The sequence below is a fragment of the Cyprinodon tularosa genome, unplaced genomic scaffold (assembly GCF_016077235.1).
Source record: "Cyprinodon tularosa strain WSP-4 unplaced genomic scaffold, ASM1607723v1 ctg751, whole genome shotgun sequence".
Classification (NCBI taxonomy): Eukaryota; Metazoa; Chordata; class Actinopteri; order Cyprinodontiformes; family Cyprinodontidae; genus Cyprinodon; species Cyprinodon tularosa.
In genome coordinates this window covers 1-288,358 of record NW_024039509.1, presented here as the reverse complement: position 1 = coordinate 288,358, position 288,358 = coordinate 1, and the positions used below count along the sequence as shown (strand labels likewise).

The window sequence follows — 288,358 nt, the reverse complement described above, 5'->3', positions numbered from 1 at the left end:
GCGGTTCCTTGCTCCACAGATCATGCAGAGATGATTTGAAATGTCAGTTCATAGCTTTGTAAGTTGGTGCACAAATGACCAAATGCAGATGAAACACAGGTTTACCACTTGAGATCAAAACGCTCTACTTCAGCCAAAAAAAAGACAGAGATCAATACATTAGGCTAAATATGGAAACATGTGAGTTTTGATTCAGTTCTGCAAAAGATAACAGAAAAGAAAAACCACTGTGTCGAATTTGCTAATTATTTGGGTAAGCAAATGTTTTCTCCTCAGTGCCAAAATGGATTCTTGATAGATAGATAGATAGATAGATAGATAGATAGATAGATAGATAGATAGATAGATAGATAGATAGATAGATAGATAGAAGCTGCTTTTAGAAAGCACTCGAGAGAGAGTGAGTGTGAGATTAGTTGGTTTTACCTCAAATCATTGCAGCATTGTGAGTCCCTCCAGACAGACCCACCCTTCATTCGTATCCTAGAGTAGCTGTAGCAAGCAATAGCCCGCCCCACTCTCTGCAGAGCCTGTTGGGGTGGTTTAATTACACAACAGTGCGTTCAGCATCCAGTTTCCCTTTAAATTACCATACAGCCAGTCCAGGTGTTGCAGGTTTAATAGACTCTGACCATCCGAGGAGGAGAGAAAACTAAAAGGGGATATTTGAATCTAAGGCTGTGTTCACCTGTATGTCATAAGCCTTTTCAGCTTTGTCAGCATATTTTGTCTCTAAGAGCAACACACTCCATTCCCCAGTGAGGGGCAGGGTTAGTCCTAATACAGAAAAATATGGATTTCTTTTGCAGAAGCTTTAGTGCGCTTCTCGTAAAGAACAGATGCTATCACGTAAGCGTGTTTTGGAGGCCCAGGACCAGACGACAGCATCAGGGGATGTATTCAACCCCAAATGCATCCTAAATGATTCATCTATGTAACTTAGCTATCCAGTCATTAATTCATTATTTAGCTGTGGAGGACGGCAGACATTCACAGAATGCCTGGGGCCGGTTGTCTCAGGTTTCTCTCCTCTGACACACAGCCTCCTCTCTGCAGACCAGCTTCACCACATCGGAAATGCTGCGTCATTGTCTTCCAGACGCAAGCTGGGAGATTTCAGTTCTAGCTAGCCGCCTTTTGTTTGTGCAGGAGGTCATCTATCTAAGTCAAGAGTTTTTTGTAAGGAGAAGAGGGTGACACAGCATCATTTTTCATTATACACACTCTGCAGCATGGACAGTGTGTGCCGCATCACACTGTAGCATTGGTGTTTATTTTATTTTTTTCTTTCTTAACTAAAATACAAACAAAAAAATGATGATTCTGATTTAGAAATGTTCTGAACTTCTTAGCTTTTTGACCATGTTAAAAAAAACAATAGTCAATGTGTTTTCCTGGGACTTGAGTCTCAGATGGACATCCTTGCTCATTAGCCAAATTAGCAGTCCCATATCATCAATATCATTTGTTAATTATTATGAAGACCTGTCGCAGACTTTTGATCGGATTAAATCTTTGACAACAAGGGGGCCGCGACCCCTAGGGGGTCTAAGGAGGTACGCGAAAGTTTTGGTTGATTAGACTTGAAATGTCTTTAAATCCACATTAACATGAATTCAACACACTGTAGTAAACAGATAAATGGTGGCAGAAGATATCTTTCTATCATCAATGCCAGTGGCGGTTCTAGACCAAATGTACCAGTGTGCCAGGAGGGGGCCACAGTGTTTTCATGGGGGCACAGAGAAGCATGAAATAAAAAAATAGAGCAAGGGATTTAACTATAGAGAGCTGCAGAGTGAAATTTCTATTCAATTAAGGTTAATTAAAATTATTTGTCTGATTAGGTCAGTTTACACTAATAATTTAGGAATTTTATATATTTTTGCCTTAATTTAAGTTCAAATAACAGTTTCTATCAAATCTGAATTACAACTCAAGAAAAATGGATACATTCAGCTGTAAAAATTAGAGGAATTTGTTTTAGAAAATAGACATATAGTAGATAAAAACTGGGATCTCAACACCACAGAAGCTATCACCCTATTGTGTTTTAATAATTAGTAAAACAGAATTTGTAAAGAAAAAATAATGAAATAGATCCAATAGACCTATCAGTAACCATGTCTGTTCCGTGCATATCATCATTCTTTCAGTATTATGTCTTCAGTACAGGGGCCATAACAGGGGTCAGGACACGATCTAGAGGGGCACTGGTCCTCCTTGGCCCCCGTCTAGAACTGCCCATGATCACTGCACACATTAAGCGACATACAGGAGGTCTTTCAAGCTGGACACCGTTTTATTCACAACACCTGTCCCTTTAACCAGGAATCCAAATCAGAAATACTTTAATAATCCCAAGGAGAAATTACTTTGGTTACATTACTCCATCTGTAATAGAGTTACTATAGGACCAGTTCCATATAACACATTTTCATACAATATATATAATTAGGGGGTCCCTGCTTCATCTCGCCCATCATTTTGGGGGTCCTTGGCCGGGAAGACGTTGATCTAAACCATGTCATGTAACTCCAGATGCATGTTTTTAGTTGTTATTGTTTTTTTTTTATTTAAAACCTCCCCCCTTGTCTCTAGTCTTTTAAAACTTCTAACAGGTTTGTTTCCATAAATGCCGTCATCCATCGTCCCATCAACTCTAAATCTTTTTTTCTCATTTATAGACATGATATTCCCTCCACAACATGATACCACCACTTCCATGTTTCACTTTGGGGGGGTACCCAGTGATGTGCTGCGTTTGCTGTCCTCTACCATTTTCATTTAACACCAAGGTTAAAGATATAAGGCATTTTTTCCTTGGTTCCATAGATGGGCAGAATTAATTTTTAAACTCATTATTCTTGCTACTCATTAAAATAAAGATAAAAACCTCTTTATTTAAGCAGACACCCAACAGTGCCCACAGCTTCCCCCACATGGTTGTTGATCTCTAGAGTTTTTTACCTGTTAAAGTGGTTCTTGTCAGCGTAGATGGATAGACATGTTTTAGTGGGTCAGTGCTCCACTCTTTTTTATTTTGGATGGTGGATTAAAAGTTACCCCATTTAATGTCTTTAAACTGATTGATTCTCCTTTAAAATACTCAACCACTTTATCTCTGAAAAGTCTCATTTATTCCTCTTTTTTCATGAGACTTTTTCCTTTAATGTTCTCTTACAAAACCTTTGAGTCCTTTACAGATCCTATTTATACTGAAATAAGATTAAACACAGATGGACTTAATTTAGCAGTGAGATTACTTCTGGTTGCACTGACTGGAGTGTATTTAGGAGTGTCCTTGCAAAATAAAAAGCTGCACAACAGAACCCCAGAATCTAATACATCAAACAGCAATTTTTTTTTTATTTGCCTCTCCACAATAAGGTGTCATTTCAACTAAAATGTGAGATATGGAATATTTGACCTTTATTTTGGTCTCTTTAATTAGTGTATCATTTTGTTACCAACTTTGTCCCTGGTGGTTTGGGAGGAAATTCCGCCACCTAGTGGTTATTTAGAGTGGCTGCATGCGCGACAGGAACGTGCTGAACAGCAGAGGTGCTGCTATTACCAGAGGTGTCAAGTAACAAAGTACAAATACTTGGTTACCTTACTCAAGTAGAAATTTTGGCTATCCATCTATAATTACTGGAGTAGCTATTTTTTTTTAGACTTTTTACTTTTACTTCTTACATTTTACTTGCAATTATCTCCACTTTCTAATTCTTACATAAAACAAAATACTTGTTAGGTTTGTATCATTTAAGCTTATTTTCGTTATAGCCTGTTGGTATATATATAAAAAAAAAATAAGGAAATAAAAACCATCAAAATAATTTGTTTAATCCATATATTTAATTTCTCTGTGGTTGGACTCAGCACTGAACCAAATATAAATAGTTGTTCAAGAAGATGCAAAGTTAAACTTGACAGTATTGCCATTAGTTATAAAAGAAAATTAAGTATATGGAAGTTATCATCCAGAATTGTAGGGGGGAAAAAATCCGTTAATACAATTACCTTTCCTTTTAATTACAGTTCTGTCCTTAACACTTTTTGATTGATTACTTTTATAATTTAAATAGTTTTAAAAAATTTACTTTTACACCCTTTCTGGAGTAAAACACTTCAGTTCATCTTCTAACTTCTACAAAAGTGTTTTTAAACAGTAGGATTTATACTTCTACTGGAGTAATAAACATTAGTACTTTTGACACCTCTGGCTGTGACAGACAGTCTCTTAAGTTATGTACCCTCAGACCAAGTGAAAAAAAGAGGGAAGGATTTATGTTACAAAGATCTAAATATGCCGTATAAGGAAATCTCTGTTTAAACCTAAGAATGCCAATGAGGCTCCAAAAAAAAAAAAAAATAAAAAAAAAAAAAAGCAGTAAGAAGGCCACCTTTCACATTAGAGTCCTGTCTAAATGTTTGGTGAGGCAATGTACACTGTTGGGGCAACTCATAAAAACTGACATCCAAAACCCATCTTGCGCATTGCAAGCAGTCCAAGGCCGGTGACGTAAACGTTTAGGCCTCCCGAAAGAGAGGATATTTCCAGTTGGTGAAACCTGAAACATGGCCTGCGCTGCACTGTAAGAAGAAGAGGAAAAAAAAAAAAGGCAGCAAGTCCTCTGAGAATTGAAGTATGAGGTGTCCCTTAACCTTTGGGTACACCTGAGACACCAGGACCTTCACCGCTGCTTTCCTCAAAACGCTTGGGACTGACATCATTTTTGCATATATCCTTTTAGTTTTGTACCAAAAATAGACTTTAAACTACCTAAATGGGCATGCATCCCTTTAGTTATGTACAAAAAAAATAAAAATTAAGGTCAAGTCGCAATATGCTTCAAAAAACACAAAAAATAAGTAATTAAATTGTTTTTTGTACATAACTAAGTGCATACACGCCCATTGAGGTAGTTTAAAGTTCATTTTTTATACAAAACTAAAGAGATAAACGGGTATTGACTAAAGGTATGCTTATCTAACAGGACACCGGTAAGTTAGGCCTCTAGAAAACATCTCAGAAGACAGTTTGTTTTATGACACTAAATATTTTAATGAGAAAACAGTACAGCTGAGAAGGAGCGAAGGATACTAACAGGGTCGCATTGGACATGATGTAATACCATCTCAAAAATATTGTGTTTTTTTGTTTTTGTTTTTTAATCGCCTTGTGCTTAACAAGGAGAACAACTTGAAGTGGCAGCAGAGCACCAGGACTACAGGGGACATGGTTAGTTTTATTTTCCTCACAACACATACAACAAAAGCCATTCAAGCCACTATACATCATTACAAAAAAAAAAAAAAAGCCATATTTCAAACCTAATGACAGAGAGCTGAACAGATTGTCACTTTTAAAACACATACAGTACATTCTAAAGAGGATTAGCTTATGTCCTGTTTTGGGATTATCACAGCAATCCCAACTTTCAACAATCAACTTTAAAAAAAAAAACATTAAAATAAACAACAACAGCCTGAAAGCCTTAAGTATTACAGTCTTTAAATGTCTACGGGGACTGAAAAAGGAAATATATTTAAGTAGTTAAGGAGAACAGAGTGAAGGCGTTAACTGAGAAGATATTTGAATGGATTTGAGTTTGCTTTTTTGCACCACGTCGTCCCCAAGGTGCATTGTGCTCAGATACTGCGCTCCTAGAGCTGAAGCAAGACACTGTGCTTTTCGGAGGAGAACAAGAGTAAGGGGGCAAGTTAAGACAGAGTGAATTAACATATTTAAGAAGAGAAAAAAAAAAGACGTTGACTGCAACCCTCTCCCTCTTGCTTTCACTCCTCCCTGCCTTCCCTGTCTTGCTGGCTCTTGGCTGTGGCCCAGACCAATTCTCCGGTGGCCTCTGTAAATATAACATTTACAATAACAACGCCAGAGCCCCCGTGTGTGGACTTAGCCCACTTCCTGGGTCCTTGCTGCGCTGCCTGCAGCTCTGATGGGTAAAATAATACGCCTTCACGTCTGACACAGAGTCCAGAGAGGAATAGGGGCTAATTTAGAGACAGCCAGATATCTGGACGGTTTCTGTCAAGCATCTTTCCTGCCCTCTGAGATGCCAGAGGGAGTAGAACGGCCCCGAGTGCAGAAAGGGGCTAAATGTGGTCCGAAGGAGCCATGCGGCGATGCAGGCCTTGGCGGTGTGCTTGATAAGGAAACCAGGCCGCTCACATGATTAGAGGGTGACTGCTCTTTTAACACAGACCTTCTGGCTGAGCCGTCCAGCACAGACTGACGATCATCCAAAGTGCAAAATCTAAGACTTTTGTGGCTTAACACCATTATAAAAATAACTCAACATTAAATCTGTTCACGACAAAGCAATTATCTATTCACTTAAATCACAGAGAAGCGGTCACTGTGGACGTTAACCAGTTTAGGCACTGTGATGTTTTATGAATTTTACATTTGAAACTGAACATCCTCCCTTGGCTGCGTTTCACTGGTAGCTAACAGAGAGTTAAATCTCTGAAAAATGAATTGTCTAGTTCCTAAAAAGCTGTGGTTGTACAATGCCTTTCAAGAGTATCCATGCACCTCATTTTCACATTGAAACCATAAAACTTTGACCAACATAAAGAAGAGCACAACTTTGAAATGATGGGGGGGTTAAAGTTGTGGAGTTAAGAGCTCAGATTGGAAAATCCAAAAATTTTTAGTCGAGCTCTCAGTGACTGATATGATGTATACACTGGAAAAAAAATCTAAATCTAGATAAGTCATTTTGTTCTTAAAATAAGTGCATTTGTTCTTGGATTGAGGAGATAAAAGAGACATTTTTTCCAATGGAACAAGACAATTTACACTTAAAATAAGAAAACACAATTGTATTGTCATCTAATTATCTTAATTTAAGAATACAAATACTCATTCCATTGGCAAACTATCTAATTTACCTACCCAATTTAAGGATAAATACACTTAAAGAATTTTTTACTTATTTCTAGTTTTCATTTTTCCAGTTTAGAAGGGTACACTTGAAAAACAATCTAAAAAAAAACATAAAAAATTCTTAAATTAAGTGTATTTACCCTTAATTTGAGTAACTAAATGAGATAGTTTGCCAATATAATGAGTGTTTTTACTCTTAAAAAAAGATAAATAGATAATATGCACTTGAAATAAGACAATGCAATTGTGTTTTCTTATTTTAAGTGTAAATTGTCTTGTTCCATTGGCAAGATGTCTGTTTTACCTCCTCAATCCAAGAAGAAATGCACTTATTTTAAGAACAAAATGACTTATCTAGAGGCATGGGAAATACAGTTAAAGGTTTGCCCAAACCCACACTGCAAAAACTATCTCAAAACGAGTAAAAATGTCTTAAATTAAGAGTATTTACCCTTAATTTGAGCAGGTAAATAAGATGATTTGCCAATGGAATGAGTATTTTTACTCTTAAAATAAGGTATCTAGATATTATGCCTTTGAAATAAGACAATGCAATTGTTTTTTCATATTTTAAGTGTAAATTGTCTTGTTCCATTGGCAAAGTGTCTCACTTAAATACTTAATTCAAGAAAAAATGCACTTATTTTAAGAAAGAAATTACTTATTTAGATTACATTTTTTTGCAGTGTATGTGGATCAAACACATGAAAGGCCACCCTGGAGCTGCAATTAACAACTATTTTGCTAATCGATGACTCGACAGATTGATTAATTAATAATTGGATGGCTAAAGGTTCCTTAAAGAAGATTTTACACAGAATTTAATCCAGCGGAAGCTAAAACTAAGCCACTTGTTTTCCGTACGGGCTGGGAAATATCGTTTTGCACTTCCTGGCCACCGTAGATCTGATAAAGCATTCTGACAGACAATAAAAGGTTTTTCATCTTGAACACAAAATTCCAAAAAAGTAAAAAAAAAAAAAAAAAAAAATTAATCCTCCCTTTGTTTCCAAGTTTGAAGACATTTCGCTTCCCATCCAAGAAGCTTTTTCAATTCAAAAAGTCAGAAATAGCGTGGAGTTCCAGGCTTCATACAGTAGCCCAACAAGGCCTTTAACGCAAAATGTTTATACATTTTCTTGTTATAATTACAGATCCGAGGAGTTTGTCTTTGAACTAACGGCATGTTTGGAGTCTAAACACTAATTAAAGATGAACTTTTTAATAAATTAGTTAATAATTGTTCCAGTAAGATATCTATACCAAAATATAATGTCTTTTTGCCCTGTGCACAAAATGCAACAGAGTGCAAACACTCTGCATAAAGCCGGGCATACAATGTGCAATATTTTCAAGTGTTGCACGCAGCTATAGCTCACACTGTACGATAAAATCGCAGGGTTTAAAAGTTCACAGCTCTCCATGGTGCGGCCCGACGCTCTGATGCGATCTACCTGCTCACACTGTACGTCTAAAAAACACTGACGGGTGAGAGATGGCGCTGGTCGGACCTGTCAATGTGGAAGAACAGAGGTGTCAAGTAACACCTAAGTAACAAAGTACAAATACTTTGTTACTGTACTTGAGTACACTTTTTAGGTATCTATACTTTACACCATTACTTATTTTTCTTCCTACTTCTGACTTCTACTCATTACATTTTCACACAAGTATCTGTACTTTCTATTCCTGACATTTTTAAAACAAACGTTTCTCGTTACTCTTGGCTTCGGTTTAATGTTTCTAAATCTTTATTTCCCGTCATGTGCTCCATCCAATGCGGATCATTGGCTCCATCCACATCTAGTGAAAACTAGTGATTGGATGAGTCATATAACGCAAACACTCATTGGTTAGCTAAAGGAAATCATCAGAAGCAAGCAGGTGTTCTTCAAACTGCTAACGTGAATTGTCTATGCCATGCTACAATGTGGGATTCAGAAAAAGATGCTGAAATGTCTGAAAGGTCGGACACAGGCGAGAGCGTATCGGGAGACGGAGACCAACAAGACCTCCCTCATCCTTGGCCCTATCTCAGAGAATTTTTCAAAATAGTCCAAAAATTTAGCTTTAATTTCATATAGTGGCATCTGGATGTTTTTTTTTTAAGGTTACTTTATACTTTTATATTTAAGTAGTTTTTAGAGACTGCAGTATCTATACTTCTAATTAAGTAACAAATGTGTGAACTTTTGACACTGAAGAAGAAGAACTCCCTTGTTTGCACATGCAGTGCTCGAGGTTCTGGTAAATCGGCTTGTAGCTCCGCGTCAACTGCAGGATTTGTCTACAAACGCCTCAAGATGGCCGACTGAATTTCAAACATGTTCGATTTTCTTCCGACCTTATGATTCCTGATTAGGAGCTGGTCATTAGAGATTGATTTCCCCTAATTTCCTCCGTATACACGACGTACGATGAGGCTGAAACTCTGCCCGATTGAAAAAAAACTGTTGCATGACTGGAAAATCGGCCCGGAAAGGGCAAAAACAAAACAAAAATAAATAAACCGCACAGTGTATGCCCGGCTTAACCCTAAGAATAACACAATATGAAAGTTTGAGGAGTCAGCATCATTTTAACAAAGAAAAGGGAGACTAAGTTAATGTGTGGATGAACTGAGCTTTAAAGGAAGAAGCTGCTACAGAGTTTGATCATTTTTAGTTCCCATGTAGTCAGATGAGGCTAAATACAAGTGCATGCCCCATTTTATAATCTATACTCTAACCTATATTCCCTCCTACTTCACAGTTATGCACTACTTTGAGTTGGTCTATCACATACAAATCTGACAAAGTTTGTGGTTGTAACATTACTAAAAAAGTTTAATATAAATGAATACTTTTGGAAGAAACTATACCATACAAGTAGCTTATCTGTTTCTGAGAGTTTCTGAAGCTTCATTAGCATTCAAGAAAAAGAAAATGCATCACATCTTTGCATTGAAATAAGACAAGTTTCAGAGTTTTCCCAACAATTCTGAGGCCGTACGACCTTAAAAAGAACAAAAAAAAATCGTCTTGCTTTGTTCCGACTGAATGAGATTTAACTCAAAAGCGGAGACAAGATCATCCTTAGCTTTTCTACATCTCTATGCGGATGAGCCTTTTATTATATTTCAATCTAACGGTCATCTCTTTCAACTGCACTTTCTCTTTTTTTTTAAAATGCACAAGTTTGTCGGCTTTATGGGCATCATGCACTAAGTTTCATATGTGCCATAACTGGACAAAACCTGTACAATTTCTGTGATCATCAAGTATCTATAGGGGTATAATACACATTCAAACTCTGAAACAGCAAATGGTGTATATTACATATCTACACTTCGATGTGTTATTGGTGCAATACTGTAAAGAAAACAACAGACAGCACACCGTATACTTTGTCATCAATAGTATCTCAGTATTGCATATTGTAGCTATATTTATACATGGTCATATAAATATAGATCAGTTTATTTCTATGTACATTTTGATATTTCAACATTGCATAAAGAATAAAATAAATAATACAAATATAATCAAATCTTACAGTAAGTAATGATTTGAGAAATACTAGATTAGAGCTAAAATAGACCTAACAGTTGAAATAGTTATGGTAACAACTGTTATTCGCAAACAAAAAAACAGACAGACATAAAAAAAAAAAAGGAAATAAAAAATAAAAACTGTGGCCTAAAGTCTACACCACAATTACCCTGCAAGTTTACCATGTGGGACTGCTGGAATGACTGGAGAGGCAGAAGAGAAAAGGAAAGATCTGGACTCGTTTCCTTCTGCTGAGTCTGTCTTTGAAATTATGTTTTGTAGACGTGTGTGTGTGTGTGCATGCTTGTTTTCTTGCAATGTCATGGATTCGTGTACAGGTCTATAAATGTGACTTTTAAATGTTGAAAGGGCCGCGCAAACCTCTTGAGCTTTCACCTTCGGACGTCGGCCTTGGGGTCTTCCTGCTCAGTCGCCACTGCCGCCTCTGGACTGTGGCGGCGGGGCCCCTGACTGCGATTACGCGGGAGAGCATTGAGCACCGCCTTACCAGCTCTGTCCCTGTCGCCTTGTCGTGGAACAAGCGGGTGTTCTGGCTCTAGGTGGGGAGCAGGAAAGGCATGGCGGTGGTGTTGGACGATGGAGCTGGCAGGAGACGGGACGAGGGAGGAGCAGAGGCTCAGGCTGTCGCACAGTGCCCCCCAGTTCTGCTCGCATTGTAGTCTGACGCTACGAGTCAGGGCTTCTTTGACTTCCTCACCACAGCTCAGGAGAATATTCACCAGCTCCACATATGGGCTGGGCAGAGAGAGTCGGATTACTCACAAGAATCCTGTGATTTAACATTTGGAAGTAAAATACATCATGATCTTGCATATTAAGGTGAATAACTGGGATTAGGCTATTGGGATTATTGGAAATAACTTCAAATAAAAATATAAGGGGAGAGTAAGAAAAAAAAAGGTGGTGGAGCATGGCTGCTTACCCTTTAGGAAAAAGATCTTGAAAATGGATCATCTCCACAATGACTGCCACATTCTCCTTTGCAGCAGCGCACAGGTTGTGCTTCACATAGCACTCTCTCTGGAGCTGGAACACCATCTCCTTGATGGTCACGCACTTTCTACTTATGCAGCTAAACTTGTGCCGTAAACCGTGGGCCATGCACTTCAGAGCATCCTTGATGAAGGATTTTCCCTGTATGCAAAATACAAAGACAAGAGTCACTGGACTTGAGCAAATGCACCAGCTAACAAATACCTGCCCCCGTGTTAGCGAGGATTGGTTTGACCCGGCCAACATTTGTATGCGGGAACCATGTGGATCTTACTCAGGCTGAATAGGGACAAAGTTGGCGTGGGTTCACAGTGGGCCTCTGTGCAGGACCCACTTGACTTTATTAAATTCATTGAATCAGCAAACTCTTATGGTACTATGTCAAGCTAATTTGGGTCTCAAATGGGTTGATATTCGTGCTCAAATTTGAATAATTGTTGTAGTTAATGGTGGGGCCAGCCTTGCATTAATAAAGACTTCAAAGAATATATCAAAAACAATCAATTTTGTTCATTTAATCAATCATCCTATTTAAATATGTTAAAACCAGGTTATTGAATGAGTGCATTTAAAAAAAAGCCTACTAGAAGTTAGAAGGAATACATTAAAGTATGATTTATTTTCCATCAAAACAATTTTTTTCCTAAATTAATAAATTAAAAAAACATCTAAAGTGGTGCAGAACCAAAGATTAGCTTTAACTAATCAACTAATTTACAACCGGTTGAAAGCGGTATAACTGAAGGTTGGAATGAGAGCAGGCAAGAGCACCCCTTACTGACCGGGAGGAGTCAAACTTGTACACATTTCCAGTCAGTTGTGGAACTAATATAATTTACGCTTAGAAATACTTGTTAAAGTATACCTAATTAAAAGGGTTTTATTCGTTATATAACTTATGGTTTGTTCTAATATAGTTTCAGAAATGATTGCACCTGTTTAAGCAAATTCAGAGCATGTGTTGAAGTATGAATTTTGGAATCAATGGTGAGATACTCCAATATTACTGATGAAAACTGGCACTCATGGATGTAAATTCCTAGGATGTGACCTTATGGGCATATTAACACCCCAGTCATGCCTGATTTGGCAGGGTTTCAACCTCCGCTATGTATGAAAAGTAAGCTAACTGGGCTCCAGGCCAGCTGGCACATGGCCCCCTGGTCCCGGAAGCCACTTCTCTTCCAATCAAAACTGAAGAGATTAATTGTGAAGTGCATTACAGAATAAAAAAACAAAAAAACACAAAAAAACAAAAACACACAACATTTTTGGTGGTTTTAGAGGATAACTGTGCAGCAATGTCAAAATGTCTGCAAACAGACAAACTAGCTTAGTACCTGAGAGTCGAATTTGCCAGCATTGTGCAGAAACGTCATGCAGATTTCCTGCAGCCCTCGAATCTCGCAGGAGTTATTCTCAAAGCACTCAAACACGCCGCAGCCAACATCCCCAGCACTCACCAGGCAGTGCTGGATCTCAGCTAAAAAAGAGGAACAGGTTAGGCAAGGACCTTATCATGTGTCTACAGCAGAGACGACATGCTAAGATGAGTGTCGGCAATGACAGCTTGAAGGCACAGCTTCTCTTTAGGTTTATTCACAAAGCTTATGAGGCGTATAACTATTTGCACGGACGTGGGCGGTCATTTGCGTCTTCATGATATCGAGCCTATGATGGGTAAAAAAGATGCTGAGGGAAGATGGGCATCAGGAGGTGTGGAACACTTGGTGCGAGATATATTTACTGTGTCATTCTGCACCACAGTCATCTGCACTGTCTGGCATTGAAATGGGTTGGTGCATTGCAGATATTTCTTTTTACAACAAATGCAGGCATTACGGTTTATGTCTTTCGCTTCAAGAGATGTACATCAACAAGTAGTTTAGTTTCGCTCTTAAAAAAGTTACAATATTGCAATGGGGAATGCAGCAGCAGCAATGACGACATGAACTCCCAAAAAGCATTAAGTCTATGCGTTTACTAACACATAAATTCATTCTTTATATCTTAAAGTAATTGCAAAAAGATGCACATTTGATCAAGATCTTAAAAGGAATGTGGGTCACTGATCAGGGTTTTATTTTCATAGGGGAATGGAATAGGCACTTGGAAATAAGGAGTGTCCATTAGGCTTAAACCTTTTCCTTTATTAAAGCCTTTCTGGGTAAGAAAGTTTAGTGATAATGACAAATTATAAACAACACAGCTGATGCTAATGCTTTAGTAATCTGAACTGTAACTCGTTTACAACAGAGTTTGAGCGGAAGGCATTTCCCCATTTTATGCACTATATTAGTTGGGTCAATAAGACTTCTTCATATGAGGGAGGAACTTTTATTTTGGTGACAAGATCCTGAAGTTTGCCAAATCGAACTGCTTTTACGACTGCTGCGCTCCTGTCAGGTTCAGGGGAACATACGGTAAGGCTTGGTGGTAGTTTTTAAAATGGCTCATTGCCCAGAGCACCATTCTGACATGGAGTGAGTGGGACCAACACTTATAGGGAACAAAAGCTGTCTGGCTCAATCATATTTAGTTACTTTAACACAATTGTTTCATGTTAGCAGGGAAGGACATGAAACAAATGTTTTAAAGTAACTAAATATGATTAAATGAATGCCAAGACAGTTGCATTATTTTTTTTTTTCAGGGTAGACCCAAACAGGTTTTCTTTATAAGTGGACTGTGGAAAAAATGAATACTAATAAATGCTAAGAGACTGAAAAAAATAATGCAACTACTTCTGGCAGTTACCTAATCCTATTTAGTTACTTTAACACAATTGTTTCATGTTAGCAGGTATAGGAACTAAAACAATTGCGTTAAAGAAACTAAATAGGATTAGGTAAATGCCAAAAGTAGTTGCATTATCTTTTTCAGTGAGCACATCAGAGGTTATTAGACACTCAGAACATTAATGATCCATTGATAAAGTCATGTGCAATCAATCCCACCCAGTGTGCACCTTAGGGACTGCAGGTACAGGCCCTACATTTATGATTACATGGGGGAAAATGGGAGCCCATACTGAGATTGTTTAACCTGGCACTAAACTTTTGAAACATTTTTAAAAAAGGAGATGATCCATCAATGTCACTGCTGCATTCTTACAATAACTTTAACCGCTTCTGATGATGAATAATCATCTTAGGAGATCCTGCACGCCGTTTGCGTCCTGAGCGATGGATTAAAAGTGACTCGTTAGAAATCAAGCTGGGGGGGGGGGGGGGGGGAGAGAATTGAACTTTAGTGCGAGGGAAAAGTGAGCCGCTCTCAGCAGTGCTTGTTTTGGCATTGCTGGAATGCGCTCGGATTGTACGAGCTCGGCCGCAAACATGCATTGGATTACACAGCGGCGTTACCGGGGGTCTCTGCTGCTGCAAAAACCTGCGATGCGCTGAGAGTTTCTCCACATTTCCCAACCGAGGAGGAGGGGAGATAACATTGATGCTTTGATACAAAGCTTTACGCGATCGCCTGCATGTCAAACCCAGCAGAGGCTGCAAAGTTCAGTTTTATGCAAGAATTAAAGCAGCTTGTACCTGCATTTATTTGCGTTTAAAGCGTTTTTTCTTTAAATATATCCTGCAATGGTTTAAAGCCAATTTCTTCTAGTGTATCAGCCCGTTTGGTCCTGGAATGAAATGAATCACATCACCCTACAGTTAGTTTTTAAAGGCATGCAACAGAATTAAAGGTTAACCAAACTGTCAGGACACCTAGGCTATACAAGCGCGCGCGCGTTCACCGGAGCGCGCCCTCACCTAGATGCGCGGCCGTATGGATTACCTATGACCTTGTGCCGTTCTATTAATAGTTTACTAACGTATTGCATTTCCGTCTGGGAGTGTATACAATATATCACCTTTCATGAGAATCGGGAAGCGTCGCTCAAACGTCAGAGAAGGGAATGGAAGCCCAAATCTGCGGATCTCAGAGTTTGCCCAAACGTGCCTCCCTGCACGCTTTAATTTGCAGCTACAGAAACACGTGTCCCGGGCAAACCCACCCAGCCCCTCTCTCTCCCCAAAATGCCACTTCCCCGTTTCCTCTGCGGGCTCCCAGTCTTACCTGTGTTCTGCAGGGAGAGGCGTCCTTTCTGGCTGGCGGGCTTCTCCGGGGGCAGATCGTGAAAATCAATATTATCCGATCCCACCGCTTGCTCCAGCACTGACAAAACCAGCAGCGCCACAGCCAGCTTGACCAGCATTGCGTCTTCTGTTCCCCGGCGAAGATCCGACAGAGAGAGGGGGGGGAGAGAGGGAGAGAGTGCGTGGCTGTGTGCGTGTGTGCCTTTCAATCTGAGTGTGATGGTTCACCTTGGATCGGCGCAGCTAAGCCTCGGTGTGTCATGGAGCAGCTGTGTGGGACTGAATGCATGAGCTGGAAGGGATGCTGCCTATATTTCTCTACAGCAGCCGGGTGTCAATTTGGATGAAGGAGTTAAGCAGGTGTTGTCGGTCGGCGCTTCGCAGCCAATCGGATTCGAGGAAATCCGCGTCCAAGGTTTTAGGGGCGTGTCCACTTTAAAAGTCTCCCTTTTGCAATGAAACCCGCGACGTAGGACGAACGTTCATGGTCTGCAGAGATTCAGAAACTCAATTTCTGATCTTGTATAATTTTAGATCTTATAGAGAAATTATGCGAGTTTGCAGTGACATAAATGTGCTTGGAATTAAAGGAACCAAACAGTCATCAGACTATTAATTAACTCAAAGAATAATGACTGGAACAACCTCAAGAGTTAATAATCACTGTAAAGAATTAATAGAAGTTCAACAAAGCTTGCAATAGCAGAAGCTCTAAATATGCAATCTGGTAGATAATAGTTTTATTTTAGGACTTTTTAAGAGCTAACTGAAAGCAGAAAGCTTATAATTAGAAAAAGCTCCCCCCCCCCTTACATTTCATGAGGAATTGGAAGATTTCTGTTATGTGATGCCCAGTTTATTCTGTGACAAAGAGGTCTGCACTTGGATTTCACAGGAACAGATGGCAAACATCGTTCCTTTTTAAAACTCAAACATTTTGGTTTTCTTTTTTATTTCTTTTTTATGCACAAGTCTTAAATGTGTCATGGGCAAAAATGTTGAATTTAATGACTGCAGGAGGGTTTTAGGCTTCCTAATGTTTCCAGTGACTTCAAGGTACTAAGATACTTTTTGGGTGAAAGCCTCTTTAAGTCTATAAGAGCCAGTGGTTTAATGCCAGCTCCCCTGGAATGCTGTGTGGTGTTGTTGCACCATTCATCATGCCAAGGTTCTGACTACCATAAGGGTGCAAGATGGAAGACTGCACTTAGGTCCACAGCCTCAAGGGGGCCCACCGATACTATGTGTATAAAACCTTTTTGTTTGTTTATTATCTTAAATAACATCACACCACAAATGCAATCACACAGTGGATATGTATCATACTAGTGTTCAAAGAATCCAGAAATACAGCAATGATCTGTAAATCTGAATCACATTGCATTGCAAAAGTATTTTATTAAAAGTATAAAGTATCTATCTATCTATCTATCTATCTATCTATCTATCTATCTATCTATCTATCTTTTTACAAACCTTCTATGGTCAGAAATGTGTAAGGAGTCCAGTTTGAAGTTTGACAAAAGCTGTATTAGATGAAGAGCAAGATGACAAAATGTTTGGAGCTAAATACAAGCATTGTTGGAAGCAAAACTATCGGATGCAGTTAAAAAATTATCATAACAACAATGATACATTTTAATTAAAGTGCCTTTCAGGGAACCTTAACAACTTAACAACAACAACCATACACAATATTAAAAGCAGTGGAGACAGTCAGTGGGGGTTATGGAGTCTTAAAGAGATGGAAGTTACGGATTGAACAGGGAGATCTAAGGATATGTTGGGGGGTGAGAAGAAGATCCGAGAGGTATGGGGGAGAATACCTTGACATCCATGATGGTTTTTGCATTAAATGGGCCACCAACTGAAGCTTATGGAGAAATTTCTGAGGGAGACCAAAGAGAAGAGGTTTGCAGTAATCGATGATGACGACAAGGGCATTGATGAGACCAGAAGCAGAGTGCAGGGAAAGACAAGGACATAGACAAGGAAGAAAAGACTCTGAGGCTACCGTAAATCCTCTAATATAGGCCGGGGCCTTTATTTCACTCAGGTGCATCTTGGTCCAGGCCATTATTGGAAGGAGGCCAGAATTAGAGGCAGGCCTCTATTTCTATTTGTTCAAAACAGACGACCAGTGGAATGAATAAAAACAGATTGTGTCTCTTTGAACCGATAAAATACTAGGTTAATTTATTGAAAAAGTACAGTTACCATAACGGTTTACAGAACATTATTTAGACATCTTCCAGCAGCTGCTATTTTTCTGCACGGCAATACAAGAAAAAAAGACACAGAATGGATTCTTGGCCACACAAAGTTTTAAAATAAATTAATGGAAACTGTTCTGCAATCACAGCCGGTCATAAAAACCAAACAATCCGGCCTCCCGTCTGCAGCACTGTCTGCGCTAAGGATGGGAATTCCCAAGCTAATGGATTGGATTCTTTAGCAAACACTGCCCCCCTGTGGTACTTGCATGTTACTATCAGAGGTTGCTGAGGACTGCACAGGAACATCGTTGGTTCCAATTATAGCCCCGGCCTGTATTAGCGTCTGGCCATTATTTACCCCCGCCGACAGTTAAACCGGCCATTATTAGAGACCCGGCTGCTAATGGAATACAGGCCGATATTAGAGGATTTACGGTAAGTATATCACCTCTAAGACAAATAACGGAACAAAACACACAGCCAGACCTACAGCGGGATGGTTTACATCACACCATGTGTTTGAATGGCCTACTTAATGTAATGACCTCGGAAACATGGACCCAATATTCAGACAGACAGATCAGGACGAGTTTCAACAGGCTTTATTTAAACAAACAAACATGGCGACTGGCTGGTTGTCAGTGGAACGGATAACCGGATTCTCTGCATAGATAGGAAAGACAGGTCAGTAACTGGATTGTCAAGGCCGATCATGACTAGGAGCAAAAAGTCACTTACCTGGTTCAAAGTCCAGTCTGATCCCAGAGGAAAGGAGAAATCCGGGAAGGGGATTGTCCACCGCTAGCAGCTGTAGCCGCTTCCTGGACTTCGGGTGATGATGAGCTGACACCAGCCAAACTCTTAGGAGCCAACAGTGTCCGTGGGAATAGGAATAGGTAAAATCCGAACCAGGTTTACAGACCAGAAGATCAGAGAGCTGAAGAGGTACCAAAGGAGAATCCGAGCCGAGGTCAGTAACACAGTCCAAGTTCGGTAACCAGCAGGATCCAGGAAAACAGTTCAAAAACAAACACTTGACAGAGCAGACGAGGGCAAGGCAAAAACTCAAATATCCAGAAACAGAAAACAGGTCAGATTCAGAATCACAGAAAAACTCACTTGAACGCTAGAGTTACTGTATAAAAGGCTCTGACATTCCTGTATTTTATTTTGTAATATTGGTTTAGTTTACCGTAGGAAGTGACGTAAGCTCCGGTTTTTAGTGCTGCGCCACCTCTCAGGATAGTAGTTGATATACTTTCAGTTTCAGTTCGCTGCATTCTCGACACGTGCGACCGCATTCTTGGTGAGGTTCTGTGAGCGATGCTCCGAGTGTTAAGTTGACGACAAAACGTAAGTTATCGCACCTAGCGTGCTGTTTGTTTATTCTAGATTCAGTCGTTATATGTGTAAGCCACGAGAGGGCGGGTATGTGATGTTGCAGGGGCTCTGAGCGATGGAACTAAGTTGAGCCTGCTTGGTCCTCATAGGTTTATTGTCCTTTGGCGCCATCTTGTGGCTGAATAAAATCCCTGCATAACGGTGGCAGCTGGCAGTGCAGGCTTTTAATAATGCTGCAATAACTCAATGGAAATAGAACAGATACAACCGAAATGCAGTTAAATAGTGTTTAAGTACATTTCATGTTCAACTGAGCCGAAGGGCTGTCTGTGTTCGTGTTTTATCATAGAGGCTGCGCCTAATAATGTAACCTTTATGTGAATTGAGTTATTTATATGTTGTGGGTTTATACGCAAAGTAAATGGTTAACTTTATTCCTTATTGGATATTTATTTGAGTGTATTAGTTAAACCTCTGTTCTTGTAATATGTTAGTCTAATAGTAATTTACTTGTTATTACAGACTGCTGGCAACACTGAGCATCACGATAAATAAACCTGCTCACATCCCGAGAGAAGTTTGGTCTCGTGTCCTCTTTCCTGTATCCTGACCGATACACCATCCTGTTGGTTACAACATACCTGAGAACCTATCCTAATTAATATTGGTCCTTCGAGCCAGATAGAAGCCACCAGGATGGAGCCAGACAGAGCGACATTTCCTGAGGTGAGACCTAAACGGCAGTCACGCCGGCCAAGCCGATTTGACGACTTTGAAGTCGAGTATGCACATCACTCCATCCGGGAAACGCCACGTTGGGAAATTCCCCCGCCTACCCCAAGACATGTGGAACACCAACCTGAGTATAGCAACGCACCACGTTTCTACGGTGATAGTGATGTAACCTGTCCTCCTACGTCACCCTGGCTGGAGAGAAGTGAACAAGAGAGGAACTATGGGAATCTCACACCCGAACGTTCCCCCTACAACCTGTGGGAGTTTCCCATCCAACCCCCTCACACAAGATTTAGAGCTTCGCAGGCAGAAAAGGAGAAGCTACTTCAATCACAGGAAGTTCAACAGGAAGGCCTGAGAGAACTTAATGAAGCGAGGAGTGATATCAAAGCGCTGATTGAAGCTGCCCACTCACTGAGAAATGATATGGCTCAGCTGGCTGCTTCAAAATATACCACGTATCAGCCCCCCCTGAGTAGCTCAGAAAGGGCGTACAACACCACCACTAACACAGGGCCAATCGAAGCTGAAGAGGAGGAGGAGTGGCCTGATCCACCTCCGTGGCCCGAACCTGGGGAGGAGCTGCTCACAGGATTCTCCAAACTAAAAGTTGAAGAACAGTACTCAGGTTATGGCGCACAGTACTACCCTCCGCCTAATACAAGCTCTTCGCCCCTTAGATCCTCTCTTCCGACACGCATGCCTCAGGCTCAGGAGCATAAAGAAAACGCGTCCTACGCTCCTCCACAACATCCCGAGCCATCCTCAAAGTGGACACCAAGAAATACAGGTCTGCTGCAACCAAACCCTGTTAGAGCTAAACCCCCTACATCAATCACAGGGGCAGCGCGTGAGATGTCGAACTGGCATGATTCAGCCCCACCTCTCTCATCTGAGATGGTATATAGGGGGCCTAAACCCACAATCCCCAAGTTTATCCATTCAGATCCTACTGAGTTTGCCAGGCTCCGAATAGCCCTAGAGAACCTACTGCCTCCTAACGCAACCGAACTTTTTAAGTATCAAATCCTTGTAGATCATCTTAAGTTTGATGAAGCTTGACTAATAGCGGACGCTTACCTGAATTCACCAAAGCCTTATACTGATACCATGGCTGCCCTCCATGATAAATTCGGACAACCTCATCAGCTCGCCTTAAGGAAAATTGCCAGTGTCCTAGATGGACCAGAAATAAGGAGAGGTGATATAGTAGCTTTCCAGAGGTTCTCTCTCCAGGTGCAGTCACTAGTTGGTCTGTTGCAAACATTGGGACCTGAGGGAGAAGTGGAACTGAATTGCGGCTCTCATGTTGCCCGCCTGCTAAGTAAGCTCCCTCCAGAGCAAAGAGCTGACTTTCGTCGACATCAGTTCAAACAGCCTGGTACCACCTACACCCTATATGACTTATCCGAATGGCTTCGTCGAGAGTCATGGTGTCAAGGGTTTGATACCCAAGCTGGCGGGAAGGGTAACAGAGAGCAGACCTGCAGGAAGGCGGATGCTCACCCCTTCAGACAGACGGTAACAGTCCTGCATAATGTGAAAGGATCCTCAGAACAAACTTCCTTGCTCAGAAAGGAGAGTCGAGCTAGAGGGAAAACCAAGAACAAAGCCTATTGTGCCTATTGTGAAAGCACAGAACATTATTTCAGTCAATGTGATGGCGTGGCTAAGCTCTCCAAAGACGAAATAAAGGACTGGATTCAAGTCAACAAACGATGCTGGCGCTGCGCTTGAAAACACCTAGCTGCTCAATGCACGCTAAATAAACCCTGCAGTATCTGTCAGGGAAAACACCTGCTGGCCCCTCATGAGGTAAATGTCAGAACTGGAAAATACGACATGGATGTCTCTGCAAAGGAAGAAAGTTGTCTTACCAACTCAGCGTCAGGTTCCCTCTACCTAGATCGACATGGGGTCGGTCATCGTGTTCTACTCAAGATTGTACCTGTGGTCCTACGTCATGGACAACACACCCTAAATACCTTTGCGATCCTGGATGACGGTTCCGAGCGAACCATGCTGCTCCCGGCCGCTGCAAAAATCCTTGGTCTGACAGGCATTCCTGAGGATCTTCCATTACGCACCGTCCGTCACGATATCCAGATGTTACATGGACGCAATATATCTTTCAGTGTCTCTGCAGCTGCCAATACTGGGTTGCAAAACAAGATAGAGGGAGCCTTTACAGCTGACAGCCTCAACCTAGCCCATCACACCTATCCTGTTGATCAGCTGCAGAGGAAGTATAAACACCTGCAAGGGATCCCGGTGCCGGCGTTGAAGCGAGTCGAACCACTGCTCCTTATTGGTTCAGACCAGCCACACCTGATTACTCCCATAGAACCGGTTCGGCTTGGCCCACCTGGTAGTCCAGCAGCGGTCCATATTCAGTTGGGGTGGACCCTTCAAGGACCAGGTCTTTTGATGGGGCGGACAACCCAGCCTGTCCTAAGTTTATACACATCTTCCCAATCGGATGAGCTCTTTAAGCATGTAGAGCGGCTCTGGCAGATGGATGCAGTGCCTTATACATCTGAAAAGGAAGTGACCAGGTCAAAGCAGGATCTTCAAGCTGTAGCTCTGCTCGAAGCTAAAACAGTTCGCATAATGGTGGATGGTGTGCTGAGGTATGCCACACCTCTCCTCCGACATGCACAGATGCCACAACTGAATGCACCAAAGGAATCTGTCATGGCTATGCTTCGAAGCACAGAGAGACGCCTATTAAAGGATCCTCCTCGGGCTGATGCCTACAAAGTAGAAATGGAGAAGCTGATTCAGAAGCTGATTCTGGAGTAGTAAAGGAAGTAAACCCAAATACCTCATCAAAGGAGAGCTGGTACATTCCCCATCATCTCGTCAGTCATAATGGGAAGAATCGCCTGCTTTTCAACTGCTCTCATAAATACCTTGGACAGTCCCTGAATCAGTTTCTGCTGCCTGGTCCCACTCTTGGAGCCCCTCTACTTGGAGTCTTAGTTAGGTTTCGTGAATACCCCATAGCTGTGAGTGGCGATATCAAGGGTATGTTCCATCAAGTGCTTCTCCTCTCGGAGGATCGCCCCCTGTTGAAGTTCCTTTGGCGGGATTTGAAGGTGGATGAACCTCCTAAAACCTTTGAGTGGCAGGTCCTGCCCTTTGGGACGACCTCGAGCCCCTGTTGTGCAACCTTCGCCCTACAGCGTCACGTGACAGAACATACACAGCCTGATGACCCCCTGAGATTCTCAATTGAAAAGTGTTTCTACGTAGACAACTGTCTACAGAGTGTTGGTTCACCTCAAGAGGCCAGAATCCTGGTGGACCGACTGAGAGAACTGCTAAGATCAGCCGGCTTCGAGTTACGTCAGTGGGCCTGCAATGATCCGAGTGTTGTGAGTCATTTGCCCCCTGAAGCGAGGTCTCAAAGCCTGGATCTGTGGCTGGCAGAAGACAAGTCCAACTCTTCAGAGACAACACTTGGGCTCAGTTGGGACTGGAATACAGACTCTTTGAGCTACAAGCACAGACCTGTGCCCTATGAGACGCCAACTCTTCGAAACATCTATAGAGTTCTGGCATCACAGTATGACCCATTAGGCTATTTGCTACCTTTCACTACTCGAGCTAAGCTCCTCCTTAGGCAGTTGTGGGATAAGAAGCATGATTGGGATGACTCAAACCTCCCAACCTCACTCCTTCAAGCTTGGAACGACTGGGAGGAGGAGCTTAAGTTCCTGCCCCGGCTCACACTCCCACGTGCTTACGCTCCTGCTCAAACAAACTTGGAAGAGGACATCCGTGAAGTGCACATCTTCGCAGATGCATCTGAGAAAGCCTATGGTGCCGTAGCTTACATGAGGACTGAAGAGTCCAGTGGTCAGGTTCACCTTACCTTCATCCTAGCTCGTTCCCGTGTAGCTCCGAAACGCACCCTCTCTATCCCGCGCCTAGAGCTTTGTGGAGCCCTGGTGGCAGCACGGTTGAGCGATATCCTGAGGAAAGAACTCACCTCAAACATCACAAGGACAGTCCCGTGGTCAGATTCGACTACTGTCCTCAACTGGTTGAGCTCACAGTCCTGTCACTATAAAGTCTTTGTAGGAGCCAGGATAGCCGAGATACAGGAGCTGACAGAAAACTGCACCTGGCGCTATGTAGACTCCGGAAGCAATCCAGCGGATGACCTAACAAGGGAGAAGGCTTTGGCAGAACTCAAAGTGCCAAACAGGTGGTCAGATGGACCCCCCTTTCTGCTCCTCAGTCCCGACACATGGCCAGAAAAGCCTAACTCTGAAACCTTTAATGAAGAACCAGAGCACCGAAAGGCCGTCTTCTGTGGCACAGCAACCACCTCTGCACCTATCTGTCCGGGTGAAATGGAGTACAAAACATGGCAGGAGCTCTTGGATGCTTCTGTTAAGGAACTTCCAGGGCAAACGCCCTCAACTTCTCCACCCAGTGCTGAGGAATATAAGGCAGCAGAACAGGCCATTCTTAGGCGGGCTCAACAGGAGTCATTTCCAGAAGAATGTCGTTTGCTAGCTGAAGCAAAATCTGTTTCATCTAGAAGTCGCTTACTCACCTTGGCACCTGAACTGGATACCTCAGTAGGCCTTATTAGAGTAGGAGGTCGATTACGACGTCTAGGAAGCTTTGATGAATCGACACTGCATCCTATTGTCCTGAATCCTACTCACCCTTTCACACGTCTTCTTATCCAGAAATATGACACTGACCTCCATCATCCAGGTTCTGAACGGGTCTTCGCAGAGCTGCGGAGATCTTACTGGATACTGCGTGGAAGAGAAGCAATACGGAAATACCAGCGCACCTGTCCGGAGTGCCAGCGGTGGAGGGCTCAACCCTCCATCCCGAGGATGGCTGACCTGCCTGCCGCTCGGCTCAGGTTATACAAGCCAGCCTTTTACTCCACTGGGGTGGACTGTTTTGGGCCCATGACTGTTAAAATAGGAAGACGGCAGGAGAAGCGCTGGGGTGTTATTTTCAAGTGTCTGACAACAAGGGCAGTACACTTGGATCTCCTAAGCAGCCTGGATGCAGATGCTTTCCTTATGGCCCTGAGACGATTTATTGCCAGAAGAGGAAAGCCTGCGGAGCTATGGTCCGACTGTGGGACCAACTTTAAGGGAGGTGAACGAGAACTCAGAGAAGCCTTTGCCAATATGTCCAAAACGCTACAGGGGCAGCTAGCCCCCCAGAAGATCAAGTTTCAATTCAACCCTCCAGCAGCCCCACATTTTGGTGGAGCGTGGGAGCGAGAGGTTCGTTCAGCGAAGGCGGCCCACCGAAGCTGTGTGGGTTCCCAACCTCTTCAGGAGGAAGTACTTCTCACAGTTCTTCTGGAGGTGGAATCCATACTGAATTCAAAGCCTTTGGGCTATGTATCAACTGACGTGGCTGACCTTGACCCTGTGACCCCAAATAGTCTCCTTATGGGGCGGCCCGATGGATCCCTACCTCAGGTGGTCTACCCAGAGATAGAAAACCTCAGCCGAAGACGTTGGCGGCATTCACAGATTCTTGCTGATCACTTCTGGGCTAGGTTCATCAGAGAATACCTTCCTGGACTACAGACGAGACACAAATGGCAATCAAATCCTCCTGGACTTCTGCAGAATGCAATCGTTATGGTTGTGGATCCCCAGCTGCCTCGTGCCTCATGGCCGATAGGTCATGTGGTCAAGATTCATCGTAGCGACGATGGACTCGTCAGATCAGCGGACGTGCGAGTTAATGAACATGTCTACACTAGGCCAGTTGCTCGGTTGGTTGTTTTACCAGCTGTGCCAGCTGAAGGAAAGGACACTGAGAAGATCAGCCCGTCACCCCCCCAAACTTAGTGCCTTCTATGTTTAGCAAATGTGTAACCACATTTGGGGGCGGCTGTATAAAAGGCTCTGACATTCCTGTATTTTATTTTGTAATATTGGTTTAGTTTACCGTAGGAAGTGACGTAAGCTCCGGTTTTTAGTGCTGGGCCACCTCTCAGGATAGTAGTTGATATACTTTCAGTTTCAGTTCGCTGCATTCTCGACACGTGCGACCGCATTCTTGGTGAGGTTCTGTGAGCGATGCTCCGAGTGTTAAGTTGACGACAAAACGTAAGTTATCACACCTAGCGTGCTGTTTGTTTATTCTAGATTCAGTCGTTATATGTGTAAGCCACGAGAGGACGGGTATGTGATGTTGCAGGGGCTCTGAGCGATGGAACTAAGTTGAGCCTGCTTGGTCCTCATAGGTTTATTGTCCTTTGGCGCCATCTTGTGGCTGACTAAAATCCCTGCATAACGGTGGCAGCTGGCAGTGCAGGCTTTTAATAATGCTGCAATAACTCAATGGAAATAGAACAGATACAACCGAAATGCAGTTAAATAGTGTTTAAGTACATTTCATGTTCAACTGAGCCGAAGGGCTGTCTGTGTTCGTGTTTTATCATAGAGGCTGCGCCTAATAATGTAACCTTTATGTGAATTGAGTTATTTATATGTTGTGGGTTTATACGCAAAGTAAATGGTTAAGCTTATTCCTTATTGGATATTTATTTGAGTTTATTAGTTAAACCTCTGTTCTTGTAATATGTTAGTCTAATAGTAATTTACTTGTTATTACAGACTGCTGGCAACACTGAGCATCACGATAAATAAACCTGCTCACATCCCGAGAGAAGTTTGGTCTCGTGTCCTCTTTCCTGTATCCTGACCGATACACCATCCTGTTGGTTACAACATACCTGAGAACCTATCCTAATTAATAGTTACTCTCACGAACAGTGTGAATAATCTGGCGCTGATGCGAGACAGGCAAACATTAATAGCTGAGGGAACAGGTGAAAACAATCGCCGTTAATCAGCCGCTAGGCCAAATAGACAGGTGAGCAGGAGCAAATGAAAAAGCCAACCTTCAGCGCCAAGACCATTAAAGTCCAGATTTGATTAAAAAGCCACAGATATTCTGTGGCAATATTAAAAATGTACAGCTTCAGTTAATTTGGCTGATCAAAAATCATTTTGCAAAGCGATAAACTGAAAACGATGCTTAAAAAAAAGAAAACAGTTAGGAAATTGTTGGTTCTCTCTAAGCATCCTTAGTTAGATGCTGTTTTTGCAAGGTTCTGTCTTAGCAGGCCTGAAAAGCACATGGGATTCAGTTTCCTAATTGTGAAAAGATACATATGACTACAAACCATAAAACATCCATTTTTGTCCATCTACGTAAACTAATACAGAAAAATTGGCATATTTAGGTAGGAAAATGTTTTAAAAGGGGTGTGAAAACTTTCGCAAAGCGACGTAGTAGTTTGAACAAACCAAATTCTTTCCTTAATCCAGCTCTAAATGTCTTTGGACTGTGGACACACCTAAAGGAAAGCAACATTGACATGACATGCAAACTCTCAAAACCCCAGCTGGTGGTTTACTGTTAAAACTCTCAGGTGTGAACCACACTTTAACCTCCATCACTCAGCAGCAACGTAACGAGTAGCAGGAAGGTGGTTTGGAGTCTGTGTGAGACCCAGACCCCAAGATAAATGCATCACGCCACTGCTCAGGCGCCCCATAAACCAACATGGGGAAACGATTGGTGGTTTAGTGTGTGACAAACAAAAAGGCCTCCGACTGACTGTTGCCTTTGAATTTTATAGATCTGTGACTTTGAAATCTGTTTGTCATAACATTTCATTTACTTTCATAAAATCATTTTCCTGGGAAACTCTGGCATTGTTTGTTGGAAAAAGTCTTTAAAACCAAAACTATATTTAGAGTGCCATTGAAACTAGCCTACGGCGGTAGCTGGACTCAATTTCTAACCTAACCAAAATGGTAATCTCTCCAAGTTCTAAATATAGATAGTTATTATCTCCAGGCTGTAGTATCAATTGTTTTAATTGAGCGTGGTTGTCAGAAAAAATGAGCCACAGCTGAGAAATGCATGAATTTTGGTGAGGATAGAAAAATAAGCCCTCAATATTTCAATATTCTTATTATTGTCTTATTATAAAAATGCTAGACTTCCTTCCCTCTTGCTTATCATGTCAATCTTTGGTTTTAAGTTTTTTTTAATATTAGATTATGTTTAAAATGGCCTTTCAAATCTTTGGTTGAAAAGTTGGCATTATCTTTACCTGGGTATTTAGCCCTTGATATTTCCATCAGACTCACACGGGGGGTGTAGGGCACCATGACACACGTCTGGAGATGAGCTTAGTATTTAGTTGAGCCTCAACCACAAGCTGGAGTCTCCTTTTGAATTGACGTCTGTTAGGCACTGCCCACGCTCTCCACACACCCTTGATTTTGCCCAATCACCATGTTGCAGTGAACCGCAGGCTTGTAATAGTGTGTGTGTATGTGGATGTGTGTGTGCAGTCACTGCCCGCGAATGCTGCATTCAGGTCATATGGGAAAAAACTGCAGTAAACCTTCAATCCAAGGTTAACATCCAGAAAATACTTTTTTTTAATATTATTTGCTTACACAGAGCTCCTCTATCCATGCAATAAATATAAGGGTGTAGACATCATTAAATCACATATAAAGAATGCAACTTATTTATTTTTTTGTAATATTACAAGCTGCCAAGGTTAAAAATATCATATTGCACTGAAAGTTTTGACATACTGTATGTTAAAGGAATAGTACACCCAAAACATGATTAGCCTTCATTTTCTACTCACCTCCATGCTGAACAACACTCTGGAGTACTTTTTTGATATCTCAAATGCATCTGGAGATCTGGGAGGCTTCTTGCTGTCTGCTGACATTCAAATAATGGAGGTCTATGGCGCCCGAGGCAGAAAGGTCCATAAAAGTCCACAAAAAACGTGTCAATATTCCTCCATACTGCTCGTCCAATGTATTCCAGGGCTGCGTCTCAATTCGCAGGCTGCGTACTTCCGAGGACGCAGCCTACCTAGCCTCCGGAGGACCCAGACTTGGTAGGCTGCTCCGGAGGATGCTCAGCCGTTGGTAAATGGGACGGTCTAGCCTTTGGAGCACTTCCTGGTTGCGACACGACGTCATCACGTTTACCCCAAACACAGCGCGAAACAAAATCCGACAGCTCGAGAAATACGGAAAGAAACAACAAAAAAATAGATATGGAAATTTTTATTTTTTTTATTTACTTGTTATTGGAGGAGGAGAGTCGCTTTGACGGCTTCGGCGGCAGCAAAACCTGCGGCTGATTTTTCTCAGGCTGGCAGAGCGCAGTGGAGAGGTAAGATCTACCTGCTATTATTCTAACCCCACAGGGGCCTGCTAATGATCAGAATATACCAGTTATTAAATAAACGCTTGTCAGCAGATTGATGAATATGTTTAAATATCAAAGTTTTATATTTATTTGTAAGTTTGTGATTTATTTGTTTAGTAATTTGAATTGAATAGTTAAATGTGTACAAACCCTGTAAATAACTGACTTAAATCACTACTTTCACCATCACTAATGTTGTGTTGAGAACCCAAACTGTTGAGAAATAAATAATTTTTGTCTAAATTATTATCCCCTTACTGCCTGATTTTATTTGCAATTTTATATATATATATATATATATATAAACATAATACAGGAAAAAAAAATCTAAATATAAAAACGAAAAAAATAAGTTAGTGGATCTAGATGAAGTAAAATGGAATTTCTAATAAATCATGTAATAAAGACAAGGAAAAAAAGATAGATGACTGAATAAAAATAAATATTTTTGTCTTTTTTTTTCTACAGGTCATAACAGCCCCAGAGGATGAAGAGCAGGACTACATGCCAGAGGATGAGGAGGGGAGAAGGTGTAGGAGGCAGTCAGTGGTGCTCACTGGAGGGACCAGCTGTCTGCTGAGGTGTCTGCCTTGGAGGAGCGTCTACCTGACCACCGTTACATTTAGATGGCAAGTAGAATCACATTTTAGCTGTTCTCATTTCAGAGTTATAAACAGTTTTAGTAAAGTCATTATTTTCTGCGTCTTCTTGAACATTTTTAGTAACATGGCAGCCATCGATTGGGTCAGCAGTGGAGAGAGGTATCCCCCCCACCCCCCAGATGATGTCCCACTCGCAGTCAGAAGACTCCAAGGACATCTGTGTGGCATCCCATCCAGTCCAGCAGCACCACCAGGGACTCCTGCTCAGTCACAATTATATATATATATATATGTTCTCTAATAATATTTACTGTATATCTTCTGTAAATAGTTGTAGTAGTTAATTTTAAAATCTAATGTCAATAGTTAAAAATGTTTAATAGTTTATTGTAAATACTTGCTTCTCTAAAAATAAACTGATGTCACTGAGAAGTTGTTCTAAGTTTACTTAAATTACAAAGTGATGAAACAGATAATGTAAAAAGGTTAAAAGACTTTAAGAACACACCGACAGCAATAACTTTTATAAACAATTTAATAATTCAATTTAACCATAACAGCAACACAGAACTTCAACTTGTTAAAAAAAACACCAAAAAAAAATAATAACCTCTGTCCACCATCCTCTCCAATAAATGAAATAATCTGTCCATCCTTTCTCGCCTCCCTCTGCCATCTGATATCCTCCCTGATTAAATCCACCATTACTTCTTCTCTTCCTCCTTTCCCTCCTCCCTCATCCTCATTCTCTTCCTCATCGTCACCCTGATGCTGCTCAGCCTCTGCAGCATCTAGCCCTGGTGTTTCCTCAGGGATGGAGGCAATTAGGACAGGTGGGGTAATAGAGGGCCTCTGTCCTAATACCTCAACCATGAGGACAAACCAGGGCCAGGTGGCAGCAGTAGGATTCCCACTGACCCCCTGCCCTGTCCAATGATCTTTGCATTCCTAAAGTAGAGGAAAACTATTTTTATCAACAGATGCTATTTTCTATAGTGTTTCTTTAAAGCTAGAAAAAAGGAATGTTTCATGATTTGGACGGATTGATGAAATTCTACAGAAAAAGACTTTGGAATGGTAACCTGGAGATTACTTTTTCAAGCTTACTCAAAGTGTAAATTAACATGAATATAATAAATGAAAGATGTAATTTCCCTACACACACATACATATATAGGTGTGTGTGTGTGTGTGTTTCATTACATTATCCAAACCTGAACATACTTTGTATTTTTTTTTTTTAAGTTGTCCCACACAAGGATCACCTCTATCACAAATATGAGATTTACAAAAAGTGGCATCTGAGCATCATTTGATGTGATCAAAAGATTATATTTGTATGTTGGTGTTTGAACAGGACTTCTTTTAACTTGTGTGACTTTTACATAGAAATGCAACATGTAGATGGAATTCTGCCTCAACTCTTCCCTCCATCCGCCTGCAGCAGTATTTTTGGCCCCGATGATAAGGTGGTCATTTTATCCACTCCTCTGTCTGCTCCCTGGAACAAAATGACATGTAAAGCATATTTCTGTTAAGTCAACAGGCAAAATAACTGTTCTGTATAATTATGCCTGTATTGTTCTTCAAGCGAATTATACTTTAAACTTTATTATACTGTACTGTAAATAAACTATACGTTATTGAGTATTAAAACAAAACGTTTGCAGTATTAACAGCCCAGTACAGCTGGACTAATGTTATTTCTTCAGCTGCATTAAGCTTTAACAGCTCTAATCCTTTGTAATAAACTGTTTGAGAATAAACAGATCTGATTAGTGAGGGATACGGCTATCAGTACAGTAAGATGTAGGTTAAAATAAAAAATAGTGACATTTGTATGAAGGCTTTTAATTGTTGATGAACATCACGTATCAACAGGTTAGCTCTTAGCTTTAGCTTTAGCTGCTCCTACATATTCCGGTGGCTCCGTTACCGTCATGTATTTTAATAGATGTTCATTAAAAAAAAACACACTACTTACATATAAAGGTGTTCTCCGCACTACTGTCGGCGCTGCTGCTGCTTTCGGTTGTCCGTAACTTGAAGAAAATCCGACTTTCTTCTTCTTCTTCTTCTTCAACTACTAAAAAAAAAAAAGAAGCGCGCAAAGCACCTCGGGAAATCTAGTGGGAGGCGAGGCCACTAAGGACGGTAGCGATGCGTCCTCAGAATTCGGGGAAAAGGAGGACGCATTTTAAGGCTGCATTTTAAGCGTCCTCAGAATTTTTGCCAAATGGGACGGCCTCCGCGCAGCGTTGTGACGTCACCGGCCTCAAAATGCGTCCTACCAAGTACGCAGCCTGCGAATTGAGACGCAGCCCAAGTGTCCTGAGTGGGTAGCGTCCATAATTTACTCGAAACGAAGTCATTTAGAATGTTTTTAGAGCATAAACAGTAGTGTATAGGATTTCCTGAAAGCACGTTCTCGACTCTACGGAAACCGCGGCACACCAAACCAGATGAAAGTGCGCATTCAGCGTCTGCTCTGCCGATAATGCAAGCGTAGAAGAAGAAATGTGCTGTTTACCTGTGCAAAGAAAGAAACAACGAAAGAAAAATGTCTGAGGACTTCAGTGTTGAGGAAGAGCATGAGTTCTTTGCCGAGCTGAATGCGCACTTTCATCTGGTTTGGTCTGCCGCGGTTTCCGTAGACTCGTGAACGCGCGGGCGCGCGCTTTCAGGAAATCCTATACACTACTGTTTATGCTCTAAAAACATTCTAAATGACTTCGTTTCGATTAAATTCTGGATGCTACCCACTCAGGACACTTGGAATACATTGGACGAGCAGTATGGAGGAATATTGACACGTTTTTTGTGGACTTTTATGGACCTTTCTGTCTCGGGCGCCATAGACCTTCATTATTTGAATGTCAGCAGACAGCAAGAAGCCTCCCAGATCTCCAGATGCATTTGAGATATCAAAAAAATACTCCAGAGTGTTGTTCAGCATAGGGGTGAGTAGAAAATGAAGGCTAATCATGTTTTGGGTGTACTATTTCTTTAAAGTTGCAGGAAATAGTTACACATTTACAGTGTTGGGCACGTTACTTTGAAAAAGTAATTAGTTATAGTTACTAGTTACTTCTCCCAAAAAGTAACTGAGTTACTAACTGAGTTACTCCACAATAAAAGTAACTAGTTACTAGTAAAAGTAACTATTGCGTTACTTTTGCGTTTCTCGCCCCCGTAAACCTCACCACCCAGCCCCCACCTTCTCGCCGTGTGTTTCCAAAGCCAGCTGAATAGAGAGGACGACAAAGACAAGAACCTGCAGACAGTTTAGCATTTATTGCAACTCAACGTAAATGACATCAGGGGGAACGCGATGTGAAGTTTTATAACAGGACATTCAGATCTGGTGAGTATATGAAATTAATAACTGGGGATGTCTAATTCTGAAATCCTGTGTGTTTGGGTTGTTATAGATACTGCAACATCTATCTATCTATCTATCTATCTATCTATCTATCTATCTATCTATCTATCTATCTATCTATCTATCTATCTAGATGTATACTCTGTGTGTGACATAAAATATGGATCTCCATCCCTGCCACAAAGGCCATCAAATAATGTTTAAAATAAAAAATACAGTAGGTTGAGAAGGCAGAGCATCCATCCATCCATCCATCCATCCATCCATCCATCCATCCATCCATCCATCCATCCATCCAGATTTCTCCCTTTCTCCATATAGGCTATCATTTCTGGCTGTTGTCAGGTTCATTTGATCGTTCACGCTCTCCATACTTCTCCTGTGGCGCGAGCACAGAGCGACTGTTGCGCGCCTTTAGCGAGCATGCGCGTTTCCTGTCGCTTGCGCGGTGACTCGTGCCGCCTGCGCTGTGTGGAGATGCAGAGGAAACCGTTATGTGATGGGGAAACGCAGCTCTACGTAACACCGGTATTTCCATGTGGAAAACGCTGTTTTGCTGCTGGAGTCATCCTCACTCTCCATCTCTCTGTGTGTGCTGTACGTTAACACCCGCCAGCAGAAACACCCACCTATTCAACTGACAGACGGAATCTCATCCTCCCCTCTCTCATGACAAGGCGCGCACCTCTGGATGACCTAAAAAAATAATCTTTAATATCTCTTAAACAAAAGTAGCACAAACAATATTTTTTTCTGCACAAATCTGCACTAACGTTGCACTAACCATTCAGTCTATTTGCAGAGTTTTTTGACGTGGGTGGGGTGTCAGCTTCACGCAGCTGCGCACGAGTCCTATCATGAAAAAAGGTTCATTGCGCGACCTAAGTAACGCGCAGTAACGGGGTGCCTGCAATGGTAACTGCGTTATAGTTACAGTCAAAGTAATCAGTTAGATTACTCGTTACTAAAACAAGGTAACGGCGTTAGTAACGCCGTTACTTTCAACGCCGTTAGTCCCATCACTGCACATTTACTATATTTAATGTGTTATTTAGGAAATATTTGAGCATACATTCTTATTAATTGTTACCTGATTAAGCTGTAATTACAAAGAACTACAAGATGCTAATTTCCAAATATTCTGAGCAATTCCACCAAACATTCCAGTCACCTGAAACTTTGAAATCAGTATTTTAATTTCACAGGAATTCAATATGTGTCTGAAGACATTTTAATTTTCTCCAATCTACTTTTAGTTCCTTTTATCAAAAGGGGGATTTTGAGCCACCAGCAGGCAGCTTCATAAGCAGTCCCAGTTTGGAAAAGAGAAACTGCATGTTACAAATAGAGTCAAGCTAATCATTAATCAGAGCAGGGCCTTTTTAAAAGTGGATTATCTTGACATTAAAGCAATCTTCATCTGTAGAAAGTTTTTTTTTTCTTTGGATGCTTTCTTCAGAAATCGTAATCTTGGTGTGGTTCTGCTCTGCTGTGTTTCTTCCTGCAGGAATTACTCTGCTACCGTTTCAGTTCATTTTGGTGATTTAATCAACCTACATTTAAAGGGTTAGCAGAAATCTTAATAATTTTACTGTTGTTTAAAGCTGTACGAAATTCATATTTAAATGTCAAATCATTGTTCCTTAAACATGTGTATAAATGTACTCTTAGAAAATTTAGAAAATTTCTTCAAATCTGTTTTTTTTCCCCGTTATCTTATGCAGTGCATTTAGTTATACATCAGCTTGTACACCTAAATCAATCATGTATTAACGGTCATCTGTCAATCAAAATTTCTCAGTCATAGCATTTTGATTCATATGTCGCAGCTAATATGCGCAACATATGACCATCCTCACCGAGCTGCTAACGTACACGAATCAGCCTGACTTGCAGTCGCGTGTTTGTGGCCTGTTGGTTACCTGTTGCTAGCTGTGTTAGCTGGTAGGCTATTGGTCGCCTAGACAACAAAAGCATTGCATATAAATAGAGATCTGTTTGCTAAAGATAATTTATATTGCTAATCCGATGGACAGTCCCTCAGCGCATCACAACAGTTGAGCTATTGAAATAAAAGGTTATCAAAGACTCTACCTCAAGAACTCATTGGAGAACCTTTATGTTTGCATATTTTATTAAACATAATAATGCTTTGACAGGGATCATTAGGTTTAGTAAAATTATCATTGTTTTAATTGTGGTTTCTGTGATTGTTTATACATAATTGAGTGAATGTCTCTAAGAACTGACAATCAACTTCCTTTGGGTTAACAATTTGATTAGAAAGAGACAAATATTTTACTTAAGATTAATAATTCTGCTTGATTATAAACCATGTTATTGACATTTACTGATCACCATTTGGATGTTAACAGCCAGTAAAAACATCCAGCCATAAAGGTAAGCAGTTAATAACATCTGGTAATTGAGCAACAAACTTTCAGTTATAATCATTTAACTAACGATTATTACTTAATTTAACCCGTTTATGTGAATGGAATATTAACTATAACTTAGGGTCAGATGAATACCAGTGGTGCACCAAATTTTTCCATGGGCTTGAGGTTTTACACCTACCCCATAGAGGGCATACAATAACAACAAAAAAACAAATATATGTTGAGTTTTGCTTGGAGAGAGTAAACATGATGGGATGAATGGCAATGTGAAGGGATAATTTTTCATCTTTAGCTGTTCTCCATCCATATCTGATGCCAATTTGAGCAAGCTTTTTATAAGTTGAAAAAAGAAATTCAGATTAGATGTGCTGCAATCTATTGGACCAAATTAAAAGGCAATGCAAAGCATAATGTTGTTATACATTGCAATTATGCTTGACTTTTGACCAAATTTCGTAAATGTTGTCTAGGTCTAAGAAAGGTAGCCTAGACAAAAGATTAGTGATGGACTGAGAGTTTAATAAATATGATATAATCAGGTAAATGTTACTCACTTTGTAATGTCAGCTTGTCAGCTAGTTAATGCCATCCAGGACATAAATAGGGAAGTATAACTCTAACACTTATATTCAGGATGTTAGCAGCTGATCAGTCATGTTAAGCAAATATTTGCTCCGTCAGAACTTATTTGAAAGACGGTTATGAGGTCGATAAAAACTCTTAACACAACACGCTTTATGTGAATACATTAAGCCAGAAGGGCTTCACCAGGGGAGCAGTGCTTAGCAATATTGCTTGGTCAAAAAATACTTTGTATCCTGGCCTGGATTCTATCTGAATCAAGTTTCATCTTCTCCCCATGCATGATGGAATATTTTGTATTTCTTCCCCAAGGTAATAATACGAAGTTTAGGTTAATTGGTCAATCTGAATGACCCTTAGATGTTAGCTGGTTCAATCAAGGGTTTTTGTCCCGGGGTATCTGTGTTTTGAGATAAAAACTGTCCTGGGAGGGACCCTGCCTCTTGCTTAATGACAGCTGGTAATATGTACCAAGCGGACATATAGGATGGATGGTTTGTGGATATGACAATGCTGTAAAGCTTTAGAAGATAGTCCTCCCAACTCTATGGTGAGAACGAACCCATGTAACCTATATGATACTGACGGATGTTTTCTTAGCTCAAGCGGTAAGTCACCCGTCCTGCAAACAGGAAGCCTGGCTTCGTATCGTAGCTGGGGGTAGCTGCCAGTGTGAGTCCTTTGGCAAAACCCTTCACGCTAATCCCTGCCTGCTTTGGGGAGTGTGGGCCTAGCTTCTTAGTTCAAGCCCTGCTCCCACGGACTGCCACTCTGGGTCCCCGTGCAAGACCCTTAACGCCCACACTGGGCGCTACACAATGGCAGCCCACTGCTCCCAAGGGGATGGGCTAAATGCAGAGAGTTAATTTCGTTGCTCGGTACTTGTGACAGTGTAATGACAAAACGCTGGGGAAAAAAGGATAACTCATGAAAACAACAAAGGAAAAAAATCCAAAGACTTCCTTTAATTGCCTAAATATTTATTTACACAAAAAACAACTCACAGGAAAACATCTGAGGCATGAGCAGGGCTATAACAGGCTTCCTACATGTGGTTTTATACAAACCATCTATATGTATATCTGTCTTTACATGAGTTTTTAATTTTCTGGTGTCAAGAATATAGATCAGGTTTACAAAGCAATAAGCCATTATCTACACTCTCAGTGACACTGTCCCAAAAGCAGAGCTTTGATGGGCATAAAGTTCATTTTCAGTGACTGCTGTACTGTAAACATACAGAACGCAGACATGTGTTCTGAGTTGGGACCCCTGGGGAGCTGGCAAGTGATGGACAAATGAAACCACAACAGAGAGGCCAGTCTTGGGTGCTTGTGAGTGTGTGTTGGCATGTTTGTGTGTAAATTGGGGGTAGGAGAAGAGCGGAGATGCATTGTATGGAGGGAGGCTTCTGTAACAGCAATCATTGTTACCAGTTTACAGACTCCTTATTTCACTTTAATTGAAGCATGTGGATGTAATTTGGCTACAAGTTAAAACTTAGAACAAAGCAATTGTAGATCAACTAGTAAAAGACCCCACATGAAGATTCTCTGAAAATATCAAACTAACATCTTACCCACTTTTTGGTGTTAAAACCAACCGTGAATATAACCCACCAAATTATTTATTTGACTTTTAAGCAAATGTTTAGACCTTGTTCTAAATCATGCTATTACACACCGGACGCAGCAGGCGCGACAGAAGCAGCGAGTTTACATGCAAAGTCAACAGTTGACGCGCGTCAAGGCGCAGCAAAAGGTCCCACGGTGCGTTTTGAGCAGCAGGCGCAGCGCGTCTGAGCAGCTGAAGCAGCTGCTCGAGATGGAAAAATTGAACTTTTGCTGCTTGACGCAACACGTCAACCAATCAGAGAAGCTGATCTGGGAGCTGGCCGGGAGACAGACACATCGCTGATGACACAGATCGCTATGATTACTCCTCTGAAACAGTTTATTAACGCATAAATTAACTTAAAATGCAGAAATCTGCCGGCAGAATATGTTCGCTTTTATTATTCTGGTGCCTGCAGATCGGATTAGGCCGTGATCCCCAGAAACAGACTGTAACTGCAGCTTCCAGCATGCCCTCCATCTCTGACATCAAAGCCGTGCATACACTTTACGATATTTTCAGTCGTTGCACGCAGCAACAGCTGACACTGTACCATGAAACCGCAGGGTTTAAAAGTTCAAAGCGGTCTAAAAAACCCGTTGGACTCAGCTCCGCAGTTAGATGGCGCTCCTCGGACTCATCTATCTGGAAGCCAAATAAGTACAAGAGAAAAAGAAGGAAGTTTCGATGCCTCCTGTTAAATATGAAGCTCACCAGAGTAAAATGCGCAGCCTTGGTAATTTTGTGTGCTGAGAGCACACAAAGAAAGAAAAGGCGAGGTAGTATTTGGACAAAGAGAGTTTTGCTTCTGTGTTTTCGTCTGAGGGGAAGAAGAAGAATTCTTGTTTGAGCATGCAAACTGAGTGATTTGTCAAACATGTTTGATTTTCCTCCGACCTAACAATTCCTGATTTGAAGGTGGTCGTAAGAGGCTAATTGCTCCTTGTTACCCTCTGTACACTACACAATGCATGATCAGGCTGAGAGTCGCCCCAATCAAAAAAATTCTCACACGGCTGGAGAAAAGGTCAAAAAATCGTACAGTGTAAACCCGGCTTCAGTTACAAAACCAACTGATCCCATGACTATGGCCTCTTTTATTTTTTGTTTCATGTTGGTATACCCACACTGCCTGCCTTTTACTAAGGTTGGAGGTTGGTTGAGGGCCCAACTGCAGAGATTAGGAGGCAGCATTGAGTTTTATTGTTTAATGAATAATTCAGAAGCAAACAGGGGCAGAAATACAAAATGCTGAACACAAAAAATTTAAATAAACATCAGGGAGAACATAAATGGGGAGTAAAGAGAAAATGAAGCAACAAAACAACAAGAAACCAGCAATGAGGATCTGCAGAGGTGGAGAAAGAATGGACTAATGATCAGATATGGTGCAGATGTAAATAGAACTAACTAGAAGGAAGTTTAGTGTTTCAGCATATATAAGGTGTAGTCTGTGGTTATTTTATATTATTGATCTTTTGCCTCTAGGGGTCAGTGCTAAAACACATTTCTGAGTAAATAGCTTGATTATATTGATTACATTTTTCATATTAAATATCTTATTAGAATCATTCCTTTTATGAATCTGTTCATTAATTCTATATATAGTTTTAAATAAAATGACTAAATATTATAATCATATAAGTAGACTTTGAAAAAGAACATTTCAGAACTATTATATCTGCACATCTGATGCCTGATATTTTGACAAAATTCTATTTTTAAAATAGCTCAAGTTCAGGAATGATAACCATAATCTATCATCTGGATTAGCTCTTGACTTTCACAGGGACATCCTTTCATACAGGGCGACAGTGGCGTTGGATGTAGGAGTTTGCCCTGAAATCGATTCAAGCACCGGCTCTGACTTTCATTGTCGTTGTGTCCTTGGGCAAGACACTTCAACTGCATTGTCTACTGATGGTGGTCAGAGGGCCCGGTGGCGCCAGTGTACGGCAGCCCCGCTTCTGTGAGTGAGGCCCAGGGCAGCTGTGGCTACAATGTAGCTTGCCACCATCAGTGTGTGAGTGTGTGTGTGAATGGGTGAATGAATGTAGTGTAAAGCGCTTTGGTCAAGTCTCCTAACTTGAATAAAGGTGCTATATAAGTACATGCCATTTACCATAAATACACTCCATTGTAAAGTCATATGCCAGTCCTAAAAGCATTCCTTGAAGTAATACCTTGTACTCCTGCTTAAGGTAATTACAGAGTTTGTTTTCTACCTCACTTAGACTTCTGCATCAAGTCCAAAAGTTTAGTTATGTTCTGATCTGACCTAAGCATCTTCTTTATGTAATTCTCCTTTTGACACTTTAAAATTGATGGCAGAATTTTAACTGTCCTGTCAATAGATCAATAGATATCATCAGATCATCCTACCTAATTGTGGGGTCTTTGCAGCTCCTTCAGAGTTACTGTCGCCATTTTGTTTGGAGGTTTTTATGAGGACCCAAATGCAGAGGCTGACAGGCAGGGATGAGTTCTTAAAAGGTTTAATGAAGATCAGACAGCAAAAACAGGAATCCAAATATCCAACTTAAAAATGTTAAACAAAAACTGGTATCCAAAAATCCGACATAAAAATCAAACACAAACCAGAACCATGGAGACATCAGGGGAAAATCATCAAGGAGCCAGGGTGAGACAATGTAAGACGATGAACCTGCAAAGAGGGACTGCAGAGGGAGTGTATTTATGGCTGACTGAACAAAGGTAGGACTAATGAGCTGATGAGGAGCAGGTGTGAGCAGAGCTGGTGAGGAAGCCAAGGGAAAAGAACACAAGGGGCAACAGAGGACAGACAGAAAATCCTAAGCAACTTAAATGAATCCAGACACCAATAAAGCTAGAAAACAAGGAAAAACCTGGATGAACTTGAAACTGAAAACTTAAAGAAAAAAAAAACAGAGCCAAGATCGTTACAGTTACCCTGTGACTGCTTCTGTAGTTAAGGTTTTATCCAGCAATGCGCTTACCATTGGGCTGTAGTCAGCAGGAGGATGAAAGGGAGCAAGCTTAGGCTGCATTTGGTGCAAATATCAAGAGGTGGCTAGAATACCCAAAACTTCTAGAGTAAAAGTTGTTCTATTTAACATCTTTGTACTTAAAGGTATTGTGGGGAATTTTAAAAGCTCCACCCTCTCCACTTAAAAAAAAAATGTGCGCGCGAGAAACGTGCACGAGCCCATTTCTCCTTGTGCATACTCTGTTTAAAAGTTGCTGTTCTCATAGCTCATACAAGCTTTCTGTGTTTGAAACATCCGCCCTAACCCCTAAATCCCTCAATCACTACATAGAGAGGAGACTATATAGTGGACTTTATAGGGAACTCAGTTAAATGACCATTCGGACAGCGGATCATGGCCTTTTGCTCCCTATTAGTCACCTAGCTCCTCCTCCATGGCGTGGTGCCTGTGCTGATTGATAATTAGGAGGACCACTTATTTAGAGGATCCATCCGGAAATAAAATGATCCACTATACCTTTAAATAAAATTCCTTATGCTGCACCCTAAAGATTCAGGTGGCAAAGGCTTGCAATGCTCCATTCTCTTCTCATTTATCAAAGAAATTACACGCTAACGCTAACATTTCACACCACTTCTACTGTAGACATCCTTATGCCTTCCCTGCTGGCTCTGACTCTTTAAAACGAAAACCACGTTTGCACTGTAGGTAAGAAGTTTTAGAAGTTGTGCTCTCACCATTACATGACACTCCAAGAGATCTAGAGAAGACTGTTTTAGCTTTGGTGATTTTTTTTTTCCCCCATTAGTATACCCTTCTTTCAATCTCCTTTAAGTTATCGCCTAATTTTCTACTCCATTTCTTCTTTTAAAGGCCTTCACAGAATAGCTAATATAATTTTAATGATACTGAGAGGGCTAATCAGAAACTCAATGTGTTTCCATTAGGCTTGCAAATATTACCTATATTTTCTGTCTATTAAAAGAAAGCACAACTATAGTCTGTGATTGCAAAATCCCAAAATTATCAAAATATCAAATGGTATAAATTCTTTATCAAGGAATCTTACTTCTTTCTCATTTAGATATTTTTTGAAAGCAAAAATTCATTGGACCCTGATTGTACCATTGAAATAACAATTATGTATGTCTTTATACCTAAAATTTCTTTCAAGCGAATAAAGTAGAAAAAAAATATTATTTTTAAACTTGGTTAGAGCCTGCAAAATTGAATGCACTGAAGGTGTTTAGTGCACATAGCCTGAAATGCAATCGCACGTGTGTGCTTAAGTATCACAGATGTTTAGTCTCCACAGTGTTTTTAGCGGGTCATCACAAAAGTCACATCCAGTTTAAAGCGCTATTGGAAAAAGCCATAAAAACATAATGTGAAGAAAACATATCGGTGCAGTAAATCCCAGCTGAGTTCTTGGTCTCACTGTGTAAACATACTGTAACTTAAAAAGTCCCACAGGGGAGAAAACAAGCATGAGACGGCAGCAGTGTTGGCTTCTGAGAAGTAGAAGCTGTGAAATATCAAATAACACAGTCGTCGAGGAACCTGAAGATGATATCTTACTTCTAAATTTGACTCAGCCTAGGTCTCCTCGCACCGTACGCTTGTGTAATTCTCAGTTTAGAATTAAACACTCTCCTTCTAGTCAAACGACAGTGAACTTTTTAATGTTTTCAACATTTTTTTTAAATTAGAAGAATCAACTTTTAGATGTGTTCTTGAAAATTGTTCTGCTTGTAAATTTGGATAATGCAACAGAAAAATGTGCAGTGTCATTTCTAGCTAGAGTGAGGTAAGGCGCTGTACGGCTCCTCTAAAACATTAGTGCACTTCCTGGTGTATTAACTCACCTGACTCGTGAAAAGAGTGATTTTACTGGCCCAACTCAGCAGGCCAGCTCTAGGCTCTGATTCCAACTGGTATGAAAGCGCCACATGTCAGATTTAACTTGGCTTGAACATTGTGCTATTATAGACTCTGCTCCATATGGGTTATATTGCTACAGCGCTGGCAGATTACAAAGTGCCCTGTCTCATTACTGTCCATATAAGGTTGTGGGCCTTGTCAGGACAAAGGAGTCATTGAGTGATAAGAGGAAAGAGATGGACCAGAGCTGCCCCTGAGAGCCCTCACCTTAGCCACTTCCACAAGGGCCAAGGTGATGTCATCGTGGCTGGAGACACAGAGGTCGACCCCTCTGGTAGATTGAGATGCTGGGACAAACGAGAGCAACCGGAATACAAAGGCCCTTTTTAATGAGGGTGAGACATGAGGCCAGCGTGGACTCTGTGGGTGGCGCATAGTGTCATAGCCACTGAAAAGACAGCAGGACAATTAATCATCTGATTCAAGAACTGGCCAAAGTGCCTATTATGTAAGGTCAGCTTTGACATCATCAGTAAAGGGGGTGTTTCTAGGTAATCTCTTTATTTGATCACAAACTAGTTTTTCCAGATCCCTGGAATACTGCATCCAGGGATGCTATATTTATCAAACTCATCAGGTCCAACAATTGTGCAAGATGATATGACACACTTACCCCTCATTAGAGATGAAGGGTTCTTTGTGGCAGCTTGACAATCATTAAAACTTCTCCCCTGGCTTGGCTTGTTTACTCTCTGGTAATTACCAGGTGATTGTGTAGCTCATGACCCATATTCAGAGTCAGGTCAGCCAAGACATGGGGGATAATTGACAAAATTCGGAGAAGTGCACGTACAGAAAGAGTGTTAGAGTGGATAGGCTTTTGTTCCTGCCTCATTAGACTGTGTTAGAAGACAAGCTGGCTCACAGTATTCTTGTAGTGGAACAATACATTACCCCAGTGTAGGATCAAAACTTTGGCTCTGCTGCTTCCATGTATTTATGAGAGTATAAAACAGTCTCATCCATTAGTTTATTTATGTATATCCTCATCTACTTGGTGATAATATGGGAAGTGATAGGGTAAAGGTGTCGTGGCACAGAAATACAAACAAATAATGTCCGCCACCCCGAATGTATGTTACATTAAGTCCTTTGTGTTGTGTTTGGCTGTTTAAACAGTGCAAGCCTGATTAGTTTCTGTACATAAGGTTGCTCTGTAAAGGAAAGCAGGTGAGTTAGAGAACGTTAGTGAATGAAAAGCAGCATAAAACAAGAGAACACAGTTCTGTAAACATCCATGATCGGTCGAGAGAAATTGACAAATTAACTCCACGTATGGGATGCATTTCATGAATGTCAAAAAGTGTGCCATAAGATGTTCGTTTGACAGCCCTGAAGGGGGTCAAGTACATTTTGAAAGCAGATATTTTGGTTCGATGACTCTCAGGGGGGTGTCCTGCCCCAAGTGGAGCAGTTTAAGTAGCTCGGGATCTTGTTCACGAATTAGGGAAGAAGGGAGCGGGAGATCGACAGGCGGATTGGCGCAGCGTCTGCCGTGAAGCGGGAGCTGTACCGCTCCGTCGTGGTGAAGAGAGAGCTGAGTCAAGAAGCGAAGCTCTCGATTTACCGGTCGATCTACGCTCCTACGCTCATCTATGGTCATGAACTCTGGGTCATGACAGAAAGAACGAGATTGCGGATACAAGCGGCCGAAATGGGTTTCCTCCGTAGGGTGGCTGGGCTCTCCCTTAGAGATAGGGTGAGAAGCTCGGTCATGGTACTGGTACAGGGACTCAGAGTAGAGCCGCTGCTCCTCCACGTCGAGAGGAGCCAGTTGAGGTGGCTCGGGCATCTGGCTAGGATGCCTCATGGACGCCTCCCTGGTGAGGTGTTCCGGGCACATGCCACCGGGGGGAGCCCCCGGGGAAGACCCAGGACACGCTGGAGGGACTATGTTTCTCGGCTGGCCTGGGAACGCCTTGGGGTTCCTCCTGAGGGGCTAGAAGAAGTGGCTGGGGAGAGGGAAGTCTGGGCCTCCCTTTTTAGGCTGCTGCCCCCACAACCCGACCCCGGATAAGCGGAGGAAGATGGATGGATGGATGGATGGATGGATGGATGGATGGATGGATGGATGGATGGATTGATGGATGGATGGATGGATGGACAGACTCTGAAGTTCTCCTTTTTAGCCTGAAAAAACTGGTGCTGAAAACTGTAACCCCCTTTCTCGTGGTGTTGTTTGCACAGCAGGCTTCGGTCTGTTCTGTCACTGGTCGGTTGCGAGTTTGAGTCCCAGCTTTGTCTATTTCAATAGTTGTTTCTTTAGTTAAAAACTTTCCCTGCCTTGTCTGCTGCTGGTGGTTAGAGAGCCCAGTTTTCACTGTGTCGGTCACTCTGCCTCCGGGCATCTTTGCCACAATAGTTCACCACTTTTGGTTGTGAAAAATTGTGGGCGTAAAATGTGTGCGTGAATTGGTAAATGTTGTGTAAAGTCATTTGACTTGATAAAATATTGTATAACTACTGTAAATGCCATTTGTTTTGTGTAAAACATGGCTGTGGCAGCATCATGCTCTGGGGAAGTTTTCTTTCAGGAGGAACATAGAAACTGGTACGAGATGACAAGCTGGTTAATATTTGTAGCTAACAAATTATCTCAATTCAGTTTATAAAAAATGAATTGAAACATAAGCAGAAAATAAATTATTTATGTGTGGGAGTAGATGGAGAGACTCCTCATACAACCTGCTGCTGCATTTAGCAACGAAACAATGTTTACAGCGTTGAGAATAGTCTTGAAACAAATGTATGTTCAACTTTTTTAGATATGTCTCCAAAAAACATTATTAATCAGGGTTCATCAATTCTAGTCCTTAAGATACGGTGTTGTTCACCCTTTAGATATTTGTTTGCTCCCACACCTGAATCAAATAACTAATTGACCTCCTCAGAGTGCAGTCAAGTTATCCAGAGTCCAATAAAAACTCTAATATATGACTCAACCAAGATATACATCTGTCATTATCTTGGCACTGATTACTGGTGTGATTACTCATTTCATTCATCTGCTTATCTCCGCCCAGTTCTCATTACCGCTCATCTGATCCACCTGCTTTAGCCTCTATCTAACTATCATTCAACCAGTCATCAATGCCAGATTATTCAAGCCTTTGGTGAGAGTTCTCTAGCATACCTGTTTGTGCTCGGATTGCCTGATCCTGACCCGTTCTGCCTTTTGGACCTCTGACCCTGATCTGTTTGCCTGACCTGTCCTCTGCTGGGTTTCTTGCTGGGTATCGAACCTGGAATTGATTTGTGACACTGTTCTGGATTTCCCTTTCAGTACCTATTCTACCTTTGATCTCCAGGATATTTGAACATTGAGACCAGGTTAGTGACTCACATCTTCATCATTACCCTCTCTAAGATAGATATGGTCACTAAGCTGTATTCTCCCCCTGCAGATGTTCCTTACTTAGATGCCGACGGAGTTCACTGTAGATCCGTCCTAAATAGATGTTTCGTCAAACCTAACTGTCTTTCTGCCTCAAATACTGGGTCCTTTTCTTCTGAGCCTGACACACAACTTAAAAGTGCAGGACATTGGATATTGAGAACCGGAATTGAGGGTGTTTGCCACGTGTCATTGGTCTTTCCATTTCATAATTTATATTAAGTTCAGTTTACACACTAAATATTTGTTGTCCTCTAAGAAAACATAAGGAAAATATAACGTAAAATCCATTCAGTGTGTTTGTGGTTTTAACATTAACAAACATTTTGCATGGTACTGCAAAGATTATTTACATAGTGATGATAGAAAATAGGTGTTTCAGCTGTCATGCATCTGTTTGTTTTAAATTGCAAAGCAGCTGTTGAAAATATCAGACACAGCCAGCCCACTGCTGAGTTTCAGCTCTAAAACTTTGTAATAACACCATTAAATTGTCCTTTACTGCTATGCAAGCGGTCAGATTCTGAGGAAGAAATATCCAAGGTTTTATTTGATTAGTCTAGAGTCATTCAAAATTTGAACCCTGCATTAATAAGCATTGGCGAGCCATAATGATCCTCGATTGCTCATTAGAAAAGTGTTGTTCGACATGGCCCGATTGGAGAACATTGTTTTCTATTCTGGCGCCTGCGTCTGCAAAAAAAAAGCATTTACAGCTATAGCAATAATTTAACAGCCTTATTTCAGACTACCTGTCTGTAAAGAAAGCCTTTCATTGTGCTGCTGAGGAGTACCACATGCATTTAGCACTTTTTTTTTCTTGTTTGGAAAACAAAAACACCCAAGGAAGGAGCTTTTTTTCTAATGGCGGTATAAATAAGCACACAATATATTTAGAATAGTTGAGGTTAATTAGCCAGCACTTGAATTAGTGGTTGGGTCAAGATTAATCCAACATGTCACAGATGCTTGTGAACCTCAGTGCCATGAGGTTACAATTGTAGGATGTTTTGGGATATTTGTTGTTTACGATGTGTGTTCTGCAGTTAGAGGTAATTGATTGCTGTGATGGTGTGTGTTGGAACGCATTGTATTTTTCCGTAAGGCCAGCGGCTTAGTGGGGGCAGGGTCGATGCAACAGATGAAAAGCCTTGGAGATCTGTCTAAACTTCCCAGGAATTTTCAGAATTCCTGCTCCTAATTATGACATCCGCAGAACAGAGGCTGAACAGCCGGAGCACCACCAGCCCTGTACCACACGTGCAGGCAAATACAAGCATTTCTTTTCAGATTTCAATGGTATCATCACAGATGCCAAATAAGAAGAAAAACTAAACAAAAGATTTTTGCTAAAGCTCTTGCCTTTTATCTGCGTGGTGCTTTATGGTAAGTTTACCTGAGGTTTACTTTGCTGCTGAAGGATTATTGGTTTAGATCTTTTTGTTTCCTTTCTTTTTCCAAAATAAAATAATTAAAAAAAAACAGTCCACTGGACTTTGTTTCCAAGTTTGAAGACGTTTCAAAATGTCAGGAATAGCATTGAGTTCGATGTTTTATACAATAGCCCATCAAAGCCTTGTTTTTGTTAAAGCTACACTGTGTAATAATTACAGGGATATACAGTCAGAAATGTAATATATTATACATAACTATGTTATTTATCATCATCTACGAGCTCAGCCTCTTAACCTTAATATTTGCGTTGCCTTAGAATTTGTTATTTATAATTACATAGGAGCGGGTCTCGCAGCCATGGAGGCAGACATCTTTGCGCTACGGCAGCGCAGAGCCAACAAACTAGTGATTGCGAGATCGCCCATTACGCTCGAAAGTAACTACGGCAAGTTGAGAGAGATTATTTGAGACGGTACTGAAATCTATACCGTACACAGACTAATGAAATACTATCTGTAAAATTATCTATGTAAACAAACCTCATCACTTGAGAAGGTAGGTGATGCGGACGTCGTGGAAGACATTTTGTCCCGTAACGCTCGCCATACTGTTGGGGGGGAGAAGCGGTGGGGGGGAGATGTTCATGTTGCTGCAGTCTGCAGTCTGGACGTTAGATGTCGCTGAAAATTACACATTGTAGCTTTAAGAAAATATGCAAATTGAAACGGATGAGGGGTCCACCCCTTTGGAATGGGGGTTGTTTGGCCTCTTTAGTAACTTGCAATGCCCCATACCTGTCTATATTATGATGTATATACTTCATATACTTCATACACAATTTGCAATGTCATGTACCTATTTTTTTACCATAAATTATAGGAATGGAACGGTTTATGAAAACCGTCCGAACCGTTCGGTTCGACTGTCTCGGTTCGGTTCGCGTGTGTTGCGTTTGGTTCATGCGCTGCTTCTTTTTCTCATAGGCCAAGCGTTTACACTCCAGAGCAGAAGGTGGCGGTACTGCGACCAAAGCCAACCACCAGTAGTAAACAAGAAGAAGAAGTGAAGCAGGGTAGCCGGGTGTAGCAGAAAAAAATCAGTTGTTGTGGAGAATTGTGTGGGTATGGCGAGTGGGAAAGAACAGGAGTTGGAAGACTACCGGTCCAGCTAGAGAGTACCAATATGGCAGCTGGTGACTTCACAGCAACATGTACTACCAACGGCCAATCAGCAATCCAGCAAATAAATAGAGATCAGTGGTGTGCTCATTGAGGGGAGGGGTGTCACAGTCAAGAAGGGAGGGGCAAAGGAGCCGAATCATCGCCCAGCCAAAGTTTCTTTCAGCTGTTTGCAGCAGCCATATTTTGGCCGATGTCAATTAATGAGCCTGACTCTGAATTAATACAACAACTTCTGTTTGGGGGGAGTGTTGGCCAAGTGATTAGAGCAGTGGGCTTGTGCTCTGAGAAGGTTGCTGGTTTGATTCCCACAGCCTGCACTCTGGGTCCCTGAGCAAGACCCTTAACCCCTAATAGCTCCCTGGGCACCTTAAAAATGGCAGCCCACTGCTCCCCAAGGAGATGGGTTAAATGTAGAGGAAAATTTCTCCAATATGAGATCAATAAATTTCAATTATTTAATGATTATTATTATAATTATAATTAAATGAGGGGAAAGCAATGGGCTTGATGGCTATATGCCTGAGCGGCCCATGACTTGGTTAGACTTGATGCCAAGAGAGCCTGTGATGTCTTTTTCTTAACAAAGCACTGGTTTGGTACTTTGTAAAGGTTTGGCTTACAAAGACATTTTATTTCAGTAATTCAGTCCATTTATGATGACTCAAGGCATGTTACAAAATCAATGGCATCTTTCAAACTTCCCTTTAGAAACAGGAACTAGGCAGGGGTGCCAAATCTCTTCTTTTTTCTTCACTCTTTATATTGAACCTTTTAGCCAAATATAAGGACAGGCAAAAGAGAATAAAGGTGTTGTTTATGGTGGAGAAGAACAAAAGGTTGCAATATTTGCAGATGATGTTCTGGTCGAAGATACAGGTGATAACACTGAGCTATTCAGCATCTGCATACCAACAGGAAAAGTTCAGAGTTAATTGAGAGTCGGACTCCTTCAAGTTCTTCGGTATAACCTTCACTAGAGACATCTCCATACCACCAAAGGCAAATTATGATCCATTTTTGTTGGTGTAACGCTTGTTAAAGGCTAATGATAAGGAACTGACTATATTAATGTAGTAAGGTGTTATCAAAAGAGGGTTCGTTGAGGAGCCTGAGGTGTGAATGATCACAGAGACAAAAGTAAGGTTTAACTAGTATTGTATTAAAGTGGCCAAAGACACAAAAAAAAAAAAAAAAACACACAATCATTAATAACAAAACGACAGAATTTGATTGATTGTCCCCAAGTTCTGTTAGTTTAGTTTGTTTAGTGTTCATAAGAGCAAAGTCCATACGCTACGGTAATCCAGGGTTGAGAACAGGATAACCTGAGCCACTCTAACTATAACCTTTATCAAAAAGGAAAGTTTTAAGCCTAGCCTTAAAAGTAGACAGGGTGTCTGCCTCACGGACTAAAATTCTCAATAAAATCCCAGTATTGTTTTATAATGACAACAAAGAATGTTAGGATATCTGCTCTTAATCTTTTTCTGTGAAAAAAAAATCAAAATGAAAGGAAAGTTCAAAATGGGCACAAAACGGACGCTCATGACAGGACCAGTTTTCTATGTTTTAAGCTCGCTTCCATACACAGCCTCCTCATTTATAGTGCCAAAAATGCTTTTGGACACAGATTCTTTGGTGTAAATCGTGGGAGGTATGAACTGAGCCTTGGTGTTTCTGTTTGCTCTGTACATTTTGTTCCTTGGGGAAATCTCTCTGATTAAGTGCTACTATTTTGACAGTATGTCAACTCACCAGGAGAGAAGATGAATTTATGTGCTTGGCTGTTCTGTAAACAGTTTTGCTAACCGACATATTCCCCACTTCATCCAAATGGGGTCAGAGAACTTTTTTTTTTTTTTTTTTTGCTTTTGTCAAACTATAAAGTAGCGTTGCATACATAGAGCCAAAACTAGTTAAATGGCTCTCTTTAAAAAAAAAAAATTCTCTTCCAAATATTTGGTTCAACATAAAAATGTGTCTAATAAGTCTGGGTGATAAAAATATACCCATCCCTGAATTGCATATGCATGGCTTTATTTTTAGGATGTCTCGGCCAGACCAGTCTGTGAGCAGCCATGGGAATAAAAAGACCCTTCATCAGAGATGGCACACAGGGGTCCTTCATGAGGCCCACATACACATTTATTTCTCTTTTTTTAACATCTGACATGAACATTTGTTCCTGAGGTTACTAGTGCTAATAGTTCCATTACTGATATTTCATAGGCTACAGAGTCCATTGTTAAAGGATTAAAACAAAGGAACATAAATAACAACACAGAAGTAGAAAAATGGGAACAAAAGAAATAAGTAAGATGTTATACTGGGCCAACACTACACAGAAGCAGTTGGATACAAACCATGAAATTCATATAAAGGTTAAATGGGGACTTTTGGACCAAAAAATGTAAAAACGTTTCTATTCTTAGCCAACTCTTATAAAAGGTGGCCTCTATTACTTAATGCAATGCACTCTCTTAAATGTTTTTGGTTGTTCTTTAAACTTAGATAAGACACAGTTCCCTTAAAAATGCAGATGATCAAAAAAAATGCAGAATCTCAATAGTTTTCCTACATCCAAATGTTTAGAAAAGTACTGCAGTGTATAATATTTTTGTTTTCACATATAATATATACTAGCGTTGTCACGATACTAAACTTTTCAACTTGATTCCGATACTAAGGAAAATATTCGATACTCGATACCATTTTCGATACCACAGGGATAAAAACAAAGAAAAAATTCTACAGAAATATTTTCATTAATAAATAAAATACAATAAATAAATATAATAAAGGTTGTATGTGTTGGGATCCTCAGGATTGCCCACCAGAGGGCGCCAAGGATCCTCTTCTGCTCTCTTTGTTTTTCCCTTGGGTTTGGAGTTACTGTGGGGATCTGGAGTTTACCCTCTGTCTCCAGCAGAGTGCGCTGTGGGTCTTCTGGAGCTGGAACCTTCCTGCACACCTGTTCCTAATCCTCTCATTAGAAGACCTCTCCTTTATAAGCTCCTGCCTGACCTTGATTCCACGCCGCAGTGTTGATCTTAGTTGGTTAGCAACCTGAGCCTCTGTTACTGGAAGAATCTTGGTTATCTCTAGTGTGAAATCAGATTCTAACTCTTCCCTGTTTCTGCCTCACAGGAATCCTGTCTCTTCATGAAGCTCTGGATGAGCTTAACCTCCTGTCTCCTTGTGAAGCTCTGGATGAGCTTAACCTCCTCTCTCCTCGTGAAGCCCTGGAAGAGCTGCCTCACTGGTAACCTGTCTCTGGCCTGCAGCTCTGGGAGAGCTGCATCACTGGAAACCAGTCTCCAGCCAGAAGCTCTAGGCGAGCTTAACCTGCTATCTGCCCTGGTGAGCCAACCCGAAGATTCCTACATGGTTGAACCTGACGACTTCTATGTGGAGTTTCCCTAGAGGTTCCCAAGTGGATTTTCCCCTGATCTTCCCTGCTGTTAGCTGGATGCTCAGCCTGAAGAATCCTCTGAGTTAAATCCCCTGTTGTTCCCTACTAGAGCTGGAGACTCAGCCAGAGATATCCTTCGTGTTTTCCCTGAGGTTCTCAGCTGTGAGCTGGAAGCTCAAACCCAGGACTGCCAGGCTAAGCCTGAAGCTAAGTGCTTAGCCTTACATGAACTCTGCTATCAACAGTCTCCAGGCCCAGTACTATCGCCAGTGAACCCTCTCCCCAGTCTGAACCAGTACCAGTCTCAGTATTCATGTGCTTTTGTTAAAATAAACTCTTTTGAACTTTTACCCAGTTCCCCGTGTGTGTTCTGCATTTTTGGCTTTCCTCCTAGAACCCATCATGACAGTATGCTGTGCACAATATTAAGCAAGCTTGATAAAAAACTTCTAAAATAAAAATTAAGTGTTCCTTCCTTGGCTATGCTATGCAGACATAACAATGACACTAGCCAGTTAAGAAACAAAAATAATTCTCAGCAGCTGCACCTGTTACAAAAAAAAGTGTGAAACTGAAAAGTGCAAAGAATTATTTAATCACACAATGTTCTGAAAGTGCATTTTCCTCTATTCTGCACTTTAGATGAATGACTGCTTAGGTGCCACTGGTGGTAGCACTGTATCGATACTTTTAAAAACGAGTATTGTATCCGGATACAACGTTTCAGTATCGATACTTTTGACAACCTTAATATATACTGAGTAAACTGGCTCATCTGTGTAGATTAGGCTGTATATTTATAAGAACATCTCTGCCTCGAAATCTAATACACAAGGTGAACTTTTCAATGAAGGATTAAAGTTAAAGGAAGAGTCTGGTCATATTCAGAATTCAATTTTTTTTTAAAATATGAAATTATTACATACTGTTCAATAAATGATAAGGGTTTTAATTTGGAGCAATTTTCATTTGAATGTGCTTTACTGGAGGAATCCATGTTTGTCAAAGAGCACTACTGCCACCTACTGGTTTGTGACGTCACGGTGCGGTATCGGTTGTTTATCAAGTCCCAGTGCTGTATCTGGTGTTTGTCACAACGCGCTATTATCCAAGTCATCTTGAAAACATTCTTCTTCCAAATGTTGGCTACATATTACGGGTTTTTTTCAATGGCAAATCCTCCCTCTTCAAACTGGCAGTTGTTAAGGAAGAAAATATTCTAAATAGTTAACTTTGGAAAAAGGTTGGGTGTTTCTCTTCCTCTCCCAGGTGCGCTCAGCGAGCTGCGTGTGGCCCCCAAGGAAAACCAGCAAGATATGCGAACGTCACAGAATCACAGAATTTAATCCAACAAAAAACAGCTTATGAATTAACAACAAAACTGCAGAACAACAGAGACATACATTCCATTACCTGACATAGGAGGAAAGAAAGCAAAGAGTACAGAGACATCTTTGGAGAGTTGCAAGGGCAAATCTGATCTGTAACTTCTATTTAGAAAGCTTTATCCTCTTGTATCTAATCCATTCAAAAAGGGCTGGCCCTCGGTCCTCCAACCAAAAGCCATCTCTGACACTGCCTAAAACTTTACCTAATTTACTGCAAACATCTGGGGTCATTTGCTTCTTTGTTTTAACAAGAAAAGGCGGAAAGCTTGTCCTGGCATCTAGAATTCTTAAAGTCATAAAACACAAGATAAGCTTCCACAGACAGCTTGTGGAATGCGGGGGGCCTCACCATAAATTCTCAGGAACAACCTTAAATTTAGTAATCTGGTTCAAGGAAAGGTTATCTTTACAAACTTGTTCAAAATAAGAAATATGAGAAAAGGAGAGTATACAACATACATTTTACACATGCCATAAGATTAACTGTATTAAAGTCTAAAAAATAATCATTTTTCTTTAACAGTCCCCGTTTTGAGGTCTGAGACATACAGACCTCACAAATAAATTGATTAAGCCTTCTAATAGAGGAACCAAAAAACTATTTAGTATACTAAAAAACTAAAACATTAGCCCAATTTTATAACAGTCCCCTTTTTTAAACAGCACCTCCTAGTTCCACTGCCAGGTCATGTGTCTGAAGCTGAACTCCATTATCTAAACTTATCAAATGTATCTTGCGCTGTCCAACAATTTAATACTCACCTGATGAACCACAAAATTTTAACCAGTAAAAACTAAACTAAAAATACATTTCACTTATCAAACATGAAAAATCATAAAACTCAGTTATGTCAATAGAAGAAAACACACAATAGAAATATCAGCCCAAGCATAAAATTAGAAAACCAGAGTAAGATATCTCGAAATTACTAAAAAATGCTCAGCAGACATAAAAGACAATACTCGCCACAAAAATTACAATTTGTCAATACAAAACAATATATCATATCAAGTCATAAACACATAAAAATTACAAAAGACCTTTTTTCTTTTTTTCACAATTCAACAATAAGAAGTTAGAGTTCGTCTCTATGCTCCTTCGATAGTCTTTCAAAAATGAATATGAATTCTTCGTCAGGAAACGATCCAAAAATACGCGCAAAAAGAAACGAATGTTCTTGAAGAGTTCGCAAAAAACGAAAACACGCAATAAAAAGAAGATAAGTTAATGATGATCTTGTAGCCTGATCCTTCACGTGTTCCTCCTCGGTTGTAAACCTCAGGTTTTCACCTGAGTGTCCGTTGTTCACTGAAAATTGGAATCTTATGCCAATTTAACAGTGAGTTTAAGGAGAGGGTGCAATCTCCTTTTCTCAATGGAAGGACACCGGAACAGGATTATTGTGCCTATCCGGGCCTTTTAAGCCTTGTAATTCAGGAAAATGAAGTGGTTTCGGCAGACTTCTGCCCGGAAATGCAGATCCTCTCCGTGCTGGGATGGGCCTCAGACACTCCTCGACCGTAGGTTGAGACTGTAGATTCTCCTGTATGCCCTGCAGCATGCGTTGTGGCTCCTCAGCTGACTCCAATGGAACCACATGTCTCCTTTTCCCTTGTAGACGGACAGCCTGAGATGTACTCTCCACGACTCGGTATGGTCTGGCGAAGCGAGGTTCAGACCACTTTCTTTTGATGACCTTCATGCGCACCCAGTCGATTTCCCGAACTGATCCCGAGCCTGGACGTTCCTGTGTCGTCTGGTATTTTGTAAATTCCGCTGCCAGGACCTGTAACTCATTGAAGAAATCTTTATGAGATAAATGTGCAAGCTTACCTTTCCATCCTGGAATGCGGGGTAGCAGGTCCTGGAAACATCCGTCCTGTCTGGAGCTCATATGGGGAGAACCCTGTTGATTGGTTAATGATTGATCCGACACTTTATGACAGCTTCACTGTCTTCCTTTTGTATTATAAATCTGCTACTTTGGAGCTGTATTTTATCAATCCTTTGACCCCCTTTTTATATAAGGCTTACATGAGAAATAAATGTTTCCTATCATGTTGAACCCAAAACTTAACTGTATTTTAGAAGCAGTTCCATAATTGTTAATTTGTAAATCTCCAATTTAGACCAATTTAATTTCAATCATCATATTTTCTATTTTTTAAACCTAAAAATGATCAGCCTGCTTTACATGAGTATAGTTAACCTTGTCACTAAATATAAAAATGACCTACTTTATTCCAATCATATTTTTAAATCCCCAAAAATTTCAATCATTTTTACCTTTGATCCATTTATTCTTTTGAAAACCTATTTATAAAATATTTAATTAAATAATGTATTACCCTTTTTATATTGTTTATCAATTATCAATGCCTTTTCAGTTTTGGAGAGAGATTCAATACAGCTAAATTTATTAAATGATGTAAATCTTTAGTTTAGACCTTCCTGGATGTCTTAATTAAACAACTTATTTTAAATCATATGAATAGAGATGCAACAATCCAACAATCACCTTCCTTAGTTTAAGAAACACTATTTTATGTAAATTATTTGATAGACAATATTTTGTTTAGTATATTCAATTTGTAAATTTTACTTATTTCATATCCAAATAGTTAGCTCATCTTTAATGCTGCTAATACACCGCAAAATATTTAATGTATTTTGATTTAACTTCAATAACCTCTTTTTCCGAAAAGTAAATGCAGAGATCCAAACTAAAAATTTGCCTATCAGATCAATTCCATTCATGTCCCCCTGTTTCTATAACAGAACAAATGTTCTGTCATAGAATACAATAAAAATCCTACACAACTCATTGAGATGAAATCCGCTATCCTCACCACTTAAACTTTAGGCATCATGTAACACAGTTGGATGCAATTTCAAATCATGGTGTCCCAGATGTGTTACTCAATATGCTCACGCCTCAAATAATGAATTCCTCTAATGTTTGATTAAAATTTTATGAAGCACTAAGCCACAGGAACTTGGTGGTCAATTGGCCTAGTAAGTCTGTCGACTTATAGACACCAATCAACTTTAACACCTTATTTAAATTCTCCATTTTAAGTCTTAAATTATTTATTTTTACTGAATCGGTATAGCATCTGTACGTATGTAAAATAAAATTTAGATCAATCTTCTCATTAGTATGATGAAGCATAACATACTCACAATTGCAATATAAGCATATTTAGTGAAAAAAAATGTATTGCTCAATCGTTAGTCGCCATCTGGCCCTCATTCTTTTCAGGCAAGGATAGGGAAAAAGGAACACTAGCCATTTTTGTGAGGTACAAACCAGAGTGAACCATGGTAAGGAAATTGCACGTTGTCGTACACTGTTTGGTCGCTTTCACTTCCCAACACCCAGACTGCATTGTTTAAATCTGGTGACCCCAGGGGATGGGGTCGTCACTTCTCAGAACACTTTCGAGTAAGGGGGGGGGGGGAAATTACACTGCTCAGGTGACTTGCACTGAGGACATGAAGGACGCAAGGGCGCGATCTCAGAGCTTATCTTAAAAATAGAAGAAGAGGATCAATGCATCCTGACACTCTACCAATAGAAATTTAAAGAAAAGAACTTCAGTATTTCACACTACCAAGTTGTGTTTGGCACCACATTTCGTATCCTCAGAACCTGCAGACTGAAAGGGATTACACCAAAGGGAGTGGGCTCTTTGCGCGCAACTATGGGCCACTCTTCAGTCGAGAGGTGAGAATCAGGATCAAGAAACATGAGATCACACTATAACAGGACCAATCCCTGAGCGACTTGCTCCTAGGCACGAATTCTATATTGCTGAAATCCAGAACGTGTCTCAGAATGCAGTCATTCCGCAGTGCGAAACATCTGGAATACAGTCCCCGCTATTGATGAAGAGACTATTTTGGTCATGCCTTTTGTGGTCGATACACAGAGCAGGACATAGAAATCAGCAGCATCCGTAGTCATCTACTGTAAGCCCCAGGTCTGGGTTTGTCTATGATATGTTAGTGACGGTTTCCACGAATCTCATGCTGATTCAAGCCAAGTCACACGGATCCTCCCTCTCAGGATACGCTTGGAGTACCTTTGTGTGTTTCAGCCAGGATGGAATAGCCAACAGTCAAAGGAAGACAATCTGTTTGCCGGGTGCTAATGCAGCAGCACTTTGCCCTTCACGTGCAGCTTGCAAGTTCATCTCTTGTTACGCAGAGTATCGAGACACGCAGTTCAGCCTTCACTCTCCATCTGACTTCAGTCAATCGTTCAATCAGCGTTTGGCTTGTTCATAAAAACTGTCCAGAAGAAGACCAAGGGCACAGTTCAGAATCATCATGTCTTTGTTTCAGCAACAAAAGCGGCCTGATGCTCGGTATATCATGAAGGATCACTTCAGATATAATACATCTTCCATCGATCTCTTGAGCTTAAAGAAACTTCCCCCAAGATTGCCCTATCTTAAAGTCAGAAGGAAAGGATGATAGTCTGCCATGAGAATAAAAGATTATACCATAAGTATTATAAAAGCGCTAAAACTTATATATGTGCAACATTTTGTACTTTCACTATTATAATAATAGAAAATTTATCTTGTGATGCATACGTCCCGCTGTTGCTCTCCTAGATTTGTTGTTGTTATATGCCACAATAACGGCCAACTGCGCCCCAAATCATGAAAATCTGCTAAAAAGAAATAACATAGAAAATCTGATTAAAATAGTTCGCCACGATCAGATGTGCCTGATCATTAAGATAAATTATCATGGTCAACTTACTGTTCATAATCATATAAACGTCAATACTCTCGACAGATTGATATTCACTATGCTTGTGCCAAATTTAGACTACAAATTTACTAAATCACACAACCCTCACTCTCAAACTCATTAAAGAAATTAGAACATACATCTAGAATGTCCTAGTACTGATAATTATTAAAGTTGTGATTTGAATTGCACTTTGTCAAAATAATTATGAAATTCATATTAGTTTAGACCTGAATTACCAATACTAGCCCTATTACATTTGGTCCCAACGCATTCAAGACAAAAGTCCTATTTTTAAAGATTTCATGAAATTAGTTTACATTTTATTGTGTCTTCTCACATAGCAGTTTTCTAGTTTTTGTAACCTCAAAAATATTTCCCTCAACAAAGAATTGTTCACCCAAACTCCTGTTATATTCAAGGTCAGCGGTGATGCTGACAAATCTATCATCAATCTTTTATAATGTAGATATATTAAACATGCATAGATGTTATTGAAAGTTCGCAATTTGAGATGATCCAAAATCTTAATTAGTGGAGTCGTCTATATCACAGTACGATCAGATATTTTAGCAAAGCAGGAAAGCATTATGAATCTATACACTTTAAGGGAAATCCATATTCACTGATTGTTGTATAAGTGAAAATAAGATTCTAGATTTTTGTTATTTAAATAATTGTACCATTAACTCCAATTCAAAAAATATTCACTCAGGTGGATAATTAGGGTTCTACTTTGTCTTTCCCTCTGTTGATAGATAATAAGATAATTTATCATTTGAAAACAAATTTGGAGTCATATGTCTCATTTCTTTTTTTAAATTAATTTTGCTGAAAATAAACCAAAATTCATAGATGTTCCACCATTTCTCCTAAAATTTCAATCGCTCGTATTCAAAATAGTACTGAGATTATGTAATATGTTCACGAAAGTTCACATCTAGTCATATCATATCTTTGTTAACATCCCTGTGTTTTCTATATTCCAAATGAGAAAAACAATTTATAGAGGTGGAAAACTCAAAAATGGAAGAAACTTTCCACCATTTGCAAAAATTTATCTATAATACATGTCATTCAGTTACCCAGATATGAAACTATAAACCCAAGGTTAATTTAGTCAGAATTTTGGTTAGTTTGGTTAGTTGTGGTATAGCTCAAAGTGGATAAACTGACTGTTTACCTATTTAAATCACGATTAATACTGCATTTAAGCCTCAAGGCTGATTTATCGCTTTCATAGTATATTTCACACTGTCAAGCAGATGATTCAGCTTTAAACCAGATTGTGACAGCCAAAATTAATGTAAATAGTACATCTTTACCTTAAAATGTCCGTAATGCAGTAATTAAAAACATTATTTATGAAAACAAAACCTTTTACTCGTCCTCGCATAAATAGTTGTAAAATATGAAAAATATTCACACAGCTCTACTCATCACGCTAAACTGAGGTCTCATATTTAGAACTCAGTCTCCGCATCCTAACTACCCATTCTAAGAGGCCATCTGCCTCCACTATCACTCTCATTCACACTCATAAATGCAGGACTCATCAACACACCATTGTAAGGGAAAGAGATTGCAGGATGTTGTACCCCTCAGATATCAAAACTAAATTAGTCGTCCTTTGAAGGTCTTAAACAGCTCAATTATTTACTAGTGATCCCCAATGGTCTGAAAAAAAAATCATCTCCAATAGGCTTCCAGTATTGTTCAGTTTTGAGTGAACCTTTTGTATATAAAATAAACTCTCATTATTGTATACTCACAACGACGTATGTTAGATGTAGCCCACTGGTTTTTTTAAAATGGTACCTAGAGACCCCTGTAGTGAAAGAACTTCAAGAAAAACACGTTCACGTTGGTTATGGTTAATATGTACGCTTAGGAAATGGGCTGCACACGAAGACTCGATGCTAAATAGAAACAAAGTCATTGTCATGTTAGGTTTCAACATGTCCTAACACTTTAGAAATGGCTGCTAGGCAAACAAGATAAACTCACTGGTTAAGCTAGAAAATCCAATATGTTCTTCAATTTTGTTTTCTTGTTACAATCTGTCGAGGGTGTTCACATCTGTCAGGAAACCTAGAAATTTAAGTGGGTTTCAACGGGTTACAGTATTATAAAAATACAAAAAAATATTGGCTCATTTCAGTTAGTGCTCCAGCCTGGAACTGATATGCTAACTACATGTCACTCCGCTGAGAAAGTAAAAACCATCTGTAAATCTGTTATTTGTACTGTTCTCTCTAAAAACAAAACACCGAATTATAGAGTACTTCCATTCAAAATTCCTAGAATCCTGAAAAGTTCAGTCTGGACATTCCTGTTAGCTCTAGCTGAACTGAAGCGCATCCCAAAATGCAGATAAGGGGGTCAATTACAGTTCCCCTGCTGTGAAACACAATTGTAACACAAATGGGACGGATCACCTATCTGTCACACAGAAGCACTCATTTTAACAGATAAAAGTTAGTAATACAACATCCAGCAAAACTTTTGACAAATATTCTATAGACAAGACAATCATTGAAACACGCAATCTCTTCCGCACATTCAGCACAATTTCTAGACACAGACAGGAATAGACAGCAGCGCTGTGGTGGAACAATACATTACTCTGTTTATCGGGGGAAGAACTAGACACACAGCTTATAGATAACCAGCAGCCATAGCACGCTCACAACACAAAGAAACATAAACATCTCCCGCCTCATTAGATTTTTTTCTTTTTTTTTTTTTGTTTTTTTCTTTTAAATATAAACCAAAACACAGAAACACATGACAATGTTGTAGTTCTGTCTCAAGAAAAAATCAGAAGAAAGAAAAGAAATAGTCAGGTGCCGGCGAAAAGAAGTGTATTGGTCGCATCCTTTTAATTTCTCATTATCTTCACTGTTACACTATACCCTTTTTCATTATCACTTGCACTTACTCCTTGTCCCTACACTCAGGGCTTGGGTCAAAGCTCTCTGTGGCCGAAAATCAAGCCTCAATTTTGTTTATTTCGATCGCAAATCTCCATCCGCCATTGACAAAAGGGTTTTTTTCTTTTTCTAGAGGGGTAGAGAGCGGATTGAACCGTATTAAATCAAATAATTAATCTTAGTTCTTGTATACTATAGAAGCAACCCGATTAAGGGTGCCTCATATAAGAAGAAAGGTGATATCAACCTGATTTTAGTCCTTTTATTTTCACGAGTGATACAACTCGGTCTCCTATTAACATAGCATTCTTGAGTCCTGTTTCCTGAGTGATACAACTCAGATCAATTAACCCATAAAATAACTTATAAGTCCACTGGAGATGAGTCGAAAATTCTCCGGCTGATACAAGCTCGCGCCTAAAACTCAACCAATATCACAAATTTTCCAAAATACTTTTTTTTAGAGGCCTCAGGCATTGCTCTCAGGGTAGAACAAGAATATACATTTTTTAAAACACTCAGCTTAAGTCTGAGTGTTACGTAAAGGCTCTTGTTTGAACTAGACTACGGATTCCCTGTAATGGGTATTTATTCTCAATTTCCTTAAACAAACTGCACTCTTTTAGGAAGGGATTGTTATCTACCTCTGCTAGGCATTTGAATTCTGTGAGGCGCACACAGAAATCAGCACCCGGTCCGACCACACTCGGCGCTTCAGAATTCAACTGAAATAAAAATATCGCAAATACTGTCTTACCACACCGAAGACGTCGAGGGGCGAGCCGATCATCAGGACCAACACAAGTGTTACGCCCGCCAGGATTTCCAGAGAACCGGCTTACGAGCTCCCCATTGTTATGTGAAGAGAAGATATTCTAATTATGTGTTGTAACTTTGGAAAAAGGTGTGGGTGTTTCTCTTTCTCTCCCAGCGTGCGCCTGTCTGCGAAGCTGCGTGTGGTCCCCCAAGGAACCAGGCAAGATATAGCGAACGTAACAGAAAACACAGGAATTTAATCCAACAAAACTGCTTGATGAATTAAAGACTCAACACTCAAAACTGCAGTAACAACAGAGAGCATACATTCCATTTCTGACCATAGGAGGAAAGAAAGCCACTAAGAGCTACATGAGACTCATCTTTGGAGAGTTGCAAGGGCAAATCTGATCTGTAACTTCTATTTAGAAAGCTTTATCCTCTTGTATCTAATCCATTCAAAAAGGGCTGGCCCTCGGTCCTCCAACCAAAAGCCATCTCTGACACTGCCTAAAACTTTACCTAATTTACTGCAAACATCTGGGGTCATTTGCTTCTTTGTTTTAACAAGAAAAGGCGGAAAGCTTGTCCTGGCATCTAGAATTCTTAAAGTCATAAAACACAAGATAAGCTTCCACAGACAGCTTGTGGAATGCGGGGGGCCTCACCATAAATTCTCAGGAACAACCTTAAATTTAGTAATCTGGTTCAAGGAAAGGTTATCTTCACAAACTTGTTCAAAATAAGAAATATGAGAAAAGGAGAGTATACAACATACCTTTTACACATGCCATAAGATTAACTGTATTAAAGTCTAAAAAATAATAATTTTTCTTTAACACAGTCCAACGATGAACCCGTCTGTGGAGGATCAGGAATCGGAAAGGTGAAATAACTCATGTTTTTTTTTTACTTTTACCCGATGTATTCCAACATCCAGCTGCCATGCACGTGGGCATTGTCAGTTTCACTATAGCTCTGGTGAATTTCAATGGTGAAGTCCTCTGGAAATCTTCAATAATTGTTGTTGATTGCAGATGTGTCTAGTAGTTCCCATTGATTTAGCTTGTAAAGCGGGGAGAATGGCGCTAGGCTTACCGCACCGTGACGTCACTGCTGGAAGATGGCAGGAGGGAGGGGTTACTATATTTGGGCAAAAATGTCCGGTACCAGACTCAGTGATCGCGACAGAAATTATTGTTTTTATAATTTTTTCCGATTAATGCTAAATTCATTAAATCACCACGAACGTATTAGTTTTATCTATAGATAATGATCCATTGATCATTTCCTTTAAAACACTGCCTTGCAAAAGCATTAATAAAATTTAAATATGTGGTGCAAATGGTTTATGGAATCATTAAAAGGAATAGTTCTAGATTTCAAAAGTCAGATAACGTCACAGTTTTTAACCCCTAGAACCCGACGGACCCACCGGTGGGTCCAGCTGCTACGTGACCTCGTAATTTTAACAAACCCCCAGTATTGATGTAAAAAACACATTTGGCACAGTTTGGTGACATTTTTGGATAAATGTGCCAAAATGGCCCCTCCGCCTAAGAAATTTCTCACTAATACCATTCTAAAATAAATATGATTCATCTGATTGAGTCCAAATTTGGTATATTTTTACACAACATTTAGATTTAAAAGTCTGTACTACTTTTTTGTGCTATAAATAATATTTTGGTAGTGTTTTGCAATGTTTATTTCAAAGAAAATTTTGGCGAGGTTCAAAAAATACAAAATATTTTGTATTTTGTCCCTAATATTTCAGGCCGGGTCAAAGCTACAATGGTGCTGACACCAGAAAACCAATCTATGACATCTTACCTTTACAGAGGTACCAAAAGTTTATTCTTAAATCTAATAGCTGTGAGGCTATAAGTGATTTACTTTTGTGTGTTTTTGTCAGGCAGAAATTTATTTATACCCCCTGAGGGTGTAAGAGGTAAAAGCTACAGTGTGTAATAATTACAGGGATATACAGTCAGAAATGTAATATATTATACATAACTGTTATTTATCATCATCTACGAGCTCAGCCTCTTAACCTTAATATTTGTGTCGCCTTAGAATTCGTTATTTATAATTACATAGGAGCGGGTCTCGCAGCCGTGGAGGCAGACATCTTTGCGCTACGGCAGCGCAGAGCCAACAAACTAGCGATTGCGAGATCGCCCATTACGCTCGAAAGTAACTACGGCAAGTTGAGAGAGATGAACTGAGACGGTACTGAAATCTATACCCTACACAGACTAATGAAATACTATCTGTAAAATTATCTATGTAAACAAACCTCATCACTTGAGAAGGTAGGTGATGCGGACGTCGTGGAAGACATTTTGTCCCATAAGGCTCGCCGTACTGTTGGGGGGGAGAAGCGGTGAGGGGGAGATGTTCAAGTTGCTGCGGTCTGCAGTCTGAACGTTAGATGTCGCTGAAAATTACACACTGTAGCTTTAAGCCACAAAACTTGGATCCATATGTTTGTTGGTTTAAAGCTAAGAGCAAATTGCATAACCCCCCGCTTTGCATCCAAATATTCAGATTTGTTCTGGATCCGTTGACAAATTCACATGATCTTTGTGTGCATTAATCAAGCTAAAACCCCCAAGAAGAGATGCTATTTCAGCGACACGCTCTTGTGCAACAAGTTTAAATGAGCTGGAAACAGAAGTACTCGCTGATGTCTTCAGTCATATAGCGGCCCTGATTTGTGGCTTTGAAATGTCTATTAGGGGAGACAACATAGAAGACCAAGGATCAGGGAGCCTTCTTGTTGTGCAGCTAAGCTTTCACGACGTTGCGCCGGTGGGCGCCACTCATCTTCATGGCTGTGGATTCTCAGCCCAATCTGGTGATTATATTGTCTTGGCCATTCCAGTGTGTCTAGTGATACCTGTGGGTTGGGTGAAAGATGAAGGCAGCTAGTGAATTATGCGTTTATGGTGCGAGAAGCAACCCTGGGTCTAAATGTGGTCTTAGTGGAGTCTGTCACGGTAGCTTTGGTGAGCCAGGCAGACAATGGCTCCGCTGGTGCTGCTGTGGTTAAAGGCTTCTGTGGCTGAGGATGCTTCCAGGAGCCCTACCACATGATTCATATTAGCTTAAACCTATACGTACTTGGACTAATGCCTTTGGTCGATAGCTCGGCTGACAATGCGCGCTGCGGCTTGTGTTGAGACCTTAAACCAAATAACCACTGGTTTTTGCGAGATGATTGGACGGCGTTGCATTGCGAGTTGTTTGGTGGTTTCATGTTCGTTGTGGGTTGGGGGGAGTTGGCCAGAGTTGCTGAGGATGCAGCAGACAAGCACTGCGGTGGGAAGCATGTTGTAATTATTGTGTTCAGCACTGCCATCTGTCAGCTCTATATCCTTCTAGATATTTACAGGACCTGCATTCCTTCTGCTGGGTTAGTGAATGAGATGCACTTTGTACTGACTGTGGATATGTGTGTGTGTTGTAAATCTGTGCATCTGCGGCACAAAGGGATGCATGTGATGCGGACCAAAGATTTAGGGCCTTGGGAAATCTTCCATTTTAGTAACTTTTTGTCCAATCCCTCCCCATTTTCCTTGATCCTTTATTTTCGCCTTGTTTATATTCCATCCACAGAATCAATTTGTCTCCCAGAGATATTTACATTTTTCAAAGATACATTTATCTGCTGGACATGTATATAAAACTCACCATGTTTATATGTTGAGTGTATGGAAGATTTGGAGTGAATCAAATGTTTAGAAAATGAAAAAAATTATATTTGCTGTGTCTATTTTTGGAGAAACTGTAGAAGTTTTGTGCTACACATAGATGACACTAAAGCTGTGAATCAAAAGGAGGAAGCAAAACGATGTTTCTATTCTACTAAACCAGAAATTACCTTTCTATTTGTTTCTGGTCCTGGTAAATTATTGAATATACTGGTTTTACATGACTTGATTAAGAGTTCGAAAACAGATGTTTTCATACACTGGATAAAAAGTTATAACCTTCATCTTATCATCAGGCATTAAAATGGACTAAATGTTATGTATTTAAAGGAAAAGTCCGGTCAGCAAGGAATCATCAATGGATCATTATCTATACCTAAAACTAATATGTTCATGGTGATTTAATGAATTTAGCATTAATCAGTAAAAACAAAAATAAAAATAGTAATAGCGGACATTTTTTTTCTTCCAGCAGTGACGTCACGGTGTGGTAAGCCTAGCGCCATTCTCCCCGCTTTACAAGCAAAATCAATGGGAACTACTAGACACATCTGCAATCAACAACAATTATTGAAGACTTCCAGAGGACTTCACCATTGAAATTCACCAGAGCTATAGTGAAACTGACAATGCCCACGTGCATTGTAGCTGGATGTTGGAATACATCGGGTAAAAGTGAAAAAAAGAGTTATTCCACCTTTCTGATTCCTGATCCTCCACGGACGGGTTGGTCGTTGGGTCGCCAACTTGAAGAGGGAGGATTTGCCATCGAACTTCTGGCCAGAGAAAAAACCCGTAATATGTAGCCAACATTTGGAAGAAGAATGTTTTCAAGATGACTTGGATAATAGCGTGTTGTGACAAACACCAGATACAGCACTGGGACTTGATCAACAGCCGATACCGCACCGTGATGTCACAAACCAGTAGGTGGCAGTAGTGTTCTTTGACAAACATGGATGCCTCCAGTAAAACACATTCAAATGAAAATTACTCTTAATTAAAAGCACTTATCATTTATTGAAAATTATTTAATAGTTTCATATTTAAAGTACTTTCAGAAGTTTGAATTCTGAATATGACCAGACTTTTCCTTTAAGACAGCTCTTATTGATAACTTGATTTCGTTTCAATAAATTACAAAATGAATATTTTTGCATTAAGAAAGTGAATTTGTGGAAACCAGCAATTCCTCCTGCAGCAGCTTAAAACATCCACACATCAAGGCCTCGGAGTTAGGAACTTACCTCTAACCAAAGCTCTTTAGTCTTAGTCTTCAGGACAAAAGCTATTATTAGTCGCATTTTAGTCTTAACGATATGTGATAGTTATAGTCTTTGCTACTCAACTAAAACTTAAAAAAGGTCTCAGTCTAGTTTTAGTCAGTTTTATGTTGCAAAACAAATTACCTTTATATTTTCGAATAACAACCAGAATCTCTACTGAACAGCTTAGACATCTTAGAATTAGTCTTAGTTTTAATCTTCAGGACGAAAACAATTATTAGTTTTAGTCAGATTATCGTCATTACTATATGTGATAAATTTAGTCGGTTTTAGTCAACTACAACTTAAAAAGGTCTAGTTTTAGTCAGTTTTATGTTGTAAAATCTTTTACCTTTATAATTTCGAATAAAAACCAGAATCTTTACCAGACTGACAGATCTTGCCTAGATACTACAATAACTAGATATAGAATGCTGCCGTGCAGTTCATCATTGCTGTTGGGCAGAAAACTTTGATTTATAGAATTGAAATAAACATTTTTATGAATGAATGCCCTACTTTATAAAAAAGCGTCTGACAAACGTGAAAATAGCAGATCTATTTCAACACATCATATTGGTTAATATAGCAGACAGACAAGCTAAAATGTACAATAAAGAGATGGTTTTTAGACCTACAAAGTTTTCATCTGACAGCAAACACTTCCTGATGTGCTCTGAATTATGCATTACACACAGATAAATAAAATCTTCATTGCTCCAAAAAAGCAAAGAATAAAAACATTCTTATTGGCCATTTTGCCTTTATTCTGAGACTTTCCCCCTTGGTTACTGCTGCTCAGGGGTCAAAGTAGATTTAAATTCACAGGGTTTTGAAAAACACAGAGAGAACCTACATACATTTCTTGTAATACCATGGCAATCTAGACCTAAAGTGAATGAATACGCTAACTAAAATTTTGACATAATTAAAGGAAACATACCGGTAGTTTGTTTCCAAGTATGAAGTAGTTTCACTTCCCATCCAGGAAGCTTTGTCGATTTAAAGTATGAATTTAATTTTGATTTGAAAAAACTTCCTGGATGGGAAGCGAAACGTCTTCAGACTTGGAAAAAGTCCACTGGATTATTTCTTTTTAACTTTTTATGGAATGACTATGACCTGGATGATTGAGGATCTTCACCATCATATTCATTTAGTCTATTTGCTGAGTTGTTGTAGTTTTTTAGTTTTCTTTTAGAACAGTAGACCATTTATTTTCTTTTTCTATCTCCGTCTTCTTGATTGTGCTTTCTGAAATTTGAGGCAGATAATGCAATTGCTTTGCAGGTTACGGTGGGACACATAGGTGCTGCTTGAAAATAGAAATCTGTCCATTCCAGCCTGGACCTTTTTCATGAACCACTTCCATTCATCTTTTTTTTGTTGTTGTTGTTCTTGAATTGAACAGATATCTATTTTATGTTTTTTTAGCATAGTTTTTTTTTTCTGCAGCCGGACAGAACATGTGTAAACCTCTTTTTAAAGATGTCCTGTAGAGTCCTGAGACTGTGGAAGCTAAACCTCATCCAGATGAGTTCATAGAGGAATATTAAAACAAATGCTTTTTTATTTTAAATAAACAAGCTATACACAATCTTGGTTTCTTTTTATTTTTGGGCATTTTCCTTTTAGGAAAGTAAAGAAAAAAATGTGTAATCTCTAAAAATGTTTCGAAATGACTGCCAGGTACAAAAGATGCAAAAGAACAATCGTTTTGTAAAACTGTTAGTTCGGACAGAGCCCAGAGATACGTGCATGTGTATTTGCTTTAGTGTTTTTATAATTTGTTTATTGCACAGCTCCCTAGTTGATGAGAAGCGTTGTGAAGCCAGGCAAGAGAAATAACTATGCTCTCGGCATTCGACCAAGCTTATTGGCTGGTGAACCAGGCACAGGTCCCCTGCTGTGTGCTTGATTATGTCGGCTGCATGTTCACCAAGCAGAGGTCTTGGCTGTCACATCGGGACCCTCGAAGAAGTCTCTGTTGTTATAGGAAGGCTCCCAACCCGCAGCATTAGCTCTCATTCCCCACAGCCACTCATGACAGACCAGCAGGTTTCACATGTGGCTTATTTCATACACACACACATCACACAAGCACAGAGCAGTTCAGACTAATATTTTACAGGCCTATAAAAACACCACCATAAACAGAGGCTTCACTGAGAAATTCTTGGGGGTCTCGTCCTGTAAAGAAAAAACTCATCAAGGCAATGACTTTTGTGGATTTGTGTCTTCATCCATTAAAATGTCATAATGACGCAGGGTGCATGAGTCTAGTCATGTAAAATTAGGTGAGTGATTTAACAAACGTGAACTCAGTAGTTTATAAGATATGGCCGTACATGCTGCACAGCCTTCAGTGTGGGTGGAGTCTTTAAAACAGTGGCTGTGGTCATTTTATTGACATCTCAACTTTTTTCGTTGAGGGGTTGTGTTTTTTGACGGTAGTAAAATGGTAATTGTTTGGCCGCATCCCCCCTTTTGGCTCAAGAGTCAAAAATCACCCCTTCCTAAATTTAAAAAGCTCCCATGAAATATAGTTCTCTGAAATATTCTATGGTAGAACTTTCCCAGAATAAGTTATTCCTAGAAAACCTATTGCTAAATCGAAGGAACGCTGCTGAAACCAAGATGCAGGCCACATGGTTTGTGCAAAAGTCAAATTGGGAAAGAGATTAACACCAAGAATTTGTGATTATTTTAGCTGAGGATATCACGATAGGAAATGTGGAAAGGAAGGAGGGGGTGTTTTTGTTTGTATTGCTCATGATCTGCAGTTCTCAGATGAGTTAGCATTTTTCTCTTTTCACCATAAATGTAAACGCTGCTTTTTTTTTTTCTTTCATATGCAGGCACATGCCGCCTCAAGCTGGAGTGCCACCACACATGGATGGAGATAAGTGCCTGAGGTTACCAGCGTGGCCGTGTTATATGAGCAACTGATTAATCCGCATAGCTGGATGCTTGTCTCCTGTCTGTACAGCAGCGTACTCCAAGGCCACACAGCTGGTACCAATTTGAGTTCCCTCGCCACATTGCGATCCAACTGCATGTGTAGGCATCCTGGCTTATTGCAGCAGTAATTCACTCCCTGCTCTCATGCCTGGGCTATTCTTGGCCTTACTGTCTCTTTATTTTTAGATAGGGCCACTTCTCCGGGTCATTTATATGGCCTTGATGTGGTGTGTTAGCTCGAAGCAGTGGACCCAGAGTCCTTAACTGTCATGAATCACCTCTGGTATGCGTGCTTTACTGCAGTTACAACCTTCTCTGAACAAACAAAAACTGGTTCAACTTGCTCTTAAAGGGAGCAGATGTTGCTACACACCTGAATGTAATGAAAAAAGAATGAATGTTTTAGGTGAACTTTTACAGGCTTTGATTTTCTCCTATTCTACTGAGTCATGTTCTAATATATCATCCACGCAAGCATTGTTTAATGCTAGCGTCTTTTTGGACTAATAATGCATGTTTTTATTCTCATTGGCAGTTTTAAACAAACTCTATTTAGGAGATAATCTGTAGGCTTTCTTGTGGTGTTTGTTGGTTTTCCGAGAGGTCTTCACCATATCAGTTAGTCGGGGAAGTTATGAAATAGAGGAGTGGTACATTGCTTTATACAATTAACATAAACCACCTACAGAATAAAAAAAAAACAATCAAAAGGGATCTTGTTGGCTCAGCAATAATAGACTCTGGACTAAAGATGCACCAATCTAGTTACCGATCTGATCCAATTACCGATTCCTAGGCTTAGCGTATCCAGTGAAGTGAGTGAGGGATTTAGCCTTGAATAAATATTGTTTAAAAGGGTATCAAATTAAACACTATTTTTGCATCTGTTGCCCTTATTGGTTAATTAAATCCTGCAAGATATAATCTCAGCTTCAGTCTCTGAATTTGGGTCCTCCTCAACCCTCCACCCAACTTGACAATACAAACCAGAAATGGACCCAGCTGAGCCGATCCATGAGGAAGCTAAACTCAGTTTTATCAAGGACTTAAGGCTCACTTTGGACAACATCTCCACTTTCCATCCCCCTTGGAAGAGGGTAAGTGCAGCCAGTGAGCTAAAGGAGATTTGCGAGGGACAGTCTGAGCTCCTAGCTACTCTTGGAGTAACTTAACTGTTTGAGGAGGACCACACACACACACGCTTAGACTTAGACTTCCTTTATTCAATTCAATTCAATTCAATTCAGTTTATTTCTATAGCGCCAATTCACAACACAAGTCATCTCAAGGCACTTTACAGTTCAACCAGATCATATAGTCAAATTGATTCAAAGTTTTCTATCTAAGGAAAACCAGTTGATTGTATCGACTCATTGACTCAAATACAATCCCTCACACTAAGCATGCTTGTAGTGACAGTGGAGAGGAAAAACTCCCTTTTAACAGGAAGAAACCTCCAGCAGAACCAGGCTCAGTGTGAGCGGCCATCTGCTGAGGCCGACTGGGGTTCAAGGAGACAGAAGCAGACATAGAAAAAGAAGCAGAGATACAAAAAGCAGCTGTAAAAGGCGGCCCCGTCCAGGAAACACAGCCAGGCAGACGAGCACCGAGCCAGCTCCCATGTCTTTATTGTCATTGCACAAAAAACACAGGGTGAATCTTGACAACGAAATGTCGATTACTTGGCCACCAGTGTAACAGAGCTAAGACCTTATTCCTGCACAATAAATATGTTTTCTATGAGTAAGAGCTAGCTATATACAGGGTAAAGAGTATATATATATATATATATATATATATATATATATATATATATATATATATATATATATAGATATATACATACATATATATTGCACTGAGTTATTGAATATTGCACTGAAGCGTTATTGAAAACGAAACATTAAATTGAAGACAAAACTAAACTAAGGTGCATGTATTGTCCATGTCCATCGGGGGTGGTTTTAGTGTGTGCATGTGTTGGGGGGGTTTGGGGGTGTTATGTGGCGTTAAGCAGACACACACACACAAATTTCATTTTGTACTGCTTTCCAGACAGTAAATGAACATTTCTACTCCTTAAACTGCAGCAGTGATCAAATGAGTGACCCAAACGCATTGATATGGAAGTTCAGAGTATTTATGTATGTGGTGCAAATATACAGTATTTTTGGTTTAGTGTTATCAGTGTGATGAAGAGTTTGTGAGCTGATTTAGAGTTTTCTCAACAGTTCATCAGTCTGATGGCGGTGGGGAAGAAGCTGTTGCAGAACCTGCAGATCCTGCATTGAATGCTGCAAAGCCTCTTCCCAGAGGGCAGCAGGGAGAACTGTCCATGGTGGGGGGTGGGGGGGTCTTTGATGATATTACAGGCTCGGGACACACAGCGCTGGGATGAAATGTCTCCTATGGAGGAAAGAGGAGCCCCAATGATCCTCTCTGCTGTTCTCACCTTCTTCCAGTCTGAGGCGCTGCAGCCTCCACACCACACAGTGAGACAGCTGGTCAGAACGCTCTCTATGGCGCTTCTGTAGAAGGTGGTGAGGATGGGAGGGGGTACGGTGGGCTCTCTTCATCCTCCGCAGGAAGTACAAGCGCTTTTGTGAAACTTTAACCAGTGAGGTGGTGTTTAGAATCCAGGTGAGGTTGTCTGTGATGTGCACCCCCAGCTTAGCATCTCCAAATGATCTTCACCGCCGCCTCTCAATCACACTGAACTGCCAGCAAAGAGGAAACGCAATTATTCCACATGTTGGTACTATTGTGTCCCTCACCAGCGTCTTTACTTCCAAGATGGAAGATTTTTAAGGCGCTTCACAAAAAGGTGACCAGCCTTATGTATAAAAAACTAATATATGAGTCTTCAGTTATGAAAATATTTTTGATTATTAGTGGGGAGTATTAACAAGAATGCACCCCTTACATCATGTCTGATCTATTTTGCTTTCTGCGAAAAAAAAAAAAAGTGAAAAAAAAAAAATTAGAATCTGAATGAGAGCAGCTTTATTGAAAAAATCATCTTCCACAGTCTCAGCCCTTTGGCAAAAAAAACTCTTACAGATATGGAGCACATTATCTCTGGTATATCCGTGTTTGACAATATCTTTATTAAAAGCACATATCCTAAACATTGTCATGGATTGTTATGGTTAGGTTAATCCAAACCTATTAGTTAATCTCGCAGGAGAACATATGGCCTCCAGGTTCCTATTGATGACGACATTCAAAGAAAAGGAGGAAATTAACTTGTCTTTCAGTTGTCTGGGTGTCTTGGCTGTATTGGAATATGGAGCACATTAACCAGATTAACATTATACATTCAATATATTGGCTAAAGTTCACTCATAGAATTTATTGCCAACGCTCTCATGTTTAAAAAAAATAAATGTTTGATAGCTGGACCTCACTCCATTCATGTTTTCTTAACTGAACATGAACCTTTGGTTTGCATCAAAACGTATTGCAGATTATTGTATTTCATTTCTATTTTGTTTTCCTCTCAGTTCACCTCTTTTATTTCAGTTCATCAGAAGAATAGCAGCAAGAATACTGTCTTCTACTGTTAATAAAATGCTGGGTTAAAAAAAATAAAGATCTAAGATTTATTTTGAAATCATGAGGTGGCAAGTCAGAATACCTCCTGCTTTCCTAGTTTTACCACACCTGGAAAGGTAAAATTGTTTCATTTTTTTATGTTAAAACAGGCCTCATGCTTACTGGGAGGTAACATTATCTCTAGAATGGTTAACAAGTTATATATGTTTCTTATTGAATACATATTATATGTATATAACAAAAAATAAATTCATATCTCTTCTCTGTAGGGTTTTCTTCTGATTTGATTAAATCAAACGATACTATGGAGGGAAAAACATAACAGCTTCTTGTTTGTCAGGGATGACTTCGTCAACAGTGCCTCACACCATTCCGCCATTGCAAATTCCAGTAGTACTGGCGAATGGGTGGTGTAACCTCCTCCAATTTCATGCCTGCTCTGGATTTTTGCACAGAGATGACTCATACAGCTAGGGCATGTAAGATGTAAGCTATGCAGCAGACCCAGTGAATTGTCACCTGCAGATGGATCTTACTGTAGCTGCCAGGTCAGCAAGATTGTTCTGTTGGATTGAAATAGTTTCTGTCATGATTGTTTTTAGAGATGTGACCTACATGCAGAGAACAACTCAGAGAACCAGGGAAAAAGGTTTAACAGGTTTATTGAGGTAATGAGTGCAGGAGTTGGATCTGGAACTCAGTGACCTGGTGAACCGGAACTGGAAAGTCTGGAGGGGAGATCAAAGTGATCAGTTCAGTGTCTGTAGGAAAATTGACTGACCCTTGAATACTGTTGGAGCGGGACTCACGTTTGAGGGGGTTCTTGTTTATCCTTGAATCCAGTAAGTGTGGGATAATCCAGAGAAGAGAACTCGTTAGAGAGCGGACGGCTCATGTGGATGTTTTCCCCTGCTAAGTGTGAACTCAGTTAATCCTTCCAGGGGGAGAAGGCCAGGCATCCAGTTACACAGGAAGGCTTCCTGCCAAAAGGGAAAGACAAAAAACAATATTAGACTCAGAGAAACAAAGGCTCAGGTTAGACTCAGCTAATCTTGGCTTGGCTAGAGTATCCAAATCTGGCAAACACTCTGGCGTCGAGGTAGTGACAGTCCACTGCTCAAATACTCCTCAGTAATGATCCAACGAGCCGCAGGTGTGCAAGAGGGCCAACGAGGACAGGGCACCACCTGGTGGTGGAGGGAGAAAAAAACACACGAACAACCGACACAAACTGGATTCTAACAGTTTCAATCCAAAGAAGAACAAAAGTACAGCAGGGTTCCTTTAATGAACAAATATTCAAGTCCCATTTACATCAGTTTAAAATTATCCATCCATTCCACTAATTATAATTGTTGCATAGTTGATTTATGCATTTCAACTGAAAGTCAAGCTTAGCCTACTGTTCACCTAACCAGCATCGTTCTGATAGCACACAATATGCAGTTGATAAAGTGGCTGCATCTTGAATGTGCAACGTCGAGTTATATGCCTATACCAAAAAGATTAAAATCCAGGTAATCATGATAAAATAAGGCTATACACTCCAAACATCCATCCTGATAGTGTTTTATTGTCCTTTTTAAGCCTAAATAGAACCTAAGAGCTGACAAAAACAGATGTGGCACCATCTAATGGTGGAATCACTGAACTTCCAGAAATCCAGATGGTGGAAATTGATGCAGCTGCTAAATAAGTCTCCACTGTGCTGTAATGCCTTCGTGGAAAACCGACAGCTCAGAAGTTAGAGGTCAAAGCATCGCTTACACCAGTAGAGCTGTTAGCTAGAGCATGAACTCACATGTCTATCAATTTCACAGAGACATCAGAATGCTTCCTGAGCTTTAGCTCCAGCTAATATGAACTCCAATGGTCAGACTGTTTTCTCAGCACACCTTGAGTTTTATCCCACTTAGAATCAAACATATTTTTAGACTTATACTTAGACAAACTTTATTTTGATTTTGTTTACATAAAACGTATTCAAAACGGAATTTCGACGCATATAGCTTTTCAGAAGTGAACAGGTAGCTTACAACAGTGAAATTAACATTACCATTTATAAAATGCAGCAGTGATTAGAATGTAAACAGTGTAGGAGAAAAGGAAACCAGTTGAAAGTCATGGTGCAAAAGGCACTGATATGGTAAGGTTCAGAGCAGAGAAAATAAATAAATATGGTGCAAAATGCAGCAGAACATTAAGCTGTGTTCTATTTAAAGGGATTATAAAAATCAGCTGCATTGATAGTGCAGATATTATATTTTCAAGTTTGATGCAGAGTCTTGATTAGAGTTTCAACAGTTCAACAGTCTGATGGCAGCAGGGAAGAAGCTGTTGCCTAAGTCTCTTCCCAGAGTGGTGGTGGGGTTGTGAGGGGTCATTGATAGTGTTACAGGCTCGGGACATGCGTTGCTGGGATGAAATGTCTTTAATGGAGGGAAGAGGAGCCCTGATTATCCTCTCTGCTGTTCTCACCTTCTTCCAGTCTGAGGCGCTGCAGCCTCCACACCACACAGTGAGACAGCTGGTCAGAACGCTCTCTATGGTGCTTCTGTGGAAGATTGTGAGGATGGGTGGGAGCAGGTGGGCTCTCCTCATCCTCCGCAGGAAGTACAAGCACTTCTGTTCCCTTTTAACCAGCGATGTGTTGTTCATAGTCCAGATGAGGTTGTCTGTGATGTGCACCACCTCTACAGCTGAGCTGTTGATGAGTGGTGAAGCGTAGTTAGGCCGGTTCTTCCTGAAGTCAGCAATGATTTTCTTCGTCTTCTCTACGTTCAGGATCAGGCTGTTATCTCTGCACCAGCTGCTCCACCTCGGCTAGTACTTATTAGTACTATTAGTACTAGCCGAGGTGGAGGTGGGTGAAAGTTCGCTGGCGTGCGGGAGAGAGAAGCTAGGCAGGGAGCAAAATGAAGGGGATGTTGAAAGATTATTGGCTTCAGAGAAGGCCTGAGATGATTGGCGGGAGCTTAAACGAAGGAACGTGGTGAGGCTGAGAATTTACACTGAACCTTCATTTGTTATTTTGGTTCTTTTTATGAGAACTCCATGAAGGTGCCCTAAGTTTTCATTTAAAAATTACATAGAAGCATAGTGAGTTACTGGTGTAAAAATGTAAAAATGCTAAATAACATGATTATGTACCTATAAGACATACGAGCAGACGTTATAGGGATGTATTTTTTTATGCAAAATAGCAGTGGCTGTTTGTTTTTTTCAAACTAAAACAATCTAACAGTTATTTTCCTATTTGATCAAAAGGACATTTGGCAGATATGTTTTAATTTGTGATTGTCCTGAGTCTTTTTACTATATAAATGGCACAAATATAATGAACTGTGTTTTATGAAGCTTCTTGTAGCATATTTGCCGATGCAACGTTTCTTAAATGCTTTGCTTTGCATCTGATTCTTGCACTTTGCTTTACCTGGCTACAAGAAAATTAAACACTGCACCACTACAAGTAGTGCTTTGTATATTAACAATATAAATTTCATCTTATTTTGAAGCTGTCACATTTATTTCTAAATCTCTTTTACTCAAAGTTGTTTTAATAAAGCTATGAGATTAAAAAAGACCTGTCTGGATGATGAAAAGCAGCCTCCTGAACAGGATCATGAGGTCATTAATCTTACATTCCCCCTGTCTCAATAGGACCTTGGAGAGCTAAACTGCTGTATGCGCTCTTTGTTTAAAGGAGTAAATGAAAAGAAAAACTGAAACATAGAGTGGGAGCAAATTTGTTTTTATTATAGTTAGTTTAGCTACTCTAAAATGAGCAATTCTGAAGGCTTTAATAAATACCCACTAGCTTTCTGTTTCAGTATTTGCATTTGCAAGGGGAAATGTAATCACAAAAAACTAAAGAAACAGCCCTGTATTTTTGGGGGAATATTCAGTTTACATAATATTGCAAGTTTAAATTTTAGTGGTCATACATCACACCTAAAATTCAAAGTAGATTGAATCCAGCCTCTGTTTATGTACATCCTCCCAATCACTCATAACTCCAAACTTTAAGGCTTTCCAAACCAACATGAAGCCCACTATCAGATGGCAAGGAATATTATTAACAAATGTAAATCAGTTTAGACAGACAACATCTTGGCAAGTATGGAGGCCCAGAAAATTCACCCTAAGAGCAGACGGTTAGACTGAGGCAAAGCTCAGAGACACGGCTGAAGCCAAGCAGTTTTATCTTAGACTCTACACACCTAACATTTAAAGTATATTGCTGGACAATTAAAATAATTATGGTTTGTCTGGAAGGGGTTCCAGGAGAAAATCTATTCTCTCACTTCCATATCTAGCAGACAATCTTAACAACTTGTACTGTAAGTTTGATTGGCATACTTTTACATTTTCCATCAACTTGTCCACATCTCGCTCTTACAGCGAACCTCTACATACACCGACCAACCTTCCTCTCCATGGACCTCCTATCTGCAATAAAGATCTCAGAGAAAGCTGGGAATAGGTTCATGTAAATCCAAAAAAATATGGACAACCACAAGGCAGAGTTTAATCTTTGGATGAGAGTCTATGAAAAAGAAGCTGATTAGCCAGTCACTTCATTTGGATTACGGTAGATTAAACTGATTTCAGATAATAAAGTAAAAAATCTTTGATTTATTTTTTATCAGGACCGGTCATTTTAATCCCATATCAGAGAGGTTTCTAGAATGTCCTTCTTTCATCTGAGGAATATTGCAAAAATTAGAAATCTCCTGTCCAGGGGTGATGCTGAGAAACTAGTCCATGCATTTGTTACTTCAAGGCTGGACTATTGTAATTCTTTACTATCAGGAAGTCCACAAACTATAGTTTAAAGCCTTCAGCTGATCCAAAATGCTGCAGCCAGAGTTCAGATGAAAATGAAAAAGAGAGATCATATCATATCATTCACCATATTCATCATATTCATTGGCTTCCTGTTAAACCCAGAATAGAATTTAAAATCCTCCTTCTCACATATAAAGCCTTAATTGGCCAAGCTCCATCTTATATCAGAGATCGGATTGTTCCTTATGTTCCTAACAGAGCACTTCGCTCTCAATCTGCAGGTTTACTAGTGGTTCCTAGAATTTCTAAAAGTAGAATGGGAGGCAGATCTTTTAGTTATCAGGCTCCTCTCCTGTGGAACCAACTACCAGTTTTAGTCCGTGAGGCAGACACCCTGTCTACTTTTAAGGGTAGGCTTAAAACTTTCCTTTTTGATAAAGCTTATAGTTATTTGACTGTATGATCTGGTGAACTGTAAATGGCCTTGAGATGACATGTTTTGGGAATTGACACTACATAAATAAACTGAACTGAATTGAATTGAATATGTGTCCACCAACTGTTTAGGCACCATACCAAGGATATAAACAAATGTGCAGTGGGTCTGCAGACAAATACAAAACAAATACAGTAGAATAAGAGTGAGATTCACAACTTAGGGTGCAAAATACAACTATCTCAGCAGGACCATTTTACTCAGGGTCACTTAATGTGATGTGTTTATTTTATTAACGTCGCCATCTCATTCTCCTCTCCTCTTCATCCCGGTTAGCTCCATCTTTTCCTCCTCTGATGAGGGTCAGGCTCAAAATAAGTATTTTATGGGCAAAAAACACCTTAATATCTCAAGAATCCAGTATTGACTGTGATTAAATACAGGAGAGAACTTTTAAAAAACATTTCACCCCATCTTTTAATGAATTGACTTATTAAGATGCAGACTTAAATATAAAAAAAATGAATAATAGCTTTCATCTAAGTCGTAGATTTTTTTGTGCCACCCAATGCTTTTAGTTTATCTATACCTGTGAAATAATCTGTGTTTTGTTTTGTTTTTCCGACCCAAAGCTGAACATTGGTACCTAACCTGGAATCTAATCTGCAGCAGTAATTGAAATCTTATAAATGAACATATTATTATTTTTTTTTTTTCTTATTTTTATTTTGTTTTTCATTGTGTGTAATACATGTACACTTGCACCTTAATCCTTATTTATCTTGATATACTGTATATATATTGTCTTTTTCCTCCTTGTTTGCACCTTCTTCTTTAATTACTATGCCAATATGTGACCAGTGGATTTCTCCACTGTGAGATCAATAAAGCTCATTTAATCTAATCTAATCTAATCTAATTTATCTCTAGATGCTTGAAGAGAAATTATCTGTTTAAAGCTAAATGTTCTGTGATAAATCTGCTTATGTGTGGTGTGTTGCGCCCAGAGAGAACAAACTGTAAGAGCAAAACTATTCTATCCTGCTAATTCTGTGTGGTGTCTTTTTTATTTTAAAATCTTGCTCTATGAACCATCTTTAGGTTCCTAAAAGGTTCAGGAACCAAGGGCCCAAGCAATTGCAGTCCTCTGGGCTTTTTTTCTTCCACAATGCATGAAACATTGTCCCGATTTGACTGATAGATAAGCATCTTAATGCAGAAGGCATTAGAATGCTGGCGTGCAACTCAAGTCCTGTCCACAAACTTACCCAATAGCACTATCTTAATGCACATGTCGTCTGATTTGCTCTAATTTTTCATGAAATGTAAACACTTTAAGAAACGAATGCATTTAAGATTCCTATCAGGATAACCAGAGATTTGAGACCACTAGCTTTATTTTCTACTGAGCATGAACCAACCAAAGCACTTCATGTTGTCGTATAATGCCATGTATGCATGTCTTCCAGTTTTCTGCAATGATTTAAATGTTTTGTTGGGGGGAAAAAAGAAAGAACTGATAAATATAATTTGTCAAAGCCAGTTTTTTCCACTATTCATCACCGTACTTTGGGTAATTGCAGAGCGTGCAGCATAGGGAACATTCCACAGGGGGAGGAGGGATGGGGGGGCAGATGGATTCAGCATCTCTCCTGAGCTACAGAACTATCCTCCATTAAGGCATGTGTTCTGATGAGTGATTCAGTGTGTCTATATTGGGTGGGAGCTTAAAACAGTGACATGAAAAGGCAGCTGGCAGCGGCTTCACAAATCCCACATCAGGCCCAAAGAAAACCATAATCACCGCTTTCGTTTTTTTAGCCTTGTTTATTTCAGCGGCTTGGGTTACAATTAAGATCATTTGCCTTCCAATTACTGTGTTAAAAATAATAAAACAATCTCAACCTACCTAAAATACCTGCATTTTGTGTAATGATTCAGTCCCGGCAAATTGAAATTGCAACGTTTGGATATTGTCAGGGAGTTGTGTGAAGTGGTCGGAGGAATAGAACTATGTTTATCTGGATGTTTGTCTGTCTGTGGATTGCTAGGCTTTCTGTCAGGATTCAGCCAAACCCCCGTGGACAATTAGTGTCCAACCTTCAGAGGATCATTTTTGCTGCGTGAATGCATAATGTCATGATTTACTGTGAGGATTAGCTTTTCAACAGCCGCATCGTAACGGAACGTCTCCCCAAGGCCAGTCAATAAATTCCACTGTCAGTAACACATGCTGCACGCTGCACCACTTACTCTAATTTTCCCAATAAAGTCAGACAGTTCAGCCAGTTTCTGCCCTCCAGCCAGCATGCACTCAAAAAAGTTTTATAGACAATATTATGGTAAGTGGTTTGGTTCAAAGACCGGACCCACACAAACATTTCTATTGTAAAGCGCTTTCACTTGTATGCACCATGCGGTTGGTCTACTATCAATAAATATGCTTGACAAGCCTGTTTTATTTACAGTGTCTTCCAAAAGTATTCATACTATTTGGCATTTAGTTGGAATGTGAAGGAAAATAATTTCCAACGTTTTTACAAACAAGACAGATTTGGCCTATTTTCAGCTATTTTTACCCTAACAGACTATGGAGTGAAATTTGGACCATTATTATTGTAAATAAAGAACTTGTATCGTAAATTATGGAAGAGGATTAGGGCCACTGAAAAAAAAAAAAAAAAGTTAACTGATTTTTTTTCTTTTTTTTTCAGTATAGTATGGGGAAAAAAGTCAGAATTCTGACTTTAATCTCAGAATTCTGAATTTTTTTATTGTCAGAATTCAGTCAGAATTCTCAGATTAAAGTCAGAATTCTGAGAAAAAAACAGAATTCTGAGATAAAAGTCAGAATTTTGAGAAAAAAATCAGAATTCTGAGAAAAAAGTCAGAATTCTGAGATTAAAGTCAGAATTCTGAGAAAAAAGTCAGAATTCTGAGATTAAAGTCAGAATTCTGAGAAAAAAGTCAGAATTCTGACTTTTTTCCCATACTATACTGAAATAAAATCAAAAAAATCAGTTAAGCCCTAATCCTCTTCCGTAGTAAATGGAAATTTTTTGGAGAAAAAAAAAAACATTTGTAAATGGTTATTTGAAAAAAAAATTGAATTCAGAAGTCAAAAATAAAACCTTAATAGAAAAGATTTCTAAGAGCTCCTTTGCTGTATTCTCTGATATTTTTATTAAGTTGTTATATATATTTTTGTTCATATTTAATTTCTTGCAAGTTTTTTTTTTCTTCAAGCTTTACACACACACAAAAAAATAAAAAATCAAATATCCTTTTTCAGATTGAGCTTTATGATTTGAATGCCTTTCAACTTCCATTCAATAAATCCCATTCTCTTCATTTCTAGGGGAGGGCTTTCCTCTGGACCGAGGAGCACAGACACATTTGTAATGGTCTGCATGGATGTTAGCAACAACAACAATTTGTCAAGAGCTGGTGTTGAAGTGAATTGATCTGTAAAACGCAATTGGAGAAGAATGCAGTTCTTAAAACTCAATCTAAAAAGGGGAAATTTGAATATAAAAAGTTTGAAAAATGAAATTTCAAAAATAAGAAATATGAGAAAAGCATAGAAATTACCCCAAAAAACAATTTTGACTGTGAAATTTGTTCAAAATGTTATTTGCGGTTGAGTTTTTTTTTTTTTTTTTTTTCATATTTTTATTAACACAACTATAATGACTCAGAACAGAGGGACCCAGTATTCAGGCATGACAAAAACAAACAGTTTGTAGATCTGCAGAAGCAGCAGCCGGGGTGTCCAAGACAGATAACTCTGGTGAAAGGAAACACAAATTAGTGACTATGAAAACCTGACGGAGCATGATCTACACTCCTGGGTCACTAACCTGGTATAGAGTACAGTCCGTGCCCAGAGAATGAGGTTGATACCAGGCGGTCAGCTGAACAAGAAGCAGCGCTAAGAACACAGAGTTCCAGATACCAAAGGCTTGAGGCACACAAAACTGACAGGACATCAAATCTGAGCAGATGACAGAGGAAGGCAGGATAATCCAGTGGGTGAAGTCAAAAGGCAGTTCCAGATTCAAACCACATTAGAATCCAACAGAATCCGAAGACAGGTCAGGCAAACAGATCAGAACAACTGGAAGCTGGCTCAAATGTCCAAAGACAGAAAGAGGTCAGGATCAGGCAATCAGAGCAATATAAGTAAAGGTAGAAAACTCTTACACCAAAGGCTCAAGAATAATCGTCCACTGACCCCTGGGGCAAGCAGTATAAATAGAGGCAGGAGCAGGTGGATCCCATAAGCAGTGAAGAGAAAAACAGGCAGAATTGGACAGGTGAATGAAATAAGCAATTAAGCCAGTCATCAGCTAACTAAAACATGCCTTTTGATTACAACAAGAATTGAACAAAACTCAATCCTTAGCATGCACAAATAAAACTCACTATAACTCATTAACTTCAGACCAGACATTTTAAGGTTTTGGTTAATTCACCTGTCTGCTATTTAATCTCAGTATAAACATATTTAGCTTCAAAAAGACGAAAGGATCCTTTCAAGGGAAGTAAGATCAGGTTTTTGATCACTTTGAGAACTTTAAAGGCATACTATGCAACATTTTTCAGTTAATTAATGTGTTCCATAACGTTTTAGATGATTAAATGAGTCATTTCAGGTCAAACAAAGGTTTTCTCTGCCGACCCGGTGGTCTGTAGGCGAAATACCGTACTTGCAGGAGCCCTCAGCCTGCACCCACAGGCTCAGAAGTCTTGTGCATCGCGAGAGTCGGTCTTGCTTTACGGCGAGAACTACTACACGCCCCAAGTAAAAGGCATGCTCGTTGCTAGCACAGTGGCGATATTGGTGCAGTTATCACGGCGGAACCAGCGAGAAAACAGCGAAAGCCCATGTCAGAGCAGGAAACTCCAACTTGGCTAACTACAATCTTTGTTATTTAGACACATGCATAACCAATAATGTATGAAAACATGCTAAATTTTTAAACTTGAAAATTGGAACAAAATAGTCACTTACCGCAGTAGACATGGTGATTGGTTGCGTTCGCCTGTCTGCTAAGCTCAAAACAACCGCGCCTGGCTTGACGGAGAAATCAGGAGAACAGCTGAGCATATTTACCACAGTGCACTTTTACTTTTGCCCTCTGGGGGGAGCCTCGCTGGAAAATCAACACCGGTTGCATAGTATACCTTTAAAGCTTGTTTAGATTATAAAAAAACTATTTTAGATTTGCAAAATCTAATGGAGCACTATTCAATCCCTCATCTGGAAATCAAAAGACAAGAGTTTATCTGCAAACATACCAGGGAAAATCCTTTCACAATAAACTGACTCCCAAGGTTTAAAAGTTACAAAATGAAAACCTCGATGAAAACAGCAGAATTCCTGTTTACACTTTGCAGAGTTGTATTAATATTTTTGCATGCACTAAAGGTATACTTAAAATAAAAAAAACAGATAATTTAGACTACAAAACAATGTTTTGTTTTGCCGATTGTCCAAATCATAAGAAGATTTTTAAAAAGAAGACTTCACAGCTCTTTGGAATACTTACAGAAAATCTTGAAAATCTTACAGGAAAGTAAGTAGTTTTCAACAACATCCATTACTTACCTTATTGACCCCTCACATCATTGTGTGGTCTACTTTGTTTTGCAGCATTGCTTTACTTCATTGAAGCTTTTGTCATTTCTTCTCTGCACAGGTCTTTTAAAAATACCATGGAATTTCAGTCTGGTTTGGGTCTGGTGTTTGGTTGGGAGATTGCAACATACTAATACTTCCATTTCCCAGGCATTTTCTAAAGGGTTTCAAGTGTGGTTGGGATTGTTGCCTTGCAGAATGACCCAATTCCAGCTAGCCTTTAGATGTTGGACCGCTGCTTTTGTATATGACCCTTGAACATTGACCCAAACCCCATTGTTTTTGGCTAACATGATTTAGTTGTTTCATCTGTGTCATAAAGTTAATTCAAATATCACAAAATTACATCCTGAGAAGGTACTGTAACCATTAGAATAAGAGGTGTAAGAGTAGGGAGTGATTTAAGCTGATGGATGGATGGATGGATGGATGGATGGATGGATGGATGGATGGATGGATGGATGGATGGATGGATGGATGGAGTTAAGACAGCTCTCCTAAACACTAACCATTTGTAAACAATTTCTCTCGGCTTAAAATGTCATGAAACTGGGACAGATGGACCCATTATTAAAAGCGAGACAGTCAGAGGGAAAGTTCAAGACATTTAGCTAAAACAACAGGAGACACAGTGCTCTAGATCTGCAGACTGCAGTGGCTGCAGGGGGAATGGGGCACCGCCCAATCTCTGAAACTCTGGAGGGAGGAACACAGGTAAGTGACCACGATCATCTGACGGGAGATGATTATCTGTGTTAGTCACTAACCTGGTTTAACTTTTCAGTCCATCCTCTCCGAGGAAGGCAGCAGTTTCCCTGAAGAAGCAACCCCGGTGAGCAAGCAGATCCAGGTCCCCGATCCAGGTCAGGGAAACAGATCAGACAGGGACAGTTCTTGAATCCAGGAGTCCGCAGCCCGGTCAGGGGTTCCGATCCACACGGGAACAGACTGATCCAGGGTTCCAGGAATCCACAGAGCATGATGGCAGGTTCAGAGTTCAATGGATCGAGCAACGAGCTCAGACAAAAACCCACATATGCAGACGGGCAGGCTCAGTGGTTGAGGGACAGAGACAAAACATGGTACCAGGATAACTGCAGAGCTTTAAACTGGTCTTCACCTAGGAGCCAGGGTTATGAGACTTCAAGCTAGCTCCCCTCCCCTGCCAAGCCAAAGCAGGAACCGAAAGCACTCAGTGGGAAACAGCCAGGACACGATCAGGAGACGACAAGACAAGTACTAAAAACCTCTCAACCCACTGGCCTCAGGGGACGGGGTCACGAACCTTGGAGAACCTAACCGAAACAAAGAAACAACAAACAAACATCAAACATTGATCTGGTGCCGATAGCTGGACTGAGTCGAATGTAAAGCAGAACAAGCAGGTGGATGAGATGAGTGATAATTAGATACTGGACAGAGTAACGCGTGAACAATTCAGGTCAACTATCAGGGCAGATCATGGCATAAAGACAATGTTTTTTTTTTCAATTAAAATATAACGTTCTTGAATTTTTGGACAGCACCAACTGCTTCTGAATGCTGATGTGTTTGGTGCTATTATGAGAACACATCTGATTGCTCCTGACTAGTCAATGATCAGTAATTCAGACCTGCTTGAGTATCTTGGCCTTATTTGTATGAAAAATATATTTTGCCACAAGGGATTTTTGTAAAACAAGGGATTTCTGCTGAAATTTACTTTTTTCATATGTTTTGACACCCCGACTGTGCAGAGATTGGAAATAAAAATTAATAATTTTATGGCATTTTGTCACGCTTAAAGATTCCAGAAAATAAACAAAAAAAGTTTTCGAGGGGCCTGCAGCTTGGTCTCATTTGATTAAAGTACCTTCCTCCATGTTTGCTGCAACCCAAACAGGGCTTCTGGCAAACTGCAAAGTAGATGTTCTTCTTGCCACTTTTCCATAAAGACCACATTTGTGCAGTTCATGACTAATAGTTGTCTTGTGGACAGATTTACCCCACCTGATTTGTGGCTCTCTGCAATTTGCCCAGAGTCACCATGGCCCGATTGGGTACATCTCTAATCATGTTAGGCTTGCATGTTTAGGTGGACAGCCTTGTCTTGGTAGGTTTTTTTCCAGATGATGGATTGAACAGTGCTCCATGAGATGCTTAGCCTTTGGGAAATCTGTTTATACCCTGAGACTGCTTTAAACTTAACCACAACCTTACTTCTGCCCTGTCTGGTGTGTTCCTTGGACTTAATGACACGGTTTACTCTACCTTTATTCTCTTAAGCAACCTCTGAGTTAAGCAACTGAGGTTAGATTACATATAGGTTAACTCTTAGGCATTAACGATCATCAGGAAACTTCTGAAGGTAATTGGTTACATAAAATGGACCTAAACACTTTTCTGTTTTCTATTTGTCAAAATAGTTGTAAATCATGTATAATGCAATAACCAATTTTTGTTGGCCTTTTACATATGATTTACTTAAAAAATATTGATGTTTATGGCTGTATTGTGACAAAATGGGGAAAAGTTAAAGAGGTATGAATACTTTTGCAAGCCACTGTCCACACTTTAATCACACTATTATCAGCTTAATAATTAAATAGTAACTGTGTAAAAGTAAGGCTTTAGTTTGAAACTTTCTCTAGATTTCAATGGACATGCGTATTGGAGTTGGGAGCAGAGGTGATGATGAAGGGTTGGGCCTAGTAAACTAGCCCCACCCACCAGCGGCCAAAATAATTTTTGCCTGCGAGTGGTCTAGCCTTGATCATTGAGGTGAGGATATTATACTTTAAAGCGTCACTATATGGTCCATTCACCGATTTAATGTGTAATTAAAGAAACAATTTCCAAAGTTGAGAGAACTGCGGCAACCAGCGGAGCTCCAAGGCTAACGGCAGCCAGGGCTAACCGCAGCCCATCTGCAGCGGCCCTCTCTCGGCATAGTCATGTGTGAAGGACCGCTGGCTATAATGGCGATTTTTGACTCAGCTTTGGAATCAGTTTTGGAGGAATTAGACTTGGGGTCTTCCTGCTGAGGTTGAGCAAGAAGAGGCTCTATGCTCATTCATTTTTAAAAAAGGATGTATTTGCCGTTTTAATTCAATTCAATTCAGTTTATTTATATAGCGCCAAATTCACAACACATGTCATCTCAAGGCACTTTACAGTATCCCGACATGCTGTTTTTATTACACTCCCCCACCAGCTTCCCGTCGCGCTTCCTACGTTCCAGTCAGTTGCGCTCATTGGTCAGAACGTTGGCCAATATGCACAGACATGGTTTGAAAAACAATGAGAAATGTACCTCTGCATTAAACCCATCCCCTTGGGGAGCAGTGGGCTGCCATTGTGGGGCACCCGGGGAGCAGTGTGGGGTTAAGGGTGTTGTTCAGAGCCCCAGAGTGACCACTGTGGGAGTGGGGCTCAAACTCAGAATGTAAAGATTCCAAGCTCTATGCCCTAAACACTAGGCCGCCACTCCCCTGCTTTTTCAATTCAGAATTAGCGTTGAGGTCGAAGCTTTGTAGAGTAGCCCAAAAACTTTTTCTGGCTTAGAAAACATGCAAATTGAAAGGTGGGTCGTTAGGGGGAATTGTTGGCCTGGCTGACTAGGCGAGATGTTTTGGTCCCCTGCATGGTGGTGGGGGTTGAGATGATAGCGGGAAGGAATCAAGAGCTGAAACCTGAGTCCACCCCCTTTGTTTCAGGCTGGTTTTCTCTCTTAATATAAATTGCTTCCTTCACATCCCTTTCTATTGCTCCTAACAATTGCCCCTAACGACCCCCCTTTCAGAGGAATAGACCAGTATCGGGTATTGAAGGCTAACAAAGAATTGAAACGACTCCCAGCTCCTAAGGGGCGTACCCATTTTTCTGGTTTAATTTGCATGTTTTCTAAAACAACAACAAGTTTTTGGTCCACTCAAAAAGCTTCAAACTCGATGCTCATTCTGACAATTTGAACTGAAAAAGCTTCCTGGATGGGAAGCGAAACATCTTCAAATTTGGAAACAACGTCCAGTGGATTGTTTTTTTTTTTAGTTTTTACAGCATTAGTGGCTTTCTTTTTGTACAGAAGACTGACAGGAAAGGAGATATGAGAGAGGGGGAGAGACATACTGCAAAGGACCACAGGTGGGATTCGAACCTGCCTCGGCCCCATCCAGACTAAGGAATCTGTACAGGGGTCACAGGTGCTAACCACTGCATCACCGAAGCATGCCCAGTGGATTGTTTTTTAACTTTTTGGAATGACTATGACCTGGATGACTGAGGATCTTTACCAGTTCTTATGTAACGTTACCAGAAAGGTCAAACGACACATTCATCCAACAGCGGTTATAGGACTGGTATCAGGTTTGATAATTCCTTCAATGTGTCTAGCAAAAACTTCTGAGGAACGACTGACCCTACGTAAGGTTCTATTTTTGTACCCAGTAAAGACCCCCATACTGATCAAATGCACCAGCTGTGTACCAGCTCTGTATTAGCTTATCCTTGCCGGACGAAGCAGTGGCCTATCACTATTAAGGAAGAGGCATGGTACACTTTGGAGGGCAGATATCACAGGACAAAATGGAGACCAACAGGACAAGCAACTATGCACATAAACACTAATACCTGATCATTTGGTGTGATTGACCAAACAGCCAAGGTTTAGGACTATGGAAGAAATCCAAAGGACCCAGATAGATCACACATCTGCAGGTGGATAATGAAAACTCCATCGAGGACAGTGCTACCACTGGATGCCGCTCATATCCTCCAGAATTAGATTAGCAGTATTTCTGTGAGTCTCTCTTCCATATCTCTTGTATTTTCCTTCACTGACTTCTCGGTTTTAAAAAAATGCACAAAAAGCCTTGCTGGTTTTTTTATTTTTTTTAGTTGCAATTCTATTAATTTTATTGCTCCTTGTACATCATGATGAGATACTGCTCTGGAACGATGGAAAGATAATAACATAATAAAAATTGTTTATTTTCCCTCTCTTCGCCATCTGGCTGCTAAAGGTTGTTAAGTATAATAATAATTTTTTGTCATTTGGTATTTTTTATCTCCAAATAATTTGGTTTTTACAAAACAGGAATTAAAGAGACCAAGAAAAAAAAAGGGAATGGCAAAGTATGATGCAGAGGAACTGCATTGTACATAAATTGCCATTCCTGTCTTGTAAAAACCATCTGAGGCTCAGATAAAAGTTGGAAGACTTTTGGCATTGATAAGCACCACTTTGTTTGTGCAAGGGTCACACAGAAATGGATATCCATGTTGTTGTGCTTTTGATCTTGTGGAATTTTATACACACTGTGACACATGTGCTTTTAAGATGAGAAATCGAGAATCCATAAAAGTTGTGCGTCACGTCCCACGCAATGCATGCCATATAAGCATGAGGTCTGGTGGTGCCGTGTGGGGGAATGTTTGCAGAGCACGAAAAGCTCATGTATGAAACCCAGCTCTGGCTCCCAGACCCACATGTACTAATTAGACCTGATACTAAGACTGATGTGCAGTGATTGAAAGCAGGCTCATCTTAACTCAGGACAGAGTCTCGTTGCACTGTTGTTGAGCGCTGGAGGGTGTGATTTTTTTTCCACTCATTGGTTCTAAGAACAGCCTCTTGGTATTCACACAAGCTTTCTTGGCCTTAATTTAAAAGGGATGCTCTGATGCAGATCCGTGGACTTTAAGCATTTATAACTTATTAACCGTGGAAAGGGATTTGGCAGTTAGCATTGTGCAGGTCACAACCAGCTGCCCAAGTGGCGACAGCAATCAGCTACACACAGAAATGTGTGGCATGCATTAGGCTGCACAGCCCACGGCACCATGCCAGCCATGCCAGGCACTCGCCTCAGACTTGGTGCAGCATGCCAGATTTGCTACGCTTTTGTTCCTTGCTTTATAAACTGTAAAGACTGTTTATCTCAATTTTTCTTATCTTTGAATTACTTGATCATGCTTTTTTTTTTTCATATAACACATTCAACACCTCTAACACATTCAATGCTATATTCATCTATTTCATTTTTTATTTAGAAAATTGTCACTATTCTGAACACTTTCCATGATGTTCCATGAACTACAAACAGGCAGATACTGGGATAGCTAGCTTATCGAGAGGGTTAGATCTTAGCAAATAAGTTCATTTAAAACTCTTGTGAGACTACAGATTACAACTAGTTAAATGATGCCAGCTTGATGACTAATATGCTTTTGGTAATCCAATACCTGGTGAGAGGGAAAGAGGTTTAAACACTTGCAAGCAATAAATACACAGCTGCTGGTCGTTTTTTCCACCTTTTGCCTCCCCAGGAACCTGCCATTTCTACAAAGCTTAAAGAAATGTTTCTAAAACAAGAACTTTATCGAATCAGAGGTGGTTTAACTTCCCCTTAGCAGGAACATAATGTGTCAGAATGTCTAAACATCAGGTTAACTTTTTGATGTGACTGATGGGGACTCATCATGACAGATAATTGATCAAAATATTCATCCTGACACTTGCACGTTGCAGGACGTTTGTGTGCTGCAACAACGCCTGAACCTCAGGATGTCAACAGACTATTGATGCAGCCTCACGACAAATATTTTTTAATTACATGGTTGGAGCGTATACCTCTGTGCGCTTGTTCAAAAAGGCACGCCAGCTGACATATTCCCCAGGGCTCGGGACAACACAGTCTTTTTTTGGCCCCCCTTCTCTACACCTCCAAATCCCCCTCCCTCTAAACTAGCGGATGTCACACTTTTAAATCACATCGATAAACACATTGCCTCTTACAGGGCCCTGAAAAAGCATCCTTCTTCTGCAATTCCATTCCTTGAGCTGTTCCTGATTCATCCTCAGTTTATTTTACATATTTACTCTTCAAATCCCTCAAGAACGTTTTTTGTCACCTTCCCTTTTTGTCTTTTTTGTCTGTGCACTGGATTTCTGAAAAGCTGACATTCTTATTTTGCAGCGAAATAAACTTTAAAAGTTGCAGCGTGCCATTGTCCTGGTCAAACCATTTTATATTGGGTGGGGGGAGTTCTAATGGCCCATTATTTAAAGAAAACATTTTACAATAGTTACTCTAATATTAAATATTTTTATCGCAAATATTTTCTGAACAATTACGTCTGTGTGTATTTTTAAATAGTTGGAGTGTCAATTTTGTGCCCCCCTCTGTCTTGGGCCTGGGATAATTGACCCCCCCCCCCCCCATTCAGCGAACCGTGCATAAAGGTGGAACAATAATTGTCGGCATATTTACATTTTATTTTGCTTAATTGTGTAAAACCTACTTGTTCAAAATACAGACTGGATTAGAGAATAGCACATTTTATACAGTCCATATTACACTGTAATATGGACTGTATAATGCAACATGTCTCCCTACTTAGAAAGAAATCAGCAAACAGCAGACTGTTTGGGATCTTAGGAGATCCAGCATGTTTTTTTACTTTAATGAAATACAGAGGAGGAAAAAAAAAAAAAGCATAAAAAATATCAGGGAAATGAAAACTCTGGTTTGAATATCTCAAAAATACTATCCCTGAATTTAGCTAAATGGCAGTGCTGGTCCAACACTTGTTCTTAGAAATGTAATGTCGGATGAACAAAGAAATAAAGTGACCTAAGTTAATCAATAAAACTTACCTTTAATCAGGTGGCTAACAAATTTAGATTTTCTTCTGCTTTTGTTTTGCATCTTGTGTTTATTTCTGGTCTGGGGCTGTTCCCCTCAGACCAACTCAAGCTTTGAAAATGTTATAGCTCACAAAAATTATCACTATGCTGGGAATTTTTGTCAGGTTGCTAAGACTGAAGATGTTGTTCCAGCAGCGGTATCGAAGTATTCATGTTGATTACTTAAGTAGAAGTATAAATCCTACTGTTTAAAACAGTTTTGTAGAAGTTAGAGTATCAACTTCTACGGAAGAGGATTAGGGCCACTGGGAAAAAAAAAAAAAAAAGTTAACTGATTTGTTTTATTTTATTTCAGTATAGTATGGGAAAAAAGTCAGAATTCTGACTTTTTTCTCAGAATTCTGACTTTGTTCTAAGAATTCTGACTTTTTTTATTGTCAGAATTCAGTCAGAATTCTGAGAAAAAAGTCAGAATTCTGACTTTAATCTCAGAATTCTGAGAAAAAAGTCAGAATTCTGACTTTAATCTCAGAATTCTGAGAAAAAAGTCAGAATTCTGACTTTAATCTCAGAATTCTGAGAAAAAAGTCAGAATTCTCACTTTTTTCCCATTTTAAACTGAAATAAAATTTAAAAATCAGTTTACTTTTTTTTTTTTTTTTCCAGTGGCCCTAATCCTCTTCCGTACCAACTTGTTTCAAGATAATGCAAAGTTAAATTTGACACCGTTATGTACGGAAGAGGATTAGGGCCACTGAAAAAAAAAGTTAACTGATTTTCAAATTTTATTTCATTTTAAAATGGGAAAAAAGTCAGAATTCTGACTTTTTTCTCAGAATTCTGACAGCTAACAAACATGTTAGCATCAAGCCGTAGCCATGTCTGTTTTATAGACTAGCTCTCTTGTTTTAATGACCTTCTGCTCCTCCATTAATGAGGGGACCCCTGGGGCACGTAAAAAGTTGCCTAATTCAGTCATTTTCCACCAATGTGTCACTGGCCACCTCAAACAGCTCACATCTTTGTCAGTGAAGCTGAGTGCTCTCACATCTCTTCCTTCATGGTACCCATCTACATTAAGATCCAAAATTCTGAGATTAAAGTCAGAATTCTGTGAAAAAAAGTTAGAATTCTGACTTTTTCCCATATTAAACTAAAAGAAAATTTAAAAATCAGTTAACTTTTATCTATTTTTTTTCAGTGGCCCTAATCCTCTTCCGTAAGTTGGTGGAGCTCAGAGTCCAACCACAAATAAATTGTCTGGATGAAAAAAATTATTTTGAAGGTTTTTATTTATTTTTTAAATACCAACAGGCCTTAACAAAAATGAGCTTAAATGAAACAAAACTAATGAGTCTATTTTTAAAAATGTAACGAGAAGAAAGATAATAAAGAGAGATAATTGCAAAAAGAAGTAGAATTAAAGACTTGTCTAAAAAATAATTACTCCAGTAAAGTATAGATTTCTACTTATGTAAGATAATTTAGTATCTGTAATTGTTCTTGTACAGCCCCTCTACACTATAAACAACTGAAGATGTCCAATCTTACTCTCAAAGTCTTGACTAAACACCTATTATCATGATTCATTAACCGTTTAACTTCTCTGGATACTGTCTGCTGCAGGTAGATTATCAGCTTATCGTTCTTTATTACAGGCAAAATTTGGTTCAAAGCAGCAGCAATGCCCCAGCCATGGAAAACTTAGAGACTCAAGCCTGGCTTTAGAAAGATGCTGATGCTGTTCATACTGGTCTGCATCTGAAAAAGAGCAGCAGCTCTTCCTGGCAGAAGACAAATGCAGAAGAGATGCATGATGGTTTGTCCTGTGATTAAGCTACCAGTTGGAACCACTTATGGCAGCACAAATATTTTATACAAGTCATTTTAGCAGCGCCAACTAAAGCCAACAGTAATGATGAGTTTCAGTGCAAACCACATGGTGGACGCTATATTACTAGCAGCCTCCACAGACCTCTGGCTGTCTTTATGGACAAACACCTTACTATTACCCTGATTTCATGGTTTAATCAAACATCTTTTTATTTCCAGTCAATAGACAGTTGTTTCTCAGTGGGGGTGTGTGTATAATATGCATTTATCTTGTGTCTACAAAGGTATCTTGGTAGATAACCCTGCCATGAATAAAAAAACCCACCTTTAGAGGACTTTTATTCTACGCATTTGTTTTTTCTAGATAATTTCCTCCTCCAATAGATTTTATTTGTATGTATTTTATAAGCGGTATCTCCTTTATGTTGACAGTTTTTCTCCACTGAAAAAGAAGCAGAATTACGGAGCAAAAGGGGGAAAAAAAGACCAAATAACAGCTCTGAGAATGTTTGGATTGTGAAACCAGAACATTAGTACAAACCATAATGGCTGGCCCAGAGAGCCCAGTGCCTCTCCAGAACTTTGCTCTCACAGGCAATGATGTAACGCCAGCCATTTCACATGAAGCATTTACTTGTTGCACTATTCAAGGTCTATTTATACCTTCTTCGTCCACTCAAAATAAAGCAGCTTATGTTAGGCTGATGTCCTTTAAATAGCCTGTTTGTCTAAGCAGTTGAGAAATTAGAATACAACTTGCCCAAAGCAATTCTGGAAAATTTTTATGTGCCTAATGCCTGCAGAGTATAAAAAAAAGAGGTTATTTATTATATGAAACGATGAGAGAAATGCCTGCAGTGTTTGTTTGTCTCAATACCTTGCACTAAGATAGACAAGTAGAAACTGTATTTAGAAATAATAAGATAACAGTGATTTGTAAGTATATTCATAAATATTACAATATAACATGTACGTCAAAGAATTCTACTGTGATTTAATATAATGAACCAAGAAAAATGGTGAATAAATGTGAAGTGGATGGGAAAGGTTTTTTGTTTTGTTTTTTACAGAAAAAGTGCTTCTTTTTTTACAACCAGATGCCATGACGCCGCCTTTCAATGAACCCTGGAGGTTTATCAGCAATTGAACAATCAGCAATCACAATATGTCCAGCTTTTGTGTTCGTCTGTTTGTCTTGTCTTTTGTGTTTCTCCCTTCCACCACCAGGAGGCGCCTGGCTCCGGTTTGCCTCCTCACACACCTGCAAGCTTTTACCTCATCACCGGACTGCTCTTAAGCTGATGGTTGCCACTACTTCGACGCCAGAGTGTTTGCCAGTTTGGGGAAGCCTTCCTGCAAACTGGACCTTTTCGGACCGCCTTCTCCCAAGTGGGATCAACTGATTCTTACACTGAGCGACGGATTCCAATAAGGAGGTTTTGGATCCAGCCACCTTTGAGCACACTGAGATCATCTTCACCACGACCCATTCAAGTACCACAGTAAAACTGTGTTGCAACCAGCAGCTGCATCATTCCCCTCCGTCCGAGTTCTGGGTAAACCCTGTTCCGCCCTAGCCTCGTGAGACCATCCTGATCTCGCGAGCTTTCAAGGTTTCACTCGCTGATCAGTCTGGAGATTCTCCGTTGAAGAAAATTTGGAGCCGTTCACCAAACGAACGTCCAATCAGCGTTGGCTTTGAGGCGGATTGAGGTGTGACGCAACGAGAAGCGCGACAGTTCAGTCTAAAGAACATGACGGCTTCAGCCGATGGAACTAGCGTTAGCGTGGCTCTCGAGCAAGTTTTATTGGAATTGCACTGTATTTTTTTTACTGAAAGAAGAGCAAAACACTGCTCTGGAGGCTTTTCTCAGAGGAAAAGATGTTTTTGCTCTTCTCTTGACTGGTTTCGGCAAGAGTTTGATCTATCAAATGGCTCCTCTTCGTCGTCGCTCTGTTACGTCATATGCTTCGCTGATCTGATTGGTTTATTTTGCCCGTCTATCACCAACATAGGCCAATCAGCTAACCAGTATTTTCGCCCCTTCCCAAAATTACTTCTACGGAAGGTTTCCAGATGGATATGCGGAGCAAATCCATCTGGCGGAGTCCGGTTAGTTCTGCCCTCCACCGAATCACACAAACTCTGGAAGACCAACACACAGACTGGAGTCTACGTGTCTCTTCTTCTCTGGAAGCGTGAGTGGCATCAAATCGTCTCCTACAAGATTAACAACTCCAATTCCCCACTGAGCCTGAATCTAACAGTCTGTCTTCCCCTCGCCTTCCAGTTTCCCGGCCGAGCAGAGTTCGGAGGAACTCTGCACTGAACTCAACATACTCTTCAATAAAACCCGTTTAACTCTGTGTCTCTCTGTTTGGCTTCACTGCACTTGGGTCAGAGCTTTAAGTAATTCATGACACTTAAATGAAACAACCTAGAAAGAAGAAGTACAGCGTAATTTTATAGGAGGGACTAACAGCGTTATTGGAAACTTTTTACAACCAATCAAATAACTACTAATGTGACACGAAAATAAAAACATCTTTAAAGACAAAAGCTCCAGCAGCAAAAAGTTTTTTCTGACATAAACAGCTTTTTCGGGATGTGATAAAGGGTATCAATGAAACAATGAGATTTGTCCGCTCTGTTTTAGACCAGAGACTATTGAGCCACACAGGACTGACTTAAAGCCTGCGTGAATCAGTCTGGCCGGCCAGGCTAGCAGGACTGATCTGTGACAAAACTGCCAGGATCTTAATAACGACTCAGAAAGGCAGGGGAATTTTGTTTAAAAGACATTCCATACAAAACCTAAATGTTGTCTCTGCACTTCTGACACACTTTACTCGAAATATTTAGGTGTTGGAGCTAATTTAACTCTATTTCAAACACCAAAAGTAAGTCTTAAAAAATGTTGATTGATGAAGTTACCAACCTAATGATCAGCTGAACCCCACAGGTACAAACAGGAGCTTTACAAATATAAAAAACAGTTCTTCCATTTTTCATCATAATTACATTATCGGCCTATTCTTAGCCTGTAAAAGCTTGCATTGCTTTATTAATTATGAAAGCATAAACTCATGTGGCGATAAACTTTAAAGGCAATGTGCTGGTATGGGCTTTAAATAAAGATACACAGCCTAATTATACATGTGATAATAATATCATTCAGAATTTCACCCTGTCTTGTGTACAATATTCACTAATCCACTTTTATAACAGCTTCACTTAAACAGCTTGTCTGAGTCATTTATAATTCTTCCTCTGCCTGTGGAAAGCATGAGCTTTAACAACGAATTATCAGTTGCTACTTTGAAATAATTTTATAGATTAATGCAGAAAACTTTTTTGTTTTCTTAGCCTGAATGTTTGCTGATTAGGCAAAATGCTTCATTAAAGGTCTCAGGTAACCTTGTGACTTCACTATGTCACTATTAAAACTACCCTTCCTTTGTTGGAGCTGGTTTGATTTCTGTGTAGATGAGGCAATCTTGCATTTGTGGTCAATTTCTCTTTAACACTTTTAGAAAAGTTCCAGTCCAACCTGCAGCATTTAGGAGTCACCTCATTGGCAAATTAGTTTTGCTGTGTATATAAATAGCTCTCTTCTCTCGGGGCCTCAGATGTTTAGTAGAGAACTGTTTGTGAACAAACAGAAGCATGGAAAAACAAGGAGCATACAAGTAGTCACACAGCTCGGAGGCAATGCTGCGGTTTAGAACGAGGCAAGCTTACAAAACAAAAAGTAAAAATCTAATGGAGACGAAGGTAATTTAGGATTTTCAAACTTGGAACCGAAAGTCGAAACTTGAAGTCTATTTTAAAATGGGAAAAATAGAAATTTACCAGGAATGAAAGTTGCAGTTAACAGTAAAGATCAATTAGTGGTCATTCCTAAGAAAAAGAAGTTGTCTCCAGGAGGACGATTAAGAGCAACAGAATTCTCTAACTTCTAGTAAGACTAAAAACTAGCCCCACCCGCCAGCGGCCAAAATCATTTTTTCCTGGAAGTGGTCTAGCCTCGATCAATGCCCCAGACCCTAGAACTGGTGGGCCAATCACAACGTAGAGATGTGTTTTGAGGTTCTGGATGCAAAGCGGGCGGGGTTGTGACGACAAAGCTGCGTGACGCTGGAGAAAACACAAAAAGAAAGATGTGTTCCAAAAATTCCTATTATTTAATTTAGAATATTTTGTAATATCCTTTCTACCTCTACAAAATGATCAATGCTTACCTTAACCATTGTACTCTGACTTTAATCTTATGGAGGAATTTGGATTGTATTGGGACCTGTTAAAGGGCCTCTGTGCTATCCTATTCTGAAACTCCATACAACTATTTTTATTTTTTAGAAGGTTTTTACTGTGTACTTCCTACCCGGGGCAAACAAAAGGAGATGAGCTCTTGAGTGACATGCGTCGGCCAGTGCCTTGCCGTTGACTCCCTGAACCATACCTTTTTCGGTCAATGGACTGAATTACTGGGATGTCTTCGTACTTCGAACTGTTGAACAGTTCTCATTTGACTCAGCTTTGGAATCAGTTTTGGAAGGATTAGACTTGGGATTTTCATTCAAACGTGAGCAGGAAGAGGCTCTACGCTCATTCATTTTTGAAAAGGATGTATTCGCCATTTTACCGACAGGCTGTGTGTTTGCACTCCCCCACCAGCTTTCTGTCGAGCTTCCTACGTCACAGTCAGTTGCATTCATTGGTCAGAGCGTTGGCCAATAGGCGCAGACATGGTTTGACAAATAACAGGTTGTTCTCGTCAACAATCTTCCAATGTCTCATTCATTGGGGCCAGACTAAATAACACCTTTCATCTACCATTTAGTCTGGTTTATCAAGCTACAGAACACCAGTATGGAATGGCGAAAAAGATGGCACACATTGATATTTATGATGGCTAGGACAGCAAGGAGAGAGATTGACGAGGCTAAAAAAGCTGAGATGGAAAGGATGTGCACCAGGTTAGGGAGATTAAGAACTTAGATAGAAATATACTGAAAGGGGCAACAAGTGTAAAAGGCAGATGTAAGGAGTACTTAAGAGCTTACACATATAATCTCACAATTATTCTGGTTTATCAGGCTAATATCTGTAGGTTTTAAGAGGTTATTTCTCATTATCCAAACTGATAACTGTTTGGAAAATAGAAGTTTACCTCTGGATTTAAACAAAACCTTATGTCCAATAATACGGAGAAATGTCCCTGCCATCCCAGGGAAGGTGAGACAAGATCAACGAGCTGCGCTCAAAACAAGAGGTGTAAACAAGAGGTAAATTATTAAATTATCTTCAAAATAGTTTTTCTCCACTTCAACATGAAAACCAGTCAAATAATCTGTCAAGGCTCAGAAAAGAGGACCCAGTATTCAAGGCAAGACAGACAGTATGATTACTTGAAAAGCGTTTATTTAAAAACAACGGATTGGAACCTTTGCAGGATGGAAACACTGGTTAGTGTTCCCCTAAATCTGGTGGAGGATGATTACGAACGTGTGATTCACCAACTTGGCCTTAAAGTTCAGTTTGAGCCCAGGGGGAGAGGTGGATTACAGTCAAACGGCTCCCAAGCGACGAACGCTGCCTGGAGAGATCCAGACGCTGAAGTCTTGAAGACTGAAGAACCGGCAGGAGATCAGATCCAAGCAGGTGAAGGAAAGCAGGACAGTCCAGAAGACGAAGCCAGAGCCGGTGTCAAGGAGGTTCACAGGAGTCTTGGCCAGAAGATCCGAGATCTGAAGAGTTACCGAAGGGGAATCCAAGTCGGTGTCAGGAAGCAGATCCAGCTTTAACCCACTGGCAGAGCAAAACAGGAGACCAAAGACAGGTCAGGCAAACAGAACAGGAACAGGAACAGGCAGGCTCAGAAGTGCAAAGGCAGAATGGGTCAGGATCAGGCAATCAGAACACAATCAGTTACGCTGGAGAACTCTCACCAAAGGCTTGAATGATATGGCACTGATGACTGGATGAAGGCTGGCTAAAAAGAGACTGTAGCAGGTGACACAAATGAACAGTGAGAAACTGGGCGGAGCTAGAAAGGTGAAAGGAATGAACCATTAAGCCAGTCATCACCACCAAGATTATGACACCATCTTGTGATGATCAAAAGTAGGAGAATCTTTGATGTAATCAGTCTTCGACTAAACTGCCAGAAACAAGGTTTAAAAACAAACTTTATAGTGGGCAATCCAGCTGTGAATTGGATTAGAAACTTGTGTAACAAGAAAAACAGAGTAAATGATTTGTATCAGTAATGTCTGATATTGCAGAGACTGTCCTGGCAATAAACAAAGCATTGCCCAACCTTGGAAAAAACTCATCATACATTGCAGAGGTGCTGCTGTCATTGCCAAGAGATCAGAGGTGCTGAAGGAGGATTTCATTATTCTGCTTATTAGAGTTCAAGTCTAGATATCAAAGAGTTCATAAGCAAACTGTTTGCATGGATCTACTGGTGAGAGATGTTTCTAAAACTTTAGATTATCAATAAATGGTTTTAAAAAACATGTTTGACAAAACCTGTGACTTATTACAATTTTAACCATTCTGTCAGAAAAGATTTCCTTGTCCAAGATTTCCGTTTTACCACATCTAATCTGTTTTTCTCTGTGAATCATGCACAAGTACCACTTCCTTGGGATAGAAAACATTAGTGTCCTTTTGTATCTCTGCTTCTGTCTCCTTGAACCCCAGTCGGCCTCAGCAGATGGCCGCTCACAATGAGCCTGGTTCAGCTGGAGGTTTCTTTCTGTTTAAAGGGAGTTTTTCCTCTCCACTGTCACTACAAGCATGCTTAGTGTGAGGGGTTGCCTTTGAGTCAATGAGGCGATGCAATCAACTGGTTTTCCTTAGATTGAAAACTTTGAATCAATTTGACAGTATGATGTGGTATAATTGTAAAATGCTTTGAGATGACGTGTTGTGAATTGGTGCTATAGAAATAAACTGAATTGAATTAAGAAAAATGACGAGCTCAATATGGCCGATTCCAGCTAAGATAAAGAATGCCAGAAGAAGAGGACCCCTTATTCTTCATACAGATAATCCTAAACCTCCCTCACTAAAAACCCAGACCAAGATGTTCACACAAAGCTCCACTATCTCCACCAGCTCATCTTCAGGGTGGGTCCTCCCATGCTGGTGGTGTCCTATGCCCTAGTTTTAATCAACACCCTAGGCAGCATCATTTATTACATTTCCAAGGCATACATATGTAGGGCATGAGTTAGGGCATATCTGGGGCACTGGAGGTGGGCCAGCCTCTTTGGCTTTGCTTCTATTTCCCATGCACACCTGTGATTGTTACAATAAAATAATATGTTATATTGTGACTACCTCAGAAGGCCTGGATGTAAATACATACTCCTTTACTTTAAGTTCTACTGTATTTGTGACATCATTCAAACATTTTCAAGCATTTTATTTTGGTCTATCCCAATAAAATATTTTTTTTTTTCTTTTTTTGTGATTCGACAAAGAGTTGAAGAGTTTTAGGAATATAAATGCATCTGCAAGGTACTGTAGATAACACATTCTTTACTGGTTGTTACAACCTCTATCATCCAGGAGAGCTACTTTTACTGCTATTAATCCCTGTTTGAGCGGGTGTGTGGGGCATGTGTGCATAAGGTGCCAAGCAGGCCTCAGTCCATACTATGCAGCAGAATAAACAAGTCTGTCTGTGCTCACAGGCTGTAATTAAAGCCGTATAAAAGTACACACGCATGCAATAACAGCACACGTCATGGCCCTCAGCGGCTCTGTGTCTCTCAGCATGGGTTTGACAACAGCTGACCAAGACCATCTATGGCTTGCATCTCTGCAAAATATATAGGAGGGCATAAAAAGTTGGCGTAAGCTTAGCTGCACAGGCAAAGAGCACCAGGGCTTACCTCGATGAAACCGCACACGATAAATACGGCGTAATAACATGCTGCTGTGTCTAACAGCCGCCCTTCACGTCCCGCTTCAGCAAAGCTGTCTTCACGTTGCGGCACCATGTATCATCTTCCTCTGCTCAGTATATAGCCGGACTGGCTATTCTCAAACCGCCTAAAGGCTTTATCACATCAGAAATGAAATTAACCTAAGCATATCAGGTCAGGGCCAGGAAGAAGATGTTTGGCTAAAAATGCAGAGTCTAACCAGAATCAAAGAGTCACCATTAAGACATTATAAATCAAAGCCTTCTGTAACCTGTGAGGAGATTTATTTGGTCCGATTATTTCCATCTCAGCATATCTTTATTACTATCCCCGGGCTATTTAGTGGTATAATGTTGTTTTTTTGCTTGCTCCATATATCAACAGAATGTAAGAATATTGCTGTAGACTGACTATGCTTTATGTCGTCAAATTGGCAAATCAAAATGTTTGTATTATATGGATTTTATGAGTGTAATGGAATAGTAGAGAATGTGAATCTGTCTTTTGAGTACATAATCGCCTCTGTTTGGTTATGTGTCTCTGGGCATCTCCACAGTGCTGTCCACAATGGTTAATGACCAGCTCTTGCCCTCTGCTGGTGCAGTTAAAGCAGTACTGTTTGAAGGTTTCTTTTCATATGAGAGGTTCTTCAGATTGTTTAAAATCATATTTTCTTGTATGAGTAGAAGTGTCTGTTTTTACATTGTTTAAAGCAGTATTTATTGATTAATCTTTTTTTTTAAGTTCAAAACCAAAAATTATGAAGATGTAAAACTTTTTTTTTTTCCTCTCAATTTTGTTACAGCAAGGAAAACCAACTCAAAGTGGCGCATCATACTGAAACGTTGTCCTTATGAGGCCATAATTAGATGTTTGACATATGAATATCGGGATGCATATATATAAAATCATATATACAAAAAGTATCCTCAGATGACCCTGTGTAAAACACAGTCATCAGAAAATGTTAGAACAAATATTAAATATTAAACACCTTTCCTCTTCCAAGAAAAATAAACATTTGTAGAAGATTTCTGCATAATTAGATGAAAATCATCGATGAAATGGGCTGGTGGTCTCTATGTGATCTTGTTTATGTGCGTGTGTCTTTGTGAAGGTGAGATGGATGTGAAAGTTTAGCTACAAAGGAAGAGCGGCTCCTCAGCTACTGGAAAGGAACTGTTTTAAAGTCTATTTGTTTTCGAGTTAATGTTGCTTTACTGTTTTAACGATGAAAGTGGGACAAAAAATGTGTATTATCTGGGTGGGTGCATCTAATACGTGCTGCATAAACCTAGTCCAGATCAGGTAGAGTATATCCCACAACCCCCCTCGCTGTCCTCACCACCCATGCTAAGTTCTTCCAATGCTACACAGTCATGGTCCTGTAATATTTTAGGAGCTGCTGAGTCGAGAGACCATTTTTTTTCAGCTTTCTGAGGAATAAGAGTTATTGTTCGACTTTCTTCAACAGGCATGAGGTGCTCTCAGTCCAGGAGAGGTCGGAGGACATATAAATGGCCACAAACTTTAAGGGAAGTCAAGTTTATCCTAACACTTCACTAACAAGTGTTGAACATGAACACACGTTAGAAAAGAAAGCACACAGAAGAAAGATTGCAGGTAAATCAAATGTTGGATTTCAAACTTTTATTTGAACGTTCTTCACTCCTGGTAAGCTTAAAACTTTTAGGACTGTATTTTCTTCACATTGAATGAGGGGGAGGGTAAGGGTTAAAGGAGAAGTCCGGTCGGCAAGGATTAACCAATAAGTCATTATCCATACCTAAAACTAATAAGTTTACAGGGATTTAATGAATTTAGCGTTAATCAGAAAAAAATTTAAATAATAATTTTTGTCTGGGAGCCGCCATTTTTGCCCAAATATAATAACACCTCCCTCCTGACATCTTCCAGCAGTGACCCTAGCGCCATTCTCCCCGCTTTACAAGTTAAATCAATGGGAACTACTAGACACATCTGCAATCAACAACAATTATTGAAGATTTCCAGAGGATTTCACCATTGAAATTCACCAGAGCTATAGTTAATCTGACAATGCCCACGTGCATGGCTGCTGGATGTTGGAATACATCGGGTAAAAGTTAACCAAATTAGTTATTCCACCTTTCTGATTCCTGATCCTCCACGGACGGGTTGGTCGTTGGATCGCCAACTTGAAGAGGGAGGATTTGCCATCGAACTTCTGGCCAGAGAAAAAACCCGTAATATGTAGCCAACATTTGGAAGAAGAATGTTTTCAAGATGACTTGGATAATAGCGCGTTGTGACAAACACCAGATACAGCACTGGGACTTGATCAACAGCCGATACCGCACCGTGACGTCACAAACCAGTAGGTGGCAGTGGTGTTCTTTGACAAACATGGATGCCTCCAGTAAAGCACATTCAGATGAAAATTACTCTTAATTAAAAAAACACTTATCATTAATTGAACAGTGTGTTAAAATTTATATTTGAAGTACTTTCAGAAGGTTGAATTCGGAATATGACCAAACTTTTCCTTTAACCAAAAAGGGGAGTATATATTAAGTCTGTAATTTATTTGGAGCTAAGCTATTCAATGTTTTATAGGCTGACAGAACTATTTAAAGGTATATTCTCTGATTTACAGTGAACCAGTTTCATTACATTAGAACTGGACTGATGTGCTCCACTTCTTTAGGTTTAGTGAGGATGTGGGCAGCAGCTTTCCGGATCAGGTGCAGCTGTCTGATCAAGTTTTTAGGCAGACCTGTGAAAACACTGTTCTAGTAATTAATCAAACTATAGATATTTTAAATACCTGGAGAATTTTTTCATGATTCTACACGGAGATTAGCCTTTTCAATACTGGAAATGTTCCTCAGGTGATAGAAGGCTGAATTAATAATTGCATTGATGTGCATCTGAAGCCTGAAAAAAGGAAATTGTCATTAATGAAAGATAACAAATGTATGGCTGTGTTACAAGTTTATAGATCACGATGCAAAGGAAAACTTTTAATTTAGGATCAACTGCTTTAATATTTTATATTTACATTGTAGTAGAAGCATTGAAGAATGTCGTAGTCCTCTGTGTCCAACATCCAAATGAGTGAGCATCCAAGGAACCCAATTACCCCATTTACACTACCCTTGAAAAACCGTGCCGAGACCGGTCCGAGCTCAGTAACTGAGATAACTTATCGTGTGTAAATGGAAAGCAAACTGAACTGAACCGAGCTAGACACGACCGAACCGAGCTAACTGCAGACCAGTTCCAGAGGTGGGCTCGGCTCGTTTTTTCAGTGGCTCGGTTCTCTGATAACAAGAGCGCATGAGCAGAACGCGTCATCTCCGTCTGGCTGCACATCCCGATTCACACTCCATTCAAGTAGTTGGCGCTAATGCCCCTCTGGAAGTTGCTTGCCAACCAACACCAAACGGAAGAAGCAGAACAACCATAAACAACAATCGAAATCTTCTCCACGCAACATTTTAAATAATAGCTTCAAAACAGAAAAAACACCGAAGTACAGCAATAATAATCAAACATAACTTTCTGAATGTGACGGGCGCTGTCGCTACCCGATCCGTACCGGTAGCACGATCCGTACCATCAGCTCATTTGCGCCTGCGCGAACAGAATAACTTCCGGGTCGCCAAAAAATAATGTAATTACGGTACTGAAAAAACTTTATTTATATCCTTAAATAATTAAAGAATACTAAACTACGTCGTAAAGACAATATTGAAGACTTTTCTGGAAGAAATGGATGCTTTTTAAATTCAATCCATTGTATTGCTTGACGTCATTTTTCTGGAATAAAAATCCAAATTTTCGGGAAATGTTCCCTTATCAATGAAAAACTGCAGGTCACGAAAGGTAGCAAATGAATCCATTGTGGGATCAGTACTGCTGGAGTGCATAGTTAAGTACAGAGTAAATCAAATATTTAAACAAATTTAAATCTATACGCTGTGTGACGTATATTTGCGCATGCTCAGAGCAGTCAAAGTAACTATCACAAGGCGATTGAACTTTTTTATGTATTTCTGTTTTTTTATTTTTAGAAAATGCAATATTGACAAAAATACAAAGATATACAAAAAGAAACCCATGCCTCTAAAAAATACAAAAGAATAAAAAAGTAAGAAAAAGGCCACCGGAAGTTATTCTGTTTGCGCACGCGCAAATGAGCTGATGGTACGGATCGTGCTTCCGGTACGGATCGGGTAATGACAGGCGCCACCATTTTGATTTGCTTGATTCCCTCCTTCTTCGTCTTCTTCTTCTTGTGTTTTATGGCGGTTGGCAAACAACTTTTGGTGCATTACCGCCACCAACAGTGTTGGGCACGTTACTTTGAAAAAGTAATTAGTTATAGTTACTAGTTACTTCTCCCAAAAAGTAACTGAGTTACTAACTGAGTTACTCCACAATAAAAGTAACTAGTTACTATTAAAAGTAACTATTGCGTTACTTTTGCGTTTCTCGCCACCTTAACCCTCACCACCCGGCCCCCACCTTCTCGCCGTGTGTTTCCAAAGCCAGCTGAATAGAGCGGACGACAAAGACAAGAACCTGCAGAGAGTTTTGTATTTATTGCAACTCAACGTAAATGACATCAGGGGGAACGCCATGTGAAGATTTTTAACAGGGCATTCAGATCTGGTGAGTGAATTAAATTAATAACTGGGGATGTCTAATTCTGAAATCCTGTGTGTTTGAGTTGTTATAGATACTGCAACATCTATCTATCCATCTATCTATCTCGATCTATACTCTGTGTGTGACATAAAATATGGATCTCCATCCCTGCCACAAAGGCCAACAAATAATGTTTAAAATAAAAAATACAGTAGGTTGAAAAGTCAGAGTATCCATCCATCCATCCATCCAGATTTCTCCCTTTCATTTGATCGTTCACGCTCTCCATAGTTCTCCTGTGGCGCGAGCACAGGGCGACTGTTGCGCACCTTTAGCGAGCATGCGCGTTTCCTGTCGCTTGCGCGGTGACTCTTGCCGCCTGCGCTGTGCGCAGATCCAGAGGGAACCGTTATGTGGTGGGAAAACGCAGCTCGACGTAACACCGGTATTTCCATGTGGAAAACGCGGTTTTGCTGCTGGAGTCCTCCTCACTCTCCATCTCTCTGTGTGTGCTGTACGTTAACACCCGCCAGCAGAAACACCCACCTACCCAACTGACAGACGGAATCTCCCTATACATCAGCCATTCTCATCCTCCCCTCTCTCATGACAAGGCGCGCACCTCTGGATGACCTAAAAAATAATCTTTAATATCTCTTAAACAAAAGTAGCACAAACAATATTTTTTTCTGCACAAATCTGCACTAACGTTGCACTAACCATTCAGTCTATTTGCAGAGTTTTTTGACGTGGGTGGGGTGTCAGCTTCACGCAGCTGCGCACGAGTCCTATCATGAAAAAAGGTTCATTGTGCGACCTGAGTAACGCGCAGTAACGGGGTGTCTGCAATGGTAACTGCGTTATAGTTACAGTCAAAGTAATTATTTAGATTACTCGTCACTAAAACAAGGTAACGGTATTAGTAACGCCGTTACTTTCGAAGCCGTTAGTCCCATCACTGGCCACCAACTGCTTGATTTTCTCCTTCAATACTGGCAGTAATACCGCAGATCGTCACTAGGAGGCGAGGAGTCGAGGAACCGAGATAGTGTGATGTGTAAACGGTCGTCGAACCGAGCTCGGCCTGGTTAAATGATCCGAGCTCGGACCGGTCTCGGCATGGATCGGTTTTTCAAGGGTAGTGTAAATGGGGTATTTGTCTGTTAAATTCTTTGTACTTTACTTAGCTATGCAATTCACCCCTATTCAAATAATAAGGTAAAAGAGTTATTTGGAAAATACTTAATTTATATTCTGAAAATATTAAGAATGCACCCTAATATAATTAACAATAGACTTCACCTCAACAAACACCTTGGCATCTTTCACAGGCTGTTTCCTCTCCTTTGTCCAGCCTATCCTCTGTAGGAGCAAGACGAAGTCCACTGGTGTCCAGCTCATTACGCATTTCTACAGGATTTAGAAGCATGGCCTGGGTATAAGTTCTTCTCAGTGTTCAGCTGCTGCCAACTGCAGCAGTCTTATCACACTTATCAGGTTTAGTTCGCTTTTCATCCTGAGCACATTGTCGCTGGTGTAGAACATGATTAAGGAAACAGCATGCTTTGGGGATCCTGAAAATCCTGAAACCATTAAATAATTTTACCATCCCACATAGAGCTAGAGTGACAGAGTGGATTAGATCAAATATATGAACGTGTTTAAATGTCCCCTTCAGGCCTAGACATAAGTTCCACTAAAAATCTGTGTCTATTTTAAAGCTGCTTTTCCTCCATTCTGTCCAACCTTTTGCAGAAAGTAACCTGAAGTTATTCTTAGAGCTTGTGCATTATCAATTAAATATATTTTTACTCTCATATCTAACTCCCAAAGAGTTAGAAATCACAACCAAAGGTGGGAATGAGCATTGGAAACATGCATATAGCAAAACATGTGGATCATGGATCATATCAGACATCTCCTAGACTATTTCCTTTGGAGTTATGTCCCACCGGAAGAGGAGATGTTCTAAGCACAGTGGCGGAACTTTATTTCCTCCTTGTTCGTCTAGTAATGTTAGCAAAGAATATTCAGGTTAATAACTTAAAGGTATACTATGCAACCGTTGTTGATTTTCCAGCGAGGCTGCCCCCAGAGGGCGAAAGTAAAAGTGCACTGTCGTAAATATGCTCAACTGTTCTCCTGGTTTCTCCGTCAAGCCAGGCGCTGTTGTTTTGAGCTGAGCAGACAGGAGAACGCAACGAATCACCATGTCTACTCCGGTAAGTGACTATTTTGTTCCAATTTTCAAGTTTGAAAATTTAGCATGTTTTCATACATTATTTGTTATGCATGTGTCTAAATAACAAAGATTGTAGTTAGCCAAGTTCTCGCCGTAAAGCAAGACAGACTCTCGCAATGCACGAGACTTCGGAGCCTGTGGGTGCGGGCCGAGGACTCCTGCAATTGCAAGTATGGTATTTCCCCTACAGACCACCAGGGCGGCCGAGAAAACCTTTGTTCGACCTGAAATGACTCATTTAATCATCCAAAACGTTATGGAACACATTACGGTAACTTCATATTCGACATCCATTTCTGTCATTTACTAACACATTTATAAACACACTGCCGAGTCATTTGACCCGGATGCGGGTCAGTAACTGTTCCCACTGCCACTAAAAGCTGATTCTTTGGGTTTAAACTGTTTTTTTAGCCAGTGGGAATGGATATTTCAGTAGATCTTTAGAGATGTATCAGCCAGCCTAGTCAAAACTAACTGTTTGACATTAATGACATAGAAATTCTGCACCAAGAAGCTGATTATTAAATTAGTGTCACGTTGAACGTACATCATATCTTGGAATGGTCTTTTAAGCATAAATGTTCGTTGTTTAAGAACGTAACATGCAGAATAAAGAATAGGAAGGCAGGTGTTAAAAATCATGACAGGGGACATGAGATATGCATGTCCTTCAGTTAATTATTGACCACATGCCAGAAAAATTCATTTCAATCTAGATAGTAAACCCAACAGATTGGTGATGGGCCTGTAAGTCCCACGCATTTCCCATGCTCACTCACACCAAGCAGCGAGTTCCACCTCTCTGTCTCACCCCTCTCCTTTTCATTCTCTCTCTCTCTTGTTTTCATCCTGCCATGTCCTCTTACAATCTCCTTTTCATTCTGGCTCCTGTCGTACACCACTGTCATTATCTCCACTTTGTTTTTAGCTCATTTTCAGCCTGACCTCATCTCTGGAGGACGACAATTATCAAATGGGTACATTGTGTTTAACGTTGATTTTGCGGTCAGCGACTCGCTCACGTTTGCTGGTCGTTTTTGTCCTATGTGGTGAGACTTGTCCATGCCCAGTCCCCCCTGCCCTCACATGCCCCAAACTCACTTCCTGAACCCCGACATAAACACAAATCCATTCTGAGAAGAGTTTATGAGTGAACATATGCATGGATCTTAGAACAGCGTGTCAATGCAATTCCAGAAGAAAGACCTGTGTTTAGTATAAGATGCAACACACAAGTAAAGGCATCAGCATCTACATTCTGGTATTACTTATGAATTCTTAGATGGATGATCTCTCTGCTTTTTCCTCATAGTAGCTTCATCTGGTCTGTTCCTGTTTGGCTGTGACTCCATCCTGGAGAGAAATATCAGCTGTGCTGCTGCCATCAACACCTTTGTTTGTAGATGTTCAAGATTGGCCTGTTTTTCAGCGTAGTCCTGTTTCTCTAACTGGAACTAACTGGATGTGCTCTGTTCCTCCTCTGACATGGGAGTTGGCTCAGAGATTGTCTGCCTGGCTGTGTCTTCGGCAGGCATAGAGCTAACAGAACTGGCAGCGTTGCGAGGCAAGGGCTCAAACATGAACGGCTGGAAGCCTTCTACACCAAACCAAGCTTCTGCCGCCCTGGCGTCCTCTTCCACAACATCTTCGTCCCCGCTTTCCTCCTCTAAATAAAAAATGGATGACGGAGGAGACTCATCCATGACCTCCGACACTAAACTGTCCTCCTCTTGCATGTTTCCGCTGTCCATAGCGTTCCTTGACAGTGTTGTTTCTAAGTCACCAATTTAGTGCTACTTGGACCCAATGGAATTTCCTATTGGGAACCTACTAGCAGTAAGTTGCTAACTGGTTAGCAAGATGCTTCTAAGAAACCGGCCACAATCAAACTTGCTTGCAAACGTTTCACCACAACAATCCCGCCCCCTTGATAAATGACCAATCACATTCACTTTATTCACTCGTGTAAAGTCGTGCACCACTCGGGAGAATTCGGAAATTCAACAGTTGAAACAGCTGCTTCCCTACGACTTTCAACTCCAAATCGAACCTCGGCAGATGGCCGCCCATGCTAAGCGTTGTTCTGCTGGAGGTTTCTTCCTGTTAAAAGGGAGTTTTTCCTCTCCACTGTCTCTACAAGCATGCTTAGTGTGAGGGATTGCCTTCGGGTCAATGAGGAGATGCAATCAACTGATTTTCCCCAGATAGAAAAATTTGAATTTGACTGTATGATCTGGCTGAATGACAAGTGTTGTGAATTGGCGCTATATAAATAAACGGAATTGAATTGGATGTACTGTAGAAGTAGGTGGCAGATGGTTCAAGCAACACTCTTGTGGAGGTAAAGCCTCGGGAAAACGGACTGTGGTGATATTTCACTCACCTTCTGCATGTAAAACACTATCCCTGAGGAAGCAGAAGGCAGTATGGGGGAAGGGGTCAGACTTCTCCTCCTTGGCATGCCATAGATCGCATAACTGGGCCAGCATAGGTCTAAGACAGGCTCAGCTGATGAAAGTGACCCTCTAGAAAAAAAAAACATCTAAAACTCAGCCAGTCAGTTTAAGCCTGATGCTCCCTGACAGGAGATACAGATGATGCATTATGACAAAACAAATCATCAGGGAGAAGTAACCTGAAGCATATGAGCTTTTTAGCAACTCTTTAATAAGAAATAGAAGACACATGACAGAATCTGCACCTTTTACTTCCCATTCGTTTTGCCAGAAGCACTTATCACCGGTCGTACGTATTCGATTGAAAGAACAGCATTCAAGGAATGCAACTAATGCTGTACGTGCTTCGGAGCTGCCACAGAAATAAAACACATAGGTGCTAAGAAATGCCAGTAACCTTCTCCGTGGCTCCTTCAGTCCAGCTTCTGGCAGTGTACTGGCAAAGCAAAGGTCCAGGAATGCTGTCTGTCAACAAGAAGCTGCCTTCCCTGGCAGATACCACAGAGGAATTTTGTAACCTAGCCCTGGGTGGATTTTATAACCTGGCCAGAGGGCCTGAAGACTGTGAGAAGATTATGTTCAAGAGCTGCATACATTTATGTGTTTACAACAGAAGTGAGTTTAGAACCACTATGATGTGAAAAGATTCAGAACTGCGTCACCTCACAGAGATCGAGTTACTCCTAAGCTGTGAGAGACGGTTTTTTGCTATATTAAATAAAAGTTAAACATCAGTTTATTTATTATAGAGAGAAATTATGACTCCATATTTGGAAATCATGGTTATAGACATCTGATTAGGAAGGGAGATTAATAATTGTTAAATCAATTCCTAAATAGACTCACGATTATTTGGGTTTTACAGATTAAAACACTGTATGAAAAGTCTTGTTACATAATTTGTTTACAAACTCACATCTCTGTGCTTCATGCCTGCACTGCAAAAACCATCTAAAAAATGAGGGAAAAAATGTCTTAAATTAAGAGTATTTACCATTAATTTGAGTAGGTAAATAAGATAATTTGCCAATGGAATGACTATTTTTAGTCTTAAAATAAGATAATTAGATAATATTCACTTGAAATAAGACAATGCAATTGTGTTTTCTTATTTTAAATGTAAATTGGCTTGTTCCATTGGCAAAGTGTCTCTATTACCTCCTCAATTCAAGAAAAAATGCACTTATTGCAAGAAAAAATGACTTATTTAGATTTCAATTTTTTGCAGTGTGAAATGTTGCAGTCTTATACATCCTTGGTTGATTACATCCAAACAGTACCTTCCAAAAATACCCATACTCCTTAAACATTTAAAAACCACATTTTCAGTAGGAACTTAATTCTCTACTGGTGTTTTATTAGTTAGACTAACACTATAGATAAATAAACAATTGTTGGGAATCAAAAAGGAAGGGAGTCATATGCGGTGCTCAAATACTTTACCATTAAAATTTTGAAAAGTGTGGTGTGCATTTGTGATATGAAATATCCTTAAGTCTGATACCACCAAATCAGGTGCAAAAAAGGAATCACCAAGAGGCATGTTTTAAATCTACAGAAGCCGTAGAGATCCAGAAATGTTTAAGAATCTGCACTTAACAAATCTGGCCTTTTTAGGACAGCGGCTAATAAGAAAATATTAATAAAAAAAAGTTATAAGTTGTCCATTTGAAGATGAACGTTAACTATGTAGGACACATAGCAAACATGATGAACAAATCGGATTATTTAATTCAAAACAACAGTCTAAGTTATTAAACATTTTGTTATATTGGCATATATTATGCAGGTAGGAAACTAGCAAAGACATCCCAAACCATTAATTGAAACATGGCGGTGACAGTATCATCCTGTGGGGATGTTTTTCCTTCATTGCTTACAGGGAAGCTAGGTCAAGTACCTGTTTCCTTTTCATCTGTTTAACCCTTTAAAGCCAGATCCAAGAATAAAACTAAACAGAAAATAACTTATTTGGTTTGAAGTCCTAATTTGGCCTTTTAACAAAATATGTAAAAAGAAAAAACAGAAATACATTTTTGATATTAATAATTTATTACTATGCGATAAGATTATTTTTTGTGTAGTCTTCTACTGGCTGTTATCAGTTATATCTGTTTGTGTACAATAGGATTTTAAGCAAAGTTTTTGCAATTAAATTATGCAAAAGGTCAGATGCAAAACATTTCAGAAACCGTATGTATCAAATATGATACATTTTGCATTACAGGGTTAGAGGCAATAGTTTAATCGTCATTGAACCATGTTTGATTTCATCTGATAAATCTCACTTTAATATCAGTCATTGTATGAGTTATTTTGCTAACGAATTAATCTGTGGATTATTTTTTATTAAACAATTCATAATTGGATGAAAAAAGTTTTGAAAAGAATATTTTATACAGAATTTAAACCAGGTAAAGATAAAGTAAGCCACTTGAGGAGTTCTGAACAGAAAATATTCATGGACAAAAAAGGCAAAATTGTTTATGTTTAACAAATTTGGTGTATGGGGGAGTGTTGGCTTAGCGGTTAGAGCAGCGTCCTGTGCTCTGAGGAGGTTGAAAGTATCCGGTTCGATCCCCACAGCCTGCACTCTGGCTCTCTGAGCAAGACCCTTAACCCCAAACTGCTCCTAGGCACCGCACAATGGCAGCCCACTGCTCCCCAAGGGGATGGGTTAAAATGCAGAGAATGAATTTCCCCCATTGTGGGACAATAAATGGATTTACATTTACGTACTTACGTATTCAGGGTCTTTATAGTCAATTTAAAAATTAATTGCTTACTAAATAAGTTGAGGATTATTTCAATATTCGATTAATCACAATTAATCCAATTTTTTTTTGCCCTAAATCATTTACACTGTAAAATAATGCAAAAATGACTGGCAGAAGACTGAGGTGATACAGGAAAGAAATATTTAAATCCCATACCAAAGAGGTTTCTAGAATGCCCTTCTTTTATCTGAGGAATATTGCAAAAATGAGAAATATCCTGTGCAGGGGAAGATGCTGAGAAACTAGTCCATGTTGCTTCAAGGCTGGACTATTGTAAAACTTTACTATCAGGAAGTCCACAAACTGTAGTTTAAAGCCTTCAGCTGATCCAAAATGCTGCAGCCAGAGTTCTGACAAAAATTAAAAAACAGAATGCAATTTAAAATCCACCTTCTCACATTTAAAGCCTTAAATGGCCAAGCTCCATCTTATATCAGAGATCTGATTGTTCCTTATGTTCCTAACAGAGCACTTCGCTCTCAATCTGCAGGTTTACTAGTGGTTCCTAGAGTTTCTAAAAGTAGAATGGGAGGCAGATCTTTTAGTTATCAGGCTCCTCTCCTGTGGAACCAACTACCAGCTTTAGTCCGTGAGGCAGACACCCTGTCTACTTTTAAGGCTAGGCTTAAAACTTTCCTTTTTGATAAAGCTTATAGTTAGAGTGGCTCAGGTTATCCTGAGCTATCTCTATAGTTATGCTGCTATAGGCTTAGACTGCTGGAGGACATGACATTTAATTATTTTTTCACTCGATCTCAATCTCCTATGCTGCAGTATTTGGCAAATGGTTTGTAATTATATAGCGCTTTTTGAAATCAAATGACTTGACCAAAGCGCTTTACACCACATTCTGTAATTTACCCATTCAATTCAATTCAATTCAGTTTATTTATATAGCGCCAAATTCACAACACATGTCATCTCAAGGCACTTTACAGTTCAACCAGATCATACAGTCAAATTGATACAAAGTTTTCTATCTCAGGAAAACCAGTTGATTGCATCGACTCATTGACTCAAATACAATCCCTCACACTAAGCATGCTTGTAGCGACAGTGGAGAGGAAAAACTCCCTTTTAACAGGAAGTAACCTCCAGCAGAACCAGGCTCAGTGTGAGCGGCCATCTGCCGAGGCCGACTGGGGTTCAAGGAGACAGAAGCAGAGATACAAAAAGCAGCTGTAAAAGGCGGCCCCGTCCAGGAAACACACAGCCAGGTAGACAAGCTCCAAGGCAGCTCCCGTGCCAGAGGACGAAGAGAGCACATCCACTCAGTCACGGCCAGAGAAACAGGACCACACTGGAAAACAGGCCGATCTCCAACATCTATAAACAAGGGTGTTGATGGAAGCAGCACAGCTGATGTTTCTTTCCAGGATGGAGTCACAGCCAAACAGGAACAGACGAGGCAAAGCTACTCTGAGGAAAAGCAGAGAGAGCAGAAGGTTAGAGATTGAACTAACAGATTCTGCAGAATAGGAGAACAGAGAGAGAATGAAGCAGAATGATGAAATGGGGGTCCCTATGTCCTCCAGCAGTCTAAGCCTATAGCAGCATAACTATAGAGATAGCTCAGGATAACCTGAGCCCCCCTAACTAGAAGCTTTATCAAAAAGGAAAGTTTTAAGCCTAGCCTTAAAAGTAGACAGGATGTCTGCCTCACGGACTAAAACTAGTAGCTAGTTCCACAGGAGAGGAGCCTGATAACTAAAAGATCTGCCTCCCATTCTACTTTTAGAAATTCTAGGAACCATTAGTAAACCTGCAGATTGAGAGCGAAGTGCTCTGTTAGGAACATAAGGAACAATCAGATCTCTGATATAAGATGGAGCTTGGCCATTTAAGGCTTTATATGTGAGAAGGAGGATTTTAAATTCTATTCTGGATTTAACAGGAAGCCAATGAAGAGAAGCCAGGATAGGCGAGATATAATCTCTCTTTTTCATTTTCATCAGAACTCTGGCTGCAGCATTTTGGATCAGCTGAAGGCTTTTAACTACAGTTTGTGGACTTCCTGATAGTAGAGAATTACAATAGTCCAGCCTTGAAGTAACAAATGCATGGACTAGTTTCTCAGCATCACCCCTGGACAGGATATTTCTAATTTTTGCAATGTTCCTCAGATGAAAGAAGGAAATTCTAGAAACCTCTTTGATATGGGATTTAAATGAAGGGTCCTGATCAAAAATAACACCAAGATTTTTTACTTTATTATCTGAAATCAGTTTAATCCCATCCAAATGAAGTGACTGTCTAATCAGCTTCTTTTTCAGAGACTCTGGTCCAAAGACTATAACTTCTGTTTTGTCTGCATTCAGGAGCAGAAAGTTAAGAGTCATCCAGGTTTTTATGTCTTCGGACATGCCTGTAATCTATGTAATGGGTTAGCTTCATCTGGATTTATAGACAGATATAGCTGGGTATCATCAGCATAACAGTGGAAATTAATCCCATGCTGTCTAATAACTCTACCAATTGGGAGCATGTATAAAGTAAAGAGAATTGGTCCTAGCACTGATCCCTGTGGTACTCCACAGGTAACCTTTGAGCGTGTTGAAGATCTATCATTAACATGAACAAACTGAATTCGATCAGATAGATAAGATTTAAACCAGTCTAGTGCTGTTCCTTTAATTCCAACAAAATATTCAAGTCTTTCTAAAAGAATATTATGGTCAACTGTATCAAATGCAGCACTAAGATCCAACAGGACGAGCACAGATACAAGTCCATTATTTGAGGCCATGAGAATATCATTAGTGACTTTCACCAGAAACACTGATGGGGACAAGCTACATTGTAGCCACAGCTGTCCTGGGGCTCACTGACAGCAACAAGGCTGCTGTACGCTGGTGCTACCAGTCCCTCCGATTGTCCCTCCCCATCCAGGAAACACACCACTAGTCAGAGGAGCTCTAAGCCAGCTCCCATGTCAGATGATGAAGAGAGCACATCCAGCCAGTCACAATCAGAGAAACAGGACTACACTGAAAAACAGGCCGATCTTCAACATCTATAATTAAATCATGTGACTGGGATTACATCACTAGGCAACAGCAGTACACTTGGCCAATAAATCAAAGAATGCAGTTAAGTGAGTCATCAAAAAAAGAAAAGTTCAAAATCAAGTGTAAGAAGGTGAAAGAAGATACTTGATTCCAAGATTTGATATACATGTGTTAAAAGTCACACTGGTGTTAGCAATGATTTTAAACCCTATCCTGCCAGGATTAGCAAAACCTAAGGTAGTTAGTACTACCTTGAACATCTGTGATGTTCACTTTGTGTGTATTAACTACATTAAAAAAAATTCTCCCACAAAGACCGACTATACTTTGCTTCAACCCAAGTTCCTGTGATAGAACTTCTACTCCTTGAGAACTCACTGGAACTGGAAATAAGAATAGTTTGTGTTTTTCTTCATCCACAGCAAGCTGTCATTTTTCCACGAGGCATTACAGCACGTTTGGCTGTAATTCCTCCATCAATCGCCACTATTTGGCTTTTTTGTAGTTCCGTGATACTGTCAGCAGATGGCACCATGTCTGTTTGTGTCAGCCCATTGCACCCGGTTCTAGAGTTCTATTTAGGCTCAAAACCACTAATATGATGGATGCTTGGAGTATATAGCCTTATTTTATAACAACCCACTGATTTTTAATCTATTTGGTTTAGGCATATTCCCTGACTATGTTCCTTTAACCTATACTATGTGCTAAATCCCTGTAAGCTGTTTCTTAGCTCATCTTGATGATCAACACTGTCCTTTTTGACCCCTGTCCTCCCTTACCTAATGTTCCTTCCAAGCAGGGTCCGACCTGATCCTGTTGCTCTGATTCTTATAATGAATGGTGTTCTCTATGTGGGGCCTGAATATGCGCGGTTGACCTGAGGGAGAACCACCTGAGTGATGACTCTGTCTGCCCAAGTCTACCTCTCCATCTCTCACATGTAGTCTGTCTCTCTCTTTCTCTGTCTCCCTCACACACACACACTCACACCGACACACACCAATACACACAGCCAAAATGCTGGGAACACAGGGTCTTGCTGTATCAGGCCTCTGTGGCAGGGGCAATTAGAAAGGTCCAGACGGAGCACAAGCTCTCTTCTCATTCTGTCCCCATTAGTGAGGGATAGACAAGCAGTGAGGACAGACAAGATTAGGACACACAACAATCTCTCATAATCACACACACCCCCACCCAACCGCACACTGTGTGTAGAGCAACCTTAACAGCACAAAGTCTTTTAAGGTGACACCTCCTAGCTTGTGCCAGAAGAGTTATAGCTGGATGCAATCAAACTTTGATTGGTTCCCTCCACTGTCTTTTCGCTTCTTAACCCTATAATGCCAAATGTATCATATTTGATACATACGGTTTCTGAAATATTTTGCATCCGACACCTTTTGCATAATTTAATGGTAAAAACTTTGCTCAAAATCCTATTGTACACAATCAGATATACCTGAAAACAGCAAGAAGAAGACTACACAAAAAATAATCTTGACTTATCGCATAGTAATAAATTATTAATATCAAAAATGTATTTCTGTTTTTTCTTTTTACATATTTTGTTAAAAGGGCAAATAAGGAATTCAAATAAAAAAATAATAATTTTCTGTTTTGTTTTATTCTTGGATTAGGCTTAAAGGGTTAAGAAAACAAGACAAATTGCATCATCATGACAGCGTCTCTGAAGTCCACCATGAAATACAACCAATACCAGAAACAATAGAGTAAGATCAACCTACCGATATCCATTCAAGATCTGTGTGCCGGAAGGATGACAGTGATGCCACACCACCACCCTATGAGAGGCCTCATGAGACAAAATGTTCAATTTATCTCACATGCCTACATAAACTCTATAAGAATCACAACTGTTCACTTGCATAAAGACAACCAAACCCTCTCGAAAGCACCACTACAATGTCAATGTCTCAAACATTACACCATTAAACTATTTAAAATATATATACATACAATATTACATTATCAACTTATTTTTATTCTCTTTCTTTATAAACTAGAATATGATAGTGAGGCAGCAGGAGCACCACTTAGAAGGGGACTCAATGGAATTTGGTATAAAAAATCTTAAATTTAGCTTAAAATATTATATGTTTATACTTTTGGGATGTCTTTTCTTTTTTCTTTTTTTTTACTGTTTTTTCCCTCGTCTTAATCAGTTTTTTGTGAAATTTCCAATTTTGGCCAAATTAATTCCAAAAATGACCAGTAAAAGATAGTTTTGTAATTAACTACCACAATCCAACTAGGTAGACAAATAAAAAAATGTAACATCCTGAGACTGCGTCCTTATATGTATTGCATTTTTGCCTCTCTGGCCCTTATACTTAATATTTTTTTTTATTTTAACCCATTAGCCTCATTAGTAGACACTACCAGCACTATCTAGTGGTCACATGACAATATTACATTCCAAAAAAGTTAACCGATCCCCTGGACTTTGTTTCCAAGTTTGAAGACGTTTTGCTTCCCATCCAGGAAGTTTATACAAATGAAATGTCAAAAATATTGTTGAGTTTGAGGCTTTATAGAGTGGACCATAAACAGTCTCCTCAAATCGTCAATGTGGGGGGGTGAGGTTCCTCAAGGATCCAAATGCAGAGATGAGTTTTTCTAGGCTTAATGAAAAACTGAGGCAAACATCAAAAACACAAAAATACTGAGAACAAAAACCACCTAACGTCAAGGAAACTCATGTGGAGAGACAGAATCGAGAAATAAACAAGAAGGAACCAGTACTGAAGAACTGCATGGAAAGAGTATTTATTGAAGACAGAACAAAGACTGGGGTAATCAGCCGATATGGAGCAGGTGTGGATGGAAGTGACTAGAAGGGAGCTAAGGGAAAGGAAACAGGCACAAGGGGGCGACAGAGAGCAACTAAAGACTGGCTTAACTCTAACACAAATGGAAAATAAAACAAAGATCAACAAAACAGAATTATTCAGATTGTGTTTTTTTAACTTTATTTTTTTTTATGAATACTTAATGAAAACTTAAAAACTAAAACTCAAAGTCCCAAAAGGGGAGAACCATTTCACACATGGGCACAGAGCTATATTAGAGAACTGCTGGATGTTCAAAGCTGAAATTCTGTTGCTATAGTAACTGGGGTTTTCTAATCTGAAATTTCAAAGATTTGTTTTTTGACATATATTTTTTCAAAAACTATTTGTATCATGACAGGGTCTAGTTATTAAATTTATTAGGTCCTGCAAATCCCATGTAACTTGTGGATTAAAAAAAATTAAAACATTTACTCGTATATGTAAGAAATTTGATAGCGTATGTGAGGGGAGTTTATAAGTACCGGTATATGTAAAGTCATTTGGTAATATATGTTAGAGAGCTTAATGGTATTTGTAGAAAAACAGTATGTTTAATAGTATATGCAATATTGATAGTACCTGTAAGATAGTTTGATACTATAAGTAACACAGTTTAATGGCACATGTGAGTTTAATGGTGTTTTGTGAGACATTGAGATCATAGTGGTGTTCTTCTGAAGGTTTGCTTGTTTTATGCAAGTGAATAGTTGTGATTCTGTGATACTTTATGTGGGTGTGTGAGAAAAATGGAACATTTTATCTCATGGGGCATCTCATACCTGCCACACAAGAGAAAGGAATATAAATGGATCAATAGTTGGTAAATTGTGTTTGTGTTTTCTAATAGGAAGAAGTCAATTCACAGCCAAAGGTGACCTTGGCTTCTGTCACAGCTAATATTTTCTGTGTGGACATGTGTCTCTTATGCTTGACCACAGACATGTGCAGAGACCAGAGGTGTCTCCAGGCCGCCTTTGTCTCCACATCAATTATCTATGAAGCCAAGTGTGGAATTGAAGCTGTCCTGGCAGCCTGTGCTACAGTCTTGGTCATTTAGCTTATTTGCAATGCCCTTACCTCATCTCTTGGTCAACTCCAGTTGCATGGAAAATGGGGCGGTCAGCATGTTAAATGGGCCCAGGAACCAGACGCTGCTACAGGAGGCTCCTAGTGAACCACAGCGGAGATTCGGTCCCAGTTGACGAACAAATCAATGAGGGAATCTGAACTCACAGACATGAAAAAAGAAAGAAATTCAAGAAAAAGTCACAGATTCTCACAATTTCACAGCTTTAAAGACACATTTTGTGTGTTTTCAAGCCAGAATTTGTAAATAAACTGTATCTAGGGATGAAAGGGATTTATTTCTTTATTATTATTATTATTATTATATTCCTTTTAAGATGTAAACAGTTCTAATATGAACAACATGAATGAGGGAATTAGATGATAGTTCATGGCTGTATGTTGAGTCAAAGCAGTGTGCTGCCGCCCTCAAGTGGTGAACTTTAACGCTAACACAACAAAAGTTAAAAAAAATGATTAAGGAAACCACACATATAGTCTGATCTGGGAATAAGTGAAAAAAGGAAGCCCGTCCTTTTCATTAGATTTGCATAGAGTTGAGATAGAAATCTGGGAAAACCACATTAGATGCTTAAAAGGGAAGACGTTACAACTCCTATCCGGTCAGGAAAACTGAGCGAAAGGCCAGTTGCCTCTGATTTAAGCCTATTTTTGTTGTTGTTGTTGTCATGACCTGGTTTTCTGGGAAATTAGACAAATCTTGGATTCTCTTTAAGGCAGTAAGCATCTTTTTCTTCTCTTTTTTTTTTTTTTTTTTTTTTTTTTTTTTTATCTCTCACCTCCACATCCCCAAACTTCTGTGTGTTTTATTGGGATTTTATCGAACAGGTCACCAAAAAATAGTGGATAATCATGACAGAGACGGTAAATAATATGATGCAAGTATTTTGCCATAGGTCTGTAGCAACTTGGCTGATTAAATCTGAACTTTCTCTCCTTCTTGTAAAATAGCTCAGGCTAATTTTATGAGGCATTTCTGTGCACATTTTCAGTTTATAGGGTTTAAAGTATTTAATCTTTCCATTCATTCGTAGATCTGGTTGAAGGATCAGGGTCAGTGTCCTCCGTTCCTTCCAGAAGCGTTTAATAGGTTTTGGGGTTTGTTTTTTTGTTAATGCACTTTGTTTGGCTCCATCCAACTTCCCATCAACTCCAACCATCTAAGCTGGTCTTCTGTAAACCGTATTTCCTCAGCTAGCCTTATGTTTACCATCGTATTGTTATGTTCACTGTGATCTGTGTTTATCAACATTGATTCCAACTATAATCCCAAAAGTCAAACGCAATCAGTTGACCTCTTCCTCTGCGATTATTACAGCTTCCTTTAACTACAGTTTGCTTCATGCCAGGGGTGGAGCTAAATGGGGGCCCAGAGGTGGCCATGTCCACCCTTAGATTTTAATTGTTCATCTATTGAAATAAATTGAGAACAGAAATACAGTAATTAATTACCCATATAAATATAATAACATTAAAGATGATAAATGCATAATTCATAATTTTTCAAAACTAGCGTTTGTTTTATGAGAAAGAAGAAAAGGTTATGTCAACCTTCTTCTAAATAAAAGCATAGTAGGCAATTTTATTTAGACATGCAGGTATGAATGTAGGTAACGTAAAAGAATCTCCCAAATTCATTCTGGTCTATATTTCTTTCTTCAGAGGTCTTCCTCTTCTTCTTTTTGTGACTCAGACATTTTTAAAGCATATAGTGAGAACTAGAGCTAGCTAAAAACAAAGCTAACCGGATACATAAACACTAGAAGTACACATGATCGTTTTATTAGTAGAGGCTTTTAGGAAAATATTAATGTTTTGCTCGTTTATTTTCTTGTTTGGTACTGAACTGGTTCTGGTGCCTATCCACTTTCTGCTACCCGTCAGGGCAGATTGGACCCTGCCAGGTCACCACTAGAACACATTTTCTTGTTAGCTTCTGCTTCTTGTTGCTTTTCCATCAAGGTCAGATTAAATTAGGGTTAAATTCTTTTACACCCTAGGGCCGAAATACGTCTCCAATCCGACAAAAAAAAATGAAGTGACCTAGTGCCTCTATTGGCCAATCGCCACTGCTGGCATGGCTGAGATGGGAGTACATACTAGCTGTCATCTAACATCAGAATGATCTCATCAATTTGACTCTCTTCCAGTTGTAGGGTGAGCGAGAATATGAGTGTGATGGATCCTTCCTGCGTTCACGCCCATGACCAAAATACTTCCTGGCAGACACGACGCATGATCTGTTGCGATGCAAACCTGCTTTCTTTTTCTTTTTTAATTCTTTTTATACATGTATGTATATTTCTCTTTATTCTTTTTAGCACGATGAACGAAATCTTTTTATGCACTTTGGGCATCACTGGGTGCATTGCTGCCACCCTCAGGACACTGGCTTGTGCATCATTGCTTTGGCATTATGCTGCCGTGCATTATGCATATGTTAGGCTGTCGTTGGACATAAGTTCTGGACTCGTTATGAATACTCTATATATATGCCCAAAATTGAAAAAATACATAGAAAGTTTAGTGTATGCCAGCATTTAAGGAGATTCTGGTAAGTCAGGCAAACATTGGCCAAATCGTCAAGGTGTGACAGGGGATTAGGAGATTCACAACTTGATATATATCCTCCCCCTTTTGGGGGAGGAGCCAAAATAGATGATGTCCGAAGCCTTGCTACCCCTCCATACCACGTTAACACTTCAGGAAGTTGTTAAGCTCGCCCGGAACTTCGGCGGGCATTTAAACACCCTCAGTATTCAGTGAAGATGATGGAGTTTGTAGGAGAGTTGCTGTCAGTTGGATAGAGTTTGGATAGATTCTAAGAATAGATGGTTGGAAAAACAACCGATTTAGTTGGTTAAAACTACTTTGGTTAGATTAAACAATGTAAGAATCTAAGTCTAAACGAGACACTGGTTAAAAATGTAATGGGTTTTAACTAGTATTGCTTTCAGAATTGTTGTCATTTTGTTAGTGGCATCAGCTGAAAGAGATGGATCCACTCTTGAGGTTGATGGTTCAAGACCCATATCAGACTTATGAAAGTCGTAATAAAACTTTTTCTTTTGGCTAATGTGACCAATTTGTATTTGTTTGCCCTAGTACAAATATAGATTGGGTACAAACACTGCGAAAGTTAGATTGGTTGGTTTGACCAAAAGATTTGTTGAACACATAACATCCAACCCGATTAAAACCAAAAACTCTGGAAAAACTATTATACTTGAATAAAATGACTAAACACCTTTTATTTTGTTCATCAATGTCCGATTTGTACAAGCACTTTCACTGTCCGCTAGAGCTTATTTCTCTAAAATGGCAGAAAAACAGTGATTTTTCTCTTCTAAGAAATTTTACAAAGAAAAAAAAACTTACAAAAGATGTTATTATACAAACCAATCATTAACAATTTCAAAGTAAAAAACAAGAAAAACAATTGCAAAAAAATTTTGATTATATTACTAACTGTAGTTCTGCAATCCGCCAGTAGGTGGTGACATGTTCACATGAAGCTGCATGAACTGTGGGCTGTTAAAGCAATTAGCAATTAACGGTTCAAATGCCTCATGAGGCTTTGTCTCACCATCACTAATATATATAATATACATTTCAGGGTTTGGTTGAGATTTTGAGAACCCAAATTCAGAGGAGAGGAGGAAGAGGTGAGTTCTTGAAGAATTAATTAGGTACTCACAGACAATTGAGGCAGAAACCCAAAAATCCAACATAACAACATATGAAAAAAAAAAAAAACAGAACCTTGGAGACATCAGGGAAATCAAACATGAGGAGCCAGGAAAAGACGAGGAACCAGCACTGAGGAACTGCACAGGGAGAGTATTTATGGGAGACTGAACAAAGACGAGAGTAATCAGATGATTGGGAGCAGGTGTGAACAGAGGCTTCTAGAAGGAGCTAGAGAAAAGGAGACCGACACCAGAGGGAAAGGAAAGAAAAACCTAAGAACTCAAATATATCCAGAAAATACCAATAAAGCTGGAAAACAAGTAAAAACATGGATCAACGTGAAACTGAAATCTCACAGAAAACTAAACCGAACCAAGACCATGACAATATATATATATATATATATAATAACCTACTTTGAAATAACCGTGGAGAATATTATTCATACATAACAACCTCAAAAGATCATTTATATGTTTTTAAGAATATTCTAAGTGTTTATATATTTAAGTCTGGTTAAGTCTGTATATAGATGTCCCATTCTTTTGTTTGCCTTTGTATTTTTATTTTTAATTTTTTTTTTACAGTTTTTTGTTTCTGGTTTGTTTGTTGTGTTACTGTTGTAACATGCGCACGTCTTTATTTTGATATTGATGAAATTTGTTGATTTATTTATTGCTTTATTGCCTATAGCCAAACTTTAAATTTCAGCACAGCCTTCTTTCTTGTTCTTTGGACGTTGTTCGTCTCACTTGTGTTTTCAAACACAAGGCCGACACAGAACCGCTGGATTTATAGTGGGATTAAATTACAAACAGCTGGTTTACTAATCAATTTTTTTTTTTCGAAGGCAGTTGGTTGCAATTGAGTCGGTAAAGGGATATCAGAAAAAAGAGGGAAAATGTATGTCATTTTTTTTTCAGATTTTCTATATATGTAAAGATTAAATATCTTCTTTACCACAAATTTGAAATGTTACTACAATGAAATGCATCTTCGATTGGGACTGAATTGTAACCCAAGTGCAAAGCTTTTGAAATCAATAGTAAATCTGAGAAGTACCTTTTAATAATGGACTTTTTCTATTTGATCTTTATTAGACATTAATGCCAAAACAATTCAATTCAATTAAAAACTATTTTATTAATCTCAAAGGTAAATTAAATGTTGCAGTAACTAATTTTTTTAAACAGGTATTTTAGATGCTGTAGATGTTTAATTCAATCATAAGGTTGTTAAATTAAATGAAATATGTATAATAACTATCATGGGTCAGAAAATTAGGGTTCTGATAGTTACTGGAGTTTATTTTGAGGTTTTTATTCTAATTCTTTGCCGACGATCTGCTTCGAGACGATGATACCATGCTGCACTCTGTTTGCTTAAAATCCCTTCATTAACTCAAAAGTTCCAACACACGATCCCATCTATGACCTCAAACATCAGCTGCAAAGGGCCATAGACAAAACAAAATTAGACCGTAGTAAGATCCACCCTCTGTTTGTCCCCCCAGGGTCCTCACTTCACCTTGAACTCAGCTGAAGACTGTATGAAGCGCTGCCAAGTCTAAGAACATGAACTCTGGAGCGTGTGTGATTGTAAAACTGGGCTTGGAGAGGTGGGCAGGAGGAGGAAGAGGATGGAAGATGAAGGAGATGCTGCTAAATCCATCACAGACAAGACAGATGATGCATTGACTGATGGCACTTAACATGTTGGCCGGTTAGTTTCCAGTTACGGCAGCTTGGGTTTAGCTGCTTCCAGTCACATTCATGCTGACAGTGCTGACCCCTGACTGGTCTTTGCCCAGAATAGGACTTCTGTATTCTGTCACTTTGGGAAATTTATTCAAGAAAGCATAAAGTCACATCAGGATATTCAAAGTCAAACATCAGCTAAATATCAAACATTTAATTAAATGGTCAGAACACCTGTTATTGCAGTAAACCTGTAAAATGTTTAACTGATGCCTCCGTTAACATGATCCCGCCTAAACTGGACTCATGCAGGGAAAGAGTAGCCTCGTGAGACCATCCTGATCTCGCAAGCTGGAGACTCTCCATTAAAGAAAATTTGGAGCCGTTCACCTAACGAACGTCCAATCAGCGTTGGCTTCGAGGCGGGTTGACGTGAAGCAACGAGAAGCGCGACAGTTCAGTCTAAAGAACATGGCGGCTTTAGCCGAGGAAACTAGCGTTAGCGTGGCTATCGAGCAAGTTTTATCGGAATTACAGAGTATTTCTTCACTGAAAGAAGAGCAAAACACTGCTCTGGAGGCTTTTCTCAGAGGAAGAGATGTTTTTGCTCTTCTCCCGACTGGTTTCGACAAGAGTAGCCTGGCTTGTGGTTGTGTTTTCGTCGTCGCTCTGTTAGTACGTCATATGCTTCGTTGATCTGATTGGTTTATTTGGCCCGTCTATCACCAACATAGGGCAATCAGCTAACCAGTATTTTCGCCCCTTCCCAAAATGACTTCAACGGAAGGTTTCCAGATGGATATGTGGAGCAAATCCATCTGGCGGAGTCAGTTTAGGGAAAGAGAGCATGGGATGATGAAAATCTGATCAGTTATTATCTAACTAAAGCAGGGGGCTTCAACGTTTTCCGGGCTAAGGACCCCAAAACTGATGGCCAGATGGAGCGGGGACCCCCTAATTATATATATTGTATGAAATTGTGTTTTATCAAACTGGTCCTATAGTCACTCTATTACATATGGAGTAATGTAACTAAAGTAATTTCACCCTGGGATTATTAAAGTATTTCTGATTCCTGTTTGATGGGACAGGTGTTGTGATTGAAACGGTGCCCAGCTTGAAAGAGCTCCTGTGTGTCTCTGAATGTGTGCATTGATGACTGAAAGACTCCATTTATCTGCTTAATCCGGGGTGTTGAAATCACGTTAATGTGGATTTAAAGACGTTTCAATTAGTGGAAAAACTTGCAGAGGGGAATATAAAAAAAAAGAATAATCAAGCAAAACTTTTGTGACCCCCATGCAGTACCTCTGTGGTCCCCCTAGGGGTTGCGGACCCCTATTGAAGACCTCTGAATTAAAGGGAAGCTGCTTCACTTCTATTCATCGTTCCACTGTGGGAGTTTTGATTTAACTAATTCACCAGAAAAAGGAATTGACTCCAGGTGTTATGTTTCATCGTTTACATTGTTTGTTTATTGTTCATTTGCATTTTCTAATAAATAGAAGTTATTTAGACAAAGTTCACGACAAGACATTTCCTTTTTTTTTTTTTTTTTTACAAAACAAATTAATAAATTAAACCTTAGACAAGAGTTTGTCTTTTTCTATTAGATAAAAAGTGAGGATGTTTCTAGTTTAAGTTTGCCAAAAAGGGCCTTTCAGGCTCTCAGGCTTCAGCTTTGCAAATATTAAGAGTGAAAACTTGAAGAAAATATGTTTCATGTTCATCTCGTTTAATTCCTTCCCTTCCTGAACATGATTTTATTTATTTATTATAATTGAAAATTAAACTTTATGTCAAAGTGTGGCTGCTTGTTTTTATTTATTTGCTGTTTCTTTTACGTGTATTTTGGTGTGCTGTTGAGATGCATGATTAGTTCATATTAGAAAACACAATAACTTGAAATGAAAACTTTCAGTGCAAAAATGTAAGCTTTTCTCATCAAATGCATCATGATCTTTAACCTTATTAGTGGTTTTTAGGTTTATAAATATTTTTTCAGTTTAGCTTAATGTTTGTTTATTAGATATAAAGAAAATAGGTGGAATCTGTCATGGGTTTTTTTTAAACTCTTGAAGTTCAATGCAAATAATTTTGCAATAAAAAAAAACTTGAAAATATAGAATTTATAGAAGTTGTATATTATTATACATCTTTAAAAAAAAGAAAAAAATGTTATTGTTAATTTTCATGGATATTCTATTTTATGTTTTCTTTATTTCTCTGTTATACCTGAAAAGAGCAGATGCTTAGTTTTATCAAATGTGTTTAATGACAAAGAAAGAAGTTCATTTATCCGTGCTTCATATTTCTGCTCGCTCTTTAATGGACCAACGTTGGTCATTTCCTGATATTTTGATGAAGGAACTGAGAAAAAGGAAATCTCTCATTGATGCTGGCAGATCTTTTCACATTTGACAAATTAAAGGAATACGATCCACAGTTTTTCCTTAGACATTTTCATTATGATAACATCTTATTGCTGTTATTATTAAAATTAAATTCAATTAAATCTGAAAATAGTATTATTTATCAAGAGAAAAACAGCATTCTTTAGGGATTTTTTAAATTCCTTTTTTATATATTCTTATTGGTTAGGACTTTTTTTTTTATATTTATTTTCAAATCTCTTTTATGTGATACATCCATTTTACTATTACTCCAACTTCCTGGTTTAAGCATAACTTTCTGTTTCTTTTTTGCTTTAACTGTGAATAACTGAATGATCCTGTGAATGAATGATTTCATATAAAGAAGAACTTTGCACCTTGTGAAAAAAAATCTATTTTCACTTTATTTTTTTGTTTTGTTTTTTTTTAAACCCTGTTTAAATCATTGTTTTTGTCAATAGAAGAAAAAAAAAATCTTGTTAGTACAGTCTGTCTAACCTGGTTAGTAAATACTGGATGACAGAACAATGAAAAAAAGAACAAGGGGGAAAAATTACTTATGACAAACGTTTGCAGAGAAGTTAGATTTTGCAGTTTTGGAAAATGTCTTACACTGATGTCTAAAATAAATGCAAAAAGAGGAAAAAAATATATACACATAGAGTTGCATTTTTTTAAAATCCATGGATGCGAATAATTGCTATTGAAAAAACACTTTTTTATTTTTACTTCTACTGATGCATGTAGATTTTTGCTGCACTTTTTTCTTTTTATCAAAATGAATTTAGTTATTTTCTGTTCCAGCTATTTTAAAACCCTCCAATAGGGGGCACCCAAGAGAGGTTGAGTTATTTTTATTTTTTTTCGCTTAAAAAGCTTTAAAGCTTCAATTTTGAGATTTCTTTTTTCTTCTTCTTCTTCTAATATAAGTTCAAACTTTCTGGGCATCATATTTGATATAATTTAAAATTATTTAAAAGATAAGATTCTGTTTTATTCACGCTTTAACAGAACCAACAGCCTTAAAGAATAAGTTGTGCTAATTGCAATCATGCTGGCAAACATCTCAGTGTTTGATGGGTATGTCAATGATCTTGATTTTCTGCAGGTGATTTAATTTTCCCTTCTACTGGTAAAAGAGCTCCAGTCTCAGTCACTCCTACTATTACTGCTAATAAAGCAGCAGCTAATTTAATTCTGTTGTGTGTTTGATTTTTGATTTTTTTTTGCTTTGTTCTGTTTTGTTTTGTCTCGACTAATTAAGCTTTCTCCTCCTTATTCTCCCAGACGAGGTATGAAAAGAATACAATTCTTTTTACAGAAAGGTTAATTCATGTTTTATTGTCTACACCAGGCATCCCCAAACTCGGTCCTCAAGGCCAGCTGTCCTGCAGGTTTTAGAGGTCTCCTTGCTCCAGCACAGCTGATTTTAATTGAAAGCTGATTAACAGGCTTTTGGTCTACTGTAATCATTATAATTAGCTGTGCTGAAGCAGAGAAACCTCTAAAACCTGCAGGACAGGGGGCCTTGAGGACCGAGTTTGGGGATGCCTGGTCTACACAATCATTGGCAAGACTGAGAGTTCTGGAGGGTTCTGATGCAGGCAGCTTTTAAAATGCTTCTAATAACCATAATAAGCTGACTTTTCGCAGGCATCCCCAAAGTCGATCATGCAGGTTTTAGAGGTTTCTCTGCTTTAGCACAGCTGATTCTGATGATTGCAGATCAGCAAAGGCCTGTTGATCAACTATCAATGTAAACCAGCTGTGCTGAGAGAGAGAAATTTTAGAGAGAAACCTCTAAAACCTGCAGGACAGCGGCCCTCCAGGACCGACTGATGCCTGGTTCACAGGCTGCTGTGTACAGAAAGATTTAAGATGAGGATACTCCTGGTTTTTAGGGACTTCAGGTGGAATCAGAGCTTTACCAGAAACAAAACACACCAGATGCATCATGTTTGACACAGTTATCATTCTTTTTTGCTTCACTTTTTTGATATATTCAAAGAATGTTTTGAATATATCAAATAAAAAAATTTGTTGTTTTTTTTATTCTTCTTGGATATGAATTATGTTTATCTCCAGTTAGATGCATGTTTAAAAAAACAGTCAGGTTTTTCTAGCTCTCGCTGACTTCAGCAACTGTCCACAACTTTTGCATCTAGTTCTTGAATGAGTTTGTCTCCCAATCCTTCCAAAGCTTCAGTTATTTCTGCTATCTGTGCATTTTTCTGTTTTGTTTTTTTCTTCCACTAAACCTTCCATAAAAATCTAGATGTAGTCATTTTGGAGCAGTTAGCTTCTTCAGGAATTATCCTTCATTAGCTGTATAATTTGAGCATTTCATGTATATATTTTTTTCTATCAGTCTCTACTGAATTTTGCATTTTTAAGAAGGCAAATTGTGGGTTTTCATGAGCCTTGATTCTTATGCTTTAAATATGAATCTATATTTAATTTGCATTTCAGTTTATTACGGAAGAAAATTGAATATTCACATTTATTAAGGTGTGCCTTTTATTATTAACATAAACTTGTTGTTCTGCAACTGAAAAAACATTGAATAATTTCTATTTATCTCTCAGTCTCTCTGTTCAGCCTGATTCTAATAAATGCATCTATTATGGGAGAGTGAGGAGCCTTGGATGGGCGGTGGATGGAGGGGGGTCACCCTTTAAAACACCCACTCATTCGTGCAGCGGAAGTTTTTAAGCGACCTTATCTGCAGCTTTATCTAAGCTGGAGATGTGCTGCAGAAAGACAGGTCAAAGGGGCCAGTGGGCTGCAGCAGGAAGGGGCATTAGGGATGTGAAACACATGCCAGGCCTGTCATGTTCAATTTACAGTTGACACAATAAATTAGTGTCCAGTAGATTTGAAGTTTTGCTTAAAGTCTGTGTACAGTTTGCCTTCGTGAGCAAACTGCACATGGAAATAAAAAAGAGAGAGAAAATGCACTTTAACTCTGTGGAAATCAATCATGATGGAAACATTTCCCAACGTCTTGTTTTACTCTGTTTCTGTGATTATTACAGAGCAGAGCCAGTGTTGATGCTCGCAGCAGCCGAGGAAGATTTTTAGGGCCATTCATCAGCTGGCGAGGCGCGCAAATAGTCTTAAAAACTATAAACATCGCAGCCGGCGTGGAGACAGGGGGACCCATTTACCCGCGGCTGCGCTGGACGCTGCAGATAAAACAAACGATAATAGAGTCTGTCTGCTGGAGCGGCTCCATTAATGCAGGAGGGAGGAGAGGAAGCTGGTGCGTCTAAAACAAACACATTATTTGTTCATGGCCGGAAATTGGGTGATTAGTGATTATATATCGCATTTTTTTATTGGTTTAAGAAATGGAGAAAAGAAAGTTTTAGAAATGGAAAAGAATTGCGCGCGTGGATAAATGCTGCGCGCGCCAAGTGTGTCACTCCTGACACTTTGATGGGATAACCTGGCCCCGCAGCGTGGGTGGGAGTGCGTGTGCGTGTGCGCGTGCTTGTGTGTGGATTTGTTGTCATCTGTTATCACGTCCTGATAAGACAGACAGCGGCTCCAGAATCTGTTGCAGGCAGACAGCAGAGTGTCGCTCCTGGTTTCAGGTTCCTTGTTCAGGAACCCCTAACCTGTCTGATCTCCTTTGGCCCCTTAAACGTTTGTCTGCCTCTATTGGAGGACAAAAGGGACGCATGATCTACCAAACACATGGACCTTTACTCAGTTAGACCAAATGATGTGATGCTGTGAGACTCAAGCTCAGAGGGACAGGATTGGAGAAATCTTCCCTCCAGGGATTTAAAGGAATAGTACACCCAAAACATGATTAGCCTTCATTTTCTACTCACCCCCATGCTGAACAACACTCTGGAGTACTTTTTTGATATCTCAAATGCATCTGGAGATCTGGGAGGCTTCTTGCTGTCTGCTGACATTCAAATAATGGAGGTCTATGGCGCCCGAGGCAGAAAGGTCCATAAAAGTCCACAAAAAACGTGTCAATATTCCTCCATACTGCTCGTCCAATGTATTCCAAGTGTCCTGAGTGGGTAGCATCCAGAATTTACTCGAAACAAAGTCATTTAGAATGTTTTTAGAGCATAAACAGTAGTGTATAGGATTTCCTGAAAGCGCATTCACGACGCTACGGAAACCGCGGCAGACCAAACCAGACGAAAGTGCGCATTCAGCGTCTGCTCTGCCGATAATGCAAGCGTAGAAGAAGAAATGTGCTGTTTACCTGTGCAAAGAAAGAAACAACGAAAGAAAAATGTCTGAGGACTTCAGTGTTGAGGAAGAGCATGAGTTCTTTGCCGAGCTGAATGCGCACTTTCATCTGGTTTGGTCTGCCGCGGTTTCCGTAGACTCGTGAACGCGCTTTTAGGAAATCCTATACACTACTGTTTATGCTCTAAAAACATTCTAAATGACTTCGTTTCGAGTAAATTCTGGATGCTACCCACTCAGGACACTTGGAATACATTGGACGAGCAGTATGGAGGAATATTGACACGTTTTTTGTGGACTTTTATGGACCTTTCTGCCTCGGGCGCCATAGACCTTCATTATTTGAATGTCAGCAGACAGCAAGAAGCCTCCCAGATCTCCAGATGCATTTGAGATATCAAAAAAGTACTCCAGAGTGTTGTTCAGCATGGGGGTGAGTAGAAAATGAAGGCTAATCATGTTTTGGGTGTACTATTCCTTTAAGAGGCTGCATTAGATCACTGTGTCTGATTTGCACAATCAACCAGTTATATGAATAAGTGCATAATTTAGACAAAAGAAAAAAGACATCTGAGGTGACTTCCTCTAAACTAGATGGAAAAAAGTTTGACATCTGGAACATTTTGTTAGTTTGAGACAACAAACTTAAATGGTGTATGTGACAAACCAACAAAAAGCAGTTACATAACTTTAAAATCCAAAGGTTGGTATTAACTAATTACATTTAGTCTATTGAACGTAACTTTTAGGGGGGAAAACTCCTTTTTGGGGATAAAATTCTAGATCAGGTTTTACTTTTACTACTATTATTGTGAAAGTATCACAGTAAAGTTCACACCATGTGTGAGATCAGGTGAATTTGGAGTAAAACTGTAGCTGGAATGTCTTGACATGTATTCATCACCTACTATCGGTTTCATACATTTGTGATGAAAACAATTCATTTGGAAAATTGTTATAATGCTCACATTAATTGGTTTCGTTTTGTCTTTTTTATTGTGAAAGACAAGAATTTGCACATACATTTTTGTCTGATTACATCATTTAAAAAATCAACTTAGATGTTAAGTGCCAAGCTTAAAAGCAAGTACGTTTTTACCTTTGGATCAAATTCATTTCAATGTATTTATATATTTTCAAGATATAAAAACAGGGACAACATAGTCAGATTGGTTAAATGGTTTGTCAAGGAAAATCAGTTGATCGGATCCAGTCATCGACTTGCAAGACATGTTTCCCCTGGATAAGCTTGTGGCAACGCTTTCCACTTGCATTTTGACATTGACTCAACAGATGTCCCTCACACAGAGCATGCATGCAGTGACAGTAGGGAGGAAAACTCTCTTTTAACAGAAAGAAAACTTCCAGCAGAACCAGGCTCAGTGTGAGCGGCCATCTGCTGAGGCCCACGGGGGTTCAAGGAGACAGAAGCAGACTTAGAGAAAGAAGTAGAGATACAAAAGGCAACTGTCAACCAGCTCCACAGGCGGCCCCGTCCAGGAAACACACAGCCAGACAGACAAGCTCAGAGCCAGCTCCCATGTCAGAGGATGAAGAGAGCACATCCAGTTAGTCACAGTCAGAGAAACAGGACTACACTGAAAAACAGGCCAAGCTCCAAACTTTTATAAACAAAGGTGTTGATGGCAGCAGCACAGCTGATATTTCTCTCCAGGATGGAGTCACAGCTAAACAGGAACAGACCAGATGAAGCTACTATGAGAAAAAGCAGAGAGAGCAGAACGTTAGAGATTGACCTAATAGATTCTGCAGAGTGGGAGAATAGAGATAGAATGAAGTAGAATGATGAAAAAGGGGTCCCTATGTCCTCCAGCAGTCTAAGCCTATAGCAGCAGAACTATAGAGATAGCTGAGGATAACCTGAGCCACTCTAACTATAAGCTTTATCAAAAAGGAAAGTTTTAAGCCTAGCCTTAAAAGTAGACAGGGTGTCTGCCTCACTGATGAAAACAGAACAAAAACAGTTCCCTTGTTATATTAAGTGAGCCAAAAAGCTTGTTGTGGCATCATAGGCCACTGATCTAGCAGATGAGACTGATTCTATCTGAATCAACTGAAATTGAAATGCCTTCATCACCCTTAAATTTAAACACAAGGTAATCAATCAGTGATTGTTTATGTGTCAGAAATCACCATCATATAAAAATGTAGCATCTTACAGGGGCCAGAACCAGGTCTATAGGGCCCCTGCAGAACCACCCAAACAAAATGGAAGCAAATTATTCACCTTTATTGTGAAATGATTTGTTGGTTGATGGTCTCCATCCATCCAGTCTGGGTTTAGATTATTTTGCAGAGCGATGGTAAAAGCATTTTAATTTTTATTTCTGTGGAAAGCTGCTCTCTTTCATCCACTTTACAATTATTGGTTTCTTTGTGTTTTGTCACTTGTCTTTTTTCTCCTTCTTTCATTTACCGTAAAAAAAAAACACATTATTTACACAATTCAAACATATAAACTATTATTGACGTAAAAAAAAAGTTTTAGGTAAAAATCACTATTAATGCAAAAACAAATTTTAGAAGCTTGTTAGTTGTCCTTCATCTGACACAATATAATGTTGTTTAAACCCCACAGCTGAATCAAATCCTCCAAGTTTTTTGTGTCTCTGTGGAAGTGAAACTCCAGCCTTATTCTGCCTGAAAGAAAAAATGAAGAAAGAAAAATGAGAGAAAGTGGAAAACCATGTCTGGGACACATAAGGCATCACCTTGCGTCATTGTTGAGCTTCTGCTGCTCCACCTCCCTGCGTCACCCAGAGGAGAGAAAGAAAAAAAAACTTTGTCAGCAGGAGACAGAGCTGACAGTCAAAATGCACACTTCACTCAAGCCTAGTCTGGTTCTACAAACTGTCACTTAAACCCAGTAAATACTCCAGGAAAGAGGACATCTTTTTGCTGCTCCATGACAGATTCATAGCTTTTTTTTATCCTTTCTCCTGCGTCTTTTGGCAATGTTTCCCAGCCCCAGTACGTCCACACCCTTCTCTGTCAAGGATATATTAAATTTAGAGCAGAATCCTGACCTGATGGGATCTTCTGTGGACTGCTCCACCTCCTCCTCCTCTTCCTGCATGTTGGCCCGCTTGAAGCAGGAGCCTCTCCGGGACATGTCCACCGCCAGCGCCGCCTCTCTCTTCCAGCAGGACATCCAGGAGTCCGATCCGGCCGGCAGAGGCAACTTTGCGCCTGCCTTTTATGGCAAACCGCTGTCAGGGCTGGAAATGGAGAGGAGTGTGAAATCGGATGGGTTTGGGGAGAAACGAAGAAAAGGTGAGCAGGAAGCTGTGAGCCGTAGGCTATTATTATTTGAACAAGTGGATAAGCGTAAAAAATGTGATATAAGATCAGAGTTTTATTTAATCTAAGGAAAATAATAAAGAAAAAAGTTTTAAGCATCCTAACACATGAAGCTCAGCAGCTTTACGTCAATTTCTCACATATAATACTCGATTTAACTTTAAAAAGCGCATAAAATATTCCTAAGATAATTTATTTTTTTCATCAGACACATTTTTATTCATGTGAAGTAATGATATGCAACTTCAACTTAAAATAACTACCTTTTTAACAAATCCTTCATCATTTAAGATAAAAGAAATAGGCCGATATGGAATTATTTATATTATATTTAAACAAATACATCATTTAAAGATGAAATCTTTCTCTTGGTTCTTAGAACAAAACATTTTATTTTTTAGCACCAACTCTAATGGCAAAGAAAACTTAATGAATCTGAGCTTCTTAGTTGATATTTAATGCTCTAAACTTAATTATCAATGCTCTTTTTTTTGCACCATGTTTTTTTTTTAATTTCTCCTAAAACATCTGATTAAAATGGAAATGGTATACTAAGTCTAAGAAACATTTAGGCCTACTCTTGCAGGTTTTTAAAGTATTTAAGGAAGATTATTCTGGGATAAGAATTTATATATTTTAAGGAGCTTGAAACATGTTTTTATTATTTTGTTTAGTGCGGATTTGATTATTAACATTTCCATCGCCTGCATTAAGGGGGTGTGGTTTTAAAATTAAGTGAATTAATTACCTTTATTTTGGAAATTAAACTACTTTTTTTTTTTTTAGCAATGAAAGTGTCTTAATTTCTGCAGTGAGTTATTATTAATATATATTTAAAAAACCGTTACCGGTATAACAGTTTCTCACTTTATGAAATCATACATGAAGCAATTCAACTTATGACTTATGTTTTATTTTGTATAATTTATTTATGTGCTGCAGAGGATTTCAGCGTCCCTGCGGGGCCCCTGGGGGACTCAAAGTCCGAGGACCTGGAGCGGCCCAAGCCTCGGAGGCGCAGGAAGCCGCGCGTCCTCTTCTCCCAGGCGCAGGTGTATGAGCTGGAGCGCCGCTTCAAGCAGCAGAGGTATCTGTCCGCCCCGGAGAGAGACCACCTGGCCGGGGTGCTCAAACTCACCCCGACCCAGGTCAAGATCTGGTTCCAGAACAGGAGGTACAAATGCAAGCGGCAGAGGCAGGACCAGAGCCTGGAGATGGTGGCCCTGCCGCCGCCCAGGAGGGTGTCTGTTCCGGTGCTGGTGCGGGACGGGAAGCCCTGCCTCGCAGGAGAGGCGGCCTCCTATAATCCGTCCTACAGCGTGGGAGCCATCAACCATTTGGCTTATAACAGCTACCCGGCCTTCAGTAACTACAGTAACTACACGGGCCCCGGCTGCAACACTAACTACGCCTGCGGCTACCCAGCAGGCGCCGCGCAGAGCGCGTCCAGCAGCGGGAACTACATGAACTTTGGGATGGGAGACCTGAACAATGTCCAGAACACATTTCCTCCCAGTAACGGAGTTTCCTCTCTGCACGGCATCAGGACGTGGTAACAAAACCCTGAAATAAAACTCGTTCAGTGTGAGCAGAGCCTGCATGCGGATTTCTAAAGGACTGTTTATAGATTCATACATATTCCCATTTGGCTTGTTTTTCTTTTTCAGCACAAGTTCTTTAAAGCTTTCAATTGTGGCGCACAGTAGAATTTATGTGCAAATAACACTAATTACTAAAAAGAAAAAAGAAAAGGTTGGAATATAAGTTCATAGCCTAGTTTTCGTTTTGAATTTCAAATTTTTCAGAAGTTTCCTCTTTCTTCTAATTTTCTCCCTGTTATCAGTACTAGTAATTTTATAGAAATGTGCCTAAACCTGATGGTTGCTTTCAAATTTTATTTGTATAAAAATATTCTTTAACACAATACAGAATTTTGAAATTATTTGACTTAAATTATTTGTGTTTCACATACATTAAGCGTTCAAAAATAGTTAATTTCTTTAGGAACTGGCAACATATTTGAAATAAATTCACATAATTTAATAAAGGAAAATATTTTATAAAACTGCAAACATTTTATTTCTTTTGGGGAAAAAATAAAATCAGATTTCACTTACAACTCATTTTAATTGGTTAACAAAATTAAGGATGATCTAATAAGGTCATTTTTAACTTAATTGAGTTCTCTTCTAAAATTTGGACAGAAAAAACTTTTAAAGTGCAGCTAGTTACAGTGGTTTATATTATAAATGAATATATTAGATAAAAAAACTTGCTATTTTTGGGTAAGCTTTAAAAAATAAAAGCAAATGTAAAAGTTAAACCTGCTCACAAATTAACTTTAGGCTATCATTGTAATAAATGACATTTGGTAACTGATCGTCATCCTGTTGGAAGTTTCACAGCATAGATCTAAAACAATCAGATTTAAAAGATAATCTAATCCTCTCCTTTGCACTTTTTGGCACAGGAAACATGAACTAAAACCAGAAATTAGGAATAAGTTAAGCTGTTAAACTTGCTTATATAAATCTACCTGAATGAAATGTGTGCAAATAAATGTTTAAAAATAATTTAAAAAAAGTTTATTTTGGATTTAAAACAAAAGCAAGTTGGAAGTGGTGTGTAAAAATGAAATAAAGTCCCCTGCCTGTTAGTGGCACACTGACAGAATGAGCTATAAACCCTCATAATGGAGATTAGCGTGTGTTGAAACCGCTGGCGTGGTTCATGTCAGGTTAAAATGTTCAAGTGGCTGTTAGAAAGCTTCAGTCGTTTTTACTTAAACAAGGTGAAAAGGTTGTTAAAAGTTTATTCGCTTTTTACAACTTTCTGTCAGCCACCTCTGCTGCGTACACAAACGCTTAAAGGCTGCTGGGACAGAGCCATGACCTTGACCTGCAGTAAACCTTTAGAGACTGTTTCTTCATTTAAAAACGCTGCTTTTGCTGGGATTTTATCGTCTCCTGCTAATCTTAAGCTTTTATGTTTCACCTTTTACTTAGAAATTAAAATGAAATGTTTATTTAAAACTTATGACTGTAATCAGTCAAAGTGTAACAATAGCAATGCTTTAAGAATGAAGCTTAAACAGCAACAAATGGACAAAATCATTCCAGCAGTTATACTGGAGATGGTAAAAAAAACCTGCAGAGTTGAATATAACTCTATTTCGGATAATATTTTTCAAAAAAATTATTTTACTAAACATTAGTGTGTAAATTAGGAAGACCTCTCAGAGACCGGTGGGTAATGGACACCATATAGCGGAGGTCTTCAACAGGGGGTCCGTGACCTCTAGGGGGTCCATGGAGGTACTGCATGGGGGTCGCGAAAGTTTGGTCGATAAGACTTTTTTTTTTTACATTCAACCCTGCAATTTTTTTTCCTCTAATTGAATTGTTTTTAAATTCACATTAACATGAATTCATCCAACATATTCTCATTATCAGTTCGTATGAAATCGTACGAAAAGTTATGCACACTATTTCGTACGTTTTGGACGTTTTTCCTCAAAAAACCACATCAGTGCGCATGCGCTGGCAGACAGAAAAAAAAAGCAGATCCGCGGACGGACGTAAAACTGGGAGAAACAGTGCAATCATCACATATTCATGTCTCTAACTACGTTGCTTGCTGTTTTATATCTTAGGGTTAGGGTTAGGGCTAATCGTAATTTATATTCTAGATTCGTGAATGGTAAAAACGTCCAAAACGTACAAAATTACGGTCCATCTTGCCATCAGTTTGGGGGTCCTTGGCCTGGAAAACTTTGAAGACCCCTGCCATATAGAGTAAAAGTTGCTGTCAAATTTTACACTGAATATTAACTCCAACACTAAGATTTACACTCAGTATCGATGTAAATACGCCATTTAGAGTTAAACAGCTTAGCTCTGAACTTTTAACACCCATTTTTTACTGTGCAGAAAGAAAGTACTCACTAAATGTATTTAATCATGTTTTCAAATGTCAAAAATGTCTAAAAAAATGTTTAAGTTTTATCAACAGGATTTTTTGTAACAGTTTGCAAACATTTTATCTGAGTTAGAAAGGATTTGGGCACAGCAAGTTATTACAACAGCAACTGGAGTAAGATTAACACTATTAGAGAGTTAAATTAACACTAATTCAGAGTGGGACCAAATGCACTCAGATTGGTGTTACATTTAACTATTTAATTGTTATTTTTTACACTAAACAATAGACGTACATTTAACAGATAAACACTAAAGTGCATCGTAATCATACTTATTTTACTACAATTTAGTTACATTTTAACAATTGCGATAATTTTTCTCATCTGTGTTTAAAAAAAATAAATAAAAGCTTACGTAAATAGTATAAGACCAATGTTTAGATGGCGACTTAGTGGTTAGAGGTCCCCAAGTAAAACCCTTAACCCTAAAATACTCCCTGAGAGTTTGGCTAAATACAGAGAATAAATGTGTTTAAGTGATGTAATCCTTTTGCCTGACAACCACAGTGCTCTGTTTAAGTTCATAAAGCACCGATTGCCTTGAAACTCACCAATTAGAAACGTTTGACTTTAGAATCGATTAAAAATGTTTTATTAGGTACATTTACATCCGTAAGATTTGCCCAATCCGAACTAAATTTTGGCTGATCGGAAACTCACATCCTCTGTTTACATGGACGCTAAATAAAATGATACAGTCATGATGTTAGTGTACCTGTATGCACGATCAGAATAAATCATTTAAACACGCTCACAACTGTCCATCTTTCTTAACCCTGTAATGCCAAATGTATCATATTTGATACTTACGGTTCCTGAAATGTTTTGCGTCTGACACCTTTTGCATAATTTAATGGTAAAAACTTTGCTCAAAAGGGCAGAAGACTACAAAAAAAATAATCTTGACTTATCGCATAGTAATAAAATATTAATATCAAAAATGTATTTCTGTTTTTTCTTTTTACATATTTTGTTAAAAGGCCAAAAAAAGGACTTCAAACCAAAAAAAGTAATTTTCTATTTTGTTTTTTTCTTGGATCGGGCTTTAAAGGGTTAAAAAAAAACAGATTAAAAACCTTACGCTGACGTTGGACACATGCACGATATTGATGATTGGAAAGAACCTCCTCTCTCCTTCAGAATCAAACTTCTTTCCCATCAGGGTGAACCGGATTAGAATTTTCAGTCTGACATGTTTACATTAAACTTTTCCAATCAGGACTTTACTCTGATTATTGGTGTCCATGGAAACGTAGCTATTTTAGGGATCAGTTCGATAACAATATTTGGAAAACATCGGCTTGCCTCTAAAATCCCTGATATAAGCAGGTCGATAGAAACCTTCCACTTCTGTTTAAAGTTTCAGTAATCTAAAGCTGAAACATAAATGGATCGGTTGCTCTCAGTCAAATCCTTTGATCAGGTATTTTCTAACACTTCTAAATGAGTATAAAAGTAAATATCGTATCAGGTCAATATTGTCATCCATCAATAATCAAATCTTTGATATTGCATCGGAATTGAAAAAACTGTTTTGGGACACATCTGTGTTTTTCTGTGTTGGTTTTACACATACGAGGAATTAGGTTTGGTAAAGAGGTGCTACACTGCAAAAACAAACAATCTAGAAATACGTAAAAATTTCTTAAATTAAGTGTACTTACCCTTAATTTGAGTAGGTAAATATGAGGATTTGCCAATGAAATTAGTATCTTTACTCTCAAAATAAGATAATTAGATAATATGAACTTGAAATAAGATAATGCTATTGTTTTTTCTTATTTTAAGTGTACATTGTCTTGTTCCATTGCCAAAGTATCTCACTTTCGTCCTCAATTGGAGAAAAAATGCACTTACTTTAAGGAAAAATTACTTACTTAGATTTCCATTTTTTGCAGTGTACATGCAGTTATCATAAACAAATATGGGAATAAAATATTTATAAAGGACAAAATCAATTTTTATATAAAGAATATTGTGGCAGCAATCACAAAACAACAATATTATGTAGATTTAATGATGTTTTTAGTATTAACTTTGCAGCTAAACTAGCTGGAAACAAACTTAAAGGTATATAGTCAGGTTATATGCAAAAAGTCCAAAATCCAGTTAAAGGAAAAGTTTGGTCATATTCTGAATTCAAACTTCTGAAAGTTCTTTAAATATGAAATTATAAAACACTGTTCAATTAATGATAAGTGTTTTAATTCAGAGTAATTTTCATGTGAATGTGCTTTACTGGAGGCATCCATGTTTGTCAATGAACACTACTGCCACCTACTGGTTTGTGACGTCACGGTGCGGTATCGGCTGTTGATCAAGTCCCAGTGCTGTATCTGGTGTTTGTCACAACGCGCTATTATCCAAGTCATCTTGAAAACATTCTTCTTCCAAATGTTGGCTACATATTACGGGTTTTTTCTCTGGCCAGAAGTTCGATGGCAAATCCTCCCTCTTCAAGTTGGCGATCCAACGACCAACCCGTCCGTGGAGGATCAGGAATCAGAAAGGTGAAATAACTCGTTTTTTTTTTTTTCACTTTTATGTTCCAGCATCCAGCTGCCATGCACGTGGGCATTGTCAGATTAACTATAGCTCTGGTGAATTTCAATGGTGAAGTCCTCTGGAAATCTGAAAACCAGAGATTGCGCCGAAAATATATATATTTTTTAACTCATTAAGGCTAAAGTCATTAAATCACAACAAACGTATTAGTTTTAGGTATAATAACGATCCATTGATCATTCCTTGCTGACTGAACTTTTCCTTTAACAATGACAGAATAAGGCCAGGCTTCAGGTTGTTGGCAAATTGAACTGAGTAAATTAATCTCTGTAACATGATGCTGTTATGGTAAACATACATGGAACAAAAACAAAGCCTAGAAGGCTAAACTAACACATGACACACATTGCAATAACTGTGCAATAACACTGTATAATAATCCTACAAAAAAAAACTGTATATATCCCACGCATCTTTTTCCTTCCTATTGCAACTTCTTCTTCTCCTCTGACTATTTCAGCTGATTTAACGTTTAAATTTCTCCACTGTGAGATCAATAAAGTCAATCAATCAATATTCAGCCAGAATGAGAACCTACTGTATGAATTTAACATTAATTAATTTTAAAATAATAAGACAGTTACAGTTGACGAGTTCATGTTTTATTCTATAAAACATATACGGAACATTAGTCCTAAAGGTGCCATGCATTAAAGCAGATGCACCATATATGCACTGCAAAAATGATCTAGAAATAAGTTAAAATTTCCTAAATTAAGTGTATTCACCCTTAATTTGAGTAGGTAAATGAGATACTATGAGTATTTTTACTCTTAAAATAAGATAATTAGATAATATGCACTTGGAATAAGACAATGCCATTGTGTTTTCTTATTTTAAGTGTAAATTGTCTTAATTTGTTGGCAGAATGTCTCTTTTACCTCCTCAATTCAAGAACAAATGCACTTATTTTTAGAAAAAAATGACTTATCTAGATTAAAATCTTTTGCAGTGTGGAGACAGGAATCCTGGTTTGATTCCAATTAGTATTTAACAAAAGGCCTCCAGTGCATCCAAATCTAAAAAATATATATATATAACTTCTTTGGTCTTTGATTGTCTTTAACATTATAAAAAATGACCCTATAACTGTATGTTAAACGTAAAGCTGCTGAAGTTTGGGCGCCTCTTGTTAATAACCCTCAGCGCAGCAGCAGCGTGCTCTTCAGGGACCACCGGCCCACTTGTTGATACACAAACCAAAGCACTCGATTAACAATATCTCTGCTCTAAATGCAAGAATAGTGTAATTTGCTTAACAGAGTACCTTGTCTAAGTGTCCAGTTATAGGAACAGTGGAGGAGCTGGCTCAGCCCAACTGCCTCCACTTCAGATGAGAAGGAGATGCTTACACATCTCTCAGATCTCTTCACACACACTCTGTCCGTCATCCTCTTTAAAACAATAGACACAATTCAGCGACACGCCACAAATGTAAAACAGGACGAATCCATGTTTATTGCAAACAGACGGCAGAAAAAAACTGAAAGGATAAACAACAAGGCAATGGAAAGCGGTACAGAGGGTAGCAAGGTCATGTAGCTTCTCCAACCACCTTCTCCTCCGAGGTGCTGAAAAGGCAACGTCAGATAACGGCAGCGCACAAACCTAAAAATATCAACCCTCACTCATTCACCACCCACACGGGAATAAGAGAAGGAGAGGGAGGGGGGTCTCCAGCCATAATCTGCTTTTCCGGGTCTTATCGGAAGAAAGGCAGTGGCTGAATGTGGCTCTATCTCTGCTGGTGTGAACAGCTCGGCTGCAGCGTCGACTCGCTCGCATGAAATCCTGTTTGGGTTGAAGCTTAGAGGAGAAAACGAAGGTAATAACAGCCACCCGTAAAAAAATAAAAATAAAAAGAGCAAAATATCAAGCAGCTATAAATTATATAAAGCATTAATTATAAAAAGTGCTACAGCTGAAGGTTTGTCTCACGCTAAATAAAAACAACTGATAAAATAGCATTCTGATCCACAGAAGGCCCTGGAAGTGCCTCCAAAATAATGTCTAAACGTCATTTACAGGTTGCTTTTTAAAATATGAAACACTTATATTGTTAACTGTTGTTGTTTCAAAACAGTTAGCCAATTAAAAACTGAACAAACTGACAGAAAAATATAATTACAGCATCTTTAAGATTCACCTGCTTTTTAGAAGAAAACGGAACATAAAACATAAACACATTAGAGTCTGATTGGTCCGTAAGTATGGAAGACCAGGAGCGTCACCGGAAAAACAATTATAACTATTTCAATTTTAATATTTAAATCATCGATTTAAAAATCTAATTGGAAAAGGGTCTTAAAATTGTACATTTTAATTAAAAACCACTAAGCATGAATTGTTAAGCTTGCAAATTGTATTTATCAATCCGATATAAATACGACAATTAAAAAAATAAAATACTATTATTTATATATATAAAATTTATGTATATAAAAAATATTCTTTCTAAAAAAAAAAAAATTAAACAAATGTATACAGAAGATTCTTTTTTTACATTTTCTGTCTCACTTTGCAATTTCTTTATTTAACTTTACTTGTTAATAAGCAGTTACATAGCTGTAAACAAGCCGTTATTAAACTGTTATTAAATTGGTTATAAGCTGTAACCAAAATGTTGATAAACTGTAGTTTGGTCACAGAAATATAAAAAAAAAGGGTCAAGTAAATAAAAATAAAAAATAAAACAGAAAAAGGATTTGAAAATGGAAAGTGAATAGGAAAATGTAAAAAGCAAAAATGAAATGTCAGTTAAGGAAAGGTAAATATAATCAGATTCAAATAAAATCTAATTTTAAATATATTTACAGATTGTGGTATTAAATAATGGATTAATAAATACAATTAATTTCCTCTAAATTAATTCATTTAAAATGTACAATTATAAAACTATTTGGATTTCGAGATCTATGATTTGAATATAAAATTCAAAATGGTTGCATTTCTTTTTTAATGACTCTTCTGGTCCTCAATAGCTGAGCCGTTGATTTAAATCTAAGTCAGTTAAAGATATAGAGCTCAATAAATTAAACATTTAGAGGAGCTGCTGACATGCAGGATTATCCTTATATTTAGCAGCATGGAATCTGGACTTTGGAAGGTCCTGTGTGTGGAGCTGATGGCGACCTTCTGGCCTATAAGAAAGGGAAGAGCCTCTTTTTGAGGATGTACAGGACGGTTGCAAAGAACAGAGCCAACGCCAAGAAGATGAGCAGTTTATCGGTGATCTCCCTGCGGTTGTACTTGGTGATGAGTTTCCTTCCCAGCTGAATGGTTCCAGTCATGGCTTTAAACTCCTCGTTTGTCTCTTGGATTGTTCTCGACGACGTTGCTGGAACCGAATAGAAAAACAGGATTTATTCTAAATCTTTTTTTTTTTTTTTTACTGAAAGGACTGCAGGATTATTCATACATTAGTGAAAACCAAACATATCTTATCCTCATGTGCTGCTTCTTGCTTTCAGATGGTTTACATTTGTCTAGCGATGTTATGAGATGAGCCGAGGCTTTCAGGCGTCCGGTAATGGAGGGGGGCGTTTCACCGAGGAGCGTGTCGAGGCGTGATGCGTTTAGGGGAGGGGTAAAAATTGATGACGTCCGAAGCCTCTACTGCGTTACCACGTGACCGCTTTAGGAAGTGGTTCAGACCGCACGAGAACCTTGACAGGCATTTAAACAAACTCACATCTAAGTCTAGATGTTGGAGTTTGTAGTAGAGTTTGGATAGATTTTAAGAATAGATTGGTTGGAAAAAAAAGCAAATCTAGTTGGTTAAAACTATTTTGGTTAGATTAGACAGATTTTATTTGTCATTTTGATTACACAAGTGTAAAACAAAAAGAAACTTTGTTTGGAACGGCTCTGTGGAAAATTTCATCGTTTTTAAAAGTGCAGCCTTGAAAAATACTAAAAATGACTGTAAATTTACAATTCTAACATTTATATATATATATATATATATATATATATATACTGTATTTTCACGACCATAAGGCGCACCGTACTAAAAGGCGCAGTCTCAGTTATGTGTGCCATTACTGTATTTAACACACACACAAGGCGCACCGGATTATAGGGCGCGGGTTTTATATACCGGTAAATGTCCTCTACTACGTTTAAATACCTCTACTGCATATTTAAAAATAGAGCGGGAGCATAACGGAGTATGTTTGTGCTTTATTCATGTATTTATTACAAAGTATTAATCAAACCCATCGAAGTCCTCATCCTCTGTTTCTGAATTAAACAGCTGCGCTAAATCAGACATGCCGATTTCCCCTTTTTCGCTGTCAGAGTCACTTTCCGTGCCGCGCGGCTCCTCGGAAATGATGCCGGCTTTTGCAAAAGCTCGAACAACAGAGCCGGCAGACACGTTAGTCCAAGCATCTACAATCCATCCGCTAACTGTGGCGTAACTTGCCCGGCGCTGCCTCCCACTTTTCGTGAAACTGTGGTCTCCGTCGGTCATCCATCGCTCCCACGCCGCTCGCAGCCTTACTTTGAACGGCCGCTTCACACCGATGTCGAGTGGTTGAAGTTCCTTTGTCAGACCCCCCGGGATAACGGCGAGCACAGCGTTCATTTGTTTCCCCATGTTTTTCACATCGGCTGTGAGATGGGCACGCATGGAGTCACAGATTAACAGCGATGGTGATGCGTGGAAAAAACCACCTGGTCTCCTTACATTCACCTCCATCAGCCATGCTTTCATCATCTCCTCATCCATCCAGCCCTTTTCGTTTGCCTTAATAACGACTCCAGCTGGAAAAGTCTCTTTAGGCAAAGTCTTTCTCTTAAAAATCACCATAGGCAGAGGTTTCTGTCCATTTGCATTCTGATGGCGGTCTCAACAACGTCTTGTTGCCTTATAGTCACGAAAATACGATATATATATATATATATAATGATAAAATATAATAAAATACAAATACAATAGCCCATTTTACAAAACATTCAGCAGTCTAATGGCCCATATATATATGATATGGCTAAATCCTTCATCATCTCTACCGTCGACAGGCTGCAGCCATTTTCCGAATTCCTCATTTTCCAGCCACTTCTTGTTAAAATTCGCATTTTCCACATTCTCTAGCTTTTTCTCCGCCTCAAGCTTTTTCGCCGAACATACGGCTTTACGATCAACCCGAAGCAGTTCCGCACAAATATATGGCGATATAATATATCTGACGAAATTGTTTTTATAAACTTTTTTTTTTTTAAATAAAGCAGTTTAAATGCCAAAATAATCACATTTAATGAATTTTAATGCCAATCAAGGCCTTAATTTAAAAAATAATAATTTAATGACTTTTAACCAGCAGAAACCCTGAAATATAGATTGAGAAAAACACAGCAAAATTAGATTGGTTGGTTTAGCCAAAAGATTGGTTGAACACATAACGTCCAACCCGATCAAAACCAAAAACTGTCCGAACTCTTTATTATTCTTTTTTGAACATATTGTTACAGGTTTTCCTGATTTAGTTTAATTTATGGACTTACTTATTTTTATTTATTTTATCTTTTTTTCTTTCTGTCTTGTGTGGGGTTTTTTGTTGCTGTCGTTGTAGCGGTTTGTTTGTTCACCTTGTTAAGTTTATTATAAGAAGCTTTTATGCTTTTGTACAAAGCTTTTCCTGTATAAGTTGAAAACGGTAATAAAGATATGTTTAAAAAAACCGGACAAAACTATAATGTTTGAATAAAAATGACAAACAGCTTTCATTTGCTCCTCATTGCCCAATTTGCACAAAAACTTTCACTGTCTGCTTGAGCAAAAAAACAGTGTACCTGATTGTTCTTTTCATTTTAAGATTTTAAAAAATTACAAAATTTTTATTATACACGCCAATCATTAACAATTTAAAAGGAAATTAAATGAGAAAAAAAAAACAATTGCAAAAAATCAGATTATATTACTAACTGTAGTTCTGCACTCCACCAGTAGGTGGCGACATGTTCACATGAAGCTTCATGAACTGAGGAAATCATTGAGGCTTCATCTCACCATTATGGAAGCAAATCGTTACCATATTTCAAATGAAAAAACATTTTCAGAAACGCTTTTTCATTTTAATTAAGTAGAAGGATGAGCAGTCTTGAAGAAGAAAATTAAAACGCAAATAGGATGATTGATTACTAATTTTATTTATGATTAAAGTAATGGGGCCACATTCTTAAGATGAAAAAGCTTTTTCATTTGAAATATGGTAACAATTTGCTTCCATACACCACCACTACATTTGTCCTTTCAATCACTGACCTAGTGTCGTTATGGTTTCTTCACTCTGCTGGACCTGCTGCGCCATCATCCGGCTGATGCTCATCAGATTCTCTGTGATGTCGCTGGCGTTTTGGGCGAGGCCCTCTTTGGTCGTCTTCCTGACAGGTAAATCAAAAACAGCTCTTTAACCAAACTGAAATAAATCTTAAGGGTACTGGGATGTTTAAAGGGTTCTAATACCTCTGTCTCACAGCGCCATCAGCCCCGTTAAGCAGCGCCTGCTTCTCTATTTTGTCAATGGACAGTTTGCTGGCCAGGTTGGCTTTCCTCCAGGCCGTCTGGTTGCTGCAAACATAAGAATGTGTTCATGGAGGAGAAACAAACATGGCTAACGGTCAGTGATGGGAGTAACGGCGTTGAAAGTAACAGCGTTACTAACGCCGCTACCTTTTTTTAGTAACGAGTAATCAAAATTATTACTCTTACTGTAACTATAACGCAATTACAATTGCCGACACCCCCTTCACTGCACGTTACTCAGGTCGCACAATTAACCTTTTTTCATGATAGGACTCGTGCGCGCGTCATGAGAGAGGGGAGGATGGAGAGTGAGGAGGACTCCAGCGGCAAAACAGCGCCTTCCAGATGGAAATACTGGTGTTACGTCGAGCTGCGTTTCCACATCAGCTACGGTTTCCCCTGCATCTCCGCACAGCGCGGCGACACGATTCACCGCGCAAGCGTCAGGAAACGCGCATGCTGGCTAAAGGCGCATAACAGCCGCCCTGTGCCACAGGGGAACTATGGAGAGCGTGAACGATCATTAGCCTATATGGAGAAAGGGAGAAAGATGGATGGATGGATATAGCTACATCTTGCAGTATCTATAACAACAAGGGATGCACGATATTGGGATTTTGGCCGATATCCGATATGCCGATATTTTAAAACTCATGTAGCCGATAACCGATATCGATACTGATGTTAAAACTGGACAAAAATAAGTAGTCATTGAAAATAGCAGTTTTGTTATCCATTTCTGACACTTTAAAAAAATAATATACTCAAATATATTTTCATATGCTGATATCAAATTGATTTTTAAAAACGCGGTATCGATCTATTTTACTTTCAGAATCTCGTGAAATTTCATCGTTCTGTTACAAACTCTCGTGATATTTTGCTAATTCTTGTGAGATTTTGTTAGTAAAATAGATCGATACCGCGTCAATATATCAACATATAAAAATATGGCAACATTTCGTGAATTTTCGGGGGATTTCGTAGCATAACGATGACATATAGCAATATTTCATTAGTAAAAGAGATTGATATGGTGTTTTTAAATGGCAATATATCAGCATATGAAGATATTGGGATATTTTAATGTATCAATATTTTTTCCCTCGTCTTTAGAAGCTTTTAAGTCTGTAAAAAAGAAGTTTTTGAGGAAGAAGAAGAAGTAGTTTTTTTTTTTTTTTTAGACTTTAGAAACTCAGAAGCTGATCAAATATCAGGTTAAATATCTGTGGGGTAGCCGATGTCCGATATTCAGTTTTAAGGCCGATACCGATAGGGGGCCGATTATATCGTGCATCCCTAGTAACAACCCAAACACAGGATTTCAGAATTAGACATCCCCAGTTATTAATTTCATACACTAGCAAAAGTAACGCAATAGTTACTTTTACTAGTAACTAGTTACTTTTATTTTGGAGTAACTCAGTTACTAACTCAGTTATTTTTCAGGAGAAGTAACTAGTAACTATAACTAATTACTTTTTCAAAGTAACGCGCCCAACATGGCTAACGGTGTCGTCATATATATGAAACGGCTGATTATCTGAAAGAGATCACCTCAGCATCTGCTTTCTGTGTCCGTCGACTCGGCCAAGCAGGGCCTGTTTGTCCGACTCTCTGTCTTGCTCCATTGCAATGCGCTCAAAGTCCTGTTAAAACAGCAAAGCAACTTTTTATTGAAACATTGTTCTCAAAGGATCTGATGGATCACTTTGTTCCTAATTAATAACAAAAATAAAACAACTCTCACCTCAATCCTTAACCTGAGGTTTTGAAAGTGTTTTTTCACATCTGCGTTTATTTCCTCCAGCTCGCTCTGAGGGCCGTCGCACTCTGTGATGTCCTGTGGAGAGAAGATGGATGATGCTGCAAACATCCAGCAATACATCAATGTTTGGTTTTAAGAATTTCACGTGACGCTCTTCCCCAACGTAAACACACCGTCTGGGACACGGCGCCCTCGCTTTGGGTCGGAAAAAACCCCCAAAGGAACCAAACCCACTGAAAAGTCGTTTCCTTATTTATGTAGTGTTAAGTTCAAGAATTTTACTAAATAATATCAAAAATTAAAGAAGCTGCATTTAAATGTTAAACATAATAAAGTTAGACATACTCTTTAAATATGCCGTATTTATACCCCCAGATGCAGGGAGGAAAGGATTTCTAAATAAATGTCATTTGACACAAAATAAATTGAAGTACGAGTTAAAAATGTCAGCATATTTAAAGCGTAAGATCTAATTGAACATGACATCATGATGATTGTGATTTGATATATTGAAAAACTGTAATTCTCATTAATTCTATTTAAATTTGCACATTTTTTTGTCCTTTTTTTACCTCTGAATTCAAATGTTTTCTATAAATATATAAGAGATATTTCTACAGCGGGAGCTGAACAAGTCTTGGGGAAAAGGGAGGAGACGGGATGTTTGTAAGCAAACAAATAAATAAAGCAGACCTAGAAAATATTTGCTTTTTGTTTAAATCTAAAAAACGCAAAAAGAAAGATGGATGATTACTTTTTTTTTTTTTTTATAAATAAAATAAAAAAAATAAATAAATAAAAAAAGGATGATTACTTTTAACATTTTTTAGAGTAAAGGGTTTGTATTTTTTCCCATAGGGTCAACATTATATATTTAAAATGTAAGGAAAAAATTTGTAGAGCTACAAATTAATCCATCATTACCTCAATTTTGTACACGCAGTAGCATAGTTAATCAAAATTAAGAAAACTATTAATCATAAAACTCCTCTACTTTTATTTGAATGTTTTCATTACTCACTAAATGCAACTTTAATCAAATTATTACTGTAAGTGTTACATGTTAATGCAGCCATTCTTAAAATGGGGTCCTGAGATGATTACAAGGGTGTCGACAAATCATTTTGGAGAAATATAATGTGCAAAATGAACTCAGCATCTGAGGGGATATTAGAGGGACGGCAAGCTGTTGGTCTCAAACAGGTATTTTATTGCTCGATACCAGGGATAATATAGATCATATCATTAACAGATTGAGTAGAGCCCTTTATTATTTTGTAACAGTAACTTTGCTGGTGATGACACTGGCTGCACCTATCATCATCAAATGTGACTTACCGTAAATCCTCTAATATTGGCCTGTATTCCATTAGCGGCCGGGACTCTAACAATGGCCGGTCTCGTTGTCGGCGGAGGTAAATAAGGGCCGGACTCGTATACAGGCCGGGGCTATAATTAGAAACCAACGATGTTCCTGGGCAGTCCTCAACAACTTGTGATAGTAACATACAAGTACCACAGGGGGGCAATGTTTGCTAACGAATCCAAGCCATTAGCATGGGAAGTCCCATCCTTACACAGAGATCGTAGTGACCTTACACAATCATTCTGATCTGAAAGACAAATGTGATTACGGGTGGGTCAGGTTGTAACCAGGCAGCATTAAAATGACTTTCGTTGAATTTCGTTGGCCTTCGTTGTTCTGAATTTCCCTTGAAATATACGATACTGGTAGCCTACTTCCTCTTAGCCTGCCTCAATTAAAATTTTGCTGTGATGGCAGAACAGTTTCCATTAATTTTTTAAAAAACTTTGTTTCGCGAGTCAGTTTGGCCAAGATTCCATTCTGTGTCTTTTTTTTTTTTTTTCCCGTATTGACGTGCAGAAAAATTGCAGCTGCTGAAAGATGTCTGAATAATGTTCTGTATACCGTTATGGTAACTGTACTTTTTCAATAAATGAACCTAATATTTTAAAGGTTCAAAGAGACACAAAATCTAGTTTTTATTCATTCCACTGGTAGTCTGTTTTGCTCAAATAGAAATAGAGGCCTGCCTCTAATTCTGGCCTCCTTCCAATAATGGCCTAGACCAAGATGTATCCGAGTGAAATAAAGGCCCCGTACTATATTAGAGGATTTACGGTATGTGGTCACTCAACACCATCACTTTTATGACTAATTAATATTTTGTTTAATATTACAGAGGTATAGTGATTTTAATGAACAACAGCAACATCAAATTTGAATTGAACTAAATGATGTAGATATTTCACTATTTCGTCGACATAAAAATATTGACCTGTTTTTTGTTTGTTTTTTAATTTGACCCCATGATAACCCACTGGCCGTACTTGTCTAGAACCGCCCCTGAAGGGGAGCCATATTAGAACTCTCAATCTTCTCGCTTTCTACGTAGGAAATCATGAAGAATCGAACTTTCTCACTTAAATGTTTCCCCTTTATTAGATACATCTCAGTGTTTCTTTCAGCGGTGTCTGTGCTGCCAACTGAAGCTTGATTTAATGAAAAGATAATGAACTAGCGGGTTACAATGTGTTTTTTTTTTTTTTTGCTCTTTTCAATCTCAAAATTAAAGCACAATTAGTAGGAAACCTTACAAACTTTAATAACTCCCAATCTTTCCCAGAACGCACCTCTCTGCTGTTCAGATCATAGCCTACCTGCCGCCGCTCTGATGTAGCATGGAAGCTAACAGCAGAGTCACTGCAAGGATTTTTTTTAAAAAAGCCCTAAATGGTCTTACCAGGGAAACATTCGCACCTGGATGAGAGCCTTGATTTCCAGATCATATTTGAGTATTTCTTGCTCACACACTCGGACGTGGACATCTGGAGACGCCATATTGCTGACGTAGCCGGCTAAAACTACGGCAACAGGAAGGGAACCTTCTCATCCGGATAAATACCGAACACTACTTAAAGGGACCACAAAAAGCTCTATATTTATATATTTTTAAACTATGAAATTCGTATATTTCTTGGAACGAAACTTGCGTTTATAAATTATTAAATTAAAGAGAAAATAAGTAGAAATAAATAAATACAGAATAATAATTGCATAAAAATGAAGAAAAAAAGGCCACATTAGTGGAAATGATTAGTTTATTACCACTGAAATATATAAGGCATTCATCATTAGCAAGTAAACAAATCAGCAAAGCTCATTTTTACAACGTTCAAATCGTTCACACTTATATTACACACAGTGTACACAACATATAAACACCACAGCAAGTGAATCCTGCATTAATTTGAAGTACAGAAAATCAAGTATCATCTATTAAGATCACTTTCAACAAGGCACTTGTGTGGCCTGCACTCCAAAACTAATTGCACAGGGTTCTGGGTTTAAAGTGAGTTAAGGAATGGTCTCCAGAGGGGACTTCATCAGTTGTCGAGCCCGTCGATGCCAGAGGAAAACTACAATAAACAGTTCATGAAAAAAAAAAAAAAAACAGTCAGGATATTCACCAAAACTAGTTTTTAAAAGTAATTTTAGTTGATGAGGACACATTTACCTGCATGGTTGGAAGACAAGTTAACCCCAGGTATAGTTTAGGTATCTGATGACGTCGGTTGAGAGGGTGGGACCAAAAAGTGGGTTTAATTGAGCCAGTATTGCTATCAACCAGCTGATGGAAAGCACATAAAAAAGATAACTTATTAACTTTATAGCAAAACACATTTCAAAAAGACAATCAGTTTCATTGGAAAAGTGTAATACCCTGTTTACACTGAATACTGCTGTTGAGGCTGGAAAACAGCTTAGCCTCTACCGCCCTCTACTGGTGACTCGTGTAACATCAGCAGCACAGTTGGACTACAACATGTTAATAATTAAAAACCACACTCTTTATTTAATGTACGAATATTAAACAATTAAATATAATAGCAGGAGTTAGTATGCATTCTTTCAAGTTAAGGAGGACATTTTAACAAAAAATGATTTGTACAAATAAATTGAATTTAACATGTAGAGAAACATGCTTTAGTGTGGCCATAACTATAGTACATCACACTATTTTAACTAGTTCATATTTTGTCAGATAACATTTTGTTGGGATACTGAGATAGACAAAAATAAAGTAGTGAGTACTGAATAGAAACAAAGCAGTAGGTTTTTAGACCCCTAAGTAACCTCCAGGGCACCCAAATGACTTCTAGAAGTTATCTAATTAGTCAATAGATTACAAGTGTGTGTAAATAATTCTAGGAATATATAAATCCAGTATTAATGTGAAGGGATGAGGTGTTTTACTGAATAATATCAAGGGAATACAGCACAGTTACGGTTTATGTTGCAGTGAAGCTAAAAAAAAAAAGCTCTATTCAATCTATTATCTGAGAAAGAAAACAAATTGGAACATTTAAACCCAACAAGACTTTGGTCCCCACCTAAATCTACAGGATTCTTTGCAGTAACTTAATCAGAGAAGCAGCAAATTGCAGATATTAACAGCTAAGGTGGGAGAATTGTTGGGGAGATGTAAAAGACTTAAAAAAAAAAAAAAAACAGGCTTCTCCCCCAAAAAAGGTGGAAAGAAAAATCTTGGGTCAGAATGAATCAAAAATAAATCCCTTTTTGCAGCCTGAACATTTGCACTAATCATAGAGCTCTGTGTAGCAGAAACTCCCACTCAACACATTACCCTCACTCTGAAACACGGTGGTGGCAGCATAGGCATAACTTTAACAATAAAAATGGTCCATTTGAAATGAGAGATGGCTGGAGCTTAATACAGGACAACCCATAAGAAACAGGATGGATTTTTAAGTTAAAACAATTATGAAAAAGATTATGAAAAGTTATTTATGGTGGTTTATTTAGTTGTTTTATACTGAAAATATAAAGGATCAAAATACTTTACAAAGCAGAACAGCAGATAAAGGCACAAATGTTAAATTAAGGCCAATATTATAAGAAATAAAACGAAACAAAAGCATCTTTTTCTGTCCCTCCAGTGTTCACTTTATATTTAGCAATGACTCACACATTCCTGATGGAAATACTCACAAGAGGTAACAGCAGATTGAAGTTAGCACCAACATTGTGACTATAACTCTGTGGAGGAAAAAAAAAGAAAGAAAAAATGTCTTCATTTTGGTGAATTAAACTTTTAGCAAAGTTTCTATCGTTTTAAATACATTACCAGGATACGGTGTGTTTACATTGGTTAGAGCAATGCCTTAATTTAAGACAATAACTTTAAAAACCTACTGAAATTCACCGGAATTCATAAATACTTTAACAAGGCTGTGAAATTAGCATCATTTAGCTAACCTTAACTTAAATAGGAAGTTCACAAACTTATTTAAAGCTAAAAGTCGCGCATATAGAGCGTTTTAAACGAACATAATTTACAAATAAAACGCAACCCAACGCAAAAAAAGACATATATAAACTTTAATATAAATGTAGCTATATGCTGGCTGGTTGTAACCACCTGGAAGCTAATGTGAGCTAACAAAAACTTACCCTCTGTTCGGTCCTTTGCGGACAAACCAGGGAACAACTCCTCCAACAATGACCCAGAACAAAGTCATGACACAGATGGAGATGGTGAACGTCTGATCCGCCATTGTTTCAAACAGCAGGAGCGTCTCAAAGCAGAAAACTTCAACTTTAACTAACTTCAGTCCTGAACCGACAGACAACGGACAGGCAGCACGTATCACATGACTCTGTGACAGAGGGAGGAAGTGGAGAGGCTGGACCCGTCTATGTGCTGGAGCAATATCATCACCCTCTGGGGCTGGCGACGGTGGACCCGTCTATGTGCTGGAGCAATATCACCAGCCTGTAAGGCTGGCGCTGGTGGACCCGTCTATGTGCTGGAGTAATATATATAATTCATTATATCCATATATGTTTTTAGTAGAAACCGAACACACAAAAACACACACAACTAAGAATATTGAGTTGTTATCAGGTTGTTAAGGAATTTTAAAATGAATAATTATACATTAAGTGCAATCAGATCCGTGGAGGAAATGTAAAATTTTACATTTTAAAGTTACATTTTAAAGTTTGTTATTTTACATTTTAAAGTTACATTTTAAAGTTTGTTATTCAAAATCTGGAAAACATATTCCATAATTTCTGAGGGGTTTTATTTATTTATTTATTTTTTTTTTGTTGTTGTTGTTTTTCAGTTTGAGTTTAAGAATTACAAAAAACAAACAAAAAAAAGAATACACACACACGTGTGGATGCACTATATATACTGTATATACCATACCCCCCACTGTGAGATCCAATGTGAGATCAATAAAAGTCAATCAATCAATTACATCACATTTTTTGAGTGATGAGCATATTGTTGTTTTTAATGTTCAATTAATGCATCTTTGCTCCTCCAAAGTTAAGAGAATGTAATGCAGGACTGGACAGAGGTAACATCAAAAGAAACAACAGTTTAAAATGGAGCAGGTCCCAAATGTCCAACTTTGGAAATAAAGTTTGTTTGCTGTTTTGTTTTGTGGTGTGGGTATTTTCCAACCAATAAAGCCAAAATTGTTGCAAAATGTTTGGCAATAACGCATAAACATAAACTTTCTGTTTATGTTTCCAAATCCCTGAAGGAAAGTCCAGTTGCCTTCCAATTAAAGCCTGTTTGTTGTTGCAAACTAAAGCAAATTTATGGTAGACTATTTATAAAAATAGGAAATAATTAAAAAGGACCTAAAGATGATAAAAATTTAAAATCTGAAAAACCCTGTGATGAAAATATTAAATGAACCAAAGTTTCCTGACAAAGCAATAATATATTTGTCTTTAATGAAATAATGATCAACAAAATCAAATGCTTTAGTTAAATCGATAAATATACCATCTGCTTTTACATTTGCATCAAATATTAGCAGCTTTGCTAATGGCAGAAAACTTTGGTTAGAAACCAGATTGAAAAGGAGATATAAGAGTTTATATATTGTAATAATTGAGTAAGAAAAAAAAATGTTGCCCGAATATTTTTACAACTATTAATTATGGATGTTAAAAATCACCACTTTTGTACAATTGGGTCACTCTTGCACATTTCAGTGAGAGTGGAGCAGAACATGTAAGGGATAAATTACATTAATCAAACAATGGGTAGAGCCAATTAACCTCCAGTCTATCAGGGTCGATATCGCGGTAGGATCTCCACCCTTCAATTGTCTGAACTACAGTTGAATTTGTTACAAGGTTTAATGAAACATTTTTAAATAACAGTAATGATCATTATTATAACATCTATTGGTTGTAAATTTTACGAGCTGATGCTTATGTGCTCATCAGTGTTTTAAACCATTTAAATTATCCCAATGTTCCAGTCTTCATGCAGAATTTGCAGTCAGACATCTAAATCTAAATGCATCAGTGAAGTCAGAAGGTAGACATGGACTCTGAATGTTATGTTGCTGTATTTTATTTATCAAATAGAAGGTCGAAATCTTAACATTTAAAAGTAAAATGCAGTGAAATACTTTGAAAAATAGGAATGTAGCCTATCATGTTACAAATGTAAAACTTCAATTTCTTTTGATAGTTAATTATATAATTATTTCAATTATGCACGGCTAAAGTACAGCCAGATAAAGTAATAACAGCGTTCCCATGCCTTGAATTCAAATTCAAGGTCTACTTAGGATCCATTCCCTGAAATTCAAGGACCAGATTCATTTATAGTTCATGACGACTGTGAACTCTGTGCAACTCCTGAATAAAGGCTGCTGAGGTCATAGTCAGTGTTGTGGTCAAGACCACCTAACCCGAGACCGAGTCAAGACCAAGACCAGCGCCAGTACGTGACAATAAAATGTGAAACATGATCAAAATCACTAAAATTGATCTAAAAGACCCACATTCACATAAAAACACCTAGATATTTAACACACAGAACTGGACTAAACATTAACATATTTATTTAGTACTTCTGTGTAGTAATCACAGAATTTCAAACAATTAATCAAAGTCGATCAAAATTGTATTTTCTCTGCCGTTCATGAATAGTACATATATTTATGTTGTTTTTAAATGTGCCATTTCAAAACAATGTGCAAAATTCTGTAAAATGTGTAAAACTGAAAAAACTCATATACAGATTAAAGCTATATTTTATAACTTTTCTTAAATAAATCTATATCTGTCACCAAGTTGTGAAATATGTTATGAGACAGATAATTTGTTGAAAAAATAGATTGATCTCCTTCACTGCATTTACCAATGAGACTTGTTATTGCTTAGATTTAAATCCAAGCATCCGATAAAAAGAAGGATCTTAAAGAAACCGATAATATTCTGATGATTAGTGTTGTTTCCACAGTTGTGGTCTTGACCGGTCTTGAAATAAAATGCCGAGTCCTCAGCACCCGAGACCAGACCAAATGCGGTCAAGTCCGAGACCATCAAAAAATGGTCTCAAGACCGGTCTCGAGTACTACAACACTCGTCATAGTGACAGCTTTTATAGCCCCAATTTGGAATAAAGGCCTAAGATATAAACTATATGTAATAAATTACACTTCTATTGATACACAAACTAGAAGTGAGCTAAAGATGTGTTAAATGTGTATTATGTGAAATAAAACCTGATTGAATCTATAGAATTTGAGCGCTTCATAAAATAAAACTGCCGAAAACATTTCCTCAAATGCAATATTTTTAGGTCAAAACATTGGCTTTTCAGTGCCAACTAGTTAATTAAAAAAATTATTTAAAAAAAATGCATTTGACACTTTAACAGATTCATTTTAACTTAGAGGTGCAGCTGGCATTTGTAAGCTACACAACAGCCAGATGCAACGTTATGTGACTTGGACAAAGAGTAAATTAATTCAAGCAGATACCAGCAGCTCAGGTGCTGGCATCACATCAGGGACTGAATATACAGGTGCTGGTCATAAAATTAGAATATCATGAAAAAGTAGATTGATTTCAGTAATTCCATTTAAAGAGTGAAACTTGTATATTATATTCATACATTACATACAAACTCATATATTTCAGATGTTTATTTTGTTTAATTTTGATGATTACAAATGACAACAAATGAAAATCTCAAATTCATAATATCAGAAAATTAGAATATTACTGAAGACCAATAAAAACAAAGGATTTATAGAAATGTTGGCCAACTGAAAAGTATGAACATGAAAAGTATGAGCATGTACAGCACTCAGTATTTAGTTGGGCCTCCTTTGGCCTGTATTACTGCAGCAATGCGGCGTGGCATGGAGTCGATCAGTCTGTGGCACTGCTCAGGTGTTATGATAGCCCAGGTTGCTCTAATAGTGGCTTTTAGCTCTTCTGAATTGTTGGGTCTGGTGTATTGCATCTTCTTCTTCACAATACCCCATAGATTTTCTATGGGGTTAAGGTCAGGAGAGTTTGCTGGCCAATTAAGAACAGGGATACCATGGTCCTTCAACCAGGTACTGGTAGCTTTGGCACTGTGTGCAGGTGCCAAGTCCTGTTGGAAAATGAAATCTGCATCTCCAAAAAGTTGGTCAGCTGCAGGAAGCATGAAGTGCTCTAAAACTTCCTGGTATGTGGCTGCGTTGACCCTGGACCTCAGAAAACACAATGGACCAACACCAGCAGATGACATGGCACCCCAAACCATCACTGACTGTGGAAACTTTACACTGGACTTCAAGCAACGTGGATGAAGTGCCTCTCTTCTTTTCCTCCAGACTCTGGGACCTTGATTTCCAAAGGAAATGCAAAATTTACTTTCATCAGAGAACATGACTTTGGACCACTCACCAGCAGTCCAGTCCTGTTTCTCTTTAGCCCAGGCAAGACGCTTCTGACGCTGTCTGTGGTTCAAGAGTGGCTTGACACAAGGAATGCGACAGCAGAAACCCATGTCTTTCATACGTCTGTGTGTGGTGGTACTTGAAGCACTCACTCCAGCTGCAGTCCACTCTTTGTGAATCTCCCCCACATTTTTGAATGGGTTTTGTTTCACAATCCTCTCCAGGGTGCGGTTATCTCTCTTGCTTGTACACTTTTTTCGACCACATCTTTTCCTTCCCTTCGCCTCTCTATTAATGTGCTTGGACACTGAGCTCTGTGAACAGCCAGCCTCTTTAGCGATGACCTTTTGTGTCTTGCCCTCCTTGTGCAAGGTGTCGATGGTCGTCTTTTGGACAACTGTCAAGTCAGCAGTCTTCCCCATGATTGTGTAGCCTATAGAACTAGACTGAAAGACCATTTAAAGGCTTTTGCAGGTGGTTTGAGTTAATTAGCTGATTAGAGTGTGGCACCAGGGGCCATCAATTTTGAACCTTTTCACAATATTCTAATTTTCTGATATGATGAATTTGAGATTTTCATTTGTTGTCATTTGTAATCATCAAAATTAAACAAAATAAACATCTGAAATATATGAGTTTGTATGTAATGTATGAATATAATATACAAGTTTCACTTTTTAAATGGAATTACTGAAATCAATCTACTTTTTCATGATATTCTAATTTTATGACCAGCACCTGTAAATGTTCGTTTCTACTTTTATCAATCAGCAGCAGACTATTATATCTGGTAGACTGATCATTTTTGACAACCACTCTTATCTTTAACACACATTCTCAGCACTCAATGTGACCAAAGCCACTGCTGTTACGCGTTAACCATGCTGACTGTATACAGGAAACAAGAACATGCCGACAGCTTTCAGCATGTGAGTTTTCAAACCCTCCTAGGTATTCACGACCCTTTAGTAATTGTTTATGGCACTTTAAAATAATTTTAAAAAACTATCAAAGACCTGTGGGAACGTGTAACATCCTCAGAATTCTTCCTTTTTGTGGTTTGCAAGCATCAGAAAGATATTCCCACCCAGATAATATCTAAACTCAAAAGACGCCATATTGTGTCACCATAGAAGATAATTTATCAAAGTTTTTTTACTAGTCATCATGAATGGTTTAACAGTGTTTCTAATCACTCACAAATTCGGACACTTCCATCTGGAATGTTTAACTTTGCATTTTGAATGCAGGAATTTTCCCCAATAAAAACAAAACAGACAAACGGATCCATTTATACAGTTTATTAATAGCAAAAGATCATTTTCACTCCTGCATCTTCTCGATGGTCTCCTCCTTGTATTTGCCCTTGTCCTTCCCAACAGCACGAGACTTGGCCTTGCGTTCCAGGATCTTCTTGCGATCCTTGTCCAGCTTTAGCCGAGTGATGACCACCTGGCAAAATAAAACATGGGTTTGGTAAACAAAACGGTTCAAGGAATAAAAAAATATATATAAAAAAGTGCACAATTTTCTGTATTATCAGCCAACTTTAAAAACACTGCAAAAATGTAACCAATAACAAGAAAGTTTTTTTTTGTTTTTTTGTTTAAAGATACCAATGCAAGACGCCAGTAGAAAGAGCTGCAGATATATGAAACATTTCTTGCATCAGGCCAATCTAACAAACTACCGGATGAAACCTGATGGAAAATACATCTTTGGACACAAGTTTTAGTTCAATGCAGCTCTGCCAAAACCTTAAAAACACAAACATTCAGCCACTAGGGGGCGTTTGACCAGTAACCTCCAAGTGTAAAGCCCCAAAGACCACAGAAAACACTGCAGTGTCTAAATAGTCGCCATCAGTAGCTACGTTTACAGGTGCTGGTCATAAAATTAGAATATCATGAAAAAGTAGATTGATTTCAGTAATTCCATTTAAAAAGTGAAACTTGTATATTATATTCATACATTACATACAAACTCATATATTTCAGATGTTTATTTTGTTTAATTTTGATGATTACAAATGACAACAAATGAAAATCTCACCTCTAAGTTAAAATGAATCTGTTAAAGTGTCAAATGCATTTTTTTTAAATAATTTTTTTAATTAACTAGTTGGCACTGAAAAGCCAATGTTTTGACCTAAAAATATTGCATTTGAGGAAATGTTTTCGGCAGTTTTATTTTATTTATTACATATAGTTTATATCTTAGGCCTTTATTCCAAATTGGGGCTATAAAAGCTGTCACTATGACGAGTGTTGTAGTACTCGAGACCGGTCTTGAGACCATTTTTTGATGGTCTCGGACTTGACCGCATTTGGTCTGGTCTCGGGTGCTGAGGACTCGGCATTTTATTTCAAGACCGGTCAAGACCACAACTGTGGAAACAACACTAATCATCAGAATATTATCGGTTTCTTTAAGATCCTTCTTTTTATCGGATGCTTGGATTTAAATCTAAGCAATAACAAGTCTCATTGGTAAATGCAGTGAAGGAGATCAATCTATTTTTTCAACAAATTATCTGTCTCATAACATATTTCACAACTTGGTGACAGATATAGATTTATTTAAGAAAAGTTATAAAATATAGCTTTAATCTGTATATGAGTTTTTTCAGTTTTACACATTTTACAGAATTTTGCACATTGTTTTGAAATGGCACATTTAAAAACAACATAAATATATGTACTATTCATGAACGGCAGAGAAAATACAATTTTGATCGACTTTGATTAATTGTTTGAAATTCTGTGATTACTACACAGAAGTACTAAATAAATATGTTAATGTTTAGTCCAGTTCTGTGTGTTAAATATCTAGGTGTTTTTATGTGAATGTGGGTCTTTTAGATCAATTTTAGTGATTTTGATCATGTTTCACAAAACTTGTGTCAAAAGTTAAGCAGTGTAGCTTTATGATACTGAAAAGCATTGAACCTGTATGCTTTTAAATCCGGTTTAAACTTTAATAAATGATCAATGCATCACATCGATAACCAGCATGACAGTATATAGCGGTCCACTATGCGGAAAATATGAACACTGGATAATCAGATTCCTTAAAGGAATAGTACACCCAAAACCTGATTAGCCTTCATTTTCTACTCACCCCCATGCTGAACAACACTCTGGAGTACTTTTTTGATATCTCAAATGCATCTGGAGATCTGGGAGGCTTCTTGCTGTCTGCTGACATTCAAATAATGGAGGTCTATGGCGCCCGAGGCAGAAAGGTCCATAAAAGTCCACAAAAAACGTTTAAATATTCCTCCATACTGCTCGTCCAATGTATTCCAAGTGTCCTGAGTGGGTAGCATCCAGAATTTACTCGAAACAAAGTCATTTAGAATGTTTTTAGAGCATAAACAGTGTATAGGATTTCCTAAAAGCGCGTTCACGAGTCTACGGAAACCGCGGCAGACCAAACCAGATGAAAGTGCGCATTCAGCGTCTGCTCTGCCGATAATGCAAGCATAGAAGAAGAAATGTGCCGTTTACCTGTGCAAAGAAAGAAAAATGTCTGAGGAATACAGTGTTGAGGAAGAGCATGAGTTCTTTGCCGAGCTGAATGCGCACTTTCATCTGGTTTGGTCTGCCGCGGTTTCCGTAGACTCGTGAACTCGCAGGCGCGCGCGTTTAGGAAGTTCTATACACTCCTGTTTATGCTCTAAAAACATTCTAAATGACTTCGTTTCGAGTAAATTCTGGATGCTACCCACTCAGGACACTTGGAATACATTGGACGAGCAGTATGGAGGAATATTGACACGTTTTTTGTGGACTTTTATGGACCTTTCTGCCTCGGGCGCCATAGACCTCCATTATTTGAATGTCAGCAGACAGCAAGAAGCCTCCCAGATCTCCAATTGCATTTGAGATATCAAAAAAGTACTCCAGAGTGTTGTTCAGCATGGGGGTGAGTAGAAAATGAAGGCTAATCATGTTTTGGGTGTACTATTCCTTTAATCTACAGCATGTCATTTTTTTTTTTTTTTGTAAATTTCAAATCATGGATCAACATGGTGCTTTTTTGTTTGGGTCCAAAAAAACAAGAAGAAAAAAAAACATCTCTGCAGTGCGTTCTGATCCATATTGTTATTCCATCGACGGCTTAATGTGCCCTGGGTCAGTTCAGAGTGTAATTACACACAGTGACCAAGCAATGAGCTCTGGCCCACTACACATAACACAATATTCTCTAGTTCAGGGAAAAGGTATTAGAATTAGTTTATACCAGCTGTAAGCAGTCATTGAACAGTATTGGTGCTGTGCAGTAATTCATCTAAAAAGGTGGACTTTACCATTCAAAAAACATTACGTTATATTTCCATTAGAAAAAAGAACTAATTATGATACATATATTGTTTTTAAAGGCAGCAGCCAAGATTATACTTTAATGTTTACTGTTTTCCACCAAGTGCGCCTGGATTTATTTCACATGGCCAACAATATTTAGGGTCAGGCAATAAATGTCTTCTTAACATGAAAAATGTTTTTTTTGGTAAACTAAATAGAGTATGTCAACAGACAGAAAGATTGTCTTTCCACTTTGTTTGCTGCTGAACGTTAGCCAATCAGATGACAAATCAGTGAAATAATAAATTTTATCCTAAATGCAAACTAACTTACAATTACTAAACAAATCGCATCAGCTCTGTACTATTTGATTACAAAAGCTCTCCCTTTGGTTTTAAAATGTCTGTTGATATTTAACACACAACTAGGGCTGCATGGATCAGAAAAGGACATAATTTAATCCTACTGTAAAAACTAGTATAACTTTAAATAAATGTTTTCTAATAGGGGAGGCTGTTGATTTCATAAACATTTCTATATCAGTTGAGGCCAAAGGAGCAGTTAAACAGATTCCTATAATGTCTGAATGTAAACAGGGCAAATAATAAAAGCACATTTAAGTAACAGCTTTTCCCTGAGAAGCTTCTACACAGCTTTAATTTTGGCTCTTTGGTCACTTTTAACAAACATTGAAGTTAGAAATGCTTGTTTGGTTTTAATACATGTATGAGCCACAAATCAGGCAACAACACTGCCAGCTGATGAAGCAGTGCAGCAAAGTGGTGTTTCACTGCTTTTTCAATATCAGTAACAAGATTAGCTCCATTACCGATCCCAAATTTTAAACATGGCAAAGAAAGAAATATAGGAATCAATTTTGGATCTGTAGTGGGTTATTTAGCAGATGCACAAAAAGTAACACATCTATGACTAAAACCGAGACAATAGAGAACACAAAACAAGTTTCAAAAACTGGACCAATGACATAAAAATCCCATAAGTTGAAGCTGTGTAGGACAACTAACAGTCTCCAATTATACTCAAACATGTTGTCCATGTTTTTAAAGCTGACACCAATACAACACCACATAGTATGGCTTCATTATACACCTGAAACACTACAATAATAAAATTATAAAGCACGAGGCATCAGAGCCATCTCCTGTCAGTCACACATTACCACAGTAGGTGCATACATGACCAAGTCACCCTACATGGGTCACTTTCAAACTGCACAGCAGACTTGTTTACATTGACCTGGCATGTTTTCTACAGGTTGAGGGCCTCTGCTAAGTCATCTCACCTTGCTGGGGTGGATGCCGACATGGACCGTGGTTCCGTTGGCCTTCTCTCTCTGCACACGCTCAATGTAGATGACGTATTTCTTCCTGTAGACTTGCACCACCTTGCCAATCTGCTGCCCCTTGTAGTGTCCACGGACAACCTGACACCCAAAGCATCCCAGGTTCAGTAACAAGTTAGGACTACTCCCATCAAGCTGACCAGAAGTCCTCAGCTCTCAAATCTACAGTACCTGCACTTCGTCGTCTTTGCGGATGGGCATGGACCTCACGTTGTACTTCTGGCGGAGCTCCTTGGAGAGCGGGGAAGACATGATCTTCCTCCTGATGTGGGAGGGGGCATTGAAGTGCCTCTTGCGGTTCTTGCGACGTGAGGATGTTACAAAAGGATTCAGCTTCATGATGCTGTGGACAAAAACAAGCAGGCTATTACATTAAACAGCAAAGCTGGCATTTCAAGCAGAGATCAGCTCCATAGCTGTCAGAACCTCTCAAATATATCAACTGAAAATACAATTTATGTAATCTAATACTAATTTAAACGCACATAAACCGGAGTAGCAACAATAACGTATCGTATAACTGTCCGCAAATACAAGCCATTCAACTCCTAACCTAGTAAAGATACATGCTAAGCTAGCTAACAGCGCACAGTTTACAAGCTAAAGGCGAACATACATTTAAATATTTCATTATAACGGAAACTTCTCAAATTATTTAGAAAGAATGTGTTTAACTACAGAGCTCAAATATGTGTCTCTTTCAGCTGAAATGTAATCATTCCCCTCCAGTGGTACCAGACATGCGGATAGAGCTAGTAGCTAACAGGGAAACCCAACAGTCTGTCTGTATTTAATAATCTATCACTATAATTAGATAAATACTATATGTGATTTACTGGTAAAAGTGTTCACATTGTGTTGTTACATGTTCATGAACACATAGCAACACTAAACGGAGGATGGATGGTGATAACTTTGGTGAGTTTCTTGTACAGGAATCCTTACCCTGCCGATTGCTCCTCTATGGCCGGCGGAAAAGAGGCCTGCAAACTACTTCCGCCTGCATTAGTTGATACTAAAGTCTCGCGAGATTTCCAGCCTCTTCTGAAAACGTCGCAAATAGCTACATGTAAACAACAATAAAGAACGTATACTTTTTCACTTTTAGTATAGACATTTATACTACTTCTGAGAACATATTTATATTTTTAATATTTCTCTTTTAAGGTAAGTGAACCAATTTTGCATTTGTTTTAAGTGTTCTTATTTTTTGTGTTACTGCGAGTTAAAAACCTGTTTTAGAATACTCTGCACCACATAAACATTACTCTCATTAGGTAATTTTATTAATGCCACGTTACAACTTTTATTCGTATTAATAAAAAGTGTCACAAGATGGCGCCAAACCTAATTAATAGATAATCTGCTCAGCAAACAAGTTTTGTTTATGATTCATGCAGTTCATGCCTGTGTTCGTCACTGTTTATCTTCCTGTTTCATCTCCGTAATCAGCTGCAGTTGCTTTGCTCACTCAGAGCAGCAGCAGAGAGGCTGTCCTCTGACCTCCCTCAGCTGTCAGGACAGCAGCAGACCACCGGTGTCCTGCTTAACCAACCCGGCTTTGCTTCCCCCTCCGCTCGGAGCGCAGTTCTACCAGAGATGCTGTCATAGCCCCCCCACCCAGCCGGACATAACAACCTCTTCCCCCTCCCGCATCTCCCCGCAGACCGTCCCTGGCTGGCCGCGGCGGCAGCAGTGCGGATGTGGAGCCCGCGACGCAGCGCTCTTCACCCGACGGCACGCAGCGGAGAAGATGAAATGTTTTTCCCGTTACCTCCCGTACCTCTTCCGCCCTCCGAGCACCATCCTGTCCTCCACTTGCCACACCGAAGGTAGGGTGGGACCCCCCGCAGAGGGGATGGGGGGGGGGGTCTTAGGATAAACTGTGAGTTGTTTAATTTGTGACATAATTGGATGCATGGAGAGAAGTTATGCTGGCAGTGGATTTTACAGATGTGCCACAATGCATTAAGTTGTTTTTTCTTCTTTAGATTAAACCAAAGGGAAAATGTAAACATATCTAATGCAAATACCAAAAATATGAGTGTTTCTGCTGGGGAGACTGTCATGTCTATTAATTTTGCTGCAATTAAATGAGTTAACACTTTGGCCTATAGCTTTAATAAGAACCCAGAAAGTTCATTTTAGTTTATATGTATAGCTGAAGATACAAATATGGGCTTTCTGTATGGAAGTAAATCTCTAAGTAGCTGGAATCAAACACCTGTAATTGATTGTGAGAGTGCACTTGTGCATGTAAAGTTTATGCAAGGGACATGCTCAATAGTGAATAAGCTGTTAAAGAAGTTAAAAGCATTAAAGCAGTTAAAAATTAGGCCTATAGCTTTAACAAGAACTCAGAAAGTCCAGTTCAGTTTATTTCTATCGCACCAATTCACAACACATGTCATCTCAGGGCACTTTATAGTTCACCAGATCATCCACTCGAATTGATTAAAAGTTTTCTATCTTTTTCTTAACAGTGTCATGTCTGGCGATGTGAATAATTGTCTTGATGCCAAAAAGAACCCAACAGATTTTACTTTCATAAGTGGAGCAGTACGGCTATCGCCATAGTGTTCCGCTTGATTTATGCATATAAATAGCTTTATTATAATTCATGCAGGAAGTATTACAGATTATATGGACACTGCAATCTAAGTAGAACGGGAAATGAAAAACAGGGAAAAAGAGAAAAGATGAAAGAAAGAGGAGATATGAAACATATTCAGTCTGCTTCATCACCTGCAAAGAGATGTAAAAAGAACAGCACAACTAATGGATATAGTATAAGAGATACAATAAAGTAACACCTTGAAACTATCGTTGAAGTATATGTAGTATTATTTAATCTGACATGTATACTGTGGTTGCTGAAGGTAGAATTATGGGCTTTCAGTATGGAAGTGAATCTAAGTACCTGGAACCAAGCACCTGTAGTTTGTGAGAGATCACTTGTGCATGTAAAGTTCATCCAAAGATAAAATGCTCAGTAGTGAATAAGCTGTTAAAGCAGTTAAAAGCATTCAGGCAGTTAACACTTAGGCCTATAGCTTTAACAAGAACTCAGAAAGTTCACTTCAGTTTATTTATAAAGCACCAATTCACAACACATCTCATCTCAAGGCAATTTATAGTTCACCAGATCATCCAGTCAGATTGATTCAAACTTTCCTATCTAAGGAAACCAGTTGAATGCATTGACTCATTGACTCCAAGGCAATCCTTCACACTAAGCTTGCTTTTGGCGACAGTGGAGAGGAAAAACTCCCTTTTAACAGGAAGAAACCTCCAGCAGAACCAGGCTCAGTGTGAGCGGCCATCTGCCGAGGCCGACTGGGGTTCAAGGAGACAGAAGCAGAGACACAAAAAGCAGCTGTTAAAGGTGGCCCCGTCTTCTTTCCCCAAACTGACTTTGTGGAAGTCAACTACCCAAATTATTTTACTTATTTCAGGCATTTTGTTAGATTTATCAAGTGTTATAACCTCAGATTAACTCAAAAAGTAAAAAAAGTTAACATTATGATTTTAAGAATATAAAAAGGTTTATTTTTTTCTAATACTATGCTAAACTATGATGCTATTAGTAATTAACTTCATCATCTGTAACAGTGGCACATAAACTTTTTCATTTCTTTACTTTTTCCACCCCACTGTGGAAAGTGGAGAGTTGTTTTTGTCACTTTCGTCAGTAGGCTACAAATAGCATCTGTATCTGACACCTTTCATCTTTAATCACCATTTACAGCTTAATCATCCTGTAGTGCTGTTTCTTTTTGATTTATTTAATTTGCTTTCTCAATAAATTTCAGTCTGCACTGGCTGATTTGTGAACCACAGTGGGGTCCCAATGCTAACTTTGGGATCAGTTGTTTTTTGCTCAGTCTTTGGCAAAAATGTAGAATAAACACCCCATAAAATTAAGCTGTAGATTGAATTTACATATTGAACAATATATTAGATCGTTCTGCTTTTTAAAAAGCAACACAGGGCTTTTTAGACAGAAGTTTTCTAGCTTTCCACCCGTTGACCTACAGTCGGTGCACAGCAGCAGAAAGGGGAAATCAGTTCTTCCTCCCTTAAAGCTCCAGGAACATCCTAATCGCTCCAATACTTTGTCTGGGATCTCATTCATGGGATTATCATTTGTATAAATTACCTGAGGGGTCATTATTGATGTTTTGAAACCGTAAAACCTTGTTCTAAACTATGTATCCCTGTTTAGATTAACCTCTTACACCCTCAGGGGGTATAAATAAAATTCTGCCTGACAAAAACACACAAAAGTAAATCACTTATAGCCTCACAGCTATTAGATTTAAGAAGAAACTTTTGGTACCTCTGTAAAGGTAAGATGTCATAGAATGGTTTTCTGGTGTCAGCACCATTGTAGCTTTGACCCTGCCTGAAATATTAGGGACAAAATACAAAATATTTTGCATTTTTTGAACCTCACCAAAATTTTCTTTGAAATAAACATTGCAAAACACTACCAAAATATTATTTATAGCACAAAAAAGTAGTACAGACTTTCAAATCTAAATGTTGTGTAAAAATATACCAAATTTGGACTCAATCAGATGAATCATATTTATTTTAGAATGGTATTAGTGAGAAATTTCTTAGGCGGAGGGGCCATTTTGGCACATTTATCCAAAAATGTCACCAAACTGTGCCAAATGTGTTTTTTACATCAATACTGGGGGTTTGTTAAAATTACGAGGTCACGTAGCAGCTGGACCCACCGGTCGGTCCGTAGGGTTCTAGGGGTTAAAGCCTACAGTCCAGAATGTGTTGCACTAGTTATTTTCCCACACTGGAAAAAAAGATCTAAAAATAAGTAGAAATGTCTTAAAATAAGTGTATTTACTCTTAATTTAAGTAGGTAAATTAGATAGTTTGCCAATGGAATGAGTATTTTTGCTCTTAAAATAAGAAAATTAGATAAAAGGCACCTGAAATAAGACAATGCAATTGTGTTTTCTTATTGTAAGTGTAAATTGTCTTGTTCCATTGGCAAAATCTCTCTTTTACCTACTAAATCCAAGAACAAATACACTTATTTTAAGTAAAAAACAACTTATCTAGATTTCGATTTTTTTCTAATGCGTTGTTCCGTAATTTTTCGGTTCCTGATGGCTGATGACTTCACATAACGGCCGGTTGATTAATCCTGCTGATTGTGCCATTAGATGTGTCCCATAACCAACCATTTAATAGGTCATAATGTTGAGACTAAGGTTTTGCATTATTAAACTTAGCATGGCTGCCCTTCTTCCTTCCTGTGTGTGCTCTGCTGCTGTTCTGGTTCAACCCTTTGGCTCAGGAAGTAAGATACTCTGATGAATAACAGCATGTTATCATACTTGAAGCCCCCCCCCCCCCCCCCCCCCATAGCCTGACCTATTTATGTGCAGTACAGTCTATTTAGATAGTTTATGATAAGAAATGCGTGGTTCTCAAACTGTGGTACTAGTCTCTACGGAGGTACGTGGGCTGATCTTAGTGGTATTATTAAACATTTTGGTCCTGATTGCAAAGTATTTATAAAAAGGTTAACTATAAAGATGCAATAATAAGCACCAGCAGTTTTTTCTTTGCACAAATTTCTCTGTCTTATCAAATTCTTCTCAAAAGATAAGGGCGACCGAGAGACTTTTAAGAAGCCCCAGTCTGAAATGGGGTGGACCACAGGAAACAAACAATAAGACCAGGCAATTATGTGTAATATGTGGGTTTTACTGGTGAGAACTGAAACTTTAAACAGGGAATGAAATAACATCATTAGTTACCATCAATTCCAAGTATTCAGGGAATTGTATTGAACTGACAAAATCGCAATAAGGCTAACTGCTATTAGCATTTCTAGCGCTAAAAAGCTCTCTCTGTATGTTATACTGTATTTGAACACAGCTTAATTTGTGCAGCTTGATGATTTATTGAGTTCGATGATTTTAAGAGCAAATACACACACAAATGTATATATGTCAGACAGGATTTTATAGCTGACTCGTTGTAGTTCTGTTGTAAAATAAAATTGAAGACAAGATAATAAAGGTTGAACTGAACAGAAGTTTTGCATAAGCAGGCAAATACTTTTAGAGCTCCGGTATTCATAGCTTTAAAGTTTCAGATTGCATTAAGATTGAAATACAACTTTAAAAATAATAACTTGGAATTATAGGATTTGATAAAAGAGGGATGGATTCAACATGCTGTTCATTTAAGAATCCGATCTGCATCTGCAATATTTCTATCAATGCATTTCTAAGAATAAGTTGGGATCAAACTGGACAGATTCTGTTTGTGCTCTTGATTTTTTTTTTTTTTGTATAGACATCTGTTTTGGAAATTTAAGGAGTTAAAAAAAATGTAGTGATATAGTGATTTAAAAAGTCCGTATAACAATAAATACTGAAGTGAACTAAAGATGCTGAGAAAAAAATATTTGTGTGTACCATGTGTCAAGTAAAAATACTTCATTACTGTACTTAAGTACATTTTTTAGGTATCTATACTTTACTCCATTACTTATTTTTCTTCCTACTTCTGACTTCTACTCATTACATTCAGTAAATAAATATAAATAGTTAGTTATTACACACCAGTGGTGTCAAAAGTTAACCTGACTCCGCCAGATGGATTTGCTCCGCATATCCATCTGGAAACCTTCCGTTGAAGTAATTTTGGGAAGGGGCGAAAATACTGGTTAGCTGATTGGCCTATGTTGGTGATAGACGGACCAAATAAACCAATCAGATCAACGAAGCATATGACGTACTAACAGAGCGACGACGAAGAGGAGCCAATTGATAGATCAAACTCTTGCCGAAACCAGTCGGGAGAAGAGCAAAAACATCTTTTCCTCTGAGAAAAGCCTCCAGAGCAGTGTTTTGCTCTTCTTTCAGTGAAGAAATACTCTGTAATTCCGATAAAACTTGCTCGATAGCCACGCTAACGCTAGTTTCATCGGCTGAAGCCGCCATGTTCTTTAGACTGAACTGTCGCGCTTCTCGTTGCGTCACACCTCAACCCGCCTAAAAGCCAACACTGATTAGGCGTTCGTTTGGTGAACGGCTCCAAATTTTCTTTAACGGAGAGTCTGCAGACTGATTAGCGAGTGAAATCTTGAAAGCTTGCGAGATCAGGATGGTCTCACGAGGCTAGTCAAAAGTACACACATTTGTTACTTACGTAGAAGTATAAATACTGCAGTTTAAAAACACTCTGGTAAAAGTTGATGTATCAACTTGACCTCTTTACTCAAGTAAAAGTGAAATAGTAAACAAGTATCTGTACTTTCTATTCCTTACATTTTTAAAACAAACGTTACTCGTTACTCTTGGCTTCGGTTTAATGTTTATAAATATTTATTTCCCGTCATGTCTAGTGAAAACTAGTGTGATTGGATGAGTCATATAACGCAAACACTCATTGGTTAGCTAAAGGAAATCATCAGAAGCAAGCAGGTGTTCTTCAAACTGCAAACGTGAATTGTCTATGCCATGCTACAATGTAGGATTCAGAAAAAGATGTTGAAATATCTGAAAGGTCGGACACAGGCGAGAGCGTATCGGGAGACCAAGAAGACCTCCCTCATCCTTGGCCCTATCTCAAAGTATTTTTAGAAATAGTCGAAACATTTAGCTTTCAATTATTATAGTGGCATCTGGCTGTTTTTTTAAAGGTTACTTTATACTTTTATACTTTAAGTAGTTTTTGGAGCACATATTTTTTCACTTTTACTTGAGTAAAGAGGTCAAGTTGATACTTCAACTTTTACCAGAGTGTTTTTAAACTGCAGTATCTATACTTCTACTTAAGTAACAAATGTGTGAACTTTTGACACCACTGGTGTGTAATAACTAAGTATTTATATTTATTTACTGAGTTCCAACTTCTAGATTAACTTTCCAACTTCAAACTTGAATATTTCAACTCCGGAATCCTTAATCCAGTGCAATGCAAATAAAAAATGCAAATAAATGCAATGCAAATAAAAAATGCTGGTGAACATTCTCACTAATCCAGGTCATAGTCATTCAAAAAAAGGTAAAAAAAAAAAAAAAAACAATCCACTGGACTTTTTTTCCAAGTTAGAAAAGTACACTTTTGAGTTTTAAATTTGGAAACCAAGTCCAGTGGATTGTTTTTTTTAAACCTTTTTGCAATAAATATGAAAAATATATATATATTTGCTTTTTCAAACATGCCAAAGATCTTACAAATGTTAGTAACAATATTATGATCTATGATGCTGTGCTACCAATGGAAAAAGGTTAAAACTTAATCAGATGTTGCTTGTTAGCCGCTTTGTTGTATTCTCTTCCAAAATAATTTCCTTTTTGTATTTACTATCAGTTTTATAATAAATATTGTTTTAATAAAATAAAACCAATAGATAGATGATGTAAAATGTGGTGTTTGTGGTGTGAGTCCAAACAGTCAGACTCTCTTAAATCCTTTGACAGGGAACTTGATTATTGGTTTTCTGAGCTTTCAGAAAACTGGCACTGAATCAGAGAGAAAAAGCAGACAGACTTCGAAGAAAAACCTCTGAAAGATCTTTAAAAATGGAGGAAGATTCATCTCCCTGGACATTTTCATAAACAGCAAGGATGCTTGACTCCCTCACAGGAGGGTAGAAAGAAAGCAGTCCACTGTATTGTTTTATTTTTTCAGTGATTTACAATGAAATAGAAAAAAATAATAATATTATAAAATAAATCAAGCAAACACACTGATTCAAACCAATGTGGCCATTCGATTGTATCTTAATATCATGATCAATAGGAGTTTAAAAACTAGCAATACTACCAAAAACTAACGATATTTAAAGTCGTAGGGAAGTCATATTTAAATGTCAAATCATTCTGGCTTAAACATGTATATAAATTGACTCTTTATCAGACTATATTGTCCCAAAGTTTATAAAATTTCTATTAAAAAGATCTGTCTTAAAATCTGTATTTTTTTTCGTTATCTTCTGCAGGCCAGTTAGTTATATGTCAGCCTGAACACCTAAATTCGTCCAATTATATATCAACGGTCATCTATCAATCAATTTTTTTCATATGCTGCAGCTAATATACGCAACGGTTGAAATAAGAAATCAGAATCCTTTCCTTTCCCATTGAGTTCCGTCCCAGTGTTCACGGGGATGGACGTCTGTGTCTTCGGCAGGCGTAGAGCTAACAGAACTGGCAGCGTTGCGAGGCAAGGGCTCAAACATGTACGGCTGGAAGCCTTCTACACCAAACCAAGCTTCTGCTGCCCTGGCGTCCTCTTCCACAACATCTTCGTCCCCGCTTTCCTCCTCTAAATAAAAAATGGATGACGGAGGAGACTCATCCACGACCTCCGACACTAAACTCTCCTCCTCTTGCATGTTTCCGCTGTCCATAGCGTTCCTTGACAGTGTTGTTTCTAAGTCACCAATTTAGTGCTACTTGGTCCCAATGGAATTTCCCATTGGGAACCTACTAGCACTAAGTTGCTAACTGGTTAGCAAGATGCTTCCGACCAACCGGCTACAACCAAACTTGCTTGCAAATCTTCCGGGACAACAATCCCGCCCCCATGATAAATGACCAATCACATTCACTTCATTCACTTGTGTAAAGTTGGGCACCACTTGGGAGAATTCGGAAATGCAACGGTTGGAACTGCCGTTTCCCTACGACTTTAAGCAACGCCTTAAAGCCAACCGCCTAATCTTAGCAGCAGTTGAGGATTATAACAGATTGTGGCATTGTACCATTTCCGTTGTTTAAGCTTTAACGTGCTTTCAAAAATAACGCATATTTTGTACCCGCAGCAAACTATTCGGACAACAGCTCAAGAGCGCTGCAAGGCAAAGGAGTCGATTCTCACAAGGGGACGGGCACGTTTTTTGCGATTACAGCAAAGAAAGGCACAGGTGCACCTGTAAGGGTCAAGGGTCGCAAAATGAAATTGGAAGTTGAAAAATCTTTTGTATCTCTTCGTTTTTTTCAATCAAAATGTACTTCCATAAACACGAAGCATGCTGGCTTGTGACGTCATTGCGTCCTCTACTGTGCGTGAGGGACACTTAAGCTGTATGAATGCTGTTTACACAGGAGACACAAGTTGCATATATTTGGAAATGTGAACGGCAACGCAAAAAAATCGTATTGCCCAAAAAATCAGAATTGAGCATCAAGGCCTGCAGTGTGAACGTAGCCATATGATGCATAGAAACAAAGCTCTCTTTTTTTTGCTGTGTGGAGGTGCACAGTATCCCACCGAATGAGACGACAGCCAAAAGGACTTGTGATTGCAAAGAAAGGGTGTACCTTCTAGCCTCGTGAGACCATCCTGATCTCACAAGCTTTCAAGGTTTCACTCGCATATCAGTCTGGCTACCTCCCATTAAAGAAAATTTGGTTCACCAAACGAACGTCCAATCAGCGTTGGCTTTGAGGCGGGTTGAGGTGTGACGCAACGAGAAGCGCGACAGTTCAGTCTAAAGAACATGGCGGCTTCAGCCGATGAAACTAGCGTTAGCGTGGCTATCGAGCAAGTTTTATCAGAATAACAGAGTATTTCTTCACTGAAAGAAGAGCAAAACACTGCTCTGGAGGCTTTTCTCAGAGGAAAAGATGTTTTTGCTCTTCTCCCGACTGGTTTCGGCAAGAGTAGCCTGGCTGTTAGTACGTCATATGCTTCGTTGATCTGATTGGTTTATTTGGCCCGTTTATAACCAACATAGGCCAATCAGCTAACCGGTATTTTCGCCCCTTCCCAAAATTACTTCTACGGAAGGTTTCCAGATGGATATGCGAAGCAAATCCATCTGGCGAAGTCAGGTTATGTACCTTCCACATGGAAGGCAGAACCCAAGAATACCCACTGAAACATGCCCCACAGCATGACTACTGCTTATTGTAAAATGTGCTAACTCTGGTGCTTTATTCATCATCCGACTGCTTTTGGAGATGGACCAGAGCCTGCTAGCTGTGGTGCATTTCTCCTTCTTATTGAAACTAACATGAACTTTTTCAGCAACTGCAGTTACAGTTTTCCAGCCAAATCTTCACTCACACTTCAAATAAATTAACTTGAAGGCAAAATGCTAATACGTGTCACACATTTTTATATATCCCATTATAAAGAGATTGTGTTTCCTTTACCTATAAATAAACAGTGATAATTTAGGCTTTGTTTTATAAAGTATATAGTGGAATTTTGTCTTTAAAGCTGATGTCTAAACGTTCTGGTGATGTGATGAAATACCAGCGACTTTATCATCTTGAAGCAGGAAGTAAAGAGGAAACACAACCCTTCTCATTCTCTTAACTCGCTTTCTAAGTCTCAATCCCTCTGTGTGTCATAAGGGATGGGTATAATAGGAGGATGGGATGGATCACGGACCATGGATCTTAGTGCTCAGCCACAGTAACATGATCCGACGCTGCTCTCTGTGTGCAGACCCGTTACAAAACAGTGGAAGTCAAAAGGCAAAAGCCAGAAAGGCTTTTTGATCCTTTGCGCTGGAGGCTTGTAGTGTGATGATGACACAGCAGATGAGTTAAAAAAAAAAAAGACACACACCATTTCCTCTGTGAACTGCTTGTTTTCTGTGCTCACACTCCTGCGTTTAATCGCAGTGTTTTTGCCTGACCTGAGGTGACTTGGAGCTGAGTTTTAAAAAGTCTTCACGAGGCCGGTCAGAACATCGTGATAATCGCCGTTCGCTGTCTGCTGTCTGCAGCTGAGCAGAGTTCACCCCAGGGACGAGAGGAGCGTGCATTTACCATGTTGGTGGAAAATGCGTTATATAAGCTCTGTACTGGATGCGTGTTTACGTTTTGTGTTTTTCTGTGAGGAATATCGTGCCAGCATCTGTTGGATTCACCTGGGTCCCGTCTCTGAGGGACAACTCTTCATCCGCCTTTCTTTGGACACTTTTAACTTTGAGTTCTCGATGGTTTTATCTGTATTTTTTGTCCCTCTGCGCGCTCTGATCTACAGTCCTGTCAGTTCAGCTGTGATGGATTAAGCCTTAAACTTTGCTGACAGCTTTTATGCTTGAGTCATGAAAAAAAAAAATGGGGTTCCCTAAGCAACACCTCACCGTTTCTTATGCCATTGCCACTCCTGCACCAGCTTCCTCATCCTTTCATGTTTTGCTTTATTTGACAGAACTCCTCTTCCATTATTCGCTTTAATGAGACATCTTCAGATTTAATCTTTGCGATTAATGACAGCCACTTGTGCTTGTAAGTTTGTCTATTGTTTCTTAGTGCACTGTGAGATTAATTTATAGAAGGAGCAGTTTGTGGTGCCGGTGCCCAGGGGCAGAGTGCTGCTGTCATCGCTCTGACAAAGCGAGCCGTGAGCGGAGGAGGAACGCAGGGTTTTGCACGCCGGCGTGTTCTGTAATCATAAGTCCTGCTGTGTTGTTGTTCGCCTGACAGACATCCAGCTCAGAGCCGCTGAGGCATTCCTTGAGGATTGTCCCGTCCTTGATCACGACGCTGGGGACAAACACTGAGCACACATGTCATAAACTTAACGCGTTTGTGCACAGCCTGTTTTTTTTCCGGCTTTAATAAACAGAATATGCTGTAACAGCAAGTTTAACCCAATAAAATCCTGATAGCATCACGGCAACAACATTGCAGTTAAATCAGCTTACTTCAGAGGCTTATCTAAAGATGAGAATTACAATCAAATTCACACAATGGCGTTGTTGAAAAACGGAGCTGTGCTCTAAATAAAGAGCAAACTAAGAATTGATTTGCAGAGTTGATAAAGAGTCCCAGAATTGTACTGTGTAATAATGCTTTTTATGCAGGTAACTTTTACACTTAGGGGGAGAATTTGACAAACTCTCAGGAAACTTCCTGAATGCTGCAGCGCTGAAAAGATTAACTGGATTAATCAATTACTGAAATAACAGTCAGACAATTTAGTAATTTAATCAAATTGCTACCTAGAGGGAAAGTCGTACAACTCTATAACAGAAAAGTCCGATCATATTCAGAATTCAAACTTCTGAAAGTTCTTAAAATATGAAAGTATTAAAAACTGTTCAATAAAAGATAAGTGTTTTTAATTCAGAGCAATTTTCATTTGAATGTGCTTTACTGGAGGCATCCATGTTTGTCAAAGAACACTACTGCCACCTACTAGTTTGTGACGTCACGGTGCGGTATCGGCTGTTGATCAAGTCCCAGTGCTGTATCTGGTGTTTGTCACAACGTGCTATTATCCAAGTCTTCTTCAAACATGGGCGGTTCTAGACAGGGGCCAACGGGGGCCAGTGCCCCTGTAAATCATGTCCTGGCCCCTGTACTGAAGAAATAATACTTAAAAGAAATGCCAATGATGATATGAGCTGGAACAGACGTGGTTACTGATAGGTCCTTTGGATCTGTTTCATTCTTTTTCTTTACAAATTATGTTTTACTAATTATTTAAAAACAATAAGGTGATAGCTTCAGTGGGATTGAGATAATATCCCAGTTTTCATCTGCTAAATGTTTTTTCAAAAAAAAAAAAAAACTTTTTACAGCTGAATGTATCAGTTTTTCTTGAGTTCTAATTCAGATTTTATAGAAAATGGTAATTTTAACTTAAATGAAGTGAAAAATATGTAAAATTTCTAAATTATGAATGTATTTTGACCTCACAAGAAATAGAATTTTTATTAAACCTAATTTATGCAGCTCTATTAATATATTTGAGTCCCTTGCCCTGTTTTTTATTTCATGCTTTTCTGGGCCCCCGTGAAAACATGCTGGCCCCCTCCTGGCCCCCTGGTACATTTGGTATAGAAACGCCACTGTCTTGAAAACATTCTTCTTCCAAATTTTGGCTACATATTATTATTTTTATTTTATTTTACCAGATGCATTCCAGCATCCAGCTGCCATGCACGTGAGCATTGTCAGTTTCACTATAGCTCTGGTGAGTTTCAATGGTGAAGTCCTCTGGAAATCTTCAATAATTGTTGTTGATTGCAGATGTGTCTAGTAGTTCCTATTGATTTAGCTTGTAAAGCGGGGAGAATGGCGCTAGGCTTACCGCACCGTGACGTCACTGCTGGAAGATGGCAGGAGGGAGGGGTTACTATATTTGGGCAAAAATGGCCGCTCCCGGACTCTGTAATCGCAACGAAAATTATTGTTTTAATTTTTTTACTGATTAATGCTAAATTCATTAATTCGCCGCAAACATATTAGTTTTAGGTATAAATAATGATCCATTGATTATTCCTTGCTGACCGAACCTTTACTTTAAATATTTAAAGACATTCTCTGATCTCACACGTTGAGAAACGACGACAAAGATGATTGAGAAAAAGACTGGAAGTGAATTATTTTGCTGGTTGTAAGCCTCGTCTCTCTTTTTCTCCTTGTTTTCATCTGGAAATTTAGCAGGAAGTGTTTGTGGTAAAGTGAGATTGGGAGCGAAAGCTGTGTGAGAGAAAAGCATTGATATGCTGCAGTATTTTCTTCTTACTGTGAGAGATAACATCATGCTGAGATCAGCCTCTGCTAGGAAAAAAAAACTGTTTTATCCTTTCAAATAGAACTTTATTACACTTTTTCTCCACTTTTCAAACTCGTGTTGTTTTTACATTGGAAGTATTTTCTTCCAAGTCTATTTGTCTCCCTTCAGGTGACTCACCTTGACTAGAGCCAGAATGAAGGTGAGAATCTGCCAGGGACATAGCTAATGTTTAAACATAAACATCACAAATCCTGGACCTGACTTTGTATTTGCTAAACATGACATTTGTGTTTGCATTCCTCACTTATTACAGATCTGTGTGAGCTGTTTCCAATGAAACTATTTACACAGCTCAGAAAATACATGTAGTGAATCACGTGAAGGCAGCCAGTAAAATGCCTCGCCACACCGACGGATAGTTTCAGGATCCACAGCGGGGGAGGGGGTGGGGGGTAGTGATATGGGCTTAAAATGTTACTGTGATGTTTAGCAGTATTTACTGTAAAAACAATAAAAGTGACGATAACTACAACCTTTTTCTAAATGGCCGTCAAGGTAAACAGTTGGCAAACAGTTAAAAACATCCCCAATTTGAAAGTTTTCTTCGGGACACTAGATGCATAAAGAAGTGTGATTTTAATTCAATTCAATTCAGTTTATTTATATAGCGCCAAATTCACAACACATGTCATCTCAAGGCACTTTACAGTTCAACCAGATCATACAGTCAAATTGATACAAAGTTTTCTATCTAAGGAAAACCAGCTGATTGCATCGATTCATTGACTCAAATACAATCCCTCACACTAAGCATGCTTGTAGCGACAGTGGAGAGGAAAAACTCCCTTTGAACAGGAAGAAACCTCCAGCAGAACCAGGCTCAGTGTGAGCGGCCATCTGCTGAGGCCGACTGGGGTTTAAGGAGACAGAAGCAGAGATATAAGAAGCAGCTGTAAAAGGCGACACACAGCCAGGCAGACGAGCTCCGAGCCAGCTCCCATGCCAGAGGATGAAGAGAGCACATCCAGCCAGTCACAGCTAATATGTCCAGTCACAGCTAATTATTTCACTTTAAACTGTGACTTAACCCTTTATAGGGCAAGTTACCATTTTTGATCACTTGACGTCTAGAAGCACAAGATCTATATCCATTCATTCAGCAAAAATCCTGCTACATGGCTGTACATCTGATTTTGGCATTTGACCAAATTGAATTATATATTACCTACTGTAAATGAAGTTAACAAGTCAAGAAAAAAAAGGTCAAAATCAAACTGAAACGTTAAAAAGTTAAGTTAAAAAGTTAATAAGCCTAGTTAACATTTATATTTAGGTTTATAAACTAAAAAATGTCAGTGCTAGTATCAGCATTAATGCCTCTAAGGTTATTTTATATAATAAAAAATTTGTTTTTTTTCACTCTCAGAGTGTTTTTCATTAGTTTCTTATAGAAGCACTTTATTTATTTTTCTTCATATATTCGGGCAAGTTGGCATTTTTATTATTATTATAATATTTTTTGAATGTTACAAAGGTAATAATAGGACTGCCAGGTTTTAACCAAACATTGGAGTGAGATTTTGAAATAGTTTGGACAGGTATCCCTTGCCATGGTTAGATTGAACGGTTTAGCTATAGGTTGGAGGTTTTCAGAGGATTTAACTGAAAAGAAGCGGCAAAATATGGAATCTTTAAAGGGACAGTAAATTTTAGTGAGTAACAATAAGTGATCTGTAGTTATGTGGAGCATTTTCACACTATCTACATTATTTTCTATATTCTGGTGATTTCCAGAGAATCGAACTACTGTAAACTAAGAATTTCACAACTGTGTTTATTACTAATTCTATGCAGCTTAAGTAAAACAAACAATGCAGAACAAATGAGTTATTACTGGATGACTGGAACTAATACAGGAACCAGTGCAAAATACTCTGTGTATGAATATTTGGTAATAGGCTAAGGATTAAAAAGCTTAACTTATTATCTTATAAAATTTTACAATTGACAATTCACAACTTCTTGGAGGCTGTAGATTCTATAAATAATGATACAAGACACCGTTTCTGTGGGTGTTTCATTATGGTAGATGTGGTGGAAATTATGTTTTTAAACATATTAAATATCCCTCTGGTTCCTCCTGAGTTGTTCTGCACATCCTGCACCTCTGTTTGTTGTAGGTCTTTTCTTGGGTGGCTGACCTTTTGTAAAATAAAATTCAATGGTTCTTTTCTTTTGTGGAACTCCAATGGGTTTGTGAGGCACATCTGAAAGCTTTAGAAATTTGTGTTGGTTTAATTAGTCCTAAAATCCAACGGGAGATTATTCAACTAGACTGAGCAATAATTATTTTACTTGTGAGCAAACATGGACTAAAACTGGGACTAAATCAGGAGGCTAAATTAGAGGAAACAAGGATTAAAGCTTAATAAAAAAAAAAACAGATCTAGATGTAGAGAAAACAAACCATTTGATGTGATCCTCTCTCCACATTGATCATTTAAGCCAACTACTGTATAGTTTATTCATATTTACTCAAGTAGCCAACATTTGGAAGAAGAATGGTTTTGCGATGACTTGGATAATAGCACGTTGTGTTCTGTTCTGTTCCAAGTATATTTTCTTCATTACAGGGGCCAGGATATGATTTACAGGGGCACTGGCCCCCATTGGCCCCTGTCTAGAACTGCCCATGTTTGAAGATGACTTGTATACAGGGTTCCTACAGCATAAGGCAAGTTAAATTCAAGACTTTTTAAGACTTTTTAATGCCACTTGAAATAAAAATTTAAGACCAAATTCACAAGAAACACAAGAAAAACCTGCATGCGACAACTTAACCCAAAGGTTTACTTTAACATAAACCACTGCACTAATGTTTCAAATTTTGAAAAGCTTCCCATACATGAAGAAAGCTAAAAACACACAAATGACAGATATATTTTAACAATTATTTAACTGAATTCACAAACTTTGTTTTAGCAGGGAACAAAACAAGCAGTTTTAAAGCCACAACATAACCAGTGCTAAGTCTTTTTTGCAGCTATTTTTCTTTGTATCGTTTTCTTAGTATGTTTGATTTGGTGATAAGTGGAGGCGTTGCAGAGACAAGGATGGAACAAAACCGAGAAATACCAGCTGTTTCTCGGTAACTCGATTTTGACACTTTGTGTTTCGCGTTTCGCATGCGACTCCACTGCCTTAATTCCCATCGTTCTGAGCTCAAATGACTTCTTGCACAAAATCCACTGAGCCTCATGTATGTTCCTGGTTTTAGCCATGGAGAAAACTCTTGGCTGGAGCCAGTTGTCGTTACATTTACACTTACTTATATTTTCCAGACAAAAAGTTAATGGCGCATCTCCCAAATGTCCCGGCCGCAACAACGCTTTTATTGGTTCCTCTATCGGGATGGAACCAATAATGGCGAGCCATTTTAAATTTTTTTTTAAATAATAAACAACATGTCAATTTTAACGTTTTATTTAGATTACAAAAATAAATCGTAATAAAAATAATCCTATTTATGATGTTTTAAAAATTAAGACCTACGAAAGACTGATTTAAGACATTTTAATACCAATTAAGGTCTTTAATTTATTTTGAAGAATCCTATGCCTTTTAAGACTTTTTAAGGACCCGCGGGAACCCTGGTATAATAGCGCGTTGTGTTCTGTTCTGTTCCAAGTATAATTTTGTCAGTACGGGGGCCGTAAATGGGGCCAGGACATGATTTACAGGGGCACTGGCACAAGATACAGCACTGGAACTTGATCAACAGCCGATACCGCACCGTGACGTCACAAACCAGTAGGTGGCAGTAGTGTTCTTTGACAAGCATGGATGCCTCCAGTAAAGCACATTCAGATGGAAATTACTCTGAATTAAAAACACTGATCATTTATTGAACATTTTTTAATATTTTCATATTTAAAGTACTTTCAGAAGTTTGAATTCTGAATATGACCAAACTTTTCCTTTAAACCCTGGCCTGTATGTATAACCTAATCTGTTAACCAAGGTCGACTTTGTCTCTGCTGGGAGTAACAAAGGGAGATAGGGAGACTTTTCATTGGTCTGAGGCCTTTTCTCTGGCTGACAGGGAAGCAGAGAAACAGCTACTACTGGGATTGGAGTAAATATAAAAGGAAAGGACGGGCTTCCTTTTTTTCCCCAGCCCTCCCTCCCCACCCATCTGTTTCTGCTGTTTCGTAAAAGGTCTCGGTCACACGACCCTTTTGCTAAACCAACTTTATAAGTAATCCTTTTTTACTTGAAAATTCTTCATTTTTTTGTGAAGTGAGCAACTTATTAACTAATTATTAACAAAGTTTTAGGTCCATTAACGTACAAGTTTTCTGTCCTTAATAAATAAATAAAGACATGCAGTTAAAATTAGACAAATCACCCTGTCAGAGTGTGGAAAATGTGGGCAGGTGCCGCTCACTATTAGGGCCTGTTTATGTGCACCGCAGCCTTTTAAACTGTGTGAAGCTAGATACAAAGAACAGAGGCGCTTAGATGAAAGATTAATGAGATTGTGCAGAAACAAGGAGGAGGTTATCCAGCCGATTAGAAGGACAAATCATACAGTAGATAATAAAACACAGAGATTCACAAACTTTAAACAGTGCTTGTGAGTAAAACACAATGGTTTAGGTTTGGGAAAATTAAATTGTTTTGTTCTGCTTTGTTCAGTGTGTACTACATGTTTCAATGATTTGGCCTTCATTTGGGTTGAGCTAAAGAAAACAAAAGTTAACAGGGCAACATTTACTTAGATGTGGAGGACACAAGAGACTTAAATGGTCTCCACTTACCAGAGTACATTTGATCCCGCTTAGAAAAGACAAAGATTGTTTATCGATCTCAGGCCCCAGATGACTATATTTGGACTTGAAACAGAAACACAAATGAAGACTTTCCAAAAATACTAAATATATAAAGCATCACAGCCTGTTTTCAACAAAAAAGAAAAAAAAAAAAACAACATTTATAGTGGTTGCATAAAATCTTTATTCTATATGATCCTTGATAGATCTAGACCAGGGGTCACCAACCTTTTTAAGGCTGAGGGCCACTTCAAGGGTACCGAGACGTAGGAAGGGCGACCATTACTGACCCATGAGCTGCAAGGGTTAGCGTTAGCCTAAACTTTGTACATTATCAACATATTTTCAGTGTTTCTGTTAATTTCCAAGTTTATTTAGACATTGTCATTTTTAAAATCTCTATAAATGATTAATATGAAGAGCAACATAATGAAATAAAATTTCAAACTCAGCCCACTGGTTAACTGTTCTTTATTTAGAAGACTCTGAGGGCCCCCCATGTGGTCCTTGAGGGCACCTTGGTGCCCACGGGCACCGCGTTGGTGACCCCTGATCTAGACAGATATTTAATCTTATGTTTAATAAACTGGTTTTTAATATTTCTTGCATCTTCCTGACTTTGAGGAAACATATTTATGAAGTGGGCTGCTCAGTGGTACTGTGGGTAGCACTGCTGCTGTGCAGCAAGAAGGTTCCGGGTTTAATTCCCTGCCTGGGGTTTGCATGTTCTCCCTGTGCATGCGTGGGTTCTCTCCAGGTACTCCGGCTTCCTCCCACAGTCTAAAAACATGAATGTCAGGCTAATTGGCTTCTACAGATTCTCTTTAGGTGCGAGTGTATGTGTTAATGGTCATTCCGTAAAAGTAAAAACAAAAACGATCCACTGGACTTGGTTTCCAAGATTTGAAGACGTTTCTCCACCTCTCCAGGAAGCTTTCTCAATTCAAATGTCTGGATCCATAGTGAGTTTGAGTCTTTATATAGACAAGGCCTTGTATTGCTTGGAAACATGCAAATGGCCTATAAACTGCAACTTTCCTAATGGTTAATGGTTACTCGTTGGAGGGCGGACAGGTTGGTGGAGTTGGACCCTGAGGAGTATGAGAGCGGACTGCCATTTAGTTTTCCGACGATACTTGAACGGATCGTGTGGAACTTTTCCCCAGCTCAGTGTGAACACAAAATATCCTTCCTGGGGGAGAAGGCCAAAACTTCCAGTCAGCAGGAAGGCTTCCTGCCAAAAGGTAAAGACAAAAAACACAATTAGTCTCAGAGACACGAAGCACGGGTTAGACTCAGCTAATCACGGCTTGGCTAGAGTAACCAAAACTGGCAAACACTCTGACGTCGAGGTAATGGCAGTCAACGGCTCAAATACTCCCCAATGATTAACCAAGAGCCACAGGTGTGCAGGAGGACCAACGAGGACAGGGCGCCACCTGGTGGTGGAGGGAGAGACAAACACAAAACAACCCACACAAAATGGATTCCTAACACCAAGTCCAGTGGATTGTTTTTAATTTTTTTGGAATCAGCAGAAGTTAACTTTCTCTGGTTGGTCCAACTCTCAAAGTGATAAAAGCAGATATGAGCGCATAATAATCAGAACCAAACTGTCTCAGGAAAACAAGGTTGGAGATATACCAGCTGTCACTTTCTCTCTGGACAGCCAATAAACAGCTTTACAGTCTGAGACATAACTAAACGTTGTCTTTATCAAGAAACCAACACATACGCACTGGAACAATGACGGATATCCAATCAGGTCTCTCTTTCGGGGTCTGTTTACCTAGTTTCTCTAAAAACAGCATTTCCTTGCTGCTGACTCATTGTTTGTGTAAAATAACCCAAGTAATATTGTCTGATTCAAAGAAAGCATCACAACCAAAACAGTTTAGTTGAGATATGGCTGTAAACTGAAGGTAAATGGAGCCTTTATTGTTTTTGTCACGTAGGATTGTGTCTGTGTGAAATAGAAACCCGTTATGTCAGAAACTGTACTGAGAACGTTTTCCTGTTACACCTGAATAGTGCTCTATGCCAGAGACATGGCATTGGATAAATAATGTAGTTTAATACAGTTTGAGCTAGGGATGCACAATATAATCGGCCCCCTATCGGTATCGGCCTTAAAACTGAATATCGGACATCGGCCACCCCACCGATATTTAACCCGATATTTGATCAGCTTCTAAAGTCTAAAAATTAAAAATAAAAATACTACTACTTCTTCTTCCTCAAAAACCTCTTTTTTACAGACTTAAAAACTTCTAAAGACGAGGGAAAAAATATTGATACATTAAAATATCCCAATATCTTCATATGCTGATATATTGCCATTTAAAAACACCATATCAATCTCTTTTACTAATGAAATATTGCTATATGTCATCGTTATGCTACGAAATCCCCCGAAAATTCACAAAATTTTGCCATATTTTTATATGTTGATATATTGACGCGGTATCGATCTATTTTACTAACAAAATCTCACAAGAATTTGCAAAATATCACGAGAGTTTGTAACAGAACGATGAAATTTCAAGAGATTTTGAAAGTAAAATAGATCGATACCGCGTTTTTAAAAATCAATTTAATATCTGCATATGAAAATATATTTGAGTATATTATTTTTCAAAGTGTCAGAAATGGATAACAAAACTGCTATTTTCAATGACTACTTATTTTTGTCCAGCTTTAACATCAGTATCGATATCGGTTATCGGCTACATGAGTTTTAAAATATCGGCAAATCGGATATCGGCCAAAATCCCAATATCGTGCATCCCTAGCTGCACCAGTGTGCTCCTAATGTCAGACACTGTCCTGTTCACACTCACAATATTCATGATTGAAAACTATTGATGTATGGTTGGCGCATAATGTTACAAATTAAACTATAAAATTATCTAATGTAATACATTTTTTTCTCTTTTGCAAATTTGTTGTAAGAAGAACAAATATATTTTTTAAACCAATTACTTTAATTTGGTAGGGAGGTTAATAATTATAAAGTAGGGTTTAGGCAAAGCTAAGTTTGAAATAATGTGGTTTCCCTGAACTAAAGCCAGTTTTGATGCAATTTTTAGAGAAATAACCTTAAATAATCCAGGGAACAATGTATTTAATTGGTTTAGAGGTTTGGAATTCATGCTATTCTGATGTGGAAAAAATTAGACCCGTGTTAAAACATGTGACATTCATGCCATTTTTTTTCAGGATGCAGTGGAAAAGAATAGGATATTTGCTTTCAGGTTGCCTGGAACTGCTGTTTTATTAGCCTTTCTCTCAATAGGCTTTCATAAATGTATAAAATCCGTCCATGACTCTGATACTACACTATGGGATTAGGCAAACGTGACCAAGTGATGGTCTATTGGATCAACAGTTTCTCAACAGCCTCCCTCGAGAGCCAGAAACACTTAAGATGATTTAAATCAGAAGACACAATCTCCATAGGAGGATGAGCCGGAAACAAATAAGATGAGTCAACTTCACCCTTTCTGATCAGATGCAGTTCAAGGCTACAGCCTCTGTTAAAGCGTACAGGATCTCCACACTGGGCACATTCTTTTCAGTTCTAGAGCAGGTGGGCTTTCCTCTCAGGAGTGATGACACATTTCTATTGTCCTGCAGGATGTTATTATAACAACATTCCTATTGGTCAAAGTGAAAAGAGTTTTAAAAGAATGCAATTCATAACACTCTATCTGAAAAACAGATAAAAAATGTAAATATAAAGTCTGTTATAAAAACAACATACAATACAGTCTGTAAAAATAAAAATAGAAAACAGAAAAAGAGACATTATAGTTAAAAAAATGTAAATATCTAAATTTGATTAGAAATAATAAAGTCTTTTTGTTTCTGGATTACATTTTTATCAAATTTCAATACAAAAAAATGCTTCTTTTTCCTTCAAATTTTCATTTCCAAAAATATGGAAGCCCAGAGCGGCTGTGTCCCTCAGATCGTATTTTCTCAAGAAAACAAGTTAATTTTCTCATCATCTAAAGATAACGAAAGCCGTTTTCTCGTGATGACAATTTTCTCAGTAGAAAGCCGTTTTCTCATCATAACAACATGATTGGTGTGTTTTAAAACTGATAACATCCTTCAATACCACAACAGCAGAAGAAGATGTATAAGTATAAGTCATGGCAGCCTATGTGTAATTCTGTAAATAATCCTGTCTTTAAAATTTAGGTAAAGAATGGTAAATGGCATGTACTTATATAGCACCTTTTTTCAAGTCAGGAGACTTGACCAAAGCGCTTTACACTACATTCATTCACCCATTCACTCACACACATTGATGGTGGCAAGCTACATTGTAGCCACAGCTGCCCTGGGGCTCACTGACAGAAGCGGGGCTGCCGTACACTGGCGCCACCGGGCCCTCTGACCACCATCAGTAGACAATGCAGGTGAAGTGTCTTGCCCAAGGACACAACAACAATGAAAGTCGCTTGAACCGTCAATCCTTCGATTTCAGGGCAAACTCCTACATCCAACGCCACTGTCGATGAGAGTTCGATGATTTGCTTGCACTTCTGATTCATAAGCAATCAGACCTATGCCTCTGGCGCTCTAGCGTGGGGTTTCTGAACAGCCTATAACAGGTATATGATGCATTAACCCCCAAAATGAGTCCAGAATAAATATTTACATTTAAAAAACAGTCAGATTATTTTCTGCTGTTTTCCATGCAATCATATCATCATCCACCACCACCTGACAATGAGTGAAAAGAAAAAGGAAACAAAAAATTAATTGCGCACACGCGGTACCGCGACTGTACAGCTACTGGCCCCGCAGGCATGGATGGACTGGGAATCCAGGGCTGTTGGCCAGCCTCATTTATTATTCAGACAGGTTAATCATCTAGTTATCTTTAGAAATTAATGACTGTTTTCTCGTGACATCGAGTAATTATCTTCTCGCGAAAACAATGAATGGTTTAACCGTCATAACGAGATAGTAATGTCATTATCTCAAGAAGACAAAGGAAAAAAAAAATAAGTGGAGTACGGACGCTTTCGGCTTCCGCACTCAAGTGTTTTTTGCTTGCAACAATAATGGAACATAATTCACTCCATACTCAGAGAATTACTTTATTATTTCATAAGTACCTGTAAAATGAATCGGCCAGAGGAGGTTCAGACCTGTTTACTACTCTCAGCTTTTGTTGATGTTAAGCGATTAGCTCACATTGATCTGCTCAAATGGCTCTGTGACCCACCTAGTATAAAATGTGTCTGTAGGCCTGCTGTGAGCCAAAGTGGGCTACTAAGCTCAAATTAGGTTTCCCACCAGCAGCCAATTTAATGCTTGGAAACGGTTTACAGTAAATATTTTTAGGAGCCGAAACCCAACATAGTTCCATCCACGGCTCCTTTGAAGACTAACTTTTTTTTCGTTCAGTCTCAAATGACCCGCGCTCGGCCTAACCCCTCATTCTACTGGATGTGGGTGATATTTACGGAGCCCATCTGGGCTGTTTGAAGGAAAGTGCTGCTCGTTCTAAAAACAAAGCGGAGTGGAGCGGGTGATGGATGGGGTGGCGGTGCTGCAGGAGAGAAGATGAGAGTGCAGATTTTTGTTTGGAGGAAGGAGCTCTTTTCCGGCAGTCTCAGCCTCTGGCTCTGACACACTACATAGAGCTGGCAATTAACCAACTGCTTCATACCAACCAACCATCACACCCTTTTTCTTCCCTTCCTTTCAACCATTTTGGCTCATTCCCTTCCCTTCGTCATCTTCATCTTGACTCTCATTCATCACATTCATCCTCTAGCTTTGTCTTAAATTTCCTCACCTTTGCCTTTTCTTTTAAGCGTTTCCTTCTTTCTGCCGGTAGTATGGACGGGTGTGGGATAGGCCTCCAGGTTTCCATGGTGATACTTTGTGTTCTGATGTCATTAGTATTGACGGTGTGTAACTAGGCCAAGCTGTCCATGCACAGGGACCGATTTTGTTTACCCCAAACTTAAGCAATCACTTTCTGATTAGTGCGATGCTTCATGAAGTGGCTTTTAATCGAAGCTGGACATCCACTTTACTCCCTTTTCCCTTGCAAACACACAGTTAAATAAATTAATTTAAACTAATATCTGACAGACCTGCAAGTGTTTCCTTTAGTTCAACTTAGGCACATGTTGTTTTCCAACCATAAAAGTCAGTATATTTGATTGAGATTTTATGTGAAAGACCTGAAAAAGCAAGAGATATGATGCATATCTTTCTATTACAAATAAAATTGCAACATGCTTGGTGGAAAACTGACATTGCAAATCAGTCTAAACACACAATACTGCACCAATATCAAGGTAAGACCATTATGGTAGGTAGAAGCTTATTTAAAAGAGCAAAAGAATGCAGCAGAGTTTTCTTCCCTGCAGGACAATCACCATATACATTCAGCTAGAAACGTTATGTCTGTTTCACATGAAAGCTGTTGAACGGCTGTAGATAACGTTGAACTGTATTTTTGTCCTTGTTCAGCATTTTATTATCAAATCCGATTCTTTGTACGTGTAAAACACCACTTTGCAATAAAGCTTTTTCTGATTTCTATTCTGATAAGCAGACCTATGTCCCATAGAGATCCTATAACCCCACTTGAACAATTTAGTTTACATCTAAATTGACTTAATAAAAAAAAAAAAGAACAAAGGATAATTCTGTATGCGCGAACCTGAGACACATTTCAAATAACAAATATGTTTCTACAAACCTTTGTTAGCAAAGAAAAATGAATAAAAAAAATCTGTTTACCTTCATTTATGAATCTTGCTCCACTCTGTCGATCTCTTCCTTAAGATCCACTTAAACATCGAAGTTTGTGACACTTCAAAGTTAAAACTGCTCACAGGGTATTTTTTATCTGCTAGGAAGTAGGAGTTTAAATTTCCAAGATTTATGCGATACGATACGGATAACGATGCGATTCATCCTGATACATAAAAAACATGACGTTGCAATTTCTATATATGCTATATATTTCTATATGCTTCAGGAGAACCTCATGAGATCTTGTTGCTCTAATAGCAAACTCTTGGATGGTGCATCGCCATCTAGTGGCTGGAGGTTTAAGAGTTATATAGAAGTCAGACAATGGGTGTGTTCAATTTCAGAGGCTGCATCCTCCAAGGACCCGGTCCACCTGGACTGGATCCTTTGAGGTCCATGCAAATAAGGAGAAGGGAAGAGGTCCAACCTTCTACGGCTTTGTCCGTACGCTCTGTCACCTAGCAACTGTGAGAGTTGACACGGCAAAAGGTAACGAGTGGATACCTAATGGATACCTAACTTCACTATTGTTCTGGGGGTGCTAATAATATTTCCGAGGAGCTTCAGCAGCAGTACCCGTTATCGCAAATATCATATGTATAATCCCCACACTGCAGATATATTGGAATCTGTCCTTAAATGTCAGCGAATCGCATTTACACTTGGGGTGTAAATCATATCCATCATGGCGATTCGATTCAGTATCAATTTCCGGACCCAATGATTCCATTATTTTCAATACTCAAGAATACACCACGATACGATTGGATTAATTGTTTTTTTTTTTTTTACCTTACAGGCTAGACAATGTTTCAGATTTGAAATAAATCAATGAAATCTGTAAACAACAGCAAATAACAGACCACACAACAAAATTAAGCATAAATCAAAAATGTCTGCGTCAAGCTCACTGCGTGACACTGCTGTAAGAGTATAACCAGGAAGCGAGGTAGGAGAGCAAAATAGGTTTAGCGCCCCCGCAGCACAGGAGTCAGAATTGCGCCCAGGAGCAAAATGATAAAAATAGACCGGAGGAAAAAAACATGAGTCGCTACTCTTGCGGACGTATCGATGCATCGGATCGTCGGCTGTTGGATCGATAAATCGATACAAAACAATTATTTTTAACAACCCTAATTTACACAGATACAGATAAAACCTTTCAATAAACCAAACATTATCCGCCACATATCTGACTTAATAACCATTTAAAACAACTATTTTCATTAATTTCAGACGAAGCTATTCACATACTTGTCTTATTTCAACTGCACTTACAATATTCACAACTGTTCGGGGACATTTACCTTTTTCCTCTGAGCACGGAGCAGTCGGCTTGCTTGGACTCGCAATGAATCATGGGATATCCAAGGCTACGGAGGATACAGTGGACCCGTCCTTGAAAACGGGCAAAAAAGAAGGCTGCATTTGTCTGCCGCATAACGAGGAGTCTTTCAATCCGAACAGGCCTCATCGCTGCGCTATGACGTAATCGGACGATGAATCTGGCCTTCGAAGGAAGCAGCTGCTGAATTTAAACTCAGTAATTGAAATGTCAGCCAGATTTGAACTAATATTCTCTAACGAAATATTACGATATTTGAGAGAATCAATGTTTTCTTAGACCGCTACTAAGAACAGTACAATGATGACTTTATTCAGTCTTCATAGTGATGATTTGTATGACGCTATAAAAAAAATTAACATATCAGGCTGTTTCAGTCATATGGGCATATTTGGGGCATGGCGTAGTGGGGGAACTGGGGGTGATGCAGCACCCCCTACTGGCAAAAGGGTGAGTTTTGCACAATTTATACATTTTTTATGAATATTTTTGAAAATAATTTTGACTTCTCTTATTTTAATAATTGCAGTCAGAAAAAAAGTCACACCTAAAGACAAGTTTAATAAAGACAACCCTTTAGTGAATGCCGGCTTTTCAAACTGGTGTCTTTTTTTAATTTGATTTTTAATTAATAGCGCATATATTTACCTGGGAACTGATGATGTCTGTGTGTTACAGACCCTGGTTATGTGGACCGAAGTGTAAATGAAAATAAAGTAGTGAATCTCAATGTATTTATTACATTTTATTTAATTGTATTTTAAATAGGCCTATAGGCACATAGGTCTTTTTGTCCAACTCCCAGCGGCCCTGAAGTCTACTGTAGATAACTGTGACTTTGAGGTCCTATTTTCCTGTCTGCTTCACCAGCCTGTCTGTCTGAAAGGATGCCCCCCCTCCCCTCGCTTCACTCGCCTCGGAAATGCTCGCCAGGCTTTTCATGTAAACATGTAGCCTGATACGTTTACAATGACTCCTAAAATCACAGGGCTGCTCCCTGTACATTTCCTCCTTCAGCTGCTGGTTTTAGCTCACAGCTCTCTTGGAGCTCCCCACGCCCACCCCCCAGGGGTGCCAGGCATCAGCGCCTTTTGGAACATGCACATTATAACATTGATAGTTTTATTTTTTTCTTACATGAGTATCTATAATATTCTGAAACATTTCCAAAAAAAAATTCAGTTCAGGATTGTAGACCTTCAGAACTGGAAGTCCAGAGTAGAAGTCTTTCTGTCTGTATTAAAGGTACATAGTAGGGGTGTAAATCACATCCATCATGGCGATTCGATTCAGTATCGATTTCCTGACCCAATGATTCGATTATTTTCGATACTCAAGAATACAACACGATGCGATTCGATTCAATTAATTGGTTCTTTTTTTTTTTTACCTTACAGGCTAGACAATGTTTCACATTTGAAATAAATCAATGAAAGCTGTAATATCGTTATGTTTTTTTTTTTTTTGAAACAACAGCAAATAACAGAAGTAGAAAAGTTGCACTCCACCTATTCCTATTAAAACCTCATTCACTGAAAAATAATAATACCCCTGCGTTATAGATTCTGAAAGGCCTTGCATCAAAAAATACTGCACAAAATCAGTGCAATGAGTGCAATGCAATACCTCGGCTCCAGACGTACACTCTGCTGCACCTCTCCCAAATTGTAGGTGACCGCAGACAGTGCCGCAGACAGGAGGCCGGCTTGTATGGTTTTTATGACCGAAATTGTGGAAAACAACTCATGAAGTTTGACCAGCTAGAAGAGCGAGGTGCGCGAGAACGCTGAGACCCTTTTCCACCTGGATCTCCGCTCTTTTTGGCCCTCATGTCCCTCCTGTATCTAGACCCACAGTGTGTAGCACAAACCACGCTTCAATATTGAGCATAAATCAAAAATGTCTGTGTCAAGCTTAGTGCAACACACTGCTGTAAGAGTATAACCAGGAAGCGAGGTACTATGTTGCCAACTCCTCAGTAAGGAAAGTAGCTATTGGCTGTGCTAAAGTCATCGCCTAATTTGCACAATCTGCCACAGGAAGTGATGTGCATGTTATTGATGCTGTGGGACAAATAATGTCGTTACAGAAAGACAAAAAGTGAGTAAAAACACTATTATATCTATATTACTTTACTAAACAATATATTTAGATCAAAAATAACTGAATAAAAGTCGCTGAGGTGGCAACTCTGGCGAGGTGGGAGGGCAAAATAGGTTTAGCGCCACCGCAGCGCGGGAGGGAGAATTACGTCCAGGAGCAAATGGATAAAAATAGATTGGAGGAAAAATAAACATGAATTGATACTCCTGACTCCTGACATGCCGATGCATCGGATCGTCGGCTGTTGGATCAATGCATCGATAAAAAACGATTATTATTTACACCCCTAGTACTGAATGTACTGAACGTACTGCATTATTGCCTGATGAACGACATTGTGAACTCGTTCATTCTGGTGTCTGTGAACGGCACGCTCTCTCAGTTCAACTCCGTTCAATAGGTTGCCAGATTTCTATAAAGCCCTCCAGGCGAAACCCCGGCTAAATCACACCGTAAACAGGCCTTAATATGTAGCGGGAAAAACACCCAATCTGGCAACACCAGCTACCAGCGTCGTAGCCTACAGCCGCGTGCGTCATCAAAACAAAATGCAGCGTGAAGCCACAGCAGCATGGAGGCGACTTAAAACAGGTTTATGACCAGGTGGTCGGTGAGGATGATGGCAACAAGTTTGCCCGCCGGCTTTCAGTAAAAAAATCCGCACTTCAGTAACCTTAAATTCCTACCTCAGCCTGGTCCCTCAGTTTGTGTTAGTAAAATCTTCTTGAGCGGAGGTCTTCAACGGGGGATCCGCGACCCCTAGGGGGTCTACGGAGGTACTGCATGAGGGTCTGCATGGTTAGTTGATATTTTTATATTCCCCCCCTGCATTTTTCCCCCCCACTAATTGAAATGTCTTTAAATACTCATTAACATGAAATCAACAAACTGTAGTAAACAGATAAATGGAGGCAGAAGATGTCTTTCAGTCATCAATGCTCACATTCAGAGACACACAGGAGCTCTTTCAAGCTGGGCACCGTTTCCTTCACAACAACCAGGAATCAGAATCAGAAAAACTTTAATAATCCCAGGGAGAAAATTATTTCTTTACATTACTCCATCTGTAATAGAGTGACTATAGGACACAATTTCATACAATATATATATATAGGGGGTCCCCGCTCCATCTCGCCATCAGTTTGGGGGTCCTTGGTCTGGAAAACATAGAAGACCCCTGTTCTTGATGGTTTTACTATCCATGTAACTTGTTTGTTAAACCTGCCTGGTATAATTTTCCAGGATTCCAGTATTCCTTTTTAGTATGTATTGAAATGGAATTTCAAATGGAAAAAATTATTAAAATAAAAAAAAAACATTTGCACCTTAAAGACTACTTTCCTATTTTTCTTTTAATAATTACTCATAAAAAGACCATTCAAGCAGCACATTTTTCCTGATGTTTTTGAGAATATACTGTAGGGGTGAAAGCTGCAGCTGCTACTAGTGTGAAGTGAATGGACAGCAACAAAGCGTTAAAGCAACAATGGGGAAATCTGTCCCCTCAATGCTAATGTAAACCCTGGTTGGATAAGGATTCAAAACTGGATATGAAGATGAAATCTGACGCACAGTTTCAGTGTTACAACTGATAAAATAATTGCTGTCTGTGGTTCTACAGTAGGCTATGGTGTAATTGAGCAATATATGAAAAAAAGAAAAAAAAAGAACTATGAACTAGTTCATTTTTTGGAATTGTGAACTATGAACTGAACTAGTTCATTTTAAAATGTGTGAACTGAACTTTGAACTAGTTCACGTAGAAAGAGAACTTTCCCAACACTGGACGTCGCGCCATCTACTGCCAGTAATGCAGAACTACAAGAAAACCAGATGGTGGCCATTGATGCAGCTACTAAATATCTGATTCTGGGGAAACCAACAGCTCCAAGGGTTTAGCTTAAAGCATTGCTAATATCAGTACCACTCATAAGGGCAGGTTATATATTTAGCAGCAGTGTGTCGCAGTGAGCTTGTCGCAGGTATGATGCAGATATTTTTGATTTATGCCCAATTTTGAAGGGTAGTCTGCACTGTTATTCCACGCCACAACGCAAGAGGGACAATCACGAACGAATACAGCCGAGGCAGTAAGGAAGTGGAAAAACTTAAGGGGCATATTTGTGCGACAACGGTGAGACAGGGGGGCAAAAGTCCAGGTGTCCCAACTGAAGGTGTCCCAAAAAGGGTCCCAGCATTCTGGCGTAACCCGATCTTCTAACTGGTCCATCTTCACGAGTCGTTTGCAGGTAAGGTACCAAACAGGAAATACTAAAATAATGTAGAGCAGATGTAGAATTGACCAATCAGAGGCCTCCTGTCTGCGATCACCTACGATTTTGGAGAGGTGTACCAGAGTGTCTGCAGAAGGGGGGGAGGGACATATCTGGATAGCATAAAACTGTGATAAAAACTTGGTAAGCAACCAGAGTGAATTACTGGTGAAAAATAAATAAAAATAGAAGTCGAATAATGTGACCTTATACAGTACCTTTAAGGCTTACATGGAGTGTCTGTGAGGACACTCTACCCCCCAGGAGAAGAACAGATAATTACAGCTTTCAGCACATAGGGACACATGGACTAGTTTGAATACTTATTAGATTAGCCTTTATAGATTTGAGCACTCTACTTTATGCAGGAACAGATGCTCCATTTAAATGGATTACCCCCATGGATCTGGTGAGCTTAATTAGATTGACTGTGTCAGAATGTTACTATAATTTTTACACGTTTATCATTCAGTCCCAGTAAAAAGTTGACATTGACTTATTGTAATTCTAATTTTCTTTTGGGGGCATTTAAGAAGCAATTTAATGTTTGTTTGTTTTTTTTAAGTTCTATTGTGGAAAATGGGATTTACAAAAAATGTCTAAACAACCTGAAAATATTTGTGACTTTACTTAGGATCAAAACTACAAATAGAGACTTTTGGAATAATTCAGTTTGAATATTTGATCAGTCATCTTTTCAGAAATGGTTTTCCAAAAGATTAGAACAATTCTAAGCATGTAGGCAAACAAAGGAACCTAAAACTAGCAGGATTGACATGCAGATTCTGATTTTTTTTCACATTAGTTATAAGATTATAGTATACCTTCAATATTTCAATCTTATTTTGTTAAAAAGGAAGAACATTTATGAAAAAAAAAACAACGGAAAAGCATTAGGACCATTAAAAAAGTGAATTACCAAGTTAATTTCAGAATTCTGACTTTAATCTGAGAACTCTGTCATAATTCCAACTTTAAACTCAGAATTCCAACTTGAATCTCAGAATTCCGACTAATCTCAGAATTCTAAAGTTAATCTCAGAAGTCGGACTTTAATCTGAGAATTCTGTCAGAATTCTGACTTTAATTCTAGAATTCCGATTTTAAACTCAGAATTCCAGTTTGAATCTCGGAATTCTGACTAATCTCAGAATTCTGATGTTAATCTCAGAATTCTGACTTTAATCTGAGAACTCTAATGTCAGAATTCTGACTTTAATTCTAGAATTTCGATTTTAAACTCAGAATTCCAACTTGAATCTAAGAATTCCGTCTAATCTCAGAATTCTGATGTTAATCTCAGAATTTTGACTTTAAACTGAGAGCTCTAGTGTCAGAATTATGACTTTAATTCTAGAATTTCAACTTTAAACTCATAATTCCAATTTAAATCCCGGAATTCCGACTAATCTCAGAATTCTGATGTTAATCTCAGAATTCTGACTTTAAGCTGAGAACTGTAATGTCAGAATTCTGACTTTAATTCTAGAATTCCGACTTTAAACTCAGAATTCTGACTAATCAAGAATTCTGATGTTAATCTCAGAATTCCAACGTCAATCTCAGAATTCTGACTTTAATCTCAGAATTCCGCCTGATTTTAGAATTCTGACTTTAATCTCAAAATTCTGGCCTTCATCTCAGAATTTCCGCCTTAAATCTGAAAATTTGTTCTCATAGTTGTAACTAGTTGTAATATTTGTATTTTTTATAGAAGTAATAATCCTAGATTTAAGTCAGTATTCTGAAATGAAAATAAAAAAATCTATATATATTTTTTTGTTTTACTGGTTGGCTTGTTTCCCAATGGGCCTGATCCTCTTCCATAAGATAGTGCTCTTGATTAATAATGAAACAGTTTTCCGACGCTGACAGTGGTCATGCAGAGGTAGATAAGATTGCTGGATCAGATGAGTTATACATCTAAGATCTAAGGCTGCTCAACAGTCGCCCAAAATGAAAAAAATCCAGGCCGACCAATCTGCAGACTGATCAGTTGTTGCAGTCTTCTTTGTTAGAACCATTTCTCCTCTCATTAGGTTGGAAACAATAACCTCCTCTACTCAGTTTTCCACAAACATCAACATCGCAAACTAGAAAATGTATCCTTTTTTTTTTTTGACAAATAATGTTTGGAAAAAAATTTGTGTAGATTTGAATAAAAAAAAGTGGCTTTTTATCCAGAAACTCACAATATTTGAGGCTCTTGTTACGTTTTATTTAGCTGGACTGAAAGAACGGCTCCTTGGGTCGTGATGGATGCTGGATAGTAGATGATTATATGAATTAATTTGCTGTACTTTAGAAATGGAAATGTCTTGAGAGCTGTACTGAACAAAAATTCGTTTTGTATACACTCTGTGTTTACAAAATGACAATAAAGTTTGTCTAAGTCTAAAGTCTAAATTAACTAAGCCCTCAACTTTAATTTCCCCAAAAGTCTGACATAAAAAAACCCATCATCATAATGCTAACACCACCATGCTTCAGACTTAGTACAGTATTCCTTGGTCAGCTTGACTTCTCCAAGCACTATTCTTGCCATATAGGTGATTTTTTTTCTCCTTTGATCAATTCGGACTGACTAACCAGAGTTCCTGTCTTTCATCTTTCAAACCATTTGAATTATAATACCATGTCAATACAAATGACCACAATATAACCTTAAATCAAAATGATTCTACCTCCACCTTACGTTATGGTTTAAAAATCATACAATTATTTGACAATAGGAAACGGAATGAGGCATTTTTTTTGTGATATTTTATTCAAAATTTTCAGTTTATCAGAAAAATCTTAATATACTGTTTGAATGAATTCTGTCAGATTTGTTTCCCATATAATTATTTGTTAATGTTTCTTAATTGCTCTTCGGTGTCAGTCTGTGTGTGTTTGAGTAGCTTTTGTGTATAAATGCTCTCTACACTACAGTAAAAGTCTAACAGTAAAAAAAAATTTTGTTTCTTTTGGTAGTTTTTCTAATGATAAATAAAACTATATAAATGGTACATTAACATAAGCCTTCAGATATTAATTAGGAAAATTATACAGTGCACTGGAAAAACCATCTAGAAATAAGTAAAAATGTCTTAAATTAACTGTATTAGCCCTTAATTTGAGTAGGTAAATGATGTAGTTTGCCAGTAGAATGAGTATTTTTACACTTAAAAGTGATATAGTCAGATAATATGCACTTGAAATAAAACAATGCAACGGTGTTTTCTTATTTTAAATGTAAATTGTCTTGTTCTACTGGCAAAATGTCACTTTTACCTCCTCAATTCAAGAACAAATGCATTTATTTTAAGAAAAAAATGACTTATCTAGATTTCGACTTTTTCCAGTGTGTATAGTAGGGTTTGTGCTCCTTTTTTTAAGGACAATCTGTAATTTAAACCCAACTTTATTCAATATATGAACACTATTCATCTCAGTTTTTGAAACAGGGAGAAAGATCAGCTCTAATGAAGCCTGTCTCAACATTTTTGCTCCTTTTCAGCAGGTTTGTACTTTACAGTTTAATCAAGAACAGCAGCAGCTGCTTCTCAGTGTTATTGGGGAAAGGCCTAAGAGTGTAATATATATTTTCAGCCACCTGGTGGAGCTCTAAGATTACATCTTCACGGCTGAAGGTTTTTAGTTGTTACTGGGATGGATGGATGGATGGATGGATGGATGGATGGATGGATGGATGGATGGATGGATGGATGGATGGATGGATGGATGGATGGACTGTATTTACAGAGAACCTGTATTTGACAGAAAGCCAGAACGATAAACTGACAGATGGACAGATCTCTCCGTCTTTTGCCAGCAAGTCTTCCCACCTACTGCATCAGAAATGTTCCGATCCCTGAGGCTGCTTTGCTGCTCAGACCTCCTCCTACTAGATCAATATATCGGAGCAATAAAAATTAAGCCCCCTTCTAAATGAGAAACTGGCCCACGGCAATTATTGACGTGTTCCTATTAAAGTGGCAAGAATTTATCATCTCTGTTCCCGCTTTAAGCGTGTCTTTTTATGAGTTTCTTTGCCTTTAGTAGATAGAAAAGTGCGGATGGACAGCTTGCAGCCCTGTGGGCACCGCGACTACAGCCTAGCTGTGATCCACGCTGGCAGCTGCTCTGCCAAATGGGATTTTCCTGGAGATTACAGCCTATATGTGTGACACTGGTGCATGTGTTTTTCCCTTTGTTGTTGATAGACTGCAATATTGAAATAAAGCTATGTGGGTCTGAGTGTGTGTTTTAGAGGAGGGGGGTGGCTCTTAAGCCAGGGTGCACCGGGAACATGCTCCTTTGTCACATGGGGCTGGTTGGAACATGACTCAATGGCTGCAGGGAAACCTTTCTGGCAAGCTGCAATGAACAAAACCAGGAGAGGGAGGGCGATCAGATGAGGGGTCAGCTTGTTTTTATAGCCCTGCTGTTCCGATCAGTGAAACTATCTGCTGCTGATTGGTTTCGCTGTCCGTTCTAATGTCTGCCTGGGATATAAAATGGTGTTTTACCATTAGCTGCTGTAGTTTGTGGTTAGAAAGAAATGCGGCATGATTTTTAATTCACAGAGGTAGTGATTTTTTAAATGAGAGATTAGTCATTTAACGACCGACCTTTAAGACACTTAGACGAGTATGAGGCATTAGCCTCGTGAGACCATCCTGATCTCGCGAGCTTTCAAGGTTTCACTCGCTAATCAGTCTGGAGACTCTCCGTTGAAGAAAATTTGGAGCTGTTCACCAAACGAACGTCCAATCAGCGTTGGCTTTGAGGCGGGTTGAGGTGTGACGCAACGAGAAGCGCCACAGTTCAGTCTAAAGAACATGGCGGCTTCAGCCGATGAAACTAGCGTTAGCGTGGCTATCGAGCAAGTTTTATCCGAATTACAGAGTATTTCTTCACTGAAAGAAGAGCAAAACACTGCTCTGGAGGCTTTTCTCAGAGGAAAAGATGTTTTTGCTCTTCTCCCGAATGGTTTCGGCAAGAGTTTGATCTATCAATTGGCTCCTCTTCGTCGTCGCTCTGTTAGTACGTCATATGCTTGGTTGATCTGATTGGTTTATACCAGTATTTTCGCCCCTTCCCAAAATTACTTCAACGGAAGGTTTCCAGATGGATATGCGGAGCAAATCCATCTGGTGGAGTCAGTTTAATGGGGCATCGCAGGCGAACAAAAGAAGCCAAATGACCCTCATTCCAAAGAGGTGGACCCAAACGTACGTTCCAATTTGCATGTTTTCTAAATGAAAACAAGGCTTTGTTTGGCTACTTTATAAAACAACTCAATGCTTTTCCTGACATTTTGAAATTGAAAAAGCTTCCTAGATGGGAAGCGTTTGTTTTATCATCAGATTGTCCCCCACGCCATCAGAATGTACAACGCCTCACTGGGGGCGAGGAGGCGGCACAGGACAGGGGGAAGCGGGAAGGAGTAGCGACAATTGTATTTTTTCTGTAAAATGTGAACATATTTATCAGGACAAACCACATAGTGCAAATGCAAACCATATTACTGGTCAATCTATCCGCCAAACTCCTATATTACATACACACAACTCCTATTATATACACTGTACTTAATCTGTATTATTTTTTGTATTTTTGTAGTTGTATGTGTATTTTTTTGCTTAATTTTAAGCTGCTGGTAACCTTAATTTCCGGAGGCAGTCTTCCCAAGGGATCAATAAAGTTCTGTCTAAGTCTAAGCGAAACTTCTTCCTACTTGGAAGCAAAGTCCAGTGGGGTGTTTTTTTAACTTTTTTTTTGGAGAGATTATACGTTGCAGAACTACCTTAATTCTTCGCGTCTCTTCCAGCGTAACACGGAGATACAGAAAGTGTTGCCACCAAGGCTGGACAGAGAGCATCTTTAAACTTCGGCTTTGAAACCCTGAAAGATCTGTGTGAAATTCATTCAAACATTGAAAATATTTGTTGCCTTCATGTTGCTGTCCCTCTGAAAGGGGAACTTCTGTTATCTCAGATTGAGTTAAATAAGAAAAACAAAAAAATACTTTTTTTTATTTTTAACTTTCCTGTTATAACTAAAAACAACAAAAAAGACTTTCAACAGCAAGTTGCCGCTTCCATGTTTTACAGTGGGGGCGGTTGCTTCAGAATGATTGATTGATGCATTTACAAGATGCTTTGGTTCGTCAGTGTTTGCAGAAAGATGCTGCAGATCATCTATAAGTCTGTCGATCTTCTATGACATCATGTGTTGGGGTTGCAGCATGGGAACAAATGACATAACGAAGCTCACTGAGCTGGTAAAGCAGGCGGATCAGTTCTGGGAATTCCTCTAGAACCTCTGGAGAGAAAGGAATTCTAATAATAATATCATAGAGAGCCTGGAGCTTCTTCGTTACCAGGCTGCAGCTGTGTCTTCAGAAACACCTATACACTAGAAAAAAAATCAAAATCTAGACGAGTCATTTTTTTCTTAAAATAAGTGCATTTGCTCTTGGATTAAGGGAGTAAAAGAGACATCTTGCCAATGGAACAAGGCAATTTACACTTAGAATAAGAAAACAGAATAGCATTTTTTAATTTCAAGTGCATATTATCTAATTATCTTATTTATCAGAGTAGAAATACTCATTCCATTGGCAAACTATCTCATTTACCTACTCAAATTAAGAGGAAATACACTTAATTTAAGACATTTTTACTTATTTCTAGATCGTTTTTCCAGTGTATGAATTATTAAAATATTTATTTCCCCTTTAGGATCAACTATATTTATAATTGAATTAAATAATAAAGTATATTAGTTTTCCTGTCACACATAAGCGTGTTGCTTTTATGCCAAAGCGTTTAGTCTCATCTGGCCAGATTTGTGGAAAGCATCATTAATAGTTTCCTGGCAACACATCATTCAACATTAGATCTGGATCTGTTGTTGTGTCTTTGTTCTTTCTATTTTCAGATGTTGGGTTGAGCAATGCTTTTTTTTAAATCTTAGTTTTCACTACTAACTCTGATTTAAAGATGTCTACTGCTATGTCGCTCATCTGTCTGGAGCATTCCTTTCCTAATTTAGGGAGAGGAAATCCCTCACATAGGGCTTTAAACAAATGAACATCACCCTGTGTAAAAATCATGCATCCTTTTCTTTTTTCACTTCATAATTATCAAAATTATACACTACTTTTTTTATTCTACAACATAAAAACCCAACAAAAAATCCAATGTGAGAAAGTTAAAGGCACTTTGTTGATATGTTTACATCCGTAGCGTCTGTTTTAGAGAGCTGTCCGAGGTGCTGAACATAAGCTGAGCTTGGGTTCCTGGTTGTGGGTGGGGAGGGCGGCGGCGCAGTCACTCACTAACCTGCTTAACCTACTTTCCGCCGGCCGGCCTTTCATCTGGCTGCGTAGAGGAAAAGTGCTGGAGGATAAATATAGCAGAGTTAGACATAAACAGCAACCCTTTCCCGGCAGTGCAGACGCTCCTCTTGATTTTTTCCTGTGTTGCCTTCCTTTAATGCACCACTAATCATTTCAGTAATGAAACCCAGCTTTCCCCTGAACATGTTGGTCCCATTAACCCAACTGGTAGAAAATGTGTTGGGAAGCGCTCAACCTTTTTTTTTTTTTTTATTGAGATGAATATGAGCAAAAATAATGGCGTTGTAAGATCTTAATTGTCCAATTACACGGGCAGCTGTTGTGCTGCGTTGCAATGGCGGTTCAATTGCTGTTTCCTAGCAACCAGAGCAGGCACAATGCAACGATTTTCTCTTAAGTGGCATCACTTCCTCTCAGCTAGAGTACACCGTGTGTTCGCTAAATATAATCCTTATCGTCACTGAGTGTTTGTGTGTTCCTCACCTTTCAGGTAGCAGAGCTTTGTCGCTTCCATCCTTGTGATGCAACATGCGTGTGCTTCACATGTGCATCTGTTTATTCTGCAGGCGGACGAAGGAAAACGGCGCTCTGCTGTAAACGGCTACAGTTGATTAATCTTCATCCAAAAAGCTCTGTCCAGAGCTAATCATTGTACACACATTTCTTTCAATTAATTTATTATCAAGGGAAGCAGGGAGAGCCGAGGGGGAGGGTACAGGAGAGCCGAGGCGAAGGGGGGGGAGAAAATCCAATCCTGCTGGTCCGAAGTCTCAAAGCATTGGAGCATTAGTCTCATCCTGATGTAATTGGAATGACACCAAGAGTAAAGCTTGCTGATTTAAGGACAGCCTCTAGGCTTGATTTAATACCCTTTGCCAAAACTATGAATCCATCTTTTTTATCTTCCTCTTCTTCCACATCCCAGGCCCGCCGCTCCCACTCTGAATCCCTCCCCCACCCTGTCTCGCATTCATACTCCTACTGCCATGCATCTCCATCTGTACTCTATTAACGGAACAGAAGCAGCTCTTTATAGTATTAAAAAACCAGAAGGTTATAAACTTTAAGTGAAGTGGGGTATTTTTTATTCCCATTTACCCTCTCTATGTGGCATTTACGCACTCGAACGGCTGTGTTTTTACTTCCACAGAGGTTATGACTTAAAGATGAATAAATATCTCCAGGGGGAAAGCGTGAGGAAAAGGGCAGGCTGTGAAGGTGTGTTGAAGGAAAGGGGCGACGCTTCTCAGAGCTTTGCTGCTCCTCGGGCCGGTGACAGATGGACTGCCGGGGCAATCCTATTACCCGCGTGTGTTTTGCTGCTCCTAATGCCAGGGTGGGATGCCTGGCTAATGAGAGGCAATAAAAGGTTTGTTGGGAAAAATCTTAGGCTACGTAATGATTATCATTGTGATTTGTTTGATAACATAAAGACACCCTAAAACTACTGAGTGGGAAGAGAAATTAGGAGCGGAGCAGCGCTGCAGCTCAGCTGGTACCCTCTGATAAAGATCCTCTCAGAAGATAAACAGGCTTAAAGATTTCAAAAGCAGCTTTACCTACAGGATGAGATTTATTTTTTTAGTTAAAACCTTAGAATAATACCATTACATCATGTATTAGTTCTAAAATGCTATGTCAAATTACTGTATTAAATATTATTGTTATTTTTAAACCATTGCCTTTTCTGATTTTATTAATTCTAAAAACTTAATTTAATAAACAGAAATTTGACAAAAGAAACAACAAAAATAGAAAATCTAATAAAAACAAATATTTGAAACTATCTGTGAAGATTCTCAGTCATCCAGGTAATGGTCAAGCTTGAAAAGTTCAGTTTGGGGAACTTATCGTGAGGTTTTCTTGTAGACCTTTCTCCTCTTATCCGAAAGGAATTAAACTATAAAATCTGTTTTTAAAAAATGTAGAAAATGCATTAAAATGATTCCAAAAAAAAAAAGAACATTGAAAACAATCCTCTAAACTTTGTTTCCAAGTTTGAAGACGTTTCGCTTCCGATCCAGGAAGCTTTTTCAATTAAAAATTAGGTTTTATACAGTAGCCCCACAAATCCTTATTTTTTGAAAACATGCAAATTGAAATAAAAAAAAAAAGCCAATTTGCATGTTTTCTAAACAAAAACAAGGCTTTGTGGGGCTACTGTATAAAACCTCAAACTCAACACTATTCTTAACATTTTGAACTGAAAAAGCTTCCTGGGTGGGAAGCTAAACGTCTTCAAACTTGAAAACAAAGTCCAGTGGATTGTTTTTAATTTTCTTCTTTTGAAATGACTATGACCTGGATGACTGAGAACTTTCACCCGCATACATTGAAATTAGTTTTCATAAACTTATTCTTAAAAACAGCTAAAGTTTTCTGAAAACCGTTTCTTTTATTTAAAACTTCTTCAAAGATTAATTTCTGGATTGGATTCTTTCTTTCAAATTTTAAATTACAAATTTCTTTAAAAAAAAATTTTTTTTATTTCCATTTCCAGTACGTGTCGTTTGCTTTCAACAGTAATATAATAAAACTCAATCCAAGCTCATTATAAAACATTTAGTACAGTAGTAATAGTACCAGAGAAAGACTTTGATGCAAATTGTTTGTGTTTTAAAATTCTGAGATCTAATAACTCCTGATAAAGATCAAATCTGTCAAACCAGTAATTCACCCTTAGATTCTTTCATTTATTGTTTCATTATATAAACTTATTGAATTTAAAGCACGACTAATGTGATTTTATATCTGCTTCAGATGATTTACCTTACTATCGTATTTGTTGGACTAAAAGGATGAAAAAATCAATATGTTCACCTATTTAAGGCCAACATCATCATGTGGTCAATACATAATTGACTGGAGCCATGAGATATGAGGTAATTGCAGCGAAGATACGCCGTCATCGTGTCGGGTTAGTTTGGCTCCACGTTAGCTTGAATGTGTTCGGTGTGCGAGTAACGTCATTACCGCTTGTCACCCCCCCCCCAACATACCTGCGTCCCCCACAGGTCAAGCAATTACCACACATCAGAGAAAGCAATTGGGCATGACTAAAATATCATTGCCTTGTGTCTGCGTCCTTATGTTTGGTGCCGTTCGAGCCTATTTTAACCCACTTTGTCCAAATAGTGGAGGAGAATTGAGGACACGCTCTCCAAATCTGCTGGGACACATCACCCCCTTCAGCATTTCCCTCAATGTCAGCGAGCAGAGCCCTCACAGGTTTCCTTCTCAATAAATGGGGTGAATGAGCAAAAAATTGGGGTAACAAAGTAAAACAGCTTGCAAAGAAATGTCATTATTGTTTTACTTGATGGACAAACAAAATAATAAATCAGGAGAATTTATGTGCTTTTGCTTGAGCTGTGGGGCTAAATTTGATTTGATATAAAGCCAGACTGTTATCCAGGAGTTTCTACCTCTAAAAGGATTTTCTTTCTGTATTTTTAGCCATTTTTCTACCATCCAGCTAGTAGCTGCTCTGCATTCCCACAGCGAGCTGTCTGCACTGTTTCCCACTGCAGGGTCGGCATTTTCAAAGACTGCAGAGTTGGTTTTCAGACACCCATAATGCTTTGCAAACACTTAAAGGGACGGCCTTACTCTTCTATCCCCTCTTTAGTTCCAGATGATAATTAATTGATGCATCATGGTATGTTTGCTTATTACTTTCTAACCTAATCCTAACAGACTGCGCAAAAAATAAAATATGTCAATTGTTCTTTTAATAAGTGTATTTTCCCTTTTTTTTTTGAGAAAGTAAGACAATTATTCCCAAAAATATGATGATTTACATTTGAAATAAGAAAAAAATAACAACCCCATTATCTTAAAATGAAAAAAAATATATTTTAAGGGCAAAATACTTATTTTATTAGCAGATCCTCTTATTTACTTGCCTAAAATAAGGTTAAATACAACTATTTTAAGAAATCTATACTCATTTTAGATCCCTTTTTTAGAGTAAAAAGGGCTGAAAACATATTCACTGTGCTTTCTGGATTATCACACTGCAAAAACGATCTAGAAATAAGTCAAAATGTCTTAAATTAAGTGTATTAACCCGTAATTTGAGTAGGTAAATAAGAATTAGTTGCCAATGGGATAAGGATATTTACTTTTAAAGTAAGATAATTAGATAATATGCACTTGAAATATAACAATAAATAATTTTTTTCTTATTTTAAATGTAAATTGTCTTATTCCATTGGCAAAGTGTCTCACTAACCTCCTTAATTCAAGAAAAAATGCACTTATTTTAAGAAAAAACGACTTATGTAGATTTCAATTTTTTCTAGTGCATTTCTAAAGATCTTCCAACTATCATGCATGGCTTTAACTTTTATTTATTCATTTATTTTTTTAACTGTATATGAACTCTTTATGCATTTAACTAGTGATGCACGATATAATCGGCCCCCTATTGGTATCGGCCTGTATCGGCCTTAAAGGAATAGTACACCCAAAACATGATTAGCCTTCATTTTCTACTCACCCCCATGCTGAACAACACTCTGGAGTACTTTTGTGATATCTCAAATGCATCTGGAGATCTGGGAGGCTTCTTGCTGTCTGCTGACATTCAAATAATGGAGGTCTATGGAGCCCGAGGCAGAAAGGTCCATAAAAGTCCACAAAAAAACGTGTCAATATTCCTCCATACTGCTCGTCCAATGTATTCCAAGTGTCCTGAGTGGGTAGCGTCCATAATTTACTCGAAACGAAGTCATTTAGAATGTTTTTAGAGCCTAAACAGTAGTGTATAGGACTTCCTGAAAGCGCGTTCACGAGTCTACGGAAACCGCGGCAGACCAAACCAGATGAAAGTGCGCATTCAGCTCGGCAAAGAACTCATGCTCTTCCTCAACACTGATGTCCTCAGACATTTTTCTTTCGTTGTTTCTTTCTTTGCACAGGTAAACAGCACATTTCTTCTTCTATGCTTGCATTATCGGCAGAGCAGACGCTGAATGCGCACTTTCATCTGGTTTGGTCTGCCGCGGTTTCCGTAGACTCGTGAACGCGCTTTTAGGAAATCCTATACACTACTGTTTAACCCGATATTTGATCAGCTTCTGAGTTTCTAAAGTCTAAAAAAAACTTCTTCTTCCTCAAAAACTTCTTTTTTACAGACTTAAAAACTTTTAAAGACGAGGGAAAAAATATTGATCCATTAAAATATCACAATATCTTCATATGCTGATATATTGCCATTTAAAAACACCATATCAATCTCTTTTACTAATGAAATATTGCTATATGTCATCGTTATGCTACGAAATCCCCCGAAAATTCAAGAAATTTTGCCATATTTTTATATGTTGATATATTGACGCAGTATCGATCTATTTTACTATCAAAATCTCACAAGAATTTGCAAAATATCACGAGAGTTTGTAACAGAAAGATGAAATTTCACGAGATTTTGAAAGTAAAATAGATCAATACCGCGTTTTTAAAAATCTATTTGATATCAGCATATGAAAATATATTTCAAAGTTTCAGAAATGGATAACAAAACTGCTATTTTCAATTTTATTTTTGTCCAGCTTTAACATCAGTATCGGTTATCGGCTACATGAGTTTTAAAATATCTGCATATCGGATATCGGCAAAATCCCAATATCGTGCATCCCTACATTTAACCCCTCCCCTTGGGGAGCAGTAGGCTGCCATTGTGCGGCACCCGGGGAGCAATGTAGGGTTAAGGGTCTCTGTTCAGACACCCAGAGTGGCAGCCTGTGGGAGTGAGGCTCAAAACTCAGTACCTCTGCTTATATGTGTATATATTTTATCTCTTTTTATTCTTATTTTTTATCTTTATTATATTGTGTAGCTGGATGTGTGTGTATATATATATAAAACTGTAACTGGAGCGCGTCACAAAAGTAATTTCCCTCCGGGATTATTAAAGTATTTCTGATTCTGATTCTCAATTCCAAGTGCATTGCCCTAACCACTAGACCACTAGGCCGCCATTCCCCAATTTTATTCTCTGTTGGTCTGCTGTGTGAAAATCCCAACAAAACACATTTATATTTATGGTTGTGTGGAACCTTTGATCAACATGTAAACATCTGGGAACTCGTGTCAGCTGATATTCTGCATATTGAAGCAGACAAACAGATGCAGGTGATGTTAGAGACGAGGGAGCGGTGATCCACGCAGAGACTCCAAGCAGAAATCTCCACTTAATCCTTTTGTAATTCATAATATCTCTGCTCCTTTCTGCTGCCTCTCCTATCCTACATCCATTCTTCACCACCTCCTCATCCTCCGCCCCCCCCCCTCCTAACAAATCTCATGAAAAACTGAAACCTTTCATCCGCATCTCTTGGTTCTGATAAATGCATTGTTTCACTTTCATTTCCATATCCTCTGCTCAGCTGTAACTTAGTCCTTGTGTATTTCTTTTGTCCTGGTAAATCCTGTTTAAATATTGATAGAGATGAGGAGAGCTGCTGCTGCCCACTCGGTTAGAGCTAAGAGGGTCGAGGATGGCAGCATTTCTCTGCAGATTTCATTAGAGAAGCACAGGAGTGTAAATACTGAAACACGTGAATCGGAGACCTCCGACCTTCATTACTCCCCTCCCCATCACGGATAATGCCCCATAATGTATTCAGAGATGGAGACGGAGGATGGAGGGTGATGGAGTGTAAAATAGCATGTGTAGGAAGTCCCTGTTCTTTTTTTTTTTCGCTACGAATCGCCCGCCACCTTCGCAGCCAGATTCCCATTAGAGCAGGAGCTGACGACTGCATGTGCAAATGGTTCCTGCGGATTAGACGGTTAATGCATTTAGGAGAGAAGGCTCCACAATCTCTTGATTGCTGCTGCTGCTGCACAGAGCAGAGAAGATACCCAGTCCCTGTGTGGAAACAGAGATTTAGAGCAAAGTGAGTAGATAAGCCCAAGGATGGGCTAAACATTCATGATACACAAGCTCATCAGAAAATTAAAGGTTGACCAAGGAGACTTCAAATGGGCTGTCCTATTAAAACTCAGCATAGAAGTAGATGTTACAGGAAAGAGGAGCAGACGGCAAGCTCACTAATCTTATTAATCAGCGTCTAGGTTTCTTATTTCTGGATCTATTTTGCTTCGTAAAGAGATAAAAACAAAACAAAAAGTCCTGTTTTAGAAATTGAAAAGTGGTTTTAGTGCAAGCGTAACGCTGTAGGGATAACTTCAACTTGACCTAAACATGCAGCTGGAAAGCATAGATAAAACTATTTAGAATCAGCTCAGAGGGCTGCAGGGCGTCACATTAATATGAACAGATCTGTTGTTGCATTTTACATTTACAATCAAATTGCAAACTTTGTTTTTACAAAAAAATTTGCTAAATAGAAACACTACAACTTTGAAACACTATGATTGAAAAGACTGGAAGTGAATGGAGGATGATCGCGCAGCATGTTTGGATTCATAAGATGACTGAAGCTTTTTAACATTCAGTTTATGACAATGAGCACTTGAGCCTCGGCTAAAATATGGGTGTATTTTATTTTCAAGAGCTATCACATGGACAAGTGTATTCATGTGCAGTTTTCAGACATAGCAAAAGTACTCACTTTCCGTACTTGAGTAAAAGTACAGATACTTGTGTTAAAAATACTCTGGTAAAAGTGAAAGTACTGATTAAACTTCTTTACTCAAGTAAAAGTAACAAAGTACAGGCTTGTAAATTTACTTAAAGTATAAAAGTCAAAGTAGAAACCACTTTTTTCATGCCGTTGCCTACATTTTAAATGGATGTCTGCCAATAGGACTAGATCTCCGTTGTGTTCATTTTCAATCATCTCGTCGTCCATGCTACTATGCTAACGCCACCGCCACCAAGCTGCAATGATTTGCCGCGAATGAATACCGCCGAATCTGTCGATTCATCTTGTAGTGGTGCGTCAAATGCAACGTAGATTCCCATCCAATTAGATTGAATTTGGTATTGATGACGTAAAAAATAATAACGGTAACTCCATTGAAATGATTCAAAACTAAAGTAACGAGCCAATTTTTTTAAATGTAAGGAGTAGAAAGTACAGATATTTGTGTAAAAATGTAAGGAGTAGAAGTAAAAAGTCGCCATAAAAATAAGTAGTAAAGTAAAGTAAAAATATCAGAAAAATCTACTTGAGTACAGTAATGAAGTATTTTATACTCTGTTACTTCCCATCTCTGGCAGTTTTTAATTGTATTTCTTATTTTTTGGCAGTGCTGCTAATTGGAATAATTTGCATTTTCCCTATTAGCAGAATGTCAACATAGTTTTGCACACATTTGTAATCTACTCTGATTGAGCTGGAGTCATTTTAGAGTGAAATTTTGGAAGCATTTCAGTCTCTAGTGCAAAACCGTAGCCCTGTAAACATGGGCGGTTCTAGACGGGGGCCTACAGGGGCCAGTATCCCGTAATTCCTGTGCTGGTAATGAATATAACAGTGGGAATGTTTACTTTATTTAGTGGCTGCAATGATTGTTTAAAGTCGTAGGGAAGTCATATTAAAATGTCAAATTATTCTGGCTTAAACATGTATATAAATGTAATCTTTATCAGGCTATATTGTCCCAAAATTTAGAAAATTTATATTTTTAGAAAAAATCCTTTCTAAAATCTGTTTTTTTTCCCCGTTATTTTCTGCATGCCAGTTAGTTATACATCAGCCGAAACACCTAAATTTGGCCAATCATATATCAACGGACATCTGTCAATCAAATTTTTTTGGTTATAGCATCTTGATTTATATGTCGCAGCTAATATACACAACGGTTGAAATCAGAATCCTTTCCTTTCCCATTGAGTTGCGTCCCAGTGTTCACGGGGATGGACGTCTGTGTCTTCGGCAGGCGTAGAGCTAACAGAACTGGCAGCGTTGCGAGGCAAGGGCTCAAACATGTACGGCTGGAAGCCTTCTACACCAAACCAAGCTTCTGCCGCCCTGGCGTCCTCTTCCACAACATCTTCGTCCCCGCTTTCCTCCTCTAAATAAAAAATGGATGACGGAGGAGACTCATCCACGACCTCCGACACTAAACTCTCCTCCTCTTGCATGTTTCCTCTGTCCATAGCGTTCCTTGACAGCGTCGTTTCTAAGTCACCAATTTAGTGCTGCTTGGTCCCAATGGAATTTCCCATTGGGAACCTACTAGCACTAAGATGCTAACTGGTTAGCAAGATGCTTCCAACAAATCGTCCACAACCAGACTTGCTTGCGAACCTTCCACCAAAACAATCCTGCACCCTTGATAAATGACCAATCACATTCACTTTATCCACTCAACTGCAACGGTTGGAACAGCCATTTTCCTACAACTTTAGTATTTAATAATTCATCAGCCTACCAGATCTTTCAGTTTGGATCTGCTGTTACCCTGGCAACCCTATAGCATTTCCTGTAAAAATAACCCTAACCCTGCTATTAGAATTCACAATAAAAGCATAAGGTAAATGGAACATTACAGAACGTGAAATGTTTCTCTATGCACAACCTTTGAATCGGCTTGTGAAGACCATCAGTTTTTGGAAAAGCCCTGGAAGGACAAAAAAAAAAAAAATGTAGATCACTTTGTTTCATCCAAAGCTGCTCCTGGATGACGGTCTGATTCGGCGGCACTTCCTTGTATCAAGCCGGGCAGAGAGCACCGGTGCTGAAGAGAGGAGGAAATTAAAATGGCTTATTTAAAAGCCCTCTAAAAGCATTCCTTATTAAATCAACCGTATTTTCTTTATAATCCATGTTAACTGATAAAAGCTTTGTCCTGGCTGCACTTCTTTCAAAACCAGTCCCTGACTGGTAATAACAATAAATGTCTTGATGCCCAACAGAGTTTGCTTTCACATGTGGAGCAGTACGGCTGTCGCCATAGTTTTCCGCTATTATAATTCATGCAGGGAGTTTTACAGATTATATGGACACTGCAATGTAAGTAGAACAGGAAAGGAAAAACAGGAAAAAGATGAAAGATAAAAGTCTTAAGTCTGATTCATCACCTGCAAAGAGAAGTAAAAAGAACAGCACAACCAATGGATATAGTATAAGAGATACAATAAAGTAACACCTTGATACTATTGTTGAAGTATAAGTAGTATTATTTAATCTGACATGAATACTGTGGTAGCTGAAGATAAAAATATGGACTCTCTGTATGGACGTGAATCACTAAGCACCTGTAGTTGTTTGTGAAAGTGCACTTGTGCATGTAAAGTTTATCCAAAGCAAAAATGCTCAATAGTGGTTGTGACGAGCCAAAGACCCGCCCATCCAGAGCACTGAGTCTGTCCCTGGGGGACCCAAAACCGCAGATGCCCAAAGGGATCCCCAGAGCAAAGGCCAGGAGAGGCCATCCCAGACTCCCCCAACCTACCCCCCCACCCCCTCATAGGGAAGAGAAGAGATGGCCCCTCCAGCTGCTGAAGCCACGGGGAGGAGACAGCGGGCTCCGCTCGGCAGCCAGCCACCCTGAAGTGGAACGGGCCGTGGGCCCTGGAAACCCGAGGCCCCAGGGGCACACCACCACCACCCTGTGTATTTTTTTTTTTTTTTTAGAACCACAACTTTCCAGTCTTTTACCTTGAGGTGAATAAATGCCTTCAAAACCAATAAACTTCTAGAGGATTATATATATATTTTTTTAAATATTATTAAAATAGTAAAAATAAGATATTTAATTAGTCTGAGGTCCTTATTTTTTAATGTCTCTGATGCAGTTCATATAATAATTTATTTATCATACATTTATAATGTATTATGTCTTGGGTACAGAGGCAATAAAAAGGTCCAGGACCAATTTAACAGGGGCACTGGCCCCTTTTAGCCCCCATCTAGAACCGCCCGTGCTGCAGCTGCAGAGTGGGATCCTCGGTCTGCTTTCATGAAAGGATTCCTCTGCAGTAACAGCAGCAGGATGGGAGGATGCCGGTGCGTTTTTTCCTGCGTCATTTTTAGAGCTAAAGCTGAATGTCGGTCATCAGGCAGCCATGGTGGAGGAGTTTTAAAGTCATGCAGCAGGGAGGGGCCCCTCCTCTGCTGAAGGATCCATCTCTGCTCTAAACGCCACAGTGAGTCAGCTGGAGCCTCCGATGAATGAATGAATGAAGAGGAGCAGGACGCACTGACAGCCGGGGAGCCAGGTACCGGAGCGCGCTGTTGACGCATCATCCAACAGGAGGAGGAGGAGCAGGAGGAGGCGGAGGAGGAGGAGGGGGTCTTATTCTAAACTCAAATCCTTTAGAAGAGATTTACGGAGCTGCTGCTGCGGGTTCAACCTTCAGGAAGACGCAACATTTCTCTCATTTTTCCTGCAGAGGATCCAGTTTTTTCTCGGATATTTGGATCAACTGCGCAGTGAAATTAATCCAACCTTTAATTGGCATCGCTGTGGATTGTAGATCAAGGCGTGGACAGAATCAGCCGCCCCATCCATCATTACAGGTTTGATCCACCGGGGGTCCGGAGCCACCATGACAGGCCCCCCGCTGGTCCCTCGGCCCGCATGCTGACGGTACCGGGCAGGATGGGAGCAGCTCTGCCGATACCAGCATCCGGAACCAGCCGATTCATCAATGGAGGAGGAGAGTGACACCCGGAAAATTAACAACAGCTTCCTTCGCGATCACAACTATGCAACCGAAGGTATTTTATTAGGATTTCACATTTAAAATAATGGAAAAATAATAAATAAAATCCACGCACATCTATTGGAAGTTAATTTAGATTTATAGACTTTTATTCACCTCAAGAGAAATAATAAAAATCCACTCTGCAAAACATTTAAATCTCAATAAGTCATTTTTTCTTAAAATAAGTAACATTTTTCTTGAATTAATTAATTAATCTACCTTTAAAATACGAAAAAAAAAACTATTTCATTGTCTTATTTCAAGTGCATATTATCTAGTAATCTTAATTTAAGAGTAAAAATACTCATTCCATTGGAAAATCATCTTATTTACCTGCTCAAATTAAGGTTAAATACATTAATTTAAGACATTTTTACTCATTTTACATTGTGCATATTTCCTGTGCTGTATCTGACATGAGGAGCTGTCTTCCAATGATCACCTGTTATTTCAGATTGACCACAGGAATTAGGACATCTTGGGTCGCAGGGGATTAAATCCACCTGTAATCTGGATATAACCCTGTTTAAATAATAGAGGGGAAAATGGGGCTTTCCTGACTCACTTGTTGACATTTGTTACAGAGAAAGTGTCCTAATTATGGAGCAGGTAACACAATGAAATGTGATATCTTTCTTAATCCCGCCTATAGACACATAAACATGGGGTAATTCTCTAAAGCAGCCTTTTTAAAACTCCCAACGCTGCAAACAGCTTGATGTTTTATAAATAATTGTTATTGTAGGAAATAAGGTCCAGAAAACAAACTGCTTTCATCCAAAATATTACAGACCCCCAAAAAAAGAGGTAATGTAATAAAAATGTTGATGCAGATTATGAGCTCAGGTAACAGGTGCCTTTCCATGAAGCCTGGAGAAGAAAAATCCAATAATAATTTTTTATTCTGCTGCTTTTTAGCAGCTTAAAGCAAATGCAACGTGGAGCCCCATCACTTGCTCAGCGTTGGAACTTATTAGATGATTCCCCATCACTGCTGCTAAACACCGATGCTGCTTCACAGTGAGAGGAGGAGAAGTGGGGGTGGAGGTGATGGAAATCTTTGTTTAATGTCTGAGCTGAGATTAAAACTGGGAGGGGAATCTTCTTATTCGCATCGTCTCGCCGTCTTTCGTTGCGTCGTGCGTTCAGCAGATAAAAGGGACGAAGATGAAGGTTACACAGATTGTAAAATTAGTCTCCTTTTAGGGAAGTCTGAGGCCCATCTGTGCTTTTAACACGTCTACTTTTGTTTTTTTTTATGGCTGGGATTTACGACTGATTGTTGCTCTCTTCATGTATGATGAATAAGTGTCTGTCCCTGGATCTGTGTGTCTGCATCTATGGAGTCAGGGTGCAGGTGAAAGATCAGTGCGCAGGCTGGTGTCGGGGTCCACTGCCCATCCTCATAAATTCAGCAGAGGGCACATGCTGTGTCAGGCCTGCTCTGTTCAAACCACACACACACACGGCGCTCCTGGATGGGTGGTAGTGGTGGAGAGCCTGTGGGGCTTTCCCTTAGGGCCATCTTCGCCCACGACAGCAGGACATTTTAATGATGTCACTCATGGTGACCCGCGTCTAGCACCAATCCCATGCTTCAGCAGATCCTGGTGGTTACTAATATGGGCTGGTCATAAGCTATGGGTTGTTGTCTTCAGTTTGCATAAAGAAATTTGTTATTTTTTGTTAAGATTTAAAGCTTACAGCTACTTAGAGAAGAGATATATACATAAATCAAGTGGAACACTATGGCGAACTTGCTCCACTTGTGAAAGTAAAATCAGTTGGGCTGTTTTTTGTATCAATACAATTATTCTTGTTGCCACATTGCCAGACAGGACACTGTAAAAAAAAAGAAAAAAAAAGGGAGGAGATATAGACTTTTTGGAGGCGCATAGAAATCGCATAGAAATTTTTTTAAAGTCAGTAAAAAAGACTCTTAAGTGCTACTAAATGGTGGAAACCAAAACATCACCAGGGATGTTTTCTAATTCTTGATCAATTCTAATATTAATTCCCAAAGATCTATTCTTATAACCCAAGAGCAGTAAAATAAAACATTTTCCACTGTCTTACAGCTGCCACTAACTACTATTGCTTCATTGATTTGCTGTTGCTTGTAAATATAATACTCCACTTATATAAATCGGATAACGGATAATTTAGTTTTATACCTGCAGCCAAACTGAGATCTGACCGAATAGAAAAGAATTGATTTTAAATCCTCAGAATCAAATAAATTCTTGAAATTTGAATCGATACTCAGCCCCAATCGCCAAAACTAGGCTGGTATTAACTAGGCTGGTATCAACTAGGCTGGTATTAACTAGGCTCATATCAACTAGGCTGGTATCAACTAGGCTGGTATTAACTAGGCTCATATCAACTAGGCTGGTATCAACCAGGCTGGTATTAACTAGGCTGGTATCAACTAGGCTCATATCAACTAGGCTCGTATCAACTAGGCTGGTATCAACTAGGCTGGTATTAACTAGGCTGGTATTAACTAGGCGTGTATCAACAAGGCTGGTATCAACTAGGCTGGTATCAACAAGGCTGGTATTAACTAGGCTGGTATCAACTAGGCTGGTATCAACAAGGCTTGTATCAACTAGGCTGGTATCAACTAGGCTGGTATCAACAAGGCTGGTATCAACTAGGCTGGTATCAACTAGGCTGGTATCAACAAGGCTGGTATCAACAAGGCTGGTATTAACTAGGCTCATATCAACCAGGCTGGTATCAACTAGGCTGGTATCAACTAGGCTGGTATCAACAAGACTGGTATCAACAAGGCTGGTATTAACTAGGCTCATATCAACTAGGCTGGTATCAACTAGGCTGGTATCAACTAGGCTGGTATTAACTAGGCTGGTATTAACTAGGCTCATATCAACTAGGCTGGTATCAACTAGGCTGGTATCAACTAGGCTGGTATCAACCAGGCTGGTATCAACTAGGCTGGTATTAACTAGGCTGGTATTAACTAGGCTGGTATCAACTAGGCTGGTATCAACCAGGCTGGTATTAACTAGGCTCATATCAACTAGGCTGGTATCAACTAGGCTGGTATCAACTAGGCTGGTATCAACAAGGCTGGTATTAACTAGGCTGGTATCAACTAGGCTGGTATTAACTAGGCTGGTATCAACTAGGCTGGTATCAACTAGGCTGATATCAACAAGGCTGGTATTAACTAGGCTCATATCAACTAGGCTGGTATCAACTAGGCTGGTATCAACTAGGCTGGTATTAACTAGGCTGGTATCAACTAGGCTGGTATCAACTAGGCTGGTATTAACTAGGCTGGTATCAACTAGGCTGGTATCAACAAGGCTGGTCTTAACTAGGCTGGTATCAACAAGGCTCATATCAACTAGGCTGGTATCAACTAGGCTCATATCAACTAGGCTGGTATCAACTAGGCTGGTATTAACTAGGCTCATATCAACTAGGCTGGTATCAACTAGGCTCATATCAACTAGGCTGGTATCAACCAGGCTGGTATCAACTAGGCTGGTATCAACTAGGCTGGTATCAACTAGGCTGGTATTAACTAGGCTGGTATCAACTAGGCTGGTATCAACTAGGCTGGTATTAACTAGGCTGGTATCAACTAGGCTGATATCAACAAGGCTGGTATTAACTAGGCTCATATCAACTAGGCTGGTATCAACTAGGCTGGTATCAACTAGGCTGGTATTAACTAGGCTGGTATCAACTAGGCTGGTATCAACTAGGCTGGTATTAACTAGGCTGGTATCAACTAGGCTGGTATCAACAAGGCTGGTCTTAACTAGGCTGGTATCAACAAGGCTCATATCAACTAGGCTGGTATCAACTAGGCTCATATCAACTAGGCTGGTATCAACTAGGCTGGTATTAACTAGGCTCATATCAACTAGGCTGGTATCAACTAGGCTCATATCAACTAGGCTGGTATCAACTAGGCTGTTATCAACTAGGCTGGTATCTACTAGGCTGGTATCAACAAGGCTGGTATTAACTAGGCTCATATCAACTAGGCTGGTATCAACTAGGCTGGTATCAACTAGGCTGGTATCAACTAGGCTGGTATTAACTAGGCTGGTATCAACTAGGCTGGTATCAACAAGGCTGGTATTAACTAGGCTCATATCAACTAGGCTGGTATCAACTAGGCTGGTATCAACTAGGCTGGTATCTACTAGGCTGGTATCAACCAGGCTGGTATCAACTAGGCTGGTATTAACTAGGCTGGTATTAACTAGGCTTGTATCAACTAGGCTGGTATTAACTAGGCTGGTATTAACTAGGCTGGTATCAACTAGGCTGGTATCAACTAGGCTGGTATTAACTAGGCTGGTATCAACTAGGCTGGTATCAACTAGGCTTGTATCTACTAGGCTGGAATCAACTAGGCTGGTATTAACTAGGCTGGTATTAACTAGGCTGGTATCAACTAGGCTGGTATCAACTAGGCTGGTATTAACTAGGCTGGTATCAACTAGGCTGGTATCAACTAGGCTGGTATTAACTAGGCTGGTATTAACTAGGCTGTTATCAACTAGGCTGGTATCAACTAGGCTGGTATCAACAAGGCTGGTATTAACTAGGCTGCTATCAACTAGGCTGGTATCTACTAGGCTGGTATCAACAAGGCTGCTATCAACTAGGCTGGTATCTACTAGGCTGGTATTAACTAGGCTGGTATTAACAAGGCTGGTATCAACTAGGCTGGTATTAACTAGGCTGGTATTAACTAGGCTGGTATCTACTAGGCTGGTATTAACTAGGCTGGTATTAACTAGGCTGGTATCAACTAGGCTGTTATCAACTAGGCTGGTATCAAGTTAAAAATCTCACAATAAATAGTGTTATTATTGTTATTATAACAACAGAAATCATGGAAGTTCTGGATTAAGAAAAGTAAAAAATGTATAAGTTTGCTGGATCTTGGACTGATCTTTAGCATAATCTATATAATCATAGTTAAATTTAACCGTTCAACTCCAGGTTGAGCTTATGCAGCACAGACACAAACGAGCTACATTAAGCTGCAGGCTTTTATGAAACAACTGCTATTTTACTGAAGCAGAAAGGAAAGGGTCTTTTCTTTATGGGGCACAGAAACAGAGAATAAGAACCCCCCCCACCAACCCCCCCCCCCCCCCCCCCCCCCCCCCCGTTGGCTCTCTCCCCCCTTCAAGTGTGAATTCATTGTTTAGATTTCTGGCAAACTGCAACTATCAGAGAGTGTAGGCAAAGTGTAAGGCTACAGATACCGAGACATTCAGTGCTTTCATGTTTACTTAAAATTAACCAATAAATACCCAAATACACTGAAGTATAAGTAAGTTGCTTTTTGTTGAAATATTTTTCTTGATTTATGCAGGTTTGAAAGACTATTTTCCAATACAATAAAACTACACTGCAAAAATGATCTAGAATAGAAATAAGTAAAAATGTCTTAAATTAAGTGTATTCACCCTTGATTTGAATAGGTAAATTTGCTAATTTGCCAATGGAATTAGTATTTTTACCCTTAAAATAAGATAATTAGATAATATGCACTTGGAATAAGACAATGCAATTGTGTTATGGCAAAATATCTCTTTAATCTCCTCAATTTAAGAAGAAATGCACTTATTTTTAAGAAAAAATAACTTATCTAGATTTTTATTTTTTCCGGTGTATTTATATTTAACATAACAAAAAAACTCCATTGACTGATTTCATTTTCATCGTATCTAAAAAAATTTTTTTTCTAGAAAAAACGTTTGTTCGTTACCAGCGCAACCTAAGAGCAAATACACTTACTTTTAAATCTAAATACTTTTAGATTAGATTAGATTAGATGAGTTTTATTGATCTCACAGCGGAGAAATTCACTTATACACACATATTGGCATAGAAGTCAAAGAAGGTGCAAACAAGGAGGAGAAAGGTGCATTAAGAATAAACAATAAAAAATATATATACAGTATATCGAGATAAATAAGGATTAAGGTGCAAGTGTACCTGTATCACACAAAATGAAAAACAAAATAGAAATGAAGAAATAAAAATTAAAAATATGTACAATCCGGATGGCTTATATACAGGTGGATTTACTTTTACGTGAAAGTGTAGTAGGTAAGGAGCAACGGTGAGGTAGTGGTATGACTATTCTATTCACATATATTGCACTTTCAGTATATTGCGTGTCTTTCTAGTGATGATATGCACTGACAGAAGAGATTAACTGTCCAATCCCTTTGTAAATATTTAATATTTCGCCTTTACAATTTATTTTAACAATTTTTTTTATAAATTGCAGTCAGATTATAGCTGCAGTCATACTAATCTAGGATCACAGTTTTCATCTGTTAGATTATCATTCTGCAACCTTGGTTTCTTGTACTAAACAATGTGCTTTTGCACTCATTTCTGTTCTTATTCGTATTTGTTTCCTTCCTGCTTCAGTAAAATAGCAGTTGTTTCATAAACGCCTGCAGCTTAATGTAGCTCGTTTATATCTGTGCTGCATAAACTGGAGTTTAGGAAGCAGATCTTGGTGATGCTCCTGCAGATGCATCATCATTTTAGCTGTATTGCTTCCTGTAAAGCAGCTATCTTCCTGCAGAATATTGCCGTCTAGCAGAAGTATTTCCTGATAGCGGACTCTAAAGTGTTTAATAGTTTGTCAAGCTGAGTCTGAGAGGGACAAAGATGGTGGGAAAGTTCGTGGCACTCACCTTCTTCATCCATCATACAGCCTGTAGAGCTAGCAGCAGCATAGAGCACAGGTGGAGGGTTCATGATGATGCAGCTGCTCAGAGCCTGAGGAGGTTTATTCTGCAGTAAACGTTCCATAAAAAAAACATCGCAGCTTTGAAAGTGTGACTTTTTTATAAAGGGTCATACCGTAACACCTAAACACTGAGGCGCAACAGGAGGCAGGCGATGGTTTTCTTTCTTCTTTGCTGCTTCATTCTTTTTTTAAATCAGTTTGTGAGTTTTTCTGGTAAAATAAGCGGGACGAAAATTCAACCCAACTCATAGAATTTTTCTTTTCAATTCAATTCAGTTTATTTTTATAGCTCCAACTCACAACAACTTTGCAATTCAACCAGATCATCCAGTCAGATTGATTCAAAGTCACACTAACCATGCTTGTAGCGACAGTGGAGAGGAAAAACTCCTTTTTAACAGGAAGAAACCTCCAGCAGAACCAGGCTCAGTGTGAGCGGCCATCTGCTGAAGTCGACTGGGGTTCAAGGAGACAGAAGCAGACATAGAAAAAGAAGCATAGATACAAAAGGCAACTGTCAACCGCGTCCAGGAAACACACAGCCAGGCAGACGAACTCCAGAGGACGAAGAGAGCACATCCAGTTAGTCACTAACCTGACTCCGCCAGATGGATTTGCTCCGCATATCCATCTGGAAACCTTCCGTTGAAGTAATTTTGGGAAGGGGCGAAAATACTGGTTAGCTGATTGGCCTATGTTGGTGATAGACGGGCCAAATAAACCAATCAGATCAACGAAGCATATGACTTACTAACAGAGCGACGGTGAAGAGGAGCCAATTGATAGATCAAACTGTTGCCGAAACCAGTCGGGAGAAGAGCAAAAACATCTTTTCCTCTGAGAAAAGCCTCCAGAGCAGTGTTTTGCTCTTCTTTCAGTGAAGAAATACTCTGTAATTCCGATAAAACTTGCTCGATAGCCACGCTAACGCTAGTTTCATCGGCGGAAGCCGCCATGTTCTTTAGACTGAACTGTCGCGCTTCTCGTTGCGTCACAGCTCAACCCGCCTCAAAGCCAACGCTGATTGGACGTTCGTTTGGTGAACGGCTCCAAATTTTCTTCAACAGAGAGTCTCCAGACTGATAAGCGAGTGAAATCTTGAAAGCTCGCGAGATCAGGACGGTCTCACGACGCTAGTTAGTCACAGTCAGAGAAACAGGACTACACTGGAAAAACAGGCCGATCTCGAACATCTAACCTGTACTTCTTATACAACACTATATATTTAGAGACAATGGGCACATTTAGAATTTGCCGGAGTAAAGGTGATCCGGATGATCCATAAATGCACAAAGAGACTAATTTACAAAAGCTAATACCTTAAATCCAATCGTTAAAATCGGATGGGAAATCTAGTTTTATTTGTAAACTATAGATCTTTTTTAATGTTTTAAATAGATGAATCCCTTTTTATAACAACCATTGCTGTGACATCACTTCTGCTCTGGTATATTTTGAATCATGCTGCAGTTCTGCTGTGAGCAGACGTTTGCTTCAACCTCTGCTAAAAATTCACCTGTATTTATGAAAACTGGACGGTTTTCTGCAGCTAAGACACTGAGGGCTTGTAGCTTCTTTACAGAGCCCTAATTTAAGGATATCCAACTGTTATTTATGTTAGCATAAGGTTTTCAGTGAAATCAGGCTAATAATTAGCGTTACATTATTAGTATTTACTTTGACTATGGGTGAACAATTGTCTTTGTGTGCTTATAATGTTTTTTCAGCTTTTAAAAATCCTCCTCTTATAATATCCACTTCGATTTTCATGTAATGTTGCAAATAGCTGAGGACTGAAAATAGAAATAGCTTCCAGGCTGTGAGGTAAGACCTAACGTAATGTCTGCTCTGGTATTGATTTTTGGTCCTTTACAATTTAGTTACGGGAACAATGACCTAAAGATCTCTTGGTTGGATATATGATCCCTTCCTACCCTCCGTTCTCCTCTTATCCTCCACCTTCCATCTCTTTCTCTGAGCTTTGCCATTATGCATCCCTCTGATGTCTGTACAAGCTCGCCCGTGACCTCTAGCCCAGAGAATACTGATGCAGTCCCTCCACGGCATGCTCACAGCCTTTTTTTTTCTCGCCGCCTCCGATGCGAGCCGAGCGGGTCGTCTGTGCCAACGCAAATGGCCCGGGGCCACACTTTAGGACCCCAGCATGAAAAGACTTAGCCCGCTATCCCCTTAGGTCCCATCCATTATTCACTAAGAAACACTCAAATGACAGAGCCCTGCCTCCTCGCCTCTCAGTGTGAGGAAGATTCTGCATATGTGGGTTTGGGGGGTTGTGGGGGCTTAACGACAAGCTGTGAAGTTGGGGCAAGTCAGAGTCTTTCTTCTGCAGCTGCTTTCATTCCCTGATTAGCTTCTTATTAAGTCAGGGGCGCCATAAAATTTTAATGAGAGTTTATTAAAGAGATACTGTTGTGTTGCTACTGTCGCATGATGACAAAAATGTCCTATTTTCTCCGCCTCGGTTCGGCTTCCTGCGCGGCTAGCAGGTTGGGAGTCATTTCCTGCGCTGTTAGCCTGCAGGCGCAGTCTTGTTTGACCTTTCAGGAGTTTGTGACGGGATGCATTTGTAAGTTTTGAAAGCGTGTTGTGCAGGAAGCAGCGTTGCTGCAGATATCCATTTGTGTTTTGGTGAAAAGGTCACCAAATAAAAAAACAAAAAAACTAAAAATACAGTGTTTTATTCTATGCTGCAGGCATCTGAGCATTGATTCACAACAGAGAGATGAAAGGGATTGCACCTTGGCAACCAGAGGAAAACTATCTGCTCTTGTTTTGGTGGTTGATCCCGATTCGACTCTACCATCCCCCCCCTTTCAATCTCTTCTCTGTTTTCAATTTCTGACAGAATACCAAATAACAGGCATTTCAAATGAGGCTGAACCGATTTCACTCTTTGCACCTTTTTTTCTCTCTGCTTCGCCTGTGTTTTGTCTGAACTCAGATGTGTGCCACAGCGACGTGTGAATGAAGTGTGAGAAGAGGAGCTGAAACACGTCTCGTTCAATTCCACTGTTTTTTTTAAATCAAAATCTAGATAAGTCAATTTTTCTTAAAACAAGTGCATTTGTTCTTGGATTGAGGAGCTAAAAGAGACATTTTGCCAACAGAACAAGACAATTTACACTTAAAATAAGAAAACACAGTTGCATTATCTTATTTCAAGAGTAAAAATACTAATTCTATTGGCAAACTCTCATTTACCTACTCAAAATAAGGGTAAATACATTTAATTTAAGAATCTTCTTACTTATTTCTAGGTTGTTTTTCCAGTGAGATTGTGGATTTTGCTCAAAGACTCGTGCACAAAAGAATCCAAGCACATAAACATACGTGGTAAAAAGGGATGGCGTTAACACACCAGGCATCCGTCTCAAAGGGCTGATCCTGGAGAAAACCAGGTTAATTAGCTTGTTCTCTACAAAGAGACTGATGCTCCTCGGATGAAGGGAGCAGCATTGTGCTCTGCTGCTTTGTGTGCAACTAATAAAGCCCAATAATTATAGGACAGGGCTGCAGGTCGAAGAGGTATCTGCCTTTATTCAACATTTCTGATTGATCTCCATTGTAGAACTCGTTATCATCCGCAGAAGAAAGGTTTTAATGTCCTAAATGAACAGAAATCAGGAGGTTTGCATGTTCCTGGAAGAAAAGAGGTTGTACCTTTCATGGGTGATCAGTGAAACAATGCCGGCAGGTGGAAGAGAGAGTGAGAACACACCAGAATTATCCACCCAGCCTGATCCTTTGACGCAGGCAGCTCAGCACAAGTGATATAATCCTCTCCTCTCCATGTCACCTAATGCTAACAAAGCTTAAGCACGCTAGCATGTTGCTCGCGTCGCTTTCCCCTCTACCTGGAATTACTGCACGCATCTTACGCAACTAGATTTCCATTGGGTTTGGATTTACACAACCTTTCAATCCCAACATATCAAAGTTTTGTTTGTTTTTCCACCACGATAAGCTCACTCAGTGCTTCGGTTTAGGTTTAACCACTCAAATTTAAACTATTTAAGGGCTCAAACGTTTCCCTGTTCTGTTATTCTGAGCTTCGACATCTAAAAATAAATTTGAAATGTGTCTTGATCTTCCTGCGTTGTTTTCATTCCAGAATCAATGCATATCTATGTTTCCACCCTGCTAGTTGGATCGCTGGGCGTCAATATTACACGCTGAAGGGGGAGGATTGGATTGGTGAGCAGAAACAAAAAGAAATCTGCTTCATGCTGAGATTTGATTTTAATTCTGTTGTACGTACACACATTACGGTTGCAGGACGACAGCTTTGTTCGTGTTATTACTGTTGATGGATGTGTGCTATCCCAAGCGTCCCTTCTGCAACATCAAGAAGCGCTGACCTGTCTTTGTTAGACCTGGATAGTCACAGGATTTATGGGCTTCATCTGGTTATGGTCTGCTGACATAGCCGTGTGTGTGTGTGTGTGTGTGTGTGTGTGTGGTTGTGTAAGAGAAAGATAAGGACAGTGTGTAAGCACTCATCTGATCAACTGAATCGGCTGGGTGCCGATCTCTCATGTCTGTCTTGACCCAACCCTCCCGAAACGGAAAGTCTCTTGCAAACAGAACACGCACATCTGTGACCCAGTTTCATTGAAAAGAAAATTCAATTTAGAGAAATTGTTGCCAATTTGAACCAAATTCCATCAGTTTCTGAGACTGAAGAGATTAATTTCCCTGATGTAAAGTCATTTGCATGCAGAAAAAAAAAGTCATTTGCATGCAGAAAAACTCATCTATCCATGATGTTGCTTTGAGTTTCCGCTTCGCCGCCAGAGAGAAATGATTGAGGGATGTAGCCGTGTGTAAACTAGTTAAATGACATCCATCAATTCCTGTTTCCTCGCTGTGGGTTAATATGATGATGATGAGCTTGAAGAGGAAAAAGAGTGGAACAACCAAGAAAAACAAAAAGAGACGTGTGGGACTGCTGCCCCAGACGCCTTGAACCTGATGTGCACAAATTGTGATTTCAAAAGAATATACTGTATTTTCTGTACATTTAACATAATTCTAAAATGATTAATGATAAACTAGATATTTATATATATAAAATAAATTAGTTTAACACAATCATTAAGTGTATACAGGATGATCTTTTATTTCCTGGTGGATCATCTAATTAAGTGGTCCTCCTAACTGTCAATCATTCTGGTGATATGTTTACGTCAGGCCGTCCTATTCGCTCGTCCCGTTAGCTATCTTTTTCTGCACTTTCAGACATTCATTGAAGCTCACCTTTTTTCTCCGCGGTTCTTGGAAAATGGCCGAGGATCGAAAGAGAAAAAGTGTGTAGCTCAGAAGAAAAGCCTCGGAAGAGGCAGATATATCCCAGAATGCTTTGCGTGTAGAGCTCTCCTCGCAATGCATTATGGGATTTGCTGTCACAGCTGCCTGCTGTCGTCATAGGCTGGTGCTATACAACGGTGCCGGCCTATAACAAAGATGGCACAGGCACCGTGTGGTGGAGACGGAGTTACGTGACCAACGGTGAGTGAAAAGTAGTGATCATCTGTCCGAACGGTCAGTTAACTGAGTTCACTATAAAGTCTACTATATAGTCCCCGCTAGGGGTGTAAATAATAATCGTTTTGTATCGATCCATTGATCCAACAGCCGACAATCCGATGCATCGACGCGTGCGCAAGAGAAGCGACTCGTCTATTTTTATCCATTTGCTCCTGGGCGTAATTCTGACTCCCGTGCTGCGGGGGCGCAAAACCTATTTTGCCCTCCTACCTCGCTTCCTGGTTATACTCTTGCAGCAGTGTGTCGCTGTGAGCTTGACGCAGACATTTTTGATTTATGCTTAATTTTGTAGCGCGGTCTGCGCTACACACTTTAGGTCTAGATACGGCCGAGGCGATAACGATGTGGGGGCGAGTTCGTCTGCGCAACGGAGGGACATGACGGTGAAAAAGAGCCGAGATCCAGGTGGAAAAAGGGTCTCGCGCACCTCGCTCCTCTAGTGGGTCAAACTTCACAAGTTGTTTTCTGCAATTTCGGAAAACAAAACAAGCCGGCCTCCTGTCTGCGGTCAGCTACAATTTTGCAGCGGAGCGTCTGTGGAGGGGGCGGGAAGTCTGGAGCCGAGGTTTTGCATTGCACTCATTGCACTGACTTTTTGCAGCATTTTTTGATGCAAGGCCTTTCAGAATCTATAACGCAGGGGTATTATTTTTTTTCAGTGAATGAGGTTTTAATAGGAATAAGTGGAGTACAACTTTTCTACTTCTGTTATTTGCTGTTGTTTCTAAAACAAAAAATGCATAATAATATTACAGCTTTTATTGATTTATTTCAAATTTGAAACATTGTCTAGCCTGTAAGGTAAAAAAACAAAAATTAACCAATTAATCGAATCGAATCACATCGTGGTGTATTCTTGTGTATCAAAAATAATCGAATTGTTTGGTCAGGAAATCGATACTGAATCGAATCGCCATGATGGATGTGATTTATACCCCCTAGTCCCCGCTCCATATGGCGATGGAGAGATTCAGAGGTTAGGGTGGACGTTCGGTCACAGTAAAGGGCTGGTTATCCTCCCGCAGCAGTGTGTCGCAGATATTTTTGATTTATTTCCAATATTGAAGCATGGTCTGTGCTATGTTATTCCACGCCACAACACAAGAGAGACAATCAGGAACTAGCTGTGGGTCTAGATACGGCTGAGGCGGTGATTTTCCGCATTTCCAAGTCGTTTTCCGCAATAGCGGTCATACAAACAAAACAAACCGGTAAGGAACCAAACAGGAAATACGCATAGATAGATAGATAGATAAACTTTATTCCGGACTCATGGTCCAATAAATACATACATAAAAATAAAATAAAAATAGTTAATGATAAAAACACAATACAAGTACCATTATCAATTAAATAGGATCTTTAAGAAGACAGGAATACCAGTGTCTCCACAGCTTAGACTGATATGGGATTGCACTACGTGTGGTATCAGTGAGTGACAAAATAATATCGTTTTCAGATGCATTTAACCTACAAATAAACTTATACATTAACTTTCGTAGAACAGCTTGTAGGGTATTAACTCTTGCTGTGACAAACATCTCACTTGCACTGGACCATCTTGGACGTTTCAAAAGTAACCGCATAGCATCATTATAGGCCACCTGCAGCCTTTGCAGGTTGACTTTTCTATAGGTAGTCCACAGGTGAGCAGTGTACAGAGAGGTACAATATGCATTAAACAGTTCCACTTTGACTTTATCAGTACATGAACCGAATTTACGTGCAAGGGTATTAGCTTGAGCATACAACAATCTACATTGTCTGCAAATATCATCATCGTCTGACAGATTTTCTGTGATGATGTGCCCAAGATACTTGGTTTTATTTGTTACGCCCAGCACAGTATTTGACAGCAAAAAATCTGGAAACTCAGTAGATTTATCTTCCTTACTCCTACAGATCATGATCACACTTTTAGATGGATTGTACCTTATGTCGTGTTCCAGACCATACTCAGAGCAGATGTTTAGTAGTTGCTGTAACCCAGCAGTACTGGGGCTAAATATTACTAAATCATCTGCATACATCAGGTGATTAAGTACCGAGTCACCAGCCACACAACCAGTGTGACAAGCTCTCAACTTGTGTGACAGTTCATCCAGATACAAGTTAAAGAGAACTGGGGACAAAATCCCGCCCTGCCTCACCCCATTACTAACTTTGAATGGAGCAGAGACACATTCCCCCCATTTAATCTGCAGTGTTTGCTAAGTATACCAGTACTTCAAAATACGAACAATATACTCTGGTACTCCTTTTTGTGTCAGTTTTGTGAATAGTTTTCTGTGGTTTACCCTATCAAATGCTTTTGATGCATCCAGGAAACACATAAACACTGAAGAGTTCTGCTTATTATATTTATAAGTAATCTCTTTTAGAGCATATATACACATATCTGTGCCCAGCCTAGCCTTAAAACCAAACTGGTTATCTGTAGACTTGATAACCTCTAAAATCCTGTCCAGCAGGATTGATTCAATAATTTTTGAAACTATGCTGGCCAGCGCTATCGGACGGTAATTATCAGAATTGCCAATGTTTCCAGTTTTATCTTTAATGACGGGTACTAACAGGACACTTAAAATAGAGTCAGGTAAAAGACCATGAATAAAAAACGATGTATACAAATGGAAAGTAGAGGAGCTAGCCTTGCATTTGCATACTTTAAATGTTCAGCTGTTCAGCCCAGTGGCTTTATTGTTAGATAATTTGGTAATAGCTTTATGAACCTCATAAGGCAGGATTTCATCTATATGGTCAACATTATTTGCAGTGCATGGTTCACTATGGATGCAATTAAATAATCTGCTGTAATGTTGGCGCCACATCTCCACAATGTTAGCAGTGCCTGATATGCCATCAACCGAACATGGGAGGGATGTTTTGTGGGATGTCATACCTCTAACTTCTTTCCAGAAGCCTTGGGTATTGTTACAGAAGAGTTTTCTGGCCATTGAGTCAGACCTCATTGCTCTTTCATTTTTACCAATATAACGCACAGCATACTTATATTGGGCATTGGTATACTTTTTATGTTCAAAGACAGGCCCTGATCTTGGTCTACCTGCCTCAATCCATTCCTTAGAAGCCTCTCTAGCTCTATTAAAAAATTCAACCACATGGGTATTCCAACCTGGCCTGATCTTATTTTTCTTTTTTATTTGTTTATGAAAGTATTTAGTTGATGCAATCAAAACATTAACTATTTCATTATACACAGAACAAATGGATCTAATGTGCTCAGAATTTTTACAATTAGCATCTCTACAGCTAACTGCTTCTCTGGGCAAGTAGATATTCCTGAGTGAGTTATCTGTGCACATCGAATAAGATAGCAGATCCTCCTTTGACAGTGAGCTCCAGTCTAAGTGTAATTTGTTGCTTTCAGAGTACTTTTCTGTCATTGGTAACCACTGTAAATGTATCTGCATCCCAAATGGAATATGATCGGCAGTAGAGAATTCATACAGGATTTTCATGTCAGTCAATGAGGCATGTGCATCTGCTGTGGTTACACGGTGATCCAACCATGAGGTTGTATGCCATGCCTCACTAATATATGTAAAACTATCTGTAGGCAGCAGAACTTTCGTTGAGAGAATTAACCCACTATCCTCACAAAACTGCTTTAAATGAGTACCAAAGATAGATTTACTGTCAGTGATATCAGAGTTCATGTCACCAATAACAAACACATTAAAAAATTTGTTATCTTGTATAAAAGAGTTAATAAAAGCAAGCTTGTTAAGATACTCAGTTTCATTAGCAATGCACTCATATGGGGTGTACACATTCAGGATAACACATTCCCTGTCATGTTGTGTCAGGTGTATTGCTATGCACCAGTCCACTTCCAGTCGGATTATTTTAACCCAAGGATCTAGTCTCTTATCCCATAATGTTGCCACACCACCGGCAATCCGTCCTCGTATTATTCCATCCCCAATATCAACACTGGACTCCCCAGCCCCGTGGAAACGCTCATTTATAGAGTTCAGTCCTTCTAAATCCTGCTTTGTCAGAAAAGTCTCTTGTAGACACAGCACATCACATTGACTCAGAAGTTGGTCTACAACAACCCGGCAAGCTTTGTCCTCTGCACTATGGCCCAAGCGCAGGCCATGGCAATTATATGACAGAACTTTAAGAGCCATCTGTTCAGTTTTATTTGGCCTCGGTGCCACAAGCAAAGGAGGCCCCACTCATCTGCATCCCCGGAGGAACGGCACCACTCATACCCACAGCTCCAGCCCTCCGCGGCTCATAAAAACGCCTTACATAAGCTCCCACTGGCCAGAGATCAGGATTGTACATCTCCGCCACTTCATTACACTCAGATGAGACTTTGAAAGAGGCAAACCTGCTATTATCAGAGCTTATTTTCAGACATGTAACTTCACGACCCAGCTGGCCCTGAAGATAGTCAGTTAAAGTCTGTACATCCAAGTCAGGCGAGAATTTAGAAGCAAAAACACTCACCAGTTTTGTTGTCACAGTTTTTATGTTTTTAGCATTTGTTTTCACTCCAGGTGTAGTACCGCGTAATCCCGCTTGTCGCTTTCCTCTCCTCACAACCGCGCTCCACTTTGGGGATTCCGGTGGATATGTAGTTTGACCAGAGATCTTGCTATCTCCAGGGGCAGCTTCCCTGCGCAGTCCGCTCGCCCGATCCGTATCCCTTCTCCCAGCATTTGCTGCAAGCCCAGCAGCCTGAGTAACTGGCGGGTTCGCAGCGTTTGCTTCGGCACTTCTGCGCTCACCCTCCGTGCAGTCGCTGTCACTGCGTCCATCGCTTCCGTGTACGCCGCCAGCACAGATGACAGGTGCAGATCCACACCTGGTCCTCAGGTACCGCATCCGCTGCACATTCCAGGCTGGAAACCCGGCGGTTCACATCTGTTGTGATCAGACGAAGGTCCTCACATACGTCCACCTGAAGTTTCAGTGCGCACTTCATCGCTCCAACCTCAGCATGCAGTTGCTCCATTCTCTTGAGCAGACCGCAGACATCCATGTTTGAGAAAGTAACAGGAGGCAAATCATCCAAATAATGAGAGACAAAACGTGGCACATTTTCCCCACATTCATTTAGGACTTTTAGACAGCTTTTGATGTTGTTTATGTCTTTTTGCGCTCCTTTGTGCGCTACATTTCGCTGCGTAGTAGTGCACAGGTCAAACAGCACTTTCTTGGAGGCCTCTATAGACTCGGTGTCAAAAGTGTTAATAGCCATCAGCACTATTTCATCCTGGCTCAAAGTTCTGATTTTTACAGCCAAAAAGTTCAAGAGCTCATCCTCCACAATTATTTTTCCATCCACAGTCCTGTAGATCTCAGGTTTTTGTCTAGATCGACATGAAGCTGGGACAACAGATACACACGCTGTTGCTCCGTCAGCCATCTTACTTTCATCTTACTTGTGTAGTAAGATGGCTACATAGTGTAGAGCGGATGTAGATTTGACCAGAGTAAAAATGGGCTTGTGCACGCATTTTTTTTAAAAGTGAAGGGAGTGGGTCACAATACCTTTAATGTGTTCTAATAAAAGTAGCTATATGCTCTAAAGTTGTTTATGTTAAATTTGGAAAATTTACCTGTTGGATATGAAGTAACTATTTTATTATTGAAGAGAACAGCTATTAGCCTGAAGATGCTTTAACGTTATTCGCGGCAACTACTGTAGGAATAAGACTTTGTAGTCGTTTTGTTTTTCACCAAGTGTATACAAAACAAAATTACGTCTATGAAGGTGAGAGTGACAAAAAGTTTATATTTTGAACAAAGAATTCTAAATTTAGAAAACAATTATTATCAAATTATTTGCAAATTATTCCACTAGCAATGTAACCTGACTCCGCCAGATGGATTTGCTCCGCATATCCATCTGGAAACCTTCCGTTGAAGTAATTTTGGGAAGGGGTGAAAATACTGTTTAGCTGATTGGCCTATGTTGGTGATAGACGGGCCAAATGAACCTATCAGATCAACGAAGCATATGACGTACTAACAGAGCAACGACGAAAACACAACAATCTTTTTTCTCATAGAAAAGCCTCCAGAGCAGTGTTTTGCTCTTCTTTCAGTGAAGAAATACTCTGTAATTCCGATAAAACTTGCTCGATAGCCACGCTAACGCTAGTTTCATCGGCTGAAGCCGCCATGTTCTTTAGACTGAACTGTCGCGCTTCTCGTTGCGTCGCACCTCAACCCGCCTCAAAGCCAACGCTGATTGGACGTTCGTTTGGTGAACGGCTCCAAATTTTCTTTAACAGAGAGACTCCAGACTGATTAGCGAGTGAAACCTTGAAAGCTCGCGAGATCAGGATGGTCTCACGAGGCTACTAGCGATGGGTTTAAAATGCTAATTATTACATAGCATTAGTTTTGATTTTTTTTTATTTGTCCTTATTTGTTATTCATTAGAATTTGTGTTGCATGTAAAGAAAAAACAAACAAAAGAGAAAGGTTTCTTTAATGAAATAGTAGTAGTCGTCTACATGTTATGTTATTATTGACAGGATCCCACTGGCCTCATCTTTGAGTGTCTCTCCAACAAATACCTATTGTAAGACAGGCTCAAAAACTCACACTTCTTTGTAAAAATAACACACTTAGTCCTTTTTTTCCAGCATCAACATCCGCTTTGAGCGTCTCTATTGTCTGGAGCTGCTCTGCAGTGAATCGCTCTTCACTCCCCCAGAAATGCAGGAAGGTTTTTTTCACTCCATTGCAGCACTTTCCTCTTTCCTTCTGTGTCTGCTGAATTACAGCTAGCATCAGCAACTAAGTCTGAGAGCTATTGGCACAGACACACTTGCATATACTCTGCTGCTACCGATGGAAACGGTCACCATGGAAACATCCCCCTCTCCCGCTTGGAGCTCCACCAGCAGCAGGTCCACAGAGGGCGTGGGGAGGGGGGTGCAAAACAACAAACGCTCTCATTTTTTGTCTGATATTATTGTCACCGTTAAGGACTACCTTCAATGTGTGTGTGTGAGAGGGAGAGACAATGCTCTGCCTTTTTTAGCCCCAGGCTGTGCAGTAATTACAGTCACCATTAGCCTCTCCTAAATCCAGGCAGATGTATGTCAGTGAGGAGGAGAGGAGATGCTACCTGAAGGGTAGGTGTCTGTCGTTTACTTTTTGGTAAATCTGTAGGTATGTAAAGACACACAGACGGCCTAATGAGGTTTGGATCAGATACCAGAACCAAAGCAGGACGAACTGTTATAGCAAGAGGAACATAGCAACCGCAACCAAAGGAAAAGCAAAACTCAGGAGTACAGTTAAAAATTGCACCGATCGTATCACTTTAACCAAAACAAAAGGCTGAATTATCAAGCAGTGACTCATCCGCTGCTTTCTTGTAACCCATATTCCATTAAACTGGGTTTCTGTGTCAAATATTCCCACGTGGTTTCGTCAAACGAACTGTTTCCTAGAATTCTCTACCCTAGGTCCTTCCTGTATTTTGTTTTTTTTTAAGTGTTTGCACATGTCTGCATTGACATTTTCTCCGTCTCTTTGCTCTGCTTCCTGTGTTGCAGCTGACATTATCTCTACGGTGGAGTTTAACTCAACAGGGGAGCTGTTGGCCACTGGGGATAAAGGAGGAAGAGTGGTTGTCTTCCAGAGGGAGCAGGAGGTAGGAAATGCCAACAATTCGATGCTAATTGTGCTGCCCTTTTCTGCTGGAAACTGCTGGACACACGCATAACGATTTAGCAGGATTGTTTGTTTTGGTTTGGTGCTCCAATTTAAAGGAAAAAAAAAGGCTGCCTTACATTATCAGGGAACAACTAGCTCTGCAGGAGAAACATGACCAATACAGAATTACCGTAATCATATTTAATCATTGTTTATTGAGATAATAAATACCTTTTACTCACAAAAACAAATTTCCTGTACAATTCCTGCAAAAAAATAACTTGAAAAACACCTTTTATTTTACCAAATCATCCTTTACTTCCTTTCAAATGAAACCTTAATGCTGAATGATGTTGAATAAACATTATTTTCAGTGATATAAGTGGTTTAATTTCTGCTAATCTAGTAATGAACTCTAACTATTAATGTTTAAACCTTTAAAACTACTTTTTTTTTTATTCCATACGATGTTACATGTTTGATAAAGTTTAACCCCTTACGCCAGGGGTCTTCAACGTTTTCCAGGCCAAGGACTCCCAAACTGATGTATAGATGGAGCGGGGACCCGCTAATTATATATATTGTATTCAATTGTGTTATATCAAACTGGTCCTATATGTAAGGAAAGTAATTTCTCTGTGGGATTATTAAAGTATTTCTGATTCTGATTCCTGGTTGGGTCAGGTGTTGTGAATGAATCGGTTCCCAGCTTGAATGAGTTCCTGCACTGCAAAAACATTCTACAAATGAGAAAAAAAGGTTTTAAAATAAGTGTATTCACCCTTAATTTAAGCCGGAAAATAAAATGATCTGCAAATGGAATGAGCATTTTTACCCTTGAAATAAGAGACTTCAGTTGTTTTTTCTTATTTTAAATGTTAATGGTCTTATTCCATTGGCAAAGTGTCTGCTCAATTTAAGAAGAAATCCACTTACTTTAAGAAATAATTACTAAAATTAGATTAACAGTTTTTGCATTGTGTGTCTCTGAATGTGTGCATTGATGACTGAAAGACATCTTCTGCCTCCATTTATCTGTTTACTACAGTGTGTTGGATTCATGTTAATGTGGATTTAAAAACATTTCAATGAGTGGAAAAAATTGCAGAGGGAAATAAAAAAAAAAGTCTAATCAACCAAAACTTTCGCGACCCCCATGCAGAACCTCCGTGGACCCCCTAGGGGTTGCGAACCCCTTGTTGAAGACCTCCACCTTAAGCCCTTAGGGTCAAATTCCACCTGAAATTACATATGTGCATTATTGCAAGTACAGCTCCCAAACTATAATTTGGAAATATAATTGTTTGTATTTGTATGGCAGAAAGGAATTGAGGAATATTTTTTAGGCGGAACAACTATTTTAAATGTAACCATGTCTGATTTATGGGTGATTAAACAAAGAAAAAAAGAAAAATATTTGGCCTCGCCAATTGTTTTTTTCAAAATAAAAACTGCAAAACAGCATGAAAGCTCATTTGAAACTATAGATGAACCCTCAGACTTTATAGATCCACATCTTGACTATAACTCAGGAAAATTTCGACTGAATAAGTTAAAGCATGTTTGTTCCACAAAGGTTTTAGTGGGCTGTGTGTTAGGCGGAAATTCCACTCATAAAAGGGAATCTGGTCAGACAAATATGCTGATTTACATTATTGGAAATAAGACAAAATGCTCCTAACATTTAGCCGTTGTTTCATTGAAATTTTACCAATAATATCACCAAACTGAATAGAAAATAAGAATAACAGAGCAAGCTTATCTAACACATAAGCTTGTTTCATTACTGCCGTAGAGTCACACATGTCCGGTGGAATTTTAAATCTCAGTATATTTTTTTACACAGCTATAATACAAAAAGTACTTTTGAAAAAAATAATTTTGAAACATATTTTAGAAATTTTAAAGCCCCATTTGAAAGGCGTGTGGATGAAACACCATGTGACTGTTTTAGCCATTTCTATAAATAGATAAACATGAGCAGGTGTCAGTTGGGCCCTGTACCAGGGGTTAACACACACTGTGTGTATATATATATATATATATATATATATATATATATATATATATATATATATATATATATATATATATATATATATATACACTCACCGGCCACTTTATTAGGTACCCCATGCTAGTAACGGGTTGGACCCCCTTTTGCCTTCAGAACTGCCTCAATTCTTCGTGGCATAGATTCAACAAGGTGCTGGAAGCATTCCTCAGGGAGTTTGGTCCATATTGACATGATGGCATCACACAGTTGCCGCAGATTTGTCGGCTGCACATCCATGATGCGAATCTCCCGTTCCACCACATCCCAAAGATGCTCTATTGGATTGAGATCTGGTGACTGTGGAGGCCATTTGAGTACAGTGAACTCATTGTCATGTTCAAGAAACCAGTCTGAGATGATTCCAGCTTTATGACATGGCGCATTATCCTGCTGAAAGTAGCCATCAGAAGTTGGGTACATTGTGGTCATAAAGGGATGGACATGGTCAGCAACAATACTCAGGTAGGCTGTGGCGTTGCAACGATGCTCAATTGGTACCAAGGGGCCCAAAGAGTGCCAAGAAAATATTCCCCACACCATGACACCACCACCACCAGCCTGAACCGTTGATACAAGGCAGGATGGATCCATGCTTTCATGTTGTAGACGCCAAATTCTGACCCTACCATCCGAATGTCGCAGCAGAAATCGAGACTCATCAGACCAGGCAACGTTTTTCCAATCTTCTATTGTCCAATTTCGATGAGCTTGTGCAAATTGTAGCCTCAGTTTCCTGTTCTTAGCTGAAAGGAGTGGCACCCGGTGTGGTCTTCTGCTGCTGTAGCCCATCTGCCTCAAAGTTCAACGTACTGTGCGTTCAGAGATGCTCTTCTGCCCACCTTGGTTGTAACGGGTGGTTATTTGAGTCACTGTTGCCCTTCTATCAGCTCGAACCAGTCTGGCCATTCTCCTCTGACCTCTGGCATCAACAAGGCATTTCCGCCCACAGAACTGCCGCTCACTGGATGTTTTTTCTTTTTCGGACCATTCTCTGTAAACCCTAGAGATGGTTGTGCGTGAAAATCCCAGTAGATCAGCAGTTTCTGAAATACTCAGACCAGCCCTTCTGGCACCAACAATCATGCCACGTTCAAAGTCACTCAAATCACCTTTCTTCCCCATACTGATGCTCGGTTTGAACTGCAGGAGATTGTCTTGACCATGTCTACATGCCTAAATGCACTGAGTTGCCGCCATGTGATTGGCTGCTTAGAAATTAAGTGTTAACGAGCAGTTGGACAGGTGTACCTAATAAAGTGGCCGGTGAGTGTATATATATAGCACTTTCTTAGGCATAACAAAGCTACTCAAAGCACATTCCACTAGAACTACCAGGTACAGTCACAACTCACACATATTTATGCTCAGATAAACAGATTTGTAGGTAACTTGGGGGGAAATTATGGAGGATAAAAAGTGCCAAAATTAAATAAATAAATACAGCGATAAGCAATTAATTAAATGTGTAATTCATTAAATAAATAAGGAATTAAATATATAAATGTGTCATTAATTTAATAAAATACGTCTTCATTTTATTAAAAAAATATATATAATTATTTCAGTGTGCATTTAATTATTTCATGGTCCTGTGTCGCAGTGCATCGAAACCATTAAAAGAATCTGTCAAACTCACCCATCAAAGTTAGGGGGTGGGGTTAACGCGAATCGAGTCTCTGTAATCGATTTGCTTCGCCTTAATGTGCGGGGTGACCAATCAGGTGTTATTTATTTAATGTTGTATTTAGTTATTTAATTTTGGCACTTTTTATCCTCCATATGAAATGCCTTCTTTAAAGACAAATCAATGCATAGCAGCTGTTCACAATCAGCAAAACAGCTTCAGGATGTAGCTGGTTGATCTCTGATCTCTAAATTTCAAGTCTCTTCCTTGGCTAGAGCATGTAAATAAAACCTCTACCTCATTTATCTCGCTTCAGGTCTGCATCTGATTGGCTAATCAAGCCCTCATGGTGACTCCTGGGTCACTTTTTCACACTGAGAATATTCTGTGTTGGCTTAGTCATGTAGGAATTTAGACTGAATGCATTTAGTCGTGTAAAAAGGAGGGCTGGGTAATTAGGGAGGGGCGACAACAACGTCAGGGTACTTTGTCCGTCTGCTGTTCTTGTGAATTGGAACAGTCCTAGGGCTGAGGCTGATGACCTTTCTCAAGTACACGAGAATGCACAAGTAGACATGTTGAGAAACGGCTAAGGTTTCCCAGACTTTTGGAGCACACAAAAAAAAAATCTATTGCATCTAGGGATGGAACGGTTTATGAAAACCGTCCGAACCGTTCGGTTCGACTGTCTCCGTTCGGTTCGCGTGTGTTGCGTTCGGTTTATACGCTGCTCCTTTTTCTTATAGGCGAAGCGATTACACTCCAGAGCAGAAGGTGGCGGTACTGCGACCAAAGCCAACCACCAGTAGTAAACAAGAAGAAGAAGAAGCGAAGCAGCGTAGCCGGGTGTAGCAGGAAAAAAAATCAGTTGTTGTGGAGAATTGTGTGGGTATGGCGAGTGGGAAAGAACAGGAGTTGGAAGACGCGCCAGCAGCACTTTATAGGTCTGCTGTATGGGACCACTTTGCATTTAGAGTGACCTACGATGACGGTGGAAAGAAAGTTGTGGATAAAAGGGCAACAGTGTGCAAGCATTGTGCAACACGTTTTGTTTATGCTAACAGCAACATGACCAACATGTCATGCTAACCCAGAAATCCCACATACTCCGTCAGCACTCCGCTCCGCTGCGCTCCAGACCGCCTGCACAAAGCAAAGCCTACAGCCTCCGCTGTGGCTCCCGTCCGCTCCGCTCTGAGTTCCTTGGAGATCGTAGAGGGCATGCGCTAGATGATTAAATTCAAAGCAGCAAAACATGTGGAAATGATCCAGGGTTTCCGCGAATCATTAAAAATAATTACAATTCATTAATTTTTGTGGATTTTTTCATTAATTTTTATGGGATTTCGATGTAACAATCAACATATACCGAACCGAACCGAAAACCGTGACCACGAAACCGTGAACCGAACAGAACCGTGGATTTTGTGAACCGTTCCACCCCTAATTGCATCACAGATCTTCCAAAACAGACGTGAAAAAGAGCCTTTTTTCACATATTTATCTATTCAAACCCTCTTGGAGTTTTTGTTGCTAGAATTCTTACTTATGACACCATCTATTCCAGGGGTTCCTGAAGTTCAAAAATAGACTTTGAAAAAATTTCAACAAAATGAATACATTCTAACTAAAACTGTAATAAGATTTTACAAAATGAATGAAAACAAATATATTTTAATAGAGAATGGGCTTAGGTTCCATCTGGGTCTTTATCATAATGCTTTAATATGAGGTCTGGTTTCTGGTTGCCTAAAATGTTTGGGAACCTCTGATCTAATCCAAGCGCACATTTTCATTCAAAGTCCAAGGAAGAAAAAAGTTCTTCTTTCCTTCAAGGATCATTATTTGTTGAAAACACCCCAAAATAATCAAATCTAGAATTTTCAAACTTCAAACCAACCTTTCTGCCCCCTTTTTTTGTTTTCGTTTTTTTACAGAGTAAAACACAACCCCATCGTCGAGGGGAGTACAACGTTTACAGCACATTCCAGAGTCACGAGCCTGAGTTTGACTACCTGAAGAGTTTGGAGATCGAGGAGAAGATCAACAAGATCAAATGGCTCCCTCAGCAGAACGCAGCGTACTTTCTGCTCTCCACCAACGGTCAGTTCCTCAATTCCTGATGCCGTTCTACGATCATTCCTCCGTAAACCACTGAAATGATTTTCTGTACCACTTGACTTCAAACTCAGGTGTTAATATGTGGCGTTTGTTTCGCTCGGCTGAGCGGACGCCACCAGCAGAAGAGTTTCAAATTAAGGGCTTCATGCATGGATGCTGCTGCAGGAACACGCATACATATAAGCATGTTCCACCACACTAGCTTAGACAGACTGGTAGAAAACACTGAGATGTCTTGCAGATTGTTGGCTTCATGCATGGCTGCTATAGAAGCGCTGGCGGTGGCTGTAGCAGATGGTCGAGGGTCCTGTGGTGACGGCCTCCGTGCTCTGAGACCAATATACACATTGGAAATTAAAAGCAGCCTGACTGCTGCTGCCATCCACTTCAGTAGACCGAGAAGATGAGATGTAACTGGTGTTTATGGGAAGGAAGATTGAAAAGTGCCGAGATGGCTTCTTTAAGGGGAGGGGTGCAGGATAGTGTGGCAATGAAATGAAGTCAACTGGTAGATTGATATCGGTGATATCAGAATGAACACGAGCCGCCGTTCATCATCGTCCCTGGCTGCTGCCCAGCGACGTGACAGATTGGCTGCCCAACCCCCCCCACCCCAAACAAGTAAGACGGAGATTCTCTGCTGTGAGCCTCGGATTGAACTTCATCTGTTTCTCTTTGGTTTTTTCCAGACAAAACCGTGAAGCTGTGGAAGATAAGCGAACGGGACAAGCGTCCAGAAGGCTACAACCTGAAGGATGAGGACGGGCGCTTCAGGGACCCCTCCACCATCACCTCTCTGCGAGTAAGACACCTGTCGGGTCCAACAGCACCAACAGAGTGTCACATTTGGGATGTTAAACACGGTGCTGCAATATTAAGTGGTGAAATGCACACTTCAGGATTGTTTCATAAAAAATTCTATAATCTATATTTATCAACACTACAGACATTTTAATCATTTCAGTATCAAAAGGAAGAAAAGATCAGCCTTGATTTCAAGATTTCAAAAAAGGAACAACAGTAAAAACATATTAAAGGCATACTATGCAACATTTTTCAGTTAATTAATGTGTTCCATAACGTTTTGGATGATTAAATGAGTCATTTCAGGTCAAACAAAGGTTTTCTCGGCCGCCCTGGTGGTCTGTAGGGGAAATACCGTACTTGCAATTGCAGGAACCCTCGGCCCGCACCCACAGGCTCAGAAGTCTCATGCATCGCGAGAGTCGGTCTTGCTTTACGGCGAGAACTGCTACACGCCCCCAATGAAAGGCATGCTCGTTGCTAGCATAGTGCCGATATTTTTGCAGTTAGAGAAAACAGCGAAAGCCCATGTCAGAGCAGGTTGTTTAGACCATTTTCAATTCTTTGAAATGTACTAATTCAGTGCTCGAGGTACAAAACCACAGAAATCAGAACCCCCTTCCCCCAACGGCAGTCGGATAAATGTATGGGAAACTCCAACTTGGCTAACTACAATCTTTGTTATTTAGACACATGCATAACAAATAATGTATGAAAACTTGCTAAATTTTCAAACTAGAAAATTGGAACAAAATAGTCACTTACCGCAGTAGACATGGTGATTGGTTGCGTTCTCCTGTCTGCTAAGCTCAAAACAACCGCGCCTGGCTTGACGGAGAAACCAGGAGAACAGCTGAGCATATTTACGACAGTGCACTTTTACTTTCGCCCTCTGGGGGGAGCCTCGCTGGAAAATCAACACCGGTTGCATAGTATACCTTTAAAGGAAAAGTCCAGTCAGCAAGGAATGATCAATGAATCATCATTTATACCAAAAACTAATATGTCCACATTGATTTAATGAATTTAGTGTCAATCAGTTAAAAAAATAAAAATAATAATTCTCGTCGCTGTCACTGAGTCTGGGAGCGGCCATTTTCACCCGAATTTTATAACCCCTCCCTCCTGCCATCTTCCAGCAGTGACGTCACGGTGCGGTGAGCCTAGCGCCATTCTCCCCACTTTACAAGCTAAATCAATGGGAACTACTAGACACATCTGCAATCAACAACAATTATTGAAGATTTCCAGAGGACTTCACCATTGAAATTCACCAGAGCTATAGTGAAACTGACAATGCCCACGTGCATGGCAGCTGGATGCTGGAATACATCGGGTAAAAGTGAAAAAAAAGAGTTATTCCACCTTTCTGATTCCTGATCCTCCACGGACGGGTTGGTCGTTGGATCGCCAACTTGAAGAGGGAGGATTTGCCATCGAACTTCTGGCCAGAGAAAAAACCCGTAATATGTAGCCAACATTTGGAAGAAGAATGTTTTCAAGATGACTTGGATAATAGCGCGTTGTGACAAACACCAGATACAGCACTGGGACTTGATCAACAGCCGATACCGCACCGTGACGTCACAAACCAGTAGGTGGCAGTAGTGTTCTTTGACAAACATGGATGCCTCCAATAAAGCACATTCTAATAGCCTGACGTAGTCCGACTCAATTCTAGTCAGAATATGAGTCTGATGCTGCTCCATAGAGCTGTGATTATGGGGCGTGTTTCGAACGAACCAGGAAAAAAAATGCCTCTGCACTCAATTGGATAGACCTACAACCAATAAGAGCAACGGAGTGCGTGACGTATGTTAAGCGAGGCATAGTTGTTGTCCACAAAAATCAAAGCGTGCAGTTTCGCGTTTCTCTGTTCCTCTTTTAAAATTAATTTGCTGTCGATATCTTCTAGAACAGACCTAATAGCAGAATCTACTCACCCAAACTCTCCAGCGGCAGCCATTATTGTTGTCACCCTAGCGCGCTTTGGTCACGTGGTTGATTACGTTACTGTTGATCATCTGTCCATCATCGTATAAAGCCCGCCCTGACAATTTGATTGGATCGCCTGACAGTGGGCTTTAATACTCGCGCTACTATGGAGCAGAGCCAGACCGAACTTCCCCGAACTCAAACCTTGTGGGCGGGACTAAGTTCTGACTGGCACCCAGGCTAACATTCTAATGAAAATTACTCTGAATTAAAAAACACTTCTTATTTATTGAACAGTATGGAATAATTTAATATTTAAAGGACTTTCAGAAGTTTGAATTCTGAAAATGACCACCGGACTTCTCCTTTAAAGGGACAGTTTGCATGATTTACACCCATCTAGTTATGCATTAGATGGATAACAAACGACAGACTGGTGCCGCCATATATGCAGACGCCTCATTGGTCGCTGGGCGACTTGCCATCTCGGATCGGACCACAGTTCAGACAGCTGCTGTCAGAATGAATCAGAGACGCCTTAGATGTCACTTTAATCACATGAAAGATGAGTCAGAGATAATATCACAATAATCTCTTACATGAAACAACCACTCAAAAGACCATCCGTACATCCGTAGCTTTGCCTCTCACTGGTCAAAGAGTACAGATGATCCTCCATTGAAACAGAAAGTAGGAGGTAGAATGATCAATCTTTTTTTTGCTCATTTTAAACGCCTCTCCAACCCACATCACATTTTCTGATTCAGTTAAAAGATGTAAACCTGAAAGGATTGTCTCCTTTCAGCAACACTGATCGAAAATGGCGTCGCAACATGGCGTCTCCCGCTAGTTGTCCCTTTCCCCCCATGTATTTATAACCTCCTAGTTCGCTTTAATATTGGATGTGACATATACAGTATGCACTGGGAAAAATCATTTTTTCTTAAAATAAGTGCGTTTTTTTCTTGAATTGAGGAGGTAAGTGAGACACTTTGCCAATGGAACAAGACAATTTACATTTAAAATAAGAAAAAAAACTATTTCACTGTCTTATTTCAAGTGTATATTATCTAAAAACCTTATTTTAAGAGGCAAAATTCTCATTCCATTTAAAAATCATCTAATCAACCTACTCAAATCAAAGGTAATTACACTTAATTTAAGACATTTTGACTTATTTCTAGATCGTTTTTGCAGTGTGGTAGCAGAATATGTATTTATTAAAGCAGTAATTGATTTTTGCTCATAAAAAAGCCCCATTTGAAAAAAACATTTCAGCTCAAGTTTACTGAAAGAGACAAGAGAAGAAAAGATGAAATGATTGATTAAAAAAATAAACATTTGCTCTGTGGTTCAGTTAAAGATCAAAATAAAGGAATATTTTTAAAATTGAAAGGAGCTTCTTGGCCTCTAACGCCCCCTGTAGTTCCTCTTCTTATATATATATATATATATATATATATATATATATATATATATATATATATATATATATATATATATATTATCTCATCTACTGTGAAATAAAATTATGCTGATAAAGTACATTTTAACCCTTTAAAGCCCGATCCAAGAATAAAACAAAACAGAAAATTTGGCCTTTTAACAAAATATGTAAAAAGAAAAAACAGAAATACATTTTTTATATTAATAATTTATTTCTATGCGATAAGTCAATGTTAGTTTTTGTGTAGTCTTCTGCCCTCTGTTATCAGGTATATCTGATTTTGTACAATAGGATTTACAGCAAAGTTTTTACCATTAAATTATGCAAAAGGTGTCAGACGCAAAACATTTCAGAAACCGTAATTATCAAATATGATACATTTGGCATTACAGGGTTAAATGTCCCACCGCTTCTTTATTTACTGTTTCTAAAAAAAAAAGAATTGTTTAGTTTATATTGGACAAATGAAAAAAGTTAATTTATGTTCCAAACGTGATTTTAGGAGCTGCTTAAAAGAAAAACAGAATTTTTAATGTTGTAGATGCTGATGGCCTCTTTCTCCTATACAGGATTGATTCCATATTTTCTGGTTGAAATAACAGGACATTTTAAACATAACCCTGGTAGACTCTGCCAGTACGCCCCCCCCCTGTTTAAAAAGGACCAAATTAACACCGAAATGCTTCAGTAGACACAAAGACATCCTTCTCTCAGATCCACATCCCACAGAAAACCCACGGGGCGAGCTGAAGGGAAAGCAGGAGGATTTTAAAACAACCGTTCCCCACTGAATACAGTTTTCAAATTAAAATTTGGATGACCCTGTTTGTGTCAGAGTGAGATTATGCTCTTGCTGAATTCTCCGTCATTTGACAGACCGGACTCGCTGCTTCTGTTCACTTTTTTTAGTCCCTTGAGTTCATGTTGTCCCCTGGAATCTCACTAAATGTGTCTCCGCTTTAATAATTTATGAGGTATGCTCCAGTTTTTCAGGACACTATAAGAACATTTCAGTATAGCTTGACGACACTATAAACTCTGAGGGAAACACGATGGTTAGGATTTAGGAATGCAGCATATTTAACACTTTAATCCCAGACGGTTTTTTGGAGCAACTTCCTGAAATAAATCAAGCACAGCTCCTAAATTACAAAGCTTAAATGGAAAATGTTGTATCTGTGTGATAGAAAGGCATTAAAGAAAGGTTTCTATGTATAACCACTATTCTAATATAAAAAAAAAAAAACGTTTTGATCCTCACCTAAATGTTTTCCAAAAAGAAACGCTGCAAAATATCAGGAGAACCCCTTTGAGATCGGGAGGTGGTCATGAGAGGCTGATTGCCCCTCGTTACCACCTGTACACTACAGCAGTGTTCCCCAACCACCGGGCCACGGTCCGTCGGTCATTTGGTACCAGGCCGCACAGAAAAAAGTATATATATATATATATATATAATTTATCGACAATCAGAGTCTGAGTGATGTTTTATTTTGAAAAATATAAAAGAATTGCGGTATTCTCTCCCAATTACATCAGTCGGTGCAACTGCGCCTCTTGACACAGGTTAATTCAGGTCAAGACTCATCCTATCTATAACATCCTATCTTTGTGAAGCGGGATTTTCTGCGGTTACAGCGACCAAAACAAAGCGACGCAGCAGACTGGACATCAGGAGCGCACTTCATCTGTCATTGTCTCCGATTACGCCTAGATGGGACCGGCTTGTTGTTTTATTTTTATGCAGTTAGTATTTGATTTTATGCCAGTCGTATCATCATATCATCCTCGGCCGGTCCGTGAAAATATTGTCTGACATATAGCGCTCCGTGGTGCAAAAAAGGTTGGGGACCGCTGCACTACACGACGCACAATCAGGCTTAAAGTAAGGCCGATCGGAACATTTTTTGCATGACTGGAAAGTCGGCCTGAAAAGGGCAAAAAAATCGCACAGTGTTTGTCCGGCTTTAGATGTCAGAACCATTCAAAGCGGACCTCAAGCCTACAGAGTCAGACTCTGAGTCGAAGGGTGAGGCTAATATGACGGCAGCAGCCCCGGTAGAAAACACACAGCGGGGAAACACGTCTTGCTACGCCTCTGGTACAGATAGCATAACCAGTTATTAGTTTATAAATATAAAAGAGTATATAATACTTTTAAATACATGATTTTCAAATAAATCCACTTCTTTTAGAAGAAGCAATCTACTATATTGTTATAGGTCTAGTCAGTTCATAGACAGGTTAATGTTCTCCTGCTGTTGGCAGCAGAACACATTACTGTTAAACTGTCAAACCAAGCGACTCTTTCAATAAGGAGAATAAAAGAAGAGTAAAAATAAAACTCCTTCTCAAAATGTTCTAACCAAAGAAGAAACACCATGAACTTCTCCTGATCTCATCTGACCTGCTTCACCCACTTTGAGACCAGCTCAGGATCCTTAGGAAACTTTAATATACTGCCGCCATCTTTATCGGTGTGGGAGGAAAAAGTTTAAACACAACACTAAGGCGTAGCTGTATCTTAATCCACGAAAACTTCAGCAGCTGTCCATAACAAACCCACCGTTCCCGTTCTGCAGTATACTTCACCCCCGTTTTCTCCCTCAACAGGCAGTGTTGTTTTGATTAAAAACTATTTTACCCTTGAAATGTGTCATTAACCGAGGACAGATGGACCCAGTATTCAAGGAGAGACCGTCAGTAGGAAAGTTCAAAAGTTTATTAAATAAAACAAAACAAAAGTGGAGCTGTGGCTCGCGGACACTGCAGGCGGGGCACCGCCCAATCTCAGACACTCTGTAGTGGGAGAAACACAGGTAAGTGACCAAGATCATCTGACAGAAGATTATCTGTTGGTCACTTACCTGGTTTAACAGTCCAGACCAAGAATGTCCTCAAGTGCTGCAGTCCCAGAGGACATGCTGGAATCCGATCCTGGTCAGGGATCCAGAACAGACAGGAACAGGATCCAGATCAGGCAGGAACAGAAACAGGTGGCAGGATCCAGACTTCCAGGCATCCACAGGCTCCTAGGAGGGTTCAGAGTCTGACTGGGACCAGAAGCATGACCAGGTGGTCACGCACAGGAGCAGACAGGATCAGGTGCAGACAGGCAGGCTCAGTGGAAGAGGGTAGCCGAGACAGGACGTGGAACTGGAACTTGATGCAGGACTTTAAACTGGTCTCCTCCCTGGAGCCAGGCTTACTGAGATAAAAACTGAACCTCCCCCCATAATGAGCCAAAAACCCAGAGGACTCAGCAGGGGAGGAACAGTGGATGATAAAGGAGATGAGACAAACACAGAAACCCTCTTTCCACTGGCTGCCAGGATCCAGGACATGAACCATGAAATAAAACTGAAACTGAAACGACAGACTGACAGAAAGACAAGAAATGATCTGGCACTAAATGCTCAGGCTGAAGGGAATTTAAACCAGCGGAAACAGGTGAGGGGAAGAAATTGTAATTGAGGACGGGAGGGAAAACAGCAGGTGAGAGGAATTACTAATTAGGAGGAAGCAAACAGGCCAGATCATGACAGAAATGATTACATCAATCATCAGTAATATCGTTTTGGTCTAAAAAAATAAAATGGAAAAGGTCAATATCATGTCATTATCCTCTACGGGGTTAAACTCTCCCTTTCAGCAAACGCTTTTTACGCAATGAGTCACACTTTACCAAAAAACTTGATGTCATCCAGACAATCAAGCATCTCGCTGGGATACCATTACTCATGGGTCAGGAGGGAAAACAAATGCTTTCATCATCACGTCATTTTTTAACTTTATTTCAGTTGTAATATCAGATAATCGCTTTTATGGCAAACAAATTTGAGGTATGTTGTCTCTGAGCAATTTAAAGCAACGGTTAGTATTGGAGAGATTTATTTTTATAGCTTATCCACCAATTAAATTTTTCACACAAGCTCATTGCGTGTACGCAGCGTGTGCTTATCTGTCATTGCAGATTAGCGCTGAGTTTAGCATGTCTGTCCCTTCTTTGTCTGGCTGGCCAGGGGATCATAGCTGCCTAGAGGACAGGCCGCGACTGTGGCAATCCTTTTTAGATGCTGTGAAGGGAAAGTGAAGCAGAAGGGAGGGTGTCTCACGAGAAAAAGTCGTCTTTGAAGATATATTTTGATCTATACGCACGTTTCAAACTAGATCGGAAATCAGCAAACAATCAGGGTGAAAACCTACGCAGATGAGACAGGTTGTAGACCGCTGACAGTCGGTGTTCTGGGTTATGGGTTAATAAGGCGCATGTCTCTCTGGACGGCTGGGGAAAGACATGGAAGGGAAGTGACACCCGTGGAGATACAGCGACCTGCTGGGCTGTCACGTCTTTCAATCAGCGCCAGCAGCGGACAAAAAAAACCAATGGGGAAGAAGCGGACGATTTGTCCTCCTGACTCCCTCCCCTCTTTTCTCTCTTTGTCTGGGTTTTATCTGGGCAGCAGGGGGGGGGGCTGCATGCAGGGGCGGTTGATGAGCATCTTTGAAGCTCCCGCAGCTTTGTGCAGACCGTGTGTGTTGCTGGGACTTTAATGTGCGGCCATCTTAATTCTGTAGCGTTCAGGTATCATTCCTCAGCAGGGCCTTGCGATGCCCCCAGGCTCTCTCTTTTCCCACCTCCATCACTTTTTTCCCAAATATCTGTGAGTCAAGCAAACAATAAAAGCGAGCGAGGCTGACATCTTCAGCAGTCGGGTGAGGAGAAATTGAGGTGTGATCACAAAGATACATATCTGAGGACGCTTTCTGGAAACAATGTTAAGTTCAAGCAGAATAATGTATGAATCTGACAGTCGGCATGAAAGATGTATATTTCTTTGCATATTTTCTGATATATGACGCTGACGAATCTCCCCCCCCACACACACACACACACAGGTGCCTGTTCTGCAGCCCATGGATTTGATGGTGGAGGCGACAGCCAGGCGCGTCTTCAGCAACGCCCACACGTACCACATCAACTCCATCTCCGTGAACTCTGACCTGCAGACCTTCATCTCCACGGATGACCTCCGGGTGAACCTGTGGAACCTGGAGATCACGGACCGCAGCTTCAGTATCCTTTTAATCACACTTAGGATCCTAAAAACAAAGAGTTAGCATTTAGCCTTTATAAAGATTTAATTTTGATCATTTTTCTGGTGTTTTGTTGGTAAGTCGATAATAGAGGACCAAGGTGGAGAAAAAGGAAATGTTCTTCAAAATCCAGATTTTTAAAAATCTCTTTGTTTTTGTTTTTTTTTCTTACTTTGGGGGGATTATTATTATTATTTTTAATTTCTGTTTCTCCTGCTTAAATTGACCAATTGCATTCTTTAAATGTTGGGAGCAGGTTAACTGGATGTTAGCAACAACATTTTTATTCATCAAAAGCGAGCTGTTGTGTTGGGCTTCAAGTGATGATAAATTGCAAAATTGTAAAATGCGATTTGAATTCATAAAAATTTAATCTGAAAATGTTTTGAAAAACTAAAATTTAAACGTCTAAGGGCCGGATCTATCAAAGGTTTGCGTGTATAAAAACGTGAGCTATTTCACTGCGCACGCTAAAAAATGTACAAACTGATCTATCAACAGCGTGCTAAAAGGATTTGGTCTTTAAAACGTGCTAAATAGCGCCTCTTATCCATTTAGTACTTTTTCTGCAATGAATATGCAATATGGGGAGTTTACACGCAAAAGTGCGTCTTGTGGGAGGAGAACATGTAAATATATTAATTTAGCACTCGCAAAGTTATTTATCAAACCTGAAAGCAATTTTGCTAACGGTATCTGACTCTATATTTAACACGTTTCAAAAGAAGGTGCAAATGGTCTGTATGCGTAATTGCGCACACATGGCAGCGGTTATTGTCGCAAGAAGGAGACATCGAAATGAAGCAAGGAGACGCAGAGAACGCATTTTTTCACTCCGTGTGAATATTTTTGGAATGAACGAGAAAACGATCATCAAAACATATCGTTTATCCAGCATTGCCATTTTGGAGCTGCAATTCCAGTGATTTGCTCCTCACAGTGCGTCAGCTGTACTTGTTCCTCAATGCTGGTCAGAGGCTCTACTACTGTGCCCCCTCCTGTTTTGTTCGCAGATGTTTTGTTATATGCCAGTTTTTCTTTGGTTCGCCTTCTAATATCCTGGTATCTTCTTTTTACTTCATCCACTGTTCGCAAGGTTTCACCGACAGCGTTTACTTTATTACAGATTTGTTCACATACAGCGTTCCTCTGTGTGCAAATGTTTGTTGGCTTCATCCACCAACACCTCCATTTCCATGGGGTCGAATTTCCTTTTGCGCTTTCTGCTGTCCAAACTCGCCATGCCGCAAACCACAAAACGCGCAAAACCATCATTTAAATAGGGCGTCTCCAACAGTTTTGCACCTGCCACCAGTTACGCAATCGCTCTTGTTAAATCACCCGCAAACCATGGTTCAGCCCCTCGTGCATAATTCCAGTTTGCGAGCGCAAATTACTGCATGCAAAATTGGATCTTGATAAATCCGGCCCCATAAGGTGCAAAACCTAGATAAAGTTTAACATTAAATGGAATTACTGTAGGAATCCAATCTGAGAAGCTACTTCCCTTTTTCAATTGCGCTTTTCATTTCTGGATTGTATTTTTATTAAATTTTAATTTACAAAGCACCTCTGTCTGCAAGAATAATGGAACAAAGTTCACTCCATAATTTTCAAATAGAGTGTTAGGGTTAGTGAAATCAAAGTTAATATTTGCAGCTAGGTTTTGTGTGATTAGCTGCGCTTTAGGTTTGTTTGTACCCGCTTTTTTTTTTTTTTTTTTTAACCCTGTTTCTTTCATTGGTGTCCCAAATTCAATGGGACATTTGAAGGTATGAAAATAAGGGTGTCGTCTTTATTTAATGGTTCTTTTTGGCCAACAACCATTTATGTAGTCTGAACATTTTTATACAAGCTTTCATAAATGAATGTGGAACTTGTTCTTCAGGCATTTTTGCACCTAAATCTGCAGCAGTTCTCTATGACGGACCGTCATAGTGATGTAAATAAACAAGGTTTGATTTTGGTGATCTCTTCCTTCCTGTGTCTGTGTGCGACCTCAGATCACCGCTTTTTGGTCTGAGCCTGCACACTGCAAAAATGGTCTAGACATAAGTAAAAATGTCTTAAATCAAACGTATTTACACTTCGTTTTAGTAGGTAAATGGGATTATTTGCCAATGGATTGAGTATTTTTACTCTTAAAATAAGATTATTAGATAATATGCACTTGAAATAAGACAATGCGGTTGCTTTTTCTTATTTTAAATATAAATTGTCTTGTTCCATTGGCAAAGTATCTCACTTAACTCCTCAATTCAAGAACAAATGCACTTTTTTTTTAAGAAAAAATTACTTATTTAGATTTCCATTTTTTGCAGTGCATCAGGCAGCAACTTCATAAATGAGCATTGGAAAACTTTTTTTTTAAATTACAATCACATTAAAGATCTATTTGTTCTGTTAATTAAATCCTAGATATCCTCTTTGGTCCTTAGCCTGCGTCTCTCAGACATTGTAGACATTAAGCCAGCCAACATGGAGGAGCTGACGGAAGTCATCACCTCAGCAGAGTTTCACCCCCAGCAGTGTCACACCTTCGCCTACAGCAGCAGCAAAGGCTCCATACGCCTCTGTGACATGAGGCAGGCCGCCCTCTGTGACAAGCATTGCAAATGTGAGTATCAGGAAAGAGCACCAAAGGGGGGGAAAAACCCGTTAGATGTCACAGAGTGAAACAGGGCGTGGCTAATGTATTTGGGATCCATACCAGTATGGATTTTCTGTGACATGATGCACAGCGTGTGGGTGTGTGGGGGTGTTTGTGTGAGCTGGAGGATGGTGTCTGTGTTTGTGCTTATTTTCTGATCTGTGGTTAATTCTGAGAAATTTCATGTGGTTTTCGGTTGATTTTTGTCTTTCTACAAATTTTCAGTTCAATTCAGTTTATTTATTATAGCACCAATTCAAAACGCTTTACAGTTTACAGTCTTTACAGTTCACCAGATCAGATTGATTTAAAGTTTTCTAAGGAAAACCAGCTGATTGCATCGACTCATTGACTCGAAGGCAATCCCTCACACTAAGCATGCTTGTGTTTTATCTAAAATCTTTAATTCTGCTAAAAGTAACAGGCACGTGTTTTGTTCAGCTAAGTTATTACAGAACTAACAGAGCCTGTAAAGCTGATCTAATTCGAAAAAATTTCAGAACCAAAAGCTAAAATAAAAAAATAGGCAATGTTTACCCTGAACTGGCTCATCTTGCTGTAGCTGCATCACAGTTTGCCACCACTGATAACCCATCAATTAATCTTCCACCGCGTCTCGGACAATGAGCGGCCTTCTCTACGCCTTACTGTCACATGCAAACACTTTGCTCAGATGAATAATGAATACATTGACATTTTCACTGGGAAATCAATGTCATAAGAGCAATTACATTAGTCCCCCCTGGACACACCTTGTTGCTCGATAATATCAGTCATTTCCTCAGACATATTGATGAATCCATTGTGCCTGTTGAATATCGCATAAGCATTAGAGTCTCTGCTAAAACAAATAAAACCAGATTCTGGAGGATATTTTAGGGATTTTGTTGGGTTGATGCGAGAATAAAGAATAAGTTTAAGGTCTCTATTATATTCTTCAGGAAAGAAGTGTTAATGCTCACTATCTTACTGCATGAACTTGCAGAGATGTGTTGTATATAGCAGCAAACAGGCACAAGCTAAAGCGTTTAAAATTTCAATTTTAATTTCATCTCAACTTTAAAAAAGTAATCAAAAGTAATCTTTTAGAGGCTTTTTAAAGTTGTTTTTACAATGTATTTATCCGTTTCTCCCTCTGGTTGCATATAATGTCTTTATAACTAATTACAGCATCCTGTTGGCATATTATTTGTTAGTTACAGTCGTAGGGAAGTCATATTTTAAATTTCAAATAGTTCTGATGTATATAAATCTATCTTTATCAGACCATATTGTCCCAAAAGTTAGAAAATTTCTATTTTTGAAAACATCCCGTCTTAAAATCTGTTTCGTTATCTTCTGCAGGCCAGTTAGTTCTACGTCAGCCTGCACACCTAAATTCGGCCAATCATATATCAACGGTCATCTGTCAATCAAATTTTTTCGGTCATAGCATCTTGATTTATATGTCGCCGCTAATATACGCAACGGTTGAAATCAGAATCCTTTCCTTTCCCATTGAGTTGCGTCCCAGTGTTCACGGGGATGGACGTCTGTGTCTTCAGCAGGCGTAGAGCTAACAGAACTGGCAGCGTTGTGAGGCAAGGGCTTCAGGTTGGAGGAGAGTCCCTGTCTGAAGTGGAGGAGTTTAAGTATGTTGGGGTCCTGTTCACGAGTGAGGGAAGAATGGAGCGGGAGATCAATTGACGGATCGGTGCGGCTGCTGCAATAATGCGGACGCTGCACAGGTCTGTCGGTGAGGAGCTCGGTCATTCGGGAGAGGCTCAGTGTGGCTCGGACATCTTCTTCGGATGCCCCCTGGACGCCTCCCTCGGGAGGTGTTCTAGGCACGTCCCACTGGGAGGAGGCCCAGTGGACGACCCAGGACACGCTGGAGAGACCATGTCTCTCGGCTGGCCTGGGAGCGCCTAGGGCTTCCCGCAACAGAGCTGGAGGAGGTGTCTGCAGAGAGGGAAGTCTGGGAGTCTCTGCTTAGTCTGCTGCCCCCGCGAGCCGGTTCCGGATAAAGCGGGAGACGACGAGTACGAGGATAACAGATACACTATATTGCCAAAAGTATTTGCTCACCCATCCAAATTATTGGAATCAGGTGTTCCAATCACTTCCATGGCCACAGGTGTATAAATTCAAGCACCTAGGCATGCAGACTGTTTTTACAAACATTTGTGAAAGAATGGGTCGCTCTCAGGAGCTCAGTGAATTCCAGCGTGGAACTGTGATAGGATGCCACCTGTGCAACAAATCCAGTCGTGAAATTTCCTCGCTCCTAAATATTCCACAGTCAACTGTCAGCTGTATTATAAGAAAATGGAAGTGTTTGGGAACGACAGCAACTCAGCCACGAAGTGGTAGGCCACGTAAACTGACGGAGCGGGGTCAGCGGATGCTGACGCGCATAGTGCGAAGAGGTCGCCAACTTTCTGCAGAGTCAATCACTACAGACCTCCAAACTTCATGTGGCCTTCAGATTAGCTCAAGAACAGTGCGCAGAGAGCTTCATGGAATGGGTTTCCATGGTCGAGCAGCTGCATCCAAGCCATACATCACCAAGTGCAATGCAAAGCGTCGGATGCGGTGGTGTAAAGCACGCCGCCACTGGACTCTAGAGCAGTGGAGACGCGTTCTCTGGAGTGACGAATCGCGCTTCTCCATCTGGCAATCTGATGGACGGGTCTGGGTTTGGCGGTTGCCAGGAGAACGGTACTTGTCTGACTGCATTGTGCCAAGTGTAAAGTTTGGTGGAGGGGGGATTATGGTGTGGGGTTGTTTTTCAGGAGCTGGGCTTGGCCCCTTAGTTCCAGTGAAAGGAACTCTGAATGCTTCAGCATACCAAGACATTTTGGACAATTCCATGCTCCCAACTTTGTGGGAACAGTTTGGAGCTGGCCCCTTCCTCTTCCAACATGACTGTGCACCAGTGCACAAAGCAAGGTCCATAAAGACATGGATGACAGAGTCTGGTGTGGATGAACTTGACTGGCCTGCACAGAGTCCTGACCTCAACCCGATAGAACACCTTTGGGATGAATTAGAGCGGAGACTGAGAGCCAGGCCTTCTCGTCCAACATCAGTGTGCGACCTCACAAATGCGCTTCTGGAAGAATGGTCAAAAATTCCCATAAACACACTCCTAAACCTTGTGGACAGCCTTCCCAGAAGAGTTGAAGCTGTTCTAGCTGCAAAGGGTGGACCGACGTCATATTGAACCCTATGGATTAGGAACGGGATGTCACTTAAGCTCATATGTGAGTCAAGGCAGGTGAGCAAATACTTTTGGCAATATAGTGTATCTCTGTGAGCCATATATTTACTGTGGGAGCAGAAGGAGAGGTCCATTGTAACAAAATACATTTCTTGGCAAGAAATTGAAGAATTGTAAACAAGGATTTAGAGTGTGCACCCATATGATTAGGGGAAAAATTTAGAAGATAAAACTACGGTGGCCGGGAAGTGCAAACCAGCAATACAAAATCTGAAACACTTTTACAAATCTTGAAACAACTTTACATTTCAGAAAACAAAATTACAACAAACGAAACAATTTTAAAAATCATAAAAGAAATTTACATTTCAGAAAACAAAATTACAACAAACGAAACACTTTTACAAATCATAAAACAAATTTACATTTCAGAAAACAAAATTACAACAAACGAAACACTTTTACAAATCATAAAACAAATTTACATTTCAGAAAACAAAATTACAACAAATAAAACACTTTTACAAATCTTGAAACGACTTTACATTTGAGAAAACAAAATTACAACAAACGAAACACTTTTACAAATCGTAAAACAAATTTACATTTCAGAAAACAAAACTACAACAAATAAAACACTTTTACAAATCTTGAAACGACTTTACATTTCAGAAAACAAAATTACAACAAACGAAACAATTTTAAAAATCATAAAACAACTTTACATTTGAGAAAACAAAATTACAACAAACGAAACAATTTTACAAATCGTAAAACAAATTTACATTTCAGAAAACAAAACTACAACAAACGAAACACTTTTACAAATCATAAAACAAATTTACATTTCAGAAAACAAAATTACAACAAACAAAACAATTTTACAAATCATAAAACAAATTTACATTTCAGAAAACAAAATTACAACAAACGAAACACTTTTACAAATCATAAAACAAATTTACATTTCAGAAAACAAAATTACAACAAATAAAACACTTTTACAAATCTTGAAACGACTTTACATTTGAGAAAACAAAATTACAACAAACGAAACAATTTTACAAATCATAAAACAAATTTACATTTCAGAAAACAAAATTACAACAAACGAAACACTTTTACAAATCATAAAACAAATTTACATTTCAGAAAACACTTTTACAACTGACAAAATCCGACGGAAAGGGAGGGACTGTCTTCGAAGCTTACCCGGAAGTGTTAACCGGAGCGTTCATGATGACCGAAGATGGAAGCTAATCGAGTTGCGTTTTGCCCGTTCTGCAGCACTCATATGAGCAGTTTAACGCGGTTTTATTTTTCCTGTGGTCGGTCCTTGGAGTTTTTAAATGGTACAGAACAGACGGAAGAATCAAATATGCTGCAGCAGTGCATACATTATTTTAATGAGGGTCACTCGTACGCTGTAATCGTAGACATGATGTCATGTTTACATGGTGTACACATCAGCTTGAGGTCTCTGAAAAGCGAACTGAATGATGCCGGTCTTGTGTGAAATTCTGTTTCCCTGTGAAAATCTGTTCCCCCTGTGTCGGGAGCGCGCATTGCAGCCAGAGAGGCGGATCTGCCCATTCTCAAGGCGCTCCTGATCATTTTTCGGTGAAAACAGTTCATATAATCATGTCAACTTTGTAACATACAGTTTAATCGGTTGCTCTTTTTACAAATGTGTAAAATAAATAAATTAACGAGGTCTTCTTAAGCTGTTTTGTGTTGTTTTTTTAAACGCCAGTTTTGTATTTATCGTAAATATTTTTATATATGAATACATTTGACTGTGACAAAAGTAGGGTGGGCTAGCCGGTGCACCCGGAGAGAACCCACACAGGCACGGGAGAGTATGGCAGCTCCATGCAGAAAGGTCTCCTTCTGCAAGGGAACAGCGCTGACCACTGTACCACGTGCAGCCTCACTCAGTTTACCAGGGTCTAATTAATACCAAGGTAGAAATCTACCTCAGAAAAAGGCCCTGGTATGGAGGCAGTGCTTTTTTATTTACAGGGAACTATAGAGTTTATGGAGGGTGAGAGCTAAATGTTATGAACTGGATTCTGGATTCTGTGAAAGGGTCTGGGGAGTAAAGGGTTAAAGGAAGAATTATGAAAGTTAAGGGTGATGGTTATGGGCTAACACTGAGGAAGGGGGCTAATGTAAAGCGTTTAGAAGTGAAGTTTTGTAATTAGATAAATGTTTTTTTGTCAGTTTAAACTTGTTTGGGGGACAGTTTCTTGAGGTTCGCCAGAGATTAGTTGTTTGAAGAAGTTGACAATTCTTTGCCATATAGATATCTGTTTTGGTTTTATTTCTTGGTATTTATTAATCATTTGTTGCATTTTTTTGAGCTGCTCCGTTAGGCTCTCTGTAAATGTTTTCTTCTGCTCCTCCATCTTTGTCAGAGCCTTCTTAGCGTTTGCAACTGTCTCTTGAAGGCAGGCCTTCTCTGTTTGCCACTGTTTCCTTTCATCATGCAGAACCTCCAGAAGGTCGTTTATAGCTTTTTCCATATATTTAATGACGACCTGCTGCTGAGCAGCCCTGGGCCCCATATTCCTGCTCAGGAGACGGGACTTTTCCTGGGCCCAGAGCTCTGTTTGCTCCTTTATATCTTGTTCCATCTTCAGCAAAGCAGCCTTTAAGGAACTGGTTTCCTGCTCCTTCTCAGCTAAGGAGGTCTCGGCCTCCTTTGTTCTGGCTTTCTCAGCAAGCAGACTAATTTCCAGTTCCATGACTTTTCTTGCAGCATCCTCAGTTAATTGGTTGTTTTCCTGCACGTTTTGGGCTAAGCCGATCTCAGCCTCCTTTGCTTTTTCCTTCTTAGCAAGAACAGCTGCCTCCGTTTTCTGAGGTAAGTCAGAGAGAATCTTAACTTGTTCTAATAATCTGGTGTTTACTTGTTGAACTGCTGCTCTCCCCTCTTCTGTTAATTTTAAGTCGAGCTCAGCTTCCTGCACTGCTGTCCTCGTCAGGTTTTTGGATAGTTTGATGTTTTCTTCTTGAAGTGCGATGATGTGCTCAAATATTGAGTTTATCCAGATCGCAGCTTCCTCCACACTTTGCTTCATACAAATTACCACAGTCTCCAGTATCCGAGCTTTCTTGTTAGCAGATTTAACCTCTGCCTCCAGTTTTTCAAGCTCAGCGGCATGTCTCTGCAGATTTTCTGATAATCTAATATTTTTTTGTTGAAGCGTGGCCATTTTCTCATCCTGCTGCACCTTTTCCCTTTCAGAAGTTAGCTCAGACTCCAGCTGCCTAGCTCCCTCATTGGTATGTCCAAACGCTGCATCCATTTCCTGAGGCACAGCAGCAGAACATGCATTTCCAGAACAGTTTGCAGCTATGCTACCAGATGTAACTTCCATAGTATTTTCTACATTAGCTTGCGTCGACATGTCGGCTTTAACTGAAGGCACCACGTTTAACTTACCTGATTTGCCAACAAAGAAAGAGGAGTTGTTGCTAATTTAAGGGAGCGTCCTAAGGGCAACAATAGTTTGTTCGTCGGTTTAAAACACAAAGCTTTATTTTCAACAAAAAAAGCTTTTTTTCCTGATGACTGGACTGATTTGCTCTGTGGGGGAAAAAAACTGTTTCTCTAATCTCAAGGACGGAACTCGAGAGACACACACCCTACAAGAGGTTTGTAGAAATGGAATGACTTGATGCCTTCACTCTATAGACCCAGAGTCAGACAATGATGATGTCACAATGGAATCAATGATGTCATCGAACAGGTGGGCAGGCCATGTTGCCTAGCAACAAACTTAACTCCTCCCACATGCTGGCTGTAGGTGTTATATTCAATACATACATCTTTATTTATAAAGAACTTTAAAAATATCTGTGATCAAGGTACTTTACACTGATAAAACTAATCCATCTTAGTGGATGTAACACAAAAACAGATTTTCTAGAATCATTTAATGAAATAGAAACAATATAATCAAACTAATAGAATAGTTAAATAAGTAAAGCAAAAGGGTAAAATAATAAGAGCCAACATCTCAAACTGAGTTAAGAGCCAAGGAAAAAAGTTTGTATAGAGGAGCTAAAAACAGCAGGTAAGTCTGCCTCTTATTTATAATGGCCTCTTAATCCGCATTTTGGGGGTAGAAACTAAAAACACCCTCCTCACAACCTCCTCACTGGCTTTGGGAAAAACCAGCATCAACAGATGGATCGAGCTGAGAGAACGGGAGGGAACAGACATTTAAATAACATTTGACAGCTTGGCTGACTTGTGGGACTCCTGAAGCAGCAAGCAGGTACTGTGAGGCCAAGCGTGTTGCGGCCCGGGCGGATGCAGAGGCAAAATCTCGGGCCTGGGAGGAGTTCGGAGAGGCCATTGAAAAAGACTAAGGGTTGCCCTCAATGCGATTCTGGCAAACCGTCCGGCGCCTCCGGAGGGGAAAGCAGTGCTTCGCTAACACTGTTTTCAGTGGGAGTGGGGAGCTGCTGAGCTTGAAGGAGGATATTGTCGGGCAGTGGAAGGAATACTTTGAGGATCTCCTCAACCCGACAGACACGCCTTGCATGGGGGAAGAAGAGACGGGGTGCTTGGGGCTGGATTCATTCATCACCCAGGCTGAAGTCACTGAGGTGGTCAAAAAACTCCAAAGTGGAAAGGCTTCGGGGGTGGACGAGATCCGTTCTGAGTATCTTAAAGCTCTGGATGTTGTCGGGCTGTCATGGTTGACATGGCTCTTCAACATCACGTGGATGTCGGGGACAGTCCCCCTGGATTGGCAGACTGGGGTGGTGGTTCCCCTTCATAAGAAGGGGGACCGAAGGGTGTGTTCCAACTATCGGGGAATCACACTTCTCAGCCTCCCCGGAAAGGCCAATGCCAGGGTGCTGGAGAGGAGAGTCCGGCTGATTGTCGAACCTCGGCTGCAGGAGGAACAGTGTGGTTTTCGTCCTGGCCGTGGAACAGTGGACCAGCTCTACACCCTCTGCAGGGTGCTTGAGGGTTCTTGGGAGTTTGCCCAACCAGTCCACATGTGTTTTGTGGACTTGGAGAAGGCATTCAACAGTGTCCCTCGTGCTGCCCTGTGGGGGGTGCTCCAGGAGTATGGAGTCGGGGGCCCTTTATTAGGGGCCATCCGTTCTCTGTACAAGCGGAGCAGGAGTCTGGTTCGCATTGCCGGCATTAAGTCGGACCTGTTCCCAGTGCATGTTGGACTCCGACAGGGCTGCCCTTTGTCACCGGTCCTATTCATAACTTTTATGGATAGGATTTCTAGGCGCAGCCAAGAACCGGAGGGGGTCTGGTTTGGGGACCAGCGAATCTCATCCCTGCTTTTTGCGGATGACGTAGTTCTGCTGGCTCCCTCCTGCCAAGACCTACAGTGTGCGCTGGGGCGGTTCGCAGCCGAGTGTGAAGCGGCCGGGATGAGAATAAGCTCCTCCAAGTCCGAGGCCATGGTTCTCGACCAGAACAAGGTGGCTTGTCCCCTTCAGGTTGGAGGAGAGTCCCTGCCTGAAGTGGAGGAGTTTAAGTATCTTGGGGTCCTGTTCATGAGTGAGGGAAGAATGGAGCAGGTAGGGCTGGGTATTGTTCAAAAATTTTCGGTTCTTTAACTGTGCTTATTCCCCTTACCATCAACAACAAATCCTGTGGATTTGTCAAATTTACTATTTATTTGCAAAAATTAAAGGAGGGGAACCATATATTTCAATTTACTGAGATAGTCTGTCCCCCCCTCCATAACATGGGAAGAAATTAAATCACCTGCAAGTTTTTAACTGTTTATTCCTCTCACCACCAACAACAGATTATTTCAGTAAGCTGAAACAGATTCTGTATTGTTGGTTTGCACTTCCCGGCCACCGTATAGAACACAGGAGCTAAAAGGAAGCGTACCCCCAAAAGCTTTTTAATCACCAAATGAACGTCCCTCCAGAAGGACCTTAATATATCACATCACCAGAATAGATGGAAAAAAGTACCTCTATGCCTCAAGCATTTGCAACATAGATATGAACGGCCTGGGATCATTCTCTGAAGACGAACAGGGGTATAGTAGGACCTATAGAAAAGTTTGAAATTCAGTTGTATGTTTTGAGCATTTAAAAAAAAAATTTATATCAACAATACAGTTTTGTATTTATCGTAAATATTTTTATATATGAATACATTTGACTGTGACAAAAGTAGGGTGGGCTAGCCGGTGCACCCGGAGAGAACCCACACAGGCACGGGAGAGTATGGCAGCTCCATGCAGAAAGGTCTCCTTCTGCAAGGGAACAGCGCTGACCACTGTACCACGTGCAGCCTCACTCAGTTTACCAGGGTCTAATTAATACCAAGGTAGAAATCTACCTCAGAAAAAGGCCCTGGTATGGAGGCAGTGCTTTTTTATTTACAGGGAACTATAGAGTTTATGGAGGGTGAGAGCTAAATGTTATGAACTGGATTCTGGATTCTGTGAAAGGGTCTGGGGAGTAAAGGGTTAAAGGAAGAATTATGAAAGTTAAGGGTGATGGTTATGGGCTAACACTGAGGAAGGGGGCTAATGTAAAGCGTTTAGAAGTGAAGTTTTGTAATTAGATAAATGTTTTTTTGTCAGTTTAAACTTGTTTGGGGGACAGTTTCTTGAGGTTCGCCAGAGATTAGTTGTTTGAAGAAGTTGACAATTCTTTGCCATATAGATATCTGTTTTGGTTTTATTTCTTGGTATTTATTAATCATTTGTTGCATTTTTTTGAGCTGCTCCGTTAGGCTCTCTGTAAATGTTTTCTTCTGCTCCTCCATCTTTGTCAGAGCCTTCTTAGCGTTTGCAACTGTCTCTTGAAGGCAGGCCTTCTCTGTTTGCCACTGTTTCCTTTCATCATGCAGAACCTCCAGAAGGTCGTTTATAGCTTTTTCCATATATTTAATGACGACCTGCTGCTGAGCAGCCCTGGGCCCCATATTCCTGCTCAGGAGACGGGACTTTTCCTGGGCCCAGAGCTCTGTTTGCTCCTTTATATCTTGTTCCATCTTCAGCAAAGCAGCCTTTAAGGAACTGGTTTCCTGCTCCTTCTCAGCTAAGGAGGTCTCGGCCTCCTTTGTTCTGGCTTTCTCAGCAAGCAGACTAATTTCCAGTTCCATGACTTTTCTTGCAGCATCCTCAGTTAATTGGTTGTTTTCCTGCACGTTTTGGGCTAAGCCGATCTCAGCCTCCTTTGCTTTTTCCTTCTTAGCAAGAACAGCTGCCTCCGTTTTCTGAGGTAAGTCAGAGAGAATCTTAACTTGTTCTAATAATCTGGTGTTTACTTGTTGAACTGCTGCTCTCCCCTCTTCTGTTAATTTTAAGTCGAGCTCAGCTTCCTGCACTGCTGTCCTCGTCAGGTTTTTGGATAGTTTGATGTTTTCTTCTTGAAGTGCGATGATGTGCTCAAATATTGAGTTTATCCAGATCGCAGCTTCCTCCACACTTTGCTTCATACAAATTACCACAGTCTCCAGTATCCGAGCTTTCTTGTTAGCAGATTTAACCTCTGCCTCCAGTTTTTCAAGCTCAGCGGCATGTCTCTGCAGATTTTCTGATAATCTAATATTTTTTTGTTGAAGCGTGGCCATTTTCTCATCCTGCTGCACCTTTTCCCTTTCAGAAGTTAGCTCAGACTCCAGCTGCCTAGCTCCCTCATTGGTATGTCCAAACGCTGCATCCATTTCCTGAGGCACAGCAGCAGAACATGCATTTCCAGAACAGTTTGCAGCTATGCTACCAGATGTAACTTCCATAGTATTTTCTACATTAGCTTGCGTCGACATGTCGGCTTTAACTGAAGGCACCACGTTTAACTTACCTGATTTGCCAACAAAGAAAGAGGAGTTGTTGCTAATTTAAGGGAGCGTCCTAAGGGCAACAATAGTTTGTTCGTCGGTTTAAAACACAAAGCTTTATTTTCAACAAAAAAAGCTTTTTTTCCTGATGACTGGACTGATTTGCTCTGTGGGGGAAAAAAACTGTTTCTCTAATCTCAAGGACGGAACTCGAGAGACACACACCCTACAAGAGGTTTGTAGAAATGGAATGACTTGATGCCTTCACTCTATAGACCCAGAGTCAGACAATGATGATGTCACAATGGAATCAATGATGTCATCGAACAGGTGGGCAGGCCATGTTGCCTAGCAACAAACTTAACTCCTCCCACATGCTGGCTGTAGGTGTTATATTCAATACATACATCTTTATTTATAAAGAACTTTAAAAATATCTGTGATCAAGGTACTTTACACTGATAAAACTAATCCATCTTAGTGGATGTAACACAAAAACAGATTTTCTAGAATCATTTAATGAAATAGAAACAATATAATCAAACTAATAGAATAGTTAAATAAGTAAAGCAAAAGGGTAAAATAATAAGAGCCAACATCTCAAACTGAGTTAAGAGCCAAGGAAAAAAGTTTGTATAGAGGAGCTAAAAACAGCAGGTAAGTCTGCTGTCTAGAAACCTCTTTGATATGGGATTTAAATGACAGGTCCTGATCAAAAACAACACCAAGATTTTTTACTTTACTATCTGAAATCAGTTTCATCCCATCCAAATGAAGTGACTGACTAATCAGTTTGTTTTCAAAGACTCTGGTCCAAAGACTATAACTTCTGTTTTGTCTGCAGTCAGAAGCAGAAAGTTAAGAGTCATCCAGGTTTTTATGTCTTCAGACATGCCTGTAAAATCCCTATGTAATGGATTAGCTTCATCTGGATTTATAGACAGATATAGCTGGGTATCATCAGCATAACAGTGGAAATTAATCCCATGCTGTCTAATAATTCTACCAATTGGGAGCATGTATAAAGTAAAGAGAATTGGTCCTAGCACTGATCCCTGTGGTACTCCACAGGTAACCTTTGAGCATGAGGAAGATCTGTCATTAACATGAACAAACTGAATTCGCTCAGATAGATAAAAATTAAACCAGTCTAGTGCTGTTCCTTTAATTCCAAAAAAATATTAAAATCTTTCTAAAAGAATATTATGATCAACTGGATCAAATGCAGCCCTGAGATCCACCAGGACGAGCACAGATACAAGTCCATTATTTGAGGCCATGAGAATATCATTAGTGACTTTCACCAGAGCTGTTTCAGTGCTATCATGAGCTCTAAAGCCAGACTGAAACTCTTCAAAAAGTTAATTATGGTGTAAGTGATCGCACACTTGTTTGGCAACTACTTTCTCAAAAATCTTAGATAAGAAAGGAAGATTGGATATAGGTCTATAATTGACCAAGTCATCTGGGTCAAGAGACGGATTCTTAAGCAGAGGTTTAATTACAGCAACCTTAAAAGCCTTTGATACACATCCCTGTAATAGAGATAGATTAAACACATCTTAAATGGAGGGGGAGATCAATGGGAATACCTCCTTAAATAACCTGGTTGGAACTGGATCTAACATACAAGCTGAAGGCTTAGATGAAGACATTTTGCTAACTCTGAAAGTTCAACTGGATCAAAGCAGTCTAAACCCGGTTTATATTCTATGGCTACCTTAGATGCTGCCCCACCCTCCAGAGATAAACCAATCGCAGATAGTAGAGTGCTAATGATCTTATTTTTAATAAGATCAATCTTATTTATAAAGAATCCCATAAAATCATTACTTCTAAGAGCAGGTGGAATGGACGGTTCAACAGAGCTATGGTTCTGGGTGAGTTTAGCAACTGTATCAAAAAGAAATCTAGGATTATTCTTATTCTCCTCTATTAATGAGGAGAAGTATGCTGCTCTTGCTTTACAAAGGCTCCTCTTATACAGCAGTAAACTACACTCACCGGCCACTTTATTAGGTACCCCATGCTAGTAACGGGTTGGACCCCCTTTTGCCTTCAGAACTGCCTCAATTCTTCGTGGCATAGATTCAACAAGGTGCTGGAAGCATTCCTCAGGGAGTTTGGTCCATATTGACATGATGGCATCACACAGTTGCCGCAGATTTGTCGGCTGCACATTCATGATGCGAATCTCCCGTTCCACCACATCCCAAAGATGCTCTATTGGATTGAGATCTGGTGACTGTGGAGGCCATTTGAGTACAGTGAACTCATTGTCATGTTCAAGAAACCAGTCTGAGATGATTCCAGCTCTATGATATGGCACATTATCCTGCTGAAAGTAGCCATCAGAAGTTGGGTACATTGTGGTCATAAAGGGATGGACATGGTCAGCAACAATACTCAGGTAGGCTGTGGCGTTGCAACGATGCTCAATTGGTACCAAGGGGCCCAAAGAGTGCCAAGAAAATATTCCCCACACCATGACACCACCACCACCAGCCTGAACCGTTGATACAAGGCAGGATGGATCCATGCTTTCATGTTGTAGACGCCAAATTCTGACCCTACCATCCGAATGTCGCAGCAGAAATCGAGACTCATCAGACCAGGCAACATTTTTCCAATCTTCTATTGTCCAATTTCGATGAGCTTGTGCAAATTGTAGCCTCAGTTTCCTGTTCTTAGCTGAAAGGAGTGGCACCCGGTGTGGTCTTCTGCTGCTGTAGCACATCTGCCTCAAAGTTGGACGTACTGTGCGTTCAGAGATGCTCTTCTGCCCACCTTGGTTGTAACGGGTGGTTATTTGAGTCACTGTTGCCCTTCTATCAGCTCGAACCAGTCTGGCCATTCTCCTCTGACCTCTGGCATCAACAAGGCATTTCAGCCCACAGAACTGCCGCTCACTGGATGTTTTTTTCTTTTTCAGACCATTCTCTGTAAACCCTAGAGATGGTTGTGCATGAAAATCCCAGTAGATCAGCACTTTCTGAAATACTAAGACCAGCCCTTCTGGCACCAACAAGTCACTCAAATCACCTTTCTTCCCCATACTGATGCTCGGTTTGAACTGCAGGAGATTGTCTTGACCATGTCTACATGCCTAAATGCACTGAGTTGCCGCCATGTGATTGGCTGCTTAGAAATTAAGTGTTAACGAGCAGTTGGACAGGTGTACCTAATAAAGTGGCCGGTGAGTGTATTTATCCTAACTAGGTAGAATTCCCGTAGGCCGGTGGAGCGATATTTTCTGTCCAGTTTCCTAGCAAGACATAGAATAACACAGAGATGACATGTGTTGTGAATTGGTGCTATAAAAATAAACTGAACTGAATTGAATAATATCAGAGGATGCTGGAAAACAGACAGACTGGATAGCAGCAAATGTGCAATAGTTGTCTAAATAGTATTTATAGTAAAATAGTTTTTATAGACAGCCATGCATACAGTTTACAAGCAAAAAAAACTACAAAAGAATAAAAAAAAAAAACAGTTGATTTTGGGGGGTTATTCTTTAAGATGTCTGACCTGTCGATCTGATGCCCTCAGGTGTTAAAACCTCTGATTTTTTACATTTTATATTATTGAAAAACATTCAACAGTTCAATTGAAACAATAAAACTCCCTCTAATCATACCTTATAATTTAATATCTTATTTTATTACTGCAAAAAAAATAAAATAAAACTTCCTTTTGTCTCTCTTCATCAATAAGAATACTTTGGGTTTTGTTGACATAAAGTCATCAAATGTAAAATAAAGAAATCTCATTTTATCTTTAAAAAAAAAAAGAAAAAAGGAGCAGATATGATTGAGTGAGCCCCAGAATAATTCTGCATCTTGGTCAGTACCTTTCACTGTATGAGGCCTCTGGTATCCATCAGAGTTACAGCCTAGATGGATGGATGTGTGACGGCTGGATGGAGGATTTAGGAGGGGATTGCCAATGCCCTGAGGATAAAGCAAGAGGGACCTAACAAACCCTTTGCCCTCCCCCTGTTGACTCCCCAGAGACCCTATTATACACCTCTGGAGTGGGGGGGGCAGGGATGCGCACACACATGCATAAAAACATGCACGCTTCTACTTATCCCCAAACACTCCTCCTCTGGCACACAAATAAAAATCCATCGGGGCCCGTTCTTTGACATTGATTTGTTTTTCTTCGCCCTTCCTCTCCCCCCATCATTTTTTCATCTCTCCTGTAGCTCGAGTTAGACTCCCCACTGATACACCACACAGTTATCCCCCCCCCCAGCCTCAGCTGAGGAGCAGGACTGACAGTGGAGGGGGCATCTTTCAGAGAAATAGAGATGAGACGGGGGGAGGAAGGCATGGAGGGGAGAAAGATTGACTTGCTGGCTGACGATGGAATGCTTCGCTCCCATCCCCGCTGTCCTGCTCCCACACATAGATCAGCAGCTGCCAGAATCAATATGAATCATAACCAATATTTGCCCACCGTCGCTGAACTTCAATCATCTCCCCAAGTGATTCAGTGAAGAATTGCAGCTGCATCACTTTGCACAAAAAAAAAACAAAACACAGCCACCTTTAGCGATCTAGAACTGAGACACTTTCTGCTTCCTCTCTGTCCTGCGTAGACTTCGAAGAGCCGGAGGATCCATCAACACGCTCCTTTTTCTCCGAAATTATCTCCTCCATCTCCGATGTTAAGTTCAGCCACAACGGGCGCTACCTGATGACAAGGGACTACCTCACTGTCAAGGTGTGGGACCTCCAGATGGAGAACAAACCACTGGAAACCTACCAGGTGACGTATTTTTCTTCTCCATCCTCCCAGCAAGGCAGAGGCGCAGTAACCAATGTACACTAACGGATGGCCAAAGCAGGTAGACGCCAGAAAGTCGCGGTCAATCTACACTGTTCCAAAAGGAAAATGAAAAACCACAACAACAATTTCAAGACTAACTATACTTTCCTGCAGCCTTTGCCAACAAATAGACACGTATTTTAGCAGCCATTCTGTCTAAATGAAAAGTCCAGGCTTGAGTTCTCAGGCGAACATCTTACTCATTGTCTTACCGACTTTTATCTATAATCGTTCTGCATAAAATTAATATTTACATGTACTAATATCTACATTAAATGGATTACTTATTGTTAAAGTAGTTATTTATCTCTGATTTCACTGAAGATTCATAGATGACTTGCAGAGACATAATTTTCTCTTTACCACATAAGACAAAATCCAGTTCTGAAAAGAGGATGAATTTGGTCTTTCTCATCTTTAATGATAGTATATTGATGTGCATAATTAACTGCAGTGTTTTTGTTGTTACTTTACGTATGAAAAATAAAATGTTAAATAGGTTAGAACATTCTACTTGAGAGTATTTGAGCTGCGCGGTGCAAAAGTGTGTCTGACGCGCGTTGGGCGGAGCTTCACTATCCTTTCTCTGCCTTGCAGCTATATTTGCTGTGATCAGTGGGAATAAAGTAGTTTTAATAGTAGTTTTTAAGTGAGAAAATACACCTGAAAACGTAATCAGTGCAGTCAGTTCATTCAGATTATCATCCTGCCTTCCAATATTTTTTCTGTCGGAGCCGCTCAGACCCCCACATACCAGCGGTGCGCCGACAGTAGGAATCCCTTCATCAGCAGCCTCTGGCCGGGTCGCCTCCTCGCGGTTCACGGCGGCAGCTGGTAGGTGTTTTTCATCTAAATAATCCAAACTGCAGGCAGCAGGATAATAAAAGCGAACATATTCTGCTGGCAGATTTCTGCATTTTAAGTTAATTTAGGCGTCAATATACTGTTTCAGAGGAGTGATCACAGCGCTCTGATAATCAGCGCTGTGTCTCTCTCCCTGCCAGCTCCCAGATCAGCTTCTCTGATTGGTTGACGCAGCGCCTCGAGCAGCAAAAATTCAATTTTTCCATCTATAGCAGAAGCGCGTTTGCGGCGCGTCAGATGCTTAAAGGCGCCCGACGCGCTGCTTCAGCTGCTCAAAACGTGCCGCGGGACCTTTTGCTGCGCCTTGTCGCGCGTCAACAATTGACTTTGCACGTAAACTCGCTGCTTCTGTCGCGCCAGCTGCGTCCAGTGTGATGCAGCATTAGTCATTCATTGCGTTCGCCTGTCTGCTAAGCTCAAAACAACCGCGCCTGGCTTGACGGAGAAACCAGGAGAACAGCTGTGCATATTTACGACAGTGCACTTTTACTTTCGCCCTCTGGGGGGAGCCTCGCTGGAAAATCAACACCGGTTGCATAGTATACCTTTAAATGTAAATTGTCTTGTTTCATTGGCAAAGTCTCTCACTTTCGTCCTCAATTGGAGAAAAAATGCACTTACTTTAAGAAAAAATTACTTACTTAGATTTCCATTTTTTGCAGTGGAAAAAATGGTAGGGGTTCCCAAAGGGGGTCAATGATTGGCCAAGGGTGGCCATGGCCACCCCTGGCCCCCCATCTAGCTCGACCCCTGCAGCTAGGAGCTCAATCTCGACTTAGATCGAAACAAAACTGATTGATTTGAAGATAATCAATCAGGATAATACTGTTTCTCCATCGCTCTGCTGGTCTGTAACTTCGTCATCTTCAACAATTAGAGGCCATATTGAATCAAGTACCTATTAGAGGAAAGTGTTGGTAGAGAAACAGCCTGAAGGAAAGAACCTCCCAACATGTGGTCATTAGGGTCAGATCCACCCTGTCTGATCCTGTGGCGGGTCATGATTGATAGGGTCATCAGGGGAGTTCTTCCTCCTCCCGCTGCCTAACATCTTAGCATAGATCACCAGAGCCAGAGGATTAGTGAGCGTGCAGCTTAAGGCAGGGGAGCTGAGGGTTTTCTGATGTAAGACGTTTTCTCACGAGAATCTAAATTGTTTTTCTTCAGGTCCACGACTACCTGAGGGGCAAACTCTGCTCTCTGTATGAGAACGACTGCATCTTTGACAAGTTCGAGTGCGTCTGGAACGGATCGGACAGGTGAGACGTTTCATTCGATCGTCACAGAGCTCAGTCAGGCGAATCCATGCGGAAATCATTGTGACCCTCATCTTGATTTTTCTTTTCCTTCTCATTAAGCGTCATAATGACCGGTTCCTACAACAATTTCTTTCGAATGTTTGACCGGAACACCAAACGGGACGTCACGCTGGAGGCGTCCAGAGAGAACAGCAAACCTAGAGCTATTCTGAAGCCTCGAAAGGTACGTCACTGCGTATAAAGCTGGTAAAGATTCTCAGTCATCCAGATCATGTCATTCCAAAAAAGTAAAAAAACAATCCATGGACTTTGTTTCCAAGTTTGAAGACGTTTCACTTCCCATCCAGGAAGCTTTTTCAATTCAAAATGTCAGAAATAGCGTTGGGTTCGAAGCTTTATACAGTAGCCCAACGAAGCCTTCTGTTTGCTTAGAAAACATCCAAATTGAAACGGACGAATGGTTGGGGTTGCCATGATCCCTTTCCGCCATCATCGCAACCCCAACCCCTTTACAGGGGAACAGAAGACCTCGCATTTTCAGCCAGGCCAAGAATTCCCTTTAACAACCCCCCTTTCAGAGACATAGACAGGTATGGGGCATTGTAGGCGAAGAACAGAGACAAATTACCCCCATTTCAAAGGGGTGGACCCATTCGTCTGTTTCAATGTTATGTATGTATGGATATATATATATACATATATATTTTTGTCTTCTAACCAAATTGATTTTCTTTTAATCAGGTTATTTATTTGTAATTTTATAACCTGAAACATAAAAATTTGAACATAACTCTAATTTTTAACATTAAACATTACGTGCTAACACTTAATCAGTACTTTAGTAGCCTTTTTTATTCTCACTTTAGCAATTCCTTAAATAACTACTTTTTTCCTATGTAACAAATGGTTAAAGTAGTTTTTAGGGATTCTTTTCCCCCTTTTGCATAACAGAGCAACAATAACCTTAATGATATTAGTTTAGTTTTGATCCAAATCTAAGATTAGTGATAATAAATATGATGTCTAAGGTGGTTGAAGTGTTTCTGTAGATAAATCTTACCTTTAACTAACGCCACAGTTTGTTACAAGTTACAAATGATCACATTCTGCAACGGCAATAGTAAGAGAAGGGAAACAAAAAACCTTGTGGTTCGTTGTCTTTTGACTTTCCTCACAGCACCGCAGTGAAGAAAGCCATCAATTAACAAAAATGAAAGTTTGTTTTTCAAAACTTTAAAATGTTGACTTTAGATTAAAATAAAACCAGGAAGAAATTGTCTTATCTTCACTGAAAAAATGTAAATCTAAATAATTCATTTCTTCTTAAAATAAGTGCATTTTTTTTTTTTAAATTGAGGATGGAAGTGAGACACTTTGCCAATGGAACAAGACAATTTACATTTGAAATAAGAAAAAAACTATTGCATTGTCTTATTTCAAGTGCATTTATCTAATTATCTTATTTTAAATGTAAAAATACTCATTCCATTGGCAAACTATCTTATTTACCTGCTCAAATTAAGGGTAAATACACTTAATTTAAGAAATTTTTACTTACGTTTTTGCAGTGTTGTCAAGGATTCTAAAGCAGCCCTAGTCCCGCCTCCTCGACTGTGCTGAATGTGTGACAGTTAAATTTAATTCACTGTGTGCTCATGCACAGAACCATGAAATAATCATATTCCCTTCATAAAATCATTAAATTTGGTTATTTCCAGTTTAAATATATTAAAGACGCATTTAAATAATTAAATTATAATGATTAATTTATTGTATTGTGGCCCTCATGACTTTCCATATAAGGAAGGCTCACCAGAGGCTGACAGAAATACTGAAGGAAACAGCGCCATCTGCTGGTATTTTTCTGCATGTGGCAACTAGGATTTTTATGAAGGTGGATTATTTAAAGGTCCTAATGCCAGTCTGTAATCACCCAAAAACTTTAGATGCTTTCTAGACAGCTGCAGATGATTAAATACAATCAGTTTAAAATGTGCAGATTTTAGGAACCATTAAAATCAAGTGTTGATTAAATGCAATTATTAAATTAATGGTTCTATTATAATATATATCAGTCATGGAGGGTTGCAGCTTCTTCTTATGGAAGAGGATTAGGGCCACTGAAAAAAAAAAAGTTAACTGATTTTTAAATTTTATTTCAGTTTAACATGGGGAAAAAGTCAGAATTCTGACTTTTTTCTCAGAATTCTGACTTTTTTCTCAGAATTCTGACAGCTAACAAACATGTTAGCATCAAGCCATAGCCATGTCTGTTTTATAGACTAGCTCTCTTGTTTTAATGACCTTCTGCTCCTCCATTAATGAGGGGACCCCTCGGGCACGTAAAAAGTTGCCTAATTCCGCCATTTTCCACCAATGTGTCACTGGCCATCTCAAACAACTCACATCTTTGTCAGTGAAGCTGAGTGCTCCCACATCGCTTCCTTCATGGTATCCATCTACATTAAGATCCAAAATTATGAGATTAAAGTCAGAATTCTGACTTTTTCCCATATTAAACTGGAAAAAAAAATTAAAAATCAGTTAACTTTTTTTTTCCAGTGGCCGTAATCCTCTTCCGTATATTCTCGATTATATCTCCCCTAAAAATGTGATTTCTTTTTAGTTGTTCAGAAAAAATATGATAAAAAAAAAACATCATTGCTGTTTCTTCAATGCCAAATCTGATGTAGAAATAATAAATACAGATAGAACATTGAAAAGATTCCTGACATAAGAGAATGTCAAACAGCTGAGTGTCCCTCTGCGCTTTCAGGTTTGCGTCGGTGGGAAACGACGGAAGGATGAGATCAGCGTAGACAGCCTGGACTTCAGCAAGAAGATCCTCCACACCACGTGGCATCCGCACGAGAACATCATCGCCGTAGCGGCCACCAACAACCTCTACATCTTCCAGGACAAAGTGAACTAATAAGGCAGCCCGCCCCCCCCCATTGACTGTGGACCCACACAGACGTGCGGGGCTCCTGTCTTAACCCCCCCCCTCCCCTCCCCTCCCCCATCCTCAGACTCTATTTTAAAAGAGTCAAGTGTTATGAGGAATTGAACACTGAAACAGATCAGATGCATTTCTAGAAAACGACTTCTGGTTTCATTCATGCGGAAAACCGAGGGATTGAATCCTGTGGGTTTATGCAACACGAAGGATCGTTGCATGAATGATGTTATGTAGCAGCCCTCTGGACCCTGAAGAAACAGGCGGATAGGTGAAGTAAAAGAGCACAGAGACGGGAAGCCGGCTCGTCTTCATGTAGCGCCAGTCCCCCCCCCCCCCCCCCCCCCTATAATGCTTTGAGATGAACCCTCTGAGCCTCTGATTGAGGTCCTGGACGAAGAGGAGACTGTTAATGCCTGAACCCCAGAAGCTGCTCCAGTCTCACCGGTTTGGGCGTCTGTTATTCTTTTATGTGAATGAAGCCCCCCCGGGCGCCGTGAGTCCAATTTCATTTAAAGACGTCGGTTTTCTCGAGTCCTTTTCTTGGTGGGTGAGTCTGTTTAGAAGCTGTGGTGCCTTCTTTTGGTATGTGGGGGCTTTGATGTAGTGGACGAGGGAGGGAGGGAAGGGACTGTGTGAATGTGTTAAATTAAATGTTATCTTAGGGATTTCGTTTCTGTTTTTTTCAACTTTCTTTACCAATGAAAGTATGAATAAAGCTTCAGTTAGAGAAAGTGTTGCAAATAATGACAAAGAGGAGACATTGATGTTCGTTGATCTCATTTTTTTTTCAAAGTAAAGTTAAAGCAACACATTTTTCTTTGAAGTGTTTTTTTTTCTTCCTTTTAATAAAACAGTCAAAAGTCTGCTAAATGTTCCCTTGTTTTCATAGTGCTGAAAATGATTTATAGGTGATAATTTGATTGGAACTTAAACTAGAATATGGTGGCATCACTGTGCTGCTCTAGATTATTTTGCATGCGGATTCGACAGTCCAACATCTGCAGATCATTTCAAGCACAATGAATGCTTTTTCTTCTTCTTCTTCTTCTCCCTAAAAGATGTCGACTTAATCGGTTTTATATGAGATTGTTCCAAAGCTTGTTGCATGTTCGTTCTCTGGAGGAAGACGGGCGATGACGGGCAGCGGCGGGTCGTCTCACAGAAATCGGCTTGGACTCTGTAAAATCAGGGAATATCTGTGTGTGAGTCTGTTAACAGTGGTATCTTCTAAACTGCCCTTCTTTGTGACACATCTAACTGAAACAAACCAATTTTTATAGCTCAGAATGTATCACAATGCAAGGAATTACCATGCAGTCTTTATGCTTAATGGACTTACTTTGAATAAAAAAAAACAATAAAGATTTGCAGCTCAATGCCTGCTAGTTTGGACTCTTCTCTGCTGAATTAAACATGGATCATAGTTATATTTATATGTTCTGTCTAGGATCAGCTCAGCTTCTGGTGTAACGTCGCCCTCTTGTGGAAAAGAAGTGGTTTAGCGATCAGAATCAGAAATACTTTAATAATCCCAGAGGGATTTTGTTACACGCTCCAGTTACAGTTTTATATATATATATATATATACATATATACATATATATACACACATCCAACTATACAATATAATAAAGATAAAAAATAAGAATAAAAAGAGATTAAATATATACACATATAGCTCTTCTTTATATATATATGTACATATATCTATGCATATGTAAAAACTAAATCCAAATAAAGTGAAAATCCAAGTAAAGTGATATGTGGCGTGCAACAATAGTGCATAAATGTCATTTCATACCCCATCATACCTGACTGATAAAAAAGACAAATCAAGTAGAATATTGAGCAGAAACATTTATGCACTTTGAACTTTTCCTTATTTGGCAAAAACAGCAAACCTCTGAGGATTATTTGTGATTATTTGCTTATAATTAAATTATAAAGAGGAAGGAAATAGATGCATGATTTCTATAGAAGTTCTGCAGGTGTATAAGTACTTCAAACAGGGTTTGTAGAGCTTGGTAAAAGGTAATATATTGAATGATCTCAAATTAAAACCATTGAAAAGTGCTAGAAGGTAACAGAATGTGAGTTTGTAGTAAATTTTTCATCTTCCCCTTCAACATGTTCTGGCTTTTCCATTAATGCTAACTGTATTTCAAGTTAATTTACCTGTGAAATCTGTATAAAAATGTAACTGCACTCGATTGGTTCTGCTGGTTGACCTGCTGTGTGAAATACACGCCGTTAGAACCACCTAAGAGTCATTTTGTGGCTCACCGTGGGAAAATGTAACTCTTCACAACTTTCGGTGACTATAAAACTGAATAAGTTAGTTGAACTGAATGATAAATGCCTTAAGCCATTTATTTCCTCAGACCATTAAGTTGAACAGAAAAATCTAATTGAATATGTTAAAGTAAAAGGGTAATTTATATTTTAATGTTTATTCTGTAATTTGAACTGAAGACCACTTAGATTCCTACATTTAAAGGAAAAGTTCGGTCAGGAAGGAATAATCAATGGATCATTATTTATACCTAAAACTAATATGTTCAAGGTGATTTAATGAATTTAGCTTTAATCAGCAAAAAAAAAAAAAAAAAAAAACTAATTCGCTGCAATCACTGAGTATAGGAGCGGCCATTTTTGCCCAAATACAGTAACACCTCACTCCTGACATCTTCCGACTAGTTAAAATGACAATGCCCAATACCATCGAACTTCTGGTCAGGAAAGAACACGTGATAAAAATGTTTTCAAGATGACTTGGATAATATCGCGTTGTGACAAACACCAGATACAGCACTGGGACTTGATCAACAGCCGATACCGCACCGTGAGGTCACAAACCGGTAGAGTTCTTTGACAAATATGGATGCCTCCAGTAAAGCACATTGACATGAAAATTACTCTTAATTAAAAACACTTCATTTCTTAAAGGAATAGTACACCCAAAACATGATTAGCCTTCATTTTCTACTCACCCCCATGCTGAACAACACTCTGGAGTACTTTTTTGATATCTCAAATGCATCTGGAGATCTGGGAGGCTTCTTGCTGTCTGCTGACATTCAAATAATGGAGGTCTATGGCGCCCGAGGCAGAAAGGTCCATAAAAGTCCACAAAAAACGTGTCAATATTCCTCCATACTGCTCGTCCAATGTATTCCAAGTGTCCTGAGTGGGTAGCGTCCAGAATTTACTCGAAACGAAGTCATTTAGAATGTTTTTAGAGCATAAACAGTAGTGTATAGGATTTCCATCAAAAAAGTACTCCAGAGTGTTGTTCAGCATGGGGGTGAGTAGAAAATGAATGCTAATCATGTTTTGGGTGTACTATTCCTTTAAACAGGATGTAATAATTTCATACTTAAAGTACTTTCAGGAGTAAATATGACCAGACTTCTCCTTTACGTGCCACCGTAACGTTGATAGTGTAGATATGTTTTCAAGTGTGATGCAGAGTCTTGATTAGAAAGTCAACAGTTCAGCAGTCTGATGTTGGTGGGGAAAAAGCTGCTGCAGAATGTGCTGACCCTGCATTGAATGCTCTGAAGCCTCTTCCCAGAGGGCAGCAGGGAGAACATTGATGATGTTACGGGCTCGGGACATGCAGCACTGGGATGAAATGTCTATAATGGAGAGAAGAGGAGCCCCCATGATCCTCTCTGCTGTTCTCACCACTCTTCTCAGAGTGGTGAGAACGGTCGACTTAAGGAAGAACTGGCCTAACCAGGCTCTACTGCTCATCAATAGCTCAGAGTGTTGAACCCACAGCATAGTTGCGGAAAAAAAAGGAAAAGCCCATGTTTTATTCCTAAAGGGATAAAACTTGACTTGATCTTGGAAAACAGTCTGACCGTTGGAGTTTCCTAAAGCTGGAGCTGAAAGCTGTGGAGGCGTTCTGATGTGGCTGTGAAATTGACACGAGTGCATGTCCTAGCTAACAGTGCTACTGCCGTTAGCTTTAACTCATGTTGCATTTAAGCCTTGTCATCAGAGCTGTTGGTTTTCAACGAGGAATTACAGAATATTTGGTTCAGTTGAGACTTTCTCAGTAACTCCATCAATGTCCCTGATTGTCTAGTAGTCAGGATTCAGCGCTTTCACCGGTGCGGCCTGGATTTTGATTCCCGGTCAGGGAAGTTGTGTTGTAGGTGAAGTGGCAGCCTAGTGGTTGGGGCATTGTGCTTGGAGTTCAGAGGTTTTAAGTTTGAGCCCCACTCCCACAGACTGCCACTCTGGGTCTCTGAGCAAAGACCCTTAACCCCACACTGCTCCCCGGGTGCCGCGCAATGGCAGCCCACTGCTCCCCAAGGGGATGAGTTAGATGCAGAGAGTTCCTTTTGTTGCTCTGTACTTGTGACAGTGGAAATACAATACCAAAAGCTGGAAAAATCAATGGCCAGCATCTGGCTTTTTGGTAGTTCAGCAGTACTGCCAGTAGATGGCGCGATGTCAGTTTATGTCAGCTTATAGCGCCCAGTAAAGTTCTATTTAGGCTCAAAAAGGACGAGCAAAACACTAAAAAACAACATTTTTTTAGATTTGAAATAAGAAAACACAATTGAAATGTCTTTTTTCAAGTGCATTTTATCGAATTATCTTATTTTAAGAGTAACAGTACTCATTCAATTGGCAAACTATCTCATTTACCTACTCAAATTAAGGGTAAATACACTTAATTTAAGACATTTTTACTTATTTCTAGATCATTTTTCCAGTGTAGATGTAAAATGGACTTAATACTAATGCCTGCTGTTTACGTTTGTATGCTCTGGTTCCTCTTGACATCTATGCACTATTGTGTAATCCATCAGAAAATTGTTTGAGCCGTAATGTGAAAAGATATGTTTTCTTTAAGTTAAATTGCACCTTATGTTTTAGTCTGTCCCGATTCTCTAACAAATGCTTTTATAGAAAACATCCAAAAGGTGCATAATTACCATACAAACTGTAATCAACATCTCATGTGGATTGCATTAAATTCATATACATGAAATCTCTAATGTAAATTGGTTGGATTATATTTCATTTGTACTTATTATACAGCAGGTTTTCCTATCTCCTAATTGGCCCCATGAGGGTTCAGTCTGTTCGCTTTTAGCCAGCTGGGGACAGCAGCTGTCAATCAAACTGCTCTTTATAACTCACCACAGGGTCTGCATCTCTGCGTCTCAGGGTAAAGCAGAGCACAGGCAAGAGCTCCGCTATTAACTCCTGAATGACAGCAAACTACTTCTTCTCATCGGACCTCTTCAGCAACCTTTGATCGTTTCTTTGGCTATCACGGAATTCGCCGATTTTTCTTTTTCTTGTGAAATCGTCATCTCTTTAAACATCGATGGATAAGCTGGTTGGAAGCAACGCGACTGTGGAGAACAACTCCTTAAACAAGTGGACATTCAATGAACCTGGCTTGTTCCACCATCGGGACACAAATGAGCTCAGGGTGTTGGTGCCAACAATTCTGGGAGTCATCTGTGTTTTAGGTGTGGCTTGTAACCTCACTGCAATGGTCATTCTGTTCTCGAATGCCCACAGGGGCAAACTATCCCTCATCAATTCACTTATCTTTAACCTGATGTTCGCCGATGGGATGGTGTTGATGTTCACCGTCCCTTTCAGGGCTGTGTCCTACTCCAAGGCGAGCTGGAACCTGGGGTGGGTGGTGTGCAAGACGGCGGACTGGTTCCTTCACTCCTGCATGGTGGCAAAGAGCCTCACGGTGGCTTTCATGGCCAAAGCCTGCAGCCAATATGTGTCAAACCCGACCAGGCAGGTGAGCATCCACCTGGGCGCCATCCTGGTGATTCTCTTCTTCATCTGGCTGTCTGCCTGCTCTGTCACTATTCCACTGTGGCTGTTTGCTGGGATGCACAGAGAGATCCATGGACTTGTGTGTGAGCTAACGGTTCCTCCAGAAGCTAAAGACTTTATGTCTGTGTATGTCAAAGCGTACCCTTTGGCGGTCTTCTGCGCACCTCTTAGTTTTGCCCTGATGTATTTTTGGAAGGCTTATGGCCACTGTCAACGTCGCTCCAGTAAGTCTCAGAACCTGCGCACACAGATTAGATCCAGAAGGCTCACCTTGATGCTTTTCAGCCTCACCCTGGCCATGGCTCTCCTGTGGCTGCCTCAGTGGGTGGTATGGGTTTGGGAGCGTCATCTTGCTGAGAAAGAAACTGAAGGAGTTCAGCCATTGAGTTCCTCTCCTCCCCTTTTCCTCACCCTCTCTGCTCAGCTTCTCACCTTCTCTCTGTCGTTGGTGAACCCTCTGATTGTCCTCTTCCTTTCCGAGGAGTTCAGAGAGAGTTACCGGGGGCTGTGGAGGCGTCTCACCCTGCGCAAACAGCCTCCACCAAAACCAAAGTCTGGACCTCACAACCCTACCTCTCTTCACTCCCTTGTCCCAGACCAGAGACATCAGGGCAGTTGAGGGGAGAGAGGGGGCTCCATCTCAGCTCAAGCCAGGAAATCAGCAGTGAGGCTCAGCCTACGATAGAGCAAGGCAAACCTAGATGGGACGGAGAGGCAGACAGGGTGAGCCTTAAAGACGGGATTGTCTTACCGGACGTTGAACAGTTCTGGCAGGACAGGGAGACCGGATTAAACACAGATGAAAACGATCCGGTTCCGTGGGAGAACCAGACCAAAGAAGAGAAAAAATAACAACGACCTGTGAAGCTAATTACCGAAACACCTCTCCCAACTGCTGCAATGTAAATTATTGTTGTGCTTGTCTTCTCTTGTGTGTACGATATTGTTGAAAGGTAAGAGTTGCAATCAGAGTGAGTGTGTAATACAAATAGAGAAGTGTCATCTGCATATGTGATCACTTTTTGCAGTTTGTAAGGTGATCATTAGTAAAACTTTACTATTATTCGTAAGAAAAATACTTTATTTCCACTTAAAGTCTGAACCGTAAATAGTCAAAAAGCAGCTTTTCTGTTTTTGCCCTTACTTAAACTCAATTTAACCTTAAACAGCAAAATATATCGATGTGTAATAATTACGATTATTAACATAGGAAAGTGGTTTGTGTGTAGATATAGAAGTGACGTTGAAAGGTATTTCTTTACTTTAGATATTAAGTAGATTTATTTTCAAAGTGTGTCTTAATAGAAAATGTTTTAAATAAACATGCCGTCAAAATCCCTGAGTTGGAGTGTACGTTTTTGTCGAGTTGGGTTGTATTCCACGTTGGAGCGATTGGTGAGTTTTCCCACACTAATAGAGACCCTTCATTGGAGGGATTCCCGCAGGCACTGAGTCATTAAGCATGTTTTCATGGGGAAATCCTTTTGAACTACCATGGGTTCTAATTAAAGCTTTCGTCTGAGCTTAGGTGAGGTGTCAGTGGTCTCTCCTGTGTGGTTCTAATTAGCTAAATTTCTAAATTGGTTTGAAGTAATGTATATAAAGACATCTAGCAATGATTTACCTTTAATTACTATCATAAATACTGGTTATTTGGTTAGCAGATAAGATCATGAGTGATCAAATTAACAGAATCAGGGTCATTAAACTGTTAAAAAAGTGTAAAAAATGTAAGAAGCATTAATCTTAGTTCCCTAACAACTGGTGTTTTCTCTCTCTTCCTATGTGACATTTCCCCCTCATTGATTATTAATGTTGACCTTTCATTGCCAGAGGAAACTGACTCAATCAGAACAACACATTACTGTGTCTCCCACCATCAGTTCCCGGGGTTCTGACCCGACCATATATAGTGAAGGTGCAGGATAATGGACGCAAAAACATTTAGCCCTGACCGGGAAAATAATCTACTTTTTCTCTGAATTTTGTGTTACCAGGTACAGATAGAAACTAAAGGTGTTGTTACAGCTAAAACATTTGATGGTTATCCCCCCCTCTGTTGTTAACACCTCTGGCCTGAGCATTTACCCTGTTAAATCAGCCGGTAAAACTACAGCAGTGGGATTTGATCCAATTTCAGCACAAAGCCTCGTGCCTTGTAGTGTTAATTTTAGCAGCCATTTTTAAATTTAGTTTCAGGCCCTGTCAACACAAAGCCAAACCCTGGCCTAAACGCACAAATTTTTCACCAAACCAGCCTCTCATCCATACGAAGCCGGCGTTTCGGGGGTCTGTAAACAATCTTTTTTTTATTCAGCCTTCAGAGTGGGAAGATTTTGAAACGCCGTTTTCACGTTCTAACCTTTTTTCTTTTACACGCATGCGTCATAGCGTCGCCTCTAAACACGCATGCGCGACACAGTATCAAACCAACAATGGCGCCGTACTGTGTTGAATGGTTGCTGCTCATGCTACTCACCCTGCTGTCGGGCTTACAACAGAATCTTCTTCTTCTGGAATATCTCCAGGAAGAACAGAGCAATATCGACCACATAGTTCAGCACCTGAATTTGACTGAACCACGAAAATGGACCCGCAGGGCAACCATGTATAAATATTACTGCGCATGCCCAAAATTTCGTCGCCTATTTTTGCTTTGGCACCACAGCGCCACTTACAGGCCTGGCATACATTTTGCAGCGTTTTCATGCATTGATGTGGTCGATCACATTTATTTTACGTCTTCGTCTTTACGACAAACGTTCTGGAAAATATTAGCGTTTCGTGTTCGTTTTGACTTCGTGTGGACGGGGCCTCAGTTTTAGTCCGGTTTCAGCATCGCTTGTTAGTTTTTATCACATTTAGTCGACATCATCCCATTTTTATTTAGTCTAGATTTAGTTGACTATAAGTCGAGCATTTTAGTCTTTATTTTCGTCCAAGAAAATATAATTTTATTCGTTTAGTTTTAGTCAACAAAAAACGTCAACATTTTAGTCTAATTTTAGTCAGGACATCATTTTAACCTTTTACTTTTTTGTCAGCAGATAATATTTAACATTTCCTAAAATTATTTCACATTTCAACATTTTCTCTCATCTTTTTGATAAAAAAAACACAATTTTAAGGAACAGATGCAGACATGGAAGATGTTCTGACAATATTTGCATATTTACTTTGAACATTGTTAAGGTTCAAAGACACAAACACAAATGCTTGTATTAAAACAAATGAAATACACCTGACAAAGGAAACAAATAAATAAAATAAAGTGTCTTATGAACTTAACACAAGTGCTGGCTGTTTAAAGCTAGTTCACATAGAATAATAAAATAAATAGATTTGAGGTCAATTCTGTGAGAGAAAAAACTCCAACTGATACAACAAAAGTGCCAGCTAGTTCACATGGTATATGAAGGTACAGTATTTAAGGTGGAACAAGGCAGAGCTTGCTGGTCCTGAGAGTCAGCTTTGTATTTGCTGTGGGCAATTAAGGAAGCTTGTATAGCTGACCTGTCATTGTTTCTGGGTGGTTGTTGGTGTATCTTCAATCTGGAACAGAAATTAATACAATATCAGTGTAGATGCACACCTTGGAATCAACAAGATAAAAAACTACGAATTAAATTGATATAAACAGTACAGTACAACCTGAACTTATACTTGGACCTCTATGAATGAGGTCAAACATATTTACCTTGGTTTTATATCGCAGATGATCGCTGTTTTAGAAGACTGAATCATTTTCAGAAGATAGTTGTACTAATCATGATCTTTAACATACTAACTGTGGTTTGTTCTGAATTTTCCTCTCAGTACTTTATGGTCTGACTTTGCAAGGTTGTCCATATAATATTTGATACTTTCTTCTTAATAATCAGTCTTGTTAAATTCAATTCAAATTAATTCAGTTTATTTATATAGCGCCAAATTCACAACACATGTCATCCCAAGGCACTCTACAGTTCACCAGATCATCCAGTCAAATTGATACAAAGTTTTCTATCTAAGGAAAACCAGTTGATTGCATCGACTCATTGACTCAAATACAATCCCTCACACTAAGCATGCTTGTAGCGACAGTGGAGAGGAAAAACTCCCTTTTAACAGGAAAAAACCTCCAGCAGAACCAGGCTCAGTGTGAGCGGCCATCTGCTGAGGCCCACTGGGGTTCAAGGAGACAGAAGCAGAGACACAAAAAGCAGCTGTAAAAGGCAGCCGCATCACGGTCAGAGAAACAGGACCACACTGGAAAACAGGCCGATCTCCAGCCTCTATAAACAAGGGTGTTGATGGAAGCAGCACAGCTGATGTTTCTTTCCAGGATGGAGTCACAGCCAAACAGGAACAGACCAGATGAAGCTACTATGAGAAAAAGCAGAGAGAGCAGAACGTTAGAGATTGAACTAACAGATTCTGCAGAGTGGGAGAATAGAGATAGAATGAAGCAGAATGATGAAATGGGGGTCCCTATGTCCTCCAGCAGTCTAAGCCTATAGCAGCATAACTATAGAGATAGCTCAGGATAACCTGAGCCACTCTAACTAGAAGCTTTATCAAAAAGGAAAGTTTTAAGCCTAGCCTTAAAAGTAGACAGGGTGTCTGCCTCACGGACTAAAACTGGTAGTTGGTTCCACAGGAGAGGAGCCTGAGAACTAAAAGATCTGCCTCCCATTCTACTTTTAGAAATTCTAGGAACCACTAGTAAACCTGCAGATTGAGAGTGAAGTGCTCTGTTAGGAACATAAGGAACAATCAGATCTCTGATATCAGATGGAGCTTGGCCATTTAAGGCTTTATATGTGAGAAGGAGGATTTTAAATTCTATTCTGGATTTAACAGGAAGCCAATGAAGAGAAGCCAGGATAGGAGAGATATGATCTCTCTTTTTCATTTTCATTAGAACTCTGGCTGCAGCATTTTGGCCTTCCATCTACAGTTTGTGGACTTCCTGATAGTAAAGAATTACAATAGTCCAGCCTTGAAGTAACAAATGCATGGACTAGTTTCTCAGCATCACCCCTGGACAGGATATTCAGAATTCAGTTTATTTGTATAGTGCCAAGTCATCTGAAGGCACCTTACAGTTCACCAGATCATAGAGTCAGATTGGTTCAAGATTTTCTGTCTACAGTGCATTAAATGATCTAGAAATAAGTAAACATTTCTTAAATTAAGTGTATTCACCCTTAATTTGAGTAGGTAAACGAGATACTTTGCCAATGGAATGAGTAATTTTACTCTTAAAATAAGATAATTAGATAATATGCACTTGAAATAAGACAATGCCATTGTGTTTTCTTATTTTAAGTGTAAATTGTCTTGTTTCTTTGGTAGAATGTCTCTTTTACCTCCTCAATTCAAGAACAAATGCACTTATTTTAAGAAAAAACGGACTTATCTAGATTAAAATTTTTTGCATTGTAAGGAAAACAGGCTGATTGCTTTGACCCATTGACTCGACAGCAATCCCTTGCACCAAGCTTGTTTGTAGCGACAGTGGAGAGGAAAGCTCCCTTTTAACAGGAAGAAACCTCCAGCAGAACCAGGCTCAGCAGGAGGGGCCATCTGCCGAGGCCGACTGGGGTTCAAGGAGACAGAAGTGGACAAAGAAGAAGCAGACAACCAAACGGCAACCAGCACAGGCGGCCTTGTCTAGGTAACACACAACCAGTCAGATGAGCTCCGAGCCAGCTCCCATGTCAAAGTACAGTATGAAAGAGAGCTTTTACAGTTAGTCAGAGAAACAGGACTACACTGAAAAACAGACCTAGCTCCAACATCTATAAACAAAGGTGTTGATGGCAGCAGCACAGCTGATATTTCTCTCCATGATGGTGTCACAGCCAAACAGGAACAGACCAGATGAAGCTACTATGAGAAAAAGCAGAACATAGCATTTGAGATTAAACTGACTATACTGTAAAATGGGAGAATAGAGATAGAATGAAGCAGAATGATGAAAAAGGGGTCCCTATGTCCTCCAGCAGTCTAAGCCTATAGCAGCAGAACTATAGAGATAGAGAAGGATAACCTGAGCCACTCTAACTATAAGCTTTATCAAAAAGGAAAGTTTTAAGCCTAGCCTTAAAAGTAGACAGGGTGTCTGCCTCACGGACTAAAACTGGTAGCTTGTTCCACAGGAGAGGAGCCTGATAACTAAAAGATCTGCCCTGAAAATTTTGACATTATTAAAATTACCTTACAATCTTTCAAAGGTTCTTAGAAAGCAGCAGTTTCTGCTCTAAGGTGACACTGATATCCTCCCTCTTTAAACTACTGCTTCCTTTATTGATGCAGACATTTCTATTTACCTTTCATGAAAGACTCAGGTTTGGATGGGTACATTTTCTGGTTTTGGTTTGTTTCTGTTTGATAAATAAAGGCAGCTTGTTTTTTATTATATTGTTTCCTCCACCTTACTTTAAATTTAGATCATTGTAAAATCTAATTAGGACCAATTTGACTACTTCCTGGTAAATCAGAGGTTAGGACTCAAACACGATACATTTTTTAGATCAATATAGTGAATCTTCAACAATTAAAGTTAAATGAATTCCGGAAATCAATGAATTAAAGAGAGAAATTTCGTTAAAGTAGCAATCCATATGTGGTGACACAGATAATCATTTTGAACAAATACAACGTCTAAGATTCTTTGAACGTAATCTAAATATTTATTCAAAAAAGGAAAACCTAAGTCTGTAGCCTGATATCCATTTCTGTAGTTTAGTTTAGCCGATTTATTTATATATCTGGATTAAAGAATGTTTGTTTTCCCAGTAAAAAAAAAAGACTTTTGTTTTGTGAACTTGTTTTTTCCCTCACATAGTGTAACACATCAAACTGAGAA

At 39.4% G+C, this 288,358-nt stretch overlaps 7 protein-coding genes across 8 annotated transcripts; 3 read left to right on the top strand and 4 right to left on the bottom strand.

Moving 5' to 3' along the window:
• Positions 1-10,074: 10,074 nt before the first annotated feature.
• stc2a (stanniocalcin 2a) lies at positions 10,075-15,791 on the bottom strand. Its single transcript, XM_038270128.1, has 4 exons — positions 15,538-15,791; positions 12,804-12,946; positions 11,393-11,604; positions 10,075-11,205 (listed from the first exon to the last, which is right to left on the bottom strand). The coding sequence occupies exons 1-4, from the start codon at positions 15,674-15,676 to the stop codon at positions 10,842-10,844; spliced, it is 858 nt and encodes a 285-aa protein (XP_038126056.1). The 5' UTR covers positions 15,677-15,791; the 3' UTR covers positions 10,075-10,841.
• A 119,681-nt stretch (positions 15,792-135,472) lies between these two features.
• Positions 135,473-137,649, top strand: nkx2.5 (NK2 homeobox 5). The gene is made up of 2 exons (XM_038270148.1): positions 135,473-135,937; positions 136,907-137,649. Exons 1-2 carry the CDS (start codon positions 135,619-135,621, stop codon positions 137,518-137,520), a joined length of 933 nt encoding a protein of 310 aa, XP_038126076.1. The 5' UTR covers positions 135,473-135,618; the 3' UTR covers positions 137,521-137,649.
• A 7,762-nt stretch (positions 137,650-145,411) lies between these two features.
• On the bottom strand, positions 145,412-153,710 carry LOC119773238 (vesicle transport protein SEC20-like). The gene is made up of 6 exons (XM_038270146.1): positions 153,588-153,710; positions 150,788-150,880; positions 150,595-150,686; positions 148,978-149,082; positions 148,777-148,895; positions 145,412-145,845 (listed from the first exon to the last, which is right to left on the bottom strand). Exons 1-6 carry the CDS (start codon positions 153,666-153,668, stop codon positions 145,649-145,651), a joined length of 687 nt encoding a protein of 228 aa, XP_038126074.1. The 5' UTR covers positions 153,669-153,710; the 3' UTR covers positions 145,412-145,648.
• Positions 153,711-153,910: 200 nt separating this feature from the next.
• On the bottom strand, positions 153,911-156,527 carry atp6v0e1 (ATPase H+ transporting V0 subunit e1). The gene is made up of 4 exons (XM_038270145.1): positions 156,303-156,527; positions 155,841-155,888; positions 154,345-154,458; positions 153,911-154,246 (listed from the first exon to the last, which is right to left on the bottom strand). The coding sequence occupies exons 1-3, from the start codon at positions 156,404-156,406 to the stop codon at positions 154,365-154,367; spliced, it is 246 nt and encodes an 81-aa protein (XP_038126073.1). The 5' UTR covers positions 156,407-156,527; the 3' UTR covers positions 153,911-154,246; positions 154,345-154,364.
• Positions 156,528-161,853: 5,326 nt separating this feature from the next.
• On the bottom strand, positions 161,854-167,265 carry rpl26 (ribosomal protein L26). Its single transcript, XM_038270127.1, has 4 exons — positions 167,183-167,265; positions 166,409-166,580; positions 166,178-166,318; positions 161,854-162,019 (listed from the first exon to the last, which is right to left on the bottom strand). The coding sequence occupies exons 2-4, from the start codon at positions 166,574-166,576 to the stop codon at positions 161,891-161,893; spliced, it is 438 nt and encodes a 145-aa protein (XP_038126055.1). The 5' UTR covers positions 166,577-166,580; positions 167,183-167,265; the 3' UTR covers positions 161,854-161,890.
• A 452-nt stretch (positions 167,266-167,717) lies between these two features.
• On the top strand, positions 167,718-276,018 carry LOC119773232 (serine/threonine-protein phosphatase 2A 55 kDa regulatory subunit B beta isoform). Of its 2 annotated transcripts, none has more exons than XM_038270130.1 (10): positions 167,718-168,069; positions 236,934-237,031; positions 242,651-242,816; positions 243,524-243,636; positions 251,920-252,097; positions 254,570-254,734; positions 270,368-270,537; positions 272,629-272,720; positions 272,820-272,943; positions 275,497-276,018. In XM_038270130.1, the coding sequence occupies exons 1-10, from the start codon at positions 167,991-167,993 to the stop codon at positions 275,650-275,652; spliced, it is 1,341 nt and encodes a 446-aa protein (XP_038126058.1). In that variant the 5' UTR covers positions 167,718-167,990; the 3' UTR covers positions 275,653-276,018. The 2 variants fall into 2 exon arrangements, with proteins under 2 accessions (XP_038126058.1, XP_038126060.1); XM_038270132.1 differs by lacking the exon at positions 167,718-168,069 and adding an exon at positions 216,317-217,053.
• A 4,368-nt stretch (positions 276,019-280,386) lies between these two features.
• On the top strand, positions 280,387-282,840 carry gpr151 (G protein-coupled receptor 151). The gene is given in 2 exon segments (XM_038270133.1): positions 280,387-282,086; positions 282,089-282,840. Coding segments are annotated over 2 exon segments (1,326 nt in total). The 5' UTR covers positions 280,387-281,029; the 3' UTR covers positions 282,358-282,840.
• The last annotated feature ends 5,518 nt before the right edge of the window (positions 282,841-288,358 follow it).

What these genes read in the sequence shown, in the direction of transcription:
- atp6v0e1 (XM_038270145.1), bottom strand. Translation starts at nt 156,406, where the DNA reads ATGGCGGATCAGACGTTCACCATCTCCATCTGTGTCATGACTTTGTTC. An exon ending in CGCAAAGGACCGAACAGAGG is followed by an intron (nt 155,889 to 156,302) that starts GTAAGTTTTTGT and finishes TTTCCTCCACAG; the next exon opens with AGTTATAGTCACAATGTTGG. An exon ending in TCAATCTGCTGTTACCTCTT is followed by an intron (nt 154,459 to 155,840) that starts GTGAGTATTTCC and finishes GCTTTCCATCAG; the next exon opens with CTGGTTGATAGCAATACTGG.
- rpl26 (XM_038270127.1), bottom strand. Translation starts at nt 166,576, where the DNA reads ATGAAGCTGAATCCTTTTGTAACATCCTCACGTCGCAAGAACCGCAAG. An exon ending in GCAAAGACGACGAAGTGCAG is followed by an intron (nt 166,319 to 166,408) that starts GTACTGTAGATT and finishes TTTGGGTGTCAG; the next exon opens with GTTGTCCGTGGACACTACAA. An exon ending in TCGGCATCCACCCCAGCAAG is followed by an intron (nt 162,020 to 166,177) that starts GTGAGATGACTT and finishes TTATTTTGCCAG; the next exon opens with GTGGTCATCACTCGGCTAAA.
- LOC119773232 (XM_038270130.1), top strand. Translation starts at nt 167,991, where the DNA reads ATGAAATGTTTTTCCCGTTACCTCCCGTACCTCTTCCGCCCTCCGAGC. An exon ending in TCTTCCAGAGGGAGCAGGAG is followed by an intron (nt 237,032 to 242,650) that starts GTAGGAAATGCC and finishes GTTTTTTTACAG; the next exon opens with AGTAAAACACAACCCCATCG. An exon ending in AACCACTGGAAACCTACCAG is followed by an intron (nt 270,538 to 272,628) that starts GTGACGTATTTT and finishes GTTTTTCTTCAG; the next exon opens with GTCCACGACTACCTGAGGGG.
- stc2a (XM_038270128.1), bottom strand. Translation starts at nt 15,676, where the DNA reads ATGCTGGTCAAGCTGGCTGTGGCGCTGCTGGTTTTGTCAGTGCTGGAG. An exon ending in CTGGCAAATTCGACTCTCAG is followed by an intron (nt 11,605 to 12,803) that starts GTACTAAGCTAG and finishes TTTTGCATACAG; the next exon opens with GGAAAATCCTTCATCAAGGA. An exon ending in CAAGATCTTTTTCCTAAAGG is followed by an intron (nt 11,206 to 11,392) that starts GTAAGCAGCCAT and finishes CTCTCTGCCCAG; the next exon opens with CCCATATGTGGAGCTGGTGA.
- nkx2.5 (XM_038270148.1), top strand. Translation starts at nt 135,619, where the DNA reads ATGTTTCCCAGCCCCAGTACGTCCACACCCTTCTCTGTCAAGGATATA. An exon ending in TGGGGAGAAACGAAGAAAAG is followed by an intron (nt 135,938 to 136,906) that starts GTGAGCAGGAAG and finishes TATGTGCTGCAG; the next exon opens with AGGATTTCAGCGTCCCTGCG.
- LOC119773238 (XM_038270146.1), bottom strand. Translation starts at nt 153,668, where the DNA reads ATGGCGTCTCCAGATGTCCACGTCCGAGTGTGTGAGCAAGAAATACTC. An exon ending in CACAGAAAGCAGATGCTGAG is followed by an intron (nt 149,083 to 150,594) that starts GTGATCTCTTTC and finishes TTATGTTTGCAG; the next exon opens with CAACCAGACGGCCTGGAGGA. An exon ending in GATGGCGCTGTGAGACAGAG is followed by an intron (nt 148,896 to 148,977) that starts GTATTAGAACCC and finishes TTTACCTGTCAG; the next exon opens with GAAGACGACCAAAGAGGGCC.